Source organism: Canis lupus, chromosome X (genome assembly GCF_048164855.1).
Source record: "Canis lupus baileyi chromosome X, mCanLup2.hap1, whole genome shotgun sequence".
In the NCBI taxonomy this organism is placed as follows: domain Eukaryota; kingdom Metazoa; phylum Chordata; class Mammalia; order Carnivora; family Canidae; genus Canis; species Canis lupus.
The window spans coordinates 22,336,406-22,565,222 of record NC_132876.1 but is presented as its reverse complement, the minus strand read 5'-3'; the positions used below and the strand labels follow the sequence as shown (position 1 = coordinate 22,565,222).

The following is a 228,817-nucleotide window of genomic DNA, read 5'->3' as shown; positions in this document are numbered from 1 at the left end:
TTCTTTTTTCAGGACTGTCATTAAATGAGAATTTACTCCTATATAGTTTTTTCAGGGCAATTAAAAAATGAGATAATTTAAAAACTCACCATTTTATTTTTTTAATTTTTTTTAAATTTATTTATGATAGTCATACAGAGAGAGAGAGAGAGAGAGAAAGAGAGAGAGAGAGAGAGGCAGAGACAGAGGCAGAGGGAGAAGCAGGCTCCATGCACAGGGAGCCCGACGTGGGATTCGATCCCGGGTCTCCAGGATCGCGCCCTGGGCCAAAGGCAGGCGCCAAACTGCTGCGCCACCCAGGGATCCCCCTAAAAACTCACCATTTTAAAGTGTACAATACAGTGGCTTCTAATATATTCACAATATTGTGTAACCATCATCACTATCTAATTTCAGAACATCTCCTTCATCCCCCAAAAGAAACCTCATACTTGGTAATAGTCACTCCTAATTCCCTGCTGCCCACATATCCTGATCATCCTTAATCAAATTTGTGTCTCTACAGATTTGTCTGTTCTGGACATTGCATATAAATGGAATCATGCAATATGTAGCTTTTTGTGTCTGGCTTCTTTCCCTTAGCATAATGTTTTTGAGGTAGGTTCATCCATGTGGTAGCATGTATCAGTATTTCATTCCTTTTTATGGCTGCATAATATTCCACCATATAGATTACACCATATTTTTGTTTATCCATTCTTCAAGTGATGGATATTTGGATTGTTTCCAATTTTGGGGCTATTATAAATAATACAGCTATGAACATTGGTGTGCAAGACTTTTTTAAAAACAGCTTCATATTCCATACAATTCACCTGCTTAATTGTATAATTCAATGGTTTTTAGTATAATCATAGATATGTGTGATCCTAACCATAGTCAATTTTAAGATATTTTCATCACCCCAAAAGGAAACCCCATACACATTAACTGCTATGTCCCTATCCACCCACCAGTTGCTCCCCAGCCCTAGGCTACCACTACTCTCTCTCTCTATATATATATATAGAGAGAGAGAGAGAGAAAGAGAGAACATGAATAGGGAAGAAAGGGAAAAGCAGGCTCCCCTTGGGTCAGGCAGCCCAATGTGGGGCTGGATTCCAGGACCCTGAGATCATGACTTGAGGCAAAGGCAAACACTTAACCGACTGGGCCACCAAGGCACTCCCATTACTATGCTTTCTGTCTCTAAAGATTTCCCTGATTTGGACATTTCATATAGGTGAAATCATATAATATGTCATTGTTTGTGATTGGTTTTTCTTTCCCTTAGAATAGTATTTTCAAGGTTCATTCATGTTATAGTATGTACATCATTTCTTTATCTGGCCAAATAATATATCATGGTATGCATGTGGCATATTTTATTTAGCCATTTGTCAGTTGATGGGTAATTGGGTTGTTTCCACATTTGGCTATTATGAATAATGCTGCTATGAACATTCATATACACATTTCTTTAATTCTCTTGGTATGTACCTAAGAGTGTAAATGCTGGATCATATGGTAACTCTGATTAACTATTTGATGAACTGCCAATATTTTCCACAGTGGCTACACCATTTTTCATCTCCACTAGGATTTATTATGATTCCAATTTCTCCACAATTTTGTCAATACTTGCTCTTTTCTGTTTGGTGGTGGGGTTTTGTTTGTTTGTTTATTTTTGCTATAGCCATCCTAGTGGGTGTGAAGCCATCCTAGTGGGTATAAAGTGGTAATCCATTGTGATTTTGAATTGCAATCACTTAATGTATGTTGAACATTTTTCATGTACTTATTGGTCATTTGTATATCTTCTTTGGGTGAATGTCTATTTAAATCCTTTGTTCATTTTTACTCGGACTGTTTATCTTTTTATTGTTGAGTTGTAAGAGTTCTTTAAACTTTCTGGATACTAGATTGATACTACAATATATAGTTATATGCTTGGCAAATATTTTCTCTCATTCTGTGGATTGTCTTCATTTACTTGATAGTGTCTGTTGATGCACCAAAGTTTAATTTTGATGAAATTCAGTTTATATTTTTGTTCTGTTGTTTATGCTTTAGGTATCGTATCTGCTGCCTAATCTAGGTCACAAACATTTACCTATGTTTTCTAGTTTTAGGTTTTACATTTAGGGTTTTGATCCATTATGATTTAATTTTTATATACAGTGTGACATAGGGGGCCAACTTCATTCTTTTCATGTGGAATAGTCAGTTGACCCTGTACCATTCTCTGAAAGGACTATTCTTTCTCCATTGAATGGTCTTGACATTCTTGTCAAAAATCAGTTGACTGTAAATGCAAAAATTTATTTCTGGCTCCCAATTCTATTCCACTGATCTTTATGTTTATTGTTATATACCAGTACTGGACTGCCATGATGCTGAGTGCAGAGCCACACTCAGGGGTCAATCCCTCAACCCTGAGATCAGGACCTGAGCTGAAATCAAGAGTTGGATGTTCAACCGACCTAGCAACTCAGGCACCCTGATCACTGTAGCTTGTACTAAGTTTTGAAATTGGGAAGTGTGAATCCTCCAACTGTTCTTTTTTTTCAATATCTTTTTGGCATTTTAGGGTCTCTTGTGTTTCTATATGAATTTTAGGGTCAACTTGTCCATTTCTGGAAGAAAAAGCCAGTTGGAATTTTGATAAAAATTGCATTTAATCTGTAGATCATTTGGGTAGCATTGCTGTCTTAATAATATTAATTGTTCTAACCCATGAATCCAGGATGTCTTTTCATTTATTTAAGTCATATTGAGGATTTTTGAGTCTATATCCATAGGGACATAGGTCTGCAATTTCTTTTTCTTCTTTTTTTAAATGATGTCTCTCTCTGGTCTTGGTATTAGGGTAACACTGATCTCATAGAATGAATTGGGAAGCATCACATCCTATTCAATTTCCTGGGAGCATTGGTGAAGCACTGGTGTTAATTATTCTTTAAATGTTTGGTAGAATTCTACAGTTAATCTATTTGATCCTGGACTTTTCTGTGTGGGAAATTTTGAACTACTAGATCAACTTCTTTCCTTGCTAGAGACCTATTCAGATTTTTCCATTTATTCTTGCATTTGTTTTCATAACTTGTGTCTTTCTAGGAATTTGCCTATTTCATCCAGGTTATCTAACTTGTTCACATAAAATTGTGCATAGGAGTGCCTTGGTGGTCAGTCAGTTAAGTGTCCGACTCTTTGTTTTGGCTCAGGTCATGATCTCACGGTCATGAGATTGAATACCAAGTGGGGTTCCACAGCATGGAGTCTGCTTCTGATTCTCTCTCCCTCTTCCTCCCCCTCTGCCCCATCTCCCTACTCGCTCTCTCTCATAAATAAATAAATAAATAAATAAATAAATAAATAAATAAATAAATAGTGAATAATATTCCCTTACACTTCCATATTGGTGATAACTGAAATTTGAACCATCTTGTCTTAGACTAGTGTTCCTTTTTTTTTTTTTTTTTTTTTTATTTTTTTAGACTAGTGTTCCTTAAACCAAACTCTGGTAAGTTAAATGTGTGAAGATTTTAAAATTTATTTATTAATGTTATTTATTAATAGTTTTAGCAATAGTAACATCTATTATATGTTAACATACATGACAAATGCATATGTAGTATTGATTATGATTATGGCTAAGGGTTGTCAGCACAGATCCTGCAGATATTGAATAATAATAAGAAAACACTATGAATAACATTGTGTCAACAATTCAACAATATAGATGAAAAGGGCATATTTCTTGAAAAAATACAACTTACCAAAATATACTTAAGGATTAGAAAATCTAAGTATCCCTTTATCTATTAAACAAATAAGATGTGTTAGAAAAAGATTTCTCCAAAAGAAAACTGACAGATGGCTTAACTACTGAATAACACCAATCTTACAAACAATTTTCAGAAAACAACCCCAAGATTGCTAGAATTCATACGGCAATTAGGCAGTGTGGCAGGATACAAAATCAATGCCCAGAAGTCAGTGGCATTTCTATACACTAACAATGAGACTTAAGAAAGAGAAATTAAGGAGTCAATCCCATTTACAATTGCACCCCAAAGCATAAGATACCTAGGCATAAACCTAACCAAAGAGGCAAAGGATCTATACCCTAAAAACTACAGAACACTTCTGAAAGAAATTGAGGAAGACACAAAGAGATGGAAAAATATTCCATGCTCAGGGGTTGGAAGAATTAATATTGTGAAAATGTCAATGTTACCCAGGGCAATTTACACATTTAATGCAATCCCTTTCAAAATACCATGGACTTTCTTCAGAGAGTTGGAACAAATCATCTTAAGATTTGTGTGGAATCAGAAAGACTCCGAATAGCCAGGGGAATATTAAAAAAGAAAACTGGAGCTGGGGGCATCACAATGCCAGATTTCAGGTTGTACTACACAGCTGTGATCATCAAGACAGTGTGGTACTGGCACAAAAACAGACACATGGATCAGTGGAACAGAATAGAGAACCCAGAATTGGGCCCTCAACTCTATGGTCAACTAATATTCGACAAAGCAGGAAAGACTATCCACTGGGAAAAAGACAGTATCTTCAAAAAATAAAACAAAACAAAACAAAAAGCAAGCAAACAAACAAAAACCCGACAAATACCCACCATTTGCTTCGACGTGGATGGAACTGGAGGGTATTATGCTGAGTGAAATAAGTCAATCAGAGAAGGTCAAATATTATATGGTCTCATTCATTTGGGGAATATAAAAAATAGTGAAAGGGAATAAAGGGGAAAGGAGAAAAAATGAGTGGGAAATATCAGAAAGGGAGACAGAACATGAGAGACTCCTAACTGGGGAATGAACTACGGGTGGTGGAAGGGGAGATGGGCAGGGGTGGGGGTGACTGGGTGATGGGCACTGAGGTGGGCACTTGATGGGATGAGCACTGGGTGTTATTCTATATGTTGGCAAATTGAACACCAATAAAAAATAAATTTATAAAAAAATGGTGCTGGGAAAATTGGACAGCAACATGCAGAGGAATGAAACTAGACCATTCTCTTATACCATACACAAAGATAAACTCAAAATGACTGAAAGATCTAAATGTGAGTCAAGAATCCATCAAAATCCTAGAGGAAAACACAGGCAATACCCTTTTGGAACTTGGCCACAGCAACTTCTTGCAAGATACATTTTTCAGAAAACAAAGAAAGAGGGAACACTGTCCAGCTCTTATTATTATGAGGCTACCAGAGCCTTCATACCAAAACATAAGAAAAGTATTTTTTGAAAAATTGCAGATCAATATCCCTCATCAATACATGGGCAAATTTTCTTTGCAAAACATTAGCAAATAATATAAGCAGCATATACAAAGAATTATACTTTAATATTTAGGAAGGTTTATCCCAGAATGCAATGTTAATTTAATATCTAAAAATCAATCAATGTAATTCACCATATCAACAGGATAGAGAAAACCCATATGATCATTTCAATAGATGCAGAGAGCACGTGACAAATCCAATATCTATTCCTCACAAAAATTTTTAGAAAAGTAGAAATGTTAAGGAACTTTCTCAAATGAATAAAGGGCATCTATAAAACACCAACACATAACAATCATGATAAAAGTTTGAATTACTCTTTTTAAAGATAGGAACAAGGCAAGGATGCCACTATCACCAATTCTATTCAATGTGGTACCAGAGATCCTAGCCATTGCAAAAAAGAAAGAAAAACATATTGAAGGCATTAAGGTGATTTTTAAAAAAAAGATTTTAAGAGAGTGTGCAAGCACAAACAGAGGGAACAGCAGGAAGAGTGAGAGGGAGAAGCAGGCTTCCATAAGCAGGGAGCCCCATGTGATGCAGGGCTCGATGTGGGGCTCAATGTGGGGCTCGATGTGGGGCTTGACCCCAGGAACCTGGGGTCATGACTTGAGCTGAAGGCAGATGCTTAATCGACTGAGTCACCCAGGTGCCCCTGAAGGCATTAAGATTTTTGAAAAGCAAAACTGTCTCTATTTGTAGATGATATAATTATTAATGTAGAAAATCTTAGAGGACCTAGAAATCAAATGTTAAAACCAGTGAGTGAATTTAGCAAAGTCAAGGGATACTGGGTTAATGTGAAAAATAAATTGTATCCTTATAGTCTAACAGCAAACAGTTGGAAAATGAAATTCAGTATACAATTCTATTCACAAGAGCACTAACATGTCAAATGTTTATAAAAAAATCTAACTAAATTTCTCTACATGGAAACCACAAAATGAAGATTAGAGAAATTAAAGAATACCCGAATACAGAAATATACTATGTTTATGACTCATTATTGTTAATATGATGATTCTTCCCAATGATCTTTATGTATAACACAAACACAAGCAAAGCTCTAGCAAGTTTTTTTATCTTTAAAATACACCATGGAGAAAGTGAAAAGGCAAGCCAGATACTGTGAGAAATTATTCACAACACATATATCAAACAAAGGACTTAAATCTCGAAAAAAATATATGTACACACATGCAATAATAAGGAGACAAAACAATAACAGGCAAAAGACTTGAACATATACTTGACAAAAGAAGATACGTAAATAGCCAATAAGGTAATGAAAAAATACTAAACATCATTAGATATCAGAGAAATTAAAATTAAAAACCACAATGAGGGATCCCTGGGTGGCACAGCGGTTTGGCGCCTGCCTTTGGCCCAGGGCGCGATCCTGGAGACCCGGGATCGAATCCCACGTCGAGCTCCCGGTGCATGGAGCCGGCTTCTCCCTCTGCCTGTGTTTCTGCCTCTCTCTCTCTCTGTGTGACTATCATACATAAATAAAAAAAAATAAAAAAAATAAAAAATAAAAACCACAATGAAATTCCATCACATTCCCATTAGAATTGATAAAAATTTTAAAACTGGGATCCCTGGGTGGCTCAGCGGTTTGGCGCCTGCCTTTGGCCCAGGGCGCGATCCTGGAGTCCCGGGATCATCGGGCTCCCGGCATGGAGCCTGCTTCTCCCTCTGCCTGTATCTCTGCCTCTCTTTCTCTCTCTCTGTGTCTATCATAAATAAATAAATAAATAAATAAATAAATAAATAAATAAATAAATAAATCTTAAAAAAATTTTTAAAACTGACCATACCAAGTGTTAGCAAGGGTGTGGAGCAATTGGAAATCTCATACTTGGCTGATGGGAATATAATATGATACAACCACTTTGGAAATGTCTGTCAGTTTTTGAAAATTTTAAACATAAACCAGATACAAAGATAAACTCAAAATGGGTTAAAGACCTAAATGGGAGACCTGAAACCATAAAAATCCTAGAAGAAAACACAAGTAGTAATTTCTTTGATATTGGCCATAGCAGTATTTCTATAGATATTTCTCCTAAGGCAAGGTAAACAAAAGCAAAAATAAGCTATTGGGACTATATCAAAATAAAAAGCTTTTGCACAGTGAAGGAAACCACCAACAAAACAAGATCCACCAAAAAAAGACAGTGTACTGAATGGGTGAAGATATTCACACATGATCCATCTCATCGGGGATTAATATCCAAAACATATAAAGAACTTATATACAATTCAACACCAAAACCCCCCAATAATCCAACTAAAAAATGGGCAGACGACATGAATAGACATTTTTCCAAAAAAGATATGCAGATGGCCATCAAACATATGAAAAGATGCTCGACAGCACTAATCATCAGGAAAATGCAAATCAAAACCACGCTAAGATATCACTTAATTTCTGTCAGAATGGTTAAAATCAAAAAGACAAAAAATAACAAGGGTTGGCAAGAATATGGAAGGAAAGGAACCCTTATATACTGTTGGTGGAAATGTAAATTGGTATAGTCACTGAAGAAGACAGCAAGAAGGTTCTTCAAAAACAGTTAAAACGGGGGCAGCCCAGGTGGCTCAGTGGTTTAGCGCCGTCTTCCTCCCAGGGCGTGATCCTGGAGACCTGGGATCGAGTCCCAAGTCAGGCTCCCTGCATGGAGCCTGCTTCTCCCTCTGCCTGTGTCTCTGCCTCTCTCTCTTTCTCTCTCTCTCTGTGTCTCATAAATAAATAAAAAAAACTGTTAAAAAGGGAAATACCATATGATCCAATAATTACACTACTGGGTATTTATCCCCCAATGAAAACATTAATTCAAAAAGATATGTGAATCCCTATGTTTATTGCAACAGCCAAGATATGATGCAACCTAAGTGTTCAATGATAAACAAATGGGTAAGGAAGATGTGGTATATATAAATACATATATACATATATACTATATATGTACAATGTGGTATTTATATATGTGGTGTATGCACACACACACACACGAATATAATGCAGGATGAAATAATGCCATTTGCAACAACAGAGATGGATCTAGAGGGTATTAACACTAAGTAAAATAAGTCAAACTGAGAAAAACAGATACCATATGACATCACTCATATGTGGAATCTAAAAAAACCAAATTAATAAACAAACAAAAAGCAGAGTCAGAATGATAAATTCAGAGAACAAACTGAGAGTTGAGGGGATGGAGGTGGGCAAAATGGGTGAAAGTGATTGGGAGATACAGGATTCCAGTTATGGAATGAATAAGTCATGAAAATAAAAGGTACAGTATAAGGAATACAGTCACTTGATATTGTAATAGCATTGTATGGTAGTAGATGGTAGCTACACTTGTGGTAGGCACAGCATAATGCATAAACTTGTCAAATCACCATGTTGTATACCTGAAAGTGATGTAATGCTGTCTGTAAACTATCCTCAACTAGAAAAGTTTAAAATAAACCTACCAAAAATTTTTAAAAATCCTATACCTACCATATGACCCAGTCATTCCAGTTCTAGGTATTCACCTAAGAGAAATGAAAATATATGTCCATACTTCTATAATAATACACTTATACTTGGAGACTTGAACACGGGGCTTTCTGCAATTGATAGATATTCTAAGCACAACATCTCCAAAGAAACAAGAGCTTCAAATGATACACTGTACCAGATGGATTTCACAGACATTTACAGAACTTTATATCCAAACACAACTGAATACACATTCTTCTCAAGTGCACATGGAACTTCTCCAGAATAGACCACATACTGGGTCACAAATCAGGTCTGAACCGATACCAAAAGATTGGGATTGTCCCCTGCATATTTTCAGACCATAATGTTTTGAAACTAGAACTAAACCACAAGAAGAAGTTTAGAAGGATTTCAAACACGTGGTGGTTGAAGACCATTCTGCTAAAAGATGAAAGGGCCAACCAGGAAATTAGAGAAGAATTAAAAAGATTCATGGATATTAATGAGGATGAAGATACAACCGTTCAAAATCTTTGGGATACAGCAAAAGCAGTCATGAGGGGGAAATACATCACAGTACAAGCATCCATCCAAAAACTGGAAAGAACTCAAATACAAAAGCTAACCTTGCACCTAAAGGAGCTGCAGGAGGAACAGCAAAGGAAACCTTCACCCAGCAGAAGAAGAGAGTTAATAAAGATTCGAGCAGAACTCAATGAAATAGAGACCAGAGGAACTGTGGAACATATCAAAAAAACCAGGAGTTGGTTCTTTCAAAGAATTAATAAGATCGACAAACCATTAGCCAGCCTTATTAAAAAGAAGAGAGAAAAGACTCAAATTAATAAAATCATGAATGAGAAAGGAGAGATCACCACCAATACCAAGGAAATACAAACGATTTTTAAAACTTATTATGAGCAGCTATATGTCAATACATTAGGCAATCTAGAAGAAATGGACGCATTTCTGGAAAACCACAAACTACCAAAACTGGAACAGGAGGAAATAGAAAACTTGAACAGGCCAATAACCAGGGAGGAAATTGAAGCAGTCATCGAAAACCTCCCAAAACGGAATGAAGGGGAAAGGAGAAAAAATGAGTGGGAAATATCAGAGAGGGAGACAGAACATGAGAGACTCCTAACTCTGGGAAACGAACTGGAGGGGGGGGAAGGGGGGGGAAGGAGGGGTGGGCGGGGGGTGGAGGTGACAGGGTAACGGGCACTGAGGGGGGCACTTGATGGGATGGGATGAGCACTGGGTGTTATTCTATATGTTGGCAAATTGAACACCAATAAAAAATAAATTTATATAAATAAAAAACAGCATGCAAACATGTATTACATTAAAGGTATGTATAAATTTTTATTTTAATGTATAAATAAAGGTATGTATATATTTAAAAATAAAACCCTCCCAAGACGCAAAAGTCCAGGGCCAGATGGCTTCCCAGGGGAATCCATCAAACGTTTAAAGTAGAAACAATTCTACTAAAGCTGTTTGAAAAGATAGAAAGAGATGGAATACTTCCCAACTCGTTCTATGAGGCCAGCATCACCTTAATTCCAAAATCAGACAGACCCCACCAAAAAGGAGAATTCTAGACCAATATCCCTGATCAACACAGATGCAAAAATTCTGAACAAGATACTAGCCAATACGATCCAACAGTACATGAAGAAGATTATTCACCATGACCAAGTGGGATTTATCCCTGGGATGCAAGGCTGGTTCAACACTCGTAAAGTAATCAATGTGATAGATCATACCAATAAGAGAAAAAACAAGAACCATATGATCCTCTCATTAGATGCAGAGAAAGCATTTGACAAAATACAGCATCCATTCCTGATCAAAACTCTTCAGAGTGTAGGGATAGAGGGAAAATTCGTCAACATCTTAAAAGCCATCTACGAAAAGGCCACAGCAAATATCATTCTCAATGGGGAAACACTGGGATCCTTTCCCCTAAGATCAGGAACACCACAGGGATGTCCACTCTCACCACTGCTCTTCAACATAGTATTAGAAGTCCTAGCCTCAGCAATCAGGCAACAAAAAGAAATAAAAGGCATTCAAATTGGCAAAGAAGGGCAGCCCCGGTGGCGCAGCGGTTTGGCGCCGCCTGCAGCCTGGGGTGTGATTCTGGAGACCCAGGATCGAGTTCCGCGTCGGGCTCCCTGCATGGAGCCTGCTTCTCCCTCTCTCTCTGCCTGTGTCTCTGCCTCTCTCTGTGTCTATGAATAGATGAATGAAATCTTAAAAAAAAAAAAAACAAGTTGGCAAAGAAGTCAAACTCTCCCTCTTCGCAGATGACATGATCTTGTACATAAAAAACCCAAAAGAGGCAGCCCCGGTGGCGCAGCGGTTTAGCGCCGCCTGCAGCCTGGGGTATGATCCTGGAGATCCAGAATCGAGTCCCACATCGGGCTCCTTGCATGGAGCCTGCTTCTCCCTCTGCCTGTGTCTCTGTCTCTGTCTCTCTCTCTCTCTGTGTCTCTCATGAGTAAATAAATAAAATCTTAAAAAAAATCCAAAAGACTCCACCCCAAGATTGCTAAAACTCATACAGCAATTGGCACTGTGGCAGGATACAAAATCAATGCCCAGAAGTCAGTGGCATTTCTATACACTAACAATGAGACTTAAGAAAGAGAAATTAAGGAGTCAATCCCATTTACAATTGCACCCAAAAGCATAAGATACCTAGGCATAAACCTAACCAAAGAGGCAAAGGATCTATACCCTAAAAACTACAGAACACTTCTGAAAGAAATTGAGGAAGACACAAAGAGATGGAAAAATATTCCATGCTCAGGGGTTGGAAGAATTAATATTGTGAAAATGTCAATGCTACCCAGGGCAATTTACACATTTAATGCAATCCCTTTCAAAATACCATGGACTTTCTTCAGAGAGTTGGAACAAATCATCTTAAGATTTGTGTGGAATCAGAAAGACTCCGAATAGCCAGGGGAATATTAAAAAAGAAAACCGGAGCTGGGGGCATCACAATGCCAGACTTCAGGTTGTACTACACAGCTGTGATCATTAAGACAGTGTGGTACTGGCACAAAAACAGACACATGGATCAGTGGAACAGAATAGAGAACCCAGAATTGGGCCCTCAACTCTATGGTCAACTAATATTTGACAAAGCAGGAAAGACTATCCACTGGGAAAAAGACAGTCTCTTCAAAAAATGGTGCTGGGAAAATTGGACATCCACATGCAGAAGAATGAAACTAGACCATTATCTTACACTATACACAAAGAGAAACTCAAAATGGATGAAAGATCTAAATGTGAGACAAGAATCCATCAGAATCCTAGAGGAAAACACAGGCATCACCCTTTTAGAACTTGGCCACAGCAACTTCTTGCACGATACATCTATAAATGTAAAAGAAACAAAAGCAAAAATGAATTATTGGGACTTCATCAAGATAAAATGCTTCTGCACAGCAAAAGAAACAGTCAACAAAACTAAAAGACAACCTATAGAATGGGAGAAGATATGTGCAAATGACCTATCAGACAAAGGGCTTGTATCCAAGATCTATAAAGAACTTATTAAACTCAACAGCAAAGAAACAATCCAATCATGAAATGGGCAAAAGACAGGAACAGAAATCTCACAGAGGAAGACATATCCATGGCCAACAAGCACATGAGAAAATGCTCCGCATCACTGGCCATCAGGGAAATATAAACCAAGACCACAATGAGATGCCCCCTCACACCAGGGAGAATGGTGAAAATTAACAAGACAGGAAACAACAAATGTTGGAAAGGATGTGGAGAAAGGAGAACCCTCTTGCACTGTTGGTGGGAATGTGAACTGGTGCAGCCACTCTGGAAAACTGTGTGGAGGTTCCTCAAAGAGTTAAAAATAGAACTGCCCTATGACCCAGAAATTGCACTGCTGGGGATTTACCCCAAAGATACAGATGCCGTGATATGGCAGGACACCTGCACCCCAATGTTTGTAGCAGCAATGTCCACAACAGCCAAACTGTGGAAGGAGCCTCGGTGTCCATCGAAAGACGAATGGATCAAGAAGATGTGGTCTATGTATACAGTGGAATATTACTCAGCCATTAGAAATGACAAATACCCACCATTTGCTTCGACGTGGATGGAACTGGAGGGTATTATGCGGAGTGAAATAAGTCAATCGGAGAAGGACAAACACTATATGGTCTCATTCATTTGGGGAATATAAAAATTAATGAAAGGGATTAAAGGGAAAGGAGAGAAAATGAGTGAAAATATCAGTGAGGGTGACTGATAATATGAGAAAATATGAGAGACACCTAACTCTGGGAAACGAACAAGGGTAGTTGAAAGGGAGGTGGGCGGGGGGTTTGGGTGACTGAGTGATGGGCACTGAGGGGGGCACCGGGTGGGATGAGCACTATATGCTATATGTTGGCAAATTGAACTCCAATAAAAAAATTTAAAAATTTTAGTGAAGAAAATATTTGTCCATATTAAGATTTGTACACAAATGTTCACAGCAGTTTTATTCATAATAGACCAAACTGGTAACAACCTACGTGTCTATCAACAGATGAATGAATAAACAAATTGTAGTATACAATGGTAATTGGGCCATATCTATACAATGGAATACAGCAATAAAAAAGAACAAATTATAAATACTTGGGACAATATAGATGAATCTTAAAATCACCATTGTGAGTGAGAGTACAGTGAATGATAGCATTTGTTTAAAATCCTATAAATGAGAACTAATCTCATAAGACATATTCTTTCTTTTTTTCCCCTTGAACTTACATTTCCATTCCAATTCTCTACAGAATTTTATCCTAATGAAATATATTTCTATATTTGGAAGTCTTTAATTAAACATCGTCAAACACTTCTATGCAATAAAATCATAGGGGTATCCTCAAGCAGATAAATTTTAGGGAAAATTTCATAATTAAGCAGAGAATCTGGAAATTCTAATTTAAGGATAATGAACTATAACATTCATTTTGTGTTTACTACCTTAAATTGCTAAATAACTGATCTGTATATATCTTATTTGACCAGGTGATTAGTTCCTTAAAGGCAAGGATGCGTCTCAGATCTTCTATAGCACAGAACCTGGCTCTCAGTAAATGGCTCATTCATTCATTTTTCTCATTCATCCATGCAACAAGAATTTCTTCAGTATTTATATGTAAGGTACTTACTAGGCTTTGAGCATATAATGATGGGTACATGCAAGGCTCAGTAAATTCCTCTTGATGATTGATAATTACCAAGTATATTTCAGAAAGGGTGCAATTCTCTTTTCTTTTGTAACTGCAGTTGTGCTATAGGTCCTATTAACCCTGTTGTAAAGTGGGGACACCAAGACACAGAGATAAATTAAGTGACTTGCTTGGAATCATGCACTTCATTGTGAGTTAAGTTAAGATTAAGACACTTACAGGTTCTTTCCTGAACTGGGGTGTTGGAGAATTCATTCAGATTGCCTGGGAGTCATATTTCAGTTAAATACACTCATTCCACATCCATCTTCTCAGACTCTCAGATTTCTAAATTGGTTTAGTTCCACTTTGGACACTGTCAGAATAAATGAGAAACCAAGGTCCATGATATCATCTGAAGCAAAACTACTGTAAGTAGAAAATATTAAAAAACCAGTATTGTAGTTCCATACAATGTAGCCGTTTTTGTGAAACATTTTTTCTGAGCAAAAATGATAAACTTGGGTGAATTTTGAAACATTAAAATAGAAAATAAAATTCTATTTTACCATATATTCTCCAGTAAGTATAGCCAAAAGTAGGGTAAATGCTTTACCTCCTAAAAACACATCTACAAACTATTCTGTTAAATAATCAGATCGATTTTTAAATATGAGCAGAGAAAGGATAACGACTCTGATGGCCTGTAGACTTGGATCAGATACAGGTTCCACATTGGCTGTAATCATCTAACCTTGGCTTAGCCCAGTCGGATGACAAGGCATGTTGTTACTAAAGCATATTGTACCACAAGTACATTGCCTTACAGTATTTGTTTATCTTGTTGGAAACTGTAATTGAAACAATGCCCTCAGTGAAAATGTGATATGAGTTGTACAAATATCAAAATGCTTTAAAAATCATAGTAGTTGCGAAGGATTAAAATATGAGTTATACTGTATAGAATTAATAACTCAGCATTGTTGTTAGGTTTTGTTTCCATTCTGGTCCCTGCCAGAAAGCCATGAATTTCAAGCCAAGTTTTATGAGAGAAACAATTTCCTCCACCAAAAAGTAAGCTTCATGATGGTTGGGAACCCTGATTCACTCACCAATGTCTGCCTAACATTTTGTTCTTGAAACAGAGTTGAACATTTGTTGAATGAATAAATGCATCAGTGAAGTGTAAGACAATGGAACAAGTTTCAAGCTCAAGCCAAGTCATTTTCAGTCATTCTCAGATCTCCTCCAGGATGGGACATAGAAAATTACAGTGGAATTCAATTTCCAGGAGATTATGGCTGGTGGGGAAAGGAGTGGGCCCCAAAACATACCCCAGTCAAGTGGTTGTGGTTACCACATGTCACTCCTACATACCAGAGTTGGACAGAGAATCCTTGGGTATAGAACTCTGGTAGGAAACAATACAGCATGTTCTTGATTCTCCATCCCCACTCCTGCCTTACCCTATAGGGTTTGAAAGTGTTCTTGAATCTTTAAATTTGTATACCCCTGGGACAAAGAAAAGGGCTTCAGATCTTCTCTGAATTTCAGTTATGGAATGCCACGTGGAGCAGCCTGTAGGTGTGGTTCAGGAATTGCTGTGAGGAACTAGGACAAGAGCAAGGTCGAGGATCTATCAGATACACAGAGGGCCAGGTCTTGAAATGGAGGGTTATTACCACTCAGATTTATAGTACAGAATCTGGGTGAAGACAGAACAATATAGAGGTGATGAAGAGGGTTATATACACAAACATTTTACAGTAGAGTACGTACAAACCTTTAAAGTGGAGGAGAGGGAAGGTGAAGGAACTTGAGGCCTAAGCCACAGCCACCCTTCCTTATTTCTGGAAAAATCTGATGTTGGAGCCTACTCTGCCACATGTTCTGAGAGGGTGATTTTCCTCCTCAGCATGAGGAGCTGACTATGATTAGTCTCATTCCCTTTACAAGGAATTAGTTTAGGATGGGTGCGTGACACAATTTTGCCTAATGGGACCCAAGGGAAATTCTGCTAGAAGCCTCCTGAAAGGTTTTTCCTTTCTTTGTTGAGAGAAAGAATGTAGGGAATGAATCACAGGTCTGGAAGGCATCGTCCCTCTTTGCTGGATGCCTCCATTTGCATCTGATGCCAAGGAATGCTGAAGCAATGGTGTAGTCCTGACAGGAGATATTATCATCATGCTGAGGATGGCAGAGTAGAAAGAAGAAATTCACCAGGGTCTTCGACTATGTACTTGAGCTACTCAATTAACCAACCTTGGAATTATCTTCCCCCAAACATATAAGAAAATACATTTTTTATTTTTAAAAAGTCACTTCTAGTCAGATATTCTGTTGCTTGCACTTTTGTTGATGCCTTGATCCTTCAAGTAAGGTAAGAAATGAGAGCATGTGTAATAAATACGAAGTTTGGGGTTTGAAAAGTTTGAAGCAGATACTTCAGCTTTTCTCTATAGCCCTCCTCCCTCTTCTTTCTCTTCACTCCATCCCATCCCATCATCATTTGGACTCAGACAAAGGCCAGGAGACAACAAAACTGGGCTCACAGGATCTCTCCCTTCTGCTGACCTAGTCTTTGTTTTTGGCTTGAGCTTATTGTGTTTGGCTTCTTCTTCCTAGAGGACATATTCTCTCCTAGGAGGCTCCTCAGTCTCTGGAGTAACCAGAGATGTCTGAGTCCCAACCCACAACTTAGGATCAGGTGGAGGAACCCAACTTCCACACTGTTTTGTGCCTGTATATAGAATGCTCTTCAGCCTTTGAGCACAAATAGAAAGAGAATGAGGTTTATATGTGTGCCTTATCAAGTTAAAGAAGTTCCCTCTCTTCCTAGTTTACTGAGAGATTTTATTCGGAATGAAGTTGGATTTTGACAAATACTTCTCAGCATCAATTGATATGATCAGAGGATTTTTCTTCTTTAGGCTGTTGAAGTGGTTGGTTGCGTTGAATGATTTTTAAATGTTGAACCAGCTTTTCATACAAGGAATAAATCCTGCATGGGCTGTGGTGCACAATTCTTTTGATAAACTGTTAGATTTTGTTTGCTAGTATTTTGTTGAAGATTTTTTTGTTCAAGTTCATGACAGATATTCTTCTGAAGATCTCATTGTATTGTGTTACCTCCTATTCTATTTTCTGGAAGAGGTTGGGTGGAATTTATGAGCACTGGGTGTTATTCTGTATGTTGGTAAATTGAACACCAATAAAAAATAAATTTATTAAAAAAGATAAATGGTAAAATTATTCAATAAAACCATCTGAGACTGCAGATTTCTTTTTTTTGAGGAAGTTTTAAATTATGAATTAGTCTTATTTAATAATTACAAGAGCATTCAGAGTATCTCTTTTGTTTTTAGTGAGTTTGGTAGTTTGTGATTTTCAAGCAACTAGTTTACTTCATCTACATCCTAAACTACATGTGTGTAGAATTTTTTGTAACATTTTTCTATCCTTCTGATGTCTTCAGAATCTGTAGTGATATTCCCTGTTTCATTCCTGATATTGGTAATTGTGCCTTTTTCCCTTTGCTCGACTTGCGAGAAATTTGTCAATTTTACTGATCTTTTCAAATCTCCTCTTCGTTTCATTGATTATTGTCTGTTTTCAGTTTTGTTAATTTCTTCTCTTAGACACAGGACTTTTGGGAATTCATATATAAAGAAAAAAACTTGTATAGCAAATGATTATGATTGAATTATCCTATTTATTTGAAATGGCCAGAAAAAGCAAATCTATAGACAAAAAAGTAAATTAGTGGTTGCCCAGTCCTAAGGGTGGATATGGGGATTAACTGTTAATGGGCCCCAGGGATCTTACTGGGATGAAGAAATGTTCTAAAACTGGGTTATGGTGATGGTTGGACAACTTGCTAAATTTGTTAAAGTCATTAAATTGTACACTTGAAATGGGTCAATTTTATGATGTGTACTTTGTATCTCAGTAAGATTATAAAAAACAATTATGAAATAACGTGAATAAAAGAGATAGTACAATCATGTAGTTTTGTCCCCCTTTAGCAGCTACGGAAACGGAGACCAAGTGATTTCCCAAATCACATAACTGGTTAGTGATAGGGTGGGTATACCAACCTTGTCCTATTAAGCCAAGACCAACCATCACCAGAATAATAAAAGAAGAGACATAGAAATGTATGCCAAGAAATAGATATCCTTCCCATGGGTGGAGGTTTCCTCTCTCTTAGAATGAAGCTCACCCGATGAGGCAAGGCAAAGGTGACCCTGAGTGGTGACCTGATAGTATCTTACACGTATAGTGCCAACAGACAGTGCAGTACAAACTAGCCTCTGGCAGATCTTTTGGCTTGATCAGAAGTCTTCGTTTCAAGCCACAAAGATCAATTCTGAGTGACTGAGGTAGGAAGGGAATTGAGCAGCTCAAAGAATCATTATAAGAATTAGGAACCAAGTTCAGAGCTGTGCAGTCAGGAACAATGCCTAAAATCATGCTGCAGATTCGCCCCCACCCCACCGCATCCCCGAAAGGACTGCTGCTACTGATGCTCCTGCTCGTGTTGGACTCTTCCCCTTCTTCCACTACTCCTACCTACTGCCCTGGGACCTCATTATGGCCACAGCTCCATCTCTTGTAAGAGACACAACTCACTGCTCTCATAGTTTTTATATGATACTCATTCTTGACTCAGATCCCTTTGTAGGGGCTTCTGATTGGTTCAGTGTAGATCATAGAACTACATTCAGGCTGCAAAGAGTGAGAGAGGCTGATAAGAAGAGTATTTGACACCTTCTATCAGCTTCCATAGTGGAAACCAGACTCTACTTTCCTCCAGGAATCGTACACTGGTGAATTTCCTATGTGTCGAAAGTGAGTTCCAATGCTGGGCAGCCAAAACCTGTGTTTGCATATGCGCGTGCACCTCTGTGCGTGCGTGTGTGTGTGTGTGCATGTGCACGCATTTGTGTACACACACACTCAATTTTCCACCACAGCTTTGCTCAAATGGTGGTCTATAGATCAGCATTGTCAACAGCTGTTAAAAATGCAGATCCTCTGGTCCCACTCCAGATCTTCAGAATCAGAATCTAATTTTTAACAGCACCCCAGATAATTTGTATGTACGTTAAAGTTTAGAAATGCTGCTTTACAGGTGCCTGTGTGGCTCATAAGGTTGGGCATCCGACTCTTCATTTCGGCTGGGGTGGTGATCTTGGGTTGTGGGAACAGGCCTCTGTCCAGCTCCGCACTGGGCAAGGAACATGCTTGGGATTCTCTCCTTCTCTCCTCCCCCCACCCACCTGAGCTTCCCCTCTCTCTTTCTCTCTCTCAAAATAAAAATAAAAAATTAAAAAGAAGTGTTGCTTTACATTATACAATATGTAGTCCTTTTTAATTTCTAAAGTTGAGTCATGGGGCGCCTGGGTGGCTGCTCTGGTTAAGTGTCTGCCTTTGGCTCCCTCCTGGTCTCCAGATCCTGGGATTGAGCCCCCAGCCCCTCCTGGGTCACTCTTCTCTGGTGGTGCCTGCTTCTCCCTCTCCCTCTGCCTGCCACTCCCCGTGCCTGTGCTCTCTCTCATTCTGTCAAATATAATCTTTTTTAAAAAAAGTTCTTTTTAAAGATTTTAAATTTTAAAGACTTAAAGATTTTTATAAAAGATCTTTTTTAAAAAAAGATTTTATTTATTCATGAAAGACACAGAGAGAGAGGCAGAGACATAGGCAGAGGGAGAATCAGTCTTCCTGTGGGGACCCCAATATGGGACTCGATCCCAGGACACTGGGATCAGAACTGAGTCAAAGGCAGATGCTCAACCACTAAACCACCCAGGTGCCCTGAATAAATAAAATCTTTAAAATTTTTTAAAAAAGATAAGTCACTATTACTCTCTATTCATAAGTAGGGCTGTCAGATTTAGGCAAGAAAAATCAAGACTCCCAGGTAATTTGAATTTCAAGATAAACGATACATAGTTTTTAATGTAAGTATGGCCTGTATTTTATCTGGCAACTCCACTCATCCATATACCCCTCTCTCCACAATTAGCAAAATGAACAAAAAGAAAAATTAATACAGCCTACAGGAATGTATGCAAACCAGTTTTATGTCTTGCCACGGTAGACTATAGACAGCATGACAGCAGAACATGTTAAATTCTACACAGATTCAAACACACTGAGTTCTGTTATAAGCATTCCATGCCTGGGGTCTCTATAATTTTAAGGGCGAGTCACTTCCCCTATTAACTATTTCAGAGCATGAAGTCTTTTTTTTCCCCAAATACACTATGAATTGCAACTACTTTTATTTAATGAAATTTGACCAAAAGTACCTTTATCTCATAGAACCTGACTTACATTTCTTTCAAAATACAGATGAAATGAGTCTTCAAGTAAATAAAGAAAATACGTGGTAAATTTAAAAAAATATGAAAATAGGGGCACCTGGGTGGCTCAGTGGTTGAGCATCTGCCTTTGGCTCAGGTCATGATCCTGGGGTCCTGGGATCGAGTCCCCATAGGGAGCCTGCTTCTCCCTCTGCATATGTCTCTGCCTCTCTCTGTCTCTCATGAATAAATAAATAAAATTTTAAAAAAGGAAAATATGTGCTGGCATTTCTCTGGAGAATGCTTCATTTTCTTCCTAAAGAGTTGTTGCACATGTCTAGGAGTCTTAATAATCGCTCTCAAACATTCTAAGAGAGAGAGTTTATAACGTATCAATAAGAATTAGAAGTATCACGTTCAAAAATTTTAAAAAATTTAGTACTCCAAAATATATGCCAATTGCCTTTATATATATACTAAGTATGATATGGCTTAATTCATTCTAACATTTTAGCCAATACAAATATCACCAAGCAACCAAATAGGTAATTTTAGGTGGTTGGGAGAGTGACTTTCTGTTTATAATTCTTAGGAGTAAGGGAGTAGTTTTCTAAATAAAAGCTTCTTGCAGAGATGAACAAAAAGTAAGCCACCTCCAATGAACCTTAATAACAAAAACACTCCAAGGCATCTTATTCCCATTGTCGTATCTTCCTGGCTAGTGATGAAATGTCCAGGGACTGACAAGGGAATATAGTACCAGGAAGCAGAACATCCTTAAGGGCAAATGAGTATTAAGGGACTAAAAATACATACTTTTCCTTTCAGAGATTTTATTTCATATTTCCTGCCACCTTTTAAAAAAAGTTTTTTTGCTGCCACCTTTTAATTCATCATTTGCAAGCCCCCTCACTCTAGAAGCAGATGCTTCTAATAGATTAATGATGTCCATTAGTTTATGAGTCAGGCCATAAATGAGTCAACTGACTAGGCCTGTATTAAGTATTAAATAATAAAGAAAATATTTATAAGCATACCATCAGTCAACTTATATATACTATTTGTATAAAATAGCTCAGTATTTAATTTATAATACAGAACAATTAGAAACTATCTAAAGCTCTTTCCCTCCAAATAATGGACTGGTTAAATAAATAATAGTACACCCATAATATGCAGCCATTAAGAATCATCTTTTCCAGGTACCCTTGGAGATATAGCTGACTTTAGGATTGGAGCAGAAAATTACAAGATGATCCTGGAACATTTTGTCATATCAGCAGTTAAGTATCAAAGACCACTGGATCATGCTAAGGACTCAAGAGACTTGAGTGCTCTTGGTGAAAGCCTGAAATCCTGTTGATGCTCAAAGAGGAGACAATTTGAGTAGTCATGAGAAAAACAACTAATGGATTGAAACATATAAAATCTATTTCTTTAGGCCAGACTGACACTCTAAAAAATTGCTAACTTTAAAAACTGGAAAATAAAAAAGGATGAAGTATCTTATCATACCTTTCATACACATATTGTACCTAAGGGTATCCACAGAATTAATAAGGAGACATTTCTTTTTTTTACAGATGTATTCCAGCTAATAAGTGAAGAAGATGATAGAATGTCATAAATTTATTATCTTTAGCGAAAAATTACAGCTAGGACAGGATCTTCAGTGGCTGTTAACTTTCCCAAAACAGAGACAAGCAGACATTAATTGCTTCCTGATGGCATGTATACAACACCACATATGAAGTATTCTTAAGGGAAATAAAACCGGTCTATTAAGACTCTAACTCTAAATAATAGTTCACAGAAAATACAGAGGACAAATAAACAGTAAAGGACACAATGAGAAAACTCAGACTATGGAAAACTGTAAGATAGATGACCCAGTATTGTTTCAACAAATGCGTTGAAAGAGAAGGAGGGAGATGCTCTGGATTAAAAGACACCTAAAGACCTATCAAGCAATTGTAGTATGTAGATCTTATTTGGATCTCAGTTTGAACAAACTGTATTAAAAAACATTCGGGGATCCCTGGGTGGCTCAGCGGTTTAGCGCCTGCCTTTGGCCCGGGGCGCGATCCTGGAGTCTTGGGATCGAGTCCCACGTCGGGCTCCCGGCATGGAGCCTGCTTCTCCCTCCTCCTGTGTCTCTGCCTCTCTCTCTCTCTCTCTCTCTCTCATAAATAAATAAATAAATCTTTAAAAAAAATAAAAAAAATTCATGACACGATTGGAAGAATCTGAACACGACCAAAAGGTTGATGCTATTAAAATTATTATTAAAATTATTTTTTAAGATTTATTTATTTATTTATTTATTTATTTATTTATTTATTTATTTATGATAGACATAGAGAGAGAGAGAGAGAGAGAGAGAGAGGCAGAGACACAGGAGGAGGGAGAAGCAGGCTCCATGCTGGGAGCCCGACTCGGGACTCGATCCCAGGACTCCAGGATCGCGCCCTGGGCCAAAGGCAGGCGCTAAACCGCTGAGCCACCGAGGGATCCCCTATTATTAAAATTATAATACTGGTATTTTTGTTGTGGCTTTAAGACATACCTCATACATATATATATGGGATATATATATACACATATATATATGCTCAATATTTGTGGATAATATGAATTGATGTCTGAGAATTGCCTTGAATTAAGCAAGAAGTGAGGATGAAGGAAAATTGGCCACGAGTTTAACATTTGTTGATCCAGATAGTAGATTCATGGAGGTTAATTATACTGTTCTATTCATATTATAAGGGTATGCATTTCTTAAAAGTTTTATTTATTTAAGTAATCTCTACACCCAACATGGGGCTCGAACTCATCACCCCAAGATCAGGAGTCAAATGCTCCCCCAACTGAGCCAGCCAGGTACCTCAAGGGTATGAATTTTTTAATAAAATATATTTAGGTTGAATTATATTTGAATCTGATCTCACGTTTAATTTTGAAATATATGCTATATATGTACACACACATACAGATTAGAAGGGAAAGAAAACCTACCAAAAACTCCTTATTGGCTGTTTGGTAGGATTAGAAGTGAAGTATATTTTTGTAATTTGTTTATATATTGCTCATTTATAGAAAATATAGTTTTATTCTTTTTTAATTTATTTTTTATTGGGGTTCAATTTGCCAACATATAGATTTTATTGAGTTGTAGTTCACATACCATAGAATTAACCATTTAAAAGTGTATATAATTCAATGTTTTTTAGTATATTCAAAATATTGTGTAATTATCACCAATCTAATGTCAGAACATTTTCATCACCCTAGAAAGCAAACTTGTACCCATTAGGAAGTCACTCATCAACTTTCTTTCTTTCCCCCTTAACCATAAGCAACCTCTATTCTATTAGGTGTTTCTATATATTTGTCTCTTCTGCATATTTCATAGAAATGGAATCATACAACATGTAGTCTGTTGTATCTGGTTTTTTTCACATAGCACGTTTTCAAGGTTTATCCATGTGGTACTTCATTCCTTTTTATGGTTGTATAATACTGCATTCTATGGGTATACCTCCTTTGGCTCATTCTTTTTTTTTTTTTAAAGATTTTATTTTTTTTTAATTTTTATTTATTTATGATAGAGAGAGAGAGAGACAGAGACAGAGAGAGGCAGAGACACAGGCAGATGGAGAAGCAGGCTCCATGCACCGGGAGCCCAACGTGGGATTCGATCCCGGGTCTCCAGGATCGTGCCCTGGGCCAAAGGCAGGCGCCAAACCGCTGCGCCACCCAGGGATCCCTCCTTTGGCTCATTCTTTCATTTGATGGACATTTGGGTTGTTTCCACTATTTGGCTATCAAGAATAATTCTGCTATGAACATTGGTTACAAGTTATTGTGTGAACATATGTTTTTCTTTTCTTAGGGTGTGTATTTAGGCATAGAATTGCTGGGCCATCAAAGAGCTGCCCACAGCCACAGCACCATTTTACATTCCCATCATCAATGCACGAGGGTTCCAATTTCTCCATATTCTTGCCAATACTTATTTTCCTTTAAAAAAAAAATAGCCATCTTTGGGGCATCTGGGTGGCGCTTTCGGTTAAGCATCTGAGTCTTGGTGCTGGCTCAGGTCCTGTTCTTGGGGGTTGTGAGATCAAGCCTTGTGTCTGGCTCTGTGCACAGTGTGGAGTCTGCTTGAGACTCTCTCCCTCTCTCTCCTTCTTCCCCTCCCCACCCCCACCTCCCTCTCTAAAGTAAATAAATAAATCTTTTAAAAATATAAAAAATAACCATCCTAGTGTGAGTGGCATGTCATTGTTGTTGTGATATATCTCTTTAATGACAAGTGATCTTTTTACATGTGATTATTGGACATTTGTATATCTTCTTTACCACAGCTGATTATAGCATATTTTTATCACTTCAAAAAGAAACTCCCTATACTTTAGCTATACAACTTTCACCCCTAGGTGTCTCATCTGCAATCAAACACAAATATACCTGCTATCTCTATAAATTTGTCTTTTCTGGATATTTCATATAAATGGCATCATACTGTATGTGGCCTTTTGTGCTCTGGCATCTTTCCCTTCACAAAACGTATTCAGGGTTCCTCCATGTGGCAGCATATAGCAGTACTTCATTTCCTTTTAGGGCTGTATTTTATTGTATGGATTTACCTTATTTGTTTATCCATAAATCAGTTGGTGGACATCTGGGTTCTTTCTACTTTTTTGGTATTAAGAATAATACTGGAGTGTCTGGGTGGCTCAGTCAGTTAATGTCTGTCTTTGGCTCAGGTCATGATCCCAGGTTCCTGGAATCAAGCCCTGTATCAGGCTCCCTGCTGAGTGAGAGAGTCTGCTCTTCCCTCCTCCTTTGCCCCTCCCCCTCACTCATGCTCTCTGTGTCTCTCTCTCAAATAAGTTAAATCTTTAAAAAAAAGAAGAAGAATGCTGCTAGGGGTGCCTGGCTGGCTCAGTTGGTAGAGCACACGACTCTTGATCTTGGGGTTGTGAGTTCAAGCCCCATGTTGGGTGTAGAGCTTATGTTAAAAAAAAGAGTAATGCTGCTATGAGCATTCATGGCAAATTATTATATGAACATATGTTTTCAGTTCATTAGGTATATACCTAGTAGTGAAAAAAAAAACCCTGCCTAATCTACGAACACAATGATTTACACCTATGTTTCTTTGTAAGAATTTTAGATTTTCAAGTCCAACATTTAGATCTTTGATCTTTTTTTAGTTAATTTTTGCTTATGGTGTGAGGTAGGGAACAAAATTCTTCCTTTGCGCATGGATATCCATTTCTTCTAAAATCATTGGTCGAAAAGATAATTATTTTCTGATTGAAAGGTTGTGGCACTCTCATTGAAAATCAATTGATTATCAATGTGTGAGGTGATTTCTGTACTTTCACTCTATTTCACTCCTCTATGTTTTCCTTTCTTTTTTTTTTTAAGATTTTATTTATTTATTCATGAGAGACACAGAGAGAAGGTAGAGGGAGAAGCAGGCTCCTCACAGGGAGCTCAATGTGGGATTCAATCCCCGAACCCTGGGATCATGCCCTGAGCCGAAGGCAGATGCTCAACCTCTGAGCCACCCAGGCCTCCCTCACTCCCCTATGTTTTCAATATGATTTTTGCTCTTTAGGGTACTTTTCAAGTCCATATGAATTCTAGGATATTTTTCTTTTGTCCATCTCTGCAAAAAAGGGCAGGTTGCGATAGACTTTTTACTCCTTAAATCAATTTGGGAAGTTTCCCATCTCAACAATATCATGTTCTTTAGTCCATAAAACTGGAATGGCTTTCCCCTTATTTATGCCTACTTTAATTTCTTTCAACAATATTTTGTAGTATTCAGTGTGTAAGTCTTTTAATTCTTTGGTTAATAATATTACATAGTATTTTTAAGATCAGTTTTGACTCTATTTTAAATGCAATTCTTTTTTTAAGATTTTTATTTATTTATTTATGAGAGAGACAGAGACACAGGCAGAGGGAGAAGCAGGCTCTCTGCGGGGAGCCTGATGCAAGACTTGATCCTAGGACCTCGGGATCATGACCTGAGCCAAAGGCAGACGCTCAACTACTGAGCTACTCAGGTGTCCCTGCAATTCTTTTCTTAATTTTGCTTTAGATTATTCTATGCAAGTATATAGCAATACAATTTAAAAAAAACACAACTGCTTGGCTGGCTCAGTAGTGGTGTATGCAACTCTTGATCTCAGCGTTGTGAGTTCAAGCTCCATGTTGGATGCAGAAATTAGTTAAAAATAAAATCTTTTAAAAAACCAGCTTTATTGACATATATTTATGAACATAAAATTCACCCATTTAAACTGCACAATTCAATAATTTTTAGTATAGTCATAGATATATATGCACCATCACCAACAGCCAATTATTATTTTTTTTAAAGATTTATTTATTTATTTATTTATTTATTTATTTATTTATTTATTTATTTATGATAGACATAGAGAGAGAGGCAGAGACACAGGAGGAGGGAGAAGCAGGCTCCATGCTGGGAGCCCGACGCGGGATTCGATCCCGGGACTCCAGGATACGCCCTGGGCCAAAGGCAGGTGCTAAACCGCTGAGCCACCCAGGGATCCCCACAGCCAATTATTATTAACATTTTTTGTCACCTCAATGAAATTCTCATAGTCTTTAGCAATCATTTCCCTATCCTGTGAAACCTTTAATCATAATAAAAAAATAATCTACTTGCTCTTTCTTTAGATTTGCCCATTCTGAACATTTCATATAAATGGAATCATATAATGTTGCCTTTATGTCTGGCTCCTTTCACTTAGCATAATGTTATCAAGTTTCATCCATGTTGTAGCATTGTGTTAGAAATCATTCCTTTTTTAAAGTTGAATATTTCATTGTAAACATACACCACATTTTGTTTATCCATTTATCTGCCAATGGACACTTCCACCTTTTATCTATTGTGAATAATGCTGTTATGAACACAGGTGTACAAATATTTGTTCTTTTGGGTGTACATCTAGAAATGGAATTGATAGGTCCTATGGTATTGTTATGGACTAAATATTTGTGTCCCCTTTAAATTCAAATGTTGAAGTCCTAAGCCATATGTGATGGTATTAGAAGTTGGGGCCTTTGGGGAGCGACCGGGTGGCTTGGTTGAGCATCTAACTCTTATTTCAGCTTTAGGTCATGATCTCAGAGTGGTGAGATGGAGTCCCACATTCTCCTCCATGATCAGCGGGGAGTCTGCTTCTCTCTTTCTCCCTCTGCTTCTCTCTTCACCCTGCTTGTGTTCTCTCTTCCTCTAAAATAAACAAACAAACAAACTCAATCAATCTTAAAAAAAATGTTGAGGCCTTTGGGAGGTAATTAGGCTTAGACAAGGTGATAAGGGTATAGCCCCATGATGAGAGAAGAGACAGGAAAGAGAGAGAGCTATGTGAAAATACAGAAACAGGGCAGCCATCTTTAAGCCAGGAAGAGGGCTCTCACCAGGAATAGAATTGGCCAGCACTTGGACCTTGGACTTCCCAGCCTCCAGAACTATGAGAAATAAATATCTGTTGTTTAAGCTACCCAGGCCGACTGATATAATAATTATATGTCTAACTTTTGAGGAACTGCCAAACTGTTTTCTATAGTGGCTACACCATTTTACTTTCCCACCAGCAATATACAAGGGTTCCAATTTCTCTATATTCCTACCAATACTTGTTCTTTTCTTTTCTTTTTTTTTTTTGAGTACTTATAATGGTGGATGTGAAATGGTATCTCATTGTAATTTTGATTTGCATTGGAATTTTGTTGAACATCTTTTTGTGTGTTTGTTAGTCATTTTGGGAGAAATGTCTGCTCAAGCTCTTTGAACTTGATTGTTTTTAAGTTGATTGTTTATTTTTGATGCTAAGTTTAGAAAATTATTTCTGTATTCTGAACTAGCTTTGTATGAGATATATGATTTGCAAACATTTTCTCCAATTCTGTAGGTTGTCTTCTCACTTATTAGTTTCCTTTGAGGGACAAACATTTCTAATTCTCATGAAGTGCAACTTATTATTTTTTCCATTTGTTAGTTGTGTTTTTGGTGTCATATTTAATGAATAATCCAGGGTGCCTGGGTGGCTCAGGCAGTTAAGCAGCTGCCTTTGGCTTGGGTCATGATCTCGGGGTTCTAGGATCAAGCCCCTCTTCAGGCTCTGTGATCAGCAGGGAGTCTGCTTCTTCCTCTCCCTCTGCCCTTCCTCCCCCCACAGCTTGTGCTCACATTCTCTCTCTCAAATAAATAAATAAAATCTTTAAAAAGAAACCTGAATAATCCAAAGTCAAGATTTCTACATATACTTTCTAAGAAAATCATAATTTTAGATCTTTGACCCGTTTTAATTTTTGTATATACTATATGATAGGGGACAAAATCATTCTTTTGTATGGGGATATCACTTGTCCCAGAAACATTAATTGAAAAGATTAATGTTCTTCACAAAATGGTTGTGCTACCCTTGTAAAAAACCAACTGACCATATTTGTCTAGACTTACTTCTGGACTCTCATTCTATTTGATTTGTCTATATTTCTATCCTTATGGTAGGACCACACTCTATTAATTACTGTAGCTTTGTAGTATGTTTTGAAATGGAGAAATGGGAATCCTCCTATATTCTTTTTTTTACATTTGTTTTGGCTATTTGGTGTCCTTTGCAATTTATTTCTTTTTTTTGTATATTTTTTTATTGGAGTTCAATTTGCCAACATACAGTATAACACCCAGTGCTCATCCTGTCAAGTGCCTCCCTCAGTGCCTATCTCCCAGTCACCCCCACCCCCCGCCCACCTCCCTTTCCACCACCCCTTGTTCATTTCCCAGAGTTAGGAGTTTCTCATGTTCTGTCACCCTCTCTGATATTTCCCACTCATTTTCTTTCCTTTCCCCTTTATTCCCTTTCACTATTTTTTATATTCCCCAAATGAATGAGAACATATAATGTTTGTCCTTCTCCGATTGACTTATTTCACTTCACTTCACATGTAACTTACTTCACATAATACTCTCCAGTTTTATCCATGTTGAAGCAAATGGTGCGTATTTGTCGTTTCTAATGGCTAATATTCCATTGTATACATACACCACATCTTCTTTATCCATTCATTTTCTTTTATTTATTTTTTAAAGATTTTATTTATTTATTCATGAGAGACACACAGAGAGATACAGAGAGAGAGAGAGAGAGAGAGGCAGAGATACAGGCAGAGGGAGAAGCAGGCTCTATGCGGGGAGCCCGATGCGGGACTCGATCCCAGTTCTCTAGGATCACACCCTGGGCCCAAGGCAGGCGCCAAACTGCTGGGCCATCAGGGCTGCCTTATCCATTCATTTTCGATGGACATCAAGGCTCCTTCCACAGTTTGGCTATTGTGGACATTGCTGCTACAAACATTGGGGTGCAGGTGTCCTGCTGTTTCACTGGATCTGTATCTTTGGGGTAAATCCCCAGCAGTGCAATTGCTGGGTCTAGGGCAGATCTATTTTTAACTCTTTGAGGAACTTCCACACAGTTTTCCAGAGTGGCTGCACCAGTTCACATTCCCACCAACAGTGCAAGAGGGTTCCCCTTTCTCCACATCCTCTCCAACATTTGTTGTTTCCTGTCTTGTTAATTTTCACCATTCTCACTGGTGTGAGGTGGTATCTCATTATGGTTTTGATTTGTATTTCCCTGATGGCAAGTGATGCCGAGCATTTTCTCATGTGCTCCTTTGAAATTTCATATGAATTTTATGACCAACTCATCCATTTCTTTCTTTTCTTTAAAAATATTCATTTATTTATAAGAGACACTGAGAGAAGCAGAGGGAGAAAGCTTGGGGGATGGGGCTTGATCCCAGGATCCTGGGATGATGATCTGAGCCGAAAGCAGCCACTTAACTGAATGACCCATGAACCACCCAGGCACCCTGCAAATCATATTTCTGATAAGGGTTTGACATTCACAATATATAAATAACTCTCACAATTTAACAACATAAAGACAAGCAAACCAATGAAAAATTGGCAAAAGACTTGAATAAACATTTCTCCAAAGATGTCATACAGAAGACCAACAAACACATGAAAAGATGTCATTAAGGAAATGTGAACCAAAACTACAATGTGATACCACTTTATACACACTAGGGTGGGTATAATAAAAAATGTGGATAATAAACATCTTGGTGGGGCCATGTGCGAAGATGGCGGAAGAGTAGGGTCCCCAAGTCACCTGTCCCCACCAAGTTACCTAGATAACCTTCAAATCATCCTGAAAATCTACGAATTCGGCTTGAGATTTAAAGAGAGACCAGCTGGAATGGTACAGTGAGAAGAGTTCATGCTTCTATCAAGGTAGGAAGACGGGGAAAAATGAAATAAAGAAACAAAAGGAAAAAACAAACAAACAAAAGGCATCCAAGGGGGGAGGAGCCCCGCGAGGAGCCGGGCTAAGGCTAGGGCGAGTGCCCCCAGGACAGGAAAGCACCGTGACGGAGAAGCAGGAGCTTCACCAACCTTCCCGGACAGGAAGGGGCTCGCAGGGAGTTAGAACAAGACCCCCGGAGGGCGGGGATGCCCTCAGGCTCCCTGGGACACTAACAGTCACCTGCGCCCCGGGGAGAGTGAGCCGAGCTCCCTAAAGGGCTGCAGCCCACACGCATTGACCCGGGAGCACCTCGGAGGGCCTCGGGTGGAGGCTCCGTGCGGAGGGGGCTGCGCGGCTCTGGGAGCAGCTCGGAAGGGCTCCGGCGGTAGCTCCGCCGAGAGGGGGCTGCCCCGGGAATCCAACAGCTTAGGCCCGGAAGCACAGGGCGCCGGGGACACAGCCCAGGATCCGACCTCCCCCCAGGACAGGCAGAGGCCAGGAGGGCCCAGGACAGCAAGGATGCTCCTGCCCTGAGCAGAGCAGATCAGCGGCCCCACCCGCGGAGCATCCAGGTCCCTGCAGACTGAGAGCTCTGTAGTTACTGCGGGAGATGAATCCAGGGCTCCAGAGCTGGCCGCCGCCACTGTGGTTGTGCCTCCTGGGGCCTCACAGGGTAAACAACCCCACTGAGCCCTACACCAGGCAGGGGGCTGAGCAGCTCCCCCAAGTGCTAACACCTGAAAATCAGCACAATAGGCCCCTCCCCCAGAAGACCAGCTAGACCAACAAGTTCCAGGGGAAGTCAAGGGACTTAAAGTATACAGAATCAGAAGATACTCCCCAGTGTTTTTTTTTATTTTACTTGTTATTTCTGTTTGCTTCCCCCACCCTTTTTTTCTCTTTTTCTTCTTTTTTCTTTTTTTCTTCCTCTTTTCTTTTTTCTTTTTCTCTTTTCTTTCCTTCTTTCTCTCCTCTCTTTTTCTCCTTTTCCCAATACAGCTTGTTTTTGGCCACTCTGCACTGAGCAAAATGACTAGAAGGAAAACTTCACCTCAAAAGAAAGAATCAGAAACAGTCCTCTCTCCCACAGAATTACAAAATTTGGATTACACTTCAATGCCAGAAAGCCAATTCAGAAGCACTATTATAAAGCTACTGGTGGCTCTAGAAAAGAGCATAAAGGACTCAAGAGACTTCATGACTGCAGAATTTAGATTTAATCAGGCAGAAATTAAAAATCAATTGAATGAGATGCAATCCAAACTAGAAGTCCTAACGACGAGGGTTAATGAGGTAGAAGAACGAGTGAGTGACATAGAAGACAAGTTGATGGCAAAGAGGGAAACTGAGGAAAAAAGAGACAAAAGAACATGAAGACAGATTAAGGGAAATAAATGACAGCCTGAGGAAGAAAAACCTACGTTTAATTGGGGTTCCCAAGTGCACTGAAAGGGCCAGAGGGCCAGAATATGTATTTGAACAAATCATAGCTGAAAACTTTCCTAATCTGGGAATTCAGATCCAGGAAATAGAGAGATTTCCCCCCCTAAAATCCATAAAAACCATTCAACCGCGACATTTAATAGTGAAGCTTGCAAATTCCAAAGATAAAGAGAAGATCCTTAAAGCAGCAAGAGACAAGAAATCCCTGACTTTTATAGGGAGGAGTATTAGGGTAACAGCAGACCTCTCCACAGAGACCTGGCAGGCCAGAAAGGGCTGGCAGGATATATTCAGGGTCCTAAAGGAGAAGAACATGCAACCAAGAATACTTTATCCAGCAAGGCTCTCATTCAGAATGGAAGGAGAGATAAAGAGCTTCCAAGACAGGCAGGAACTGAAAGAATATGTGACCTCCAAACCAGCTCTGCAAGAAATTTTAAGGGGGAACTCTTAAAATTCCCCTTTAAGAAGAAGTCCAGTGGAACAATCCATAAAAACAAGGACTGAATAGATATCATGATGACACTAAACTCATATCTTTCAATAGTAACTCTGAACGTGAACGGGCTTAATGACCCCATCAAAAGGCGCAGGGTTTCAGACTGGATAAAAAAGCAGGACTCATCTATTTGCTGTCTACAAGAGACTCATTTTAGACAGAAGGACACCTACAGCCTGAAAATAAAAGGTTGGAGAAACATTTACCATTCAAATGGTCCTCAAAAGAAAGCAGGGGTAGCCATCCTCATATCAGATAAACTAAAATTTACCCCGAAGACTGTAGTGAGAGATGAAGAGGGACACTATATCATACTTAAAGGATCTATCGAACAAGAGGACTTAACAATTCTCAATATATAAGCCCCGAATGTGGGAGCTGCCAAATATATCAATCAATAACGAAAGTGAAGAAATACTTAGATAATAATACACTTATACTTGGTGACTTCAATCTAGCGCTTTCTACACTCGACAGGTCTTCTAAACACAACATCTCCAAAGAAACGACAGCTTTAAATGATACACTGGACCAGATGGATTTCACAGATATCTACAGAACTTTACATCCAAACTCAACTGAATACACATTCTTCTCAAGTGCACATGGAACTTTCTCCAGAATAGACCACATACTGGGTCACAAATCGGGTCTGAACTGATACCAAAAGATTGGGATCATCCCCTGCATATTCTCAGACCATAATGCCTTGAAATTAGAACTAAATCACAACAAGAAGTTTGAAAGGACCTCAAACGCGTGGAGGTTAAGGACCATCCTGCTAAAACATGAAAGGGTCAGCCAGGAAATTAAGGAAGAATTAAAAAGATTCCTGGAAACTAATGCAAATGAAGATACAACTGTTCAAATCTTTGGGATGCAGCAAAAGCAATCCTGACGGGGAAATACATCGCAATACAAGCATCCATTCAAAAACTGGAAAGAACTCAAATACAAAAGCTAACCTTACACCTAAAGGAGCTAGAGAAAAAACAGCAAATAGATCCTACACCCAGCAGAAGAAGAGAGGTAATTAAGATTCGAGCAGAACTCAACGAAATCGAGACCAGAAGAACTGTGGAACAGATCAACAAAACCAGGAGTTGGTTCTTTGAAAAAATTAAGAAGATAGATAAACCATTAGCCAGCCTTATTAAAAAGAACAGAGAGAAGACTCAAATTAATAAAATCATGAATGAGAAAGGAGAGATCACTACCAACACCAAGGAGATACAAACGATTTTAAAAACATATTATGAACAGCTATACGCCAATAAATTAGGCAATCTAGAAGAAATGGACGCATTCCTGGAAAGCCACAAACTACCAAAACTGGAACAGGAAGAAATAGAAAACCTGAACAGGCCAATAACCAGGGAGGAAATTGAAGCAGTCATCAAAAACCTCCCAAGACACAAAAGTCCAGGGCCAGATGGCTTCCCAGGGGAATTCTATCAAACCTTTAAAGAAGAAACCATACCTATTCTACTAAAGCTGTTTGAAAAGATAGAAAGAGATGGAGTACTTCCAAATTCGTTCTATTAGGCCAGCATCACCTTAATTCCAAAACTAAAGACCCCACCAAAAAGGAGAATTACAGACCAATATCCCTGATGAACACAGATGCAAAAATTCTCAACAAGATACTAGCCAATAGGATCCAACAGAATATTAAGAAAATTATTCACCATGACCAAGTAGGATTTATCCCTGGGACACAAGGCTCGTTCAACACTCGTAAAACAATCAATGTGACTCATCATATCAGTAAGAGAAAAACCAAGAACCATATGATCCTCTCATTAGATGCAGAGAAAGCATTTGACAAAATACAGCATCCATTCCTGATCAAAACTCATCAGAGTGTAGGGATAGAGGGAAAATTCGTCAACATCTTAAAAGCCATCTACGAAAAGCTCACAACAAATATCATTCTCAATGGGGAAGCACTGGAGGCCTTTCCCCTAAGATCAGGAACAAGACAGGGATGTCCACTCTCACCACTGCTATTCAACATAGCACTGGAAGTCCTAGTCTCAGCAATCAGACTACAAAAAGACATTAAAGGCATTCAAATTGGCAAAGAAGAATCCAAACTCTCCCTCTTCGCTGATGACATGATATTCTACATAGAAAACCCAAGAGCCTCCACCCCAAGATTGCTAAAACTCATACAGCAATTTGGCAGCGTGGCAGGATACAAAATCAATGCCCAGAAGTCAGTGACATTTCTATACACTAACAATGAGACTGAAGAAAGAGAAATTAAGGAGTCAATCCCATTTACAATTGCACCCAAAAGCATAAGATACCTAGGAATAAACCTAACCAAAGAGGTAAAGGATCTATATCCTAAAAACTATAGAACACTTCTGAAGGAAATTGAGGAAGGCACAAAGAGATGGAAAAATATTCCATGCTCATGGATTGGCAGAATTAATATTGTGAAAATGTCAATGTTACCCAGGGCAATTTACACGTTTAATGCAATCCCTATCAAAATACCATGGACTTTCTTCAGAGAGTTAGAACAAATTATTTTAAGATTTGTGTGGAAGCAGAAAAGACCCCGAATAGCCAGGGGAATTTTCAAAAAGAAAACCATATCTGGGGGCATCACAATGCTAGATTTCAGGTTGTACTACAAAGCTGTGGTCATCAAAACAGTGTGGTACTGGCACAAAAACAGACACATAGATCAATGGAACAGAATAGAGAATCCAGAAGTGGACCCTCAACTTTATGGTCAACTAATATTCGATAAAGGAGGAAAGACTATCCATTGGAAGAAAGACAGTCTCTTCAACAAATGGTGCTGGGAAAATTGGACATCCACATGCAGAGTCATGAAACTAGACCACTCTCTTGCACCATACACAAAGATGAACTTAAAATGGATGAAAGATCTAAATGTGAGACAAGATTCCATCAAAATCCTAGCGGAGAACACAGGCAACACCCTTTTTGAACTCGGCCACAGTAACTTCTTGCATGATACATCCACGAAGGCAAAAGAAACAAAAGCAAAAATGAACCACGGGACTTCATCAAGATAAGAAGCTTTTGCACAGCAAAGGATACAGTCAACAAAACTAAAAGACAACCTACAGAATGGGAGAACATATTTGCAAATGACGTGTCAGATAAAGGGCTAGTTTCCAAGATCTGTAAAGAACTTATTAAACTCAACACCAAAGAAGCAAACAATCCAGTCATGAAATGGGCAAAATACATGAAGAGAAATCTCACAGAGGAAGACATAGACATGGCCAACATGCACATGAGAAAATGCTCTCCATCACTTGCCATCAGGGAAATACAAATCAAAACCTCAATGAGATACCACCTCACACCAGTGAGAATGGGGAAAATTAACAAGGCAGGAAACCACAAATTTGGAGAGGATGCGGAGAAAAGGGAACCCTTTTACATTGTTGGTGGGAATGTGAACTGGTGCAGCCACTCTGGAAAACTGTGTGGAGGTTCCTCAAAGAATTAAAAATAGACCTGCCCTACGACCCAGCAATTGCACTGTTGGGGATTTACCCCAAAGTACAGATGCAATGAAACGCTGGGACACCTGCACCCCGAGGTTTATAGCAGCAATGTCCACAATAGCCAAACTGTGGAAGGACCTAGGTGTCCATTGAAAGATGAATGGATAATAAGATGTGGTTTATGTATACAATGGAATATTACTCAGCCATTAGAAATGACAAATACCCACCATTTGCTTCAACGTGGATGGAACTGGAGGGTATTATGCTGAGTGAAATGAGTCAATCGGAGAAGGACAAACATTATATGTTCGCATTCATTTGGGGAATATAAATAATAGTGAAAGGGAATAGAAGAGAAGGGAGAAAAAATGGGTAGGAAATATCAGAAAGGGAGACAGAACATAAAGACTCCTAACTGGGAAACGAACTAGGGGTGGTGGAAGGCGAGGAGGGCGGGGGGTGGGGGTGAATGGGTGACGGGCACTGAGGGGGGCACTTGACGGAATGCGCACTGGGTGTTATTCTGTATGTTGGCAAATTGAACACCAATAAAAAATAAATTTATTATTAAAAAAATAAACATCTTGGTGAGGATGTATAGAAATAGGAACTCTTATACATTCCTGGTGGATGTAAATGTAAAATGGTGCAGCAGCTATGGAAAACAGTTTGGCAGTTCATCAAATAGTTAAACATAGAATTACTACATGATCTGGCAGTTGTACTCCTAGGTATATTTCCAAGGGAAATGAAAACATATCCACAGAAAAATTTGGATGAATGTTTATAGCAGTAACATTCATAATAGCCAAAAGGTGGAAACAAACCAAATGTCCTTCAATGGATGAAATGTTAAACAAAATGCGGTAAAATCACAAAATGGAATATTATTCAGTTCTAAAAAGGATTGAAAGACTGATGCATTCTACAACATTGATGGACCTTTAAAAAATAATGTTAGGGCAGCCCGGTGGCTCAGCGGTTTAGAACCTGCCTTTGGCCCAGGGCGTGATCCTGGAGTCCTGGGATTGAGTCCCACATCAGGCTTCCTGCATGGAGCCTGCTTCTCCCTCTGCCTGTGTTTCTTCTCTCTCTCTCTCTCTCTCTCTCTCTCTCTCTCTCTGTCTCTCAAGAATAAATAAATAAAATCTTAAAAAATAATAAAAAAATAAAACATAATGCTAACTGGGGTGCCAGGCTGGCTCAGTCTGAGGAGCTTGTGACTCTTGATCTCTGGGTCATGAGTTTGAGCCCCACATTGGGTGTAGAGATTGCTTAAATAAATAAACTAAAAAATGTAGTGCTAACTGAAAGAAGCCAGACATGAAAGGTCACATTTTATATGTGTTTTGAAAATGTGAAATATCTAGATTGGTCAAGTGCATAGAGATAGCAGATTAGTGGTTCCCCGGGCATAGGTCAAGGACTGAATGAGGAGTGATTTTTTTACTGGTACAGGGTGTTCTGGGATGATGAGACGATTTGAAACTGAAGGGGCCATTATGAATATATAATGAATGTATTATGAGTCGAACACTTTAAAATTGTTAATTGTATGTGATATGAATTTTACCTTAATAAAAATAAAAAAGAATACTAGCAAAGTTCAGAGAAATCTTTGTTATCTACCAATGTTCAGAGAGTAAATATAAGTAAAATTTCTTTTTTTTAATAAAGATTTTACCTTAGTGAAAAGGAATAAAAGGGGAGAGAAAATGAGTGGGAAATATCAGTGATGGTGACAGAACAAGAGAGACACCTAACTCTGGGAAATGAACAAGGGGTGGTGGAAAGGGAGGTGGGCGGGGGGGTTGGGGTGATTGGGTGACAAGAACTGAGGGGGGCACTTGACAGGATGAACACTGGGTGTTATGCTATATATTGGCAAACTGAACTCCGATTAAAAAATAAAGATTTTACTTATTTATTCATGAGAGACATAGGGAGAGAGGCAGAGACATAGGCAGAGAGCGAAGCAGGCTCCCCACAGGGAGCCCGATGTGGTACTCGATGCTAGGACCCCGGGATCACTACCTGAGCCAAAGGCAGATGCTCAACCGCTGAGCCACCCAGGTGTCCCATAAGTAAAATTTCTACCAGGGAATCCCAGGGGTGGGATATTCTTGCTGGCTGAAAGAGAACAGCAGGATGTAACTGTTGTTAAATGCTAAACCTAGCTTATGATAGAGTAGATCTCAATCTTGGATTTTAGTTCAGTGGTGATTGACATGCCATGAACTAAAGGCATGAACTTGATTATTATTAATTTTTATATCATATTGTTTGCTCTTGTCCCAAGTGGACAGAGCTGTATTATAGGAAATCCACTTGTAAGAATAATAAAACGTCATTAAAATCATTAACAATGACATATGCAAAGACTTCATTACAGTATAAAAATTATTTCTGTTCTAATGTCAAGTGATTGATAGATACCATTCCAACCCCAATTTTTAAAGTGTCTATTGTGTCAGTTATGTGTTGTAGAAAGAGGCCTGGCAGCTCCAACCCTGATGGAATTTGCAGTCTATCAAGGAAAATAATGTATAAAATATTATGGGCCATAATAGATATGAAAAATTCCACTTTTCAAAGGACCAAAATTGGCACCAAAGTCAGATTTCTTTCTGCCATGTTTTCTTGATGTCTGCTTTATTTTAACTTGGCTCTTTGTTATATTGACATATGGCTGTCCACAGAATGGGGCTCCTTGTTTCTTTGAGCATGTGCAGGAGAGAGGATTACCTCTGAAACTCCTCCAGAACATAAAAGAAAAACTTTTCCCAAAGCTCTCACTCAGGAAATTGCTACACACACTGGGCCCAGTAGGGTCATGCTCAAAGCCAATCAATGGCAGGGAGTAGGATTATGCTGATTAATTTAAATTTGAATTATGCTAATTTGTTAAAATTGCAATCACACTATCAGAAGGGGGTCAGGGAAAGGATGTAACATTAAACAGAAGGCGGTTACTAACATGAGGAGTGGATATTGGGGAAGTTACCACAGGGTCTTGTTTAGCCATTGATATTTTGGAAATCCTCATCCCCAAACTACAATTGCCTTCCCTGATGGAAAATTTCCTTTGTAAGGAATTATTATATCCATATATTTTCCATTGAATCTATATTTCTGTTTTCATCCAACTCAGAGTACCAATGGCTCCTTCTTGCCACAGTGTTGCCCTCAGCTATGGCTGTTTCCTTGAATTTATTACTCTGGGTGTGTCTTTCTCTGAACTGTGTCTTCTGCTTGGGCTTACCAGTTCAACTGCATTCACTGACCCAAAAAGTGACTGTCAGTGTAGAAGTCCTTACTTACTTCCCTGAATTGAACACAATAGGGGTTTAGTAATGTTTTCTTTCTCCGTTTGAGGCTTTTTCCTCAAGCCAGGTTCAAAACTTGTGCCAGATAGTGCCTATTTGACAAAACCTGTCTGGTTCACTTTTGTGAAACGTAAAGGATTGCTCTCATCCATTTCCACCGACTGGTTCCACTGCGCAATTCCGTTGCCCTGAACAGGATTCATATGGGTGGAAATGATTGTGGACAAGGAGGGGGTTGAGTGATTGTAGTGTTTGGAAACATGAAGCCCACACTGCTTTGTGGAATTCAAGGGCGGTTTTGCCCTTTATTCTGCATTGGGCTCCACACCGAATTTGACCAACCAAAACCTACTCAGAGTGGGCAGAGATGGGCCGATTAGGCCTGGCCTCCTTTTTCCCCCGCGCACGCATCTTCCGCGCCGAGCGCAGCGCAGCCTCCCCAGGCGTTGTCTCCTGCATCCAGGGCGACTTGCTGGGGGACGACAGCCAGCCCACGGGCGATGGATCCAGATGCGTCTGCACCTGCTTCTCCTGGCTGCACTTCGAGGCAGAGTACAGAGTGAGAAGGCGGGCAGCCAGGCTGTGCCCATGCCCGCCGCGCTGCGCTCCCCAGGGGGGCTGCAAACCTCTCCCGCCAGCCCACCTCCGCTCACTGCGGGCTTTGTGCTGGCAAGCACAGTGGTCTTTCTTGGTTCCCGCCCGCTCTTCTGCGTCCCCCCACCTGCCCTACTTCCTCCGCGCAGGTGACGCCAGCGGGCTGGGGACTAAGGGGTTAACTAGGCGCTTTTTCAGGCTTAGAGGGCGCCAGGGCTGGAGCTGAGGCAGTGTCTCGGACTGAGACCACCCCAGGGAACAAGTGCTTGCCCAAGACCCACCAGTTCAATTCCGGCGGGGTCAGGGGTGGGGTGGTGGCGGCCACGGTGTCCAGGGAGAAAGGGGCGGGATGGAAGCACCCCCGGCTCCCGCTCAGACCCAGAGCCCTTTGGCCCAACGTGAACCGAGCCAAAGGGAATTTTAATCCTGGTGGCTGGATGCAGCCAGAGGGTGGCAGGCAATTTCAGACGAGGGGAGGGGCGCCCCTGGCCCGCGGCTTCTGTGCAGGGTGTTGAACTCTAACTCGGAGTCAGCTCCACGTGGGCTAGCTGAGCGGGGTGGTGACTCATAGTCACTAGCCCGCTCATGGTGGGCTCTGCTGGTGCAAGTGCCTGGCCTCTACGGTAAGTGGGAGAGCACTTGGCTTTAGCGTGCGAAGCGAGCTTCGTGGGCTCGGTGGGTCCATGGCTGGTCGTTCGCAGACGGGGCTTCAAAAGTGGGAGAAGGCCAGGCGAGAGTGACAGTAGTGGTCCGTGTCTTTGTTTTTAACAATGCGCCTTGGGCCTGCAGAGGGGAGCTTTCCGACCACAGAGCAGACTGGAGATGTTAGGCAGTAGGTCACACCCGGCGCTGCCCAAGACGTATTTCCTGGAACATGTCAATTTTTTCCTTGCAGGGTGGGCGTCATTTCTCTTCTCTCCTGGCCACTCAGCTGGCGGGACACCGAATTGAGCCCTCATCCATCCTGGGTTCTCCCGCCTCCTGCTCACACTGCTTTGGGAATGAGTAGGGGACATTGGAAGTCACCCTAGAGCCCCCAACTTTCTTCCTCTTTCCTGATGCCCTGCCTCATCTTCGCATTCTCAACTTTGGGCTTTGGTTGTCTCCCACTGAGCCCCTCTTCTCAGCTTTAGGACCTCTTAGAAATGGCCAAAGATTAATGCCAATAGCAGCGCATGGCCGCTCATAGCGATCAATGAGCAGCTGAGCAACCTGCTCGACTTTATTGCCCTATGAGAATTTTCCGTGGCATCTTGGAGTTCTGCCGAGGTTTACAAAAAGAGAAAGGAAGAAGAAGGAAAAAAAGGCGATGTGGAGACTAGGTAGCGTGAAGTCCATCTGCTTTGGGTGGTAGTTTTTGGGGCTGGAGTCCAACTTCTGCAAGTTGGACATCTCAATTTTGATGTAATGTCTAGACTTGCAGATTTAAAATGTGAATGCCAGAGGGGTCATTTGATTTAACTAGTTAAAAAGGGCAACAGTGTATTCATGAGTCACCCTCTGATCTTGCTGTTTATTAGGAATTTAGGGATAGAGTCTTCTATGTAAAAAGAATTTTAATTTTTTCAACATCCCTTTCCATTCCCCTCCCAAGATCAGATTAATATAGTTTATGATATATGAAACATGACAGTTATAGAAAAGCCAGTACAGGGCTGGAATTTCCAGCCGTTTGGGCTGCACACTTTTATTTCAAGATGGCTTTGGAATTTGGGGTGGGAGATAACTTAATGACAAAAAAAGTATCAAACCAGAGGGCCTGCCCTTGCTTTTAATGGGTTGAATTTTGTTAAGTGCTGGGTAGGAGGCAGGACCAACAAACACCTGCTCTATAGAACTGTGTTGTAATGAATCTTTCCTGCAGTAGAGTTATTGGACATGATTTTGACTGCATCTGTGTAAATACAAATGTAATGAGATTTAGTTTTTTCCCAAGTGAAGAACATAGGCTAAACTTTACAATTTAAACTTAATCTTAAGATCTCTCATCTAAGTGACCGGTTTTCTAGAATAGAACATAACTAATATTTCCAAGTGGGGTTAGGAAATAGTATCAATATATTTGCCTTATTTGTGGACAATTATTTAAAATGTCAATGAAATGAGTGATACAAATGAATAGAAGTTTAGATTTAAAGTTAAATTAGATTTTATTCCTATAGTAGTGCTGTCTATGAGTTTACTTTATGTATATTTATGACTAATTCCCATTCTTAAACATTTATCCCATTTGTGTCCTTTGTTTTCTAACTTTTAAAAGTCGTAATTTTTTATAAACATTCTGAAAGCAAGGTCCATTTTTATCTCGTAAGGAAGGTGTGAGAATTATATACAGGAAGCTTTTTAGAGTGTTTAGCAAGATATCTGGAATTTATTAAGCTCTTTATAAACATTCATTCCTCTTTATCTTCTCTTCCCATGAAAGGTTACAAATTGATTTTGATACAAAACCCATATTAGGGACTTGTAAGTCTTGGATGCTCCTTAGAGAGGCAACTGTTTTGAATTCCTACATTTTGTCCTGAACAAGATAATGCACCTGTTATCATTTTAAAATGCTCAACAAGAAGTTGTGAGTCAGAAAAATTAAACTATAAAATTAAGGTCATTGGAGAAGTTCACCACATTAGAGCAACTTTGGTTTTGAAAATTATTGGGGGAAATTGGGGTAACCCAGATTCTTATAACAGAACTGCAGATTCTTAGATTTAGTTCCTCAAATCTTTATAAAACAGAGAGATGTTCACTTCACAGAGTAGTTATTAAACCTAAATGAGCTTATGTATGCCAAGAGCTTGTCATGATTAATAATGTTCTTTTTGTGATGTAATTTTGTTTTCATTATATTCTATTTTTATTTTGAGAATAACAAGCTTGAAAAAATTTACCTCAACATATTGAACTGATACTTATGATAGATTTTCTGTGCTATCCAAATTAAATGATTACTTATTTATCTATCTCTTAAAGTAGGCTCCACCCCAATGTGGGTCTTGAATTCAGGACTCTAAGGTTAAGAGTTGCATGCTGTACTGATTGAGTCAGCCAGGCACCCCTGAAATAATCATTTTAATATGGTTATGTCATAATGTGTTATTTTTTTTTGCATGGAGCAGAGCATTTTATTGGCATTTAGTATAGCTAATTATTTAGAGATTATGCAATAATGCACCAGCTGTCCTGAATCAAACATCTTCTCTGCATTGGTGACACCACTATATCTCATTGGGTCTACTTTCCTGATTCCTTACTGTGAGAACACTGGTTTTAGTTTTTCTTCATCCTATGTCCTTCCCCTAGATCACTGTTCTTCAGCATGTTTTTCCCAACTTGGAGTCTTATACTCTTCTCTTGGATACCTGTACTCTTGTTATTGGACGGTCCACATAGAAGTCCTTCCCCCACCCCAAATCCTTTTATTCATGGAATATTTATTGAGATTCCACTATATTCTAGTCACTGGAACTAACTGGGCAAAACAAAAATGATCCTTCCACATTCCCTGGGCAGAGGGAGTGCTCAGTCTACTGTAGTCAATTGTACTATATCATGGTAAGTGCTATAATAGTCCAGCCCCTGGACTAGTGGAAGCACAGAAATAGAAGCAGTACTTGCTTATGAAACCTTCAAGATATATCCCATACCTAATGAAAATGATAATCTGTTGTGTAATGCAAGGAGTGCAGAATTTATGCCTGGAGACATTGTTAGACAAGTGGTCTTGGTCAAGTGAGTTACTGTCTCTGGGTATCAAATTCCTCACAAGTAAAGCAAAAGTGTTGAAGAAATCATGGTTTCTAAAGTGTGTTTCATAGAATATTGCTAATGTGCAAGTAAAGAGCTTCATGATCAAATACATTTGATCAAATTCAAGTACATAGCCACCCAGGCACCCCAGTATTTAGTATTTTTGATGCCTTAAAAAAATTTAGGATCTCCTGGGTGTCTCAGTCTGTTAAGCATCTGCCTTCAGCTCAGGTTATGATCCCAGGGTCCTGTGATCAGCCCTGTATAGGGCTCTCTGCACCTCGGGGAGCCTGCTTCTTCCTCTCCCTCTTTTTTTATTTTTTTAAAAGATTTTATTTATCCATTCATGATAGACAGAGAGAGAGAGAGAGAGAGAGAGAGAGAGAGAGAGAGAGAGAGGCAGAGATACAGGCAGAGGGAGAAGCAGGCTCCACGCAGGGAGCCCGATGTGGGACTCGATCCCGGGACTCGATCCCGGGACTCCAGGATCGCTCCCCAGGCCAAAGGCAGGTGCTAAACCGCTGAACTACCCAGGGATCCCCTCTCCTTCTTCTTCTGCTGCTCCCCCTGCTTATTGCTTTCTCGCTCTCTGGCAAATAAATACATAAAATATTTTTTAAAAAATTTAAATGTCCAGTTATTCATGGCTAATATATACAAATACAACTGATTCTCGTATATTGACTTTATATCCTGCAAACTTGCTAAACTCACTTACTAGTTGTTGTAGCTTGTTTATGCATTCTGGAAGATTTTCTGTTTTGACAATTTATCATCCATGACTAATGAGAGTTTAATGTTTTCCTTTCCTTAAGGTTTTCCAGTTTAGATGCATTTTTTCTTGACTTACTGGCTTGGTTAGAGTTTCCAGTATAATATTGACTGGAAATTGTACAAGTAGATAGCCTTGCCTTGTTCCTGATGTTAGGGGGAAAACATTTTAGTCTGTCATCATTAAATGTGATGTTAGCTGTAGGTCTTTTGTTGTTACCTTTCTTGAGATTAAGGAAGATTCCTTTTATTCCTATTTTGCTAAGAGATTTTTATTAAAGATTTTATTTATTTATTCATGAGAGACACACACACACAGAGAGAGAGAGACAGAGACCCAGGCAGAGGGAGAAGCAGGCTCCAAGCAGGGAGCCCAACATGGGACTCGATCCCGGGACTCCAGGATCATGCCCTGGGCTGAGGGCAGGCGCTAAACCGCAGAGCCACCCAGGGATCCCCAAGAGATTTTATTTAAGAGATTTTATGCTCAGATGTTGCATTTTGTCAAATGCTTTCTCTGTATCTAATGAGATGATGATATGTTTTTTCTTTATTCTTTTGTTAATATGGTGAATTACAGTGATTTTGATTGTTCAACCTACTTTGCATTCCTCAGATAAACCTCATTTGGTCACAATGAAGTATCCTTTGTACTTATAGTTAGATTCAATTTGCTAAAATTTCGCTAAGAATTTTTGCATCTAAGTTTTTGAACAATATTGGTCTTTATTTTCTTTCATAAAATGTCTTTGATTTTGGTATCACAGTAATGCTTGTCTCATAAAATGGGAGGTATTATTTTATATTTTCTAGAAGAGTTTGTATAGAATTATAATTATTTCTTAAATGCTTGGGAAATTCACCAGTGAGGTCATCTGGGCCCAAAGTTTTTTTGTGGGAAAGTTTTTAACTACAAATGAATTTTTTAAAAGATATATTTATTTATTTATTTGAAACAGTGCACATGAATGTGCAGGGAGGTGGGGGGCAGAGGAAAAGAATCTCAAGCCAACTGCCTGCTGACCATGGAGCACAACCATTGTCTGGCTCGATCTTACAACCCTGAGATCATGACCTGGACTGAAATCAAAAGTCTGACACTTTACTGACTGAGCCACCCAAGCACCTCTACAAATAAATTTTTGTAATAGTTACAGGACTATTAAGGTTATTGATTTATTCTTTTTTTAAGATTTTATTTATTTATTAATTAGAGACACACAGAGAGAGAGAGACAGACAGAGACAGAGACAGAGAGAGAGGCAGAGACATAGGCAGAGGGAGAAGCAGGCTCTATGCAGAGAGCCCGACTTGGGACTCGATCCCGGGTCTCCAGGATCACACCCCGGGCTGCAGGTGGCGCTAAGGCACTGCACCACTGGGGCTGCCCTATTGATTTATTCTTGAATGAGTTTTGATTGTGTATTTTAAGAAATTTGTCCATTTTTCCTTTCCATCAAAGTTCACAAATTTATTAGCATGAAATTGTTGATAATATATCCTTATTTTAACATTCGTACTAGTGACCTATTTCTGCATAACAAATAACTACAAATTTAGCAGCTTGAAACAACATGCATTTTTTATTTCACAGATTCTGCAGATCCAGAATCCAGGCACGGCTTAGTTGAGTCCTCTGTTTGCAGTCTCTCACAGGGCTGTAACCTAGGGCCAGAGTTTCATTTAAAGACTTGACTTGGGGAAGGATTCACTTCTAAATTCACATGGCTGTTGGCAGGATTAAGTTCTTTGTGGGATGTTGGACTGAGGGCCTCAATTTTTCTGTTGGCTGTTGGCAAGAGGTTGCCCTCAGTTCCCTGCCATTTTGCCTTTCCAAAATGGCAGCTTGCTTCACTAAAGCCAGCAAAAGGGAGAATATTACAAGATGATAGTCATAGCCTAGTCATGGAAGTGATAGCACACTACCTTTGTTGTATTTTGTTCTTAGAAACAAGTTACGACTTTACACCATACTCAAGGAGAGAGTATTACACAAGCATGAATACCAGGAGATAAGCATCAATGGGGACGATTTTAGAGTCTACCTGCTACAATATTTGTAGGATCTATAGTTTATGTTCTTTCTCTCAACCTTAATATTGGTTAGTTGGATCCTTTTTTCCCTGGTCAATCTGTCTAGAGGTTTATCTATTTTATTGACATTCTCAAAGAACCAGCTTTTCTTTGTTGTTGTTTTTCTTTTTTTGATTTTCAGTGTGTTTGATTTCTGCCATGTTTACTTTAGATTTAAGTTTGCTTACTTTAGGGTTAATTTACTCTTTTTCTTCTAGGTTCTTTTTTTTTTTTTAAGAAAATTTTTGTGATTTTATTATATCATGAGCCATTGAAACATCCGAACAAATCAATATCTGGGTGGTGAGGCAGCTGCTTTCTCCTTCACTTCTTTGGGTTACTAGAACAACTTGTCAGTAGATTAAAAAGGAAAAAAGACAACCTTTTGCATTACTTAAGTCTTTCCAAGGCATGCGGTACAACACAAACTTCTCCTGTCAGATGCAACTAGTCTAGCATCCAAACATCATGCACAATACCTTGGTAGTAGCAGCACACTGTGCCCGCTCCCACTGCGGCCCTGCTCATTTGTGTGTATTTGGAGCATCTGGAGGAGTGTGAATAGTAAGTATCAGGAAGGGGAGGGAGGAGGAAACAGCATGAGTGCCTGGCTGGGAAGAGGTCAGCCGAAGTTGTGCAGGGCAAGCCTGAACATGTCATTGGTGCAAACCCAAGCATCATTAATGTTAATAGAACTTCTGGTGGAACCCATGATGGAGTCTTCATCAGCCTTGAGCTGGCCCACAACCATGCTGATGATGTAGCTATCTGGCGTGGGCTGATGGTCCTGTGCTGTGATGCTGTGTTGTGTGTCTATCAGAAGGCTAGACAACTTCTCCACAATGGCAGCTTTCCCCTGGAACTGCTGTCCTTCCCACGTAAGGCATGATGCATCAATATATTGTGCCTAGTTGGGTTCTGTCGTTATCAAATAACTGGTAGTAATGCTGAATGAAGCTGGATCCAATCTGCTCCCAAATTGGCTTGTCTCCCATTCTGGAGTGTCACCGGGCTCCTTGAGACCAGAGGGGCTGGCATGATGGTGGCAGCAGCGGTGGCGGCAACCCAGCGTGGTCTGCCTTCTTCTAGGTTCTTAAGGTGAAAGTTGAGGTCATTGTTGCAAGATCCTTAATGTTTTCTAATATAAGTATTTACTGCTATAAACTTTCTTTTAACCATGGTTTTATCTGCATCCCACAATTTTTGCTGTTTTCTTATTCATTTAGTTCAAGATGCTTTATAATTTTCCTTTTGATTTATTCCTTGACCCATGTGTTATTTAAAAGTTTGTTTTTCAGCTTTCAAATATTTGGGGATTTTCCAGAAACCTTTGCTTTACTGATCTAACTTAATCTAATATAGTAATATCTAATTTAATTGCATTGTGTTCAGAGAACATTTTTTTTTTTGAGAACATGTTTTCTAATTCTAATACTTTTTAAATGTTTTGTGAATTGTTTTGTGGCTCAGGATATTATCTATTTTGGTAAACGTTCCCTGGCCACGTGAAATGAATGTATATTCTGTTGTTCCTTGGAGTGTTTTATAAATTTCAATTAGGTCAAGTTGGTAAATAGTGCTAAGTCTTCTATATCTTTACTGATTTTCTGTCTACTTTGCTGTCAATTATTGAAAGGTGTTTTGAAATCTCTAAGTGTGTATTTGCTTATTTTGCATTTCTATTTTATCAGTTTTGTTTCATGGATTTTGAAGCTTTGTTATTAGGTATATAAATGCTTAGAATTGTATATCCTCTTGCAAAATTTACCCCCATATCCTTTTATAATCACATATTATCCTTCTCTTTCTCTGATAATACTCACTTTTATTTATTTTTAAGGCTTATTTATTTATTTATTTATTTGGGAGGGGGGTAAAGGGAGAATGAGAGAGAATCTCAGGCAGATTCTGTGCTGAACTTGGAGCCCCAACTTTCCAACTCCGGGCTGATCTCATGACCCTGAGATCAGGACCTGAGTTGAAACCAAGAGTCAGACACTGAACTGACTACACCACCCAAGTGCCCCTGTAATTATTTATTTATTTAAAGATTTTATTTATTTCAGAGAGAGAGCACACAAGAATGAGCAGGGGGAGGGGCAGAGGGAGAATGAGAATCCCTGCTGAGCAGGTAGCCTGTCAGGGCTTGATCCCAGGACCTTGGGATCATGACCTGAACCACAGGCAGATGCTTAACCGACTGAGCCACCCAGGCGCCCCCTTATACTCACTTTTAATTGACTTGCTTATTTTTTTGCTGAGTTCTGTGAATTCTTCATTCTAGATACTAAACTATTATTAGATACATGGTTAGCACATATTTTTTTCCCTTTCTGTGGGTTATTTTTCCACTTTATTGGTAGTGTACTTTGAGACACATTTTTATTTTTTAATTTGATTTTTTAAGACACAAAAATTTTTATTTATTTTATTTTATTTTATTTTATTTTTTTATTTTTTAAGACACAAAAATTTTTAAATTTGAACTCTAATTTACCTAAATTTCCTATATTGTTTGTTGTTTATAATATTCCCTTATCATTTTACTCTCCGGAGGGTCTAATGGTGATATCCCTGCTCTTATTTCTGCTAATGATAATTTGTATCTTCTCTTTTTTTCCTGAATATAGGTTTATAAATTTTGTTGATTTTTTGCAATAACTAGTTTTTTGTTTCATTGATTTCCTCTATTTTTTCCTGTTTTCTATTTCATTGGTTTCTGCCCTTACCTTAACAATTCCTTTCCTCTGCTTACTTTAATTTCTTCTTATTTTTCTAGTTCCTGAGGATCAAAGGTGGAGACATTGATTTGAAGCCTTTCTTCATTTCTCATATAGGAATTTAGTGGTATCAATTCCCTTCTAAATACAGCTTGAGCTGCATTCCACAGCTTTAGCTATATTGTGTTTTCATTTTCATTTAGTTCAAAATACTTTCTAATTCCCCTTTTGCTGTTTTATAACTGTGAATTCCAGGAACATATGCAGAATACCTGTGCCCATAGAGACCACTTTGAGTCTCAGGGTTTGGGTCACAGATAGGAGGGTTATCACATATGTATGTCTTATTGACAACAGGCCATGACCAGGAGACTCAGGACCTCAACACTGTTGACCCCAACAATGAAACCAGGTTCAGATTATCAATATTCATGTTTGTGCAAAGTAATCCTAACAAGGTGGCATGGCATTGCCTATTATTCTAGGTGTACACAACAAAATAATCAGTTTCAGAGACACATTCTCATGGGTTTCCTTAGGGTCTATCCTGGTTCTCTTGGAGATAGGCAAGGAAATGAGCCACCAAACCTGTTATGTTAACTCATCCCTTGTAACACTCAAATTCCCTATTGCTAACCCCTGCCAACCCCTGCCCTTTACCTTTGAGGTAAAGGTCTCAGTGATGGGGGAGTAAAGGATGGTTAGGGACTGGGCACCATTTGGTCTATAATCGCATAGAACTAAATTATTTGTTGGAAAATGAAAATGGAAATTACTCCTTTTGTTTAAAAACATAAGATAGACACACCTCTGCTTTTTGTAGGCTTGCTTTCTTCTGATTATGTCAACCTTCCCAGACTCATAAAATAAAATCCAAAGTTTTTACCATGACAGACACAGCTCTACCTGATCTCCCTCAACCCCTGAACTTTCTGCCCTCATCTGCTACTGCTCTCTCCCTTTATCCCTCTGCTCCAGTCACCCTGGTGACCTCAAGGTTCATCAAACACACCTCCTGCTTCAAGGCCTTTGCTGTTGCTGTTCTCTTTGCCTGGAATGTTCTCAGAAATCCTCATAGCTCACTCGCTCACCTCCTTAATGCCTCTCCCCAAATCTCTCCGCCTGGCCATTTTATGTAAAACAGCAGCCCCCCCCCCATTCTCTTTGTCCTTTCCCTGCCTCATGATTCTTCACACTGGATGGTGAAATTCACATGGATATTGAATTCCTTTTTGTTTGCTCCTCCCCCAACTAGACTGTTGGCGTCATGGGGGCAGGGGCTGTTTCTAGTTCACTGCTAGATCCCCATGCATAGCACCATGCCTGGCACCCAACAGGTGCTCTTTAAGTACCTATTCAGTGAATGGATGAATACACTGCATCTATCTATGGACACTGTGTAGAGGGGAAGAAGGAAGGTATTTGGAGCACATAAGATTTCTTATTCTCAGCTCCAGAATGTAGAGGAAAAGCTCAATGAAATTCTCAACTTTTCTCTCAGGATTCGAGTATACAGACATTATATTTAATATCATAAAATTTCTCTTATAAAGATGATTTTAGTTTCCCTTTGGAGGTTAACACTCTGTCTAAAAGATATTTCTTTCTTTCTTTTTTTTTTATTAGAAGTAACAGTTTTGTAAAAGAAAACAACGCAGAAAGAACTAAAATACAAAGCAAGAGTTCTCTGGACTGGAGGATGGGGAGAGAGGGAGGCTGGGGGAGTGTACTGTGTTGGGGACAGCTGAAACAGGTGGCTGTGTCAGGGCAACTGTGTCAGTAGGGCTTATCAAAATGTTCCCATGCAGAAACTGGCCATATCAGACTGTCTTGCTTGACTGTTTCTATCCTTTATCTATTTTTTTCTGGGAAAATACCATTGTTTGTAATTTTTTAAATTGTAAAGCATGTTGTATATTAAAGATCTTTTTGTCTGTCAAATTAGTTATGATTTTTCCCCAAATTATGATTTATATTCTAACTTTTTGGTGTTTCCTGTCACTCAGCCATGATTTTTATTGTGTGGTCAGTTCTGATAATCCTTTGCTTTGATTGTCTCTACCTTTAATGGTGTGCTCAGAAGTCTTCCCCACCTGTGGGATTATACTTCTGATATATGCTTTTTTCTTTTTTCAGAGAGTGGTGGAGAGTGTGGGTTGGGGGAGGGGTAGAGGGAGACAGAGAGAGAGAGAGAGAGAGAGAGAGAGAGAGTATCTTAGAAAGCTCCACACCCAGCACAGAAGCATACATGATGTGGGGCTTATCTCACAACCCTGAGATCATGACCTGAGCCGAAATCAGGAGTCAGTCGCTTAACCAACTGAGCCACTAGGCACCCCTAGCATATTCTATTCTTTGAGTGCTGTGAATATTGTCATCATTGGATTTCATTTTTCATGTTTAAATTGTCAGGGCAAAAAAAAAAAATAAATTGTCAGGGCACCTAGAATTTATTTGGTGAACATAAACATTTCTTGAGGGCTGATAATTAGCCAGGCTCTGTTCCAAGTGCCTTATGTGGATCACCTCATTTTAATGCTCAGTAACTCCAGAGGTAGGTGCTAGTAGGTTCTTTGTTTTCACAGGTTAGGAAATGTAGGGACAGGAAGGTTGGTACTTACTCAAGACTGCTCAGCTGGCAAAACCTGGCCCATCCAATGGTAAAGCCTACACAGGGTTGTAGTGAGGATTAGAGACAGCATGTGTCAAGTTTCTGGAACACAGAAGGCATTCAATAGAAGATAAAGTTTATTATTATGATTGCCAGTTCTCATAAACAATTTCTTAATTTTTTTATTTTAAAGATTTTATTTATTTAATTCATGAGAGAGAGAGAGAGAGAGAGAGGCAGAAACACAGGCAGAGGGAAAAGCGGGCTCCATCCAGGGAGCCCGACGTGGGACTCGATACTGGGACTCCAGGATTACACCCTGGTCTGAAGGCAGGCACTGAACCACTGAGCCACCCAGGGATCCCTAGTTCTCATAAACAATTTCTGATAGCTACATATTATTTGAAAAATGGTATATTTTTAAGGCAAGTACATCTATAAAATATTACTCCTTCAAAAGCATATTCAGAATTCCATGGTAACAAACAAAACCTTTATTTATTTATTTAGTTTTAAAGATTTTATTTATTTATTTGAAAGAGAGAGAGAACACACAAGCGGTGAGAAGGGGGAGAGGGAGAAGCAGACTCCCTACTGAGCAGGGAGCCCAATGCAGAGCTGGATCCCAGGACCTAGGATCACAACCTGAGCCCAAGGCAGATGCTTAACTCACTGAGCCAAACAGGGGCACCATAAAACCTTTATTTTAAGGAACAATTGTCATAAAAACAAATCCTGCAAGAATCTGTATAAACATGTGAAAGTGTCTTTGGATAATGGGATTACAGTTTTTTAAAAAGATCTTTTTTCTCTATATATCCCAGTTTTATTAAAAAAGCATTTTTGAAAATTTTCTGATCAGAGAAAAAGTCACAAGTATATGACCTACCAATATTCATCTGAAGGGTCTCATGACTAGTTTTTACTAAACAGTAATAAATGAGGTTTCCTAAGAATAGCTAGCCTCCTCAGGATCCTGGATACCTTGTTTCCAAAATACCTGGGAGGCTTACACTATCCCTAACCCCCTCCCAACTTGAAAGTATATAATGGGCCACTCCTCATGATCCGAGTGCTGCTCTTTCTGCCCAAGAGTCCTGTCCCAGTGCTTTAATAAAACCACCTTTTTGCACCAAAGATGTCTCAAGAATTCTTTCCTGGCTGTCGGCTTTGAACCCTAATGTCTTTCCTACATCACATCAGATGGAGCAATGAGTTAGACCTCTGCTGCCCAGTATGGTGGCCAACTTACATGTAGATATTGAGCACTTAAAATGTTAGTCTGAACTGAGATGGGCTGTGGTGTAAAACCACAAAAACTTAGTATATAAATAAACTGAAATATCTCAATACTTTTTATACTGATTACATCGCAAAATGATATTATCTTGGATATACTGGGTTAAGTATTGTTAAAAATTTTACAGGGTTATGAATGGAAGGTGAGCTGGCAGTATCTGGAGGGTGACATGGGGTTAGAAGAAGATTTTCTTGTTTTGGTACACTGGGAAGAACATGAAGCTAATAGGAGGGATAAATGGATAACCAAGAGGTTGGCTGTCCAGCATGTGCGGGAGTGAGATTTGTGAGAAGCCAGGAGGTGCGGCAAGGTTTAGGAGGTATATATACAATTATACAAACAATGGAAAGGCAGGAAGGAAACACACAGAAATGTTAATGGTGTTATCTGGGTAGTGGGGGTAATGTTTACATTTTTTACTTCTTTTGCATTTTTATCCCTTTGTTTATGGTTTTTATAATTTCCTTTTACTTCCATAAAGATACAAAAGTTTGAAAATGGAGGAAATGTGGGAGGGCCATAAGTAAGAGGTAGCAGGGGATACTGACTTCAGCACAAGGCCACCATGCAGGAACATGTGACAGGAACATGCACATCACAAGAATGATAGTATAAGTAGGTGTGTATGCATGGAGGAAGAACTAGAAGGAGGCTCTCCATACTGTTGAGAGTAGTAGCCTTTGGATGTTTGGGTTTTGGGTGATTTTTACCTTCTTTGCACTTCTGTGTACAGTTTCAATGTTTTATAATGACTATGTATTTTTTATAATCAGAAAAAGAAGCTATGGTAATTTTGCAAAATAGGTGTAGCCTTCATCACGGAAAATAATAGTCCCATTATATTCTGTGTTGATAAAACCACATCTTAGGCTCTCATTCATGGGTGAAGCCAGCATGGGTGAAGCGAGTGCCATATTGTGAACTGCCCACAAAGAGGGCCATGTTGTAAGAAACTAAGACAGCCTCAGGAGCTGAGAGTGGCCTCTGGACAACAGCCAGCAAGACACCGAAGCTCTCAGTGCTACAGCTGCGAGGAAGTAAATTTCATAACAACCTGAGTGAGTTTGGAAGTGAATTCTTGGGCAGCCTGGGTGGCTCAGCAGTTTAGTGCTGCCTTTGGCCCAGGGTGTGATCCTGGAGACCCGGGATCAAGTCCCACATCTGGCTCCCTGCATGGAGCCTGTTTGTGTCTCTGCCTCTCTCTGTGTGTGTCTCTCATGAATGAATAAATAAATCTTTAAATAAAATAGGGAAGTGAATTCTTCTCTAATTGAGTCTTGAGATAAAAACACCTTGATTTGCAGCCTCGTGAGACCCATAGCCCAGGACCCTGTTAAGTCATGCCTGGATTCCTGATCTGCAGAAACTGGAAGACAATTAAATGTGTGGTGTTTTAAGCTGCCAACTTTGTGGCAATGTTTTTTATGCAGCAATAGAAAACTAATACATCCTTCTACCAGCAGCATATGAGAATTTGACATGCTTTCTTTCCATTAGTCCCCTTGTACTGTCAGTCCTTTTAACTTTGGCCATGTTGGTGGATGTGTAGTTTAATTTTACTTTTCTAGATCACTAATAATGTTGAATACTTATTCATATGCTTGTTGATCATTTGGATATACTCTTTTATGAAGTGCCTCTCAAGTATTTTTCCCATTAAAAAAATTGAGTTGCCTGTCTTTATTTTTTTATGTGTGCAGACTTAAGAACATTTTTTTTTCATTATTGGAGTAGAATTGACATACAATGTTATATTAGTTTTAGGTGTACAGCATAGTGATTCAACAATTCTATATGTTATGCAATGCTCACCATGATAGGTATACTTAACATCTGTCACCATACAATGTTATTACAATGTTATTGACTATCTTCCCAATGCTGTGACTTACTTATTTTATAACCAGAAGCTTGTACCTTTTAATCCACTTCACCTATTTCACCCATTCCCCCCTCCCCCCCTCTGGTAACAGCCAGTTTTGTTCTCTATGTTTATGAGTCTTTGGGGTTTGCTTGTTTTCTAGATTCCACATATAAGTAAAATCATATGGTATTTGTCTTTCTGTCTGACTTGTTTCACTTAGCATAAAACTCTCTAGAACCATCCATAGTGTCACAAATGACAAGATCACATTATTTTTTATGGCTGAGTAATATTCTATTGTGTGTATATGTGTTCATACATACATACACATTGAGGTGCCTGTCTTTTTATTGCTGAATTTAGGAGTACTTTATTTATACCAGATATGAGATTTTATAGGATACATGAATTAGAAGTCTGTTTTCCCAGCCTGTAGCTTGCCTTTTCACTATCTTAATTGTGTCTTTAATAAAAATAAAAACGTTCTCGATTTTATATATTTTTTGTTCTTTTTTTAAGTTTTATTGAGATATAATTGAGATCATATTGTATTAGTAATGTAAACTTCACCTTAATAAAAAAAAATTTCTTCTGGCTTCAAATACAATGCTTTTTTCATTCTTTAAGACTAGGTAATTTGGGAAGAGAAAAAGAAAAGACTAGGTATTTCGGGGCACCTGGGTGGCTTAGTCCGTTAAGCATCTGCCTTTGGCTTAGGTCATGATCTCAGGTTCCTGGGATCGAGCCTCACGTTGGGCTCTCTACTTGGCAGGGAGTCTGCTTCTCCCTCTCGCCCTGCCCTCATCCCCTGCTTGTTCTCTTTCTCTCTCAAATAAATCAATAAAATCTTAAAAAAAAAAGACTGTTTCTTTGCGAAGAAAAGTGTTTCTTTGGGAGAGTAGATAGAGGAAAGCACATTCTAGTTTAACATAAACGAAAAAACTTTCTATCAGTTATCCAATAGTGTAATGGGCTGACTTGTGATGTATACTTAGACTGGAAGTATTCTAGCAAAGATTGGAATAACTGTCCATAATAAATATTATAGAAGGGACCTCTAAGTGTCCCTCCAACTTGAAGATTCCAGTATTCTATCCTCTTGAATACTTTATCTCCTGGAGAGATCAGAATTCAGGCATAACACAAGACAGAGTATAATCAAATACTTATCTACGAGATAGAGACTACAAATAGAAGGTAATTAAAAAGGAAAATGGCCAACTTTGATAATGAGGATTAGATCTTTTTTATGTTGTTTTAGAAAAATGTTGAAAACAACCTAAGCAATCAAATAGCAAATATGTTAAATAAAAGTGTGGCATACGTCTATGTTTCTAGAAATGCTATTTTTAATTAATCTATTATAGAGCTTTTAAAATAAGTCATTTGAGGGGCACCTGGGTAGTTCAGCTGGTTGAGCATCTGCCTTCCACTCATGTCATGATCCCAGGGTCCCGGAATCCAGCGTTACATCAGGCACCTTGCTCAGTGAGGAGCCTGCTTTTCCTTCTCCATCTGCCTGCCATTCCCTCTGCTTGTACGCTCTGTCAAATAAATGAATAAAATCTTTAAAAATAAAATAAAATAAGTTGTTTGAAAACAAAGCTTTTTTTTTTTTTTTAACAAAGTTTACCTAGGTGGTCAGTGAGTGATATTAGCTGGTGGTGGCTGCAGCTGAGGCAAAAGTGCGGTCTTGTAGAAAAGTTAAGACAGTGATTTGCTCACAGAGAAGAACCTTAATTCTGTAAGGTTCAGTGACCTGGATGTGAGGGACAGGACCAGGCCATAGCTGGAGACATAAAATTCCCATCACTGGGAGAATACAGCCCTTCCAAGTAAGAAGGACTTTAAGCTACAACCCTCTTTGTCTAGCTGGAAGAGTGCTTTGCTGAGATATAAATCGAAGGGAATTCACATTTTGGAATGCATGCACATGTTTTTTATATTATCTATTTTTAGTAAGAAAGTTTCTGAAGGTAACAAGGGTATTTATTAAAGTTGAGAGCAGTATAGCATGGTAGTTAAGAGCCTAGGCTCTAGGGGCGCCTGGGTGGCTTAGTTGGCTCAGCATCTGCCTTCCATTGGGGTCATGGACCTGGGGTCCTGGGATGGAGTCTAACATACTTTCCTGCTCAGCGGAGAGTCCGCTTCCCCTCTCCCTCTGCCACTCCCCCTGCTCGGGCTCTTTCCCTCTTTCAAATAAATACATAACATTTTTTTTAAGAGTCTAGGCTTCTCAGCCAGACCCAAATTTGAGTCTCAGCTCTGCTAATACCAAGTTACTCTCTCAAGACCTCAGTTTTTTAATCTATCAAAAGGGTAAAAAAATAGTACCTGTCTCATGTAGTTGCCTGCACATGAAGCTCTTGGCACTGTCCTTGGTAAGCATTCCACATCAGGTAATATTATGCATGCTGCCTGAAGACATCTTTTTAATGGGTGAAAACCAAAGTGTTAACTAAAATGAGAAAAATCCTTTGGAACAAAGTATTCCAAATACTTATTAATTCAACAATGATCTAGGGCCATGTACCTCGCCGCTTTTACTTGTACACAACACACAAACTGTATTTCGTATTCTCGCGTGATTATGGAATCTTCTCGTGAGAGGTTTAAAAAGAAAACGTAGCCCATTGGACAATGGAATTACCCAGAGTGCTTTGCAACCATTCCTTACAGTCCCGCAAGGGGTTAGAGCCAGGAGCCGGACATCAGGCTCTCATCTTTCTGGCTGATTGTGAGGTACGGATTAATTTGAACTCCTCTGTTAGCTTTTCTACTCTTCAGATTCTTTAAGTTTTTATGGTCTCTCTTTCTGTCTCCAACCTTTTCTTTTTTTCCTCAACTGTGTGCTTTAAGGGTTTGAGTCTGATTCCTCAGTCCCTAATACCTGGCGCCCATTCAGTGCTGCGGTTTATTTACTTTTTATTTTCTTTTCGATTTCGGGCACCTCACTAAATACTGCTCACTCCTTTCCTTCATTTTCTTACTTTTAAGTCCCCTGCCCCGCCTCCCTCACTTTCCCTCCTTTTTTGTAGTTTGCGCGCAGGCGCCTCGCCCCGCCCCGCCCCTTCACAACGATTGCCCCGCCCCTTCACTACGATTGTCCCGCCCTTCGCGTCCTTTACATTCGGCTAGGCCACTCCTCTTACCCCCGCCCTTTCCTAGCCCTAGTACACGCATCGTGGGTGGTAACGCGGTAACCAGGTGACGTCCCTACCCCCACTGGCGAGCACGTGAACTGCAGAAGCTGCCAAATTCTCACGACTTGGTTCTCTTTCCCTACACCTCCCGAAAGGTTGTCCTTTCTGGGTCTTTGCACTCGCAGCCTGCTCTACTCCCCGGTTAGGACCCCTGTCTTTTACACCTCTCATTTCGCGCCTTCTTTTTTAGGCTTTGAGGAGGCGGTGTTGGAATGCGTGTGCCACCGTTGCTAAGGCGACGACTTGGTTACTTCCGTTGGTCTCAATGCTTCCGGGTTGGCATTGCGGTGGCGTTTCCGACTGTGGGAGCCTCGGCTTCCCAGTCGTCCGCTGAGCCCGAGCAGGTGAGAGGGAGCTCCTGGACTTCCAGGCTGGGGAGCGGGGCTGGGCCGCGCCAGGCCGCGCGGGGCCGGCTGGCCTGGTTCCCGGCCTGGGAGGGGCTTAACGGTCCTTTGATCTCTCTCTCCCCTCAGCCGAGTCCCTTCCCTGTCTTTCACTCTTCTGGCATCGGTGGTTTTACTTCTTCGATTGAACCCTGCTTCCTCGACCCCCTTGGGAGGCCGCCTTCTTCAGGCGCCTCCCTTCTCTCCACGAACTCGCTCTGACAGCTGAGGAACTGGCAAGATCCTGCTACCCAGAGGGTGAATGGGTATCTTTCCTGGAATAATCCTAATTTTTCTAAGGGTGAAGTTTGCAACGGCGGCCGTGATTGTAAGCGGAGTAAGCAAACACCTCCATTGTGTTAGTCTGAGGGATGCTGGTAAAAGATGCTCCCTTTCAGTTTCTACCCCCTGCCACTCCTTGAGGTCAAGGCATTGAAGGCATCTATTAAAATGCAGTTCAGCTAACTAATTGGGATGACAGCCATTATCAACATGAATTAGATTCTCAGACAAGGTAACAGCTGGGACATTTATAGTTTTCTGCCAGTGTTTCCTTGGGTTTTTCCAGGCTAGGGATGCTTGGAGTTATTGTGAACTCTTGTATTCATTCCCTACATTATCAAGTTCCTTTGTGTTTCCATTTTAGAAGTTTATCTCTAATCTCATTACCAACAAACATCTTGTCTGCTTTACTTTGCTTTATTTTGTCCTTTTATTTCATACCATCCTATGCTAGTTTCCTTGCCTCTCTTATTTGTAATCCACTGCTTCCTGCAGCCCTAGTATGCTAAGATGTGGATATCCTCATGTCCCTTCCCTGTTCAAAACCTTACAGTATCCTTCCCGCCCTGCCACACACACATTTTAGTTTCAAGCTTTTCAGTCTTTTTCCTTATCATACTTGTCCCATAATTGTTTCAGTCTGTTAAGGGAGTTCTCTGTTCCAGTTATTTTGCGCTCTTTGTTCTTGGAACAAGCTATACTGATGCCTGCCTCCACATACTGTGCTTTTCCCACATTTGTGTCTCTGTTCATCCTGTTTTCCTCATCTACCCCTCCCTTATCTACAGCTATTCTGATTCTACTTGCATTCTGTCAAGGCCCATTTTAAGTCTGTCACCTCCAGAAGCCTTTCAAATTATTCAGGCCCATGTTGATTGTCTCCTTTTCCATGCTCCTGCTCTTGCAGTTTGTGCTATATAATTTAGTACTTAATTTTTCTCTAATGAACTACTTTGATTTCTTCTGCCAGACTATAAGCTCTTGAAAGGCAAGTACTATATTTCGTACAACTTTATCCCTACCCCAATCTCCTTGATTGTCCGGGAAAGATAGGTTGAATGATAAATATTGTCATGTGTTAGAACATATATTTGTTTTTAACATGATGTTTATACCCATAGCATGTTGCAGTTTTGGGCATTTAGTATGCTTCCAATAAATATTTGCTTCTGTCTCCATTATTACCTCCCAAGTCTGAGAATCTGTAATGGCTAGTCTTTTCTAAAGAAGAAAATGAGAAAATGAGAAAAATCTAAAGGAGATTTTTCTGACTAGATATTTGGAATAGTATAGTGCTATGTAACTTATGTTGTAGGATATTATTCTCACTCTTTATCAGATTTTCCTTAGACTTCAGAATACACATTTGCATTTTATAGACATTTCATTGGCTTCTTTATGTGATAAATATTTAAGGTAGTGTATTTCTGTTTTAACTCCAATGTGACTTCTTTCCTTTTTACCCATATCTGAGGATAGTTCCCACAGGTAAAAACCATTTTTAGCATGCTTGAGGTCTTTTACACAAGTAGTTCTCTGCAACAAAAGCGAGGGAAGAGAACTAGAGAATCTGAGGATCAATAAAAACAAAATGTTATGTACAGAGTATGTAGCATTGCTCAAGTCCCACAAGTTAACTTTCTAATTTCTCATATAATCTTTTACATACACACTGCATACATAGATAAAGGACATTACACTGGCATCAACCAAGTATTTAATGGATATATATATATACCCAATTCTGTGCAAGGGTTATGAGAAGTACTGTGAGGCATGGTATTTGCCTTCAGGGATCATACCTAATTAAGAGAGAAAATAGCATGGGGCAACTAGAAGAGAAACTTCATCATGGGTGTCTGAAATTAAGATATAGAAGGGGGTAAATGAAGATTCAAAAAACAGTACACAACTGTGGAATAGATATGCAATGACCATGCATGTATACATCCTTATGTAAAAGACTTAACAGGTTTTAGCTGACATTTTAATGATTTCAGTAGTGTGATATGGCCCCCACAAAAGTGACTGCAATTTTCAGCTGTGGTAAGTGGAGTATAATATAGTGAGTGAAGAAAATTATGGTGAATATTTACACCGAGAAATATAAGATGTAGGAGAACATGATAGCTTCCTTTAAAAACTTGAAAGACCCCCCCCCCAAGGGGGAGGTCTTTTTTCCCCAAGGGAAATAGAATAAGTTTGTTTAATATTACCTCCCCAAATGGGTGAAAACTAGAGAAAAGCAGACTTTTGGCTCAGCTATGAGGAAAGAATGTCTAAAAGCAGACCTAATTAAAGATGTAAAGGACTTTTTTGTAACAAGATTCTTTCCAAACATGGAGGAAAAGGGATTTTACTGACAGATGAGGGAGTGGTAGCAGTGTTGAATTTAGCCAGTGGCCCCTAGACTTATGGATTTCATGGACCAATCATATTAAGTGATAATGTGGGGAGGAGGCACAAATTAAGGTAGCCAGTCTTATTTTGCTGAGAAGAATACTAAACAAAATCAACTATCAACTACATTTCATACAGGAAAGGTGATTTTTAAAAATGTTCCAAGAGGAGGAAGAACATAATTTCCTAATAGATAATCCTCTAAATTAAGTATATTCAGCTGAAAAAAGAGGCACTAGGTGCCCTTATTTTCATTTCACCTCATTGTGAAAACTTCATTAAAGAATCTCTGGGCTGACCTAAAATTCCATTCCCTGCTATGGCTCTGCCCCCTGCCTTTAATTGATTTATTATTGTTCCCTGAACCCTGGGAACATCTTCCTTATTAAAAGTCTAGGTAGCAGATAATAAAGTTCTCATAGAGGCTTTCTCTGTAATGAGATGAGTGGAAAGAAGTTATAAAAAGAAAGCTTTGGAGAAAAGCATAGCAGCCATTTGAAATGCTTGACTGTTTAGGAAAATCTCCATTGACTAAGAGAGAGAATATACCACGGTTCTTGCTTTTCCATGCTTACCCTTTCACTATGTGTGTCATGTTTATCAATTGTAATAAAATGTGAGTGTTAATAAGATTATATTTAGTACTTAAGATTCATTTCAAACTGTAGCTGGTCCTTGAGTGCCTATTTCTACTCTGCTTTTTAGAGTTTCTTTCAATAACTTTCTTCCAAAAGAGCTACATATTCCAGACTTTGTATATCAGATAGACTGGCTGATCATACTATGCTTTTTTTTAAAAAAATTATTTATTCAAGAGAGACACACAGAGAGAGAGAGAGAGGCAGAGACACAGGCAGAGGGAGAAGCAGGCTCCATGCAGGGAGTCCGACATGGGACTCGATCCCGGGTCTCCAGGATCATACCCTGGGCCGAAGGCAGACACTAAACCACTGAGCCACCCAGGCTGCCCCAATCATACTATGCTTGAAAGGAAGTGCCCATACTTATTTTTGTGGCCTGTAACTAAAAACATTTGCATGTTTGCTGTCCTCTTTGGGGAAATTGTTCATTTGTGTTTAGTTACAGAGATTGCCTTTTGTGGAAATAAAGCAATACATTGTCTTCCCTAGAAAGAGACTGTGACTCAGTGGTTCTAACCTCAAGTTGGGCAGTGGGGGTGGTGGGCAGTAAGTAGTATTTGCTAAAATACAAATTTGAGTACTTTAAAAAATGTAGTAATGAAAATAGCTAATAATTCAACTAGAGGGCTCCTGACTGGCTCAGTTGGAAAAGTATGTGATTCTTGATCTTGGGATTGTGAGTTTGAGTCCCAGGTTGGGTGTAGAGATTACTAAAAAAAAAAAAAAAAAAAAGAATAAACCTAAAAAAATAATAGTTGAACTAGGTGCCAGGTACTTTTCTAGGTATCTTACATACATCATTTAATTTTTTAAAAAGATTTTATTTAATTTATTTATTCATGAGAGACAGGCTCCACACAGGAAGCCCGACGTGGGACTCGATCCCGGGACTCCAGGATCACACCCTGGGGTGAAGGCAGCGCTAAACTGCTGAGCCACCCAGGCTGCCCCCATTTAATTTTTGCAATAACCTTATAATATAGTATTTATTATTGTCCCCATTTTATAGTTCAGAAAATGCAGGCATAGAATGGTTAAGTAACTTGGTCACAGAGCTCGTAAGTGGCAGTACCCAGTATAGGTATTGTGAAGTTCTGGAAAGAGAATATGTAAAAGAAATCTGAGAGTCCATCTTAAAAGAGATTACTTCCAGCTGGACCAGGATTTAGTAGGTGATGCATGGAGCATCATTAGTACATATACAATGAATTTCAAAATCATTTCCAAGTGTTTTATGGTCAGGAATAAAAACTCAGACAAAAGTCAGACTGCCTAGGTTCAAGTCATGACACTACCAAAATGATCTGGAATTTCTGATTAGTGCCATGGGTAGCACTAGCATTATTTGGAAACTTGCATATTCTCAGGCCAAATCCAGGACGGTAATCAGAAATTCTGAGGATGAGACCCAACACTATGTTTTAATCCACCTTTCAGATCATTTTGGTGTACCTAAAAATTGAAAACCACTGGTCTAAAGGGTATACCTGTGGAAAAAAAAATAAAATCCAAGAGAGAAATAGCTTAGAGTGACAGGAAAAATAAACATGAAAAGATTGAAGATGACAGATCTAATGGGGGCGGGATGAGGAAGAAGGAGAGAGGGCCGGGAGTAGAAACACATTGTTAAGGAGTCTGAACATCAAAGAAAAAATATTTGTATGTATGTGCTTTCAAAGGCCAGGGAAAAAGAGATTCAGTAGATGGATGTACGTTAAATGTCAGAGAGAAGAGAGACATCATTTTTATTGTTTCATTCCTCTGGGAACCAGAAGGAAGATGAAAAAGTACTTAGTTCAGCTTGGACTTTATAGAGAGAAGTTGTGTATAGCTGGAAGTAGCTAGATGAGCTAAAACCCCGAAGTTTAGTGGAGAGATGAGAGGGCTAAGAATGTGAGAGGGTAGTGATGTCAGCCTTTCCTTTGCACCTGAATCAAGGTAACTGAATACCATGAACTGCTTTTATGAGATGCCTCAGCCTATATAATTTGAACTCCACGTTCCTTCACTTGTAATTGTCTAGTTGAATGTCTAAACTGATTGTGCTGGATGGACTGAATCCTCTTCTTCGGGTGGGGACATGGATAATATTAAACTGGAGAGAATGAAGGGCGCAAGTTCATCTTTGAGGGAATTGCACGCCTACCCATACAGAATGGCAATAAAGAACACGTTCATCATCATCTATCACATAAAACAGGATCCTCCATTTTGTTACATTCCATTTGGTAGGGTTTTTCCTCTACTTCTGTTTTATTTACCAATTTTGTTGATATAAATAATGTGATCAATACTAACAAATGCTCCTCACTCTTGTGCCTTGTTCTGATTTATGTTTATTTTTAGCACCAGAACAGTGCCACTGTAAGCCATGAGATGTCTGGTCTGAATTGGAAACCCTTTGTATATGGCGGCCTTGCCTCTATTGTTGCTGAATTTGGTAAGAATGTGAAAACTGACAAATGTGCTTATGGTATAGATGGTTAGCTTATGGTGGCAGTTATTTTTGATGAAAACTAGAGAAAAAGTAATGCTCATTCTGTTTGTTCTCAGAAAGTACTAGCGATATGGTGAGTGAGATTAAGAAAAGTCAAACTTGAGAAGCTCTTTTGATAGTTTAATGATTTGTTGATTTGTTCTAGGCTTAAGTAATATATGGGAAAAAATAAAGGGAGTTAGATAACATAGGAGTTTCTGCTCTATTTTTGTATTAATGGTCTTTCCTTTATGCTGAGTTGTTTATAACTTTCTTAGTAAGTATCCAGATTTTTTTCTTTCAAACCTCCGTCCCATTTTAGAAGAAAATTGACTCATAGGATCAAATTAGAGTCTTCTCTATTTGATTTTAATTTTGAAATGTTTTTAGATTATGTTTTTCTCATTTTCCAAATTTCTCCTTCCTAAACTATTTATAAGCTACTGTAATCCATTAATCTTTGTTGACTTTCTTGGAAAATGCTCTGATGTGATATCAAGGTCATCAGTGACCAGAGCTACATAATCACCTTGTTAATTTTATACTTCAAAATATTCCCTGAAACATATTTTGTTAATATAATGGCCACTTCTGTGTGTTGATATAATAAAAGAAGTTGGTTGAAGAAATTTCCTAAGCACCCTGCTGGTATTAGTCCCAAATTACCTGCAAACCAAGATGAGTAGACCAAATAGGACTTTGCCATTATCTTTCATAATATCAGGGAACTATTCGTTTCTTGTAAATAGATAAAAGAGGAAAAAAACCACAAAACTTTCTAATATTATGTAAGGGTACCTGGAACAGAAATTCCTATCTTTGTGAAAATCTGGGGAGATTTTATGAAGAAGAAATGAGATGAGATGGGGGACAGAGGAAAAGACAAATGCCAAATTATATGTTACAGATGAAATTAAAAAATCATTTAAATTATTTTGTATTTACAGTATATTAAGACTATTGTAAAGCACTTTATTACATCACAGTTTGAATTATACTGTGGGTAAATTCTACTGCCTAGATACAGTACAGTATATTTCAGTTTACCACATGCAATTCTTGACAATGGTACTCCTAGTAGAGATACCCTCTATGTGTTATAAAAAGGCCTTAGTCTTATGTTTTAAAATTGTCATTGGCTGAAATTTGGCCAAAATTTTAACTATGACTCTTTGGAAAAACATATAAATCAGTGTGTCCCTTCACAGGAACTTTCCCTGTGGATCTGACCAAAACGCGACTTCAAGTTCAGGGCCAAAGCATTGATGTCCGTTTCAAAGAAATAAAATACCGAGGAATGTTTCATGCCTTGTTCCGAATCTATAAAGAAGAAGGTGTATTGGCTCTGTATTCTGGGTGAGACTGGGTTCTTTCTTTACATCATGAATAGAAATACTTTTTAAAGAAGCCATGTATTTCAGCTGATAGTATGTGCCCTTCGTATTCATTCCAACTTGTAATTCAATATTAACTTACCAGTTTATATTTCACTTGCTTGTAGGTCTTGAGCTTTGGATTTTTTGTTCATCTGGCTTTAAGTGATACATTTTAAAATGGATATCTCATTGCAGCAGTGGCTTTCTCCTGTTTTCCTGAGAGTCCTCGATAGCCACTGTGAATAGCAGCACCAATTAACTGTGCATTTCCATGATATTCTTCCTGAATTGCTAAATACTCAGTTCTTTAAAATATATTCCTCTTTAAAGAAATGCTATTCTGGCAGTTTAAACATAAAATGCAGAATTAGACACCCATCGTTTTTTTTTTTTAAGTTTTTATTCATTCAAGAGAGAGACACAAGAGAAAGGCAGAGACATAGGCAGAGAGAGGAGCAGGCTCCCCGTGGGGAGCCCGATGTGAGATTCAGTCCCTGGACCCTAGGATCATGACCTGAGCCAAAGGCAGATGCTCAACCACTGAGCCACTCAGGTGTCCTGAGACTCATCTTTTTTGGTCAACTTTTAATTAGCTGTAGGTTTGTGTTTTATCATCCATTTTGTCATGTATATGCTCCCAATTTCCTAGGTCACTCCCACATCTAGGTTGCCAATTTACTGCTCAGAGAATGGACATCAATTTTATTATTACTTTTTCATCAATTTTATTATTAACCTGTGTTGGACTTCATTTTAAAAGATAGCTTTCTTAGAGAAAAAAAATCAAGTGATACATCCTGAAACTAGTGAATCATAGATCAGCTGTTCTACCTTTCTTTAATCAGCATGGATAATCCAAGATTATTTTTTTCTAATAGCAAGCAATAATGTCAGAAATAGGCATATTTAGTCATCATTTTTAAAATCATAACCGTCCAAGCTTCTGTCGTCTTTCTATTTTTAACTACTAAAGTGTAGTTCGGCAATTTGGAAGAATCTCAAAGGAGGTATGAGTGAGAATGTTTTCAGTTTATAAGCAGAACTTAAATAGGGTGAAATCTTGGCTTAGTACCTCCTTGATAGATTAAAGATGTATCTACAACTGTAAGGAAGTAAGGTTGATTTTTTAAAAGTTTCCATGAGGGCGGTAGGGGGAATGGGATAACTGGGTGATGGACATTAAGGAGGGTATGTGATGTAAAGAGCACTGGGTATTATATAAGACTGATGAATCACTGAGTTCTACCTCTGAAACTAATAATATACTATATGTTAATTAATTGAATTTCAATAGAAAAGAATTTAATAAAAAAATAATACTGTATAACCCCCCCACCAAAATCTCCATGAGGTGAATACTGGTGTATACTTCTTTTTCTACATTGCTAGATTCAGTTTGCTAATGTTTTGTTAAAGATTATTGCATCTAAATTCCTGAAATATATTGGTAGTTTTTTACTTTTTGTATTCTTTTTTCTGGTTTTGGTATCAGAGTATTACTAGCAAAATGAATTGGGAGTATTCTCTCTTCTTTTTTCTGGAAGAGATTGTGTAAGATTAGTGTTGATTTTTTAAATGCTTAGTAGAATTCCCCAGTGAAATTATCTGGGCCTGGAGATTTCTTTTTTGGGACCTTTTAATTATGAATTAAAATTTCTTTTTTGAGCAGTAATAGAGTTTATTGAGTGATAGAGTGCAAAGCTCCTGAAAAAGGAAGAGACCTGAGAGAGCTGCCTTGAATTAAAATGTTTTAATGGTTATGGGACTATTCAGATTATCTATTTCATCTTTTTTGATGATTCCCATATTTTTATCTATATCATTTTGAGTTTTAGTAGTTCGTAGTTTTCAAGGAATTAGTCCATTTCTTCTGAGTTGCTGAATTTATGAGCATAAATTTATTTATAGTCTTCTCTTATTATTCTTTTAGTGCTGATCTGGTTCATTCCTGATATTGGTGACTTATGTCTTCTCTCTTTTTATTACTTTGAACCTTGCTAGAGGTTTATCAATTTTACTGATTTTTTCCAAAAGAGCTATCTCTTGGTTTCATTGATTTTTCTCTATTTTTCTGTTTTCAATTTTATTAATTTATGTTCTTTATTATTTCTTCCCCTTCTGCTTGCTTTGGGATTAGTTTGCTCTTCTTTTTCCAGTTTCTTGAGTTAGGGACTTAGATTATTGATTTGAAACTGTCCCTCTTTTTCTTCTCCTTCTCCTTCTTTCTTCTTTTTTCTTCTTTGTTCTTTCCTCCTTTTTTTTTTTTTTTTTTTTTTGGTGGGCAGCAAAGCAAAGTTTATTGAGTGATAGTAAAGTGATAGTACAAAGCTCCCGGAGGGGAAGGGGACTTGAGAGGGTTGCCTGAGACTTTCACTCCTTTCTAACATAAGCATTTGTGCCATAAATTTCCCTCTTAGCACTGCTTTGGCTGTATCCTACATATTTTAATATGTTAAATTTTCTTTCATTCAGTTCTATGTATTTTTAAAATTTCCTTTGAGAGTTCCTATGAACCATGGATTGTTTAGAAATGTGTTGTTTAATTTCCAAGTGTTTGAGGATTTTCCTTATTGATTTCTAGTTTAATTCCATTACGGTCAGAGAACTTACTCTATATGACTTTAATTCTTTTAAATTTGTTGAGGTTTGTTTTATGATCCAAACGTGCTCTCTCTTGGTGAATGTTCCTTGGGTGCTTGAAAAAATGCATATTCTGATATAGTTGGGTGGAATGAGGTGAGTAATGGAAATGAGTAGACTAGATATGTATAATCTGCAAGTACATGTTGAGTATACTTGACTTTTTCTTTCTTTTTTGGCAGAATTGCTCCTGCCTTACTAAGACAGGCATCATATGGCACCATCAAAATTGGCATTTACCAAAGCTTGAAGAGATTATTTGTAGAACGTTTAGAAGGTCAGTATAGACTCATTCTCTTTTGCGATAATACTGAAAGGGTTCATTGAAATCATGCTTACTGAGAAGTATTATCATGGGATGTCTGAGAGGGGGTGATAGTCATCACAAGGACAAAGTGAGCTCCTACTAACTTGGGATCTTGGGATTAATCCTTGCAGAGGTGATTAGTGGGTTAAACGGACCTACTCTTTAAGTTTGTTCCTTTTACTATCAAAGAAAAAAAAAAGGCTTCTGGTCATCACAGAAAGACCATGGACAGGTTTGTCCAGAAAACTAATGCTGTCCTCATCAACAAAAGGACTTCAGTTATAAGCAATTCTCTATCTGCTAATTTTGATAAGCTTTTGTTAGATGTAGTAACTTTAAACTATTCTAGATTTTTTTGTACCTGTGGCCACCTTACCCACTTTTAGCATTATCCTATGTATCTAAATTTGCTGCTGCAGTGTTTCCAGCCTGATGCTGTACTAAATGGGTATTTTACCAAAGACCTGGGGCTGTTTCATGGGTGGGGATAGCTGGAGAGCCTTTTGATTAGTAATGTCCTTTGAATTACTTTATTGTCCTAAATTGACTTTTTCTGGAGCTTCTTTGAGGATTCTGAAGGGTTTGCTTCCTAAAATAATTTCCTTTCACAGATGCTTCACTTGGGTTTACCTAGTTTCTATTTGTAGGCTCTTCATGGTAAGGAGGCATGGTGAAGATGAAATTTTCATTTTAGAACATTATGCTCTGTGGTTTCTTCTTTTTTTTTTCTTTCGAACGGATTTAGTTTCAAATGACTGGTTTTTCATACTTGTCTACAGAAACCTTCTTTAAATAAATGGAAGCTAGTAGATATCAAGGTCAGTCAAAATTAGTATTTAGCTGATTTTTTTCTGTTATGCATTAGTTTTTATTCTTTTAAACATTTTATTTTATTTTTTTTAAGATTTTATTTATTTATTCATGAGACACACACAGAGAGAGGCAGAGACACACAGGCAGAGGGAGAAACAGGCTCCATGCAGGGAGCCCAATGTGGGACTCTATCCTGGGTCTCCAGGATCATGCCCTGGGCTGAAGGTGGCACTAAGCCGCTGAGCCACCCAGGCTGCCCTTAGTTTTAATTTTTTAACATTTGGTTCTTAAGTCTTTGGAGTTGATGATTCTACAGAAAAAGACGAAAGAATTTTCTTTAGGTGTTTGAAATGTTTGAAGAAATACCACATTCTGAATTTATGTAGATTACTGGCAGTTGTTTGCTGTATATAGAATAATAGGACATGTTCTAGTATCCTTTAGAAATACTTTAAAAAATAATGATTTATATTTCAGTAGATTTGGGATCTAGAAATATGAGTTTCTTCAGTTTCATAAGCTTTGTGGTTTGTTTCTCTGCCTAGGGTTCCTTTACTCTGATAGATGTGTACTCTGTTCTTTGAAACTAGTACTTAATACCAGCAGACTTTTTTTTCCCTTTTTACAGATGAAACTCTTCTAATTAATATGATCTGTGGGGTAGTGTCAGGAGTGATATCTTCCACTATAGCCAACCCCACTGATGTGCTAAAGGTAAGAGCAGTCTGGTAGCATTGGATGTATGCAATGTGATATGAAAAGAGCATGAACTTTAGTCACATTTGTTACTTGCCAGCTGTAAAACCTTGGGCAAATCATTTAACTGCTTTAAGCCTTGGTTTCCTCATTTGTAAAATAAAGGTAATTCAGTACTTATTGCATAGGGTTGTTTAGGATTAGGGATAATATATAAAAATAGTAGTTAATTTATTATGATATTCATGAATCCATTGGTCTTTAGAGTATGCGAACCCCTATACAATTCTTTCCAAGGACTATGCAATTGTAAGGGAGTCAGTTTCAAGACCCTTACTTCCATTTGTCTTCTTCTAAAATTGATCTGAGAATGAATTTGTGTTTTTAATAGTTCTTTCCCCACTTTACAGAAGAAAGGCATATTCCCCACCCATTTCAAATCTTAGTATGTAATCTAGGGTACCAGACAAAGGGATAATCAAAATGTAGTTTTTGGAGAAGCCTCCTTTAATAGTTAATTGAGGTACCTTAGTCTATAATGCATCTGTATTTTCTTGGCTCACTTATATTTCCATTAAGGGTGAGATTTGGCTTTAAAATGTTATATTTTGGATTGTATTGGGATAGTCCGAATTCAGAACTAGAACAGCATGGCTACTGGAGTTGATTTTTAAAAATGTAATTGGATTTTTTTTCACATTTTATCAAAACACAGGATGAAACATTTAATAACGTCAGTAGTCATTTTATTTCATAAAATGGTACACATTTTCTATGTAGTTACTAATCTATACTTATGATTAATTAAAAGCATTAAATACATGATTATAAAATGTGAGAGAGTCCTAAGTTTTTCACATCTGGGGAATGTAAGAAAAAAGAGGACATATGCTTTATTTATTTGAAACCACAGGTGACTGGGTTATGAAAGAGAGATCTATTGCAATTCAGAGAGTTTTGAGAACTGAGAGAGTAACTTGAAAAACAGCACACATGAAAGAAACCAAAGGCAGTTGATGGAGAAAAGATATGAAATTATCTTTCTGGATTAAACTGATAGTAATGTAGCTACAGGATTTTTTATATCACCTTAGACTTACAGAGCAAGTATTTATGAAGAGGATTGTATCCTAAAACTAAAATATTTATAATATAATTACACTTGACGTTTTCAGGAACAATAATACTTAACTTCCTAAAGTTTCCTTTCTTATCCATCTGGATCCTTGATTTAATCACCTAAGTGCTTTGCTTCAATTTCCTGTCCTCACCTGCCTGGTACGATTACAACCATTGACCAGTACTATAATCTACTTTTTCCTTTCTTACACCTAGGTACGACTGACGGTGGTGGGGGTGGGGAGAATCATAAACTTAGACCGTGACAGTACCAATGTAGGATCTATAATCACAGTTGAGCTGTTCAGTCCTTTCACATATCCTTGGACAGCTATTTCTCGGATCTACTATGTGTTGCTTCCTTGCTGTGGTATATGTAGCTCTCTTTCTGACTGTAATGCCTTTTCCCTCTTGCATCATGAATTAATCCTTCAAAGCTGCTCAGGAACAGGGCCAGGACTAGAATGAGACAAGTGAGATATTCCCCTTGGATGCAAAATGGAAGGGGGCATAAAAAACTCAGTAATCAAGAGAAATAACATTTTTATGCAATATTTTTCAAAAACTAAAATGAATATAAAATATTTATGATGAATAAAATACCAATATTTTGTATAATTTATCTCACTCCCCTCATCCTAACCTCACCCCTTTGGATACTGTCTTTAGTGAGTTTTGATATTTGGTTCATTGTGGGGTTTTGTGCATAAATTTTTTTATTCTTTTTTATTTTTTATTTTTTTATTTTTTTTAAACTTTATTTATTTATTTATGATAGTCATACAGAGAGAGAGAGAGGCAGAGACACAACAGGCAGAGGGAGAAGCAGGCTCCATGCACCGGGAGCCTGATGTGGGATTCGATCCCAGGTCTCCAGGATCGCGCCCTGGGCCAAAGGCAGGCGCCAAACCGCTGCGCTACCCAGGGATCCCCCTTTTTTATTTTTTTAAAGACTTAATTTATTTATCATGAGAGACACAGAGAGAAAGGCAGAGACACAGGCAGAGGGAGAAGTAGGCTCGCCGCAGGGAGCCCAATGCAGGACTCTATCCTTGGACCCCAGGAACACGCCCTGAGCCGAAGGCAGACGCTCAACCTCTGAGCCACCCAGGTGTTCCTGTGCATTACATTTTCATGTTTCGAAATACTGCATTATTTTTTGTCTGGATTACTGAGGTTTTTTGAGTCTTCCTCCTACATTTTATGCCAGAAGAAAATGCCGCACTTACCTTGCCCTAGTCCCAGCCCTGCTCAGGAATCACCTCCTTGGGATCCCAGGGTGGCGCAGCGGTTTGGCGCCTGCCTTTGGCCCAGGGCACGATCCTGGAGACCCGGGATCAAATCCCACGTCGGGCTCCCGGTGCATGGAGCCTGCTTCTCCCTCTGCCTGTGTCTCTGCCTCTCTCTCTCTCTCTGTGACTATCATAAATAAATAAAAAAAAAGGAATCACCTCCTTAAAGAAGTCTCCTATTTAGAATAGGATATTTGTAGTTTCCATTTGTCTTTGTGATAGCTTCTATTCCAATTTAATTGAATTTAGTTTTTTTTAAAGATTTTATTTATTTATTGATGAGCGAAACAGAGAGAGAGAGAGAGAGAGAGAGAGGCAGAGACACAGGCAGGGGGAGAAAAAGGCTCCATGCAGGAAGCCCGATGTGGGACTTGATCTCGCGTCTCCAGGATCACACCCTGGGCCGAAGGCAGTGCTAAACCACCGAGCCACCCGGGCTGCCCGAGTTTAGGTTTTTATTTCAAAACTTTTAGTAGCAATTGACATTCCACATAAAAACATACTGTTGTCTCAGGATTTCCCAAAAACATTTATTGAAGCGTAGAGTTGCATGTCATGAAAATCAGGCCCACATTTGGGCCACTAGTATTTAGTGACTAACTACTATGATTCTGTGTGTTCAGTCAGTGGGAAATTGTACCAAATCTTTCACAGGGCTTTTTAATATTAGCTCTACTTTCTTGTGCCTCTCAAAGGCTACTTTGCAGAGTATAGTATCATGCTTTTTTAAAAAAGATTTTATTTATTTGAGAGAGACAGAGGTAGTGACAGAGAAAGCAAGAGAGAGCATAAGCGAGGAGGAGAGGGAAAAGCAGTTTCCCTGCTAATCAGAGAGCCCGATGTGGGCCAGATCCCAGGACTCTGGGATCATGACGTGAGCTGAAGGCAGATGTTTATTTTTTTTTAATTTTTTAAATTTTTATTTATTTATGATAGTCACACACACACAGAGAGAGAGAGGCAGAGACACAGACAGAGGGAGAAGCAGGCTCCATGCACTGGGAGCCCGACATGGGACTTGATCCCGGGTCTCCAGGATCGCGCCCTGGGCCAAAGGCAGGCGCCAAACCGCTGCGCCACCCAGGGATCCCAAGGCAGATGTTTAAACTGAGCCACCCAGGCACCCCCAAAGATTTTATTTTTAAGTAATCTCTACACCCAACATGGGGCTCAAACTCAAAACCCCAAGATAAAGGGTTGCATGCTCAGAGTGCCTGGGTGGCTCAGTTGGTTAAGCATCGGAATCTTGATTTGTGCTGAGGTCACGATCTCAGGGATGTGGAATGGAGCCCCATGTCAGGCTCTGTGCTCATCAGGGAGCCTGCTTGAAATTCTCTCTCTTCCTCTCCCCCTGCTCCCACTTCTGCACATGTGCATACTCTCAAATAAATAAGTCTTTAAAAAGATGTATAAAAAAGTCTCATGCTCTACCAACCAAGCCATCGAGGTACCCCATAAGTTACATGTTTTTAATAAAAATGACATAGCCATACATACTGCTTTGTAACATGCATTTTCAGTTTAGTGATTAATTGCTGACATTTTCCAGTGTCAACAGATAGTCTACAACAAAATTTTATGGCTGCATAGTATCCCATTAAATGGACGTATCATAATGTATGCAACCAATCCTTTGTTTTTGCTTTTAGACATGTGGATTGTTTCTAATTTTTTACTAAACTAATCAAATTTTAAATGAATCATTTTCTACCCTCACTGAATACTGGTTCTCTCTGTTTTTGCAAAATTTCTTTCAGCTCCAGAATTGATGGGCTAGGTATAAGGAATTTAAGGCTGATGAAAATCATTTTTATAAAATATACTTTTTATTTTTTTTATTTTAAAAAAAATTTTTTTAAATTTTTATTTATTTATGATAGTCACAGAGAGAGAGAGAGGCGCAGAGACACAGGCAGAGGGAGAAGCAGGCTCCATGCACCGGGAGCCCAATGTGGGATTCGATCCCGGGTCTCCAGGATCGCGCCCTGGGCCAAAGGCAGGCGCCAAACCGCTGCGCCACCCAGGGATCCCAAATATACTTTTTAAAAAAGATTATTTATTTATTTATTTATTTATTTATTTATTTATTTGAGACACAGGGAGAGAGAGAGAGAGAAAGAAAGAAAGAGAAAGAAAGAAAGAAAGAAAGAAAGAAAGAAAGAAAGAAAGAAAGAAAGAAACAAACAAACAGGCAGAGGGAGAAGCAGGCTCCATGCAGGGAGCCTGATGTGGGACTTGATCCCAGGTCTCCAGGATCACACCCTGAGTGGAATGTGGCGCTAAACCACTAAGCCACTGGGGCTGCTCTATAAAATATACTTTGACACAAATTACATTTTAAAAACATATAGTTTGTCATTAATTTTATCATAATAGCAGGCTAATATTTCTGATAATTCCCAAATACTGTTTTCTTTATTTTGAATGTGTGAAACATCTTATTTTGGTCTCTGTTAAAACAGAGAATAAGAATCTTCTTATTTTAGATTCGAATGCAGGCTCAGGGGAGCTTATTCCAAGGCAGCATGATTGGCAGCTTCATCGATATATATCAACAAGAAGGTACCAGGGGTCTGTGGAGAGTGAGTACTCTTTTCCTGGTATCGTTGTATGCCCATTTCATATAATTTGCATATATAAAGCCATAAACCTATGAATTGTCATCTTTCACTGATTCTTGGTAACCCAGAGGATAAGGTAAGAAATTTCTATTACCTATGAAAGGATCAAAGCTTTCCAGTTGTCTTTATTTCTGCCTGATATTTGGAGGTTGAGAGAAGTTACTACATTATTTGAGGTAGTCATTCTGATTTGCTTAAATTCACAGTGAATTTAGTTCTTCAATATATATTATGCCACCGGTTTTATACTAATACAGCAATATATGTTTATGATAGTCTCTGTTTACCTAAAACAACTTTTTTTAACCTTATAAAAAGTAAAAATTGTACTATAAAATACTGAGATCTTTAAAGAGAAAAAAACAGTACTTTTACTAGCTAGAGATAATCACTGTTAACATTTTGTCATATTATCATCCAGTCATATCTATATTCCTTTTTTATTGTTCCTATATCTTTTTATCTTATTTTAATCACTTAATATTATAATACTAAAGAGGACTACTAGTAGAATATACAGAAAGAGTAGAATGGGAAATTCATGAATAGACTCTTAAAGAAGAGAGCTTTGTTTTTTTTCTTCCTTTGTTATTTCCCCCCAAATTCCTATAAAAATTTTCAAGCATACAGAAAAGTTGAAAGAACAACAGTGAACACCTTACCTACCCAGATTAAATGACTGTTAAAGTCTGGTTAAGTTTGCTTTATCTCTATGCATGTGTAGTATACACAGATAAATGTACACATACACATTCATTGTTTTTTTTTAAAGATTTTATTTATTCATGAGAGACATAGAGAGGGAGGCAGAGACATATGCAGAGGGAGAGGAAGGCTCCCTGTGGGGAGCTTCATGTGAGACTCAATCCCAGGACTCCGGAATCATGACCTGAGCCAAAGGTAGACGCTCAACCACTGAGCCACCCAGGTGCCCCTGTTTTTTTTTTTTTTTCCTGAACTATTTCTAAGGAAGTTGCAGACATCATGGCCCTCTCCTAAATAGTTCATTATGCATTTCCTTCTAAGAATAAGGACATTCTCCTACATAATAATGCATAATAATGATACCATTATCACACCTAAGGAAGTTAAAAAGTCCCTAATATCTAATATCTAGTTTATATTCAAATTTCCTTTATTGATGACATCAGGTCAGTTTTCTTTTTTTTTAAGATTTTACTCATTTATTCATGACACACACACACACACACACACACACACACACAGAGGCAGAGACACAGGATGAGGGAGAAGCAGGCTGCACGCAGGGAACCTGATATTTTTCTTATAGAACATTTCCCCTGTATTTCCTGCAAACTGGAAGTTAGATGTGTTGGCTTGATTAGATTACTGTTAAACATTTTGATAAGAGAACTTCATAGGTGCCACTGTATATTTCATACTGCATCACAGCAATAAGTACGTTAGGTTATTGCACAATTAATGATGCTGAATTTGATTACTTGGTAAGATGATGTCCACCAGATTTCACCATCATAAAAGATAAAAGTTTTCCCTCTTTGTAAATAGTGGGTAATTTGTAGGGTGACATTCTAACAACATGCATATATTTTATTATTTAATAACCTTTCACCTAATGATCTTAGCATCCATTAATGATCCTTGAGGTTTGCTTTTTGATAACAGAGGGTGTACTTTCTTGACTAGTCTAATTTAAAACCAGAAAATGGATCTAACTAGAAAATTTTCACAAAGTAATGCTAAGGGAAAGACAAAGAACAATAAATACAATAGGGAGATTTTGTCAGGGGAACATAGTTACTTTATTCTTAATAAAAACATTTTTTAAAAAAACATTTTAATGTGGTAAAATGCATATAACATAAAACTTACCATCCTAGCCATTTTTAAGTATACAGTTTAGTAGTGTTAAGTACATTTACAGTGTTATTCAGCCAGCCTCCATAATGCTTTTCATCTTGTACAACTAGAACTCCATACCCAGTAAACAACTCCTCCCCATTACCCCCTTTCCCTTGCCCCATGGTGACCATCCTTCTATCTGTCTCTCTGAATTTGAATTTTCTGGGTACTTCATGTAAAGTGGAATCATACAATATTTCTGTTTTTGTTACGGGCTTACTTTATTTAGTATAATGTCCTCCAGGTTCATTCATGTTGTCAAATGTATCAGAATATCCTTCCTTTTTAAAGGCTGAATAATATTCCATTGTGTGTATATACCACATTTTATTTATATGTTCATCTGTTAATGGGCATTTAGGTTGTTTCCATATATTTGCTCTTGTGAATTATGCTACTCTGAATATGGGTGTGCAAATATCTCTTCAAGACTCTGATTTCAGTTCATTTGTGTATATGCCCAGAAGTGGGATTGCTGGATCATTTGGTAATTCTATGTCTAATATTTTGAGGAATGGAGCATAGCTACTTTTATGATCCAGGCTGCTTACATCCTCCAGACATGTAAGATAAAGAAGTGAAGTACATTGTGTTTGTATTCTTTTAACACAGCCATGTATTATTTGCTTGTTAAAATACATGAATATTTTTTCATTTCAACAAGAAAATAGGTTTGCATTTTTCCTCAAACACATGGCCTTCTTTGTCAGTGTTTTCTTTTCCTGCTTTGCTTGTCACATGGGTACTGGTAACATTTTATTTTCGGACTCCATTGTAAGAATTAACAGCTCAAGTGCAGTAACAAAGTAACTGGAACTTATATCAGAGTTGAAGAGACTGTAGAGAGTGATGGGGACTGGTGAATTGGAGAGCACCTGCCCTGTTCATTGCTGTCATGCATGATGGGAATCCAGTGTGGCCAAATTTTCTGGGCTTTCAAGAGAAGTTGGAAATCTGCATTCCTATGTGAAGTATCCTGTTTTTTTATGTTGACAGCTAATTCAGCTGTCTAGAAATACTGTGTAGGGCACACAACATGTCTATAGCCTGAATTTGGCCCATGGGCTCCAATTTGGGCCTTACTGTTCAGCAAGGTAGACGTCTGTGAAGATCATCTTCTAACACAGTTGAGCAGGTGGAAGGATCAGAGAGAAAGGCACCGTTGGGCCAGCCAGCCTGATCAGCACAATCTGATATCTCCTGGTGATAGCACAGCTATATTGCTTCCACTTTATAAATTGAGTTCAGGAATTTATAGGTGATTGAGAACTTTAATATAACAGGTATCCCAGAAAGCAGTTGTCCCTGTGGAGTGTTATTTTCAATTTTAAGTGATATTTAAACAGAGTTATGAAAATAAAACATTTATTGTGAATTTTTAAAATATATAAAGGCATAACAATGAAAATTAACTTATCTCTTACCCTAATTCCAGATAAAGAAAAATATTTTGCTGTATTCTTTCTAATCCTTTATAAAAATTTTGTGTGTGTGCATATATCCTTTTTCTCAAAGTTAGATTAATACTAAATGTCTTGCCTTCTTTAATGTTATCAGCATTTTCTTCTATTATTAATATTCCTCAAAAGCATGACTTTTAATGTTCTAGCATCCCTGTGCTGTAACATGATTTATAATAGGAATATTCTGCTAGGGAGCGAAAAGCTGATAGCAGGAGGACTTGTAAGGAAGTACCCCTTTATCTTGGCCTCCCTGGCTGCATTATACCTTTGTTGTCATCCTGGTGTATCTTTTCTGCACATCCTAAAATTCTATAAATTAAGCTAAGAAGCTCTCCTCTCTCCACTCACTTTTGTGTCATGGTTTTATTTTTTTTGTAACATCTTTATTGAGATAATTCACATACCATAAAATTCACCATCTTGAGGTGTGTAATTTTTAAAGATTTATTTATTTATTTTGGAGAGTGAGCGAGCCACGTGAGCAGGAGGAGGGGCAGAGAGGGAGAGCATCCTAAGCAGATGCCCTGCTGAGCAGGGAGCCTGATGCAGGGCTTGATTTCAGGTCCCTGAGATTATGACCTGGGCTGAAATCAAGAGCAGACACTCAACCGACTAAGCCACTCAGGCGCCCCTTGAAGTGTGTAGTTTAATGGTTTTTAGTTTACTCACAGACTTGTGCAACCATCACCAGTGTGTACGTTTAGAACATTTTAATCATCACAAAAAGAAGCCCCATAACCATTAACAACCACTTCCATGTCCCCCAACCCTCCCAGCTGTAGACAACTACTAATCTATTTTCTGTCTCTATGGATTTGCCAGTCCTGGCATTTCATATAAATGGAATCATGCAATATGCAGCATTTGTGACAAGCCTCTTTCATTTAGCATACTATTTTCAAGTTTCACCTTTGTTTTAGCATTTATTAGTACTTCATTTCTTTTTATGGCTGAATAATAATTAGTTGGTGTGAAATTGCTGAGTCACATAGTAATTCTATGTTTAACTCCTTTGAGGAATTCCTGAAGTATTTTCCACAGCGGTTGCCCCCATGTTACATTCTCACCAGTAGTGTATAAGAGTTTCAATTTCTCCACATCCTCACCAATAGTTTTTATTATTGTTATTATTATTATTATTATAGCTACCCTGTTGGTGTGTAGCATTATGTCACTGTGATTTTGATTTGCCTTTTCTAATGACTGATGATGTTGCTCATCTTTTCATATTCTTACTGTCCATTTGTGTATCTTCTTTGTGGACATGTTTATTCAGATATTTTGCCCATTTTTAAATTGGTATTTTTTTATTGTTGTATTGTAAGACTTTTTATACATTCTGGCTACTAGTCCCTTATCAGATAATGATTTGCAAAATTTTCTCCCATTGTGTAGGCTGTCTTTTTACTTTCTTGATGATATCCTTTGAATCACAAAAACGTTTAATTGTGATAAAGTCCAGCTTATTTTCTTTTGTCACTTGTGCTTTGGGTGTCATATCAATTATTTTTAGTACAATAAGTAAATTTGGATTTATAAGTGTTCCACTATTAGTCATTGATTTGAAAGAATGACCTCTGTACCTCAGACTTGGCTTTTTATGTTATGTTACTTTCTAACTCTCAAACTATATTGTTCACTTTTAGACTTATGTCACTACTTGTGTATTTTTTTGGTGTTTAATATCACTTATGTTTTGCAGGGTGTCGTCCCAACTGCTCAGCGGGCTGCCATCGTTGTGGGTGTAGAGCTGCCAGTCTATGATATTACAAAGAAGCACTTAATATTGTCAGGGGTGATGGGAGACACAATTTTAACTCACTTTGTGTAAGTGTGAGAGGTTGTACGTAGTCCATATTTCTATTATTTGGAGCACAAAAAAGCATCTTTCACTGAAGTCCTCATATAGAATCAATAATGGGTACAGATGGTCTAAATACCCCTGTCTTTCTTATCACTAGAACTTCAAGCCTTCCAGTACTTGTACAGAGATCCCAGATGCTATGGGTATTTTGGTACTTGGTAGCAGTGTCTATTACAATAGCCTATCAGATGTCTATAGGATTTGCATTTGTTCATACACAGCCTCTATATCTAAACTTATCCGTTATATGCTTTGGTTAATTTTTTTATTAGAAAGTAAACTTTTCTCAATTAGAATCACAAAAAAGTAAAAATTTATAGGGCCTGTGAAACAAAACGACAATTTTGGGCTGAAAACTGTTGTTAATCTCATCTTACATTCTCTCCATCTTGCAGCTTTTATGACACTTTACTGCTGAAATGCATTTGGTATATGATGCTGTGATATGAAAACTTTATGTAACTAATAGATGATGAGTGATACTTTCTTATTAGAGATCTTGCTAGACTTATAAATTGCCCCCCCAAAAGGCTGAGTTTTGGATTAAAAAGTAAAGGGGATAACTTTTTAAAAAAATCATCTGTTCATTCTAGAGAGAGCAAGCATGCATGAGCATGAGTAGGGGGAAGGGCAGAGGGAGAGAATCACCAATCCCCAGGGGCTCAAGAGGCTCAGTTCCACAACCCATGAGATCATGACCTGAGCTGAAACCAAGAGTCAGAAACTCAACCGACTGAGCCAGCCAACTACTCTAATAAGGGGCTCAAACTTACCCTGAAATCAAGAGTTGCATACTCTTCTGCCTGAGCCAGCTAGGTACCCCATGGGAATAAATTTTGAGTCATGTTTCTTTAGAAAATATTTCCTTTTTCTTTAGATTGGAATGAAAAGGCAAGTGCCAGGTTTTATCTGATGAGTCTGACTCATTGTACATTTATGCATTTATGTTTAGTCAGGGTTCGAAGTGGTGCAGTCTATCCTAAAGTTTTCACCTTTAGTTCCAGCTTTACATGTGGCTTGGCCGGGGCTCTGGCTTCCAATCCAGTTGATGTGGTTCGAACTCGCATGATGAACCAGAGAGCAATTGTGGGACATGTGGACCTCTACAAGGGTACTTTGGATGGTATTTTAAAGGTATGCACACTGTAAGCTTGGTTTGCATTTTTAATTTTCTTTGATGTCTCAGACATTCAGTCCTTAGTTGCTATGTATCATTTTGAAGATGGAAGAATCATTATGTATATTTTAATAGCCTCTCAGAATAATTCCCAGGTAGAAAAGACGTTTCCTTGGCAATCTGCTGATACACAGTGGCCCTTAATAATTATCATTCCAGTTTGAATGCTTGAGACTGTAGGATATTTTTATTGATAGTACCATGTAGAATTATTGAGAGAAGGGACTTAACATATCCCACATTTGCCTGCTTCATACAAGATGGGGACCCTGTAATAGAAAATCTGGTACTCAATTTCAGTTCAATATTGTGCTGTTATTCACACTTTGCCTTTAAAAAGTTTCTGCTGTTATGTAGGAAGCTGAATATCAGAAATGTATTATATAATCATTGGTGATCATCTACAAAAAGCAAATTTGCAGCTAAAATATGACATTTCCATATGGTTTCTCTGCTGCTATCAGTTTAGTTTAACAACGATTTATTATCTAACAGGCACCATTTTAGTAGACACAGATAAATAAGAGTATACTGCAGGTATACAGATAACCAACACAGCTTGGTAAGTGATAAACTCAGGGACCCATGGGAGGGAATTTTAGTCTAAGTTGGTGGCATCTTGAATAATAGTAACTCACATCTGTTGAATGCCTTACTGGATATGAGATACTGTTCTAATGAGACTTACATATATTCATTCACTTAATCCTCATCATTATCCCATGAAGTAGATCCTGAAGCACTAACCTGACCAAGGTTTCACAGCTAGTGGGATTTCAGCTCAGACCATTTGGTTTCAAACCAACATTTTTAACCTCCATACTATAGTGCCTTTTGCATGTTGACGGCCAAGGGTTAATTATGTTATAAAGGCTATTGAATGCTATGCTGAGGTGCTTGGGCTTTTTTCTTTTTACTTGACGGGGAGCTATTTAAAGATTTTAATCAGCTCAGATTTGTATTTTAGATCACTTTGGCTTTGTAGAGATTGAATCTAAGACAGTGGTTCTCAGTCTTAGGTGCACATTGGAATCACCTGGGGAACTTAAACAGCTCCTGCATCTACCTTATAGACCAATCAGAACTTCCTAGGGTAGGACCCAGGTTGAAATTATTTAAAACTCTTCAGGTGATTGCAGTGTTTACCTAATTTGAAAGCCATTAATCTAAGGCGATAAACCTGGAGGAGTGCTTCTTAAGACATTAACATGCATCAGAATTACCTGGAGGGTTTATTAAACTGCAGATGGCTGGGCCCCATGACCAGAGGCCCCATGACCAAATTCTGATTCAGTAGGTCTGGAGTAGGACCTGAGAATTTGCATTTCTAACCAGTTCTCAGACGCTACTGAGGCTGCTAATCTGGGTACTACTCTTTGAGAAACCCTGATTTAGAGATAAGGAAGCCGATTAGAAGGCTTTTATAGTAATCTAAGTTAGAGGCAATGAAGCCTGAACTTGAGCATTGTAGTGGGGATGCAGAAGGTGGGATAGAGTTGAGAATAATTTAGTTGATAAATTCAACAGGAGTAGATTGACTGGGTGTGGAGAGGTGTAGGAGAAAGGAGGTGTCAGAGATGACTTCCTGTTTTTTGTTTTGTTTTGTTTTGTTTTGGTGACCATGTGGTGGTACTCATTTACAGAGACATCATAGGGGAGCAGGTTTTTGGGGAGACAGTACAGTTTTGACACTTAGTTTGAAGTGCATGAGGAACACCCAGTGGATCTATTTGGATATCTTACTCTTAATTCAGGAGAGAGTTTAGGGGTATAGATGGAGCCTGGGGAAGCAGTAGTGTACAGGTGTTACACAACTGTGGAGGGGAAGATCAAGGAGAAAAGGTAGAGGAGTTCCCAACTTTTTTCCCTTTCTAGCACACTAGAGTATTATAAACTACTTCCATTAATAGTGATTCACAGGAAGTGATTCTCAGACTCTGGGGAGTAGAGTTTGGTAAAAGCTCCGCCTAGGTATTTCTGACATGCTTCTCCTTTCGCTTGACAATAGCTGCTGTAGGGAGAAAGGGTAGGGCCAAGGAAATAACTTTGGGGAATTACCAGTTGCTAAGGGCTTGGCAGGTGGGGAATTTAGGAAAGACACCAAAAGATAACAGAAGATAATGAGGAAGCTTACAAGAGTAATGGAAGCCAAGGGAGTAATGAGTTTCAAGAAGAAATGAGTACTTATTTAATGTCAACTGGAATAGAGATCTAGTATAAGGACTAAAAATTTCTATTGGATTTATTATGTTCTAGAGGGGGTTTTCTGGGTTTGTGTTTGCAAAAGCTAGATTAGTATGAAGAGTGTGTTTAATTACTCATTGATTGAATACAAAAATGTTTAAGTCTTATGTGCCAGGTGCTGTTCTAGTTGGGTGAACAAAACATTTTAGCCTTCATGACAGTTTAATTCTAATGGAGACAGATAAACCCATGAGATTCAAGAGTAAGTAGACAAGTGTAAAATACTCTTTCAAGAAGGTTGGCTAAGAGGAGACAGAAGGTACAATAATAGAGTAATAGGTAGCATTTAGTGAATGCTTATTATGTGCCACACACTATCCTGTGGAGTAGATATGTTTTCCATTTTATAAACAAGGGAGCTCAGATCAGAGTGGCTTACCCAAGATTATACACCTAAAAAGTTTACACCAAAGTATACGCCAAAATTTATACTTAGAACCTCCATGTTGTGTTGTATTGGCAGAAACATATATTTTTTAAAGATTCTATTTCTTTCTTTTTTTCTTTCTTTCTTTCTTTCTTTCTTTCTTTCTTTCTTTCTTTCTTTCTTTCTTTTTTCTTTTCTTTTCTTTTCTTTTCTTTTCTTTTCTTTTCTTTCAAGACAGAACATGAGGGAAGGAGGAGGGGCAGAAGGAGAAGGAAACTCCCCACTGAGCAGGGAGCCCGACACAGGGCTCAATCCCAGGACCCTGGGATCATGACTTGAGCCGAAGGCAGATGCTTAACTGACCAAGCCAGCCAGGTGCCCCAGAATAATATTTTCTATCTTTTTTTCCCAAAGATTTATTTATTTATTCATGAGAGAGAGAGAGAGAAAGAGAGAGGCAGAGACACAGGCAGAGGGAGAAGCAGGCTCCATGCCGGGAGCCCAATGCGGGACTCGATCCCGGGACTCCAGGATCGTGCCCTGGGCCAAAGGCAGGCACCAAACTGCTGAGCCACCCAGGGATCCCCATTTTCTTCCTTTTTAAAAAAGATTTTATTTATTCATGAGAGACACACAGAGAGGGAGAGACATAGGCAGAGGGAGAAGCAGGCTCCCCGCAGGGAGCCAGATGTGGTACTTGATGCTAGGACCCCAGGATCACTACCTGAGCTAAAGGCAGACACTCAACCACTGAGCCACCCAGGCATCCCAGAATCATATTTTCATATTGTCAGTAACCTTTACTTATGTTTACTCATTCACTTGCTGTTAAAATTCTTTATAATGACTGCTCTATGTCATTATATATGATGGCATCATGCTTTATTTTTCATCAGTAACAATTCCACAGCACTGGTGAGTGAAGTCATGCATTCATCTCTGACATAGAAACAAACAGCTGCAAATCTTATCCTGTTACTTCTATCTTAAAATCCTTAAATGGCCTCTCGTTGACCCAAGACTATATGATTTGGCCCCTTATTCCTCCTATAGCTTAATCACTGCTATCTTTATTCTACATTCCAGATGGACTGTACAATTTCTACTGGTAGACTTTCTTTCATTCTCAAATTTTCATCCATGCCATATGCTTTGTTAGATGCACCTACCCAAATATCAGAAAGGGAGACAGAACATGAAGACTCCTAACTCTGGGAAACGAACTAGGGGTGGTGGAAGGGGAGGAGGGCGGGGGGTGACGGGCACTGAGGGGGGCATTTGACGGGATGAGCACTGGGTGTTATTCTGTATGTTGGCAACTTGAACACCAATAAAAAATAAATTTATTATTAAAAAAAAATGGATGCCCCTACCCTAGCCTAAATATCCTTTTCACTTGGCTAGCTCCTATTCATTCTTCAGATCTCATTACTTTTTCCATACAGGCCTTCCCTGACTGTTGAACTAGGTTATCTGTACATAGTTTCTTGTACTTGCTCTGTCAACATTATTTTTTTAAAACATCTTTTTTGAGGACTAATTTAAATATCATAAAATTTACCTGTTCAAAGTGGCTTTTGGTATATGCACAGATATGTGTGGCCATCATTACCACAGTCAATTTTAAAATATTTTCATGAATTCAAAAAGAAACCTTGTACCCTTTAGTTATCATCCCCTTTTCCTTTCCTCCCAGTCCTAGGATACTACTGAACTACTTTCTATCTCTATAGATTTGCTTATTCTGGGTATTTCCTATAAATGGAATCATACAATATGTGACCTTTTGACTCATTCCTTTCACTTGCCATAATGTTTGAAGATTCATTCATGTTGTAGTGTGTATCAGTGTGTTTCTCCTTTTTATGGCTGGATAATATTCCACTATATGATTATATTACATTTATTCACACTTATTACATTTTATTTTAATTGCTTTAAAGTCTTCCTGCCCCTCCCAGACTGTAAAGGCAGGACTGTGTGCATCTTATCACTTTATCCACAGCAAACTGCTTATTGAATGAATGCATAACTTTATGAAGTAGTCTGTTGTCTCTGTTACAAAAGTTCTTGTTTGTTTTCACAAAACTGCCTAAAACCAAAAAATGGTTCTCCTAGTCTTAATGTTCTGAAGGAGTTGGTCACTGTTTGGAGCTTTTTAAATATTCATATGGCTCATGGGTATGTCAGAGACCCTCACTGTATTTGTATGTTCATTTACCCAACAAATACTCATTTAGGTATTTATAGGAAACTTCCTTGTGCCAGACAGTGTTAGTTGTTGGGGATATAATGGTAAACAAGACAAACATACTCCCTGTTGTCCTGGAGACCACATTCTAGTTGAGGGAGACAGACAATAAACACACAAATAATAATATAATTTCAGGTAGAAGTAAATGCTGTGAAGACATTAATAGAGCATTAGACAGTGACTTGGTAATGATGATAGGCAACAACTTCAGCTAGGCTACCCAGGAAAACACTGTGAGTATGTGACATTTGAGCAAAGATCAAGTCTCTTCTTGATGAGAAGAAGGTGGCCATGTGAAGATTTAGGAGAAAAACATTTCATAAAGAGGGAACAGGTATAGAGGTCCTGAGTTGGAAATGAACTGGCAATGTTTAAGGGTTAAAGAGAAGGCTTGTGTGGCTGAGTGTGGTAAGTGAAGGAGAGAGTAGCAGGAAATGAACCTGGAGAGACTGTTAGGAGCTGAGTCATGTCATCATAGAAAATGTGCAATTAGAATGAAATCCATGGGGAAGCCTTCGAAGAGCACCAGGCAGGAAAGTGATACTACTTATAATTTAATTTAATATATAAATTAACTATGTTTATTTATTTATTATATTGGATGTATCTTTAAGGTCCCTTGCCATTTTAGCAGTCTGTGATTCTAGGTTATCTTCATCTAGGCTTTATTTTGCCTGAATTTCACAATTTTCTAACATTAATTTTTTTGGTCTGAGACCTTCAGCATTTGCTGGTAATCTTTTTTTTGGGGGGGGAAGCCTGTTACCACTATGTTTCTATAAAAGGTGCCTTTATTCTGCTACTGTTGGTTCAGAAAAGTGGTTAGTAAAGATAATTATCTCTAGTATTTCTAAACTATAGGATGGAAATAGAGGATATTTATAAGTTTGGATTCTCATATTATTGTCTTATCCAAATATATCCATTTTTAGTATAGTGGTGGATTTTACTTCACCAATGGAAGGGCAGAATAACATTTTCAATGTGCCTAACATACAGGAGTTACTTAATAGATATTTTAAAACAGTCCACTAAAAACAAAAACAAAAACAAAAAAACAGTCCACTAAATAGGAACTGTTTCTGTTGGCTGAATTCAACACACCATCAGTTTATGATCTTTGGTATGCATAGTTTGTAATTTAATTCTAATAACCACTCAGTTGGTGTGTGTAGGACCCCCATAGTATAAAACAGGAAACCTAAATTCAAAGCAATTCACATTGTTCCTCATGTAATCTTGAAAGCATTTATATGAGGTAGTCCATGGCATTACACAGAATTTAATATGATGAAACAGAAGGATAGTGACTTGCCCAACTCCCTATTTCCTTACCCTACTTTCATTTTCCTATTAGCATTTATTATTTCTAAATGTAATATATATCAGTCCGTGTATTTGGTTGTCAGCTCTGCTAGAGTATGCACTCCATAAAAGCAAGGACTGTGTAAGTTCTCTCTTCCTGTATAACAAATCACTCTAAAACTCAGTGCTTTAAAAGAAGCATACATTATCCTACAGTTTCCATGGGTCAGGAATTCAGAAGCAACTTAACTCAGTGATTTCAGCTTAGATTTTCCCATGAGATTGTAGTCAGATGTCTGCTAGGCCTGCAGCCATCTGAAGGCTTGACTGGAGCTTCGATATCTATTTCGAAGATCACTCATGTGTCTATTAGCAGGAAGCCTCTGTTCTTCTCTGGCTGTTGGCTGGAAGCCATATTTTCTCACCCATCTGGGCCTTTCCTCATGACATGACAGCTGGCTTTCTCTACTGTGAACAATTCAAGAGAGAAAAAGGCAGATGCAGAAGCCTTTTAGATAAACATTTTTTTTTAGAACATAACATGGAAGTGACAGACTGCTGTATTCTCTTGGGGACACAGACCTCTCCTGGGATGTTGTGGGAGGGGTTATACAAGGGTATGAAAAACTGGTAGTAGCTTTCATTGGGGTCATCTTGGAGGCTGGCTACCACATTTTCTTTGGTTTGCTATAATAGTAACAATAGAAAATAATTATAACATTAATAATAGTAAACCAGAGAAGAGTATAGTAAACATCAAGAAGAGTGCCTTGCATATGGAAGGTGCTTAAATATTTGTTGAATGAGCAGGTAGATTTAGAGTATATATGAATTCAAAACTATGTCTTAGGAAAACAGCATTCATGGAGCCATAAGTTGTTGGGGAGGGACATGGAAGAGGAGTACTAAAAGAAAAGTAAGTGTCAGATGTAAATAGTAAGGGGAATTCACTATATTTTTTATTATATCTTTCCCTCAGATGTGGAAACATGAGGGATTTTTTGCACTCTATAAAGGATTTTGGCCAAACTGGCTTCGACTTGGACCCTGGAACATCATTGTATCCTTTTAGAATATGAGAATGAAAACAGATGCTTCAAGCTCCCAGGTAATTCTAGGCTATGGGAAGGAAATTTTGATTATTGATACCTTGAGGCAAGTGATTAACTCAGGCAGTCTAGTGGTGACCATTGAGGATGGAACCAAATAGAGAAATGGCTTTAGGATGGAGTCTAGTACAAATTAAAGGCCGCAGTAAAGATGTACCAAAGTTTCCTCTTTAAGGACAACCAAATCTGGAAGGGGTTACAAAGTTTTTGGAAACCCTGCTGGGATTTGCCCAACATGCTGAGGTGGTCCATATTTCCTACTCCTAACTATAGGACCAAAATAACTGGGGCAATAATAAAACAGAAAACATTCATAGAGCAAAGGAATTCAGGCCAAGTAGGGTTCTTTCCTCATGGGTGGATCTCGTTTCTTTAGCTTGTGTTTGAGTGCCTCCTCTGTGCAGAGAGGTGAACTGAATATTGTGTATGGCTTCTGTGTATTGTGAAGATTGCAGGGTGAAATTTGATTCCTTGCCCTTGTGGAGTCTATAGGTTGAGGGAGATAGTATCTCTCTCTTTTGGGATTGATCTAATCACTGGAAGACTGTAACTATTCTAAGCATTGAATTACATGTCATTAATGTTCTTGTGTGTGTGTGTGTGTGTGTGTGTGTGTGTGTGTGTGTGTGACCTGTTTGCCCCTAAGGACTATAAGTATGTTAGAGTTTTAATCTGTTTTTATTGCTACATGCCAAATCATAATGGGGACATAATGGGCACTCAACACATCTTGACTTGCCAGGTATTGGTTTTAAAAAGACTTAAGCAAGTGTAACTGAGAAGAGCACACACTACTCAGTGTAAGAGAATGCAATACACACTTTTAGAACAGGGTTAGGCTTCACTATCAACCCAGTGATCTTCCATGACTTACTCCTCAGTTTTTTATTACATACGAGCAGCTCAAGAGGCTTCAAATCTAAGGACTGAATTATATGTGAGCCAAGCCCTGCCAGCCTTTCTACTCTTTTCCCTTTTTTCCATGTTCTAATGTATTTTGACAAAGTTGTGTTTACTGAACTGCTGGTCTCCCAAGCCTCCTGATGGAAGAACTCTAGGGTGGTTCAAAATTGTTCATGTGTTTGTGTTACCATGTTAACTTTTCCCTGAGAGGAAGTGTTAACATTACGACTCTGGCCCCAGATTGGTATCTTCTATGAAGATGGATACTGATGGATGACATTCAACATGGCCTTCTTTTCAAATGTTGGTTAAATGTAGTTGATTAGCCCCAGATTTGGGCTAGAGCAGAAGGCATAGGCCAGGGCAGTTACTGCTATGTATGTTACAGACCTCGGTTCTCATTAAAGTATTTATTGGCAAAATCACTTTGGCTTGGTCTTCATTTACTACTTTCTTCTTCACCATCTCTTTAAGTTATATTCTCCAGACAGTGATAAAGAGAAGGTTTCTATGAAATTGAGTCTGGACTCTTAAAGCACATTTATGGGAATAGACAAAGAGCATTGTGTTTTCCCACTGCCACTTGTCATAATGCTGCTCACTTATAAACACCAGATAAATGGTTCTTTCCTAAGCATGAATAAACAAGTGGCTCATTTGGAAGTTTCTACAGATAAAATGTAAGAAGAGACTTAAAATAGAACTATGTGTCCAGGGTTCTAATTGTCTTAGAGGCAAAAAGTTCTGGCTCTTTTCTTGTACTATAACAGTGCCTAGCATGTTGTAGGCACTCAAGTATTTGTGGATAGAACCAGAGGTTATTATGCTAAGCAAAATAAGTCCATCAGAGAAAGACAGTTATATGATCTCATTCATGCGGAATTTAAAAAACAATACAGAGGGTCATAGGGGAAAGGAGGGAAAAATGAAACAAGATGAAATCAGGGAGACAAGCCATAAGAGATTCTTAATCATAGGAAACAAATTGAGGGTTGCTGGGTAGGGGTGGAATGGGGTGGCTGGGTGGTAGACATTGGGGAGGGTATGTGATGTAAGCAATGGGTGTTATAGAAGACTGATGGGTTGCTGAACTGGTAATGCACTGTATGTTAATTAATTGAATTTAAATTTTAAAAATCAAAAAAATACTTGTGGAATGGCTAGTTTAGCTCTTCTTATCCATTCATTTGTTCAACAAACATTTATTGTATGTCTATCATGTCCTACGTGCTGGGAATATAAAAGTAAGTTAAGTCATAGTCTCTGTTTTCAAGCTCACATTATAGGAGGAAAAATAGACATGTAAGTATATAATTATAGTAGGTACTAAGTACTATACGGAAGATGAACAAAGTGCTAGAAGCACAGAGAAGGGAATAGCCAGTTACCTAGGGATTGGCCAGAGGCTTCATAGCAGAGGTGACATTTGAGGTAGATAGCAAATCTACCTCATATGGATAAGGCAGCAAAGGACATTAGGAGCAAGGAAATAGGGGAAAGTTCAGTGTGGCTAAAATGTAGGGCAGTGGTTTTCAAATACTGTGCAAGGCTGAATCTCCTGGAAATCTTATGAAAATGTAGATTCTTATATTCCTTTGCCTGAGATCCTAACCTTATTTGGGGGCAAAGTCATTTGATTTCATCACAGGTACTTGATACAGGTGCTCCTTAGACTACACTTTGGTAATCACTTGTATAGAACTGTGGGCTGGAATGAAATGAAGTAATTGTGTGACCAAAAAGGTCAAATTATGAGGAATCTTTTTTTAAAGTTATTGATTGATTGATTGATTTATGAAAGACAGAGAGAGAGGGAGAGGGAGAGAGAGGCAGAGACACAGGCAGAGGGAGAAGCAGGCTCCATGCAGGGAGCCCAACGTGGGACTTGCTCCCGGGACTCCAGGATCAGGCCCTGGGCTGAAGGCAGGTGCTAAACCGCTGAGCCACCCAGGGAGCCCAAGGGATGTTTATTTGCACCAAGAAAGTGATTTTTTTCTTATCCTGGAGTGGGAGGGGTAGGTAAAGGAAGTTTAAAATAGGGGAATCATATAACCAGCTTTTATTTGTTAGAAAGATAACCCTGTTGTTGAGGGTAGCCAGGAGGGGAACAACCAAAAAAAGTTAAGACCCACTGAAATCTAATTTTTATGTACAGGTAGACACAATATGGTCCACAAAAATGAAGACAATTTGTCCTAAGTCACATAACTGGATTGTGGCAGATTTGAGACTAGTACATAATTCTCAGATATTTTCGTGTCTCATTCTACCACTCCATAGTGTGTTCTTAACTATCAGCCAAAAGTACTATCTTTGAAATTAATTTTAGTAGACTTTATTTTTAAGAGAAGTCTCAGATTCACAGCAAAATTGTTTGGAAGGTATAGAGATTTCTCAAGTATCCCTAACCCTACATATGCACAGCTTCCCCCCATTGAAATTCATCACCAGAGTGATTCATTTGTTACAGTCAGTAAAGCTACAATGGCATATCATTATCTGTTCCAAATCATCATCTACATTAGGATTCACTTTTGGGGTTATGCATTATATGGGTTTTGACAAATGTACAGTGACATGTACCCACCATTTTAGTATCATGTAGAATCATTTCACTGCCCAAGAAACGCTTTGTGCTCTGCCTATTTGACTTTCCCTCTCCCCTAACCCCTGAAGTCTACTGATCCTTTTATTATCTCTATGGTTTTACCTTTTCCAGAGTGTCATATAGTTGGTATATAGCATTTTCAGATTGGCTTTTTCACTCAGTAATATGCATGAAGGTCTAGTCTTTTCATGTCATGTCTTTTCATGACTTGATAGCTCATTTTCTTTTCTTTTGAATGTACCACAGTATATTTATCCATTTACCTACTAAAGGATGTCTTGGTTGGTTGCTTCCAAGTTTTGGCAATTATGAGTAAAGCTGCTAGAAATATTCATATGCAGGTTTTTGTTTGGATAGAAGTTTGAACTCATTTGCATAAATACCAAGGAGTCCAGTTGCTGAATGGTATGATAAGAGTATGTTTAGTTTTGTAAGGAACTGCCAAACTGTCTTCCAAAGGGCTGTACCATTTTGCATTCCACCAACAATGAACAAGAGTTCCTGTTTCTCTATATCTTTGCCAGCTTTTAGTGGTGTCAGTGTTTTGGATTTTGACTATTGTTATAGGTGTGTAGTCATATTTCATTGTTTATTTTTTTCTCTTTCAGTTGTCACTTTAAAAAGTTTCTTTAAAGTTTTTACTTTTTTAAAAAAGGTTTTATTTATTTGACAGAGAAGGAAAGAGAGCATAAGAAGGGAGAGTGGTAGGCAGAGGGAGAGGGAGCAGCAGATTCCCCACTGAGCCAAAAGCCCAATGCAGGGCTTGATCCCAGGACCCTGGGACCATGATCTGAGCTAAAGGCAGATGCCTAACTGACTGAGCCACCCTGGTGCCCCAAAATTTTTAATTTTAATTTCAGGATAGTTAACATACACTGTTATTATATTAGTTTCAGGTATATAATATAGTGATTCAACACCTCCATACATTAATCATTACCCATCATGACAAGTGCGCTCTTAATCCCCTTCACCTATTCCACCCCCCCCCCCCCCCGGTAACTATCAGTTTGTTCTTTTTTTAAAAAAAGATTTTATTTATTTATTAATGAGAGAGAGAGAGAGAGAGAGGCAGAGACACAGGCAGAGGGAGAAGCAGGCTCCATGCAGGGAGCCCGACATGGGACTCCATCCTGGGTCTCCAGGATCACACCCCAGGCTGCAGGCGGTGCTAAACTGCTGCGCCACCAGGGCTGCCTGATCAGTTTGTTCTTTATGATTAAGAGTCTGTTTCTTGGTTTGACTCTTCCTTTGTTTTTTCTTTTGTTCATTAGTTTCTTAAATTCCACATATGAGTGGAATCATATGGTATTTGTCTTTCCCTGACTGACTTATTTCACTTAGCATTATATTCTCTAGCTCCATCCATGTTGCAAATGACAAGATTTCATTCTTTTTATGGATGAATAATATTCCATTGTATATACTTTTTAAGACTACTACACCAGTAAGATACCTTACTCATTCCTGAATAGATGAGCAAAAAGGAAGCCATTTTTTCACAAGGGCATAGACTGAAGGGTAGTTTCTTAAAGGATTTATATAGGAAATTGGCTTTCTATTCATCTCAGCTTAAATGTTACTCCTTTAACGAAACCTTACATTGATTTTCTCTCTACCAATCTAAATAACTTTCCTCATTATAATTTCTTATACCACATATTTATAACTACATACTATATTTGTGTGACTATTTGATTAATATCAATATCTCCCATTAGTCTGTAAGCTCCATAAAAATAGGGATTCTGTTGATTTTGTTTACTCCTATGTGCTCCATGCCTAGCACTATTATATATACTCATTAAATATTAAAATGAAAAAAATAAATGTATCTATATCCAAAGTTCTGATAAAATGCCTAAAATATAGCAAAGGTTAAACAAATACCGTGGGATTTAAATGGAATGAAATTAAGTTTTGAATTACTAGATAAGGATGAGATGATAAAGAGTAGGATATTAAGGATACATAGAGGTGCTTGAGGGAGATGCACCTAATCTTTTATTTATTATTATTACAAGTATTTTATATAATAGTCTCCACTTCCAGTGCGGAGCCCAATGCAGGGCTTGAACTCATGACCCTGAGATCAATACCTTAGCTGATTTCAAGAGTTGAATACTTAACTGGCTGAGCCACCTAGGTGCCCTGATATATCTAATCTTTTAAATTATCTTTTTATTCATTAAACAAATATCCCTGCCTCATAGAGCTTATTGTCTGCAGAAGGGAGACCTAACAAAAAGATTAATCAGTAAAATATATCGTATACTGGATGGTGATAAATAGTTCATAGAAAAATAAAGCAGGGGAAGGGGAATATTGGGGCAGGGTCACATAACAAGAAAGTCAAATTTAAGTCTATAGGGGGTGAGAAAAGGAGCCAATCTAGAGTTAAAGGAAATGCAAAGGCTCTGAGGTGAGGGTGTACTTGAAGTTTAATGATTCAAGCAAAAAGTGATGGTGGCTTGGATGAGGGTAGCAGCAGTGGAGGCTGTGAGTAGTGGTTGAAATTCATATATTTTGGAGAAGAGCAAGTAATGACCTGCTAGGGCATAGGATATGTGTTGTAAGAGAGAAAGTGAGCAGTGGTAAGAATTGCTCCAAGGCCTGGGTCTCTAGAAGGCCAGTATTGCCATAGAGGTGGAGAAGGCTCTGGAAGGCACAGGTTGTTTTTGGTCAGGACAGTACTAATTTTGTTTTGTACATGTTAAGTTTGAAGTGCCTACTAGATTATATTTTATTTATTTTAATTAATTAATTAATTAATTAATTAATTTATTTATTTATGATAGTCACACAGAGAGAGAGAGAGAGGCAGAGACACAGGCAGAGGGAGAAGCAGGCTCCATGCACCGGGAGCCCGACGTGGGATTTAATCCCCAGTCTCCAGGATCGCGCCCCGGGCCAAAGGCAGGCGCCAAACCGCTGCGCCACCCAGGGATCCCATATTTTATTTATTTTAAATAAGTACTTGTCTCTCCTTATGGAACTGTTCTAATTTTTTTTCTTTTTTAAAAAAAATTTATTTATTTTACTCATGATAGATACAGAGAGGCAGAGACATAGGTAGAGGGAGAAGCAGGCTCCCCCTGGGGAGCTCGATATGGGACTCAATCCTGGTACTCCGGGATCACGACCTGAGCCAAAGGCAGATGCCCAACTACTGAGCCATCCCTGGATGGCTACTAGATTTCATCCCCCTACTAGATTTCTTTTCTTTTCTTTTTTTTTTTGTAAAAATTCCTTCTAGTTTTATTGAGATTTTTTTAATAAATTAATTTTTTTTTGGTGTTCAATTTGCCAACATACAGAATAACACCCAGTGCTCAACCCGTCAAGTACCCCACTCAGTGCCCGTCACCCATTCACCCCCTTCCCCCGCCCTCCTCCCATACCACCACCCTTAGTTCGTTTCCCAGAGTTAGGAGTCTTTATGTTCTGTCTCCCTTTCTGATATTTCCCACAAATTTCTTCTCCCTTCCCTTATATTCCCTTTCACTATTATTTATATTCCCCAAATGAATGAGAACATACAATGTTTGTCCTTCTCCGATTGACTTACTTCACTCAGCATAATACCCTCCAGTTCCATTCACGTTGAAGCAAATGGTGGGTATTTGTCGTTTCTAATGGCTGAGTAATATTCCATTGTATACATAAACCACATCTTCTTTATCCATTCATCTTTCGATGGACACCGAGGCTCCTTCCACAGTTTGGCTATTGTGGACATTGCTGCTAGAAACATCGGGGTGCAGGTGTCCCGGCGTTTCATTGCATCTGAATCTTTGAGGTAAATCCCCAACAGTGCAATTGCTGGGTCGTAGGGCAGGTATATTTTTAACTCTTTGAGGAACCTCCACACAGTTTTCCAGAGTGGCTGCACCAGTTCACATTCCCACGAACAGTGTAAGAGGGTTCCCTTTTCTCCGCATCCTCTCCAACATTTGTGGTTTCCTGCCTTGTTAATTTTCCCCATTCTCACTGGTGTGAGGTGGTATCTCATTGTGGTTTTGATTTGTATTTCCCTGATGGCAAGTGATGCAGAGCATTTTCTCATGTGCGTGTTGGCCATGTCGATGTCTTCCTCTGTGAGATTTCTGTTCATGTCTTTTGCCCATTTCATGATTGGATTGTTTGTTTCTTTGGTGTTGAGTTTCATAAGTTCTTTATAGACCTTGGAAACTAGCCCTTTATCTGATACGTCATTTGCAAATATCTTCTCCCATTCTGTAGGTTGTCTTTGAGTTTTGTTGACTGTATCCTTTGCTGTGCAAAAGCTTCTTATCTTGATGAAGTCCCAATGGTTCATTTTTGCTTTTGTTTCTTTTGCCTTCGTGGATGTATGTTGCAAGAAGTTACTGTGGCCAAGTTCAAAAAGGGTGTTGCCTGTGTTCTCTAGGATTTTGATGGACTCTTGTCTCACATTTAGATCTTTCATCCATTTTGAGTTTATCTTGGTGTATGGTGAAAGGGAGTGGTCTAGTTTCATTCTTCTGCATGTGGATGTCCAATTTTCCCAGCACCATTTATTGAAGAGACTGTCTTTCTTCCAATGGATAGTCTTTCCTCCTTTATCGAATATTAGTTGACCATAAAGTTGAGGGTCCACTTCTGGATTCTCTATTCTGTTCCATTGATCTATGTGTCTGTTTTTGTGCCAGTACCACACTGTCTTGATGACCACAGCTTTGTAGTACAACCTGAAATCTGGCATTGTGATGTCCCTAGATATGGTTTTCTTTTTAAAATTCCCCTGGCTATTCGGGGTCTTTTCTGATTCCACACAAATCTTAAAATAATTTGTTCTAACTCTCTGAAGAAAGTCCATGGTATTTTGATAGGGATTGCATTAAATGTGTAAATTGCCCTGGGTAACATTGACATTTTCACATTATTAATTCTGCCAATCCATGAACATGGTATATTTTTCCATCTCTTTGTGTCTTCCTCAATTTCTTTCAGAAGTGTTCTATAGTTTTTAGGGTATAGATCCTTTACCTCTTTGGTTAGGTTTATTCCTAGGTATCTTATGCTTTTGGGTGCAATTGTAAATGGGATTGACTCCTTAATTTCTCTTTCTTCATTGACTTCTTAATTTCATTCTTAGTGTATAGAAATGCCATTGATTTCTGGGCATTGATTTTGTATCCTGCCACGCTACCAAATTGCTGTATGAGTTCTAGCAATCTTGGGGTGGAGGCTTTGGGGTTTTCTATGTAGAATATCATGTCATTGGCGAAGAGGGAGAGTTTGACTTCTTCTTTGCCAATTTGAATGCCTTTAATGTCTTTTTGTTGTCTGATTGCTGAGGCTAGGACTTCCAGTACTATGTTGAATAGCAGTGGTGAGAGTGGGCATCCCTGTCTTATTCCTGATCTTAGGAGAAAGGTTCCCAGTGCTTCCCCATTGAGAATGATATTTGCTGTGGGCTTTTCGTAGATGGCTTTTAAGATGTTGAGGAATGTTCCTTCTATCCCTACACTCTGAAGAGTTTTGATCAGGAATGAATGATGTATTTTGTCAAATGCTTTCTCTGCATCTAATGAGAGGATCATATGGTTCTTGGTTTTTCTCTTGCTGATATGATGAATCACATTGATTGTTTAACGAGTGTTGAATGAGCCTTGTGTCCCGGGGATAAATCCTACTTGGTCATGGTGACTAATTTTCTTAATGTACTGTTGGATCCTATTGACTAGTATCTTGTTGAGAATTTTTGCATCTGTGTTCATCAGGGATATTGGTCTGTAATTCTCCTTTTTGTTGGGGTCTTTGTCTGGTTTTGGGATTAAGGTGATGCTGTCCTCATAGAACAAATTTGGAAGTACTCCATCTCTTTCTCTCTTTCCAAACAGCTTTAGTAGAATAGGTATGATTTCTTCTTTAAACGTTTGATAGAATTCCCCTGGGAAGCCATCGGCTCTGGAGTTTTGTGTCTTGGGAAGTTTTTGATGATGACTGCTTCAATTTCCTCCCTGGTTATTGGCCTGTTCAGGTTTTCTATTTCTTCCTGTTCCAGTTTTGGTAGTTTGTGGCTTTCCAGGAATGCGTCCATTTCTTCTAGATTGCTAATTTATTGGCATATAGCTGTTCATAATATGTTTTTAAAATCGTTTGTATTTCCTTGGTGTTGGTAGTGATCTCTCCTTTCTCATTCATGATTTTATTAATTTGAGTCTTCTCTCTCTCTTCTTTTTAATAAGTCTGGCTAATGGTTTATCTATCTTATTAATTCTTTCAAAGAACCAACTCCTGGTTTTGTTGATCTGTTCCACAGTTCTTCTGGTCTCGAATTCGTTGAGTCCTGCTCAAATCTTTAACTCTCTTCTGCTGGGTGTAGGATCTCTTTGCTGTTTCTTCTCTAGCTCCTTTAGGTGTAAGGTTAGCTTTTGTATTTGAGTTCTTTCCAGTTTTTGAATGGATGCTTGTATTGCGATATATTTCCCCGTCAGGACTGCTTTTGCTGCATCCCAAAGATTTTGAACGGTTGTATCTTCATTTTCATTAGTTTCCATGAATCTTTTTAATTCTTCCTTAATTTCCTGGTTGACCCTTTCATCTTTTAGCAGGATGGTCCTTAACCTCCACGTGTTTGAGGTCCTTCCAAACTTCTTGTTGTGATTTAGTTCTAATTTCAAGGCATTATGGTCTGAGAATATGCAGGGGACGATCCCAATCTTTTGGTATCGGTTCAGACCTGATTTGTGACCCAGTATGTGGTCTATTCTGGAGAAAGTTCCATGTGCACTTGAGAAGAATGTGTATTCAGTTGAGTTTGGATGTAAAGTTCTGTAGATATCTGTGAAATCCATCTGGTCCAATGTATCATTTAAAGCTCTAATTTCTTTGGAGATGTTGTGCTTAGAAGACCTATCGAGTGTAGAAAGCGCTAGATTGAAGTCACCAAGTATAAGTGTATTATTATCTAAGTATTTCTTCACTTTCGTTATTGATTGATATATTTGGCAGCTCCCACATTCGGGGCATATATATTGAGAATTGTTAAGTCCTCTTGTTGGATAGATCCTTTAAGTATGAGATAGTGTCCCTCTTCATTTCTCACTATAGTCTTCGGGGTAAATTTTAGTTTATCTGATAGGAGGATGGCTACCCCTGCTTTCTTTTGAGGACCATTTGAATGGTAAATGGTTCTCCAACCTTTTATTTTCAGGCTGTAGGTGTCCTGTCTAAAATGAGTCTCTTGTAGACAGCAAATAGATGGGTCCTGCTTTTTTATCCAGTCTGAAACCCTGCGCCTTTTGATGGGGTCATTAAGCCTGTTCACGTTCAGAGTTACTATTGAAAGATATGAGTTTAGTGTCATCATGATATCTATTCAGTCCTTGTTTTTGTGGATTGTTCCACTGGACTTCTTCTTAAAGGGGAATTTTAAGAGTCCCCCTTAAAATTTCTTGCAGAGCTGGTTTGGAGGTCACATATTCTTTCAGTTCCTGCCTGTCTTGGAAGCTCTTTATCTCTCCTTCCATTCTGAATGAGAGCCTTGCTGGATAAAGTATTCTTGGTTGCATGTTCTTCTCCTTTAGGACCCTGAATATATCCTGCCAGCCCTTTCTGGCCTGCCAGGTCTCTGTGGAGAGGTCTGCTGTTACCCTAACACTCCTCCCCATATAAGTCAGGGATTTCTTGTCTCTTGCTGCTTTAAGGATCTTCTCTTTATCTTTGGAATTTGCAAGCTTCACTATTAAATGTCGAGGTGTTGTACGGTTTTTATTGATTTTAGAGGGGGATCTCTCTATTTCCTGGATCTGAATGCCTGTTTCCCTTCCCAGATTAGGAAATTTTTCAGCTATGATTTGTTCAAATACATATTCTGGCCCTCTGTCCCTTTCGGTGCCCTCGGGAACCCCAATTAAACGTAGGTTTTTCTTCCTCAGGCTGTCATTTATTTCCCTTAATCTGTCTTCATGTTCTTTTGTCTCTTTTTTCCTCAGTTTCCCTCTTTGCCATCAACTTGTCTTCTATGTCACTCACTCGTTCTTCCACCTCATTAACCCTCGTCGTTAGGACTTCTAGTTTGGATTGCATCTCATTCAATTGATTTTTAATTTCTGCCTGATTGGATCTAAATTCTGCAGTCATGAGGTCTCTTGAGTCCTTTATGCTTTTTTCTAGAGCCACCAGTAGCTGTATAATAGTGCTTCTGAATTGGCTTTCTGACATTGAATTGTAATCCAGATTTTGTAACTCTGTGGGAGAGAGGACTGTTTGTGATTGTTTCTTTTGAGGTGAGGTTTTCCTTCTAGTCATTTTGCTCAGTGCAGAGTGGCCAAAAACAAGTTGTATTGGGAAAAGGAGAAAAAGAGAGGAGAGAAAGAAGGAAAGAAAAGAGAAAAAGAAAAAAGAAAAAAGGAAGGAAAAAAGAAAGAGAAGAAAAACAGAAAGAAAAAGAAAGAAAGGGGAAAAAGGGTGGGGGAAGCAATCAAATCAAAAAGAAAAAAAAACACAAAAAACACGGGGGAGTATCTTCTGTTTCTGTATACTTTAAGTCCCTTGACTTCCCCTGGAACTTACCCTTCTAGCTGGTGTTCTGGGGGAGGGGCCTGTTGTGCTGATTTTCAGGTGTTAGCAATTGGGGGAGCTGCTCTGCCCCCTGCCTGGTGCAGGGCTCAGTAGGGGTTGTTTACCCCGTGAGGCCCCAGGCGGCCAGCTCTGGAGCCCTGGATTCAGCTCCCACAGTAACTACAGAGATCTCAGCCTGCAGGGCCTGGAGGCTCCGAGGTGGGGGCCGCTGATCTCAGCTCGGGGCAGGAGCATCCTTGCTGTCCTGTGCCCTCCCGGCCTCTACCTGTCCCGGGGTGAGGCCGGATCCTGGGCTGTCTCCAGGCGCCCAGTGTCCGGGGCCTGCGCGGGCCTGCGCTGTTGGATTCTCGCTCCGGCTGCGCAGCCTCCTCCTTCGCGGAGCCGCCGCCCGAGCCCCCCGCAAGCTGCTCCTGGAGCCGCGCAGCCCCCTCCGCGTGGAGCCTCTTCGTTTGCCTGAGCCGCCTCCGAGCTGCTCCTGGGACACGCAGCCCCCTCCCCGCGGAGCCGCCGCCCGAGCCACCCCTCCCACCCCAGCTGCTCCGGGGCTGCGCAGCCCCCTCCGCACAGAGCCTCTTCCTCTGCCGTAGCCGCCACCGCCGAGCTGCTCCCAGGGCCGCGCAGCCCCACGGAGCCCCTCCGAGCTGCTCCCGGGTCAGTGGGTGCGCGCTGCAGCCCTTAGGGAGCTCAGGGCACTCTCCTGGGCGCGCAGGTGTCTGTTAGTGTCCCAGGGAGCCTGAGGGCATCCCCGCCCTCCTGGGTCCTGCTCCAACTCTCTGGGAGCCCCTTTCCGCCCGGGAAGGTTGGTGCAGCTCCTGCTTCTCTGGGACGGGGCTCTCCTGTCCTGGGGGCACTCGCCCCGGCCTCAGCCTGGCTCCTCGCGGGGCCCCTCCCCCTTGGATGCCTTTTGTTTCTTTGTTTCTTTTTTCCCCATCATCCTACCTTGATAGAAGCGCGAACTCTTCTCACTGTAGCGTTCCAGCTCTTCTCTCTGTAAATCTCAGGCCGAATTCGTAGATTTTCAGGATGATTTGAAGGTTATCTAGGTAATTTGGTGGGGACAGGTGATTTGGGGATCCTGCTCTTCCGCCATCTTGCCCCTCCTCCCCACTACTAGATTTTTTTAAAATTTTTATTTATTTATGATAGTCACACACACACAGAGAGAGAGAGGCAGAGAAATAGGCAGAGGGAGAAGCAGGCTCCATGCACTGGGAGCCCGACGTGGGATTCGATCCTAGGTCTCCAGGTTCGCGCCCTGGGCCAAAGGCAGGTGCTAAACTGCTGCGCCACCCAGGGATCCCCCCACTACTAGATTTCAATAGAGATTTGGAGTGGGCAGTGAGACATAGAAGTGTGGCGTTCAGGGGAAAGGTATGGGCCAGGGATGTACATTTGGAAATCATCAGCATATATATGGTGCTTAAAGTGATGATAATGAGATCACCAAGGGAGTGATAGTAGCAAGAGAAGAGGTTCAAGAACTAAGCGTGGGCCAGTCCAGCATAAAACAGTTTGGGGAGGACATCACAGAAGACACTGATGATGATGAAAAACTAGTCTGAAGTATAAAAAAAAACCCTAATATTCTAGTGGTAGAAAAAGTATAAAAGGGCAGGAAGGGCCAATTATTTTCTTTTTTTCTGTTTTCATTTATTCATTTGATATTATCAGAATATCTAATATTTTTATATAAATTTATTTTTTATTGGTGTTCAATTTACCAACATACAGAATAACACCCAGTGCTCATCCCGTCAAGTGCCCACCTCAGCGCCCGTCACCCATTCACCCCCACCCCCCGCCCTCCTCCCCTTCCACCACCCCTAGTTCGTTTCCCAGAGTTAGGAGTCTTTATGTTCTGTCTCCCTTTCTCATATTTCCCACACATTTCTTCTCCCTTAAAAGGGCAGGAAGGGCCAATTATTTTCAATATAAAATTTGAAGAAAAAGAGTTTGAAGATGCGATCTTTATCCAAATTACCAAATCTTTAAAGATTGATGCCTTTTATGGTAGCCATAATCATGAGTAGGTAATTCAAATGAAAGAATTTGACTTGTTATTTTTGTTTTAGGTGTATTTTCCAATCCTATTCTTAGTCATGGAATAATGAAGTATTCCCTCAGGTAAACAATATGATGTATAGAGTATTTTGAATGAACACTAAGGACTAACCCATTTCTATAGTGAAATAGACTACTACACACAGTAAGGATGCCTCAGAGAGTAAGTAAGGGTTTGACTCTTACTACAGAACATTTGAAGAGGATTACTTTATATGTGTGAAGAATTGTGTTTCACAAAAATATTCACCATAGAGTTCCCTTAAGTAACAGCTCCCCATTGTATATTGAATTGCAATTTTTGACTGAAAAATAACTTTTTAGGGACATAACAAGTATGAAATAGACCCACCGGTGTCTTTTGAAGGTAGATTGATAAGGGAAATCTTTTCAGAATCAGTGAATACAAGGAGATAATCTTTTAAGGGACTAAAGACTTTTTTTGGGGGGGTGGCTAAAGACTTTGGATGAAAACTTGTCAAAAGACAAAACAAGATAAATTCTTTGTACTGTCAGCTCAATTTATGTGTAAACCTAAAACTGTTCTAAAAAACAAAGCAACTGGGGGTCATGGGTGGCTCGGTCCATTAAGCGTCTGCCTTTGGCTCAGTCATTATCTCAGGGTCCTGGGATTGAGCCTCGCATGGAGCCTCACATTGGACTCCCTGCTTAGCGGGGAGTCTGCTTCTCCCTCTCCCTCTCTTTTCCTCCCTGCCTGCTTGTGCTCTCTCCCTCTCAAATAAATAAATAAATAATCTTTAAAAGAATGAATAAAAAATAGTCTATTAATTTTTTAAGTGCTCAGAATGAAAGGGTGTAATACAAAGGTGAGCAGGCACCACTGATTTGGAAGAGAAATAATGGTTTTCCCAGCTAAAAAGCCCAGCATATCAAAAAGAAATCCAGACAGTAACAGGAGTTGGCGAGGATGTGAAGAAATTGGAACTCATACATTACAGTAGAGGTTGTAAAATGGTGTAGCTCTTTTGGAAGACAGTTGGGCATTTCCTTAAAAGTATAGGATTACTCATAGGATTCACTCATGTGTGGAATATAAGAAATAGTGAAAGGGGTTATAAGGGAAAGGAGGGGAACTAAGTGGGAAAAATTAGAGAGGGAGACAAACCATGAGAGTCTCCTAACTCGGAAACAAAGGGTTGCAGAAGGGGAGGTGGGTGGGAGATGGGGTAACTGGGTGACAGGCATTGAGGAGGGCACATGATGGGATGAGCACTAGATGTTATACTATGTGTTGGCAAATCAAACTTAAATAAAAACAAATGTAAAAAATAAAAAAAGTAAAAAAAAAGTATAGGATTACCATAAGACCCAGTATTTCTGTACCCAAAAGAATTGAAAACAGGGACTCAGATACTTGTACACCAATGTTCATTGCAGTATTATTTATAATAACGAAAAGATGGAAACAACCCAAATAACTATCAATTGATGAATGGATAAACAATTTGTGATATGTCCATACAATGGCATATTCAGCCATAAAGAGGTATGAAGGGCTGACACATTGCTACAACATGGATGAACCTTGAAAACATGCTAAATGCAAAAAGTCAGATACAAAAGTCCACATATTATATGGTTCCAGCTTTATTTTTTTAAAAGCTTTTTTTTTTATAAATTTCGACATCTTTATTTTTTTTTTAATTTTTATTTATTTATGATAGTTACAGAGAGAGAGAGAGGCAGACACACAGGCAGAGAGAGGGAGAAGCAGGCTCCATACACCAGGAGCCCGATGTGGGACTCGATCCCAGGTCTCCGGGATCACGCCCTGGGCCAAAGGCAGGCGCCAAACCGCTGCGCCACCCAGGGATCCCTTTTTTAAAAGCTTTTGTTTGAGAAAGAGAGCAAGTGAGCATGAGCTGGTGGGAGGGGGTGTGGGGAGGAGCAGAGGGAGAAGGAGAAGCAGAACTCTCGCAGAGCAAGGAGGCCAACACAGGGCTGGATCCCAGGACCCTGGGGTCATGACCTGAGCTGAAGGCAGATGCTTAACTGACTGAGCTACCCAGGTGCCTGTGTATGGTTCCAGTTTTAAATAGAATGTGCAGAATAGGCAAACCCATAAAGATAGAAAGTAAATTAGTGATTGCCTAAGCCTGAGGGAAATGGGGGAGGACTATTAGTGGGTATAAGGTTTCATAATAAGGTTATATGAGGTTTCATAATAAGGACATAAATAATGGCATGATAATTGGATTATGTTTGCTGGTTGCACAATTCTGTAAATATACTAAGACACATTGAGTTGTATGCTTTGAGCAGGTGATCTTTATGGTATGTAAATTACATCTCAATAAAACTTTTAAAAAACCCAGCATGTGGTTTAACTTGATTAGGATGGCCAGTGAGGAATTTCAATGAAGCTGTTTGGTCATAAAATAAAGATTGATTAAAAGAATGAATAAACTCCAGAGGATCACATGGATATTTTCCTTTAGAATCAGAAAATCCATCATGTTACCAGCAACCAGAAGATCAAACAACTGACATTTCTGATCAAATATATAGGCTATAGGGTGAAAAAACTTTGAATGTTTTTTTCCTTTCTTTTGAGAGGCTAGAGCATGAGGCAACTCAGATGATAATAGCTAATACTTATATGGATTTATTATATGTCAGATACTGTTCTAAGTGTATTGTGTTTATAAAACTTTACATTCTTTCAACCACTCTAGGAGGTAGATATCATCCTTACTTTTAGGTGAGAAACTGAAACTGAGGCACAGAGAGGTAGAATACTTTGTTCCTAGGCAATGACAGGCCCAGGATTCCAACTCAGGCAGTCTGGCTCATGAACCCATGCTTATAATCACTATGCTAGAAGTGTACTGACTCAGCCTTGTCCAGGGTCACAAAGTTTATGGCAGGTGAGCAGTAAAGAATATTGATTTCATTAATTCCCCTATCTTTATAGCACCCTGGGAGAAAGAAGGTCAATAGTTGTCGTGGTTGGTCACTCTTTGACACTTAACTGTAACACTGGCTTTAAATTATTTTTTTCTGGAGACCTGTAACTGCAAATATATAATAATATCCTTCTTATTCTCCACTTTCTACTTTTTTAAAAAAATATTTATTCATGAGACACACAGAGAAGAGGCAGAGGGAGAAGCAGGCTCCCCACAGGGAAGCCCAATGTGGGACTTGTTCCTGGATCCCAAGATCACAACCCGAACCAAAGGCACACGCTCAACCACTGAGCCACCCAGGCGTCCCTCCACTTTCTACTTCTTTCCACTCTTTTATCTGTTGGCCTTTTTTCTCTACATACTCTTTCCTCACCAGCCTACTTCTTCCTTCTCCAGTGTGAGCACAGTCCACCATACACACAGGAACTTGTTTTTGTTGTATGTTGTACTATTAATGGAAGAACTTGGAATTGATAGAGGTGCCATGAGTTTGAAATGGAATGATTTGGACAAGGGGCTAGATTTCTCACCTGTTCTCCTCCAGTGCAAACAAGTATGTTCTTAGGCATAGGAATAGATTTATGGGAGGGATGATTAGACTATTAAGAACCTGATTATAAATACTTATTTTCTATTCACCAAAATACATCACTTAAGGGGTAATATTTTTGCTAGGCCAACCTAGTCAGTATATTGCATGTAAATTAGTCATAAAATTGCCTTTTAAAAAATATCTTCTCAGAGTAGCTACTCTGTGTTAATTTCTCCAGTTTCACTAAAGGATGTTTCTTCTCCCTGTTTACTTTCTTAGCATCAGAATTCAGTTGTATTTTGGAATGTGCCTAACTCACTATAAACACTACGCATCCTTGTCTTTCCTATTTATTTAGTAAATAAGAAAAACAATTTAATGCATCATTGTATAAGATTACTAAGGGACTTGGTGATCTTAAAGTGGTAGTTGGAATTTTGGATTATGAATCTTTTCCACACTTGAAATAACCTCATAGCCATTTGGCTATAATCTCTTGGTTTAGTTTTCTTACTTTTTTTTGTTTTTTGGGGGTTCTTTTGAGAGAGAGAGAAAGAGAGCAAGCAATGTGGGGGGGGGGCAAAGGGTAAAGGAGAAAAATAATATCAAGCAGGCTCCATGCCCTGCACAGGTGAATCTGTATCTCACCTGAGATGACCTCAGCCGAAATCAAGAGTTGGATGCTTAATTGACTGAGCCACTTAGGTGCCCCTAGCTTTCTTTTTAAGCCACTTCTGAGATGACATGACACCAGTTTGCTCTTCTATAGAAAATGCTTTAGTATTTGTTGAATGGCTCAGTGTGCAAATCTGTAAAAATATTGAGTGGCAAAAGCACAATGAACAGTTTTATAAGACAGTGGAATTTTACTGGGCCAACAACTTTTATCTCAGCATGTTTATCAGCTTTTTAGTGCCTTAATGTCAACAAAACTGAGACAGAACTGGAACTGATACAGATTTATTATAGTAAATAAGAAATATGATTCAATCATTGGATTGTTCGGCAACATGCACCAAATAAAAACAAACCTAAACCAAAAAAGAGGCCCTCGGGATCCCTGGGTGGCGCAGCGGTTTGGCGCCTGCCTTTGGCCCAGGGCGCGATCCTGGAGACCCGGGATCGAATCCCACATCGGGCTCCCGGTGCATGGAGCCTGTTTCTCCCTCTGCCTGTGTCTCTGCCTCTCTCGCTCTCTCTGTGTGACTATCATAAATAAATAAAAAAAAAATTAAAAAAAAAAAAAAGAGGCCCTCTTTTAGTCCTGTCCAGTGTGCTGGAGCAAATGGATCCTGCCTGACGCATTGTGTAGAAGGCATTTTAAAGAACCAGGAACTGCTTTGTGGATTAAAACAGACTCAGACCCTTAACAGCTGTATTGGTTGTTTCTAGGACTCTTCATGAGAGGGCTCTTTGAACCCAGTGACTGATTATGGTCCCAACAGCTTGTAAATCCAGTGAACATATGGCTGGGTAGTAGCATGTTAAGCTCTCATGCACTTTACCCTGCTCAGTCGATCCATTAGGCAGAGTACATCTTTCCCTTTCAGCAACTCAGCAAAACTATGGCTTCAAGGCTTCAAGTGCATCAGGGCTGGTCTCCTGGCTGTATGTGATTATGTTTTCTTATTCTCATGCCTACTTAGCATTTTGTGGTGTTGCACAAAGCAACTAACTCAGAAAACTTGAAGAGTGAAAACACACTGAAATTGATAGCTGGATATTACACAGTCCATACTGATGATGTAGTTGTATTGTAAATGGTGTTCTTAAACTGCTGTGTCCTATAAGTCCAGATTTCTAAATCTATAGATTAACTCTAGCAGTAGGACATGTCAATAGGCTTCTGTTTGAAAAAACAAAAAAACAAAAAACAAAACAACTGGTTAACCCCTTGGCATGGTTTATACTTTCAGGAAGCCATGTACGTTTATTGCTTTGAGATCTTCACATCAGTGTGGTCTATTCATTTATGTCTTGCTCTTGACTTCTCTTAGCAAATATTCTAGACAAACGTTACACTTTAAGAAACGCCAGCAAAAATATAAATCAAAATTTTTTATATGTTTAATGCTCCTTGACCTAGTAATACTTCTTTGTAGAATTTATCCCAAGGAATTAAACAGATCGGTCAAAGATTTATACACAAAGGTATTTATAGTGGCATTATAATGAGAAATTGGAAATAACAAACATACAACTGTAGAGAAATGGTTAAAATATACTCATGTTGAAATAACATGCAACCATTACTAGTCATTTTTTAAAATTTATTTTAGAGAGCTAGAGTGAGCACGGGGTGGGGGGGGGCAGTGGGAGAGGGAGAGAGAGACTGAGAAACTCCAGCAGATTCCTCTCTGGGCTCAGAGTCCGACAGGGACCTCAATCTCAAGACCCTGAGTTCTTGACCTGAGCTGAAACCAAGAGTTGGCTGCTTAACCGACTGTGCCCCACTGTGGGGTGGGCCCCACAAGTCATGTTTTTGAAGAAAAGTTAATTACATAGGAAAATATGCACAATATAATGTTAAGTGAAGAAAACATGGAGAATAACAGTGATCATCTCTGGATGGTACAATCATGGGTACCTTTATGATTTTCTGTATTTTCAAAAATTTCTGAAATGAACAAAAATTGTTTTAATAATCAGAAAAGAATACCAAATGTCATATATACATCAATATTTATCTCTGAAAGAAATCCCAGCAAAGCTGGGGCAATTTCAGCACCTAGCTATCAAAATATGTTTGTGGAGTAGGTAGAATGATAGATGGACAGACGAATGAATAACAGTTGACACTTGTAGGTACCATTATCGAGTTTATATGACTGCAAAAATGACAAATGAAGATTTGTTAATTCAAAGGAGAAGATTCCAGACCAGTCAGCAGTTTGAAGGATGGCATGGGAGGTACTGAAGGAGTCACAAAATAAGTGAGTGGCCAATGACAGCTAAGGAGTTGTGGTCTGGCCTTGGGTCAGTTGCTGCTCTTGTTACCCAGCTATCAACACCATGTTGCCTCTTGTTCTATGTGTGTCCTTGAAATATCTATTGTGCCTGCTATTTTCATTGGTCTCTCTTCAGTTTGGCCATTGATTGAGCAAGTGTGAATGAAATCAGTCATGAGAGTTCATTTTCCATTTGACTCAGTAAATACTTTTCCATATGGGGAGAAGATATCCCAAGGCTAACTCTGGCTGGCCAACTCTCAAAGATGGGCTTATTAAACAAGAAGGAGAGTTTGGTAGATCAGAGCAACCTGTCTCTAGCACTCAAATGCGCCTGTACAGAGGGCTGTGTGTTCTTATGTTCTTAAGAGTTGTCCTCTGAAACAGGTGTGCTATGCATAATGTCAGCTATCCAAAGAATTAGTAGAAAACTTAGTCATGTCACACAGTTTTTATAACAAATTCATAAGCTCTTTATGGTAATTATAAATGGGACTGACCTGCATTCTGTCCTACAAGGTCTTAATATCTTTTGGCTGTTTTGATCAAATTGCTGAACAGGATCTGGCTTCTTTGCCAGTTCATCAGGAGACAACATTGGATGTGTGAATGAAATCTAAGTGTTTCCTCTCCAGTGCATTCCCTTATCTGTGCTGGGACCTGTGTCAAAGAGAACCATTAGACTTTTGCATAGCATTCTGTACCTCTGCTCCTGGTGACTTATTAAATACCATGTTTATAATTGCAGCTACTCTTAAGTGTATGATAATAGTGCCTTGATGTATCTGCTGTCTTTTGATCCTGCTAAGGTATTAGATTTACTGTTTGTCTTTTTCAACCTGAGTCCTCATTCATTTTCAAAAACATTCAGGGGTTGAGTAATTCACAGTTTGGAGCTAACTGTCCTTGTCTTAGAGGCCATAGTATCTACAGAAATGCCAGACTCCCTAAATTGGTCAGCTGAATATTTAATTCTTCAGGATTTTTAAGGATGAGGAAGAGAACATTTTCTGAGCACTAACCAGGTGCTGTAGTTTACTAGGCATTTTCCCATACATTATCTGAGATAATCCTCTCTATAATCATATAAGGTAGGCATTATTACCCCAGTTTTACAAATGAGGAAGCTGTAGCTTTGGCAGTTTAAATAGCTGAATCATAGTCTGAATACTGGTCTATTGGACTTCAACGCCTATGACTTTTCCACTCAACATACTGCCTCCCAGGGATAGCAAGGTTTCTTACACTGGACCTAACAATACAACAGTCACATTGCTTCCCCTCAGCTCCTTTTTCTTGTAACTAATTTCCATTCCACTTTGCTTGTATTACCTTGGCAAGATCAGTCATCTGCATCAAGGTCAGGAAATTAAACTTTGAACCACCAATAAGGAGGGCATGGATTTGAACCAGCTTCCCATCTTGTCCCCAAACCCAGTTACTGTTTGTGTTCTGTGTAGTTCCCAATAACTCAACCCAGTCCAAGAAGGTGTCTTATTGCTGGCATAAGTGGTAAATTCTTGGTGCTCAGCACTTCAAAGCACGTTGGGTTCTATCGTCCACTTGAAAGCCAAGAAGTTCTTCAGTTATGGGAACATAAAGCCTGCTATGGTCAAGGCAAGCATGGCCCTCCTCTGGGACAGAGTGGTAAATGGAGCAACTGCAAAAAAATAAATTCTACCAAAGGAGGGTTGATATGTATTAGAATGGATCAGTGAGCAACAGGCCATTTGTGCTGAAGGTAGAGGGTGAAAATAAAAGGGACTTTTCCAGAGTATGGAAATGGAAAGGAATGATCATTAACCTCTAAATGACTGAGAAAAGCCAGCTGGGAGTTCATCTAAGACTGAAGGGGAATTAAAACCCAAGTGCAAAACATCACAATGTGGTGCTATCCTGTGGAGAGGAGGATGGCCAGATTCCATCCTGGTTCTGAACATTTTAGTTTCAAATTTGAATGAAAAATTTCATGGGTCTCTTGGCTTTAGCCTTTACACATTAGATTCAAATGCATCCTCAGGCCATCGTTTTGAACATACCAAGGGGTTAACCTTCCAAGGTTGTTTTGGCACCAAATCCCAGACAAATTTAATCTTTTCTGTATTGGTTTCTTCTTGCCTTCTTTGGTTGTCCACTCAGCAGCTTTCTAGGGAAATAATCTAGTTGAGGGCCTTAAGAGGCAAGGTTTCTAGGAATCCACTGTGGCGACCAGGAGGTTAAGGAAAGGGTTACAGGGAAGCTCAGGAAGACTGAGCATATTTCCCACATTTCTTCCTCAATCTGTTCTTGAATTTCTGCTGCCAGGGTTGCCCAGAGGGAGCCTGGCCATAATTCCCAGCTGCCAACAGCCATTTCCTGTACCCACAGAAAGCAGGATGAGACACCATTTCCTCGGCTGGTTTCCTGGGACAGGTCGGGGGCATCCTCTTAGGCTACTGAGTTTCTTAGGAACATGCGGATTTAAGAAGGTCAAGCTCAGACGGGAAAAAGTGGGCCCAGTGTGGAGAGCCTGGAAGTGCCTTTCTTGGCACCTACCCCTTTTTCCTCTGCCTTCTCTTCCAGTGTCTCAGAATTTGTGGTTCAGCACTGTCATCAGCAAGTAGCTACAAGTGACATAAGAAGCCAACTGAGAGGACGGAGCACCGAAGAGAAGAGTGGTTAGATTAGGAGGGACAGTAGCAGAAATAACCACAAGATTGGCCATTTCCAAAGAAAACAGTGTTTTGAATACCATGAAGTGTGAAAGAACACAAGCTGTAGAATCCAATCCAGCTTTCTACGTTTTAGGCAAGTTCACTACCTAGAAAGTCTGATTTACATCAGGGAGGGCAGGACACCTCACTTTACCATAGTCAGTCACTATAGTAAACAGTTAAGAGGAACAATCTCATTTCTCTAGTGCTGTGCTGTCTGCTATGGTAGCTACTAGTCATATGTGACTACTGAGCATTTGAAATAGGGCTACTTTGGATTGAGATGTTCTGTAAAGGTAAAATACACACCAGATTCAGAGATTTAGCATGAAAAACCTAGTGCAGAAATTTTTATATTGATTACATACCGAAACCATGTTTTCGGTATATTGGGTTAAATGAAATATTAACATTAATTTTGCCTGGTGTTTTTCTTCTTTACCTTTTTTCAACATGGTTACTAGAACATTTAAAATTATATTTGACTGGCATTATATTTCTGCTGGGGAGTGCTGCTCTAGTGCATTCAAAAATAGGATTTGATTTTTTTAGCATCATTTCAGTAGTACATTTCTTTAAGGAAGTATACCTGTACAGGAGAAACAGACTCATTACAAAAGAAGGATAGGGAGAAACAGGGATTTGCAGATGAGGAAATTGATTCTAGAAGAAAGTTAGCACCCTGTCTCAGTTCCTCTCAGTCTGGGATGAAGGTGGTTGGCTGCCTGAAGCAAGTGCTCTCATTCCCTAGCTCCATCTAATTTCCTAGCTGGGGCCCAGACAGGGGAGGGAGAAGGCACTCTAAAACTCCTCTGCCCTTACCGTCTTAGCCATCAAGCTGTGAGTGGGAGATAGTGGCGATAGGACAGAAATTTTCCCTGGGCCTCTCAGGGCGACCAGCCCTGGCTGAGAGAAGGAGAAGGCACGAAGTGAACCCCTTCTTCACTCCCAGGACCATCTCGTAGAGCTGCTGCTGCACCTCTTTCTGCCAATAGGCATAGATGAGTGGGTTGAGCAGGGAGTTGCCCACACCGAGCAGCCACAGGTACCGTTCCAGCACCAGGTAGAGGTAGCACTTCTGGCAGGCCACCTGCACAATGCCAGTGACAAGGAATGGGGTCCAGGACAGAGTGAAGCTCCCAATGAGAACAGCCACGGTGCGAACAGCCTTAAAGTCACTGGGAGTCCGTGGAGGCCGGCATGCTCCAGTCCCGGCTCCTGCTTGTTCCATCTTTCGGATCTGCTGGCTGTGCATGGAGGCAATCTTGAGCATGTCGCAGTAGAAGAAGACAAAGAGCAGCAGGGCTGGGAAGAAGCCAACGCAGGAGAGGGTCAGCACAAAGCGTGGGTGAAACACAGCAAAGAAGCTGCAGGTACCGTGGTAGGTAGTCTGCTGGAATACGGGGACTCCAAGTGGGAGGAAGCCAATGAGGTAAGACACCAGCCACAGCCCACCAATGCAGGCTCCCGCCATGAGCCCATTCATGATCTGGAGGTAGCGGAGGGGCTGCTTGATGGCAAGGTACCTGTCAAAGGCAATCAGCATGACTGTCAGGACAGAGGCAGCGGCGGAAGAAGTAACAAATGCCATCCGAAAGCTGCACAGGGTCTTCTGTGTGGGCCGAGCCGGGGTGGAGAGCTGGTCTGTGACCAGGCCAGAGATGGCCACACCAAGCAAGGTGTCAGCCACAGCCAGATTCAAGGTGAAGCAGAGACCGACACCATCATTCTTGTGTATCAACAACAGCACAGCCACGGCCACTAGCACATTAACAGCAATAATGAGGGAGGCCAGGACAGCAAGGATCACTCCAAATGGGAAAGATGACTCCATGTCTTGAAGTGGTAGGACTTCCACTTACCAGGGCATGCTGGCTCTCTGGCTCAGATTCTCATGGACTAGGGGAGAAAGAGGTGGGTTCAGAGCTGTAGCACAGGTCTGGCCACCGCTGGCAGTACAGGCTGGCAGCTTGCCATCTCTGAGATCCTGCTGGTCACGAAGAATCCCTCACCCCCTCTCTTTCAGTCCTCGGCCTCTTGCCTCTCCCACTCTCTGAAGGTGACAGTCCCAGTGCGGACCTCCCCCTGGGCCTTGAGCTAGTCCCTCCTCCTCCAACAACCAAGTTACTAGACAACTCCTGAGTACCTGGTACATACTGTCTGGCCAGACTATCTTCCTTCATTTATGCTTTGAGGACTTTTCTTTGGAGGGACTGGGGCACTCATCAAGTCTCCTGTCTGGCAAAAGATATAACAGACTCTAATCACACTTTTTCTTCCTCCATCGCTTTATATGAAACTTCCCCTTCTTTTCCTCAGCCTCAACTAGCTTAACAACTAATCTCAGCTTAATTTAGTACTTGCTTCATAATGAATTCTCAGTCAATACTATTACTGCTTTCAATCAAGCAGGATGATCATAATCAGTTGAAGTGAGGGCAGGGCAGGCTATTTCAGCGCCCAGCATACTTTCAGGGGAGTTACCACACATTTAAGCTGCTTTTTAAAAAAATCTTTTGCTTCCTAACACCTCAGATTCTAATTCTCTCGAATAGGATGTGCTGTTCCCCTCTTATCCATCAGAACTCAGCTGATTCCGAAGGGCAGGAACACGAAAGGAGAAACTTGTGAATGGTGGTTATTCAGTTTAGAATAGAGCCTATTCCCTGTCTAAAGCTGCTATCTTTGGCTATACTCATTGAAAACATGTCCCTGATCATAAGTACTGGCCTCCAACCTTTCGCTTTTTTTTTTTTTTTTAAGATTTTATTTATTTATTCCTGAGAGACACACAGAAGCAGAAACATAGGCAGAGGGAGAAGTGGGCTCCCTATGGGGAGCCCAGTGCGGTACTCGATCCCAGGACCCCGGGATCATGACCTAAGCCAAAGGCCAATGCTCAACCACTGAGCCACCCTGGCACCCTTAGCCTTGTAATTCTTGATCCTGCAGACCCAAGATCTCCCTGAGATGTGACAAAAGGAGGCGGGCTGCATCCTTGAGGGTATCTGTTCTGTTTGATCATGGAAGTTTCCATTTCCAGGGTGGACAGCGTTAGGCTGAAGGGTTGCAGTGTTGCTGAGACAGGTGAGATGGGCTCAGGCAGGGCACTCCTATTTTAGGTTGTATATCCATTTGTTCGGGTACATTAGAACTAACCTTTTGCCTGCTACTCTCGGCTACCAAGGAGAGACGGGTGGGGAGAAGAGTGGTTTGAAGCTTATTTACTCATTTCAGGTGAGAGCACAAATGGGAAAGGTTAGTGTTTTAAGTGAGGGAGTGGAGAGCAAGGTACAGGGTTGGAGGCAAATATTATATTCCAGTATGTTTTGACAGTCAGAGAGGTCCCGTGACAGATGTCTCTCTCACAAAGGATTGGAAGGTCTGTGGCATGGGGACTCAGTATTTCATCTGCCAGTCTAAGAACAGTTCTTTTTCTTTGGTACCCCTGTTAGGAAGCTGACTTCGGTTGCATAGCACCTGGCTTCATTTTATGCCTGCATCTAAGGCTGTGCTCGTGTTTCCAGAGCTTGGAGTCAAGATGGTCCTTCTGAAGCCCATGCTCAAACTTGAGAGTGTGTCAGAGTCCCTCGAAGGGCGTCTTAGCATACAGGTTGAGGCCTCACCCCAAGGTTTGATTCTTTATTCTGGGGCAGGCCTGAGAATCTGCATTTCTGACAAGTTTGCAGGTGATGCTGATTTGGGGACCCCATTTGGGAACCACTGCTCTAGTGAAATGGTTCTTAACCTTGGCTGTGCTGTGGAATAATTTGGTGATTCTGAAGATATAGATATTTGGGTCATACACCAAGAGGTTCTCATATCATTAGTTTGGGGTGTGACCTATGCATTTGGGGCTTGGGAAGCTCCTCATGTGATTCTAATGTCCTGCCAGGGGCAAGAAACACAGGCGGCTGGAGTCAGGACACCTGGGATCCAGCCCAACACAGTCTCTGTGATTTTGCTTGGACAAAATCTGACTTAGCTTTGGCTTCCTCGTGTGTAACACGGGGACAATAGCCCCTATGTCACAGAGTTGTGGGGATGACAGAATGAGGTGTGATGGATATTTTTTAAGTAATCTGGACACTCAGTGTAGGGCTCGAACTAATGACCCTGAGAACAAGAGTTGCAGGCTCCATAGAATGAGCCAGCTGAGTGTCCCTGATGTATGATGGATATTAGAAGGCTTCATGAACTATAAAATGCTACATAGGTATTTTTATTAAGTGTCTTCTAGTCTCTTGTTAATCAAAGTGTGTTTCAGATCAGGAACACTGGTATGACCTGTGAGCTTGGTAGAAATGCAGAATCTTAGGCCCTGCCCAAGATCTACTGAAGCAGAGTCTGCCTTGGAACAAGATCTCCAGGTGATCTGTAGGCACATTAAAATTGTCCTTTCCTCCTTCTCACTCTCAAGTGCCTGGTATATTAGTTTACTTTTGCTACAGTAACAAACCGCCACAAACTTAGTGGCTTAAACAATGTAATGGTATTATCTTACCCTTCTTGAGGTCAGAAGTCCAAAACAGATCTTACAGGGCTCAAATCAAGGTGTTGGCAGGGCTGGATTCCTTTGGGAGGCTCTAGGGGACAGCTTCCTTGCCTTTTTCAGCTTTTATAGGCTGCCTGCATTCCCTGGCTCATGGCACATCACTCCAACCTCTGCTTCTCTCTGACCCTCCTGCCTCCCTCTTTTAAGGTCCCCTGCGATTATACTGAGTCTACCTGGATAATCCACGATATCCTCCGCATGTCAAGATCCTTAACTCAATCACATTTGCAAAGTGATTTTTACTGTGTGGGGTAAAATATTTACAGGTTCTGGGGATTAGGACATGTACATCTTTGGGAGGAGGCATTTTTCTGCCTACCACACCAGTCTTCTCTGCTGCCTATGTCTTTTCCCACCATCCCCTAAAGATGCTCTTCTCAGTGTAATCTTCCTTTATGTGTGTCCTAGACATTTATTTCTTTTAGCCATCAATGCTCTCTTGTTTTCTGTCTTGTCCTCTCAGGCACCCATAAGCTGATTTAAACTAATCTCACGGGCATGGCGTACCTGAGTCGCTCAGTGGTTGAGTGCCTGCCTTCGGCTCAGGTCGTGATCCCGGGGTCCTGGGGTGGAGTCCCACATCAGGCTCCTCGCAGGGAGCCTGCCTCTGCCTATGTCTCTGCCTCTCTCTGTGTGTCTTTTATGAATACATAAAGTCTTAAAAAAATAAACTTACCTCAGCAGCCTTGAAAAGTAGTGATCTCCCTGTCATTGGAAGTATGCAAGCAGAGCTTGAATGCTCACATGTTGGGAGGGCCTTAGAGGGAATTCCTGCAGTGGTGTAAAACATCTGCAAAACATTGTTATTCCCATTGAGCTGGCTTTAAGTCCCTATGCAGCCTGTTTTTGATGGGACCATAGGAGTCTTTTCTCTCCCTTAGCTCCCTCCCTTCTTTCTCAGCGATCCCCAACTCTGTGTCCTCCTTGGGCTTTTCTGTTCCCTTTCTCCCACTACTGCATGGACTCAGCTGTGGGTCCTGTGGCTGTGCCCATGCCAGGGGATCAAGACCATGGAGAACGTGGTTCCTTCTTGGAAGGTCAGTGCTTGGTCCTCATGATCCTGAGGCTGAGGGTTCTCAGAGTCTCCAGCGTGGAGCACCAACAAGGTAAACAAGCTAGGATTGACAAAGGAAGGTAAAGGATGAGAGGGCTTATTCAATGGCCAAACTCTACCGTAACTAACACATTGAATGCTGATTGTAGTGGGCTGTCACCAAAGATGCAATGGGGTGCTTCATCCACCCTGAGGCCATGGGACCAAGGACCAGAGGTTTCAATTGGAATGGGAGTGGAGGAGAAGCCAGGCTTCAACAGAGGCTGCCTTCAGAGCCAGCTCTCTGGGCGAGGAGTTCTAGGAAGATATCCAAAATAAGTCACGCCTGGTTCCTTGTGGTGCCTAGACTAGCCATCTGCCTCTGTGGTTTAGCTGCATCATGCCCAGAGACAAAGGCAGCAGTGACATTTAATATTGCTTCGCGAATGACTAGACTGCTGCCTCCATTGCTATTAAATATTATGCAGTGGTATGAAAAGAATGGGATAGGTTTATATGTCCTGACACAGACCTCCAAGGCATACTGCTGATGGATAAATCAAGTCACATCAATATGTACAGTTTGGATCCATTTCGAACATAAAGCCCCAAACCCCAACTTTCTGTGTGTAAAAAATGAATAGAAATCACAATAAATGCATGTTAATGGAGAGTGAGTAACTTTGAGGAGGGGAGTGGGTCCAGGGGCAGTTTGAAGGGTGACTGTCACAATTTACTTTGAATACTTCTGACTTATTATGTATTTTCACAGTGAGGAGGTATTCATATAATTTCAAAAGAAAAAACCTCCTCAACCCCCTCCCCACTCCAGCTCAGACACCACTTTGCAAAGGCCTTTGCGGACCACACAAAAATGTATGTGGTGCACATACACATTTTATATATAAATATACATACTTATGTATTTGCTTTTGCTTGTACTGTTGTTATTTGCTTGTGCGGTACTTGTAGAAGGAAGTGTGTGTGTGTGTGTGTGTGTGTGTGTGTGTGTGCATTGGGAAAAGTGGCAGGGCAAAATAGGATGGGAGAAAACAGTATTTGAGGCTTTAGTCTCTTCTTGGGGTGGGAGGCACTTTGAGGCAACAGCCTTAGACAGCTTGGGCTTCTGAGCTGCCTTGTGGCAGTGATACTAGCTAACATACATGGGGCCTTTAAAAGCTGAGTGCTGTGTTAAATATACAACATATTCTCCTTTAATCCTCCCCCAAATTCTATAAGGTAGGTACTATTAATAACTCATTTTTACAAATGGGAAAAACGAAGTCCTGCAGAGGGTGGCTGATTTGTCCAAGGCCGCACAGCTCATAAGCAGCAGGTGTTGGAAATTGTCAGAGGTGCCAGAAGCTTGTGTGGAACAGCCACCAGGAATTTGTCTTGTCTCTTATCAACCATAGGGACAACATGCTGTCTCCTTTTCTTGCCAGTTTGTGCCTCTGTGCCTTCGTCCATCCTATGACCTCTGCCCTACAATCTGACATGTCTATGCTTTGGGTTTTTTCACAGGCGCCTGAGCTGAAATTAAGTAGAAGACCCTCCCCCCTTTTTGGGTCACTAAAGCCCAGGGATTGTGGAAAATGAGGATTGAATTATTTTTTTACCCTGAGCCCAACGAAATATAGGACTCTGGACTCACGTATATCTCGCCATTTATCTTCCCACTCCTGCTTTCCATTCTTGCTAGTACCCTCTCATTTAGCACTATGTTTTCTTTCATCTGCACTATGGTAGTCCTCTCTTAACTGCTTGTCCTCTCTTTCCCCATGTTGACGTACCCTCCCAGTGTGTTTACGGGGTGCCTGCTCTGTGCTCACTACTATGCTCAGAGCTTTTCACCCGTTCAAGTGACACCTCGTGAGCTCAGTGTTATTCTCCCCAGCTTACAAGGGAAGCTGAGGCTTGGAGAGGCGAAGGGACCTGCCTGAGGTGACCCAGCTAGGAAGCAGTGGCAGAGCTGGGATCAGCATCCCGATTCTTATCACTCCTTATCCATTAGCTTTTTGCTACTCCATGCTGCAGAAGCCTAGGTATGGTAGGCTGAATAATGGCCCCCAAAGGGTCCATGTTCACATCACTGGAACCTGTGAATATCTTGCCTTACATGGCAAAAAGGGACTTTGCTGAGGTGATTAAGGAAGAGTCTTGAGATGGAGTGGTTATCGTGGACTTTCTGGGTGGGCTCAAGGTTATAATCCCAAGAGTCCTTATAAGAGGAAGGCAGAATATCAGTGAGCAGTATTAGGGGATGATGGAAGCAAGAGGTTGGAATGATGCCAGGAAGGGGTCACAAGCAAAAATTGTAAGAGGCCTCTAGAAACTAGAGAAGGCAAGGGCATGGATTCTTCCCGAGAGTCTCCAGAAGGAACAGGGCCTAGGGTGGCTCAGCGGTTTAGCGCCACCTTCAGCCCAGGGCGTGACCCTGGAGACCTGGGATCCAGTCCCACATCGGGCTCCCTGCATGGAGCATGCCTCTCCCTCTGCCTGTGTGTCTGCCCCCCCCCCACATGAATAAATGAATAAAATCTTTTAAAAAAAGAAAAGAAAAGAAGGAATCGGGCCTACTGATGCTTTGATGTGAAATCGATTTCAGACTTCTGACCTCGAGAACTGGAAGATAATAAACTCATGTTTAAAGCAGCAGGTTTGTGGTGATTACAGCAGCAATAGGACACTCATACATTAAACTAAAGGATTAATATAAGGAGACAATTAAAAAACAGGGTTCTGGTTATATTGCTGCTTGGCAGTGCCTGCTGCCCAAGAGACATTTAGTTGTGATCCTACAAAGGTTACTACTTAGCCAGGAAGGAGCAGCTTGCTGGCCTGAGTTGCCAAATGCCAATGACCATGAAGCCCAGCAGAGGGCAGGCACCCTGCAGGGAGAAAGCAATCCTTGGAAGGGCTTTGCTCCAGTCTAGCTATATAAATAGGAAAGGGTCTTTAAAAGGAAGAAAGACCATATAATGTTTGTCCTTCTCTGATTGACTTATTTCATTCAGCATAATACCCTCCAGTTCCATCCACGTCGAAGCAAATGGTGGGTATTTGTCGTTTCTAATGGCTGAGTAATATTCCATTGTATACATTATATGGTCTCATTCAATTGGGGAATATAAAAAATAGTGAAAGGGAATAAAGGGAAAAGGAGAAAAAATGAGTGGGAAATATCAGAAAGGGAGACAGAACATGAGAGACTCCTAACTCTGGGAAACGAACTAGGGGTGGTGGAAAGGGAGGTGGGCGGGGGATGGGGGTGACTGGGTGACGGGCACTGAGGGGGTACTTGATGGGATGAGCACTGGGTGTTATGCTATATGTTGGCAAACTGAACTCCAATAAAAAAAGAAAAAGAAGATCCTCCTCGGCACTTTTGGGTTGCTCTGATTGTGTTGCATCTTAGCTATGCCTTCATGCAGGCTGGAGGAGCACAGCGAGTACAAAGATGTTTTCATTTGCCACCCCGGGCTCAGAACTTTCTTGCTCCTTTTATTTATTTATATTGCTGGGGCAAGTTCATGGAAAGCCTTCCCTCCCCCTGAAGATTAGGAGTTGGGTGATGAGGTGCAATGGAGATGGGGTGAGGGGAGACATACACATTCAATGAACAGTTCTTGCTTTTTTTCATTGCAAGTCTTTCTTGAAGGCTATTCAGGGTATTCTTCATGAAAGACTGCACTCCAGGGGCCCTTCCAGCCTAATTTTAGATTGTAGCCCTCTCAAGATGGCCATTTCCAGCTTCTTCTCAAGGAAGATCTGGGGTTAGGATTTGGGGGTTGCAGAAGCAGAGGCATTTGAACAAGGGCTGGGGGTATTTGGAATCTGAGAAGACGATTATTATTAATATTAGTAATACCTCTTATCACACACATTTTACATGCACGATCTCATTTAATGCCCTCAAGGTGATATTATCACCAGTGCACATAGAAGTTAATTAGAGCTAATTAAATCCCCCAAGTTCCACAGCTAGCACGTGGTAGAGTTGGGCTTTGAACCCAGGTCTGCCAAGTCTCAGAATCTAGATTCATCTAACTCGGTCTCTAGAATTGTAATGTTACAGAAATGTGAGTTGCTGACCAGAGGCAGAGGGAAAGCCATATGGCACCATCCTATGGCTTTGAAAACTTGTGCCCAGCCTCGTGACGGATGTCAGCGTCCACCATGCACAAGAAGAAGGCAGTCAGCCGACCTGCAGTGTCACTGGGTCTTGAGCCAAGATACCTGTGTTTCATTTCTGAGGGCTTTGCTTGCTTCTCAGTTTGTCTTTATAAGGATGTGTCTCAGTTGTCTGGCCACCTGCCCCTTTCCCTTATCTTTGGACTGTCTCCTAATCTCTGGATCAGTGTCTCACCTAGCACTCCTGTTAACTGGCTTCTCACTTTGGCCTCAATATGTCATCCTATGATGTGGTTCAGCAACAGAACATCCCAGAAGTCTGGCTCAAAATAGTGAGAATCACTGTGAGGAGGGTAAAAGTTGTTAATGCAAGGAATATTTTGGAGACTAGAGGGTAGGGCACTCATTAGTCATTGACTTGGATATTGACATGCTTTTAGGAACTCCTGCTCTAGTCAGGGTCCTGTCATTCCTCAAAAATACTTTTCTAGGGACACCTGGGTGGCTCAGTGGTTGAGTGTCTGCCTTTGGCTCAGGGCCTGATCCTGGGGTCCTGGGATAATGTCCCACATCGGGCTCCCCACAGGGAGCCTGCCTCTCCCTCTGCCCATGTCTCTGCCTCTCTCTGTGTGTCTCTCATGAATAAATAAATAAAATCTTTAAAAAAATACTTTTCTATTCAACTCCAGTTCGATTGGCCCACCTCTACTCCTCATCCCACCTGGTCTGATGATCCTATTCAGTTCAATTCTGCACGCATGGTCCTTAGGCCTGTATGCCAACAGGGATTTAACATCATGAATTTAGAGTAAATGTCATTTGTGATTACAGGTGGGCTCCACTTGAATTGGAGCTGTCTACTGCCCCAGCAATTTCTTCTTTACTCTCTTCCTTTCTTCCCTGAAACTGGATTCTGTTTTTAAAGTCAGCTCATCAGAATCCTTATCTACTTCTGAAATTTATCCTGCTTGGGGTTTAGAAAGCTACTGATTTGTCCTGGGTGCTGGAGGAAAGTTGAACAATGACAAGCAGGTGATAAAACGGCATCTGTCATATATCTTCTAGAAGGCATATTCACCCCTGGAAGTGACTTGGTCTCCTCTCCTTCAAGAGTTTGGGATTCTCTGTCCAGATCCTCAAGATTATACCTAAGAGTCAGATTGCTGGGAGCAAGTAGCTGTGCTGAGCTTAGAGGGAGGCTGTGGGGGGTGTAGTATGCTTCCAATTATCAATATCTGACTCACATAACTCATGCCAGTTCTCTTGCAACAGTTCTTGCCAAGTTTTGCAACCTTCTCTGAACTATCTGTGGATGATGATATTCACAGATAATGCTTAGATGCATTATCTGCTGCTAAGGCAGCAGTCCTTAGCTGTTGAGCTGTTGTTTACTGAACCATGGAACCATTTTGAAATCTTTTGGAAGCTATGGACCTTCTCCTTAAAAATGCACATGTTCATGTAACAAACACATCATACAAACAAATGCAAGGTCCTGAAGCCCATGTATAGATTCAGGTTAGTATCCTTGGAAGAGATGGTAAGATCTTGTTAACACACACATCATGTCTTATTCTATATTCCTCCAGGCAACCTATAATTAAGAAACAGACATTGTTTTGGACCAATTGGCATAAGTAGGCAGGAACACTGAAAACTTAAAGGTGCTTCCACCAGAGAACTTTTCTGCAGAGTTTGACAGCATTGATCACTTTTTGCTCTCTTCTTGAATCCTACTTTCTCCTGTTGCTTCATCTTCATCTATCCTCCTCCTTGGTCTCCTTTGTTGGCTCCTTGGGTGCTTTAGACTCAACAATTTGCCAACCAGATTCATCAGTTTTCTCCCAAACCAGTCTTCCTCCCTGCCTTTGAACTATCCCTTGACTCGCTGTAGCTTTCCCTGACAACCTGTTGTCCACTCCCAGCTCCCTGACCCCCTAGGGGTCAGAATTAATTGATTTCTCAACTGGTTCCAATAACATTCACTCATACCTTCATTTTGACTCTCATATCTTTGTATTATGTTTATTCATACATGCAACTATCTGGCAATACTGTGAGCTCTTCAAGGGCATGGACTGGGTCTTGTGGTCCTTATGGTCTTATTTCCTGTAGTAGCCCTAGCACCTACCTCACCACCTGAGCACTCATAAACATAGAATATGCTTTTCTGTTGATGTCATGTGTGTTATTTTTATTTTTTAAAATTATTTATTTATTTATTAATGAGAGAGAAAGAGAGAGAGAGAGGAGAGAGAGAGAGAGAGAGAGAGAGAGAGGGGCAGAGACACAGGCAGAGGGAGAAGCAGGTTCCATGCCAGGAGCCCGATGTGGGACTCGATCCTGGGACTCCAGGTTCAAGCCCTGGGCCAAAGGCAGGCGCCAAACCGCTGAGCCACCCAGGGATCCCCTGATTTTTAAAATATTTTTTTTAGTTTAAAAAATACCAGTATGGGACACCCTCTCCTTTGCTGTCTATCTGAGATAAACCATCATCATCTCTTGCCTGAATTACTGCAAAGCTTCCTAGTCTCCCTGCCTCTACCCTAGTCTCCCTTCCCCAACCCCACAGTTTGCAGCCAAGGTGATTCTGCTAAAATGTAAGCCAGATTAAAATCCTTTGCTGGCTTCTCACCTCACCTAGTTAAATCTAAAGTTGCAACCTAACATGTCCCTGCCTGATCTGTTCCTCTCATCCCCATTTATCCTGTGCATCATGGATAAGGGTGCAGACATTGGAGCCACACTACCCAGGTTCAAATTCTGGCTCTACCATTGACATAGGGCTGTGTGACATAGGGCAAGTGACTTGACCTCTCTTTGCTCCAGTTTCCTCATCTGCAAAATGAGGATAATAGTATCTACCACATAGGATTGTTGTGAAAAGTAAATGAGTTAATGTATGTAAAGTACCTTGAACAGTGTCTGGTACATGATGGATATGAAATCAGATTCTGTTAAATAAAAAAAAAATCTGTCATTCTCTTTCTTGCATGCTCCTCTCCAGCCACTCTGGTCTCCTTATTGTTCCTCAAACACACTCCTGTCTCAGGACCTTTGCACTTACTGTTCACTCTGCCTGAACATTCTTCTCCCAAATACCCCCTGGCTTGTTCCCCATCTCCTTGCAGGTCTCTGCCTCCATGTCACCTTATCAGGGAGGCCTTCTTTGATCCATCACCTTTTAAAAATAGCAACACTTCATCACTCTCTGTCCCCTTACCCTTCATAGCACTTTTCAACATCGCATGTATATTTATACACTTATTTTCCTTTTTCTGCAACAAGAATGTAAACTCCATGAGGACAGGAACTCTCCTTGCTTTGTTCACTGATACAAACCTAGCACCCATAACTGTGTACAGCACGTAATAGTTGCTCAATAAATATTTGTTGAATGAATGAACAAAAGACAAAAGTGAGAAAATAAAGGTCATGATATCTCTGCCAAGATAACATGGCAATAAAATATGTAAGTGATATCTGGATAAAGGGAAGAAAATTCAAACAATATAGAAAGAAACAAAAGGAAGGTAAAAGCTTTTCTCCTATCCTCATCTGTTTCCCTAAAGGTTACTACAGCTCTGTGTATTTTTAATTTCATTGACCAATAGTTGTATTGGTGGCTTGCTATGTGTGCAGAAAAGGTTTGAGGTTTGAGGTGCTGTGGACTTAAAAATGAGGGACCTTTATTTTCCAGGATCTTACATACTTTCTGGGGAGATAACATGAAAGAACTAGAAGGAATGTGCTAATGAAACAGAACTGTGACTAGATGAGATGCATTTTATAGACATTGCAGTACCACAATTATTAGGACCTGGTGATTGGATAGAAATCTTTGGGTGAGGAATAATAAGGACCATGGAAATATGAAACCCCTGTTTTTGTACCTGGGCAACCAGGAAAATGGTGATAGCCTTGCTTGAAATAGGGAAGTTAGGAGGGAAGGCTGTTTTGGGATGTGGTATGGTGGGAAGTGAAGAGATGAATTTGGCTAGACTCATTGTTTGACCTTGCCTTGAATGTGAGAACTGCCTTTGGCTTCCTTAGCATTGCCCATAGAACCTAAACCTGAGCTCTCCATACAGTGGGTGCCAAATGAATGTTACTAGTGGAGATCACTAAACCTTGAACAGCAAACCCTGGTCCTCCTCTCAGACACTAAGTTCAGAAGGTCCCCTGGATCCTCATCCCCTTTCCGCTTAGACTTATGGAAATCTCTAGGCACCATCTGACCTACCAATTCCTACCAACTGGAGGCATGTTGTTGGAGATGTCCCAGGCAAACTGGGATTGTTTGAACTCCCAGGTTCAGAATATCTCTGCTGAACCTACTAGCTAGATAGTAGCAGTCTTCCCAAGTCCTCTTCCAACTAAATTGTCCTTCCCTTTGGTTGTTCTTAATCTACTCTTTTGCTTCAGCTTCCTTTTAAAACTTCATGATGATCAAGATCCAGATGTAGCCCCATTTCTCTCATTTCACAGTTGCCTGAAGAATCCAGCCAGATAATGTTGCATGCTAGTTTACCACTTTGCAGTGGCTACTTCAACCCTACATCTAAGCAACCTCAGATTCCCAGGAGCAGATAAAACCTGTATGCAATCTGTCACTGTTTAGTTTTCATTGCCAAGATAATTCCATAAAGTTAATGAATAGCTGAGCTGGATGGGGTGGGGGCACAAACACAGAATGAATGAAGGGAAACTTTGATTGGTGGAGAGTCTCCTGCTTTTGGCAGGATGTGGGTACATGATGGGTCATTGAGGGTACAGTTGTCATAATCCCATCATCAAAGTACTTTTATGAAATGCTTAATTTCTGGGGCTCTAAGCTGGGCCTACACAGAGAACTACCCAGCTCTGGAACTTCACTTTTAGACCAGGCATGGTCTGATACCAGTTATTGACATGGACACATATGAGATGGATTCAAAACTTCAATATGGCTTATATCACACTGAAGGTATGCCACCATACCTTCTATGAGTTCCTCATTATTTCTGGAGTGAAATCTACCAAGCAAATATATTTTGTCTCCTTAATGATATCATTAGCTCCAGAGGGCAGAGGACTTCACCTTACATTCCTGTCTACAGATTTTACTGTACAAGACAAATATAGATCCTCAGTAAGGACTGAGTAAGTCAACAAGACCTGATAGGTAGAGGCAGAGGACATCCTTTGAGTTAACTAATTCCTTCGAATCTCAGTTTCTTCCTCTGTACAAGGAAGGTAATTGTATGTATAGACTCCATGGGGTTAGTTATGAGGAGGGAGGGCCAGTACAAGTGAATTGCTTAGCACACAACGTAGCATATGCTTAACTATTAGCTTTCTCATTATTTATTTCTGCCTCCTGCTTAAGTAGGAGCGAGACTATGGGAAAAGGGTGAGCTCTTAGACAAATCTGGGTATTCGATCAGACTGGTTAGTTGCCTATGCATTTGGATTTAAGGGAGAAAAAAATGATTTCCCCTCTCACATACCTTCTTCACTTTTCTGCTGCAATTTCTGATCAGGGATGGTTTGAGGGGTGTGTGTGCGTGAGCGACTGGCTGGGAGTGGAAGCCCGAAAGGGGATTTTCACTGAGGATAGAGCCTGGGACTACAGTTGCTAGAGCAGCACCTTTTTCAATCTCAATTCAGTAAACATTTATAGCTAGCCCAATCAATGCCAGGCGTCCTCCAGCAGCTGAGGGTCCTGTAATAAACCCGCTTCACACCCATGCCGCGTTTCACAGATGGACTAAGCGAGAAGCTAGATAGAGTCCCTGATAGAGCGAAACACGCAGAGCGAGCCAAGGGCCTCTCCGCGCTACTACGCAAGCGCAGCTCCCCAGCGCGCCCGTCTTTCCGGCGTGGCGCAGCGCGAACTCCGCGGAGTCCAATGGGCGCACGGCATCGGCGCTGCGCACGCGCGACACAGACTCACCCGGAAGTTAACGTCTCCGTGCTGAGCGCGAACCTGAGGAGATGAAGTAAGGCCTCAGTTTACCTCTTAAGAAGTAGGGACCGGCCGCGGGAAGTTGCCCACCGGGGCTGGGGTGGTAGAGAGCCTGCGGGGCCGAGGGGTGGGAGAGGCGCGGAGACTGGAGAACTAGCCCTCTAGTTCTGCTCTCCCTTACCTCTGGCCAGGCCGCACTTAACGGCCGCTTTTCCGCCTCTCTCTGCAGCCCTTTAACTAAAGTGAAGCTGATCAACGAGCTGAATGAGCGTGAGGTCCAGCTTGGGGTGGCAGATAAGGTGTCCTGGCACTCTGAGTACAAGGACAGCGCCTGGATCTTCCTGGGTGAGAGTCACATCTTTCTGCACTGCTCATTCTCTCCTGGTGCGCTTCCTAACCTTTCAGCATTCCCGCCTTTCCTTCCTTCTGACGTTCATCACGCACTTAGATTTCTTTCTTCTGGCTGCCCCGTAAATCCGTTTTCTGTATCTCTTTTCTCTTCCATTTCTAGTTTGCTCCTCCTGCCAAGTCAGTGACCATAATAGTTACCTTTGCCGTTCACTGTGGTCCTTGCCACTTGGTTTCAGAGACTGTTATCATACCGCGCCCCCCTGTTACATAGCTGAGGAGGTTAATGGACTTCCTTAAAGTCACATGGGTAATAAGTGGAACAACCAGAACTATGGGATTCTAGAACTGATGATCTTAACCACCATCTTGTATTACTGCTAGCGCCCACCCCCCCCCCGCCCTTTCTCCTTCCCTCAGAATTCATTTTCCTCATTTACTTAACTTCTGCCTTCTGTCCGTGGCCATATTGTCATCTCTGTATTCACTTGTGTCGCATCCAATAATATGAAAGTTTGGGCAAAGAAGTTATTGCACCAGATATTGTGCTAAGCACTTTATGTCCATTGTTTTATTTAATTCTTACAACAGTTCTGTGAAATACGTACTAATATCCCCATTTTACAGATGAGGAACGAAAGATTTGCAGGGGAATTTATTTCCTATGAAATGCTGAACAGTTGTCTATAGACAACCAAAGATTCCTTAGTCTATGTGAGGTGGGGTAATATTTTCATATTTAAACTGATTTTGCTGTAATCTTAGCTGTGAGTTTGTGAGTTCCGGGCACCTGGGTGGATCAGTGGTTGAGCGTCTGCCTTTGGCTCAGGTTGTGATTTTGGAGTCCTGGTATTGAGTCCTGCATCAGGCTCCCATTTCTCCCTCAGCCTATGTCTCTGCCTCGCTTTCTGTGTCTCTCATGAATAAATAAATAAAATCTTAAAAAAAAGAGCAGGTGAGTTCAAGATATGTTTGTGGAAACAGAGTTTTATGCTGCAAACTGTCTGCTTTGCAAGGTTTTGGGTGTGGGGAGTATTTGGTTAGTGATGACACTGACCTTTCCACAAAGTTAATCACTCCTTTTGCTGCACTAGTGCCGCACCTTATATATGATTCTGTTAAATCGTCAGACTGTGAGTTCTTTGAGGGCAGGCCCTGTGGCTTACTCTTCTTTGCACCCACATTGCTGGGCCTAGTGCATGGTATGGAGGAGATGCTTGGTAAATGTTTGTGGAACTGAAATGTGGTTTTCTCTCCTAGGAGGGCTTCCTTATGAACTGACTGAAGGGGACATTATCTGTGTGTTCTCACAGTAAGTCCTTTTTCATTTCCTGCCTTCTGGGTCATCAAATTATGCTTGCTTAATACATTTTGTGGCCTCACAAAGTCTATTTGTTTTATTCTAGTCTGACTGGGCTCCCTGCATGGGGAGGGCTGGAGCTTCTGCTCTAGTCTAGATCAGCCCCAGGACATGGTTATAGAGCTCCCAATATGGAAAATCCAAGAAGTTAGATGATTTAGGAGGCTGTCTTGGGGATTCTGGTCTATTTTTATTGCTTTTTAAGTGAGGCTTGTTCAGCCTGTGCCTACACCAGAATAGACTTACTCACAGGAAACTACCATGTTGGACTCCTTGGGCTCCTGCAAACCCAAGGGTAATCCATGATCACAGGGCCCTTCTGGCCTACACCTGTGTGGTGTTGTGGGATTAGGGCAAAGCACAGAGGAATGGGAGAAAAAGCAAAAAGTTTAGGCAGTTTTCTTGTTTCTAGATGGGTATAAGATTAGTAAGCAGAACCGGTCTCTTTACCCAGAAGCTGAGAATTATGGGCTGATGAGGTACAAGGATGAATAGGTGAACCTTATATTCTTCATTCTGCCCATAGATGAAAGCAGCAGCATTGGGTGGGAGAGCATCTTGCACTGGTGGTGGCGGCTGGTGGGAGAGGGGCTGGGCACAACCCAGAGCTACACAGAGTGGTTAGACAGTCCATGGGGCCTTAGGGACCCTGAGGGCAGAGGACTGTGGCAGAAGGATTTGGGGAAGTAAACACTGCCAGCACACTGTGGCGGAGACATTGCCATGTCAGGGGATGGTGGGGCCGTCCAATAGGAAGAGGACCGTGGCTGAGTGGTGGAGCAGCTTATGGAGGAGAGGGCCATGGAAAAGAAATTGGGCAGTACCCATGAGAGGGCCATGAGAGAGGGCTTCGGCAGCCCACTCTGGCTTAGCGCCCAAGAGAGACAGAGGCTGCTTTCTCTGACTTCTGGGCAGCTGGAAGTTTACAGCAGGTGCAGCCTGTAGTTTCCACCCCTTATGATACCTCTGTCTGGTCCAGCCTTCATAGGGGCTGTTTTTGTCTTATTTGCGTTGAGTGATGATCAGCTAGTGTGTTTGCTTATTCTAATTCTCTATTCTGGCTGTACACCTTGCTCTCCATGAAGATTGTCTTTGCCATTGGTAACAGTGGTTTTCAAGAAATGTTTTGTTTTCTGATTATCAAGGTAATGTATAATCATTATAGAACATTTGACAAAAAGGAAAAGCATAAAGAAGAAAATAGAACGTACTTTAAGGAAAAACTTAACATTTTGGTGTATTTCTTTATCATCTTTTTTTAACCATTTTTTTAAATGTTGGGTAGTCTAATATTTTGCTGTTATAAATTGTATTACACTATACATTGTAGAATATATATCCTTTGTATGCATTCCTGATACTTTACATAGTGAAATTACTAGGTCAATATGTTAGCATTTTTCAGATGTTTTATGAATATGGCCAAATTGCTCTCTGAGAAGTTTGTACCAGTTTCTACTGTAACTAGAATGCCCATTTTTTTTTTGGAATCCTAATTGGCAGTGGTTATTTTTAAGATACTTGTATGGTTTCTCATTATGATTTTACTTTGCCTTTATTTAATCGTCAGTTAGAACGTCTTTTAATAGATGTACATGCCATTATTTCTTGTTTTTTTATTTCTTGTTTTTAAGATGTCTTTTCGTGTCCTTTGCTTGTTTTCTTCTATTGGTGTGTTCCTCATTTTCTTAGTGATTTTACAAAAGCTCTTTTTTTTTTTCTTTTTTTTTAATTTTTATTTATTTACTTATGATAGAGAGAGAGAGAGAGAGAGGCAGAGACACAGGCAGAGGGAGAAGCAGGCTCCATGCATCGGGAGCCTGATATGGGATTCGATCCCGGGTCTCCAGGATCACGCCCTGGGCCAAAGGCAGGCGCCAAACCGCTGCGCCACCCAGGGATCCCGATTTTACAAAAGCTCTTAATGGTTTTAATTCTGTTATGCCACTTTGTCATGTGTTGTTTACTGTGGACTTACTTTACTTAATTTGATGTGTTATACTACATTGCCATCATTATTTCTTCATGCTCCAGTTGTCCCAATTTGGTCTGTAGGAGTCTGTTTAAATGTGTTCTTGGGGGGATCCCTGGGTGGCTCAGCGGTTTAGCTCCTGCCGTGAGCCCAGGGTGTGATTCTGGAGTCTCGGGATCGAGTCCCGCATCAGGCTCCCTCATGGAGCCTGTTTCTCCCTCTGCCTGTGTCTCTGCCTCCCCCCCCATAAATATATAAATAAAATCTTTTATAAAAAAATAAACGTGTTCTTATATTTTTTCTTTTACTTTTTATTTTGAGATTATTTCAGGCTTAAAATAGGAAAGTTATGTAAAGTGATATGAAGAATACCTCTTTCCCCTTCGCTTAGAGTCCCCAGATGTTAACATTTTACCACATTTGCTTTGTCATTATTTCTCCCCATGTATACCTATTATTTTTTCTGAACCATTTGAGAGTTGCAGACATGTTGCTCATTTATCCCTAAATTCTTCAATATGTATTTTTCCCCCCAAATAAGGGCATTCTCTTGTTTAACTTCAATATGGTTATCAAATTCAGGAAGTTAACACTGATACAATATTATTATCTAATTTGTGGACTTTATTTGACTTCACCAGTTGTCCAGATGATCTTTATAGCAAAAGGAAAAAAATTGCTTTCTGGTCCTTTATCTGTGATATGAGTTGTTAATATTTTCTCCTATTTTGTCATTTGTCTTTTGACTTTGTTCTGATATTTTTCTGTGCAAAACTTAAATTTTTTATTCATTTATGTGTTTAAATTATATGGTAAAATTGACTTTTTAAAAAAGATTTTTATTTATTTATGAGAGAGAGAGAGAGAGGCAGGCAGAGATACATGCAGAGGGAGAAGCAGGCTCCATGCAGGGAGCTCGACATGGGACTCGATCCTGGGTCTCCAGGATCAGGCCCTGGGCTGAAGGTGGCACTAAACTGCTGAGCCACCCGGGCTGCCCTAAAATTGACTTTTTTAGGGGGTGTAGAGTCCTGTGAGCTTTTTTTTTTTTTAAAAATACATTTCATTTATTTATGAGAGAGAGAGAGAGAGAAAGAGAGAGAGGCAGAGATGTAGGCAGAGGGAGAAGCAGGCTCCCCAAGGGGAGCCTGATATGGGACTCCATCCCAGGACCCTGGGATTATGCTCTGAGCTGAAGGCAGATGCTCAGCCACTGAGCCACCCAGGTATCTCAGTCCTGTGAGCTTTAATATGTGCATAGATTTGTGTAGTCACCCCCACAATTAGGATGAAGAACAATTCCATCTCCCCAAAAACTCCTTTGTGCTGATTCTTTACAGTCTCATGCTCTGGTGTTTTATATGGCCAAATTTATCAGTCTTTTTTTTATTGCTTCTGAATTTTGGGTCATAATTAGATAGATGGGTAGGTAGGGAGAAATATGTCCTCTCTTCTAGTACTTGTATGGTTTCAATTTTATGCATTGAAATCTGATCCATTTAGAGTTATTCTTATGTATAGTGTGAGACATGGATCCAATTTCAGGTTTCTTTTCAATGGGTATCCAGTTCCCACATTTATAAAAAAGTCCATATTTCCCCCCAGCAAATTGGGATGTCACACTTATATTACTAATTTTTCCATGTATACTTGAGTCTCTTTCTTGGCTTTCTATTGTGTTCTTTTGGTCTGTCTGTCTCTTCATGTGCTAGTACCACATTAACTAATCATATAATTTTTTAGTATGTTTAATATCTAGGAGAGTTGCGCTCCCTCATTGTTCTTTTTTGAAAATTTTCTATCTATTCTTACATGCTCATTTTCCCACAAGAACTTCAGAATTATCCAGCTCCAGGAAAATAAAACACAACTTGTACTATATTACATTTAAGTATTAACTTGGGGGAGGATGTTGCTACCTATATGATGTTGAGTCATCCTATCCAAAAACAAGAGATGTTTTTATATTTGTCTAAATCTATGTGTGTGTCTTTCAGTTTTAAAAAGTTTTCTCTATGTAGACTTTGTACATTGTTTATTGTTAACTTTATTTCTAAGTATTTTATCTTTTTGTTGCTAATTCAAATGGGGTTTTTCTTTTTTGGGGGGGTTTTCTTTGATTACATATCTTCTGATTATTGTTTATTTGTAAGGAGTTTTATTTTTTTGACTTTATATCCTGTTACCTTACTGAATTATTATACTGTTTGTTTTTATTATTGTTCATGATTGATTTGCTTGGGTTTTCTATCCAGAGTATTATATATAATCTTCAAATAGAGATAGTTTTAGTTTTTTTTCATTTTTTGCATGTTTTCTCCTAATTGCATTGGCCTATACCTCCTGTACTAAACAGTGTGAAATAGTTGCTGACCTTAGCTGAATCCGCTCCAGTACAGATTTCCCCTGTTCCCTGAAGGTAGACTGTTCTACGAAAGCTTACTAAGCTAAAAATGCGTGAAGTGGTGAAGCAGTTACCATAATCATAAAAGCAAAAATCCTCTTCACCTTTCTTCCCGTTAGTGAAAACAGGTACTAAGTACGTGTTTTGTAAAAGCAAAGTGGCATAAAGTGAACCTTTAGGTAGCGGGGGAAACCTGTATTTTGTTAGGTAAGATGCAAGATATCTGGCCCAGATGTATGTGTATGATTGTGTTATTAAGTATCCACCAATTCTTGTTTTATTTTTATGACTCTACCTTTTAATTTATGAATCTTTAACTTATCTGGAATTTAACTTTGTATAAGGAATAAGGTAGATTTTTTTTCTATTTTCTATTTAATTTCTGCTTTTATCTTTATTAACTCCCATCTGCTTTCCTTAGATTTATTTTCTTTTATATTCATTCTGCCTTTTTATTTTATTTTTAAATATTTTATTTATTTAATGAGCGAGCGAGAGAGCGATATCTTGAGTAGAGGGGAAGGGCAGAGGGAGAAACGGACTCCCTGCAGAGCTGGGAGCCCAACACAGGACTTGATCCCAGGAGCCTGGGATCATGAGCTGAGCTGAAGGCAAATGCTTGACTGACTGAGTCACCTATGTGCCTCCTATTCTACCTTTTTAACAGTAAAATTCTTTAAGGTTGCAGATTTTCCCGAGCGTAGTTTTAGCTGCATCTTGTAAGTTTTGGTATATATTCTCATTTGTGTTATTTTTTAAATAGTCTACCATTGATTTTTTTTTCTTTATTTCAATTTCTCTTTCATCCAGTTGTTAGGAGAATAGGCTTCAAGTTCTAGCTTGTAGGGTATTTTTTATTTAAAATATTATTTCCAGCTGTATAGCATTGTGATTGGAGAACATGTTCTGTTTTTGGAGGTGATTGAAGTTTATTCTATAGTCCATTTTAATACATGTTTCATGGATTATTGAAATGGTACTATTTTTGTAAGATTCAGATATATATATCCACTAGTTTGACATTAATATTTAACAACATAATTGTTATATTATAGTTTATATTAATGTTATAATTATATATTGATATTAATTCCTCTGACCTTATTTTTGTCAGCTTTATGTGTTATAAACTTAAAGTGGTATGCTAAAATATAACTTTTGTTATTAGTTTCTCTTGGAATTTCTAAGAGTTTCTTAAGTTAAAATTTTTGACTTGTGAACTTATGTATAAAGTTTCATGACATATTTTTGTAATATATTAGGACCTTTTTAACAATTTTTTTTTAAATTTTTATTTATTTATGATAGTCACAGAGAGAGAGAGAGAGGCAGAGACAAGGCAGAGGGAGAAGCAGGCTCCATGCACCGGGAGCCTGACGTGGGACTCGATCCCGGGTCTCCAGGATCATGCCCTGGGCCAAAGGCAGGCGCCAAACCGCTGCGCCACCCAGGGATCCTATTAGGACCTTTTTAAGTGTAAAAGAGCTCTCTTAGTCCTGCTTAAGGGGAACTATTTTTTTTTTTTGGCCTTGAATTCATCTTCGATCTTAATATTACCACTCATTTTGTAATTGGGTGTTCCTGCTCTGTCCTTGTCTAATTTTTATTTTTAACTTTATGTCATCTTTTCCTAGATGTATCTCTTGTATAGATTATATTATTTGAATTGTTTTGTCATTCAATCTGAAAGTTTTTGCATTTTAAATCAATGGTGTCTTACTCTTTTATAAAATAAATAGATATGGGGAGATTGTTAACATTAATCTGGTGCGGGACAAGAAGACTGGGAAATCCAAAGGATTCTGTTTCCTTTGCTATGAAGACCAGAGGAGCACAATTTTGGCTGTTGACAATTTTAATGGAATCAAGGTGAGTGTGTTCACTAAGCAGGATCTGGCTGGACTTTTCCTGTATGTAAGAGTTCGATTTAATTTCCCACCTGATTGCCCCAAGTTCAAGGACAGTACTGGTCACCTGGATGTGTTGAGGGTTGTAGAGGTGTGGGGACATACTGACCAGGAAATGATCCCAGGAAATAATTTCATTGGCTTATGACCCTGCTGACACTTGTTCCTTTTCCTCATGTTCATCTTCCCAGGAACATAGGTATCATGTCCCTCACCCCCAACCAAGCCCCTGGTTTCTCACCTTTCCATTCTCACACCCTACTCTCATCTCTGATGTATTGGGCAGTAAAAAGACTAGCAAATACTGCTCTTCCATGCTATGCTGTGTCAGAGGATTTGGCGCTCTCTTATGGCTTCATCCTCTAAGACATAGCTCTGTGTGTCTGTCCTATGTCTCCACTGACTTAGCATTACTGGGCCTTGGAAATTCTCTAGATGAAGTCTGATGACAAATTCTACAAAAGTAACTCATTCTGAAGTTTTCCCTTGTCTGTTCCCTCTCAGAACACTCTTGGCCAGAGAAGGTGGTAGACAAGTCTGGCTTGTCTATGCTCTCCCTGGTTCCTCTGCTTATTTAGGAAAAGCACTGCAGTTAGATAAGCATTTTTTATAGGTTTGGGGGTGACTTTGGACTTGGAGAATTTGTCACTGATTGCAGCAGTATGGAACAGCTGAAAATCTCCATGAAAGGGGGATTTTCTAAAATGTTTTCAAAAGGGGAATAGGAAAGATGACCTTTAAGTTCAGGCTTAAAGGTAAGAATGAAACTCTGTTCTTGTATAGGAACAATAAAAGCCAGACATAAACTTTTGGATGATTTTTTCCTATAGAATAGGTCTGTATCTGCCTGACTATTTTTAAGTGAGGGGCTAATTTTTTGTTGTTCACCCAGAGAGTTGTGATCCACAGCAAAAATAAGTGTGAGACAGTTGTTCCAGTATGGTGGGGGTAGAGCAAGGCGTGAGGGCTTAGGAAAACAAATTCCTTCCCCTTTCCCAAATATTGGTCTGCCTTGACCTCATCCTAATTGCTGTATCAAGAAAACAGCTGTAGTGCTGCACTCGCTTCAGGAGTTCTTTCTAACTGCCAGGCCATGGTATGTTTTACTGCAAATTAATGTGATTGAGGGTAATTCATTGTTTATGCATGTAAATTCTTAGTTTTCCCTGCTGCTTGTGCTTTGGGGCAGTACTGCTGAGCATTTTTTCATTTAATTGCATATGTAGAACCTGAAGGTTATTGTGTGGCACCCTGGGGTAAACTGAGGAGGCTGCCTGGTAGAGTTGCCTCAGGGACTCCAGCTGCCTACCTGATTGCCCCAGGGAGGGGCTGGGCAGATTATTATCTAGGTATATGTGCTGTGACATACCAGTTGGGCAGGTCTGGCTTAGATATTTCCCCAGAAATAGAATTAGCAGGAAGGTAAAGGGTGTAGTTTGAACCATGGCTTTCTAGGGTGTGGTTTGAACCATGGCTTTCTGCAGCTGGGTTCAAATAGTTCAGAAGTAGGGCCCTCTCTGCTGAAGCATTGCCTGTCTGTCTTAGATCAAAGGAAGAACTATCCGAGTGGATCATGTGTCTAACTATCGGGCTCCTAAGGACTCAGAAGAAATGGATGATGTGACCAAAGAGCTCCAAGAGAAGGGCTGTGGGGCTCACACCCCCTCCGTGAGTTCATCCGAGGGTTCCGAAGATGACAAACCCCCAAAAAAATACAAAAAAGGTAAAGCACTAAGACCTGAGAGAAGATTCTGGGTAGTCTTAGTGTTTGCTCCTCCTAGTATTCACTGAGAATTGGTAATCAGTTATTAGGTGTGAAAAGGAAGGGTGTGGGGAACCGTATAGTAATTGGGAAAGGAGAGGTATCAGTGGAAGACTAATATCATGGGCTGAATTCTGTTTCCCAGTTCATATGTTGGAGTCCTAATCCCTCGAGACCTTAGAATGTGACTGTATTTGGAGGTCGGGTCTTTAGAAAGGTAATTTGGGGATGAGGATTGCCTTATCCAGTGACTTGACCTGTCAAGGGGGACAGTTGTCAAAGTTGACTTCTCACAGATGCTTTTCTGGAAGTATAGATTATGAGTGCTTCCCAATGCTACCAGTAGTGCTTTCCTTTGGCATACCCTCCCCCCTTCCCCCTCTTCCTTTCCTTATTGGTTGTGCCCCTTTTTCCCTCCAGACAAAAAGGAGAAAAAGAGAAGAAAGAAAGACAAAGAGAACACTGACCAGGAAGTACAGACAGAGCATCCAGTCTCCTCTTCATCCCCCAGAAACCAGATGGAAAAGGAAAAGGATGACCCTGGCTCTAAAAAGCACAGCACCAAGAACCCAGAGAGGGGTCAGAAGTCAGAACCCAGAGAGGTGCGCAAGCACCACCACAGCTCTCCCGAGGTCAAGACCACCTGCCGCAGCAGAGCAGAGGACAGAGAGAGGGAGCCGAGGAAGGAGAAGCCCAGGCACGAACGTAGGTCCTCAAGCAGGAGGGAGGAAAGAGAAGAAAAGAACAGAGAGAGAGAGAGACAGAGAGAAAGAGAGAGAGACAGAGACAGAGACAGAGCCAGAGGCCGAAGCTCAGACAGGCATTCCAGCCGGCACAATGGGCGTTCTGAGGGGCATAGCCGGAGAGGTAGAAGCAGGAGCCGAGAGAGATCGCACAGGCGTAAGAGGGCCCGGCACTCGCGTGACCGGGACTCCTCCAACCCCAGTGACCGCAGGCACCACTGAAGCTGTGGCCTGTTTGACAGTCTACTAGTACTGGAAATGGACTTGATCTTGAAAATGCAGTCATACTCAATTACACTTTTACTGTTACTGTGAGGTAAATCTCTGGGCTAAATTCTTCCAATCCCTTGAGTATGAGAGTCATCGAGAGCTGTAGTCTTAACAGCCACATATCCTATACTTTTGACAAAATCCATTGTTCCTGGGAACATGCTCAGGACTTAAATTTGGTTTCGTAAATATGGCCCTTGAATTTACGACCCCAGTTTATGACATAATTGCCAGGAAAGGGGAAATACCAGGCAATCTAGGGATTCTAGTCTTTGTGCTAGATGTTTAGGTGGCAAGCCAGTTGGCAGGTACAGCCATAGAATAGAGGAGTGTGGTTTAACTAGATCTGGACAGCTTGATGGGAAGGGGATAGTGATTCTTAACACCAGCCCCCTCTCTCTGCCCCCTGCCCTCCTTTAAAAAAATTTTTAAACATCTGTTTTTCAATGTCCATGCACCGCCTCACTATTTATTTATTTATTTATTTATTTTGATCGAGGTGAAATTCACATAACATCAGATTAACCATTTCAAAGGGAACAATCCAGTGGCCTTTGGTATCTTCACAGTGTTGTAAAACCACCACTCCTGTGTAGTTCTAAAACATTTCCATCACTCCAGAATGAAACACTGTGCCCATTAAGCAGTTACTCTCCATTCCCCCCTCCTCGTCTCTGTCAGCCACCAATCTGCTTTTCATTCCTATTGGAACTACCCATTCTGCACATTTTATGCAAGTGGAATTGTACAATATATGGCCTTTTGTGTCTGGTGTCTTTCACTTAGTATATTTTTGAGGTTCATCCATTATTGCGGCATGGATCAGTACTTTGTTCCTTTTTATGGCTATCCATGGCATGGATAGACCACATTTTGTTTATCCATTCCTTGGTGGATGGACATTTGGATTGTTTCTACCTTTTGGCTAGCCAGCTGTTTCCACATTTCAGACAGGCCAGGCCACTTTTGGGTCATTTCCTTTTCAAGTAGCTGTTCTTGCTGAGATGGGAACACTTTGTCAGCTTCATTGCGTATCTCTCTGGTCGCCTTGGCAGGTTTTTTTTTTTTTTTTCTCATTTTGAGAACCTTGTCCTTTTAGTTTTTCAGTCAGTCCCTTATTGAGTTAGGTAGGAATTAGTTTGCAGGACCATAACACCGCTGCTGAATTACTAAGCTTGCACTTCTGACCCTTCAAAACAAAGGAACAGAACTTTAATAGTGAACACATTTAATTAGTTTACTTGGTATGTTAGTTTGGGTCCAAGATTAGATGTGCAAGAGATTTTGTTTTTAGGAGAAAATGCCCATGAAAGAAAATGGGAAAGGAGGCTGGAGAAGTCCGGAAAAGCAGTCCGACTCTGATAGAAGTCTAACCTCTGGAGAAGAGGGAAAGCAAGAAGGAAGGTTGGGTAGGAAAAAGGCTTAAACTGCTATGGAGTTGTGAGAATGTTTGAGCAAGACCAATAAAATGGGAGCCAAAGCACCTGTCAGAAGATTCCCACTAGATCAGCTTTGGTAAGCAGAAGTCCTTGCTCTTGGGCCATGGCACTCTCTTTATGTGTCCATCATCCCAGTTGTGTAGTAGCCACTGACAAAAGGCCTATGCACCTCAGTCATTTTGTCTGCCTGGCAGTTTAGTGCTTCTTCTGTGGTGGATGCTCTGATGAATGTTAGCATGTGATACAAAAGTATTCACACTTTGCCTTATCTCTCACATGTCAGTCCACAGTTTTTACACCATACCTCCTTGTCTCTGATTTTTACCTCTTGTCCTTCCAGTCTCTCAACTGGATGGCCAGGCCACTGGCCACTGCCCAGGAGTCTGTGTATACCCAATTAAGAGTCTCACATTATGCCTCTTCTTTTACACCAAGTCAGGTGTACTACGTTAGATCCCATTCATTGGAAGATGTTTCCTTCTCCACCCCTGAATGTGGCAGTAAGGCAGATACCATTCATCATCACTATGTGCCCACATACTGAACGAACCCACATAAAAACCAAGCTCAAGCTGTTTTCTGCCTCAGCTGGTCATACATACAGGGACCCCCATTTGGCTAGAGGTGCAAAGATAGAGGGGCTACCATTCTTTGCATCTTCTAGGTTTTTAATAGTAGCACTGATTTACTCTGGCTCCACTGAGATGTAATATTGTTTTGATTTATGTATCAATTAGGGTTTTACCGGGAAAATAACCAGTAGGATATGTATATCTTGCTGTAAGCCAATTCCTAATGAGAAAACATGCAGGCATACCTCATTTTATTATGCTTTGCTTAATTGTGTTTCACAGATAAACTGTGGTTGTTTTTGTTTTGTTTTTTTGTTTTTTGTTTTTCAAAGTAAGGGTTTGTGGCAACCCTGTGTGAAACAAGTCTCTGTCATTTTCCAACAGCATTTTCTTCGTTTCTCTGTCAGATTTTGATAATCACAACATTTCAAACTTTTTCATTATTATTACATTTGTTACGGTGATCTGTGATTGATGGTTATGATTTACTGAAAGCTCAGATATTGGTTAGCATTTTTTTAGCAATAAAGTATTTTTAAATTAAGATATGTTCATTGTTTTTTTTTTACATACAATGCTATTACATACTTAGTAAACTATAGTGTAAACATAAATTTATATGCACTGGGAAATGAAAAGATACATGTGACTTGCTTTATTGTGATACTTGCTTTATTGTGGTCTGGAACTAAACCCCCAATAGCTCTGAGGTATGCCTGTGTGTGTATGTGTGTATGTGTATGGCAAGGAATTGAATTATACAGTTGTGTGGACTGGTTAGGCAAATCTGAAATTTATAGGGCGGGACAGCAGGCTGGAAACGCTTGGGCAGTAGCTGATACTGCAGTCCATAGGCAGAATTTCTTCAGGGAAATCATAGTTTTGCTATTAGGTTCTTCAACTGATTAGATAAGGCCCACCCTGATTATCAAGGATAATCTCTTGAAAATCAACTGATGGTAGATGTTAATCACATCTATGAAATACTTGCATAGCAACACCTATATTGTTGTTTGATTGACTAGTTGGGTACTATAGCCTGAGCCAAGTTGATACAGATAAGTAACCAGTCAATGTATTCTTGTCCAAGGTGGAGGAGAACAGTTTTAGAGGTTTCCACTTGACTTTCCTCACTGTGACAGCTCCTGCCCTACAAGCCAGGGACCCCTGTGGGGAATACTCTTTAAGTACCAACTCAATTCCAGTTACATACTTGAGGAGTGGGAAATGACCACTAGGTCAATCTGCAGGCCCCCTGTGAGTCTTGTTTGAGGCCAAGACTTCAGTGATTACTCAGCCCTGGAGCCCCCAGCCCCCTATTTAGGGCCATGATCATGCTTCAGGTGTCTAGGTATCAATGTTAACTTTGATCTTGAGTCCAGTATTCCTTGAGTGTCTGGCTGTCTCCCCAGTGTACAGACACTGATATAAGTGACTATAGGTCCCATTAGGGGAGGTCCTGGGGCATATATGTCATTGTTCTTCCTTTTAGGGACCCAGTTACCTCTTCCAGGTCTGGAAACTGAGCAAGAAATTAGGACTTTTCATTGGAGAAACCTCAAACCTCTGCTCCTCCACTGTTCTCTTTTTCAGCTTGTAGATCTTGATACCCTTGCTGGCTTTCCATCTGTATCATTCCTAGGGATACAGTCCATTTGCCATCTCTGCAACTCCCTGTAGGTAAACTTCCTTGGCTGTCCCTCAGGCCTTGTGGTTGGTTTTGGTATTTGTGGCCTCCTGGCTCTTGGTAGGTTGTGCCTCTACCTGTTCTCTATTGGTGCCCAGTTCTGTGATGGTCTCTTACTGCCATCCCTGACCTACAGAGGAGGTCACCTCTGAATGTAGTGATGCTGATGCCCCTTTGGCCACTGCCTTCCTGATGGCCTTGGTAAATGAGGTGTCTGCTGCCTCCCCTCATGGAACACTACTCTGTAATGTGGTTTTTGACCTCATGCAATCTCTCCACTGCAGTGTGTCCGCTACCCTCTGCTTTTCCATTCCTTTTGCCATTTGTCAGGACAGCTCAGACATTCCTATGTTGCTCAGTGGTAACCATTGCTTTCTCCAGGCCTCTAAGAACCACCTTAGTAGAGACTTCATATCCCCTGTGGGCCCTTGCCAGGGGATTAAATCTGTATTCTGAGAATGTGCTCCCAAGTTTGAATTTTTGCTTTTCTGCCCCTGTTGATACAGCACTCTTGAAATCTAACCCCAGGGCTTCCTTGATTCCTGTCAGTATCCATCAGCTAATTCTTGCAGTTCTTTGGTGTAGACTTTCTTCTCTTAATTAGACTCAGGACTAATGTGGCCAGGTTATGCTGGGATTTAATCCTAATTAGCAGTTTAGTAACCAGAAGAGGGGCTGGACACAGCCTCTTAGAGGGGAACACAAGTTGCCTTCTAGGGGGAGTTAGGTTCTGCAGCATCTTCCGGCACAGAGGAAATACTGTTATTAGGGAAGAGCCCTCTCTGCAAACTGAAGTCTGAGTGGGGATGTCTGCAGAGCCAACACCCTGAGGAATATCTGGCCAGATGTTCTCGCTCCATGTGTCAGGGTCCCAGGATTTTCCAACCACATGGAGTCGTGTGGCCCTGACTTGGGCAAAGCAGACTTGCCACACATTAAGTATTGAGTATTTCATCTGCCTTGAGTTCTGCCACTCCATTATTCTCTCCCTTTATCTGCTCCTCCACTGCAGAAGAGGACTTTGTAAGCTCCACAGAAGCCCTCTGGCTCTCACACTTCGTCTTTAGCTACTTATTAACTGTCAACCATTTCCATTATCCTGCTGCAGGGTGTCAGTACAACATAAGTGTCCAGACATCTCTACTGTCTTTGTAGGCCTTATTCTTCTCATATATTTAAAAAATCTGAATCCCTACATCTGCAAGATCATTCTCCCAGTTTTCCCAGGTTACTTCCAGAGAAATCTTTAGCAGTTGGGCTGCCCTCTTGTGCCTGGGATTCTCTCTACTCCACACCGCCATGAGGACAGTGTCTATTCTGTTCACCAGGCAATGACTGATGCTGTCCCGGAACCCCATCTTATCACAGCCTGTTTTCTTGGACCATCAGTGGCACCACTTGTGCCAGTTTGGGTTCTCTGAAAAGCAGATGCCAAGGTAGGATAAGGCATATTAGAGACTTACTAGGGAAAGCACCCTTGATGGAAAATGGGTGGCAGACAGAACTGCCCGACAGTACTCTATGCAGGCCTAAATCCTGTGGAGGAGAGAGGGAATGAAGGAGGGGTGAGTAGGAAAGATCTTGGACTATCTGGTACAGTTCTAGAAACATTCTGGCAAAGCAAATGGGTCTGTTGGGAGAGGCATCCACTGTGGGTTGTGAGCATCCTTGTACATTCTTGGTGAGGGTTTTTAAAGCAAGGCTTACCAGTCTCCTAATACAGAGCCATTTCTGTAGAACAAGGGGACCATAGTGGGACTACTGTTTGCTTCCTAGGGGAGGGGTGCTGGTTTGTTGCTCATTTCTCAAAGTCCCGGACCCTTGACCCTGGGCTCCTCAGCTGCCATGCAACCCACTGCATTGGTGGCATCCACCTGAGCCCATTACATTGTCTGTGGGACTTGGGACAGGGCAACTGGCAAAACTACGCCGATAACTCCTGCTGATGCTGTTTTCTGTGCTGTAATAAGTTGTCTTGTTCTGACCCACTAAGTCTCACTACTTTCTACACCTGTGAAGTAGTGACAGGTCTAGTCCTTGCTATCCTTTGTGAGGTTGGAGTTCCTCCCTGGCAGCATCTCTGACTCCAAGTCACCTGTTTTCTTATTTTTTGTGTATATATTTTTTGTATATATTTTTTATTGGAGTTCGATATGCCAACCCAGTGCTCATCCCGTCAAGTGCCCCCCTCAGTGCCTGTCACCCAGTCACCCCAACCCCCTGCCCACCTCCCTTTCCACCACCCCTTGTTCATTTCCCAGAGTTAGGAGTCTCTCATGTTCTGTCTCCCTTTCTGATATTTCCCACTCATTTTCTCTCCTTTCCCCTTTATTCCCTTTCACTAATTTTATATTCCCCGTATGAATGAAATCATATAATGTTTGTCCTTCTCCAATTGACTTACTTCACTCAGCATAATACCCTCCAGTTCCATCTACATTGAAGCAAATGGTGGATATTTGTCATTTCTAATGGCTGAGTAATACTTTTTATTGGAGTTCAATTTGCCAACATATAGTATAACGCCCAGTGCTCATCCCGTCAAGTGCCCCCCTTAGTGTCACCTGTTAAGGAAGTCCTGTGTCTCACAGGAATGGCCAGTCTTAATATCCCTGCCACATTCAGTAATTGACGACAAGCAGCCTGTGGGAAGTTTGGCCTTGGTGAAAATGCAGGGATAATGGATTTCAGCTGCAGCAGCATTGGATTTCAGAGCTCAGCAGCTGTGACTGTTCATCACTTGTGCTCCCTGGAGTCAGAAATCTGAGAGGTGCATATTCACCCTGCACTGGGCCAGGCCTGAAACAACCAGCTAGCAACTGGTGTTAGCAGATCTTTGGGAATGGTGAATGTTTACTTGTTTCTTTTGTGGATTCACTTCGCAGAAGATAGTTGGAATTCACTGGTAGAAAAATTTCCAGTGATCTTAAGGCTAAACAACCACATTGAATGAAGTGCTCATTAAGAATGCTTTTCATGACATAAAGACTCCAAACTCTGGGAAACGAACTAGGGGTGGTGGAAGGGGAGGAGGGTGGGGGGTGGGGGTGAATGGGTGACGGGCACTGAGGGGGGCACTTGACGGGATGAGCACTGGGTGTTATTCTGTATGTTGGCAAATTGAACACCAATAAAAGAAATTATTTTTTTTTAAAAGAATGCTTTTCATGGGGCAGCCTGGATGGGTCAGCGGTTTTGCGCCACCTTTAGCCCAGGGCCTGATCCTGGAGACCTGGGATCCAGTCCCATGTCGGGCTCCCTGCATGGAGCCTGTATCTCTGCCTCTCTCTTTGTGTCTCTCATGAATAAATAAATAAAATCTTTTTTAAAAAAAAGAATGTTTTTCATTTTTTGTATTTTTTTATTGGAGTTCGATTTGCCAACATATAGCATAACACCCAGTGCTCATCCTGTCAAGTGCCCCCCTCGGTGCCCGTCAGCCCCTTGGACTACATTCCCCAACCCCCCGCCCACCTCCCTTTCCACTACCCCTTGTTTGTTTCCCAGTTAGGAGTCTCTCGTGTTCTGTCACCCTCACTGATATTTCCCACTCATTTTCTCTCCTTTCCCCTTTATTCCCTTTCACTATTTTTTATATTCCCCAAATGAATGAGACCATATGATGTTTGTCAGTTCTTGCTGTATCAGGATTTCTTTCGTGGTGTCCTAACATCCTAGTCTGTCTGTCTGTCCATTTTTGCTTCCTTTAACCCATTGGAGCATGAACCTAATAAGTATCTATCTTGGCAGTTTATGGATTCATTGAATCCTAAATTGGAAATAATCCTTATCTGGTAGAGGACATCCCTTCTGTAAACATGTTTCAAAGCTCTTGGAAAGGAATAACCTGGTTATTGTCTAAGTGGGATTCTAGTGAAGTGTAAAGTGTTCCTTGCTGTGCTGTTAGGACTAAAGAATAAAGTTAAGCATTTCCTGATGTCTTTTATTTTATCTGAAAATGTAAACTTAGAAGACATAATTTGGGGTGTGATTATTTGCACTAGAAGGATTTAACCTAGCGTTCTTCCTTTACTAAATAAGTGGCTCCTGATTTCTACAAGTGTTACTGGAAACTGCGTCATAAAATAGATAAGAGCAGGTCATATTTTTCAGTAGGAAATAACAATTACATTTATGATAAGCATTTGGTATTCTATAAATTATGACCATCAAAGATACATTGTTCCCTAGATAAATCATTAAAAATACTGAAATAATGTGCCAGGTCCTATAAAGGGGCAAAACCGTATGATATATGTTAATAAGTTACTCTAAAGTATATGTGGAAAAGATTTGTTTAAAAAAATGAAGTGTATGCATATTATGCAGATATATGGTTGTTGTGATTGTATATTTATTTTTAAAGATTATTTATTTATTTATTTATTTATGAGCGACACAGAGAAAGAGAGAGAGAGGCAGAGACACAGGCAGAAGGAGAAGTAAGCTCCAGGCAGGGAGCCCGACACGGGACTCGATCTCAGGTCTCCAGGATCAGGCCCTGGGCTGAAGACGGCGCTAAACCGCTGGGCCACCCGGGCTGCCCATGATTGTATATTTAATTTGAGGCCAATATACTCTCTACAATGAACTTCAATAAAAAATGTGACTACTGGGGATCCCTGGGTGGCGCAGCGGTTTGGCGCCTGCCTTTGGCCCAGGGCGCGATCCTGGAGACCCGGGATCGAATCCCACGTCAGGCTCCCGGTGCATGGAGCCTGCTTCTCCCTCTGCCTGTGTCTCTGCCTCTCTCTCTCTCTCTCTGTGTGACTATCATAAATAAAAAAAAAATGTGACTACCTTTTGCCAGCTTAGGGTTTAGAAGAGTACTTTGAGGATGATTGGAGATGAACTAGCCTCTTTAAAGAAGCCATTTTAAAAAGTCTGAACTGATGTTTTCCTTTTTCTCGTGCCTCATGAGAAACTGAGGTATTAGCTATCATTCCATTCAGCTTAGGATAGGGTTACAAGTGGCTTAAGAAGTGATGTTGATGATGATCATGATGTTTCTTTAAGAGAAGGGCATTTATTAGCAAGTAGCTAACAACAGCCAAAAACCTTGATGATTATTAAATCTCTAACTTCTTTGGATTTTTTTTTTTGTTAGTATGCCATATGATTAACAAATCAGAAAGTATACTTTGTGGGTGTTGTCAGAGCACACATCTTATTTTGCAAGCTGGTTTTGTTTATTTCCAATGTACATTTCTATTTAATTTTGTCACTATCCTTGTAATTTTCAGTGTCTGTATAGCATTCTTTCTTGTTAATACACTGTACCAGTTCCCCCTGCTTGGATTGTTTTAATTTTTCATCATAATTAATAGTACTGTTATGAACTTTTTTTATAAAGATTTTATTTGTTCGAGAGAGAGAGAGAGAGAGAGGCAGAGACACAGGCAGAGAGAGAAGCAGGCTCCATGCAGGGAGCCCAACGTGGGACTTGATCCCGGGTCTCCAGGATTACGCCCTGGGCAGAAGGCAGCTGAACATTTTTATATAGAGTGCTTTTTAAATTTTTCCTTTTGTATTATCCCCTTGGACTACATTCCCCAAAGGGGAGTTACCAGATCCAAAAGTACAAACAGAACCATCACTTGTCTTACTTATTGTTAGATTGCTTTTTAGAAAGATCAAATTTGTGGAACCATCAGCAATGTAGAGCTCAAATAGAATTTTTCCCTTGCATTCTGGACAGCACTGGATTTTATTATTTTATTCCTTTTCTCTTCTCTGGAATGTTTATTGTGATGCCTTCAGGTTATTCTAATTTGCATTTTCTTTCATTGCAAGTGAAGCTGTGCATTTTTATTTTTAGTACTTTCATTTATTTCTTTACATTTACATGGTTCCATCTCTAAGGACTGTAGCTACCAGCTCAAACATGCTTAGTGTATTTTGGCCAGCAGGCTTTGAACCACTATGATAGGCATCTTTCTTCCCATTGTAGTATTCATTCACCTTTTGACATTTAGTTCATTTGACAAAAAGCATTGTTTAAAGGGAGGGCTGACTTTATTTGAAGTCACAAATGCAACCATAGAAACAGACCAAATCAGTGGCTCAAGGAAATAGTATCTGTCCAATAGCATGTTTGCATTCTCTATCTTCTTCCTTTCTCACCTCCTCCCATCTCTTCCTCTCTCTCTGTTTTCTGCCTTTAGGAGGGAGGATATTCAATTAGACTTCCTTCTAAAGCTATACATTATATACTTGTTATTCATATAGTATATATCTCAAGAAGAGCACTAGATCCACTGGTAAAACAGATGGCTTCTGGAGAGGAGAACCAGGTAGCAGCTAGAAGAGCAGAAGTGAAGAGGCTTACTTTTCACCATACCATTTGTACTTTTGACTTCCAAACTGGATTTATATTATTATTTTTTTTTATTTTATTTTTAATTTATTTATGATAGGCACACAGTGAGAGAGAGAGAGGCAGAGACACAGGCAGAGGGAGAAGCAGGCTCCATGCACCGGGAGCCCGATGTGGGATTCGATCCCGGGTCTCCGGGATCGCGCCCTGGGCCAAAGGCAGGCGCCAAACCGCTGCGCCACCCAGGGATCCCTATATTATTTATTAATAAAGACAAATCCATAGGTAAGATCAGGATTTGTCATCATTGCAAACCATTAAAAATGACTTTTTAAAAAATATTTTATTTATTTATTCATGAGAGACACAGAGCACGCGAGAGAGAGGTAGAGACACAGGCAGAGGGAAAAGTAGGCTCCATGCAGGGAGCCTGATGTGGGACTCGATCCTGGGTCTCCAGGATTACAACCAGAGCAAAAGGCAGTGCTAAACTGCTGAGCAACCTGGGCTGCCCAAAAATGACTTTAAAACTTAGGCTGCTGCATATGATGAATTTCAGTATCTAAGGGCAGGAATGAGTAAACAGATGAAGGCAGCCAAACTTGGGGATACGTGATATTTGGGCAGAACTACCTGCCATTTATTTGCAAAAGTTGGGTTAACATTTATGGCCTATAGGTACAGCATAAGGGAAATTTACTTGCCTAGAAATATTTCCCCAGGGAGTTTTGGATAAGGCCTTGACATTCCTTTGACCTAACTTTTTGGATAAAACTGAGGTATGGAATGACTAGTTGGGATCATCTTCCTGTTTACTGAGGATGGAGGGAGGCTAGAGTGGTGTTTCTGTCTCATGGAAGCAGTTTCTAGCCAAGCACTGTTTGAGGCCAGTTGGAAGGTACAGGTCCTGATATGCTCTTGTGATTCCTTGACTTTGGTGGTTCTAGAGGGGGCCTGTCCTTTCTCCATCAGTGGAGTTCTGGCAAGTGCAGGAACAGAGATGTGACTGGAAAGCATGAGGTCCCTCTGGCCACATTGGTGGTTTATGTGTCTTTTGAAGGGGCCAAGAGGATGCCTGGAGGCTTCAAATCCCCTCTGAGGAGTCAGATATTTGCACTGCCGTAGGTGTTTGGGGGATAGACTCTGGAAATGACTTTCAGGGAATTTTTTAAAAAGATTTTATTTATTTATTTATTCATGAGAGACACAGAGGTGGGGGCGTAGAGACACAGGCAGAGGGAGAAGCAGACTCCATGCAGGGAGCCTGATGTGGGACTTGATCCTGGGATGAAAGCAGGCACTAAACCGCTGAGCCATCCAGGGATCCCCTTAGGGAATTCTTCAACCTAATCTGAACATGCTACTGCCTAAGGCCATGTGCTGACTAGGCTGGCACTATCCAGTAAAGGAGCCACTAGCTCCAAATGGATATTTATTTTTAAAAAGATTTTATTTATTCATGAGAGACACACAGAGAGAGGCAGAGACATAGGCAGAGGGAGAAGCAGACTCCCTGTGGGGAGCCCGATACAGGACTCGATTCCAGAACCCGGGGATCGTGACCCGAGCCAAGGACAGACACTCAACCCCTGAGCCACCCAGGTGCTTCACTCTAAATGGCTATTTAAATGGAAATAAGATGAAAAATTCAGTTCTTCAATCATACTAATGACTAAATAGGCATGTGGGGCTAGTGGCTACTGTACTGGAAAGAAAATGTGCCCAGAGGGGGGAGAGAGAGAGAGAGAGAGAGAGAGAGAGAGAGGATTCCATTGGACAGCACTGAATTAGATCATTCAGGCATAGTGGCATTGTATGCAGCTCTGAAACCAGAGGCAAAAGCCTTCCTGGTGCTTTCTAGACCTACCCAATCCTACCTGTCCTTTGAGGATTGCCTCGATTGCAGTTCTTCCAGGAAACTCATACTGACCATTCTAGCTCACACCCATGAGTCCCTTCTTTGAACTCCTAGAGTACACAAAATATATGATGACTCACTCTTACTGGTGTTATACTTTTGCTTTTAAGTAAGTCTTACCAGGATCCCTGGGTGGCGCAGCGGTTTGGCGCCTGCCTTTGGCCCGGGGCGCGATCCTGGAGACCCGGGATCGAATCCCACGTCAGGCTCCCTGCATGGAGCCTGCTTCTCCCTCTGCCTGTGTCTGTGCCTCTCTGTCTCTCTCTGTGTGACTATCATGAATAAATAAATAAAAAAATCTTTAAAAAAAAAAAAAAAGTAAGTCTTACCTTCCAAGCAAGGCTTCAGTGCCCTCAGGAGCAGACTGAATCCCACACTGCCTGGCAGATGTATCTCAATGGGAGGCACTCCCTCTTTTTTGTGCCAAAATGCCTATCAGAAACATTTGTCAAACTTTTCTTCTCTCTAGCTGCCTTTTTGTATGTTCTTTGCTCTTATTTATTTATAAGAATTTAAAAGTACTTATAAGAATGAGTGTGTAGGACACAATGTCATGTTTCAAAAACCATTTATTTTTTGAGGAAGGTCAGCACCCTTATCGATGTTAGGTGTAGCAGCCTCAGCTTCTGTCCTGTTGAGGGGGTGAGGGTGAGGAAGATTTCAAAACATTGGCATTAGATCTTGAAAACACTTTGGACAGAGCTGATGATCCCTTCTTCATCATTTCAGACCCCTGTTTGGAAGTACTGGGCTTATCAGCATCTGTGAACAAACCAAAAAAGAAGTCTGGTCTTTTATTGGGCTTCCGATTAAGGCTGTCAGGCTAGGGGTTGATGATTTAGGATTCAGAAAGAAGCATTTATATAATAACTTCTGAGTTTTACAGTGCTTTCACAAAGAGTCTTTTTTTAAGTTTTTCATTTTCATTCCATTGTAGTAAACAGTGGCATATTAGTTTCAGGTGTACACTATAGTGATTCAACAATTCTATACATTACTCAGTGCTCATCATGATAACACAAAGACTCTTCATTTGCTCCTTCTGACACCCTTGGGAAGGAAACCAGAGACACTCATAAGATAATGTCAATTCTAAGACATTCTTAGATGACCTTAGTGACTTCAGATGAGGTGGGCAGGTGGCAAATTGGCATTAGAGCCCAGGCTCTGATGTACATCTCTGTACTCCCTGCACTCTGATGCTTCTTGAGCCAGGCTTAGCAGTACCTTCTCCCCCATGCCATCCAATAACTATCCAAAACAGCCTGAGGAGCTAATTCCAGATGGAAAGGTAACTTCCAATTCTCAACAGTGTGGGCATCCATTTCAGAATGTCCAGGTAAAAGCAGCAGTGCATTAAAAAAGGTTATCATTTCTCACTTGCTTTGGGTGAATTTTCAGTTGACTGACACCAAATGATCTGTTTGCTGTGTGAGCTATAAAGGACTTGTGTGGCCAATGAGTCTCCATTTGGAACCATTTTTTTCTGCACCACTGGTTTTGTGCAAATCCTATCATAGTTTATGTTAACAGAATGGTTACTGTATCTGTAAGGACAGAAATGAACATTTATCCATGTTGCTGATGCATCACAGTAGAATGTCATGAAAAGACACAGGGTAATAAAGCACATATTTTCTTGTTTCTAGTAAATGACAAAGTTCTCCTCTAGCTTTTGCAGTTATCTAGCTTTTAATCTCCGCAATATAACCTTGGGAATCTCAAGAATCTATAATTAAAAGTAAGGTAGGAGATAGCAAATTCACTCACAAATAAGGGGGAAAGTTTAGCTTTTCAAAATAATGATGCAGTACTGGAATGTGCTAGTAGTTGACAAAATAAGAACAACCTAGAAATTAATATGGAAAAAGTAAAAATCTGCATAGGCAAAGACAAAGGCTCAAATGGAGAGATGTACAGTCTGAAAAAGCAAGACTAAGACTTTTAGTTATAGGATTGAGCCATGTGCTACAGGCCATATTCTGAAAATCTCATGGGAGAGGAAAAATGAAGCTTTGTTTTTGCAATTTGAAGATCTTAGGAATGCAGATGCCTGGCTCCCATTTCCCAGAAATACTGACTGGGCAGTTCTGGGGAGGGGTCAGGATTCTGCATTGCTAATAAATCTCCTAGGTGATCCTGATGCAAGCTGGCACTAAACACCACGTTGGGACATTGCCCTGGTAGGTGCTGCATATTGTTCAAGACTGGCACTGGCTAGAATAACAGTGGACACAAAGCTCATCCCTAGGGGCACAGTGAACCCTTTGACTAACAATTACTCCTCCTTTCAAAGCAAAACTGCTGAAAAGGGAAATCAATCAGTGGGCATGAAATTCACTGTGTGTTGGAAGTAGGAGTTAGGTATTATATCAAAATGAAGCCAGCGTGGTGAGACCAACTGTCTTGCAAGATACCATGATGCTGCTTTAAATAGCTTGTGGGCAGTATAGTGGGGCTCACATGGTTGGCACTATTCCTATGAAGAGAGAGATGTGTTTATGTCCAAACTGAAATTGCCATGATGCATGCCAAGTGCTATAGAATGACACTTCATGCTATGAATTGATTTAGGTTCCCAATACAACCATATTTGTAAACAACAAAATACCAAAAAAAAAAAAAAAACAAAACACTGTAAGCTGTAATGGGCATGTGTTGGCCTAAAAGTCCTCTTTTTCTGTGGGTTTTCATAAACAGGCATCCCTGTAATTTCTAATCAATTCTCCTCTGTGGGCCTTTTTTTTTTTTTTTTTTTTTTTTTTACTATTTTAAGCACCAGGTTGGCATTTATGTCTTTCTTCCTCCAAAAGCCCTATCAAAGCAAAAATGTGTCATTTGAAGTCATAGCTGCTGCCAGTGAGTTCCTGTAATGTGCAGAATGCAGGGGCTGGGGGGACGTGTCCCTGTCATACTAAAGGTACAGAAGAATGTGATTTTACTATTGGATTGGATAGACAGTTGAAACCTAGATGGGATATTTCCTACTTGCCACCAAACGCTGCAGGCTGTCCTTGGTCACTACCCATTCTGAGATGTAGCCCCTGGCTGGCAGGAAGAATGTAGGATAAAAGCTACAGGACCTGTGAGGTTAGAGCCCTGGTTCTACAACTTGCTGGCTTTGCAATGTCAGGCAGGTCACTTGCTTCCATTTTCTCTCCTTGAGGACTTGTAGAGGGAGCACAGTATGGGAAGTTATTGGTCAGTGACTCTCTTTCCTCATCAATATGATGGGCATGATGCTTCACAGGGTGGATGTGAGAAAATCACTTAGCAGAATGCCTGGTACATAGCCAATACTTGATAAAGGTTACTGCCAGGAACTGCCACCCTTTTGCTGTGAGGTTCAGCTCAGAGAGCCGCATAACAACTTGCAAATCGCAATACTATATACATAGTAAGTAATATTATTTTAACCCCATATTGGTGGTGGGTAAGGGTGCAAGGCAAGAGCCACTCACTGCAGGGGGAGTGAATATATTTAGAATGACATAATTGATAGTTTTATTATAAAATCATAAATATGTTGTACCTGAAGTGCCATCACTTGAAGGACACAGGCTGGCCAGAGCACTTTCACGTTGATAGAGGGTGATAAACTGCCAAGACAGAGGTGAAGTACTAACTTAAGTCTCTGTCCTTTGTTGGACAATGAACACCAGAAATATCTAGAAACCCCTAAAGCACAAAGCACAAATAACCATGTGGCATTTCTGTACCCCTGTGTTGGTACTCTGCAGGCTCAAAGAATTATCCTCTGGGATTTTGGCTGTTCTAGGCACGACTTTTCAGAATTCTTGCCAATTATGTCACCCAGGATTGGCCCCAGGCTTGGACATGTGCTGCCCTTGTAGGATAATTTCAAGGGCTCAAGTGTCCCAGGTGGCAAAAGATGCCAGCCATGCACACCTCCTCCCTCCTGGGGCCTGGAATAAATAATATGTTGTAAGTCCTTTTCTGAGGGAAGATAATGATGGAAGGAGGTCTTAAGGGGAGAAAGGTTGTCTAATCCAGTACCCCAATCTCCCTTTAAATTGTTATTAACAGTTGTGAGGTCTGGAGCAAATACGTGGCAATGTGGGGCTGCGGGGATAGTGGCTCAGATGCTGGCTTTGCTCTATGGACCTTTATCACCTCCTGGAATGCTAGAAGCAGCATGATCGCAGAAGGGCACAAAATAGGCTGGGGGGGGGGTGTTGCCAGGCAGTAGGGTAGCCACTCCATGGTGGTGGCAGTTAAAAAGGAAGTGGCCAATCCATGAACCAAGGCATAAATGCATGCAAGATGAGAGAAGTGTGTTTCCTATTGATGGTGTGGAGGGCATAGTATTATTGTAAAAGTTTGACTAATACTTCTAAGAGGATTTGAGGCACTTTATGGCTTAAGACATTACAAAATAGGATGTTTAAAAGGATAAACCCAGGCAGGGACAATCTAAAGAACTGGTTCTCAACACTAGCAGCATGATAGAACCATCCGGATAAATATTAAAAACAGGCATGCTTGGGCCCCATCCCAATTGAACAGGAATCCCTGAGGGTGGGACAAGCATTTATCTATTTTCTAAGTTGCCCAGGTGACCCTAATGTGCAGCCAGGCTTAGCACTCCTGAGCTAAAGGAAGGGGGGAGGGGGCGCATATTGGGGGGAGGAAGCAGATGCTCCTAAATGGTCTGAAATAAGTAGGTTAAGTCAATCGTTTGCAATGTTGGCTATACATTAAAATCACCTGGGCAACCTTTAGAACTCCAAAGGCCCAGGCTGCAACCCAGACCAATCAGAGTCTCTGGGAGTGAGGCTCGGGAATCATTTTAGAAAGTTTGCCAGATTCCAATGTGCAGCCAGGGTTGCGAACCTCTGCTCTGTGTAGTAGTTCCCAAATATAGCTGTACATCTGACTAATGGGGAGAGGGCTATGGAACTCCCAACAAAGAGCCTAAATTTGGCTCTGATGGCTAAGGCTGTTCTTTCAAAAAACTATTGTTGGGCATCTGCTATATTTCAGTCCTGTGTTAGGTGATGGGCATACAGTTATGAACAAAACAAACAAATCCCTTGCCATCATGAAGCTTATAGTCAAGTGAATATAAAGTCTACCAGAAGATGACGGCAGGAATATTTGTCTGCTTCCTTTACTGGGTCTCTGGTGCCTGGCCCATAGTAGGCACTTGATAAAAAAAATTGTTAAATGAATGAACGATGGACTGAATAGTGACTTGAGTGTTGTGAAGAAAAATAAAGCAGGGTAAGTTAGGATAGTTTCTATCTTACATGATGTGGTCAGGGAAGGCCTCACAGAGATGGTGACTTTTGAGCAAAGACTGTAAGGAGATGGGGAAGGAAGACACAGCTATCCGGGGATAGAGTGTTCCTGGCAAAGAAAGAGCAAGTGCAAAGGCCCTGAGGTGAAAGCATGCTTGGCATTTTAGGGGAGCAGTAAGGAGGCCAGTGTGGCTGAAGGAATGGCAGTGAGTGGACAGAGGGCTTACAGAGTGACATATGGGTAATGGAGGTTGGGAAGAGAGAGGGTGAGCAGCTCATATAGGGCCCTGTAGACTATGGTAAGGACTTTAGTATTAAGGGAAACATGATGGCTTCTTTTCTGTGGCTGACACTGGGAAATATACGTATTCATATGTACAGTGACTAATGTTTCCCTGGAGCTGAATGCAAGCAGGAATTTCTGTGCTACTCAATAAAGAACACTGGATATCTTAATGGATCATGCCTTTACCTATAATTTTGTAATGGGAAAAAACTTAGCAAGTGAGAAGAAAAATCAGCAGAGTCAAAATGAGCTAGGGATTCAGCTTGACAATGGCAAAGCCTGTTAGCAGGCCTCCAGACTGGCCTCTAAGTGATGCTTGCGGTTGTCAAATAGATGTTAGTATTGCTAAATGAGAAGTGTCTGGAAAACTGATAAGGGGTGTGCACAGGTGTGTGCGCACGTGTGGGGGCATGCACTGGGAGGGCTTAGAGTAAACCTAGAGGAAAGCCAAAGTGATACAAAACAGAAAGGAGGGTGCATGCGGATCTATGGCTTTGGCTATTATTGGAAATTTCCTAAAATCGCCATAGGGAAGGGGCATTTCTTGGGATCACACTGAGGAGTTGCCAGCCTTTTGGCAAGCTGCCTGTGAAGGGTCAGTGCGCTTGGGGACATTGGGAAGGGGTTGGAATCAGGACTCATTTTCTTCAAGCTGCACCCCTTTCTCTTCGGAGTATCTCTTCTCTCCCTGGCCTCACTAGGTCCCTCTCCTGGGCCTGCCTGGGGTGCGCTGTGACTCTCTTCAGCTTTTCTCTAGAGGCTACAGGAACCAAACTGAGTGGCACTGTTCTAAGGTGCTAAGGGGGGCTGTAGCTTACTCTGTGCATTTGCAGAAGGACAATAATTTAACCCAAGTGTGAGGATTTGGATGAAAGGATTTTCAGGCACCAGAGGTTGGCCTCAGCTGGGAGAGGTTTGTGTGTGGGAAGGTGTGAACAAGGGAATGCTTCGTAACGCCCCTCAGAGCATGCCACCCGAGCAGTCCCTTATTTCTATCAGGGCTTCACTGGCTCACAATGAGGGGCCAGTGAAAAATATTTACCTTAATACTGCTTGCATTCTCCATATCTGAAAATTCAAAACTTTCTGTGATAGAAATACAATATTGGAAAACAGTTATTTCAGAGACATTCACAAATTGTGGCACAAACATTATCTCAATAGTTTTATCAAAGGATTGCGGAAATGAGGCAAACAGAAAAAAGTTGAAAAGGGGTGAGATTCCCTAGAAGTTTGGACACAGGTCTTGGTTCTTTACTCCCAAACTGGGAAAGATGGTGTGTGATGTGGTGGAAGGAGCACTGGCCAGAACATCAGGAAAAGAAGGGTTTGCAACTAGCTTAGGTATCCTGACGCAATCACTCAAGCTCTGTGGCCTTCTTTGTTCATCTGTAAAATGAGAAATTAGGTGGTGGGTGACTTCTAAGGACCACTGCAGCTCCCTGGTTGTAGACAGTTGAAATAACTGAATGAGGTTGATAGCTAAAGGAATGCTAGAAAGGAAGGTAGCTGGTCTTAGGATATGGTTACTTCCTATGAAAATTGGAAGAGTCAGCTGAGGCATTATCCTGAATTCCAGGAGACATCGGCGCATTGAAATTTGGCCGAAGGAGGTAGAAATGATACCAAGAGGAAAGTTTCAAAAAGACCCACAGCTAGGGAGGGAGTGAGAAGTAAAGGAGCAGTGGACTTGTATGGAGTCAGAAAAACTGTGTTTGGATCTTAGCTTCACTATATAGAGCTCAGTGAACACTGGTAAATTCTAACTTTTCTGACTCTCTTTCTTCATATGTACAAAGGGGATGGAACTACTTTCTCTCAAGAGGACCAGCTGAAGTAAGGTATATGTATTTGATAGACATTCTATACATGTGTAATCATAAAGAACCAAGATGAGAAGATTCTCTCTGGATTACCCTTTGAGCCAAGGATTCTAGAAGAAAATACAGTAAAACCTCAGGTATCTTGAATATGAGAGAGGTCCCATTACTTGAATTATCTGATGAAACTGGTTAACCAGAATACCCACTAAATTTTATTACCAGTTGCTAGTTGTTCAAAAGTGTCTGCATGTGCTTTCCTACCTTAAAGGGTCTTGTATGCTGTACATATTTGACTTTTTTTTTGATGATTGGGGCCATTTCAATATAATTTTTTAAGTGTCTAGGCTAAATGCATAGCATCCCTTCTGGGTATGTCTAAGAAGCTGTTTTGATAAAGAGGAAATGGAAAAATGGACAGTACCAGAGAGTCAGGGTCAAGTTGAGATTTTATTGTCTCCTCTGTGAAACTGAGGATGTGTATTGCTAGCCCTGACCTCGGCACTGAATTCTAAACTTAACTATCCAACTGCTCCTGTGATCTCTGCACTTGAGTGTCTAACAGCCTCAATCTCACACAACCCAAACAGAATTCTTGCTCCCTCTCCCCTCTCCACCTTTGTTCCCCTCCCTGTCTCACCACGTGGTACCACAAGCCACTTAGTTGCTTAAGTCAAAACTGTAGGAAGAATCATCCTTGATTTTTCTATTTTCCCCCATCTTCAACATTCCCTCCATTAGCAGTTCCTGCTGATTCAACCTTCAAAATACATGCTGAATCTGTTCACTTTTTACCACTTCCATTGTTACAACTCTAGTCCAAGCCACCATCATTTCTTGGCTGGATTATTGTAAAACCCTCCTCACTGTTCTCTCTGCTTTAATCCTCTCTCTACTCAGCTCACTATCCAAGTAGTAGCCAGAGGGATTTTTTTAAAAATTCATAAATTAGATTATATCACTTCTCTGCTTAAAATCTTCCACAGGATTCCTACTGCAACCAAAAAAACAATCCACGCTCTTCTCCACGGTCTGTGACAGGCCCTAACATGACCTGATGGTTAGCTATCTAACTCCATCCCATACCCATTTCCCTTCTCACTGGGCTCCAGGTACTGGCCTTTATTCTTTTCCTCTAACATGCCAAACTCACCCCCCCTCGTAGGGTCTTTGCACTTACTCTACCCTATGCCTGGGATCCTCTGCTTCCAGATCTTCCTGTGGCTCCTTCCTTTTGTCATTAAGATCTGATGTTTCTGGACTTCTTGAACTAATCTAGCCAGCCACTCTCTATCACATTGGCCCTTCTTTCTTTTCTTCATATTCCATGAATTCCAAAATTATTTACTGTGTGCCCACTCTGTGCCTCTTTTCTAGGTATGTGGGGATAGAGTGAACAGACAAAAATACCTGTTCTCATAGAGCTAAATTCTAGGGGAGGGAGAGATCCAATGAATAAAAACATGCAATTTATCAGATAGTATAAATGCTAGGGAAAATAAAGCAGGGAAGGAGGTTAGGGAATACTGGGGTGGCAGTGAGTGCTGGGGTTGCAATTTTAAGGAAGGCGCTCAGAGGAGGCTTTACTTAGAAGATGGTATTTAAGCAAAGATCAGAAGAAGACAAGGAGTGAGCTATGCAGATACCTGGGAGAAGAATGTTTTAGGCAGCTCGGCAAGTGCAAAGGTTTGGAGGAAGGAGAGTCCCTGGCATGTCTGAGGGTGTGTGTGGCTGGATTGGAGTGACTAAGAGGGATTGTATGGAAAAGTGCTCAGAGAGGGTACAGGGAATGGGAGAGTACTGTCCAGAGCACGTGGGGCCTTGTAAGCCCCTGTAAAGACTCTGTGTGAGATGGGGGTACTTATTCTTGTCTAGACATGTTATGTTTATGTTGCCCCCTGAACCCCCTCGCCCCCCCAAGTTAGGATGAGGGTAAGGACTTTGTCTCTCTCACTCATGGCTTTATCTCCGGAACTCAGAACAGTGTCTGGCACAAAGAAAGTGTTCAGAGAGGGATGCCTGGGTGGCTCAGTGGTTGAGTGGCTGCCTTCTGCTCAGGGTGTGATCCCCAGGTCCCGCACTGGGCTTCCTGTGAAGAGTCTGCTTCTCCCTCTGCCTGTCTCTGCCTCTCTGTCTGTGTCTCTCATGAGTAAATAAATAACATATTTTTTTTAATTTTTATTTATTTATGATAGTCACAGAGAGAGAGAGAGAGAGGCAGAGACACAGGCAGAGGGAGAAGCAGGCTCCATGCACCGGGAACCCGATGTGGGATTCGATCCCGGGTCTCCGGGATCGCGCCCTGGGCCAAAGGCAGGCGCCAAACCGCTGCGCCACCCAGGGATCCCAATAACATATTTTTTAAAAAAAGAAAAGAAAGTGCTCAGAAAATCTCTGTTGAATGTGATTGAATGAATAAACTGGACAGGTGCCAATATTACCAAAGGATAGAGGAATTAATAAGCATGACAGTGCAATGAAGTTGAGGAAAACAATGCAACAGATTCAGGGTTAGGAGACTTAGGGTCTATATGGTGACTCCGTGTATGACTTTGGATAAGTCACTTCCCCACCCTGAACCTTAGGCTTTTCATCTTTAAAGTGAGGTTATATTAGATGGCTTCCTTCTGGCTCTAAAGCCTATGGTGATTCCATACTGCAGACTGCACACCAGTGATATATGATCTCATCCTCTGATTATGACATGTCCATGGGATTCTGGCAAACTTAATGGTACTCTATGGTTCATCTTTTAAGATTTTATTTATTTATTTGAGAGAGAGGGAGGAAAGAGAGCACAGCAGGGGGAGCGGCAGGCAGAGGGAGTAGGAAAAGCAGGCTCCTCGCCAAGCAGGGAGCCTTATGTGGGCTTGATCTGGGACCATGATCTGAGCTGAAGGCAGACACTTAACAGACTGAGCCACCCTGGCACCTCTATGGTTCATCTTTTAATAAATATTATTTCCACTTACAAGTGGAGAGGATAGCTTTCTTGAGTAACTTTTTGAGTGGGTTGCAGACTTGAAATAATCAAGGTCAACTCCAGCCCTCTAGTTAGAGTCTCAAGGCCACCTTTATAATGAAGAGTACACTCCCAACTGTAGACCAGTGCTGCCACTGTTAGAACCACATTCATCCTGAGCAATTTAAAAGAATAGGGGACCAAAAACTCAAGTTGTAAATATGCTAATGAGTCAGTTCTAACAGATCCAAAAGATAAAGTGGAGTCTACCCTAGCTAGATTCTAACATAAACAAATAAATTTAGGTTTAATTTTTAGCTTTAAAAGCTTTTTTATGGGGCACCTGGGTGGCTCAGTTGGTTAAGCATCTGCCTTTGACTAGGTCGTGATCCCAGCATCCTGGGATCGCTCAGCGAGAAGCCTGCTTTTCCCTCTCTTTCTGCCCTTAGCCCCTGCTCATGCTCTATCTCTCCCTCAAAAATTAATAAATAAAATCTTAAACAAGTAAAAAAAAGTTTTAAAAATATATTTTACTGGGGCTAAGCTAATCCTACAAAGCTAGCATACACTCTTAAAAAAGAAATGATTAAATCCTAGTAGCATGAGCTCTAGTCCACATATAAATGTGATAAACCCATATTTCCTGTATATTTCCTACAAGAGCATGGCAATTTTAAACTCATAACATCACACCATGTACTTTATACCAAATGTATTAATGAGATCTTAGTGATTCAGAAAAAGCAAACTAGTTGGCTCATGTTAATTACTCTCCTATATTAGGTCAACCTATTAGAGAACTCAGTGTTCACTTCATGTTTCACAATAGGAAACTTTATCGATGCAAAGAACAAAGTCTCCTTTAAATAGTATCTAAATTAAGAAAAAAAAATCAGTACAACCTTCTGTTATTTTGGCACTTGGATCTGAGGGACGATCATCATCATCACTAAAAAAAGATAAAAGACATTAGATTTTCTGTGCATTTAATAAATGAAGGAATACTCATTAAGTAAAAGAACAATCTGTCAAAATCATTATTCATATAGAAGGAAAGTTAGAATGGTATGTCCCTGAGTTCTCAAATCATGTGAAAATGACTGCTATATCGACTTTTATTTTGTTTTATGTGCGCCTCTTTTCTTCTCCAGTGACACAAATAATTGAGAGTGCCTGCAGTACTACTTCTGTATGTTACAACAATCATGAGGGGAGAAAGGATCAATGGTGGGCCAGGGGTAGGTGTCCTAAAATGGCATCAGGTAGAAAAGAAACTTTAATTTCATAGTGACAAGTGGAAAGGAATATATTTAACAATCTGGTAGATGTTTCTCCTTCTACCCTAGTTTTTCCCATGATACAGAGTGCTACCCTTCCCAGTTTGTGAATATTCTTATAAACATAAGAACAATTTTAGGCACATTTTGGCTATTCTAGAAAAAGCGTTAATCAGACTTCAAGTCTAGAGTGCCCTGTATTCCTCCCTTGTCTCCTATAGATACTGCAGAGTGCACCCCTTCTCTTCCAGCCTTCCCCAACCTGGATGTTCTTGTCTAAAGCTCAGCCAGATTTTAAGGCTCAACTCAAACTCCACTGCTTTTGAGCATTCTTCCCTGAATGCTCCACCTTACATAACCCCTCCATGTTGGGGATCCCTGCAACAGTGCCACACTGCTGCATGTTTAGGTACATAAGGAAACTAAGCAGGAAGCCCTTTAGGTGAGCCATCAGTGCAGGAACTACGGTTGACCTACAGGGCCTGTCTGTCTCTTAGGTTCTAGAATCTAACACATTAAACACTTAATCTAACTACACTGATTGGGCCACTATACTGGAAGAAGGAAGCAGAGACCAGATCAGTAGGGATGGGAGACAACATGAAAAGGGGACACTCAGGAAGTAACCACAGAGGAGAACAAGGGAAAGGAGTATGGGGAGTTGGAGGGTTGAGCCCCTGGCTTGCTCACATGGTTACTTGAGGTGCCCATGCTTTGCACCAACATAATTTTCATTTTGGGTTCCTATTTTCTTAGCTAACTCATATTGCTTTAATTGACTGTACCTAGAAAATGAAGGCAGATCCTCTTCATTGTATGAAGATGAACTCATAATTCTATGTAAGTAATATGCCGATTCAGTACTAGCTTTCATTTCTTCTCTCTGGAAAAGTGCAAGGCAGGTAATTATAAGAAGAAGATTTTGTAACAAATAAGTAAAATATAATGTTTCCTTAGTTATCTGTGTAGCATTTCTGATCAGGCACACTGGGTTGGCTCCTAAAATCTCACATGGCTTGCTAATAAATAGATCCTGATAAATAGACCTGAGTTTCTGTTGAGGCTATTGTTGTGGTGAACTTCTGGATTGGCCAGAGTTGTATGTATCTCTGTGTTTTCTTTTCTCGGGTTCACTGCAGTTTCTGGGTTAACCTAGAAATCGTTGCAGAGGGATATTCAAAGGGATTGTCTCACCAGGAAATCCTAAACCATGGGCATCTCCCAAACGCATGTACAGTGCAATTTTTTTTTTTTTTTGATAGGGCTAACTCAAGAGGATAAGGCCTGGACCAATTACTAGAACAATACAGAACCAGAGACAGGAGCTGTGTGTCAGAGTGATAGTGGGGCTTATGGAAGGAAGAATATTCAACATACTTTGAATAACTTGCTATGTTTCAGCAAGTGGGGTAATTTTTGAGGAAAAAGTTGGTTAAGTATCTTGCCCAAAGGTCGCACCGCTACTAATGGCAAAGCCAGAATTCAAACCCAGATAGGCAGAATTTGCATGAATCTTTCTACTCCCCTCCAGCCCACCTTCTGGTCTGCCCACTGGCATGGAGTTTCTGCAAACAAAACTTCCAGTGAGTACTTAGAAGTCAGAATATAAAAAAGAATGAAATCTATGATTTTAAATAATTGGATTGCATTTCTCTTGTTTCCACTTTCTGTTTTTCTTGTCCTTCTAACTAACCTAGGACCCTTTTCATGATCCATTTTTCTTCAATTGAGGTTTCTGGCTTCATCTGTTCATCATTTCCCTTTTGTTGCAAATATCATCAAAGTGGGGAGAGCCTGTCCAGATTCAGTTTATGCCCTCTTATTCCTACCCAATGTAAATTTATTGGACTAAGTTTGTGAAACTCTATACCTTTTCTATAGAAACCCATTCTCATTGAGAGTCCCATTTGTAACTTACGCTTAGCTGTGTCTTTCTCTCCCAAAAGGAAGAATCTGTGCCAGTCGGGGATTTGGAGGTAGTCACATCAGTATTAGAAACAAGTCTTTGTTGTGTCTCCTCAGACTCTGTCCATAGAGTTGGTGATGCTTCAGTATTTGTTGTAGTTACAGTAGATCTGCGATGACAGCATTTCCCTAGAGACAGAAATTTTTTCAAATTTCTCTTGCTTATCAGTGGCTTGTGAAGAGCCACTGTGCCCATTATGGGCTTTATCTCTTCTTTTGCTTGATCATCAAACAGGTCTTCTGGAAGTTCTTCTTTCACAACATTTTGTAAAACAACTTCATCTTCATTGGAAGTTAAGCCCTCTTCCACTTTATTTTCTGAAACTTCTTGACCAATATCATGAGTTACCAACCGAATGATAAGATCTTTTTTGCTGTGGACATCTTTTAAAAGCTCCACTTTGGTAATGTCAGGCTTTATTAAGTTCTGGAATGAATTCCTACTAGCAGCCTGGAATTGAAGGGAAAATTAATATTAAAAACTATTGTCTTAGTCATTTTTCTTGTGGTTCTATATAGAAATAATTAAAAACTATTGTCTTAGTCATTTTTCTTGTGGTTCTATATAGAAATAAAGCAATTTTCACATGGTTTTCAGTTTCAATTGAGTAAAACTATCCTCAAATGCCACTTACTGGCAGAGTAGTGATATATTTAAAAGAAGAAATAAATAAAAATCATAAGCAATATTTTCTCATTTCAGTAATCCTCTTTCTTTCCTTTCTTTCTTTCTTTCTTTCTCTTTCTTTCTTTCTTTCTTTCTTTCTTTCTTTCTCTCTCTCTCTCTCTCTTTCTTTCTTTCTTTCTTTCTTTCTTTCTTTCTTTCTTTCTTTCTTTCTATCTAAGAATAGTGTCATCCAGTCCAAAGAAGGGAAACCTAGTAAGTTTTGTCTTCTGCATCAAATTTTACTTTTTACTTTCCAAGAACTGCAAAAGGCACAAATCCTTTAATTACATTGTTTTCACCATTTACCTGGGAAGATCTGTAACAGATTTAGATAGGACGTCTTTTTTTAAACTTCTTACTGAGGCAACAAATCATAGAGCAATCTAAATATAGATATCTTCATGAACAAAAGACAAGGTATTGGCTGACCCTGATTTTAAAATATGATTGTGAAAGACTTTGCATGTTCACTTTTCATCCTCCACATTCTAACCCTTAAACATATTTTCCAAAGGGAGCTTCAAAGAATAACTCTTCATTCCTCCTCACTTCCCTGGTCAAATGTCACTTTCCATCTTGCAATGGTAAAGACAGTTCAAGGAAAAGACAGTCATAAGTGACTTTTCCCATTTCTGTAGCCTTTGATGATGCCATAGAACCTTTACATTAATTTGGGTTATCAATCTTAAATCTCTATAAAACTGCAAACCAGAGTTTCAGATAAATGCTACCTTACAGTAGTATCTTTTGTGAGAAACAGAATCATAATCAGTCTTGATGATCTGTGCTGGTGGAGAGAAATAGTGGTTCAAAAGCTTAAAATTGTCTCTATGGCTCTCTTTGTGTCACTGTAAGAGTCTGATAGGCCTGTATCTGGTGTGTTAGAAGTTTTGGTATCTCAGAATAGCAAATAAAGCCTTGCTTGTGGATCACTGACTGAGGACTAGCCTGGGAATTGCCTGGGTTCCTTATACCGATCTCCTGTTCTTTCCAAAACCTCTATGCCCACGTTGGGGATGGACAGCACTGCTATCCAGATTGTTGCAAAGCATCTGTCTTAACTGAGCTAAGCTAGGTCTATTTGCTTTCCCTGAGACAGCTTTCGCTTCCATTATGAGTAGCGGCAGTAGTTGATTTGGATTAGATATTCTCTTCCAAATTTCGTGGGCTATAAAAAGATAAAGTACTGATAAAGGATGTAAAAGAAGAAAGCAGGTAGCCAAAACTGACAGATGATTGAGACGTAATGACTTAGAGGTAATGTTCTGTAGTTTAGACACATAGATTTTGTGCCCAAGGAGTTACTTATATATAAATGAAAGCTACTAAGTAAATGCTAATGTAATTTTGAGAACCCAGAGAGAAAAGGACATTTTAGAGCTGGAAAGGACTTTCATCTGGTCCAAGAAACTAAGGACCAAGAAGACTCCATCGGTGTCTATGACCATCTCAGTATTTGAGATTAAAAAGTACCCATAATGTATTCTCCAGCTCTGAGACTTAGTTCAGTGGGTTGGAAAATAATTCTAAGGAAAACATGCTCCTAGGCTTATGCTCCAAGCAGGCTGGTTCTCTAGAACTTTGCTCAGTTTGTAAATCAGAAACTATATCCTGAGTGTGAGTACATACCATCATCCTTGTAAGAGGCTCATTTATATGGAGGGAATTTGGTGTTAAGTGAGAATGCGGGGCTGGATGAGTATAGCTCCATCTCCTGGAAAGACCATCCCTATGCCCTATTGCCCTAAGATCTGCAATAAGAACTATTTTTTCAATAGTTATATTATACCAAGGACAGTGTTTTGGCATTTTTGGCCTCTTTAAAGTATATTTGGAGCCCAGATACAAGACTGCAGAAAAACTAGTTCATAAAAATAGAAGTAGGAAGACAGCTGGGTCTAGAGCAAAGGTAGAATGGGAAAGAAACTGGGTCCAGCCTGAATGTATAAGAGTATAGAGACGTGGGAAAGTATTATGTAATGAAAGTGAAATAAGAAGAAACAAGTGAATTCTAAAGTACTATTGATGAATGCTGCTAAGTAAAAACAATACTACTGTGGAGACTTACATTTGAGGATTTAAATCTTTAACCGGTTGACTTGTTATTCTAACTGGCCCATTTGGACTCATATAATACTATGATAATGTATATCCATAAAACAGAACTGTGGGGATTATAAAAATTGCATTTCTTCCATGTTGCCAAATGAGGACTACAAGTCTAGGCAGTCCTGTTTGCTGGTAAGGACATCTCCCTGCATTCCCATTCTTCAGGAAATGGCAGTTTAGTCTGACTAGTTAATGGAAAATAGCCTGCCACCTTTTACATGGAGCCACACTCCTGATGGGGTGAGTCCTAGGAAAGCAGAGAATTGCTTGAATCGGGGTGTCCCAATTCTATTGGGCTGGGCAAGAGAAAATTGACCATATTTTACAAATGCATTCTCATAGATCTGCCTGAGGAGGGAAATCACAGGACAACCAGGTCTCAGTAACTACCATTTCTTTTCACTATTGCGTTTAGCACTTACCTCTAATGGTCTTAGGTTCAGTCGTCCCACCTCATCCAATGAGACACGTTTTTTTTGCTTTCGCTTTCCTGCATCAGATATGTCCACTGAGTGACTCCTCCCACTTACTGACATCCTTCTCAGTGCCTCGATGCTATATCCAGTTCTAGTTAAACACTCCAGCTGCAGTTTCTCAAGAGGTTGTGTTTTTATAGAAAGGACTCCTAAGTGTTCTGCAACAATGTCTGGATCGATATTGATTGGCTGTTTCCCACGGTGAGGAACTATTTTAATTGGAAGTTCCTCTTCACTTACGTCTTGATCTAATTCTTTTTGCTCTAGCTCCGGCTGGCTTTTAACAGCATACTCATGCACCTTTTTGACAATTTGATCAATATCCAAATCGCTAAAGAGATCAGCCTGTGAATCTTTGGGGCTAACTGTTTCTAATGAACAGCTGGAAACTTTACTGATGAGTAAAGAAGCTATCTCTTTAGGGAAGACATTGTTTGTACCTTTCATGTTGTAATAAAGTTCTTCATGCGTTCCAGATTGTTGCAGTACCTGATTATAAACAGAATCAACCATCTGAGAAATAATTTCTATACTTTCTGGACTTAAAAAGGTTTCTTCAGGATCAGTAGAGACAACATTAATGTTATTTCTGGAAATTTCAGCTGTCACACATTTTGTCAGTCGAGATGCAATTTTCTTTACCTCAGACTTTGATAAGTTTTTCACATCTCTGCTTGAGGCCCATGGCACCTTTACTAGTTTAGCCAAGAACAAGGCCAGCGTTTCCTCTAAAAACCTAGCGTTTAACACAGTCTCCTTTCTGGTTGAAGGCTTTTTCTTTGACTTAAGGTCATCAATGATCTTAACCACTTTTTCCATAATTTTGGCAGCTTCCAGAACTAACTCTGAACTTGATGCTTCTTCTACTTGAGGATGAAATTCTGAATTGGAAATTTCCTTCACCATTAAAAATCCTATTATATCAGAGAGAACATTGCTCTTACTCATTAAATCTTTATACACTGAAATATGGGAGCCAGAGTGCTTTAAAACACTGTTATAAACAGAAGTAACTACTTTTTCAATAGTGTTACTGTCTGCTAAAGATACAGTGGGGGATTCTTTGGCCTGTGGCACTACTGTAATTTGACTTTTAGAGAGATATTCTTGGAATGAACTTAAGATTTTTGAGATTATTGTTTGCATTTCAGCATTTAGAGAATTGTTTTGTTTCTTATCTGCTTTTGGAAACATAGATAAAAGCTTTGACAAAAAATTTACAGCAATTTCTTCTATTATGGGAAAAGGCAGTTTGTAAGCCTGTGATGGCTGAGGCTGGGGAACTTCAGTGGTTTGGATGACATCTTTAAGGATGTTTTCAACAACACTGTCAATTTCTGTACACTGATGTGGTGTTAGCTCTCCAGAAAAGTAGTTCTGCAACTGGTTGCCAGCCACTTCCTGTACAACTAAATTAACTATGGTTTCTGAAAGGATTTTGCAACCACTGCTGGCACAATTTTGTATGCTCTCTTGAGATCCAAATTGTGGCAAGAGATTGTTATAAATAGTTTGAACCACTAATTGAATGATTTCATCATCATTAGGATGTAAGGATTGTACATATTGTACAATCATATCTTTATCTTTGGAAATCTCTGTCATAATTGTACTTACAAACTTCATTTGAAGGAAATCCAGTTCTGTGTGCAAATTATCTTCAGATGTTTCTGTTTTAGCACGGGCTACTGTTGAGAAAATTTTTGATAGAAGAGAAGAAATTATACTTTCTAAAAATTCATGAGGTAGCATTATGGTATATGGTGATGATGTTTGACATTCTTTGCAGGCTGTTTGGATGCCCTTATGGACCTTTTTCATAACCTCCTTAGATTCTAGAGGCAAACATGCTGCAGCCGGAACGTCATCATAAAGTAGCAAGTTTAGCTGATGCTGAAAACTTTCTTCTATCACTGCATTAGCTAGCTTTCTTGCCAAATTTTCACCATTACTATTTATGTCCTTGTAAATGGAGTCTTGAGATCTATATTCCCGCAAAATATTGCATATAGAGGAGTGAACAATCTTGTTGACCAGCCTTTTATCACTTGATGGTATGTTAGCCATAGAAGGTGCCTCATCAGAAGAAGCTGTCTTAGTTGCAGCTGCCATTTTTTTCTTTCGAGGTGCTTTATCCACAGATGGTTCTTTCTGCCTTAGAGGTACATTGTGAACTGATGAAACTTTATCTGCAGAGGGGAGGAACTGACTTCCCTGACCTGGGTTTAATACTTTAATTTGAGCATCTGAAAACTCCTTTAACAGAGAATTAATCAGTTTCATAGCTGTGTCACAGAGCTCAGATTGATTTACAGTATTGGTTACATTTTGACATGCATCATCGGTACCCCATGAAGAATTAAAAACCAATTTGTTAACTATTTCAGACAGAACACCTTCTAAAAAGTTAGCAGGAAAAACCCCACAGTTAATTTCTCGTGGATTGTCTGGTTTACTAGGTTTACTTTTAATCTCTCTATCTTTACTTTTTTTATTCTCTTCCTCTTTTGCAGGAGCACCAGATTTAGCTGGATTTATTGAGGCAGGCTGGGCAAAATCCTTGACATCTACTTGGGTTATATATACTTCTTTACCACCTAAGGAATTTGGGGATTTTGAATCATCTACTGGTCCTTGGAAAGAAGATATTTCTAAAACATTTATGCAAATGCTTTCAGGGACATTTTGGACATGTTTAAGATGCAAGATCTGTTTGTCATCTGTAATTCCATAAGCTGGAGAATCTCTCTTCTCTTGGATCTTTCTGTTTCTCACTTTGGATTTCAGAGATGATAATTCAGAAGGTGTATTTTCTTTTTCTAATGAACTCCCTCTTTTCTTTTCACTCTTCCTTTTATCTATTTTTAAATCTGGTTCCAGGACAACCTTTCTGTTTTTTGTATCATCAGTAGCTAATGAAAGATGTTGGTATATCTCAGCACCTTGCCCTTTCTCCTCTTTTATACTCAAACTGTCTTTCTTTTTGCTTTCATTCTTTCTAAGTGCCATACTCAAATCTGGCCCCCGACTATCTTCACTTTCCACATGAGTTGTTTGAGAAGTAACTTTTAATGCCTTCTCATTCTCTTTTCCAATTGAACTTTCCTTTTTCTTTTCATCCCCCTTTTTTTTACCTGCCACACCTCCACCTAACCCTGATGCTAGGGTAGTTAATTTGCCCTTCCTATTGTGAGTTATAGCAGTACATATCAGCTCCTGGATGCTGCCTGTCTTCATAGATGCCTCCACCTTTTTGAAATTCTCTTTTCTATTAAGTGCTCCTCTGCCTATTTCTAAAGTGTCCATTATGTCTTTTAGGCCTGAGGTTAGAGGAGTAAGTGTAGGTAATTGTTCTAGTGAAGAAACTGGATTGTCCATCAAGCTTCTATTTATTTTTGTAAAGGTATTATATGGTAGGTGTTGAACTCTTTGGATGATGTTATCCACATTTAGAAATGAAAAGAAGGTGGAAGACCAGTCTCCTGAAAAAAGTGGTTGAATCTTGAAAGCAGAGATTGCCTTTTTGGCTAAAGCAGCTATCATCTCTATAACGATGTTACTTCTGTCATCTTTTTGAAGATTGTTAGATCCATATATTCCTATGAACTCATTGTACACAGAATCAGATACTTTATTGACTGTCTCTTTATCTATTGGTGGAAAAGAAAACATTTCTCCAGCATTAGCTAGGACTTTGATTTCACTTTTTCTAAATTCCCCTATCAGGGCATTTGCGAATTTTATAGCCATGCTCATGCAGTCTTTTTCTGATACCTCTTTTTCCTTAGGGTTTTCAGCAATACTTGGGAAAGTATAAAGTTTGCGAACAAGGTCAATTATAATATCTTCCAAAAATGTAGCACTATACACAGAAGCCTGTGGGAAGCCTTTTGGTATTTTTTCTTTACCAGGGTTCAAGAGTTCAATGACATGGTCATTTTTGGGTAAGTCACAGAGAGATGATTCTTCATCACATAAAAATGGCTGCAGATGGTGGTCCACAATTTCTTTCATAATGAAACCGGCTATTCTCTTGAGGAATGAGCCTCCTTTTTTGTATGTATCACTCCATGTTTCATTTTCTAATTGAAGTTTTTTCATAATATCATTACATATGGAGTTAACGAAGTTCTCACTTGCCCCTAATTGCATACTTTCTACATGCTCCTCTGCTGTGGCAAGTCTAATTTCGTGTTCAGAAATTTCTGTTATAATTTCATCAGCCAGTTTTGAGGCTGCATTCACAAACTCATAATCTGGTGGCACCTCTTTCTCATTTAGTTCAGTTTCAGTCTCCAATGAAGGGAATATATGTGCTAGAAGCTTGTAAGTAATATCTTCTAAAAGAGAACGCGGCAATACAGTGATGCATGATGGTAAAACATGGCTATCATTGTTGATGCTGTCAAGCACATTTCTGATGATGTTCTCCTCTTGGAGGAAGGAATAGGAAGAAGTTACTAATTCTCCTAAAACTAATGACTCCACTTGATAATCATAAATTTCTCCTAATAGCAAATAACATAATTTTTCCCCAAAACTGATGGCATCACTTTGTATAGCTCTATAAATATGAATCAGAGATTTATAATCATCTAATATTTTTTCATAAATTAGGCTGACAGTTTTTTCAACCATTTCTTTATATCCTTCTGAAAAATGCAGACTTTCATCCAAGTGATCTGCAACTAAAATTTCTGATGTGGTGAATTCCAGCACAATTGATTTTACTAATGTAGTAACAATGTTAGTTACATTGGTTTTTGCTTTACATGAGTTTTTGGCAGCCAAGACATTATGTGAGAATACATAAAGGATTCTGCATAAAAGCTCAGAAATTACATCCTCTAAAAAGACGGCTGAATTCACAATAAGCAATAATTCCCTTTGTTTAGGATCTGTTGCTCTCTGATGAGAAGTTTGACCCACTGTACCTGAAGCAAGAGTTTTGTCTCCAGATAAGAATGACTCAAGATGATGGTTAAATATTTCTTTTATTATATAACTTGCTGTTTTTGTAATGGGTATATTACTTATGCCTTTTTTATCTTTTGTAAGAGACTGGTATAGATTTGAATTAGAAATATCAGTATAAATGGTATCAACCATAGCCTGGATATCTTTCTCTGAAATCACATTTTGTTTTTCATTTCCATGTTTAATAATGCATATTGCATGTTTAGAAATTATTGACATGATCTCATCAATCAGCCTCACAACTGTGTTGCTGGAGTCTGACTGCAAAAAGTCTGGATCTTCTGCACTGTCCTTCAATGGATTTATCTGAGATAAAACCTGAGTGACAATTTTTTCTAAATGTGTATGTGATAATATGGTGGTATATGTTGTATAAGTCTGTCTTCGGATTCTTAATTTACTAATAGCATAATGAACTCTCTTTATCAAAGCATCAGCATTGAGTCTTGAATATGGTTTAAAGGGCAGCTTTGCTATGAAATCTGGATGAATTTGGAAATCAAAAACTTCAGCCAGGATAATTTTAGTTACTCTTTCAGCCAATGTTTTTGTATCACTGAGAAAGTCTTTATCAGTTTCCAGTTCATATTCTTGTAAAACTTTGCTATATGCCGTGTCAATAATTTCAGTCACTACTTCTGTATGTACTGGTGGCAAACACAATTGTTCCTTAGCATTTTCTAGGATACTAACTTGAGCTTTTGAGAATTCTTCTGTTATCAAATATATGAGTTTTTCAGCTGTTTCCAATAGTTCTTTTCCTGAATCTTTTAATGGGTTTGTTTGCACAATACCTAACACCCTGTGGAATATTTTGCTTAAAACCCCAGAGATCACATCTTCCAAAAATGCTGAGGAGTAAACACCAGCAAAAAAATCCTGCCTTCTCATATAATCAAAGTGTGTATATGATGGAGGAAGTAATGACTTTCCATACACAAATGGATGGAGATGCTGCTGACAGATATTTTTAATGATAAAACATGCTATTCTATCAATAAGAACATTGTTACTGCTTATGATATCGTGTTCAACTGCTTCTTGAGACCCAGAGTTTTGCAACATATTTCTGAACACAGAATCAACGAGATGCTGAACATCATCCTCTGAATAAATAGATTTGGTTTCTTCTTCATCTTTTGAAAATCGAATTTCATGTTGGGAAATTTTCATCCTAATATCACTGATTAGCTTTGAAGAGATTTCACCACAATTAATTCTTGATCTGCCTTTTGGGGTTTTGCCATATGGAACAATGTTATATGTGGAAGGAAATATTCTAGATAATAGCACTCTAATTAGGTCTTCTAAGAGTGTGTATGGCAGCAAGGTATTATATGGAGATAAATGCAGGCTTGGCTTGGTAGATTCACTGCTGCCACTAAAGATGTTCTCAATAATGTTCTCTGCTGTTAAAGTAGCATGAGAGGAAGCTGACAAATCCCCAGAAAACAGTGGGTGAAGAAGATAATCAGAAATAGCTGCTACAATTAAATTGGTAACATTTTCTGCAAAAATATCACTGTCTTTGAGTTCTTCATTATCAATCTCAAGGGTTAGCCCATGCTGTTGCAGAATATTTCCGTAAACTGAATTGACGAGTTCATCCACAGTGTCTAGATCTACAGTGGGGAAAGCCTGCTCTTGGTTATCACGAAGAATGCAGATTTTAGCTTTGTTAAAATGGTTATTTATTGAGTTTACTATTTTTTGGGTCATTTTATCCAGTTCACATTCAGTGTTATATTTTGGACTGAAGACCTTTGATAATAGCCTGGCAATGATATCTTCTACAAATGCATTAGGATAAAAGTCCATTCCTAGTGATGATGGCTTCTGGGGTCTATGGGACTCTGTGACCTCACTGATAACCTCTTTAACCATATTCGATATTTCATCCAGTGGAGTCACTGAACAAGGTAAGCCCTCTCCACACAAGAAAGGTTGAAGATGATTTTCAATAATCTCTTGAATAATGAGACTGGCTATTCGGTCAATCATAAGTGGGCTTTGGCTTACTACGCTTTTCTGGACTGACACAAGAGAGTCAGACATCTGTAAAACATTATTATAAACAGACTCCACCATATTTTGAAGGTTTTTTTCTGTATATGGATGTTGACAGTCATATTTAGTGAGCCAAATCTTATGCTTTGAAATGGCTAACAAAATCTTATTTATTATACAGGTGGATATCTTATTAAAATCTGAAGTCAATAAATACTTCTTTCCCAAGCATGAAGCCTTCCAAGGTGGAGAAATGAGCTGAGATAATAGCTTCCTGATGACATCTTCTAAAAATGAGTGTGATAACACGGTAGTATAGCCCATTGAATGTTGATCTTGGTAATTAAGTTCTCTCAGGTTGTTTTGAAGTTTCTGCAATATATTTTCAGCTTTAAGAGGGTAATATGAATTAGGCATGAGCTTTCCTACAAAGCACAATGGGAGTTGGTAGTCTACACTCTCTTTCAATATGCCATTAGTTATCTGTTCTGCTATTGAGGTGGTAGCATGTGTCAGACGACTTCCACCAGTGACTTGTAGTGCATATTCCCATGAAACATCACTATTAACTGAGTCGGCAATCTTTCTAACAGTTTGTTTATCGATTGGTGGAAAACATATCCTTTCTTCAACATCTCGTAAAACAGTGACTTGAGCATTGTTAAACTCATTCACCACGGAGTTGACATCTAATATATTTACCTCATTGAGTTGAGCTTCAGTGATGTTTACATTTTTGCTCTGCAATGAGGTGGAGAGCTTAAGGAAAATGTCTGCGATTATTTCCTCCAGAAATTTGGCAGAATAAACTCCTGTGTTCATGCCTCCTGGATATTGTGTGTTAAGAATGGCTGTTGCATTCACTTCCTTTTTACCTGGTCTTTGAAGAGGAGGTAGAGGATGGAATTTTCCTGAAAACTGCTTACCAAATGGGGCTTTCATTTTGGAATGAATCACCCTGAGATTATTCAGTGGTTCTGTCAAAGGCTTGCTGTCATAACTCATGAATCTTACAGAGCATTTACCCTGTCTTGAATGTTTTAATTCTGGCCTTTCTACTTTTGGGAAACCAGAGAGTCTTCTTCTTGTTCTATACGTTAAATGTTTGTTTGCAAAAAGTGGACTTCTGGGAGGTCGGTATATACCACAGGACAGTTTTTCCATTAAAGATTTTACCAAGGCATGGGAAATAATAGTAAGCATAGATTCTTGATCTATTTCTGCCAGATTTTCCAAAAGGCCTGACACGTCATAATCCTCAAGTGGTGAGCCATGGTTGATTGTTCCCCTGCAATAATTCTCTATATTTTGAAGTACGTTGCACAGTTGACCTTCTGCTGGTATTTCACCAGAAAGAGAACCATCTGTAAGGAGGCCGTTGGCTGTATATTCTTCCAAAAGTATTTTAATAAGTGTCTCACATACAAGATTCAGAATAAAAACTGATTTTGGGGAGAGCCCAGGGTTATTTCTAGGTATTCTATGACTTTGCTGGTTATTTGAAGATAGGAAACTTTTTTGTGGTATTTTACCAGAATCCCTATCCCAATTTGGGCATTCATCTGGCAAAACCAAACTGAAAACAATATTGGAAATTTTATTGACTACTTCTTTGGAGTCACGTGTTTTTAGGCTACCGACCAGAGTGCCTAACTTACATTCCAGAGAGTTTAGTTGATTTTTCTGTACTAGTTGATTAATTTGGTGAGTAGGAGATGATTTCCAATCTCTGGAGCCTGTCTGTCTTTTCATAGTTTTGGTTTTGTTGTGAATGGGCAAACTATGGCTTTTCAGCATGGAGAGTTGTTTGTTTCTTCCTCTGCTGTCAGGCTGGTGCTTTATTCCTATTTCTTTGGACAGAACATGGATCACTCCTATTAAGAGATCCTGAAAGAGATTGTCAAAGTCAGCCACAGCTACTCTTGGGCAGTAAATATATTTTGTTTTCACAGAAATGACTTCTTGTGTAGAGTCCACCTTTAAAATCTCACTATTAAAAAGGATTCGAATAATGATTTCAGAAATGCTTAAAGCAAGTCCTCTGGTAGAAACTGGAAATACTTGTGAATGAATTAAAATAACCTTGCTAAAAGATGAATCTTGGTTTTCCAGTGATTTCTGTTCTGTTCCATCATCGTCAGTACAATCAGACAGCCTTGACATTATATAGGAAATAACCAATTCAGTGAGATGTTCACAAAATTGATAAAGTGAAGAATTATAGTTAATGCTTCCTAGAGGCTGTTTGAATTCATATTTTTTCCTTAACAGTGTGGATGCAATAGATACTTTGTCATCAAGAGGACCTTAAAATAGAAAACATTACGATTTTTAGCATGCATTAAGGGGAAATGTTGAGCATTCAAAACACTAGCATTTTTTTATACATGAATTCAAGAAATAGAAAGACCTAGTCAAGAAAGGAACTGAGTTTTCTTCAAATCTCTATATCCCACCTGTGGAACTTTACTTTGGCAAGAAGGAAGAAAACAGCCTAATAAAATTCAGATCTCTAAGTGCTGGTTTATTCCTTGTATAGCGAAATCCTGGGGCAGATAAATGATTTTCAGCTTTAGTTGCAATGCCCTAAAGTGATTCTAGTCATGATTACAGACCTCATTTAACTTTTGAAGCCATTTTCAACTGTTTAGCTAATTATCCAGTTTGGGACTATATAGTACACAGTAAGTTGAGCTGGATGAAATTTCTGATGTTTGACAGTTTTGACACATAAAAATGGTTATTTCATATGGTTCAAACCAGTATGTGCATCTCAGCATTTACAGGAAGAGAGTGCAGATATCCTATTTGTAAGCATGGATTTAGAGTATTGTACTTAAAAAGAACTTAAGTCAGAACACTGAACATGAACAGAAGAAGTTTAAGGCCATTGTTCTTACAAACTGTATCATCAATAATTGCAAAGACTTTAACTGTATATCTCAAAAAGAAGTTGGATCATTACAGTCAACTATGTATGAAGCCTGACTATAATTTTAGAAGTCTTTTTAAGAAAATAAACACAAGACAAAGCAAACTTTCTTTGAACTGTTACCTGGGAATTGCCTTTAGGGCAGCTATATGTCCCAAGCAAGACATCATCATGTCATAGCGATACCTCATGCCCAATCAAAATATCTACTTTAAATTATGCCCATTTAATTCTATCTGTTGATAGTGAAAACTGAACAACACCTCTCCAAATAAAAATTATGTAAATCTGTCAACATTTTTTTCCTTTAGCATACTGACCAGTTGAAAAACACATCGTTAAACAAACACCCCAAATCCAAGGCTATTTTCAGAGAAGCAATGAATGGAGCTTCTTGGATTTGAGAGTTACAAATAAGACTCATTGACTTTTTTCCTCTAAAATGATGCCACCTCTTTCTAAGTCATCCCTCCTCACTCACCTCTGGTTTCAAAGTTCTTGAAATGTGTGACCACAGCTGTAGTAACATATCTTGCTACAAGATGGATTTCATGTGGTCCCAGTTCCTGATCAGCAAAAGTAATGACTTCAGTCTCTTTGCGGGGTTCTGTTATCTCTAACTTTGGGTACTTGTCTTTCCACTTTTCTAGTAAAGTGAAATCTTCTCCACTTGCTGTAAGGTTTTTATTTTTTCCTTTGGTTATAGAGCTAATTCTTTCTTCCCATATTTTAAGCAAGCTTTTCTCATCCTTTTGTTCTTCAGACATTCTAGACAAAGGCTCTGCCTTTGATATAAAAATTGGCTTCATTGTTTCTATACTTTCATTAATATGTGGGGTTTGACTTGGAAGGTCATAACTCAATAGCATGGTATTAACAATATTTTCGGCAGCTACACATATTTTAAGTGGAGAAACTGTTGTCTGCATTTGGTTTGGCTTAAGAACTGGTTTGGGCAGCTCATAGTGAAGAACTCTTGGATTTTTACTTTCTTCCATTTCTATAAAGGACGTGGGGTGCTGTGATGCTGCTTCCACAGAGTCACTGGATTTCTGAGATAGTTTTTGTAAGACATTGTCTTCTGGGAGAGAGCTGTTTGCCTTCACAGATTGATCAAAATGGCTGAGGCCTTGGCCTTCACTTCTACAATATAATGGTTTAAGTTCTGATTCAAGTTCTTCTAATGGCTCTGTGGTTTTAGGAGTATCTTCTACAGAGTATCTGACATACGAAGGTAGATTTGATGACGTCTTCTCCTTTGCTTTTCTATCTTCCTCTGAATACAAAAATAAGCTAGGGATTTGTGGAAGATCATCCCCACAGCTAACTCCCTTTGACTTTGAAGTGAACATTTCCACCCCTGTTGCAAATCTGGGCCAACTGGCAGTGTAGGCATTTTCAGCTACTTGGGGCAGATTTTGCTTTGGATGGCTTTTGATCTTCGACTCATAGAAGTGAGTACACTGGTCCATCAGTGTGCAGATGAGCTGACTTGCCACAATGTTTTCTTCAAATGTGCTAATTGAAGATGGTTCCATTTGGCATTTTCCTTTGTCTAACCTGTTTTTAATTATACCAAGCATGTCATTGACAGTGTTAGCAGTATAAGTAAGCAGTTCTGAATGGAACGAGTGAAGCTGTTGAAGGGTGTTGTGCGTGTCCTCCTGGGAAATCATATTACTTGATTTAGATTCCTTAGGAAACTTACACGGTGGTTGTAACTTGGGCAGTATTGTTTTCATTAATGGCTTCTGTTGGACAGCAAAAAAGTTTTCAATAGGTATTTTCGCAATTTCAGAAAAGGCATACATAGAGATATGTTTAAACTGTAGGTCTGCAAATGATTCTAAGGTGTTCAGAACCCCTTCCATGATCTCTTGAGCAATTCGGTGGCTAAAGCCCTCACATATTTTGTCTTCCAACTTTGTGTGATATATAGGAATACTGTTGAGGTTGGTTGTTTTTAAGGAGCCACACTGACTTCTAGTAGTAGTTTCTTTCTTGGTTTCTAGCATTTCTTTACCATCTGTTATGAACATCTGAGTCATGAAGTATACCTCTAATTTTTCTAATAGCTTTTTAACAATTTCCTGACCAAATATATTAATTTGTGCTTGGGAGCCCTCAGCTCCAGAAGCAGCTCTTTTAAAGTTATGGTACCTGCTTTCACAAGCCTCAAGAGGTAAGGAATTTAAAAGTGAAACAGATTGTTCTAATTCCTTTGTTTTCATTGAAATTTCATTCAAAACAGTCTCAGCTATCATCAATAGTTTATATTTTTCATTTTCCATGTCATTTGATTCTGTTTGCCATTTATCAAACATTTGTCTAAAAATATCTTCTTTAGGGAAGATTTTCTCTAGCGGAGAAGAAACATTCTCCAAAGAGAAATGGGGCTCTGGATTTGCAAGAGAGATTGTCCTAAAACTCCCCTGTGAAAGTTTGAGATCATGTGAGTATGAGCCTTTTATTTGGCTGGCCAAATTTTCATTCTTTGTAGTATATAATCCTTGCAAAACTGCATTAACTATTTTACTTGCTGTCATGATTTGATCAGAAGTTAAAGTGTTTACATTTACCATTAGTCTATTTTGCCTCACCTTTTCAAATTCATTCAGAATTGTTTCCAGAATATTGATTATTATATCCTTGGCATACATTTTTAGTTCCGCAGTGGGGAGTTTTGTTCTCACTAAGGAGTTTTTGGCATCTCCTGTTGATACCAGGTATGGCAGACCAATGGCAGTATTGGACTGACTGCCTCTGAAAGTCCTCTCCCTAGGACTTAACTTGGACTTGCTTTTGGCTTTAGCACCACTAGGTCCTAGTTGTGGTTTTGTTCCAGATTTAGGTGAAGAGATAACGTTTGATTTTGCTTTGAGGTTTGTTCTAAAACTTACATTAGGGCTCCCTTTCGAACTAGAACTGCATGGTCTCAGAGATTGCACTCCATCAGACTGATCTTTAGGGGACAAATTCTCTTCTAGATACGGCAAAACAAAATTTGTGATCTTTTTGAGGACCTTTTGGACCAATTCTTCACCCACTCGTGATGGAGAAAATTGCAACAAGGTGTTTTCTAATGAAGTGACACTTCTGATGCCTGTGTAAGGATAAATTTGCAGTATCCCATGTTCAAGGGGAACACTTCTTTCTGCTTGTTTCAATTCCTGAAAGCATGTTGGATTCACCAGTAATTCATCATGGCCAGATACTTCCAATTCTCCCTTGGTCTCATTCTTTTCATATAAGGATGTCATTACTATTGAAAACATTTTTCTGAAAATACTTTCAACTATGTCATTTGCAACGTTGTTTATATGTGACTGCAAGGTTTTCTTCTGTGTTGCTGCTGTTTTCATTTTAGAATCAAATGTAAAGTGGGGGGGTTCGTTAAATGGAGGCCAATTGTCTATGTCTTCCATTACCCTTTGATACACCTTCTTTAAAATTTCCTTAACTGCACTTAACAAAGCAGTTGTTTTTTCCTGTTTAGATTCTCCATTTCTAAATATTTCTTCCAAAACCCTTCTCAGGTTTTCTGCTTCTGACATAATTCGGTTTTGATATGGGTATTTTGAAAAAAGAGACAGTTCAGCGTTGTCTTCCATCTTTCTTTGACCTGGCAATATTTCATTTTGTACAGCTAGTTGCATAAACAGGCTAGAATTCTGCTGTGAGTAAAACCTACTCGTCTTTAAAGATATTTTATCATGTAAACTCTTTAAGATGTTGTTGACAGTTTCACTTGCAATTATGTTTTCTTGGAATGAAGTATTGTTTGGATATGAATACATCTTTTGGATTTCTATATCTATGTCATTTTTTATAAGCATCAAAATGGTACTGGTGATTATGTCAGCATAATCCCTAAGACTGGCTTGTGATATATGAATTGCAGGTCCATGTTTTTCCCTGTAATTAGAAAATGTGTAATCTGTGACCTCTTGACCAAGAATGGTTCTAGCTGTTGAGATTTTTAGTATATTCACATCCGATGACATTTGGTTTGTTTCAAGAATTGCACTATTGTTTTGCTTACACTTTGTAAATTCTGGGCCAACATATGTTTTTTCTGTAGAATCAGTATCAGGAGTAAGTAGCAAATTAATTCTTTCTGTGGCAAAAGATTTTAATCTATTCAAAATGGGTTTAGTAATGAAGTGAACATTTTCCTCATATGGGTTGGAAGCAGATTTCTTGGCATCTTGTTTTTTAAGTACAGTTGTCTGATTATCATCAGAATAAACTGATTTCAGCTGTACATCTCTTCCCTTTCTTGCATATGGAAATATCACCTCATTCATTGAGTCTGCAACAGGAGATTGTCGATGCTCTGCTTTGGGAAATGCATCAGAAAATGTCAGGGGCAATTTCAGAGAAATAGAATCCTTTGCATTTATGCCAAGCATGATAGCAGAAGTGAGATTTTGAAGAACAATATCCACCATATCACTGGAAATCATAGTGACACACGACTTAGGAACTAAAAGCATTGAAATAGTCTTATTTACACACTTGGGGTTTGTTGCAGAGTTTGCTTCTAAATGTTTCCCACTTATGTTAAATTTATTAAGAGTAGACGCAGCAAGTAGGAGATTATTCTCATCTAGTGTTTTCTCACAGATGTCACTTAAGATACTCCTAATAGTATCTAGTATTTGCAATTGAAGTTTTTTTTGATAATCACTTTTATTGAACAGCTTTTCAACAATATGTTCTGGCTGATCTGGATTAATCTCTCTGTCAAATAGGTTTTTTTCATATTTGCCTTTAGTAGACACAATACTTAACACTGTGTTAACAATCTGACTTGGGATACTGTCAGAAACCACAATATTGTGGATTAAGAGTGGACTTTTTGTTTCTTTATCTAACTCACGTTTGATTTCTTGTAAAATTTGTCTAGCCACTTCTGTTGCATATGTATTTAATTTACAGGCAGTCAGTTGACATATTGAGGTGGTCTTTCCTGATTTGTTATGATCCACTAAGCAATAGGAAAACTGTTCATCAGAATAGGAATCTTTGGTTGATAGCCATGGTTGGCTTAAAGCAGTCTCATCCTCCCATAGAGGCAAAGCCAATGGAATTGTGAAGCTGATATGAGGACAAAAGAGAGCCGTCACTTTGGAAGTAGCAAATGTTTCTAAATTTGTTAAAACTGACTGTATAATACCTTCAACTACATTCCTTTTGGTCATTTTACCACTACTAAATGTGGACTGAAATGTACATGGATTTCTGTCCAATGTGGTAGAGTGAAGAGAGGCCTTTTCTCCACTGGCATATTCAGGAAAAGAGGTATTTCCTGGGTAGGTGATAGTGTTATATGTATTTTCACTTGCACTTCTATCTGTTATGACAGCAGAATAAAGTTTTTGAAGTATGGTTCTAACAACGTTATCTGCAACAACGGTTACGTCTGCCTCAGACACTAAAAGATCCATTCTTTTATCCATAGATTGAATTGATTTTTGAGCAACTGGCTTATCACCAGGATGAGGAATGTCACATAAATAGGATTGGGAGAGAGTAAGCACATTTAATTGATCAATTAAGTCATTCTGAAAAATTTCATTCAAAATATTTCTTATAATGGGCACAACTGGGGACTTTCCTGGCTCATTGAGTTCTACTTCAATTTTTTTAAATGTCCTTTCTAGTTCCCATTGCATAAGAGATTCTGGTTTAGTCTCTTCTGGTGAGATTTCCTCTCCAGCACTTTCTTTCTCTATATCTGCAGGATCATCTAGATGTGACTCTGGGTCAGCCCCTCCTGGAAGAAAATTTCCATAAGTTGGCCTGTATCTGTAATTTTCAATCTCTTGCTCTTCTGGTTCAGTTTCATTAAATATATGAGGGGCCCCTGCATCTAAAATTAGATTGACTAGATTCTTAAGCACTTCTTTATCTTGTAGTGGCTTGGTTATACATGTTTCCAAATATGGCAAGCTTACATTTAATTCCTTTTGAATAGCCTTCAAAATAGTACTTGATACTTTCTTTGCATGCATGTATAAAGCAGACTGCAATTGTTTTTCACGTGTGTTTGTACAGATGTTGATACTTTCACTTTCCCAGTACCTCTTACTGCTCTTTTTATTTTCATTGATTATAGCGCCCAGAGTTTCTAAATTTCTTTTGGCAAACTCTTTCAACTTAGCAAAAACCATTTCAAAGATACTGGAAACCATGACTTCCAGTTTATTTGGGTACTTTTCTTTTGTGGTCCCTGGTTTGGGGGCAGTTGTCTTTCCCTTGTCGTTAGTCACCCCTTGACTACCTGGCTGGATCACACTGGACACCATGCTAGAGATTATGTCAGAGCATCTGCCCATTTCCTCAATAAGCAAAGCAAATGATATGCTGTCAGTATCAATATATTCTGAGATATTTTTAAATTCTGAATTTGTGAAAATGTGATCCATCTCAACACTACATAATTTTCTAATGACATCTTCTAGAATTATACAAGAAATGAGCTGAATATTAGACTGCAATGCAGTTGTTCTCAAATTCTTGATCCACTCTCTGTTTTGTTCATCAGATAGGGGAGAGCATGGATGGTCTCCTATGAGCTTGTGTATCATATCATATAAAGTATCCCCAATTCTGTCTAACACTTGCAATCCGGTACATTTGTGAACTTCCTCTAGCATATGAGGACTTTGAGAAGGCACAAGTTTTTGTTGATCATTGTCAGAAGTTTCATATGAGACTTTAGACCTTACCTTATCTGAAGGGAGCAGAACATTGCTTTTACCTGTATTTCCACTCAACAGTTCATAAATGCAAGCTGCTAATGAACCTGTCATAATGTCATTGTTTAGCTTTGTGACAAAAGAGTCTAATTCCTTTTCATTGTCAGCAAAAATTCCTGTATCAATAAAGCCTTTGGGAGGGTCACTCTTCCCAAGATTTAGATTTTTCTTATTGTATTTCAGTTCTTTCTGCATAGCATCCAAAACAATTTTTACCACTTTAGTTGTGTAAGTACTAAGGTAATATTGAAATGAAGATTTCTTGTCAGGTGCAGGTTTCGAATGGTCCACAGGGCTTTCTGGTTTAAGGTGGTTTTGCAATTTTGGACTAATAAATGAGTTCAGCTTCTTAAAAATTGTGTAAGTGATCTTATCATTAATGTGAACTGCAGGTTCAGGTGTTGATTTAGTTTCTTCAGGTTCTAACCAGGGATGTTTTGTAGGGTCTGTGTCAAGTACAGATAAAAATTTCATCTTCCTTTTACTCTCCAGCCGTATTTCTAAAGGCTCTTCATTTGGTATGTCAGCATTATCTAGAGGAGTTTGAGGTACTGATGAAGAATGTCTGATAATGTGACTATAAGCTATGTGAAGTATTTTTAATACAGCATCTACAATTTCTTGAGCTACTATTTGGATTTCTGACACAGAGAACATCTGGTTCATCCATTCTTGATTGGACAGATCTTGTGGGCTTCCTGAGGTAAGAAGTGAAGCTTTATTATCATTTTTATAATCGAAGTGACCAGAGGGCCCAGAAGATATGTCTTGGAGCATCTGTGCTAAAATACTTGTAATTATATTTTCTGAGGCTTTTTGTATTTGATGCTTTTCCTCTTGGCTGAAAAGCAAAAGGTCTTTATTCAAGCATGGCTTGTCCTTAAAAAGGCCCTTAGTACCAGAAGCTGGAAGGTCAGTCTTTAATCCCCATTTGTAAAATGCTACTTGGTCTTGATAAGCTGGTTTTGTAGGTGAGTTCACATTTCTTTTGTACTTCAAATCAGCATTTTCCCTTGTTAACCAGTGATCAGAAACCTGTTCTTGTAATTTTGCCTTTTCATCTTTGATAGATGAAATCAGTACATTTTCCACAATCTTGTCTATTTCTTTGTTTTCATCTTCAGAATAAAGAACCATGCCAGGAACATTAATGGGTGAAAAGAGACATCCATGTCTAGAATCATTAGCTGTTCTGGTGCTGGCGAGTCTGTGCTCTTCCTCAGGGCCAGAAAGACTACTCAGTCCGGGGTATCTTCTCTTTTGAACATCTGTTTTTTCTGGTTTCTGATGTAACTGAGTCAAGACATCATCAAGTAGATGAAGGATGATGACTGTTTCCTCAGATGCAATGAGTTTCTCATTATTAAGTCCAATTTGTATATAATTTAGTATAGTGCTGATTGCTTCCTCTATATAACCAACCAGAGAGGATTGAGAAAAAATATTTGACACCAAGTTTTGTATGTGTTCTTTGCCAATCAAATTGGCTGCGTCAGGTTCAGCACTGGATTTCCTTTTGCTGGCTCTTTGAAGGAACATATATACTGGATCTTCCCTGTGTTGCCGATAAGCAAGGTCAGTCGTGATTTCAAGATGAGCAAGTTCATTTTGCTTAGAAGATGCAAGAGCTGCCAACTTTTCTAAAATCACGTGAATCATATCCTCTGCAATACCACTCATGTTCTCCACAGTGTAAGGCAGTGAAGCTTTTGAAGTTTTTTCTTCTGAAGACATGAAATGTTCCCTACTGGCTGTTAAGTCTGATTTAAAGTGAACTGACTGATTTTCTTGCGAAAATAACTCAATACATGTTTTCTCAACTGCAGACTGTAGCTTCTCAAGCACATTTTCCATAATTTCAGCTGCTGCTGAAGAGATATTGACACTGGGGAGCAAGTCTCCTTTGTCAGTGTCAGTGTGATCAACCAAAGTTTCGGCGGTAACAGAAGTGAGAGTGGGGATGGTCTTGGTTAATTCAGACACCATTTCATGAAGTATATTTTCTAAAATTGACTCAGATTCCTCTTTTAGGTGATATTTAAAGTTATTAAAAACATTCTTTAACTCCTGTATCTCATTTACAACTTTTGGTTTTTCATCAGAAGACAGTGGGTGTTCTAAGCCATCTGTTTTAGTGGTAGCATCTTCAGATTTCTTTGTACCTGTTTCAGTCCGTGTGAAAAGGTGACTATCGAGTTTATAGGTTGTAAGCTTGGGGGGTTCAGCAGTCTTATCATATTTAGGTTCAGAGGTTTTAGGTTGTTCTTTCCTGTGATGTGTTTTCCCTGTAACTGTTCTTTCTTTGTGGGCAGAAGATTGTTTTACGGGTGCCACTGGTTGCCCTACTGACCTGTCAGCTGTGTCTGCACAGGCCTCTGCCTGAAATTTTGCTGCCTGAATGCCTGTTTCATATAGAAGCATTTCACTGCATGTGCTGCAGAAACTCATACTACTGGAAGAGAGGGTAGTGTCATCAGGCATTGGGTATGCAATATTTTGCAACCTTTCTTCATATTTTGTGATGGCTGGATATAATACACTGGTTACTGCAGCCACAACCCAGGTCATTATATTATGAACTATACTGTTCAGTTCTTCTGAAGTTACCTGGAAAGGAGGTAAGCAGGACACAAGGGAAATCACATATGAATTTACTCTATTGTAAGGACAGGGGCTAACCTTTCATTCCTTTATCAAACAATACATAGCTAGAATCCAGCTATGGTGTGTAGAGAGAACACAGGAAAGGATCTATTTATTTATTTTTTATTTATTTTATTTTTGGAAAGGATCTATTTAGATGAAGAGATTAATTTCAAGTTGGTTTATTCTCTGTGGCTATAATCTATTCTTTTGAATAAGATTCCCTTTGATTCAAAATCCCTTGGAACATTGATTTTCAGCATTTATTGCTGAGCATAAATGGATTCCTGGTTAAAAAATAAAGATAAGTGGGTGTCTAGGCTCACAGAACACAAATGCTCTGGCAAGAAGTAAGACTGCGTTGATGATCCAAGTCATATTTCTTAAAAATAAAAACCAGATTATCTCTAACACAAAACAAATTTGCAGTCAAAACATTTATATGCCTTTGCAGAGATAGCCTCCTTTTATGTAGGCATCTGTCCTGCTAGTAGATAAGAGTGAAAAAGTACCACAGTGGAGGGGTCAGCCTGTGGCCTCTGTGGCCTGCCTGTTGCTGCCTTCCTGTCAGTTCACTGTGTTTTCATATATGCAGATAACTACAGCTACGTGTTAGGGATTAATTAATGGTCAACAACTAGCACTGATGATTTGGGGAAAATGAACAGGCTTTGGGTCCAGCAAAAGGTTATCAGTGTCAACTGTTTTGGAGAGGGAGGCAGAGGATGGTTCATGAAGAAACACATTCATTTAGGTTGAAAAGGCTGAGCTAGAACTGGGATGGACTCAAAGAGCCAGAAGGCTGAGCAGTAGAGGGAAGCCTTCACCATGAGCTGAAGTAGAAACCCAGAGGGACCAGGCCTAAATGGCCTTTCCCTCAATGGTTAATTGTACTTATGGTCACAGCTTAGACTGGACTGGAGGCAGATGAAAAGTGTACCTGCAAAACTCTCTACTGGCTTATGTACTTCTACTTATTGTAGATATATTTTAGGAACTTAAAAATCCTCCTGCCTATAATAAAATAGTATGTTTTTAAGTTATTGTTACCCTCAAGACAGCCAGATCAAGAATGCATACCTTCTACAGAAACTCATTTCTCAAAGCTGTGGATGCAAGTCAGTGGCCACAAAGGCTGGATGCCTGGCATTCTGGCTATGCATTATTTGATATCCTGGCATTTGGGCACCAGCTTCCCTATAATGTGGTGGTTGTCTCCCAGTTACCTTCAAAGTTAGCTTCCAGATTATTCAGGTTTAGGCTAATATTCAATGAAAAGTTAACACTTTGTCGTATGTAGCACATCTTTCCTGATCCATTAGAGAAGGTCTGAGAACCACTCCAGGAAAAGCCATTTTTTTTCCACTTCAGTTCCCAAATCTTTTAATGCATTTTTATTGTTATTAAATACACAGACCATAAAATGTACCATTTTACCATTTTAAAGCATACAGTTCAGTGGCATTAAGCATGCTCTCAATGTTGTGCAAACATCACCACTATCTGGTTCTCTTAATGCATTCTTTGTCACCTACTGCACCGACTAGAAAATGGCTGTTGAGTTTGAAAAACATAGTTTGGGAAAACAACATATGGTTGAAAAACACTTGTTTTACATAAATGTGTCCTAAATTAAACACTTCCAGGAATAACCGCTAAACATTAATAGGTAAGTTACTTACCTTCTTGGGCTAAATTGGTCCAAATCTGTTCTAATACATAGTAGCTAAGAATTTCAATATATATCATTTTCTTAATACCAGAGAAAAAGTACAGAAGACCCACACTCTTACTCTTAAGGTAGCTGAGAAGAGGCATTTTCAACCTTGATATATATAAAATAGGAGCATTCCTAAAGTTTTTAATGAAATGAAATGTGATAAACAGAATCTGATTTTCAGCTTCTTTTCACTATACTATTAAACCAAGAAATATCCTTTTGGTGCCAGAAGTCTAGGTCTTTGTGTTTGTTGCATGTTCTCTGAATTGAGCAGTGTATAGGTGAAAGAATGTGTAGGTGCACTATTCCCCTGAACCCCTCTCGTATTCATGAGTTGGGGCTCATGTTCACCTTCATCTTTACTTGGTCTAAGTTGCAGTTCTCAGGTGACCAGGTCCCTTCTCTTGATGGAGTACCATCCTAAGATTTTTCTTACTCTCGGAAAAATTAAGAGACAAATCTAGGCATCCTGGCTCACATGCCCAAGGGACAGGATGCTCAGCCCTAAAGCCAGATCTCAGTGGTCTGCAAAGGCATTTCCCTTGATGGCTTCCCATTATGGAGTGGGTTTGTGGTATTTGATGCTTTTCTCAAGATAACTAAATCTCCTAGTGCTCCCTCAACCTATCTTCCTGAGCCCTCTGCCCAAAGGGCCAATAACAGTAATTTTGGACCTCTGCAAAACTCCAGATTAACTGAGAGTGAAAGTTGAGAAGAGAAGAAGGCAAAGAGGGAGACTGACTAATGTCAACAGATGATTTTGCTCATTTTGTGATTCACAGATTTTTATCTAATTTCATATTATAAAATATCCTTAACGTGTTGCTTTATCAATGAATTTCATCGTACATACTTTTTCTTGACAGCCATTCTGTTGTCTGAAAAGTAAAAAGAAATTGATTTTATTACTTCTGATCAATAATTTATCTAATGACCCCCCCCCCAAATTCCTAAACATTGAATCAGATTATCTCCTTTGTGCTTGGGAGAATTTTTTTCTGTCTAGCAATTCACAAAAAATAATAAGCTTTATTTTTTGCCTAATCCCCCTATTTAGCCTCCTACTTAGATATTGGCCTGTAGGTATAGGACATGCTCCATTACTCACAGGAGTAGAATGATAGCTGAATACACAGTAGAATAGTAAACAGCTGCTGCATAAACTAATGTCTCTTTAATATTACTATTCATGAACTACTTAGCCATGTTTGTTTTCATAGTGGGTTGGGAAGAGCATGGGGTTGGGCACAAGGGGGCCCACTAGTCCTTTCTGCCTGTTCCTCTTCATCAGAGCTTCCTGATAACCTGCTTTTTGCCCACCTCCTCAAAATTGCTAGTCTTCTCCCCTCACCCAATAGTAGGAAAAGATCCATGGATTAAAATAATGGGTTTCTAATCATATGCAACACCAAATTAGATATAGCCATTTTCTAGGTATAATATTCTATTCACTGTTTTTAATGTTTTTATTTTTTATTTTTTAATTTTTTAAAAAAGATTGTATTTATTAGAGAGGGAGAGAGAGAGAGAGAGAGAGAGAGAGAGGCAGAGATACAGGCAGAGGAGAAGCAGGCTCCAAGCAGGGAGCCTGACATATAGGGCTCGATCAAGGACTCCAGGATCACACCCTGGGTTGAAGGCGGGGCTAAATCGCTAAACCACCCGGGCTGCCCTAAAGTTTTTATTTTAATCACACAGTGCTCATCTTAATCCCTATCACCTATTTCACTCATCCCTCCCACCCCCTTCCCTCCAGTAACCATCCTTTTGTTCTCTAAAGTTAAGAGTCTGTTTCTTGATTTGCCTGTCTTTTTTCCCTTTGCTATTTGCTTTGTTTCTTAAATTCCACATATAAATGAAATCATATGGTATTTATCTTCCTCTGGCTGACTTATTTCACTTGGCATTATACTCTCTAGCTCCATCCATGTCATTGCAATCTATTATATGTTTTAATCAAAATTATTTATTATCATTTACCAAATGTAAACAAAAATATATTCTACTAAATTGTAGCAAGAGAACAATACAATCATGTAAATTATAGAATACTTTAAAAGGTTAAAAAAGTCCCGAGACTCTAATTACAATTTATTTTCATATTTTCCTGCCTACATGGATCACTTGCCTTTTTTCTTCCTGACCTTCCTAAAGGAAAAAGGGTACTCTATCTTCATTTTTACTTGGCCTTACTGTGTTCTCAAAATTACTTTTTTCCCCAAGGCCTACAATTCAATTTTGAGAAATACAGTTCATCTCTGAAATTACAACCTAATTCCTAGTAGGAAAAGAAAAACTTATGGGTCTCAGCTGGGGTGAGGGAGCAGTAGCCCATCCTCAGATTACTACTTTTTTTGTAATGAGGAACCTGTAACATGAATGCTGATGTTGGTGATACAGTTCCTATCTTTTGGCTTTATTTTTCTAAGACTGTTTCTTAGGCCAACTCCAGCACAATTTCTTCTTGTAGGTCCTCTGGAACCTAATGCATCCAGATTCTTTTTTTCTGCTTTCTCTACCTCACACTACAGGCAGCAAGTGGAACCCAGAGTGTCCTGTGTATTTGTTGCTACCTGTCCCCACAGGCTTTCTGCCCCCAAAACATGCATTTAGATAAAAGGAAATGGCAAAGAACTGAAAACAAAACTAACCAGACAGATGAGAAAGACTCATATAAGGCCACTAGAAAATAGTTGTAATATCAGGTACAATCTACAGTTCACAAAAAATTATCAGATTCTTGGACAGAACATGCAATTGAACAGAAACATGCAAATGAACTTGCTGTTACATTGGAAAGTTCCATCATCATTCCAGGAGTGACATGGTATTTCATCTACTTTTCCCTAGTCTTAGGTGGTTTTCCTCAATAGGTTGATGCTACTAGAGGAAACTGTCTAAGATTTAGGTCATCTGTACTGCTAACTTCCTACTTCTTAAATAAAGTGGGCAGTGATATTAATAACCATTAGTTCAGAAGCCCCAAAGAGAAGACACACTTTTTTCACAGTTTAACTTGTCATATCACAAAACTATAAATACACCTTTTTGCTTCTGACCTTCTCCATACAAACTCACTTTAGTCCAGAAGATAACTTAAAAGATACCACATGGTTGGCCAGCCCCCCCTTGAGGATTAATGTGACAAACCCAAGTTTTAGTCTGCCTAATGATGAATATCTAATTTTTAAAAGATTTTATTTATTTATTCATGAGAGACACAGAGCAAGAGAGAGAGAGGCAGAGACACAGGCAGAGGGAGGAGCAGGCTCCATGCAGGGAGCCCTACGTGGGACTCCATCCCGGGTCTCCAGGATCAAAACCCAGGCCGAAGTGGCGCCAAACCGCTAAGCCACCCGGGCTGCCCTGAATATCTAATTCTTAATTTAATTGGTGGCTTTCTGTTTGTATCTCAGGCCCATAGCTTTGAGGTGATGCCTGATACATCCTACTCATCCACACACATAGTCCCTCTATTGTCAAATCCATTTATTCATTCCAGTGGCCAAATGGGAATATAAAGCAGTACCTCTTTATCCTAACATCAGTGGTTTTATCTGAAAGCCAAAATCTGGGTGGTACCACGGGTGGCCTTCCTTTTTCTTGACATTTTATCCACTGCCCTGCCCTCAGTTTAATCTCTGGCATCCCTCAAATCTCACTGTCTTTTGTCCTGATGCTTTGTAAAGCACAACTGAAGTCAGAGGTAGTGCCTTATTCATCTTGGTATCCCTCTAATACCCAGAACCATACTTTGAACATAGTATGTTCTCAAGAAAGTTTGGCACATAAATTCCCACTTAACAAATCTTAGATGCATACTTCTCTCTACTCCAAAAGGAAGGCCATTGTGCAGGCCACAAATCATTAATGGACTTCTGTAATGGGCACCTATTTAACTATCTTCCATTTGTCCTACATGCTGCTGTCACAGGTGTTCGGCAGAGTTATTGACTTGATAATATCACATCCCTCCTCAAAGCCATTAGACTGTCATCCAGTGAATGAAATACAGACTTCTGAGGACAGTCTTCAGCATGAAAGACCTGCTGTCTTCTTTATTTTGTTTCTCCTCTCATCTTCCAACCCAATCATAAGAACATACTCAGTATCTAAATGCAAAGCTTAATTATTCCAACTGTCTACCCCACTGCTATCTTATCACATTTGCTTTCTTTTGTCCTGAATTCTTTGGTTTCTAATTCTGTTTTGTTAAGCTTGCCAGTACGGCCTTTGTGTAGGTATTAGAAAAAACAGAGAACTAAGGAGTTGAGAGGAGAGAAGGGAGAGAGGTAAGTGGTGGAAGAGGCATGATGCATCTAGCATTGAGGCTTGGGAAGCAAGGAGCTGCATCAGAGAAAGAGGACTAAGTCCAAGCCCTTGAACCTGTGTTCCTCTTTGTAAGGTAAGGGAATGGGACATGGGTGCATTGGGTAGAGCCAGATCAGATGGTGTTGTTAGCTCTGGCCTAGAATTGTCTTAGGTATAGCTAAAAGTACTTTGATGCTATGTATTTGAGGGGAATGGGGAAGAAGCTCCAGGTCATATGCAGAGCTCTTCATCTTAGCTGAACTAAGATTTTTAGCAAAAGGGTATCCAGAGCATTTGCTTTTGAAAAGACTCAAGTGATTCTTAGCTCTGTAGTCTAGGGTAGTGGGAAGGCAGGAGGAAGAGGGAAGCAGGAATTAACACTTTCTAAAACTACATAATCATCATTCTTCACTTTTATTTCTTTAAACTATCCTAATATTGGGCTAGTCAGTTTCCTTCCTTCAGCATCTTTGCATCTTATGAGTACTCAGTAAGTGAAACTGACTTCATCACTCCTAAGCATAATATCCTTCTTTCTTTTTTTTAAAATTTATTTATGATAGTCACAGAGAGAGAGAGAGAGAGAGGCAGAGACATAGGCAGAGGGAGAAGCAGGCTCCATGCACCGGGAGCCCGATGTGGGATTCGATCCCGGGTCTCCAGGATCGCGCCCTGGGCCAAAGGCAGGCGCCAAACCGCTGCGCCACCCAGGGATCCCAATATCCTTCTTCTACAAAGCTTGCTCTGAATGTCAACACCATTTACCACCACATGCTACTTCACCTACCCAACCATTTTCATCAGAATTTTGAATTTATAAGACCTATCCTGGATCTCATTTGATTTGAGTGTTTAAAAGATGGTGGTGTTGGATATGTGTATTCCATCAGGAGTTATTTTATATGCATGAAACATTCAAGTTTGAGGGGAATTGCACTTTAGCAGAATAAGTGGCCACCACAGTTTGAGGGCTGGAAGGCACCTAGGCCAAAAAAAGAATATCCTTTAAAAAAAGGGGGGGGGGGATGATGGGCAGCCCCGGTAGCTCAGCGTTTTAGCGCTGCCTTCAGCCCAGGGTGTGATCTTGGAGAACTGGGATGGAGTCCCACGTTGGGCTCCCTGCATGGAGCCTGCTTCTCCCTCTGCCTGTGTCTCTGCCTCTCTCTCTTTCTGTGTCTCTCATGAATAAATAAATAAAATCTTTTTAAAAAAATGGGATGCCTGGGTGGCTCAGCAGTTGAGCATCTGCCTTTGCCGTGGGGCATGATCCCAGAGTCCAGGGATTAAGTCCCATATGGGGCTCCTGGCATGTAGCCTGCTTCTCCCTCTGCCTATTTCTCTGCGTCTCTCTCTCTCTGTCTCTCTGTGAGTCTCTCATGAATAAATAAAATATATATTTTAAAAAATCTTCACTGTCCTTGATTTTTGCATCATTAGAGATCCATTACTTTAGATTACAGTGCAAGTATCCTCAGGATGGGGTAACAGATTAAGTCATTAATACTATATGTAAACTAATTCATCATCATTAGAAAACCAATAACCTCAAAAGGCACAAGTAATGTATGTTTGAATGTGGACAGGGGGACGGGATCCCTGGGTGGCGCAGTGGTTTAGCGCCTGCCTTTGGCCCAGGGCGCGATCCTGGAGACCCGGGATCGAATCCCACGTCGGGTTCCCGGTGCATGGAGCCTGCTTCTCCCTCTGCCTGTGTCTCTGCCTCTCTCCGTCTCTCTCTGACTATCATAAATAAATAAAAATTAAAAAAAATGAATGTGGACAGGGGAAAAGAATAGATCTAGATCCCAGAAAATTACCTGGAAGGAAGAAGTAGTGCTACCTGAAAGGGGAGTGAAGGCCCTGGGTATTAGGGGAGTATAGAACAAAAAAGTGAGACTAGAGGTAAGGTATAAGAACAGAAATAACTCCACCTACTTTATAATTTTAGCTTAGTCCAAGAGGTTGCAAAAAAATGAATGCAATTAGAACTATAAGAACTGGGATCCCTGAGTGGCGCAGTGGTTTGGCGCCTGCCTTTGGCCCAGGGCACGGTCCTGGAGACCCAGGATCGAATCCCACGTCGGGCTCCCGGTGCATGGAGCCTGCTTCTCCCTCTGCCTGTGTCTCTGCCTCTCTCTCTCTCTCTCTCTCTCTCTGTGACTATCATAAATAAATAAAAATTAAAAAAAAATAAAAAATAAAAAATAGATTAAAAAAAAAGAAGTATAAGAACTGATGATTCTGTGGGAGCATCTGCCCTTAAGCAGCACTCCTATGTAATTATTAAGAGGTTAATTTAAAATAACACATTAATTTATTAAGTTTTCTTACTTACCTAATTGACGAATCATAAGAAGGGAAGACTCCTTGAGCTACAGGTGAATTTTTGGAGAGAAAAAGAAAATTACTACTTGTTGGTATCCTTCACAGGCTACTTGTAAAACTGTGATTAATGTCTATTAATAGCTCTGTATCAGGTCTTTATTCCCTGTTGTCACTACTGTGTTTGAACCCTCCAGGGACTCCAAGGGAGGCATAAAATACTTTACAATCTGGGGCCACTGCCTACCTCACCAGCCTCATCTCTGGTCACCATTCTACATATATTCTGTGCTCCGGAGATCTTGAACAACACGTGATTCCCTTTGCCTGCACCCTTACTATTTACTTTATAACTCTAATATCACTCTTTTAAATCCTTATCTTTTAGGATTCACTCAGCTTGTGTCATCTCTTTCAGAGAGCCTTCCTTGAAATCTGCCTGCACAGACAGGCATCCTCTGCCAAAGCTTCTAAAGCACCCTAAACTTCCTTCTATTGTAGGACTTACAATGGTTTACAGTGTCTGGCATATAGTAAGCACTCAATAACACTTATTGTTAATAACACTTATTGTCAATTCTTTAACACAGGTGTTGGATCAATGTTTGTTTATTAGTCTAACAGTCACTAATCTCTTCCCACTCAGATACTGTCTAACATGCTTTGTACGCTATCTAGCAAAGTTCCATAAGTGGAATTAGAAAATATATCCAGATAATTACAGTAAAGGAAGACTTCATGTAGAATATCTCCATAGGAATACTGGAATGGTATATGTCAATTATACACCTACATCACTAAACAGTCTTAGACAAACAGATTGCTCTGAATAATAGAAAATAGTATTACCAATTAGAGCCAGTTCAAAGTCAAGGCACATTGCTATTTATCTTTCTCCAAATAAATGTAAAGTGTATTGTGAGTAACCAGTAAAATCCAATGATCTGCTTTAAAACATTCACTTAAAATTCTATGTGCCTTCTTGAGTTTCCTTGTGTATGAGTATGTTTTTGCAGGTGTACAGTTTTGGAAAGGAAGGAGCTGGAATTGTGTATGAGCCTGAAAAACTAAGTGCGAAGATAATACTGTTGTGGTGGTTTTGATGTATGTCTACGAATTCTTCGGTAATATTCCCTCCAAGAAGTAGAGAGGTTAACTCTCTTCCCCTTGAGTGTGGGTTGGACACAGTGGCTTGCTTCTAATGAACAGTACAGGGTATAAGTGATGGTATAAAACTTCTGAAACCAGGTTATAAAATATATTGTGTGGTTTCAGCCCCTTTACCTTGGATCACTCCCTCGGGGGAAGCCAGATGCCATATCATGAAGATACTCAAGAAGCCCTATGGGGAGGTCCATCAGGTGAAGCACCAAGAACTCTTGTTAACAACCATGTGAGTGAACCATCTTGGAAGTGAACCTTCCAGTCCCAATTAAGCCTTTAAATGACTACAACAGCCCTGAATGACAACTTGACCATAACCTCATAAGAGATCCTGAGTCAGAATCACTCAGCTAGATCGTTCCTGGATTCCTAACCACAGAAACTATAAGATAATGTGTGTGTGTGTTTTAAGCCACCAAGCTTTGGTGTGATTTGTTACTTAGTAATAGATAATTAATGTGACTGTTACAAAATAAATAACTCTTCTACAGTTTCTGGGAATATGGTGGATTAAATATCCTGAAGAGCCTGTATGAAACCTATTACAAATGCAATGGGAATTTGATAAAAATGCAATTACAATGTAGAACTTCAGTGTAGCTCTTTAATGGCTGGACACATCTAGTAGACAAAACAATCAGTAAAGACATATACTCAATAAACGTAATTTAATATTTATTTAAAGCCGTCTATTCTTCAAGAAGAGAATATATTTTTTTGGTATGTCCATGGAGCACTTTCAAATAGTGATCACATATTTGGCCACAAGGAAAACCTTAACAACTCCAATGTGTTAAAGATTTACAGGTTATATTCTGTGCATTTAATTAAAACACTGGGACCTAAAATATTAATTTCTCAATAGTTAAGAAACATACTTATTGATAATTCTCAGATTGACAAGGGAATTTAGAGGACAAAATATAATCTACCTAGAAAAGTTGAACTAATTCTTTCTCTGCCAAACTTGTTCATATTTCTGTACTGCCTGTCTACTGAATGGCACCACTATTCACTACCCATTGAGTTGCCCAGTCTAGAAATCTGAGTTCTCTTCAACTCCTTCATTTCCCATATTCAATCAGTAACCAAATCTCATCCATTTGACCTCCTTAGTTTGAGTCAAATCTGTACCCAGCTCTTCATCCTCACTGCCACTGACTTTGTTCAGGACTCATTTCTAGCCTTGACTATTTTTTTTCCTTGGATCTGGATGGTTTTTATTTTTGTCTTCATATTGTCCCTTATTTTCCAAAAATTTACAAACCTATATACTGCTTTATATAATCTGAAATTGTTTCTTAAGTACATAAATGTAAAGATTTTAACATACACTATGTATGTTATATACATATGTATTTTTAACATACAACTATGGCAAAAAACTTGAATAGAACCCACCCCTACCCCACCTCACCACCAAACAAAACAAAACAAAAACAAAAACAAAACAAAACCTGAAAAAGTGCTTTTCTCTAGGTAATGGTTTTCCTCTATGTAGCTATATATATATTTTTAAAGATTTTATCTATTTATTCATAAGAGACAGAGAGATAGAGAGGAAGAGACACAGGCAGAGGGAGAAGCAGACTCCATGCAGGGAGCCTGATGTGGGACTTGATCCCGGGGCTCCAGGATCACGCCCTGGGCCAAAGGCAGGCGTCAAACTGCTGAGCCACCCAGGGATCCCCTATTTAGCTATATTTTTTAAAGATTGTTTTTGTATATTTTTTATTGGAGTTCGATTTGCCAACATTTGGCATAACACCCAGTGCTCATCCCATCAAGTGCCCCTCTCAGTGCCCGTCACCCAGTCACCCCATCCCCCCGCCCACCTCCCTTTCCACTACCCCTTGTTCGTTTCCCAGAGTTAGGACTCTTTCATGTTCTGTCTCCCTCACTGGTATTTCCCAGTCATTTTCTCTCCTTTCCCCTTTATTCCCTTTCACTACTTTTTATATTCCCCAAATGAATGAGACCATATGTCTGTCCTTCTCTGATTGACTTATTTCACTCAGCATAATACCCTCCAGTTCCATCCATGTCGAAGCAAATGGTGGGTATTTGTCATTTCTAATGGCTGAGTAATATTCCATTGTATACAAAGACCACATCTTCTTTATCCACTCATCTTTCGATGGACACCGAGGCTCCTTCCACAGTTTGGCTGTTGTGAATATTGCTGCTATAAACATTGGGGTGCAGGTGTCTCAGCTTTTCACTGCATCTGTATCTCTGGGGTAAATCCCTAGCAGTGCAATTGCTGGGTCGTAGGGCAGATCTATTTTTAACTCTTTGAGGAACCTCCACACAGCTTTCCAGAGAGGCTGCACCAGTTCACATTCCCACCAACAGTGTAGGAGGGTTCCCCTTCCTCCACATCCTCTCCAACATTTGTTGTTTCCTGTCTTGTTAATTTTCCCCATTCTCACTGGTGTGAGGTGGTATCTCATTGTGGTCTTGGTTTATATTTCCCTGATGGCCAGTGATGCGGAGCATTTTCTCATGTGCATGTTGGCCATGTCTATGTCTTCCTCTGTGAGATCTCTGTTCATGTCTTTTGCCCGTTTCAATATTGGATTGTTTCTTTGCTGTTGAGTTTAATAAGTTCTTTACAGATCTTGGATACAAGCCCTTTGTCTGATAGGTCATTTGCAAATATCTTCTCCCATTCTGTAGGTTGTCTTTTAGTTTTGTTGACTGTTTCTTTTGCTGTGCAGAAGCTTTTTATCTTGAAGAAGTCCCAATAATTCATTTTTGCTTTTGTTTCCCTTGCCTTCATGGATGTATCTTGCAAGAAGTTGCTATGGCCGAGTTCAAAAAGGGTGTTGCCTGTGTTCTCCTCTAGGATTTTGATGGACTCTTGTCTCACATTTAGATCTTTCATCCATTTTGAGTTTATCTTGGTGTATGGTGTAAGAGAATGGTCTAATTTCATTCTTCTGCATGTGGCTATCCAATTTTCCCAGCACCATTTATTGAAGAGACTGTCCTTTTTTCAGGGGATAGTCTTTCCTGCTTTGTCAAATATTAGTTGACCATAGAGTTGAGGGCCCATTTCTGGGTTCTCTATTCTGTTCCATTGATCTATGTGTCTGTTTTTGTGCCAGTACCATACTGTCTTGATGATCACAACTTTGCAGTACAACTTGAAATCTGCCATTGTGATGCACCTGGCTCTGGTTTTCTTTTTCAGTATTCCTCTGGCTATTCCGGGTGTTTTCTGATTCCACACAAATCTTAAGATTATTTGTTCCAACCCTCTGAAGAAAATCCATGGTATTTTGATGGAGATTGTATTAAATGTGTAAATTGCCCTGGGTAGAATTGACATTTTCACAATATTAATTCTTCCAATCATGAGCATGGAATATTTTTCTATCCCTGTGTCTTCAATTTCTTTCAGAAGTGTTCTGTAGTTTTTAGGGTATAGATCCTTTACCTCTTTGGTTAGGTTTATTCCTAGGTATCTTATGCTTTTGGGTGCAATTGTAAATAGGATTGACTCCTTAATTTCTCTTTCTTCAGTTTCATTGTTAGTGTATAGAAATGCCACTGATTTCTGGGCATTGATTTTGTATCCTGCCACGCTACCAAACTGCTGTATGAGTTCTAGCAATCTTGGGGTGAAGTCTTTTGGATTTTCTATGTACAGTATCATGTCATCTGCAAAGAGGGAGAGTTTGACTTCTTCTTTGCCAATTTGAATGCCTTTTTATTTCTTTTTGTTGTCTGATTGATGAGGCTAGGACTTCTTTTTTTTTTTTATAGGACTTCTAATACTATGTTGAATAGCAGTGGTGAGAGTGGACATCCGTGTCATGTTCCTGATCTTAGGGGAAAGGCTCCTAGTGTTTCCCCATTGAGAATGATATTTGCTGTGGTCTAGCCTTGACTATTTTAACAGTCTCTTGGATGGTAGTAAGCAGCAGCATGGCATCACAGCTAGAATTGGTTGAGTACAACAGACCTGGGCTAAAACCTTGGTTTTGTCACATACACTGGGAAACCTTTGGCAGGGTAATTCTCCACTCTGAGACTTAGTTTATTTGTATGCAAAATGGTAAATAAAAATACTTCTGTCCTCATTAAATTGTTGGGAGGGTTAAATGAGAGGATATAAAGAGTTTTGCATGGTTAACTGGCATATAGTAAGTGTTCAATAAATGCCATTATTTTTATTGTCTTCTCGCCTCTAATTCTTTTTTCCCTTTGTAGAAAAGACAAATTCTGATTATATTACACCCCTGCCAATATTCTTCGATAGTTGCCCTTCAATAACAGGATAAAAGATTTCTTGGCATGGCCTACCAGAAATGTAATGATCTAACCCTTCTCTAGCAGTCTAGCTTCATTTCCTGTAATTCTCTAACTTGAACTTTTAGATAAAGCAATTCTAAGAAAATTTGTATTTCTGAAAACATACAATGATCTGCTGTCTTGGTAAATCTATTCCTTTTCCTGGAAGGTTCTCCTTCCATTCATCTGCTTAGAAAATTATTTCTTATCCTTCATGTCTTAGCCCAATTGTGGCTTCTTCTGTAAAAGTTTCCCTGGCTTCCCTATGCTTCCACTGAACTACGTACATATCTCCATTACACTTATCATCATGGGTTGTGATTATTGGCATTAGTGTTCCCCCACTAAACTGTAAAACCGAGGATAGGGACCATGACTTTTCTACGTTGCATGTACGCAGTAATTAGCATAATGCTGTCATGTAGCAGAAGCTCAATAAATGTTAGTGGAATGAATGGGTTAGTAGATTGCAGGATTTACTTAACTGTTGCTAATGTTTACCTGACTCATTGGTAAAGCTTGATTTCTTGGCCCTTTTATCATTAGAATCAGCATATGTCACCTATTTATGCCACAAGAAAAAAAAAACAATAAAAATCCTCGAAGGAGCTTCAAAAGAATTTGAACATTGGCTATTTCTCACATTTAAAATAACACATTTAAGAAAATGACTTTAAAAGTCCACTTGTGATAAAAGTACATGTTTTACTTGGTTTATAGTACATGTATTATTTACAGAATTCACAGGTTTGTAGAATCCATTGTTATTCTAAAATTAACTGAAGAATGCATTGAGCAGCATGGAAGGTAATCAACTGAGCAGCTAAAAAGATTATGTGTGGTCTTTAAACAAAGTTAGCTATAGGGGACATGATTTTAGAAAGCTGGAAGGCAGAGCGCTCATACAGGATGTGACTGTTTGATTTGGCCAAGAGCTCTACCTGCTTAGATAATTGTATAGAAAGATAAATCTAACACAGTAGACTTTATTTTTGCCCAGATATGAGAGCTAACAGAAGCCACTGGAAGTACATTTTCTGACACTGATGGAATGGGTGAGATAAGTTGGGAAATAGTAGCATATTCTATTGTAAATAAAAGTGGTCATGCTATTTCTCAAAATAAATCAAAATAAATCTCAAAATAAATGTAGCCATCTGATGTATTCATATTGTTCACATGTATTTTAAAGCCACCTTTAAAAAGTCTAAATTTATTTATTGACTTTTTGGGGCAAAGTATGTAGTATGAGGTTTGTCATCAATGTTACATTCAGGGCATACTTTTTTCCTGGTCTATAGTGAGGCTAGTAAGAAAAGTAATTCCTGATGTACGACTACTAAACTATCTCAAAGCAGTTAAGTTTCTTTTCTTCAGAAACTAAGCATACCAATTATGGATGTTGACAGAGTGATACAGTGCCCTGTACACAGCAGGTGTCTGATAAATATTTGCATATATGGAGAAGCATATTGTGGCTAATATGCTACATTTGAGCAGCTATATATAATTGAGCCTGCTGCTTAGTATGCATTTCATGTAGGACATTGCAAATGATGCTACTTTCTCCCTTAGTTGTGATGGTAGACTTTTGGGAAGATTTTGGTGAATTTCCTGCTTGATGACCTCTCTTTCAAAGCATGTTAACTTTTTAGAACAGCTGAGTCAGTTAATGCAGTGCTAATAGAGCCAGGGATATGGATTTGATTCTTAAAATGACAATCTGGCAGTCTACAAAGGCAATCTATGTTGTGACCAGAGGCTGCACCCTGAATGCTGCCAACTTCCCCCATCAGATGAGTGATCACTGGTCACAAAGGGGACAGGGCAAGGCAGCATGGCTATCTTGACACAACCCATCAGCACTAGAAGAAAATGATTCTCAAAGCCCGATTTGTTGCTTTCTCTGCAGGACACAAGTCTGTACTTTGAAGCTCTTGGAGCTCATCATTTAGGGAGCCTTTAACCTAAGGGCTAAGTGGGAGCAATCAAGTTGCTTCCGGTAAATCTCTATTAAATTGAGGCAAAAATAACATTCAAACTTTGGATCTGTTTAACACATTTAAAGTCTCAGTCCTACTACTTTTGCTGGCTTACAACTTGTCACTGATCGTCCCTATACTTACAGTATGACAACACTAACATAACTGGCAGCTATAAGCTTTGGAAGTCTGAAGTAGCACAGCATCATTACGGTGGGTTTGCATTTCAGTTTTTATAAAATATTACTATGGGGGGTTAATTTCAGGGAATAAGGCTGCTCTGAATTTTCTTTCAATGAATGAAATTGTGTTATACCCATATTGATCATAATTTCATACTTCATTTGCTCTGTCTGTATCTGGGACAAAAGAAATGTTACTTGCCTCTTGTTTCAAAATAGTCTGTATGGAATGTCTGGGGACATTTGCTGTTTTAGCAGAAACTCCTGGAGCTTGAAGTGAGTTATTTTTAATTCCTGGGGGCGGGGGGAAGAAAAGGTACCTTTTAATATGAAAAAATGATAATAGTTCTTACTGCCATAATGTCTGGAATTACCACAGTCAGGGATATATTTCTTCATGCAAGTAAAGGCAGTATCTCCAAATATACGATGCCTTCCAGTGTCTCACTACTACTGTCTGGGACAAGCCTGAATTCCCTAACTTGTGACCCTAAATTACTCTGTCAGCTTAATTTCCCACCACTCCTCCTGCCCCAGAATGAGCTGGTTTGCACTTTATTCAGTAGGCAAGAGGGACCCACCAAGGACTTTTGAATAGAGGAATTATAATGCTCAAAACTGTATTTCGAGAAGATTACATTCACAACCCACTATAGGATATATTAATAGGAGGAAAGAGACTGGAGGCATGTTATTGCAGTAGTTAAGGGCATGGGTGGTGTGAATGGAAAGGAGGGGAAGATTTTGAGATAGTTAAAGGAGGCAGATTGGACAAAACATGATAACTTTTGGATATAAGAACATGGGCAACAGGAAGGAGTCGAAGCTGACTCTGGCTTTGTGCCTAAAAAGAGGAACAGAGAACAGGTTTAGGGGTGACTGGAAGATGATGAATTTGGTTTTGTGCATACTGGATTTGAGATGCTGATTGGCCACCCAGGCAGAAATGGCCTAGCACTCTTGATGTGTGTATGGAATATGCATGGGAATCTTTTGCTGAGACGGACAGAGAATTAGCTAACCTCTAGTCTAGCTGTGGAGGTGGAAGCTGGATGTATTTTTATGTCTGGGGATAAAGGGTGGCATTGGAGGATAGAGGCTTTCCTGGGGAGAATTCTTTGCACAAATCACAGTACTTCAGAAACTTACTTTGCCTATCAGTATAGGCAGCCCCAGCGGAGACTCTAACTTCTTCCTGCTTTGCAAATTCCAAAGGGCCTATTCACCTAGCAATCACTCAAATGTGGGATACTAACATTTATAACCATGAATAATCTTTATATCTTCCTTTATCAAAAAAATCACAGATTTTATAATCATGGGAAAAAAGCATAACTTGGAAAACTATGACAAAACTATAATTATGTAACTGAAAGATAACAGAGCAATCATAAATATTGTTCATTTCTTACCTTCATCACTTAGAGTATGTGCTGTTTTAGTCATTTCTTTATCTTTCTGTATGGTTTAACATTCAAGAAAAAAACATTCATTAGTAATTAAGCTTCTAAAAGAGACTTGCTGGCTATAGAGCAATCAGATTGATACAGTGTCCCCCTTTGTTCCCCACCCCTTACCTCTCTCTTCTAAGCTCTGGTCTCAATGCTAATACATAAGATCAACCTCTTTGATGAGTATCTCTCACATGTACCTAAACTAACCTGTTCAAAATGAAGCTTATTATCATGTGCTCATGCAGTCCCATCTTTCCAAACTTGCTTTTCCTCTGTCTCCATATTTTTTGGCTAAAGACTTAACCAAATCATCCAATGATCCCTTCTAGAAAGCTTAGAGTTATTCCATTTATTTCAGATAGGGCCAATCCAATCCAATATAATTAGCACATTGCTTAGAATTTAAATAGGATATAAAATTCCTGAACTCAAGAAGTTTATCATCCAGTAAAGCAGACAAAAAAATATGATACAGGATAATGAGTTCTGAGAAAGAGGCAAGCCTGAGCACTACAGGAGCACAGAGAAAAGACATCCCACTTCAAGAGAACTATATATATGACAAAACATGAGAGACACCTAACTCTGGGAAATGAACAAGGGGTAGTGGTAAGGGAGGTGGGCGGGGGGTTGGGGTGACTGGGTGATGGGCACTGAGGGGGGGCACTTGGTGGGATGAGCACTGGGTGTTATGCTATATGTTGGCAAATTGAACTCCAGTAAAAAAATAAATAAATAAAATAAAAAAGAGAACCTATATACAAAAATTAAATCATCATCCACATCCTCATCCTCTCCCACTCTCTCAATCTACACATCTATTAAGTCACCAAATTCTGACATAGTCTGATTCTGAAATGTCTTAAATCTGTGGCCTGTGGCTCACCCTCATTGCCACTGCCTTATTTTTATCTGGACCATCCCAGTAGACCCAAGTCTTCCCTCTAATCTCCTCTGTCTCAAACACTGCATCTATGTCACACACTTTAATCAGATGATCTTTTTATTTATTTTTGATTTTTTAAAGACTTCTCTCTGTCTCTCTTTTAATTGCTTTTATTTGAGTTATCTCTGCACCCAAAGTGGGGCCTGAAATCATGACCCCTGAGATCAAGAGTCATGTCTTCCAACCGAGCCGGCTGGTTGCCCCCAGATTATCTTTTTAAGACCCATTTTATTCTTATGTCACATCTCTACTAAAAAATCAGCAATGGCTCTCTACTATAGAGAAGATAAATGCAATCTCCAACAAGGCATACAAAGCCTTGGCAGCAACCTACCTTTCCAGTCTCCTCTCCTGCACTGCCCTGGCTTTGCTGGCTCATAGTGCTGCTTTCACTTAAAACTTTCACATCTGCCTGTAATACTGCTTCACTGTAGCCTACATCTGTTCATCTGGAAACTTCTAGGCAGGACTAGTCTCTAAATCCTTTGTGCTCCCACTGCATTTTGTACAAATCAAAACTCTTCTCTTATTTTATGGTAATGACTTAAAAATACTTTATTTATTTGAGAGAGAGAAGTAGGGAAGAGCACAGAGGGAGAGGGACAAGCAGACTCCCCACAGAGCAGGGAGCCGGATATGGGACTCAACCTCCGGACCTTGGGATCATGACCTGAGCAGAAGGCAGACGCTTAACCGACCGAGCCACCCAGCATCCCCAGGATTTTTGTTTATATGTGTCTAATCCCTGGACAGTGAGTTCTCAAGAGTAGTGATGATGTCTTTTCCATCTCTGTATCCTATGTCAACTGTTTTGCCCCTTTCCCTTCTGTCTTCATACAGGCCCTGGTCCACAGCAAGTTCTTAGTAAACATTAGCTATCATCACTATCATCAAATATTTATGTCAGTTTCTGCTAAACCATATGGTACATTTAACATGAAGCTGACTCAGAGCCTTCTCTGCTAGGAAGAGGATCCAGACCTGTATAGGACCCCATAACTCTAACCGGTCAGTATCATGCCAGGAGGATATCCCATAGAAATAGCAGTTAACAAGGTAAATGAATGATCAATACAGAGCATCTACCTTTTGTTCTGTTTTATTTTTCTGTATGTCATGCTGAGAAGATATGAAGACTGATGATTTTTTGGCAGGAATCTTTACAAAAGTATGAGAATGCTGACCTGATCATAAAAGTAAATGAAAGAGAAGTCAGATAGCTTTAAAACAATTTTATCAAAATATGATTGGAGTACAGTAAAACCACAGATATTTAATACATACCACTTGTTCACTTTTGACATATGTACAAACCCATGAAACCAACACCACAATCAAGATAAACATTTCCACCACCCCCAAAAGTTTCCTTGTTCCCCCTTATACTTCATTCCTCTCTCTAGTTCTCCCTGTCTGCCAGGCAACCACTGATCAGCTGTCACTATAAACTGCTCGCATTTTCTAGAGTTTGCTATAAATGGAATCAAGCAGGATGTTCTCTCTCTTTCTCTTTTGGTCTGGCTTCCTTCATTTAGCATATTTATTTTGAGATTCATCAATATTGTCATCTGCAACAATTGTTTATTCCTTTTTCTTACTATGTAATATTCTATAGAATGGGATGTGCTATTTTTTATCCATTTGCCCACTGAAGGGCATTTAGGTTGTTTGCAGGGTTTTTTTTTTTGCTATTATGAATAATGCTGCTAGAAGTCACATATTCTCATTTTTGGGGGGCACATATCCAGAAGAGGGATGGCTGGATCATATGGTAACTTAAGTAAGCAAACTGTTTTCCACAGTGGTTCTACAATTTTATACTCCAACCTGAAATGTCTGAATTCTAGCTGCTTCAAGTCCTTGAAAATACTGATTTAAATTAAATTATTTAAATTCTAGCTATTTTACTGGGTGTGTAGTGGTATCTCATTGTGGTTTACTTTGTATTTCCCTAATGACTAATAATATTAAGCAGTTTTTTCATGTGCTTATTTGCCATCTGTATGTCTTCAGTGAAATGTTCATGCCTTCTCCCCATGTTTATTAGGCTGTTTCATTCTATATATTACATATTTTTCTGTATTTTACATTTTTTTTACAGTGAGTATATCTTCTAGATGTAGGTCTGGAGACCTCTCTTCTGTTGTGCTTACTTTTGGGGCTTAACAGATGTGAAACAGCCATTATGCAACAGGGCTATTGTTTCAAAACTTTATATTATTTTCTCATTTTTTACCTCCTAGGTACAAGAACTCTGCTCTAGTCTTCCATAGTCGTCTACCTGCTTGGGGATGGAACTAGGGGAGAGGAGGTTAGAATTTTTAACAGGAGAAATGCCACAATAAATACCCAAGTAATATTAAGCACCTGTCATTCAAAAATAGGATGACACAGCCAACACAGTATTCTTTGCAAGCCATACAACTGGCTTGAGAACGTCCAGAAATTTAACCTTCCTTTTTGTGTAGCAGCAGACTGGAATACTTAGCTCAGAAAACTCTCCCTTAGTGTACTGGAGATACCCTACTCCACCAAGAAGAGTTATATGGACTCAGAAAGAAGGAAGATATGACCTAAGGAAAGTTAGTTTGGGGAGTAGAGTTCACTCCTTTTATAGCTCAGAGATGGTGGGAATGTGGAAGGATGGTGGGAGAGGCTGGAGAGCAAAGAAATCAGATGAGGCTTCACGTTTTTCTTACTTTGGGCCTTGGTTGCTTCAGACAAGTGAAGTTAGCACAGAGAGAAAAGAACTATTGCTCTGCTCCCCATTTAGGACTCTAGAAAGAGATTTCAGGCTGCCCCTCATTTGCTGCCTCCTTCTCCGCACTGGGGACATGGCCCAGAAACTCTGCAATATAGTATGGTCAAGCAGAGCAAGGTTGGTCTGTCTGTCCCTCCTTCCTTCCTTTCCTATCCCACCCCCACTTCTTCTTAATTTCACTGTTAGTGATGTATATAACTGACCTATAAAATTGTAACATAGTTAAAGTGTACATCGTGGTGATTTGGTATATGTGTATTATGAAAGGACCCCCCATTTAGTTAATTAACACATCCATCACCCAACATATTTATATTTTGTTGTTGTTGAAAACATTTTAAGTTCTGCTTTTAGCAAATTTCAATTATATACAGTGCTGTCAACTATAGTCACCATGTTTTCCATTAGCCATTCAGACTTTATTCATCTTGTAGCTAAAGTTTGTACCTTTTTTACCAACCTCTTCCTATTTCTCCTTGAGGTTTTGCTTTCTTAAGCCACTCTTGGTTCCTATGTGATGGACATGCCCAGAAAGGGCTGAGAGTCTAGCTGGGAAGCTTGCCAATAGGAGTCACTGGGGAGGAGGTGCGATGGCTCCACCCTGAGTGTTATGGAGCAGGCAACCAGAATTGAGGTGGAATGGGAAAGCCAGAGGGCTCTAAGCTCAGTGAGAATGGGCCAGGAGTCACTGGACTGATGGTTGAATTCAACTGTGAAAGCCCAATTGGCCAAGTACTATCTTAGTGGAGATAAGGACAGCTCTCTGGAGATCAGAGGAGGCAGAAGACATTTCATCCAAGCACCATGACTTTATTCCACCTCCATGAGGTCAAGGAAGCCACTGTTCCCTAAACTTGAAAGTGCTTATAAAGCACTGGAGATCTTGTGAAAATATAGATTCCAATTTGGTAGGCCTGGGGTGGGGCCTGAGAATCTGCATTTCTAATAATCTCTTTAGGTGATGCCCATACTGCTGACACATAGAGGAATAAGAACATAAGCTACACTTCCTACACCAGACATCTGGACAACATCTTTGGGAAAGAAGCAGAAAGATGGTGTACACTTCCTGAAAGTATGCATCATTACAGAAGGGCCCCCACAAAGGTCAAGTCTAGAGGAGTATGCTAGAAAAATCGACTACTGAGAGAGAAAGAAAAAGGAAGGCAGACACTTCTATCTGGCAAATAGTACTGGCCTTACACATATTAAAGAAGCCTATGCAAGAAATAGGTTGAAATTTCAGAACGATAACACCTGCTACTCTTCAGACTATTCTCAAAGGAGCAGGGGATCAAGAATGGGCAACATTGAGCACTATTTTCTGCTCCACTGTTGCAGAAAAATATGTGGCAGCATGAAACGTCTCTGCTGCCAATGAGGTGACAGAAGTTACTTTGAGCCTGGAAAGTTCAAAATCTAAGGAAGGGCAAGGTTTTGAGAAGGAGTGTTGGTTGGGGTCTTGGTCCTCACCAGGTCCTTAGGGCCACTGGCTTCAGAAACACCAGTGGCACCTCTAGTCGGCAGTTGGCAAGGATGACTCTCCAGGCGAATGGAACAAATGAGATGCAGGTAAAAGTTTCCCTGGGAGGTAGGACTGCTGGGCAAAGAGTGGTAGCAGTGGCGGTGGCAGCCAGTGAGGAAGAGGTTAAAAAATGCCTCGGGATCTTGTTGGCAATGGAAAAATACAGAAATGAGATTAGGAGCAGACGCCATGGAGAAGCAGGGCCCTCAACTGGGGGCTTGCAGACTTGTCAGCTGCAGAATGTGGGCTGCCCTGCTCATGGGCATATGGAGGCAATGACATGAAGTGAGAAATTAGGGAAGCTAAAGCAGGCAGCAAGAATGGCTCTAGCACTGTTGGTAAACATGACTCAAAATCCATTATTTCTAACAGAGGGTAGAGGGAGGATTTTTCTGCGTTGTAAGCAGATGAGGTCAGTACCAAGTCCCATCTTCCCACATATTACTATTTTAGCACTTCTAATCATAATCATTTCAATTTTGTTTTTGTCCTGGGTGTAGTTTCTGGTCACTGGTAGTATCATTTGTTTTATCTTTGAAGAAACTTAAAGAAACACAAGAAAATATTTATTTTTAAAATAGTAGAAATGACAAAGTAATCCAAGATAGATTCTAGGGGTTTTTTTGTGCCCAATAGGAGGAGAGGCATATGGAGTTGTAGCGAGGAACTGGAGAGGATAAGTAGTGGGGTCTCAAGTGGGAGGCAATTTGGTCCCCTGGAGGACATATGCAAATGTCTGCAGACATGGTGGTGGTTACAGATGTGGCAGAGGAGGGTTGGTTGTTCCTGTCATCTAGTGGATCAAGGCCAGGGATGCTGTTAAACATTCTACAAGGCAAAGGAGAGCTCCCACAACACAGCATTATCTGGTCCAAAATGTCAGTAGTGGCAAGGTGGAGAAACCTTGAGAAAGAGATGTGATGGAGAGGCAGGACAATGGCTTTTATGGTATTATCTTGTATAGTTAAAGCTATACTCAGGGAAACAGAGTGGTCTTCTGGGAGAAGGGAAAAACTGCATCCCTCCATCCTGCCCAATGAGAATGATGAGAACCTGGCCTCTTCTCTATGTGGGGATGCCAGTAGTGCACTAACTATGCTGGAGACACCATGAAAGTGCTCCTGATCATCCTTGGCTGTGCCTCAGAGCTCAGCAGAGGCAACAGTATGCTCATATCTCAGCTGTGAAAGAGGTGACAACAATTCCTGTATCTAATCATTTAGATAGACAAAAGGATTCCCAACTATGTGCTGATTGGATTTTCACTAGAATTTTAAGATGTGCATGCCTGGGGCACCTGGGTGGCTCAGTTGGTTAAGCATCTGGTTAAGTGTCTACCTTTGGCTCAGGTTGGGATCCCTTCTCAGTGGGGAGCCTGCTTCCCCCTCTCCCTCTGTCTGTTCCTTCCCTGCTTGTTCTCTCTCTCTCTCTCTGCCCTTTCTCTCTCTCAAATAAATACATCAATAAAATCTTTTTTAAAAAGATGTACATCCCTCCATGTCTACATGGTGGAAGACAATGGCCTTATTATAGTGGTATAAGCCTATTTCACATGTGAAAGAGATCTCTTCATTCTCCTGTTACCTTTGTGATACTATGAACATTATTTTTAAAAATATTTCCCTTTTTATTTTTTTAATTTTTATTTATTTATGATAGTCACAGAGAGAGAGAGAGAGAGAGAGAGAGGCAGAGACATAAGCAGAGGGAGAAGCAGACTCCATGCACCGGGAGCCCGACGTGGGATTCGATCCCAGGTCTCCAGGATTGCGCCCTGGGCCAAAGGCAGGCGCCAAACCGCTGCTCCACCCAGGGATCCCAATATTTCCCTTTTTAAAAACCATTTGAGCTGGCCACTCTTTAAGATGCCTACCTGGACAAATGGTAAGTATTCGTCCTTTCTAATGGCTGAGTAATGAAAGGACGAATACCTACCATTTGTCTTGACATGGATGGAACTGGAGGGTATTATGCTGAGTGAAATAAGTCAGTCGGAGAAGGACAATCATCATACGGTTTCACTCATATGCAAAATATAAGAAATAGTGAAAGGGACTAGAAGGGAAAGGAGGAAAACTAAGTGAGGAAAAATTAGAGAGGAAGACAAACCATGAGAGACTCTTAACTCTGGGAAACAAAGTTTTGTGGAAGGGGAGGAGGAGGGGATGGGGTAACTGGGTGATGGGCACTAAGGAGGGCACTTGATGGGATGAGCGCTGGGTGTTATAGTATACGTTGGCAAATTGAATTTATTTATTTAGTTAGTTAGTTAATTATTTAGGCAAGTTGAATTTAAATAAAAAAATTTTAAAAAGATGCCTACCTGTAACTTTCTACCTACCTGAAGTAGAAGTTAACAGTCAAAGATGGAGGAAGCAATATACCTGCTAAAGTGATTTTTTTTTTTTTGTCTCAGAGGCAGAGGGTACAGCCTCATTGTTTCACTGAACTACATTATGAGCTTTTCTTACTGACTCCCCTTTCCTAAACTTTCATTCTTTCCTTCCTTTCAACATTGTCTATTTTTACTCCTTGGTCCTTTAAAAACTTTCTCTTGCATACATTTTCTCTCTCATGTTTTTTTTTAAAAGCCCTTCATATAGGGGCACTTGGGTGGCTCAGTTGGTTAAGGGGCTGACTTTGGCTCAGGTCATAATCACCGGGTCCTGGGATGGAGCACAGAGCCTCTTTTCAGGCCCCATGCCTAGTAGGAAGTCTAGTCTTCTCCCTCACCCTCTGCGCCCCCCCCACCCCACTCATGCTCTCTCTCAAATAAATTAATAAATAAAATCTTTCAAAAGCCTTTTATTTTCTGTACTCCTTTTAAAACTTTTCTCTCTATTCCTTTTCCTTCTCTCTCTTTTGCATCCCTTCCCTCCTCTTCCCTGCTCTATCCTATCCTCCTCTGACCTATTTTATCCTATGTTATCCATCCATCCACTCTTTTTCTTTTACTATATACTGGCCCACTTTTAAAAAGTTTTCCATTTATTCCCTTTCTCTTTTTATTTTTTTTAAAGATTTTATTTATTTAGGAGAGACACTGAGAGAAAGGCAGAGACACAGGCAGAGGGAGAAGCAGTTCTCCCCACAGGGAGCTCAATGTGAGACTGGATCCTGGGACTCCAGGATCATGCCCTGAGCCAAAGGCAGCCGCTCAACCACTGAGTGTCCCATCTCTTTCCCTTTCTCACTCTCTTTGATGCACTCTTTACTGGTTTCTCCTTTTTGAAATCAGGTCTATCTATCTAGGTATCTATCTTTCTATCCATGCATATCTATCCATCCATCCATCCATCATCTACCCACATTTACCTACCTAGATATCTATCCATCTTTAATATATTGTATATTTTATTGACTTTCATGTTTTTTACTGAAGTATACTGGACACACATTTGACTTGTACTTTGTAAACTCCCCCTCATCATACACAATAGCACCTGCTTTACTTAGTCGCCCTCCCTCTCACTCTCACATTGTCTCTCTATTGAACACTTTCCCCTGTGGACTTATCGCTCATACACTGGTCTTTTCTTCCTTACTTTCCGCTTCTGCTCTTTCTTCCTTTCATTCTTCCTCTCTTCTCCTTTCTACATTCCTTTTCTGTCTCTCTCCTCACCACCACCCACCCTGTTCCCTGTCCCTCCTATCTTCATTTCTCCCTCCCTTCCTCCTCCCCTCTACCCCACTTTTCCCTCCCTCCCTCCTCTCCTCCTCCCATCCTCCTTTTACTCTCTTTGTACTGGCTTCACTTCCAAACCTTTTGCCTTTCCTTCTCTCCTCTCTTTCTCCCATGCTACCTTCTCTGTATATTCTCTCCTAGTGGCTTCCACCTTTTAACCTTTTATTATCCATCTAGCTACCTTCTACCTACCTACCTACCATCTATCTGTCATCCTTCCATCTTTATTTCAATTTAAAAAAAGATTTTCTTCATCTGAGAGAGGCAGGGGGAGGGAGAGGGAGAGGAAGAGGAAGGGGAGGGGGGAGAGAGAGAGAGCACGAGAGAGAGCACAAGCAGAGGGAAGGGAAGAAGGAGAAGGAGAAGCAGACTCCCCATTGAGCAGGGCTCCATCCCAGGACCCCAGGACCATGACCTGAGCTGAAGGCAGATGCCTAACTAAGCCACCCAGGTGTCCTTTTATCTCAATTTTTAAAAAGATTTTATTTTTATTTATTCATGAGAGACACACAGAGAGAGGCAGAGACATAGGCAGAAGGAGAAGCAGACTCCCTGCAAGGAGCCCAATATGGGACTTGATCCCCGGACACCCACCCCAGGATCACGCCCTAAGCGGAAGGCAGATGCTCAACCGCTGAACCACCCAGGCATCCCTCAATTTTAATCTGACTTTTGTTAGATCGCTTTCTACCCGTCCTCCATTCTATTCTTTGTGTTCTTACTAGCCCCACCTTTTCAACTCCTCTGTGTCTCCAATATTCTATCTTTTCTTAAATTTTGTTATTTTCCTAGCCTCACCCCTGTTTAGAATTCTTCTCTTTCTTTCTTGCCTTCTTCTTTCCCTCTCTCCACTCCCTTCCTTGTCTCTCCTTTCTACCTTTCCCCCTCCATCTCCTGTCTCTATGTCTCCTTCCTACTCATTTCTCTCTTCTCCGCTGGATTGCTTTGTCTTCTGGTGAGCCTGCACTTTGGCCTTCCCTCCTCCCTCACCACCCCTACTTCCTGCTTTCCCTCTATTGTCTAGTCCTCCCTCCTTTCCTTTCTTCTTTTTCCTGCTCCTTTCCTCCCTCTTCCTTCTGATCTTTTTTTTAAAAAAATATTTTATTTATTTAATCATGAGAGATATACACAGAGAGAGAGGCAGGGACATAGGCAGAGGAGGGAGCCTGATGTGGGACTCAATCCCAGGACTCTGAGATCAGGACCTGAGCCAAAGGCTGACGCTCAACCACTGAGCCACCAAGGTGCTCCCCTTCTATTCTTCATATACTCTTTTTTTTTTTTTTTTTTACTGGTTCCCCTTTTAAACTTTTTTCCCCTTCACACTCTCTCCTGTTACCTTTTAATATTATTGTCTTCTGTATGAGGTCCTCCTCAGAAGATCCTGTCTACTTATCTACCCAATTTCCTCCATACCTGCACCTTCATGTTTAGCTATCTTCTTCTTTAGATCTCTCTACCCCCTATTCCTCCTTTCCTCCTTTTCCTTCCTCCCTCCCTTTCTGCCAGATACCCTTTACCTTTCCTCACTCCGTTTCTTTCATTGTCTCTTTTTCTCTCTTTTCTTTCCCTGCCTGCCTGCTGCCTTCTTCCTTCCTCCCTTCCCTCCTGCTCCCTCCCGCTTCCTTCATCCTTCCTTGCCTTCTCCTATTTCCTTCTTTCTTACCTGTACCCATCTGCTCACCACTCACCCTATCCCGCATCTGTGTTCCTTTCTTTGATTTCCCCTCCTACCTCTTTCCTTCCTGCCTGCCATTCTTCTACTCTCTTTTTACTACTCCTCTTTTTAAGCTTCTTCCCCTTTCTCATCTTTTTCATTATGTATCTTTGTCCCGTCTTCACTGATGCTTTCTCCTATTTAAAAATCATTTTTGGCAGGGCACCTGGGTGGTTCAGTGGGTTAAGCATCTGCCTTTGGCGCAAGTCATAATCTCAGGGTCCCAGGAGGCTCTGGTCATGATCTCAGGGTCCTGAGATTAAGCCCTTTGGCCACCCCACTCTCTGCTCAGCGGGGGCGGGGGAGAGGAGGGGTCTGCTCCCCCCCTCATGTTCTCTCGCTCTCTCAAATAAGTAAAATCTTTTAAAAACTCAGTTTTTCCTACCTATACACCTGGATGGCTGTCTATACAGCTATCGATCATCTTTCTGTCTTTTATTGTCTTCCTTTACTGCCTTCTAGTTTTTATTTTTATTTATTTATATATATATATATTTATTTATTTATTTATGATAGACATGAGAGAGAGAGAGAGAGAGAGAGAGAGAGAGAGAGAGGCAGAGACACAGGCAGAGGGAGAAGCAGGCTCCATGCCAGGAGCCTGATGTGGGACTCCATCCCAGGACTCCAGGATCACGCCCTGGGCCAAAGGCAGGCGCTAAACCACTGAGCCACCCAGGGATCCCCTGCCTTCTAGTTTAAAAATTTTTTTTTTATTTATGATAGTCATAGAGAGAGAGAGAGGCAGAGACATAGGCAGAGGGAGAAGCAGGCTCCATGCACCGGGAGCCTGATGTGGGATTCGATCCCGGGTCTCCAGGATCGCGCCGTGGGCCAAAGGCAGGCGCCAAACCGCTGCGCCACCCAGGGATCCCTTTTATTTTTTTAATTTTTTTTTTAATTTGTTTTTTTTTAGCCTTCTAGTTTTTAAATCTCTTGTACACCACACAATTGTACTTGATTTTCTTACTGGTCTTCCCTTCCACGCTCACATCCCTCCACTGTAAGTAACGTTTCCCCTACAGACTCATCCTGTATGAACTTTTCTTCCTTCTTTGCATCTTTCTGCTCCCTCTCTGCCTCTCTCTCTCTCTCTCTCTCTGGCTCATTATAACAACTTCTTTCCTTCTCTCTCATTTTGTATGTCCTTTTTTGTCCTATCTTACTACTGGTTTATCCTATTTGAAATCCTATCTGCCTGTCTACCTATCCAACCATCCATCCACTACTGCTGAGCTGTCTCATTAATTTGCCTGTCTTTATTTTACTCTATTTTTAAGTAATTTCTTTTTAGATCTTTTTTCCCTCCCTGCCTTCTTCAACTGTACTTAATTCTCACAGTAGCTCCTGCTTTTAAACTCCTGTGTCCCTCACCTGGGTGGCTCAGGGCATGATCCTGGAGCCTGGGATCGAGTCCGCATCAGGCTCCCTGTGGGGAGCCTGCTTCTCTCCCTGCCTATGTCTGCTTCTCTGTGTGTGTGTCTTTCATAAATAAATAAATAAAATCTTTTAAAAAATTTAAAAACTCCTGTATCCCTTACTCTCACATCCTGTTTTTTATTTTACCAATTTTCCTAGCCTCATCCTTTTCAGAATTCTTTGCTTTCTTTCTCCTTCCCTCCATTCCATCCTTCCATCTTTTCCTCCCTTCTTAAGCTGTCACACCTGCTTCCTATAACGTCTTCCTATTAATCTTTCTCATGCTGCTTTTCCTTTTTAGTGGACTGTACATTCAAAGTCCAATCTTTTCTATGTATCTATTTTATTTTACTGTATTTGTTAACTAATTTCTTCTGTTTAGATCTTGATCCCCCTGTCCATGATTATGTACTTAATTTTTCTCACTACCTTCTTCTTTTCAGCATCCTCTGTCTCTCATGTCCATACTCTGTTACTCCTTTACCCAGACTTATCCCTTTAATAAACTTCTTTACTTCCTGCCCCTTCCTTCCTTTAATCTAACCTCCTCTCCACTTCCCCCCATTTCTTTTAATTTCATTATATTCACTACTTTAATTTTTCCTGTTTTTCTCTTTTTTTTGTCCTGTCTTTACTTTACTACTGGCTTCTCTTTTTAAAAGTTCTAGCTATGTGTCTGTACATGTATATATGTATGTATGTATGAATTCATTGATTGACCCATCCATCTAATTTTAATGTATTTTTAAACCGACCTCTTTTAAAAAAATTTTTTTAAGTAAGCTCCAGGCCTGACATGGAGCTTGGACTCATGACCCTGAGATCAAGTTGAGTACTCTCCTGACAGGCCAGCCAGGGGTCCCTAAACTGACTTCTTTTTAGATCGCTCTTCCAAACTCCTTTGTCTCTCGCTCTCACAATCTCTTTTTATTTGGCTTTGTTCTACTGACTTCTCCTTTTTAAACTTCTTTCTTTTCCATCTCCCTTTCTCACTCTTTGTTCCTTTATTTTCCCCTGTATTTGTTTCTTCTCTCTTTCACTCTTTCTTTCTTTGCCTGTTTGTCTTTCTTTCTACTTCTTCTAGTCTCTGTCTCCTATTTCTTTGCCTTGTTTTTCCCCCACTCCTTCATCCAGCGTGTGTGTATGTGTGTTTCATAACTAGATTCTTCTGTTCAGTTTTCTTTCTTTTTTTCTTGTTCATTCTTCCCCTCTTCTTCTCTTCATTTCTTTCTTTTTGTACCATCTTTTTTCACTACCTCTTCCTTTTTAATCTTTTTGGTCTTATTTTTTTATTTATTTCTGTTTCATGCTTGGTATAGTTTAAATGACTCTTCTTTTGTCTCCCTTTAAAAAAAACTTTTTTTCTCTTTCTCTTGCTAGCTTTCTCTCTGGATAATCTTTTCTTATTAGTCCTCAATTAAAATTTGTTCTATTTTTAAGATTCTATTTATTTATTCATGAGACACACACACACACACACAGGCAGAGACACAGGCAGAGGGAGAAGCAGGCTCCACATAGGGGGCCCACCGCGCGACTGGATCCCAGGTCTCCAGGATCACACCCCGGGGCGCGACTGGATCCCAGGTCTCCAGGATCACACCCCGGGCCAAAGGCGGCGCTAAACCGCTGAGCCACCGGGGCTGTCCTGTTCTTCTTTTTCTTTTCTTTTTTTAAAGATTTTATTTATTTATTCATGAGATACACACACACACACACACACACACAGGCAGAGACACAAGCAGAGGGAGAAGCAGGCTCTATGCAGGGAACCTGACATGGGACTTGATCCCGGGGTCTCCAGGATCGCGCCCTGGGCTGCAGGTGGCGCTAAACCGCTGCGCCACCAGGGCTGCCCTGCCCTGTTCTTTTAAAAAATATTTTTCTTTGTCTCCTTCTGTTTCAGTCTGATTTTTTGGTAATGTTTTCTCTTACTGGCTCATTTTCTCTGTCTCTCACTTTACATATATCTTTGTCGCTCTTTGTCATATCTGTTTTTAGTACAGTCTCCTCTTATTGGCTCCCTTTTAAAATTGTTAATTAATTTTTTTAGAGAGAGCATGCATGTGATTGGGGCAGAGAGGGACAGGAAAAGAGTGAGAATCCCAAGAAGGCTCTGCACCCAGCACAAAACCGGAGGTGGAGCTCAATCTCAGGACTCTGAGATCATGACCTGAGCTAAAATCAAGAGTCAGACACTTAACAACTGAGCTACCCAGGCACCTCCGCCTCCTTTTCAAACCTGTGGTATGCACAATGTTGTCTACTGATCCACTTTATGGAAGTGTTAAATTTGTTATAATGTACATGATATTGTGTGTGTGTGCGTGTGTGTATTCTTTACAACGTGAGCTGTAACTGGAAGGTACCTTGCATAGTGCTTAACATAGGTAGTGTGAACTTCTAGGATTTCCCTTTCCAAGGGTCTTCTGACTTCACCACATAAGCACAGAGGGTTTTTTTTAAAGCCACCAATATTAAATATATAGATATGTACCTTCTACTTAGATACTTTATCATTTATTGTCTCTCTCTCACCTTCTTTTTCATCCCGTCCTTTGTTTTCAAATATATTTCCCTCTGGTTTGTCTTTCTTAAGGTCATCTTTTTGTATTTTTTGTAAATGATAAGTGATCCTTTTCTCTAGAAGTGCTTGTTTCTAAAATGACAAAAAAATATATTTAACATTTACAAATTTAAAAGCAGCTTGCCGCTGGAAATGTAAAACAGATATTTGAAATCTGATGGTCTACTTGAAGGGCGCCCTCATTCCTATTTTGAGATTTCTGAAGTCACAATGAGTACTAAGCTAGGATGGAAGGAAGGATATCTTCCCATTTGTTGTCCAGCATTAAGAAGAACACGTAGTAACAACTAGATCCAATTTAATTCATTGTGCTTTTTCTGGAGATTGGTCCCATTTCCCACCAGTCTTTGAAGCCCAGGTTCAGACCACGTTGGGCCTCTCCATCCACAGCTATCCTCATGAGCTTAGGCGATTTTTGATAATTCATTCTTTAAAATATCAAAATTGGCAAAAGCTTTTCCTCAAATAGCCCGAGTTATTAGTAAAAGCTCACTTTACCTTCCGGTGAGCTTCCTCCCTGGCTTTTTTATGTTGTTCTTCAATTCTTTCTTCTCTTTTTACTTCTTCTCCAATCTTTGTCAGAAGTAACATTTCTTTTGTCTTCCATTCCTAAGGCACACAATGTTATGGTAGTTAGCAGAGGTTCTCTTTCATTATCTTTTTTTTTTCTTTATTTTGTCAACAAGCAAATTAGATCAAGTCAAGGGCCTTACCAAAATTGGGTCAACCATAAGGCAAATCTTATGTTGGCCTTAGGATGGGCTTCTTTTACTGCTTTTTATTGGGAATATGTTGGTGGATGCAATGGGATGGCAAAAGGAAGAAAATTATTTTGCTATGGAAACTTAATTCATGTAAAGCTTTTACATTCATTTAGAGCTTAAAGATGGCTCTAAAAAGATGTTGGTGAGAGGGTTTTTTCTTAATTAACTAAGGGATGTATCATATGTAATCTCTTGCTCTTAAATGTATTTTGGTAGAGAAGATAAATAAATAGGCTTGATTGGATTATGAGAGAATTCAGGCATAATTATTTTTCACTAGAGTTAATTTCTAAAACTCGAAGAGCAGACGAGGTGTTACCGTAAATGCAACAGATATGTAGTTTGTGGTATCACTCTATGTTAAGTAAAAGTTTGTCGACTGTAACAGTGATAAAAGATCAATAGTGATTTATTCTATAAATTATTATTATTTTTAATAGTGGTTTAATTTTCAGACCTGAAATAGCTTTCGGTAATATGGTGGGACTGCTAAAACTGTTCATCAGTGAAACAACCATATGTAATTTCCTCTTCAATGTTTAAAATTTGGTTTTCCTTACCTCTTCAATTTGTCTGCGGAGACCAAGTTTTCTTCTGATGTGGTCTTGATGTTGTTGTTCTTCTTCCTTCATCCGGAGTATGCTCTGCTTTTCTGCCGTGTGCTCAACCTTGTCTAATTCCCTACTAATCATATCTAAATATCTGAGTAAAAGTGCAAATATAAGTGAAGGTAAATTAGGTGCTTCCCTTATGATGGTGTTATCAATTTCGATGTTCCCAAATCACCTTTCAAGTTGCTTTTTTATTTCTTGAATACAGAAAATGTAGACTTTTTCAGGGACCTTTAAACTAACCTGATATGCCAGCACACCAGACTGTACTAATTTTACCAGACTCTGTTATACAAGTCTGTTGTTGTGGTTGGGACAATGGCAAAATGTGGAACAAAGTGATTAAAAGAATTTCACACAGAGATGACACACAGCTCAGCAGTTCTGGGAGCATGAATTTTCAAAAACAGCTGAAATCAACCTAAAGACTGACTTCAAAACACAAGCTGATTTGAATTTCCTTTACAAATAAATGTGTACTGGCCTCTCTGTAATTCCCAAGTCTTTGAATGACCTTCCATGTACACAGAAGTCTGTGGACTACCAGTCTGGGATCCTGGTGGATCAGTGTGTATTCTGGAATATTATGATATGAACCCATGGAATTGAAGAGGTAGGGTAAGCAGAAAGAGAGAGAACTATATAGCTCATCTCTGCTTCCTGGGACCTGGGCTTGGTGTCTGAATGGGGACAGTGAATGTGTGTGGGCAGTAGCTGAATGAACACACACAACTGGTTGGGAACAACACCTGTTTGTATTAGCGTCAGGTAAAGTTACAGGAACTCTCCCTTTCTGAACCTGCAGTGACTTCAACTTAATTTTGAAACATGAGTATCTCTCTCTCTCTCTCTCTCTCTCTCTCTCTCTCCTACTATCGATGTTGCCATCCCAAGCTAAGGGATTTGGACTTTGGATTTCTTCAAATTCAGTTTGGCCTACCCTCACTTCTAGTGAGTCCAGTTTCCCAGGTAGAAACTCTCCTCCCAAGCCCTGGTACCTCTTAATCAACTTTCCTTTTTCTCCACATTGAAAACTATAGGGGGTTAAATAGTGTTTAATCCTTTTTGGGGCTCCTGCTTTCAACTCTTTCTAGTACTTTACAGCTTTCTGGGGTCTATAGTGCGTCCATGAAATATGTATCAACTTCAGTCATACCTGTGCTTTATTATCAGCTCTTGGTCTGGAGTTGCTTGTGTACCTTCCTGTAACAGCCATTCTTGGAAATGTGCATTTCCATAATTGTCATAGGCTCTTCTGGTTTCGTGCAATTTATTTACTTGTTTTTCAATCATTTTCTGAGAGAAAAAAAATGGAAACCTTTATACTGGCTAAAAAAAACCTGTCCTTTGTAAGGCCTACCAAGTTTAGGTCTTGGTAAACCTCCTGTACTTTACAAATGGTTAATTCTATTAACCTGCATTTAAGTCTAGTGTGGCTCCATTCCAGATAAGTGAAAATATCTCTCTGTAAATTAAAGGCAAAGGTCTCATTTTTAAATCTCTTATAAATCTCTAGAGATATCATTTGATTTGTTACCTCAATAATTCTAGGTCAGGTTATTATAAATAAACATTCTTCAGAGGACCAAACCTTTCTTCCAAACTCTAAATAAAAACTATCTTACAGACCCCAAATAAAACAAATTTAAGTATTAACTTACTTGTTCTCTTACATAGTTTCTTTCAAAGTCTAATTTTAAAGTGGTCAGATACTGCCTGTACTTATTCAATTCTTTCAAGGTACATATGACCTATAAAAGCAAAACCAAAAACCAAAGATATAAATAGAAAGTTGTAACAATCATAAACCTTTCCAGAGAAGAGTGTCATAAGAAGACTCTTTTTAGTAACAATTTGGGATGAAGGGTAATAAAAGCACATTTTGGTAGTGGTTTGGAAGGTGGTATCTAAAATTGCTCTATCACCAAGCAATTTCTATCTAAATACTATTATTTCAGTAATCTGGTTCACATTGTAATCAGAAATTTACAATTCTCAATGAATTTGTTATTAAAACACCAGTATAATAGTGATATTTAACACCCCCCCAAATTTATTTCATCATGCTATTTTTCTGCTCGTTTCCATTTTGTCTCTAGTCTTCTCCAAAAGTATAGAAACTATTCCTTGATAGGTATACTGTGCCTTTATTACTTTTAGAGCCAGAGGAGAGGTGCTATACTACCCCAGGGAGAAAATACATGAATAAACACATTTGTATGTCTGTCTTTACATATTTGAATCATTTGGTGCTGATCTTGTGATGTTATCCAAGAAAAAAGTTCAAGCAGTAACAAGTAGTCTTATTTAGAAATCCAAATACTGAGTAATTAATTGAGCTTTCTAATAAATATTCTTTACTATTTAGCCAAAGCTGATGCAGGTTCCTAGTGAAGTATGGGAGCAAGTGTCTATCATGTCCCTAAATTTCTGCTGGTTAACAAGAATGAGGCTTCAACCTACTTTATTATTGCTGGTGATGTAGCCGCCCTTCTTTAATCTCCTTAGGATATCCTTTCGCTTATGGTAAGCTTTTAAATGGGGATCATGCAGGCTTTTATAGCTGGTTTCCAAAAGTCGGCAATAAGGATCAGACAAGTTAAAGTCAAAAGAAGGCTGATAAAGCTGCAAACACACAGATTCAAAAGTATTACATAGGTAAAATGAATGAAATTTCACTTTAAACCTCAAGTTGTTTAAACCAATAGGTTGGCCAGTGAAAAATAAAACAAGCAAGCAGAACCTTAAGTGAGGGAATCTGGAAAATGGATTGATTTAGGTAAATTGAAGTGCATTTCTCTTCCCCTCTCCTCTACCAAAGCCATCTTTGGGCTGGGGGTGGTAGCCTGAATGTCAGTCCAACTTATGAACACTGAGGTGTGGTCCTAAGAGTCCTGAAGGCAAGTAGGATGCTTCATATGTGGGCAGGGGGAAAAGACAAGGTGTAATAGGGTTCTAGCTTTTTTTTTTCCATTTAGAAGCTTCCTTTATAAATTTATGACTGTTTGACGCCAGCCTCTTGTCTTTCTTAATGAACCTATATCAGGAAACTGGTTTCCCTGGCTACCTTAAAAAGGCAAAGAAAGATGTCCTTCTGGACAATGATTTAATTTAAAGTGGAACTAGATAGGAAGCCCATATCTTTCCTAGAAGAGAAATGATCAACAGCGATGGCAACTTAAGCAGTGCTGCAATTAGCAGGTTGATTATTGCTTCTTCTTTTAGATGTTGACTATTGTGCTGACCAACTCTGGGCTACTGACCAATCAAGAAAGAGATAAATATCCATTTGTTGAGGCCAGGGTAAACTTTCTATTGTTGATTATAATAATTAGTTTCCCTGAACTGAAGAGTCTATTATATCATCACTATGTGCCAGTGGGAGGTTATGGCAGAGACTTTTAAAAGTATGCAAATTGTTCTTTTACTTCACATGTTATCTTTTCATGAAAGCAGAATGTCTAAGCTAATTGGCAAAGTATTTACAATTAACTTTCAATAAAAGCAATTTAAGGAGTTTGTGAACAGTTGCTACCTTAAGTATACTAATAAACAAGTTCATTCATAAATAAATTACCTGAGATTAAGTTTGGTATCAAAATGTTGAGGTATAGGTTCAGTTGTCAAGTTTGGATTAATGCATAGCTAAAGACATTGCTATATTTTAATCTGACTGAGAAAAACACAAACACCATAATTTTATTCTATCTGCATTCAAAATAACATGAAAGACCTTTAAATTTCCTGTTGCTGTAGTGATCTGCTAAAGTGGTCTGCAGTTGTGGAAGCAGTAAGGGCAGGTGATGGAGTGTGTGGCCTGTCAGGAGACAGTGGTTATGGTCTGAACTCTGCTATCATCTCCTTGTGACCTTAGATAAATCATAGCTTTACCTTTACAAGGTGGTCATGAGGGTAAAATGAGTTATGAAAACACAACACCTAAAGGTGTAAATATAAAGTCTTAACTTCCTTGAGGAGATCCTGCTAAAAGGTAGTCTTCAGGGGAGCTGAATGTAGTGCCTGATCATGATTAAATGCATATACTTTGGGGTAATCAATATAATAAAGTATAGAGATAATCATTATAATTTAGTATAGAAAAAACTGGAAATAATTAGTTAACAAGTAGACAACAGGACAGAATAGAATTATAGCAAATAGAAGATATTTGAGGATAGTCTTTCCTCCTTTGTCGAATATTAGTTGACCATAAAGTTGAGGGTCCACTGCTGGATTCTCTATTCTGTTCCATTGATCTATGTGTCTGTTTTTGTGCCACTACCACACCGTCTTGATGACCACAGCTTTGTAGTACAACCTGAAATCTGGCATTGTGATGCCCCCAGGTATGGTTTTCTTTTTTAATATTCCCCTCGCTATTCGAGGAAAAAAACAATAGGGCTATAGTTACAAAGCAGAAAGCAGTGTTATTACTTGCAATGAAATGTTTCAGGAAAGCTAATTTGTGAGAGTGTGACTCAGTCAATTTCTGTGAGGTGGCATATATTTTATATTTAGTAGAACACTATGCGTTTTCAAAAGAGAAACTATGTTTTCCAGCAAAAAACCCTGAAAAATTGTTATATACTAGAGAAGTATCAGAAATACCAAGAAGGCCCTAGTCATCCTTGATGATGTGCTGGATAGTGGAAGGGTAAGGATGTCAGAATTATTCCTGTAGAATATTTTGCTATTGTGATCAAGCACATTCTCAACTAGAAAAGTTCTGAACCTCCTCCAGACTTGGCCTAAATTATGGACCAGGGGGTGGGTATCAGGCAGAGGACTTAAAGTGTGTAATAATGTGAGTGCAGCACACTGCATCACTAACAGTGCTGAGTAACATGGTGCAGACCAAGGGCATGTAAGTTCCAAGGAATGATGAGATAGGTGTTGTGACAGTTGGGAAAGGATTTGCATAGTAGCTCTTAAAAGATGGATCAAATTGGAGGTCAGGAAGGGGAGGAAAGTGCATGCCAGGTTGTGGAAGCCAGACGGACAAAGGCACTGAAGTAAGAATTAGCAAGATAAGTGTAGGTAGGCAGAAAAGACCCCACCCAACCTTTGGAAACTGAAGCTTTGGGTTGGAGACAGGGCTGAATTGGATGGCTGGGGGCAACATTGAGGTTTTCCATCATTAAAGTGAAGTTCAGACACTAATCAATTCATTTAACTTCACGTGGTATGTGAAATTGAAGTTGACTGAAAGCAAAATCATAGCAGTGTTTCGAGTTTAATAGCAAGCTGAAAAGGGTAAAGAAAATAACTTAAGCACCATTAAAACTCAGTTTACCTTTTCACTTATATTCGTAGTATAGAATACATTGTTGCTTCCTGGGATAATAGGCAGCTTGACCCCAAGAGGAAGATCCAAAAGATTAGCTGCTCCGACCTCTGGAATGGTTTTTTTGTGTGAGCCCTGTCAGATACCATGAGAAAGACTGTCTATTTTTAAGAACTGTTCTTTTAGTTGAGATCGATCTACTCACATTAAAATGGGCTAATACCTCCAAATAAACCAAAGAATCCTACGCTCGGGGTTGAAAGAGCTCGCCCTGCTGACAACCTGGAAGGCCTGCCAGCTTCCCCGGGTTACCAGCCCGATCTCTGGGTCCCACCCAAGGCTGGTTGGTCCTGGCCACAGGCAAGCTCTCGCTACGGGCTGCCGGGCCCGGGAACTTGAAGCGGAGTCGTCAAGCACCCGCCTCTTTCACCCTCGTTCGGCTGAGCTCTCCGCCCCTTCCGTCCGCCGCCTTCCCGAGATCCTGCCCAGGAGCTAGGAGGAGGGTGACTACAGGCTGGCCACCACTCACGGTGTCGCACTGCTCTCTGTCGGCAGTTAGCCTGCTGGCGGCCGCCTTAGTGGCAGCGGCTTCAGCAGCCTTATAGCAGTTGCTGAGGTACAGATCCATGGCCACCCATCAGCCCCCAGGGTGCCGGGGGCTAGAGCTGCGAGCCGTCTTCGTTTCTCCTCTTCAATTACACCTTTCCCGCTCTACGCTTTGATCAAGTTTGGGCCGCCAAGACGGTGATCGCCAGGGTAACGCGTCCTCTAGGCCACGCCCCTCACTGTGATGCATTCTGCGCTGGACAGCTGACGTCCTCAACTCGCGTAGACCCTGCGGAGGTGAAAGGGAGCCGGGACGGCTAGCCGGGACGGCTCACCGCTCCGGCTGCCTTGCTGCCTCGAACCTTCGGCGCATGCGCAGGTTTTAGTGCCTCAGAATTTGGAGAAGTGGTCTGAAGGGGTGGTGTTGAGAGCGCACGCAGATTACGTTTCTCCCTAAAAGTAGCACCTCTCATTTAGACTAACCAGAATGTATCAAGTTTTGTCAGTGGGTCGCTGGCTGTAATTTTTACGATTCTTCCTGGCCCCCCCAACCAGCCGTGATTCTGTTCAACACATGTGCATATGTTGATTGTAGTAGTAATTGTGTAGTTTGTCTTAGCTCGGCTTTCCACTTCTGCGGACTTTTTAGACACCAAGCCCCCCCCCGCCCCGCCCTTGCCCTATGCATACCACCTCTCCAGATTCCACATAGGGCACAATAGCTTTTTAAGGGTTCAATACTTTCTTCCCTTGTCTTCCTTTTTCCTGACTTGGGCTCTTCATCCATCTGGCCTCCTCTCCCTCCCTTTCTCTCCCTTTCTCCAGTTTCTTTTTTCCTCCCTTCCCATTAGCTTAGCCAACATTTTTGAGTGCCTTCTCTAATACCAGACACTGAACTGGGTGCTGAGGAGACAACAGTGAGTAAAACAGTTCCTGCTGCTTAAGAGCTTACTAGATGGCAATACATTAAAGGCTGAGACCGCACCTGATGTGTCAGGAGTTTGTACTTTGTCTCTGTGTTGTTTTATGTATCTCTTTATTGTGATTAAAAAATTACTTTTTACCGTCATAACATTTTAACTGTACAGTTACATTTTAACATTTTAACTGCATAGTTCAGTAGTGTTAAGTATAATCGCATTGTTGTGCAACACATCTCCAGAAGTTTTAAATTTTCCAAAACTGAAACTGTACACCCCTTAACTCCTCTTTCTTTTCCCCCAGCACCTGGTAACCACCATTTTACTTTCTGTTTCTATGAATTGGACTACTTCAGATCACTTATATAAGTGGAATCACATATTATTTTTCTTTTTGTGATTGTCTTAATTCACTTGGCATTATGTACTCAAGATTTGTTCATGTTGTAGCATGTAGTAGGGTTTTTTCCTTTTTAAGACTTTAAATTATATGTATACACCACATTTTCTTTATCCACTCAACCATCAATGAATATTTAGGTTGCTTCCACCTCTTGGCTATTGTGAATACTGCTGCTATGGACATAAGTGTGCAAATATCTCTTTGAGACCCTACTTCAGTTTTTTGGCTATATACTCAGAAGTGAAATTGCTGGCTTGTATAACTCTATTTCTGATTTTTGAGGCACCTCTGTACTGTTTTCCATAGTGATCACACCATTTTGCAGTCTCACCAGTAGTACACAAGGGCTCTAATTTCTTCATGTCCTTACTGTTTTTTTCTTTTTAAAAAATGATTTTATTTATTTATTCATGAGAGACACAGAGAGAGGTAGAGACATAGGCAGAAGGAGAAGCTGACTCCCCGCAGGGAGCCCAATGCAGGACTTGATGCCAGGACCCCAGGATTAGGCCCTGAGCCAAAGGCTGATGCTCAACCACTGAACCACCCAGGTGCCCCCTCACTGTTATTTTTTTCTCCTCATTTTTTCTTTTTTTTTTTTTTTTTCTCCTCATTTTTTCGATAGTGGCTCTCCTAATCGTGTAAGGTGATAGCTCATTGTGGTTTTGATTTGTATCAAAAATTATCTCTGATAATTAGTGATGTTGAACAGCTTTTCATATGCTTGTTGGCCATTTGCTGTCTCCATGTTTTTGGTCCACTTTTTTGTTCTTTTGGCCATTTAGTAACAATAAGTAGTATTTATTGGGAATTTACTAATTTCAGACACTATGCTCAACACTCATCTCTTTTAAGCCTCACAACACCTTATCTATGTTTGCTCCATCTCTACAGATGAAGACATTGCTTGCAATGGCAGTGGCTATTATGTGACACAGCTGAGATATGAACCCAGGTTAACTGACTCCAAAAGCTGTTCTTTTCTTTTCTTTTCTTTTCTTTTCTTTTCTTTTCTTTTCTTTTCTTTTCTTTTCTTTTCTTTTCTTTCTTCTTTTCTTTCTTTTCTTTTCTTTTCTTTCTTTTCTTTTCTTTTCTTTCTTTTCTTTTCTTTTCTTTTCTTTCTTTTCCTATAGAACATAGTAATCAAAAAACTTCTGACAAACAAAAGTCTAGGACCAAAGGTCTTCAGAGGTGAATACTACCAAACTGATTCAATTTCCTTGATAGTAATAAGTCTGTTCACATTTACTATCTCTTCCTGTTTGCATTTTGGAAGGCTATATGTTTCTAGAAATTTACCTATTCTGGGTCGTCCAATTTTTGGCACATATTTTAATAAAATTCTCATGGTCCTTTGTATTTCTTTGGTGTTAGTTGTTATTTCTCCACCCTCATTTCTGATTTATTTATTTGTGTCCTCTATCTCTCTT

The 228,817-nt window shown here is 39.9% G+C and overlaps 4 protein-coding genes and 1 pseudogene across 9 annotated transcripts; 2 read left to right on the top strand and 3 right to left on the bottom strand.

The window, feature by feature from the left end:
- Window positions 1–46,085: 46,085 nt before the first annotated feature.
- On the bottom strand, window positions 46,086–57,811 carry LOC140628582 (nuclear transport factor 2 pseudogene; annotated as a pseudogene).
- SLC25A14 (solute carrier family 25 member 14) lies at window positions 57,772–112,688 on the top strand. Of its 6 annotated transcripts, none has more exons than XM_072817856.1 (11): window positions 57,772–57,873; window positions 58,525–58,678; window positions 64,387–64,480; window positions 65,725–65,872; window positions 68,715–68,809; window positions 70,281–70,366; window positions 75,246–75,341; window positions 80,430–80,554; window positions 81,590–81,725; window positions 88,918–89,046; window positions 112,142–112,688. In XM_072817856.1, exons 2-10 carry the CDS (start codon window positions 58,547–58,549, stop codon window positions 89,008–89,010), a joined length of 1,005 nt encoding a protein of 334 aa, XP_072673957.1. In that variant the 5' UTR covers window positions 57,772–57,873; window positions 58,525–58,546; the 3' UTR covers window positions 89,011–89,046; window positions 112,142–112,688. The 6 variants fall into 6 exon arrangements, with proteins under 6 accessions (XP_072673957.1, XP_072673955.1, XP_072673961.1 ...); XM_072817854.1 differs by lacking the exon at window positions 112,142–112,688 and adding an exon at window positions 89,929–90,375 and having other exon boundaries at window positions 88,918–88,998; XM_072817855.1 differs by lacking the exons at window positions 57,772–57,873; window positions 112,142–112,688 and adding exons at window positions 58,312–58,429; window positions 89,929–90,375 and having other exon boundaries at window positions 88,918–88,998.
- GPR119 (G protein-coupled receptor 119) lies at window positions 107,732–115,053 on the bottom strand. The gene has a single exon (XM_072817861.1). It carries the CDS (start codon window positions 114,104–114,106, stop codon window positions 113,099–113,101), a length of 1,008 nt encoding a protein of 335 aa, XP_072673962.1. The 5' UTR covers window positions 114,107–115,053; the 3' UTR covers window positions 107,732–113,098.
- A 12,788-nt stretch (window positions 115,054–127,841) lies between these two features.
- Window positions 127,842–141,262, top strand: RBMX2 (RNA binding motif protein X-linked 2). The gene is made up of 6 exons (XM_072816312.1): window positions 127,842–127,975; window positions 128,171–128,286; window positions 129,550–129,601; window positions 135,765–135,894; window positions 137,478–137,655; window positions 138,115–141,262. Exons 1-6 carry the CDS (start codon window positions 127,971–127,973, stop codon window positions 138,657–138,659), a joined length of 1,026 nt encoding a protein of 341 aa, XP_072672413.1. The 5' UTR covers window positions 127,842–127,970; the 3' UTR covers window positions 138,660–141,262.
- A 9,928-nt stretch (window positions 141,263–151,190) lies between these two features.
- Window positions 151,191–226,421, bottom strand: LOC140628416 (fibrous sheath-interacting protein 2-like). The gene is made up of 22 exons (XM_072817791.1): window positions 226,048–226,421; window positions 225,528–225,653; window positions 222,698–222,859; window positions 221,896–221,985; window positions 221,391–221,530; window positions 220,184–220,325; window positions 219,358–219,468; window positions 218,811–218,931; window positions 206,252–206,349; window positions 204,178–204,223; window positions 202,968–203,059; window positions 201,103–201,163; window positions 195,152–195,188; window positions 189,359–189,383; window positions 177,860–186,749; window positions 167,409–176,752; window positions 164,164–164,661; window positions 163,031–163,128; window positions 161,871–161,917; window positions 157,229–157,272; window positions 154,172–154,238; window positions 151,191–151,401 (listed from the first exon to the last, which is right to left on the bottom strand). The coding sequence occupies exons 1-22, from the start codon at window positions 226,144–226,146 to the stop codon at window positions 151,259–151,261; spliced, it is 20,481 nt and encodes a 6,826-aa protein (XP_072673892.1). The 5' UTR covers window positions 226,147–226,421; the 3' UTR covers window positions 151,191–151,258.
- Window positions 226,422–228,817: the final 2,396 nt, after the last annotated feature.

Coding starts and splice junctions, on each gene's coding strand:
- SLC25A14 (XM_072817854.1), top strand. CDS start 58,547: ATGCGTGTGCCACCGTTGCTAAGGCGACGACTTGGTTACTTCCGTTGG. Junction 68,810..70,280: donor ATTTGTAGAACGTTTAGAAG/GTCAGTATAGAC, acceptor CCCTTTTTACAG/ATGAAACTCTTCTAATTAAT. Junction 81,726..88,917: donor CTTTGGATGGTATTTTAAAG/GTATGCACACTG, acceptor TCTTTCCCTCAG/ATGTGGAAACATGAGGGATT.
- GPR119 (XM_072817861.1), bottom strand. CDS start 114,106: ATGGAGTCATCTTTCCCATTTGGAGTGATCCTTGCTGTCCTGGCCTCC.
- LOC140628416 (XM_072817791.1), bottom strand. CDS start 226,146: ATGGATCTGTACCTCAGCAACTGCTATAAGGCTGCTGAAGCCGCTGCC. Junction 220,326..221,390: donor GAGCTGATAATAAAGCACAG/GTATGACTGAAG, acceptor ACTTTTACTCAG/ATATTTAGATATGATTAGTA. Junction 195,189..201,102: donor AAGCTTTACCAATGAGTCAG/GTAAACATTAGC, acceptor ATTCACCTGTAG/CTCAAGGAGTCTTCCCTTCT.
- RBMX2 (XM_072816312.1), top strand. Junction 128,287..129,549: donor CAGCGCCTGGATCTTCCTGG/GTGAGAGTCACA, acceptor TTTCTCTCCTAG/GAGGGCTTCCTTATGAACTG. Junction 135,895..137,477: donor ACAATTTTAATGGAATCAAG/GTGAGTGTGTTC, acceptor TGTCTGTCTTAG/ATCAAAGGAAGAACTATCCG.